Consider the following 257,433-nt stretch of genomic DNA (forward strand, 5'->3'; position numbering starts at 1 on the left):
GCGTTAATTAATTTGGTAAAATCTCAATAACTTGGGACAGGAGCTTATTATTTGAGCTTAGCATTGGTAGTTTTTTTAATTAGAAATAAATACCTGCCATTGTCCATGAACTCAAATGTTGCCCAGTTATAAAAAGCTGTAGCAAACCCAGTTTAGATTTCAGCAATGAAACAACCTGAAGGGGTCAGTTGGGGATGTTAAGTAAATAGCTTAGGAAAGGAGCTACAGCTTAGCCGCTAAACTTGCCCAAAAGACTTAATTCCTTTCTAACAACCCCTCCAAAAGGAACAGCATGCACACAGAGGCACTGACCTCTGCTAGCCAGGGTGTCCTTAGTGAACTGGGCCTCCCTTCAGTCTCTGAACAGTGGGCACTTGGAGCTCAGAAGGAAGTGTCTCACCTTTAATTGTGTATATACATATATTTAGCTCTGAGAGTAGACTGTAGAGGAGCAGCTTGGTAAGATTGTTTACACACACACACTCCTTGGCTCAGTTTGGCAGCAGAACTACAGGGAGACTTTCTAGACAGGCTGTGAGTGTGCAAGAGTGAGGGTCAGTCACACTGAGCTGATGTCCGGATGGAACCCTGGCTGGTGATGCTACTGCTCTTTCAGGCAGGTGAGTACAAAACAGATGCAGCTGCTAACCTCATAAAAATACCTATGCCTTTCTCCCCCCCCCCCCCGGCCAGGATTCATTCCTGAGCTTTACAACATTCTGTTTAACCAAAGTAAACGGGATTGGGCTGGTGAGTAAGCTTATCTTTTTCATATTGTCACCATCATAGGACAAATCCTGGGCTTTCAGTGTCTGATTTTCATGATAACGATGCATTGTTTGAGCAAGTAAATAATGCAGACAAATTGTGCTTATAAATCCTAAAACTTAAAATGTGATTTAAAACCCCATCAAGTAAAGCATAATTTCAGTGCAGTGGAATTTACAGCAGGACATCGCAATGAACTTCAGGCTGTTACTAGACACTGAAAAATGCTTCAGCGGAATGAGGTCAATAGAATAGCTTGGTCTTAGGTTCTTTGGCATATTGCCAGATGTCCTCCTCATAGCTGAATGATTGCCTTTGTTCTTGCCGTAAATGTCTGCTTGCCTCTGCCCTGCCCTTTAAACAGTGAAGTTTGAGTAGGTGGTTTTTGTTCATATAAGTTTAGAAGGATGGTGGATGGATGAGTAGGGGGAGGAAATAAAATCTTTTTATAAGGCCACAGTAGCCCCCTTCTAAAGCAGTAATTCCCCGCTACAGAAGTAGCACACAGCAAAACTGGATCATGTGATACTGTTATTGCAAGGATGGTTGTACTTTTGAGGATGTGTGTACTGCTGCAGCTTAATGCCTGCCAATGTAAACTTCATAATGCCAGGAAAGTTGAGGTGATAAGATCTCTTGTAAAAAAAAAAACCCTCAACTGCCAGACACATTTTTCTAAGTTGCTGCTTCGTAATCTATCTTGTTAGAAAAAGACACTGGGCCTGCTGTGTGTTTTAAATGTGCTTAACTTTTCTCAGCAACATTGTCTTCAGTTGCCATTGAATTATTTAACGGGATAGATAATTGGGTAAATTGTTGTAAACTGCCCAGAGAGCTTTGGCTATGGGGCGGTATACAAATGCAATAAATAAATAAATAAAGGGCTGCTCTTACTGCACAAACAAATTCATGTAATGATTGACACAACCTTGAAAGGATATTCATCTCAGAATTTAGCCACTTTGTGGCAGGAATGAGCAAGAATGAAATGAAATTCTCTTGGTTTCTGTGAACACTTTCAGTATTGAGAGCTGAAGTTGGACATTTGTAATCTAATGAATATCTTTAGGTTTTTGTGCACTTTAATACTTCATTTAACCACATCCATCATCTTGAACGTTTATACTTTTCTTATAGCGCTATCATCTCCAGTATGGCTTTGAGAGAGAGAGAGAGAGATTCCTTTCTTCTATGAAACCAGGATTGGAGTCTTTCCTCAATAGGGATTTTTTTTTAGTAATTCTATTAACTATAATCGAGTCATATTATATTGGCATTAAGATTTTTAGGGTGGGCTGTCTGTCCCTATAAACCTGATACGCCTCACAGTTATGGCACAGACATTGCTGCTGTTTGTTTGTTCTCTTTTTACAGCAGAGCTGCTGTGTATGTGTCTTTTAAAATTAGGCTTGAATACTGTGAAGTAGAGAGAAGTGTTTTGTCTGTGTTTCCCAACCTCTTGGTGCACCCACAGCATGGGTCTGGTCATCCTATTCCTTTGCAAATGTGCCAGTTGAAATAGTAAAATTATGGTGAAATTTGCACCTTCTAGCAACTGCATTTAGGATGCACAACTGAACACATGTATATGGAAGCACCATCTTGGGGGAACCGTGATTCCTTCCACAGCAGTCACAGGTGTTCATTTATTGAAAGCTGCTACTTGGGAAGAATGATCTTTCCTCCAAATGGCACCACCTGTGCAAACTTGTTGCATGTTTCCTAGAACAGTTTCTAGGGCATGCAGTACATGTATTTGGATATTCTTGTGCACTATGGTATGCATCCCTGTTGGTGCACTGAGAAGTTGTGGATGGGTTAATGCATATAAAAAAGTGTTGCCCTCCTTCTCTATACCCCAACCATCCCACTCCTTCTTGGCCATACCTGGCTGCTTTAGCCATTGACCAGAAGGACAGCAGCTGAACAGTGACCTCTGCCAACTGCTGCTTGCAGCGTTAATACTTGAACTGAGGAAGGGAAAGACCCTTCAGCTGCAGTGGATTGCTCCCCCAGTCCCAGTGTGTGCAACTGTCCATGGGACCACCAATCTAAAGTTTGAGGATCTGGGATGTAAAGATAAACCGCTCCTACATTCAGCTGCAGTGTAGCCTCACAATGCGCCACCTCTCAGTTTTTTGGCAGACTATTACTGGCTCTCACACAAGGAGGTCATAGTTGCTCCCGTATCTTACTGGACCCAGAAGGCTCCTTCCCCTTTTATGGTGAGGAACTACAGAACTGTTAGGTCTCCACCATCTGGAGTCTAAGGAAAATGGGGGCACATGACACTAGTCCAAACCATCCTGGTGAGATCAGCGTTAGTGTTTTTTCAAAGAGATTTCGCAACTGATTCGCAGATCACCAGTGCTCCCTTGTTGTAGGCGACTAGTGTGCTCACAGCCTAAGATCATTCTTCACACATTTGGCCTAAATGCTCATTTGTATTACAAAAAAACCTCCACATTTTCTTCCATCTTAACAGTCTGCAGTATTAACATAAATAGCAGAAGAGAGGCTCTGAGGTTTTGCTGAATATGAATGGTTAGATGTGACTATTTTGACATTAAGCTCAGTCAATCATGCTCCACCTGCCTTTTTTATTTATTGCTTGTTTTAAGCATATTGGTTGGAAAGCTTCAGAATTGCTAAGAAAAAAATTAAAAGCCAGAGACACAGATATTTCAGGCAGACCCTTTGGGTATGGAAATAATAATGAGAGTGGCACTGTATCTCTCTGTGTGAGTACAGGCACATTTTTTAGATCTTACGAGGACTAGCCTCAGGGGGAGGCAATGGTAAACCCCCTCTGAATACCACTTACCATGAAAACCCTATGCACAGAGTAGCCATAAGCCATAAGTTGGGATCGACTTGAAGGTAGTCCATTTCCATTTACCTATAAGGTATAAATTAATTCAGAGTTGGGAAAGTGTAATGATAGCTGGGATTTTGCATAATGGTTTTATTCAGATGAACTAAAATTATACTCCTGCGTTTGCAGTTTGGAATGATGTTCTTGGGAAGACCCATGATCTGCACAAAAGAGGACTCCTTGAATTATCTGGAGCCATAAAATGTGGCACAAGACGATTTCCTTTGGCATATTTAGGTTATGGATGCTACTGTGGCCCAGGAGGAAGAGGCTGGCCAAAGGATGAAACAGACTGGTAAGAACATCAGTTACATCCCCAAGGGTCATGCTTGTATTTCTATTAAATTCTTCAGTTGGATTTATCCAGCTCTTTTAATGCCCTTTAAATGTTGACAGGTTTAATCTATGGAGGATCTATTAGAGAGATCTAATCTGTTGGAGAGCCAGTGTGGTGTAGTGGTTAGAGTGTTGGACTATGACCTGGAAGACCATGGTTCAAATCCCCACACAGCCATGAAGCTCACTGGGTGACCTTGGGCCAGTCACTGCCTCTCAGCCTCAGAGGAAGGCAATGGTAAATCCCCTCTGAATACCGCTTACCATGAAAACCCTATTCATAGGGTCACCATAAGTAGGAATCAACTTGAAGGCAGTCCTTTCTCATTTTCCATTTCAATCTATGGAGAAAAAACAGTAAGAAACTATTGGCAAACCCACACCATAAATTTAAAGCACATTCAATGCATATCTAAAGCACATGACTTCTCCCAAAGAACACATGGAACTACAATTCCCAGCACCCGTAACAAACTACAGTTTCCAGGATTCTTTGGGGGAAGTCATGTGCTTTAAATGTGCACTGAGTGTGCTTTAAATGTATTGTGGTAACACAAACCAGCAACAAATTCACATAGCGGTGGTGAGGGAGTAATGAGAATAGTAGGTAACATGATAAGATTAGAACAAAACCTGGCTTTTATTATGCCAGATGACATTACCCTGTTGCTAAATAGAGAAAACACAGTGTGAGAAAAGGAATGTTGTTGTGTGCTCTCCTTTAACTTGATTTGGAACCACTGGAATTTCACTAGGGATAAATTTGATTAGATTTAACTCTCACTTCAATGACTGCAGTGGTGTGTGTGAATTTGCGTGCATCAAGCCCTTGTTATGTTTACCTAACTAATTATTCCATCTGGTTAATTACTTGTAAAAACTTAATTGGCATTCACTGCATCAATAAAAGTACTTGAAATAGGGCTGGAGTGTTCTGTATAGCTAGGTAACTGAAAACAGAACTTACTTCTGAGTTACCATATGCTTTTTCCTTTATCTTGGATGGGCCCTTAAGAAATGCTCACAAAATATAACAGGTACAATTCAATCTTTGTTGCTGAAAGGTGCTGCCATGGACATGACTGCTGTTATGGCTTCGCACAGGAGCAAGGCTGTAACCCCATAATTCGTAGATATAAGTGGACCTGTAATGACAATACTGTGGTATGTGGTAAGGAAACAAGTTTAATTTGATTACATTTATCGAAATCACTCTCCACACTCATGATCCCCAGCAAATGGTATTCAAAGATATATTGGAGGTGTACACAACTACCATGACTAGTAGTTATTGATAGGCATCCTCCATGATTTTGTCTAATTCCCTTTTAAAACTGTTCAATGTGGTGGTCATCACTACATCCTGTGTTAGCAAATTCTATAGTTTAACTATGCACTGTGAGAAGTACTTCCTTTTTTTCTGTCTTGAATTTTCCAACACCCAGGTTCATTGAATGATCCTCAATGCTACTGAGAGGGAGAAAAACTCAGAATCTATTCACACCATCCATGCACAATTTTAAGCACCTCTATCATGTCCCTGCTTACTCACCTTTTTTTCAAAATTAAAAAGTCCCAAATGTTGTAAATTTTCCTAATAAAGGAGTTGCTCCAGATCATTTTTATGAACCTTTTCTGAACTCTACAATATTGTTTTTGAAGTGAAGCAACCAAAACTGTACATATTATTGGTAACCATAGATTTGTATGATGGCATTATGATATAGGCAGTTTTATTTTCAGTCTCTTTTCTAATGATCCCTGACATGGAATTAATCTTTTTCACAATTGCCATACATGGGGTTGACATATTCATCAAGCTATCTACCACACACCCATAATTTCTTTCCTGGTCAGCCGCCACCAGTTCAGACCTGATTAGCTTCTATGTGAATTTGGGATTTTATGGCTCAATTTGTGTCACTTTACATTTTCTTACACTGAATTGGATTTGTCATGTTAACGCCCACCCACCCAGTTTGGAGGGATGCTTTTGGTGCTCCTTGCAATCCCTTTATTTTTACTGTTCTAACAGTGTGATATCATCAAACTTGGCCACCTCACTGCTCACACGTAATTCCAGATCATTTATGATCAAGTTAAAAAACATAGGATCTGATCCTTGGGGGACTACTCTCCTTTCATCCCTCCATTGTGAGAACTTTCCATTTATTCCTATATTCTACCAGTTCTTCCGGTAACTACTTTCAGAACTTTGAGCCCAAACTTTTAAGAATGACTTAGTTATTTTGACTTATTTTTATAGTTTGGTTCCTGGCCTATCAGAATCCTCAAAGCAGCTATGCTTAATATGAAATGCCAGGAATAAATAGACATTAGCAAATGGTTGCTAGCTGTTCCAATCTGGTGCTCTTATTCCATTTTAACTATTCATCCCATCTTTCTCTTTTTCAGATGCAATGTTAGACAGATGTCAAAACATACTGTGCCAGTGTGACAAAGAAGCGGCCAAATGTTGGAGATCTGCCCCTTTTAACCGACACTATGCCTTCTTTCCAAATTTTCTGTGCAGCCAAACTTATCCTGTATGCAGTTATAGGAAATATAGGCATTAAGAGGGGTTTTTTAATGGAACCTTTCAGTTGTCTCTCAGCTTTATGCTCTCTAATATACTTTGTATGTCATCCATCTAGTTCTAGTCCAATGAAAATAGCAGCTTCTGAATTGCGTGTGTATCTTTAGCATTCTTGAAATTACAAATCAAACAATGACCCCTACACCTGTTGCCTGACCAGAGTCCTAGGCTTCTTCTAATATAATGTCACTGAAAATGTGCACTACAGAAGAGGTTTTCAAATGCCACACTCAGATCTTTTTAAAAAGTGGTATACACAGTCAATTCGCATAACTGCAGTGCATTAAATTGGTCACTTTTAAATCCACACGTAACTGTGCAGTTGTTGCAAAACACATGGTGCATATAGACCATGACTCAGCCCACTTTAGAAAGACATTGTGAAGGCATGCCAAGTTGCAATCCACCCTCATGATACATAGTTCTTTCTGTGCTCAAAAAAGGAGGAACAAATAGTAGATGGATGGGTACACAATAGGCACGTTAACTGGTTTTACATCAAAAGAGTCCCCATACTAACTTGACCTTGAGAGGAGAGGATACTGTACTGTGGCTGGTTATGAATTAATTTCTCCAAGGAGGATGCTTTCAAAGATCCAAATAGGCTGCCTTGAAAAAAAATGGCCACAGGGCCCCTCCAGACTGTCAGACTGTAGTTTGTGGGAGGGATCCAAGTGCATACCAGAACTTTAGGTTTGTGCAATTAAACTGGATTATAGTGCTCCGTGGCGCAGAGTGGTAAGCGGCGGTAACGCAGCCGAAGCTCTGCTCACGGCCGGAGTTCGATTCCAGCGGAAGGAGGAAGTTGAATCTCCGGTAAAAGGGGTCGAGGGCCACTCAGCCTTCCATCCATCCGTGGTCGGTAAAATGAGTACCTGGCATATGCTGGGGGGTAAAGAAAGGCTGGGGAAGGAACTGGCAATCCCACCCCATATATACAGTCTGCCTAGTAAACATCACAAGACGTCACCCTAAGAGTCGGAAACGACTCGCACTATAAGTGCGGGGACACCTTTACCTTTATAGTGGTCTGTCGTCCTAGTGCAATAAATTCATTTTGCAAAAGAAATAGACTTTTTCTAATTTGGTAATTGACAGGGAAATATATTGAAAAATGGGAAATGAATGAATGATCAACAGGACGATATAGAAATACTCCGCAAGCAAATCAGGATGAATGTTCACTGTCATATAACCACACTGTTAACAAATCAGAACAAATATTCAATAAAGACTGGATATAATCTAACCTCTGTATAAGCTTTGTACAAGCAAATCAGGATGAATGCTCAGTAAATGTCATCTGGAGAGGCCCAAATGATGAGTACTACTCAAATCCATAACCATGGATTCTTCAGTCCATGCTCGCCTTGTCACTCCATATGAATGACAGGCACTGGTGCCAGATCGGTTTTCCCATGGCTGATATCCTGAAGTGTACTTATAGGTGTCTGAGTAAGTGAATGAAATGGTGCCTCAAAAACTTTCTGCACTACAGAATGTGGAAATGTCTTATTTATGTGAGTGGTTCCTTTGGAGCAATTTTATCTTTCTTCAGAATAGCATTTTTGGTAGATAAGCCACTCTATAAGAAACTGGTACTGCCAGTTAAGGTTTTCCATAGGTAGTTGTCAGGCCTGTAGCTGGGGGGGGGGCAAATGGGGGCACCGCCCCCTCTAGGGGTTTTTGGGAAATTGATTTCTTTTTAATTTGTGACATGACACACAATGACAACCACCATTGAGAGAATGATAGCTTGTTTTAAAAACAGGAGCATTTTAAAAATAGGACCCTCTAAAAAATTCAGTGAATAAGGCAGGGAAAATGCACAACAAAAGACTAATCTGGAAGAGCCCCCCCCCCAAGTTTGTTCACTGAAGACTGTCCCTGACTGAGGGTGGATTTTTCATGATCACAATCACCTTCAATTAATTAAGTGATCCTGAAAAAATCAGCCTGTATAGTAACATGACCCCTGAAGAGAACTTGATATTATGGGGTAGAGTTAGACTCCACCCCTTGGACTTTCCTTTGTTCTGCTTTTCAATTTCAGTTTCAATTGTGCTGTCTACCAAGCCTGCAATAAAGAACCATGTTTGTTTGCCTGCAGTAAGAAGTAAAAGTTTGTTTATTCTGCAGTTACTATAATAGGAAGAGTAGGATTGAGTGCTTATTACTAAAGGGTCAAATAAAGAGATAATTTAAAGTGATCTGAAAAAATTGCTACCATTTACTCTTTTAAAGCACTCACCATATCCACAATCATACTGGTTATTTTTTCCTTCCTTTTCTTGATTACTTGATGGCAAAGGATGAAAACAGTCTTAGATTTATTTCTTTATTTTATTTATTTATTACATTTATACCCTGCCTTTCTTTTCATGATTGAAACCCAAGACGGCTTACATATGGTTCCCAGGCAGTCTCCCATCCAGGCACTGACCAGACCAGACCCTGCTTAGCTTCAGCAGGAAGCTGGCCGTATGTGCCTTCAGATCATGAACAGAAATATTTCTGTGTATCCTACAGTTAGCTGGCTGGCTACCCGGAGACCTAAGCTGTAACTCAAGCCTAATTTCTTATTTTTCCAATATGAGCAGCTCAGCATGAGGCCTTTTCAGGGTTTCTGGACAGAAACCCAGCAACCAGTAAAACAATTCCAATTGCTTTCCACAATTAGTTTCCAATTGCTTAGTTCATCCTTTATATAGCATCTAATTAAAAAGTTTTCCCTTGATTGTCCAACAGGAAGGAAAATCTAAAGGCCAGGAACAAGACTAGAAGGAGGGACCCTCAAGGAGGAGTTAACAAACACACACGGTAGTATTTATTTTCTCTGTGCCTTTCCCCAAACCTGGTGTATGGACACGTTTGTTTTTCAGGTGGAATCTAAAACTGAGGTACCTAATGCAGCGTCAGAGCCAAGCTCAGGAGTTCACTGCCTTTAGCAAAGTAGTTCAGTTCATTAAGAATCAGAACACAGGCCATATCACAGGTGAAAGGGGACTATAGTTATAGGCAAAGTCAAGCTTTTGAGTTTGATTTTCCTGGGGATCTCTCAAAAAAGGGTAAGACAATTCAATAGATTAAACTTCCTGTAACTTAACACACTCTCTGGATGGCGTATCCCCTGGCCTTCAAATCCTCTCCATCCTGCCCCCACCTAGAAATGTGGCTGCCCCACCTAACAAGGAAGGCCGGCTACAGGGCTAGTAGTAGTTCCTGAAACATATGCCTATATATATGGCTGCTTGCTACTTCCCAACTCTCCTCCTTACCCTCTGCATTCTTTTCCTTCCACAATCACAGTGTTTCTTCATGTTAAAATTCAGAACAGAAAGCAGACAAGTGCTAGTGCTATTATAATAGAAAAGAACAAAGCATGCAACCCAAACCATCCTGGTCCTCCACAGATTCTTTGTGGCTGGAAAAGTGGCAGTCATATGGAACAGAAATTATAAGAGAGTGTTCATTTACATGGGAGCATTTCTTCATAGCAAATACACTGATTTTACCTTCGTAATTGATTTGCATTGTCTGCAGTTCCTGCTCAATGTTAGCTGCCAATTGGTTTTTCCCATTTGCACAAGTAGGCATTCCTCTGGGAAGGATTAGTCTTGCTGTTTCCTTGTGGCCCCATCCTCTAATTATACATTTCCACTCCCTCTGGTTGCTTGGTGACCTTGCATGCTCAGTCTGTTCTACAGCTGCAGTAGGTTCCTTTAAAAAAAACCCACAGAAGTGCAAATATCTGTGTTTTCCTTGCCTATGGATGGTAGGATATAGCTGAAATACAAATATTTGTCTGAGCAGTGTTATGCTTTTGTGCATAAGTTGGGGGGGGGAAATAAAGGCACCATTTGCAGTAATATAAAAAAGACCAGCAGAACAGAGGAAAGCAGCCAGGAGTTGCTTGTCAGCCCACAGGAAACAAAATGAAAAAAGGGAGGAGGAGATAGTCGGTGTGGAGAGGGGAATGATTGACACATCCACCTAAAAGCATTGGAGCAAAGTGTCTGCAACCACTAGAGAAATGGAGTGGTGATGTTTTTCTCTTCACTTATCATACTAGATTGGGTTAGTATGGATTTACAGGGGAGAAACTGCGTGATGGTTTCTGTTTGCCAGTGAGCCATGCAAATTTAAAGGAGATGTGAGTAGCACCAAACACACAGTAAACCACTGTGTAGATGAGACAGAGAGTAAGGGCAGAATAGAGCCATCACCTTCCTGGAGGCAGTAGAGAGCTTTTATTGATCAAGAGGTTCAGCCACCTTGACCCACACAGTGCAGTCATTTTTTGTGCCTGGAGAAGATATAACACTAAATGTTATTACCACTCCCTTAATATACTCAACAGTGATCATATTCTCTTCTTTTATGTAGTAGCGAGGATGCTTTTGTAAAGGATTGCAAGGCTAACTTGTACATTACATTTTTCATTCACAAGATTCCTGTGCTGATATATCTGGAAAGGTCAGGTGTGAATTCATAATGCATTTGAGATCAATTCAAATGTGTTTATTGCAGATCTCCAGAATTTACATTGTATTATTATTATTATTTATACCCTGCCTTTCTTTTCATGATAGAAACCCAAGGCAGCTTACATATGGTTCTCAGGTGGTCTGACCGGATCTGACCCTGCTTAGCTTCACCAGGGTGCTGGCCTTGTGTGCCTGTACAACATATTCACTTTTTTTACTAAAGAAGTCATTTCTTTCATTTTCCTTCCCATCCTGCTCATTGCTTCTTTTGCAACATGCAAATGGGTAAAAATTCACCAGCGTATGATCAAGGTTCTAGTTCTGGTGTACAAAGCCCTATACAGCTTGGGACCAAGATACCTGAAAGACCGTCTTACCCCTTATATACCCAGTCGATCACTGCGCTGTGCAGGTGAGGGCCTCCTGCAGATACCATCTGATCAGGAGGTCCATTCTGCACAACATAGGAAACGGACCTTTAGTGTGGTGGCACCTACCCTGTGGAATTCCCTCCCCTTAAATATTAGGCAGGCGCCATCTCTGTTATCTTTTCGGGGCCTATTGAAGAATTTCCTCTTTCAACAAGCCTTTTAAGTTAAGACCTATCCCAGTCTGCATCTGTGTTGGAATTGCTTTTAATATGTTTTTTCTAAAAACCTTTTTTTTCTTAACAATATGTTTTTTTAACCCTTTTTATTTAAGATGTTTTAAAAGCTTTTTTAAATAATGTTTTTAAAGTTGTTTTGTTTTAATGTATTTTAAGGTCTGTTTTTATGATGTTTTAAAGTGTTTTTACTGCTTTTGTTTGCCTGGGCTCCTGCTGGGAGGAAGGGCAGGATATGAATTAAATAATAAATAAACAAACAAATAAATAAATAAATATAAATCCCTGTTGGCTGCTTCAGTTTGAAATGAAAGTGCAGGAGGGGGGTGATCTAGGGCAAAGTGATGAGCAAGATGCTTAACCCATCCCCCATTTGCTACAACTCCTCCCAAACTACTCCCCACCCACAGTATTTGAGATGTACATGTCATGATCCCTGTATCCAGCAGTGACCTGGACACAGAGTCGGAGGCTATGGGGCACCAGATGAGGTGCCTGGTGAGGGTTCAGAGCTGACCATGACACCAGGCCCTGGAGTTCTCTCAAGTTGGTGGAGCATGGAGGACGTAGTCTGGAGACAGAGGCATAAAAGGCCTTGGACTACTCCCAATCTTTGTTGGAACAATTTGTGTACTTCGACTTGTCTATGGTCTACCAGCTATCAATGGGCCATGCCCTGCCTCCAACTTTGCTGAGTTCCCTTTGGGATCTGGCATTGGAGCTGAGCATGGCAGTATGTTTGCAAGGTGTGTAATACAAATTTAAAATTAGCTTGGTTAAAACATCCCTTGGATTTCTCCTCTATAGTCTGTCATGTATTAACATTCAAACATGGCACAAATAATATACCGGAGGTTTAAATGCACCTTTTTACTTTATACAGTGACTATGAATAGGCTTTATTAATAAGGATCTTGCTTTTCCAAATGCTTATTCTATGAATAAGCTGTCATCTCTTTAAAAAAAATCTTTGAGACAATATTCTAAAAGGATGCTAAAACGTTTTTATTATACCTTTAGATAGACTATAGAAAACACTCAAAACAATTGACATTTTTGCTGACATTCAGAAAACTAAACAGTCCATGGCATGTCTGGCATTTTCTTTAATCGTGCTATCCAAGTTATGCTGTATAAGGAGAAAAGGAAGAAAGTAAACAAGCAACAAAGTGGGAAAAAATGACAATAATATAGCTCAACTAAGTTTTTTAAAACAAAATTTTCACAAGAAGTATATGCAGTGTTGAAGTGCAGTCCTATATGATTACAAAGTTAGTGCAGCAATATGCTTGAGCTATGTAAACATTTCTGATCTTTGGCTCCACGAAAGTTGGCCAAAACCTTGCAGTGAATGTAATAACACCCAAAATATGAAGAAAGTCTGTGTCAGGCAATTATATAAATTGTCATCTTTATTTACATTGGCCTTGCTCTGTTCTGCACCCAGAAGACACCCTTCATTATCTTTTTATTTGCCCTAAAAGAAGTAGTTGCCAGCAATACAATATCATTCAGATGTATCTTAGCAAGTGGCAAGCTTTTTAATCCGGTTGTCCTGTGCTGCTCCCCTTGGTTTTCTAGAGCAGCCTTTCCCAACCAGTGGGCCTCCAGATGTTGTTGGACTACAACTCCCATCAGCCTCAGCCAACATTGCCAATGGTCAGGAAAGATGGGAGTTGTGGTCCAACAACATCTGGAGGCACACTGGTTGGGAAAGGCTGTTCAAGATAACGTGGGAAGTCCTTGAAAGCAGAGCCATCGCAACAGGCTTTGTGCTGCTATCACTCTTCTAAAGTAATACTCTCAAAAGCTTTCACTTGGATTATAAATGCCTTTTAGATTCAGTATACCTTCCTTCCAAATAAATATATTTAGGACTGCAGTCTTAATCCATATGGAGAGAACAGGGTTATAGTCCTTTAGCCTTTTGCTTCACAGTGCAGTTTAACTTTTTTCTTGTGTGTTTGTTCAGCATGCTTCAAGGGCACTTGCTGTGCCTGTTTACAGTATATCCAGGCCACCACCTCTCATAATAGTGGGCTATTCTTTTTTTCCTTTTTTTTTATTATTAACTCAGACAGATTTGTAAAACTAGTGACTCCCAAACTTTTTCCCACACGGACCACCTGAAAATTGCTGATTGTCTTGGTGGACCACTTAATGATTTTTCTGCCTGTTGTAGCAATTGTAATGTACTGTGCTAAAATCTGTATAATTTTTAATATTATTTTTATTGCTGCTTTTATTTCTTATACTGTATTACAATTTGTATTCCGTATCATATAAGAATACAATATAGAAATGAAAGAAGCAATAAAATATGATTAAAAATCGGTATGAATATTTAATATGAACAACTTGTGGACCACTGGTGGTTCACTGACCACAGTTTGGGAACCCCTTACATAAATTATAGCAGAACATATACTTCTGAAAGACCAGCTTCACCAGGCTTCTCCTCAACTGTCACAGAGCAAGATTCATTCCATCAAGCTATAGCAGACAAAGGAGTAGGACAACAGGGCTCCTCCATCGGCTCTGCTGAGAGACTAGTTTCATCAGGCTACTCCTTCAGTTATCATCTAGCAGCAGCCATTCCATCCAGGGGTAGCCAGTGTGGTGCTCAAATGATGTTGTTGGACTTCCAATGGTTGTAGTCTAGCACCTTCTGTAGGGTCCCACATCTGGTATCCTAAAGCTATAGCAGGTGGAGGAATAGGATTATAGGGCCTCTTTATCAGCTCTGCTGAAAGACTAGCTCCATCTGCTGAATTTCCCTCTTTTATACAAGGATTAAAGATGCAGGAGCTGGGACCTCTTTTGCATCTGGTTACCCTATCAGAAAATGAGGCACAAATATTTGCTTCTATCACTGGATCTATGACAACTGTCTGTCTCTCTTAGAACTCTTTAGCCTCTGTTTGGTATGAAGTTATTTATTTTTAAGAAAAACTATTTGGGCCACAAATATGCATTGCATCTATCATTTTGGCAGGCAATTGAGCATTTCATTTCACTGTCTCCCTACCTTGGTGGGATGTTGCTTTAGCACATGGAAGACACTTTCTCAACTGAGGAGTTAAAATTACTATTAGAACTACCAAGCCTCCAATGCCGGCTGCCACCACTCCAATGATTGTTCCAATGGATTCTTCTATACCAAACAATCCTGAGGGGAAATACACAGAGTCAATGGAAATCTATCATATTGAATATTGAGAATTGCAAGGAAAACTTTGGTTAATGTTGATTTCTAGAGTTGACACCTAACCAGGAAAAAAACTGCTCCTATGACTTTAGCAGCAGCTTCGTCTGAGAACTCAGCAAGTGTAGCTTTTTAATGAGATGAGGATAAGCATTTTCATTTGCCAATATGTGCACATCAAGCTACTGTTAAAGGCATAGGAACAAGGCCTGGAGAATGATGATGGATCAAGGTTGATGCATATATATCGGGCTTGGTTTAAATGGTAATCATTTTCTAAAGGGAGAGGGGTTAAGCATCAGGATTTGATTCAGCAAATCTTTTCTAAAATTCACATTTAAATTTGTCTTCTGCTTAATCCTGTGTTTAATAGTTAATAGAGTTTTCTTACTAGAGATGAAAACGGGGGTTTTCATACTCAAAAGGACAAAAGATCTCTATGCTTTTAATAGGGAAGGGAGCATTTCAGCAGATGCACCCTTTCTCTGTAGTAGTATGATGAGAGACCACTTCTTCCTTATTGGTTTGCTGAATTAGAGACAGAGAAATTTTGGCTGACATTTATGTGCAATGGAAACCACCAGATGTCATCCAAGTTTAAACTAGCATTGCACTGATCCCCCTTAACGCATTTGTGTTCAATTTCTGATAGGTGAAAGCAGAAGTATGTAAAATATACTAGGACAGAAGAACTGAATAAAGCAGTATCATTGGATACAACACTGCAGTCATATGAATTCTTACTTAGGAGTATGTCACATTGAACTCAGTGGGACTTTATTTTCAATAATCATACATAGGATTGTTTGCAGATGAATTAAAGTCATATGATTATCATTGGATAAGTCTTGGAAAAAGACTACTTGAAGATCAAAGTGTCTTAGATTATGAAAATATCTCCCTAGGAAAACTGAGGTCATGCTGGGGGTGCTTTAAAAATAGAGTGAGAAAACCCCAACAAGCAAGAAACAATTGTATAAATTGGATCACTCAGGTGGATTGGTAGATTCTGAGTGGCCAAGTCTGCCACTATGTAACATTCATATTGGACTGACAGCACACTATGTAGGCCTGTGACTCACCTGCCAAAAAGACTTGAAACTCAAGGGATATGCATATTCATTGTCTACCAGAGTCTGTGTCAAAGCGCATCTTAGTGTCTGCTAGAAAAGGTGAGAGGATGCTCTGTATATGGTACTGCTACCCCCTTCATTTTATTCTCACAACAACTCTGTGAGGTAGGTTAGGGTTGAGAGAAAATAAGTGGCCCAAGAAACAAGTCTTCTGCACTATGTAGATTTTGAGGACATAATCAATGACTTTACAGCAGTATAGGCAAGAAAAGGTCAATTGTAAGGAAAGGCTCCTACTTTGTAGCACTCGTCATTTCATCTGATATTCAACACATACTTAACAGTTTTAATTTTTAGGTACCTATGTACAACATTTCTTTTTATCCTTGCCTTTTCTAGTGTATAATCTGCCACCCTGGGCTCCTGCTGGGAGGAAGGGTGGGATATAAATCAAATAATAAATAAATAAATAATCTGCCATTGTCTTATTATTGCTGTTTTATTAGTGGTTTTTCAGAATTATACCATTCAGATAAATGCATGTGAATTATACCATTCAGATATATGTATGTTTTGCAGTATGCAAATATACCTAATTAAAATAAACATTAATTTAATATGTTGTTTTAAAAATCATGCATTCCTTTCTGGGGGAGGTGGAACTGCACCAGCCCCCCCCCCAACCACCTTAATCCAGCCTTTCCTGGCAGTTAACGCTGGCATTTAGAAATGACTACAATTTAAATGGAAAAACAAGGTTTTTCCTGTGACCTGTGTGGTTGCCCATATGCTTCTCTGCAAACTGACTTTTTAATTTTAATTTCTTAAAGGTTACAATAAAAAGAAAGAAAAAAGAAAAAAACAGCATTCTATTAGGTGTGAACTGTTGATGAGCAACTTCAAGCCCCCTGCTCTCCCTTCTAACAACAGTTTTTGTTATCTTTAAACAGTGGAGGCTAGTCCATTAGTGCAAATGGGGCACTGCTCCACCAACCTCAGTCTGCCCTTGCCCAGCCCTCCACCCCACCGCCTCCTTCCTTCCTTCCAATTTGTCAGGGGGTGGCTTTGCCTGTCATTGTCACTGGCTTCACCTACTGTTGGTCTTCCTGCATACTGCCCTACCAGTCCCAATGGGCACCAGCCACCACTGGACTGGACAGACCTTCAAAAACAGGACTTCTTCAAATAAAGAGTGGACTCTTCTCTAACAGTCCTTCAAATTGACGACTGCTCACTGTAAAGTAGGACAGACGGCCAACACAGACTCAAGTGGCAATCAAGATGTCAGGTAGGATAGTTCTATTGGGAAATTTTTGCTTTAGAAGTATAAAATTAAGGAAGTACTTGAAGGAGGAGAGGGAAGTGGATGATTAAATAATGAGAGTTGTGTAGATACAAACGGAGAAAATGTGGAGAACTTAAAAGTAAATTGTCAGCTTGAGACAGAAAGTATTATTGGAGTCAGTGCAGAGGCTTAGGGCATATTGATATTAAAGACTGATGCTGAAATCTTGTGTTGGAGAACTCCAATTTGAACACAGTGGGATATACTTTTGAATAAAACCCGACTGAATAAACAACCGATTTAGTAGCATCTCCTTTCCCAACAGAACCCTGAGAGCTCTGTGAGGGGGGCTCAGAATGTGTAACAAGATAATTCTCAGCAGTTCCACAAAGCTACTATTCCCAGCATTCACTGATAGTTAAAATAGTATTCACTAATAGGCAAAAAACCTTGTGGTTTAAGAATGTACCTATAGCCAACGTATTTCTATCAAACTTTACAAAGCAGGCAAATTGGGCAGCTATAGTGAATGCACCAGGGGAGCAGGAAACCTGGCCTCCTCTCTGAGATATTGGACTGTCCTACAAATTTGTCAAAATGCAAAGACAATTTGGGTTGGTGTTTCACAGTCCAATCCACTTCCTGTGTAGCTTGGAAGAATTTGGTTAACATGTGCCTCTGAGCATATGGTGAGTGGTGGCAACACCTACCACCTCCAAAGATGGAGAATTATATTTTTGTATGTTTGTTGTTCTTCTTACTTTGTTTATTTTCTGTGTTACTACTATTTTTACAGAGAATCTAACCCAGAAAATTATATTTCTCTCATTATTCATCCTAGAAATCTGTGTCAAATTTATTTTTATTAATTTCAAAGCCTTTTTATTGGTCAATGTCATATGATGGTGTAGACAGCCTTTTGCATATCAAACTGGAGGTTATGTTTTGTTTCTGTTTTGGGTGCATTAACAGTTGATCTGAAACTGCAGTATGATTTAAAATCAGACTGATTACAATATGTTGCTACTTCAGAAATGACTCTAGTTGCTGGAAAAAACAAACCTGGCCTGCCAAAGATGCATGTTTTCAGACTCCTATGCTTAAACCACTCCACTTAAGGAAAGGTGGGCATGGTAAATTAAAAACATACAGCACACCTAGAATGTTGCTCCCACTGTCACCTCCCACTGTTTTATCTTGTGCACACTGAGACACTCCTCAGGGCCATTGGAAACTATTCTATAAGAGTCAGTGCCATTATTCCACAATTGTTTTTGGAGGTTTTTTTAGTGTCGCTGTACTTCACATATTCACAGAAACAGAAGCAAAAGAAAATGATTTACTACAGAAAACGTTACTAAAATTGCAAAGTAAATCAAACATATTTAAAGTGACTATCTGAACTATATCGACTGTCTTAATATTGTTGTGCGCCTCCTCAATCTCCAAGTGGTGAGATTTCCGGGGTCCCTGTGCTCCTCCAGGGTTTGGTTTCTTTTGGGAAGAAGGTCAGCAGAGACTGTGGTGTCTTTATGAAATATGGTTTATTTATTTACGCACATTCCAACCTGAGCTTAACTGACTATAGTATACAGCCACTTTTGTGGCTGTATAATAAAACCACTATTAAGTCTGTAATGTATGTTGGGCATTAATGACCAGATTGATATAATCATAACACTGGAGGACAAATTTAGGGAGAAGATACTTTTTATCTTTAATTGCTGCCATTCATTTGAAACGGGGAATGTTGTTCAAAAGCATTCCACTTCTGAAAAATCTACTTCATAATGATTAAATGCTCTCATTATCACCTGTCAAATGAAGCAATAGGGCTGAAATTAATAAGGCTGACTGCATTATTATGCTGCCTTGATTATATTTTCAGAAAGGTGGGATAGAAATTCTAGTAATAAATAAGAAATGTTGTTTTGTTGTTATTACTATACCATGTTCTTGGCTGCCAAAGCAGTGCCTGAATTTCTGAAGGAAGTGTGCATCAGGGCCAGTTCACACATGCATGTGCTTCACTGGCAGACTGTGACCTCTGCTGCTGACCTGCCTGCATTAATTAAGCATTGCAGACTAATAACCAGAAATAGACCATTTCAATCTCTTCCCATGTAATTTCAAATGCTGTCCTTTTCAATGGAAACAGTACATACTTTTGGTTGAAAAATCATAATGTGGTGAATGTACATGTGCGAATCAACCCTCAGATTCCATCTGACACTGAACTGACATCTCTAACATAGCCTACATGTAAGTAATTACGCAAATCATTGGAGACATTAGAAACATGTCACTGGCTATATCACCCTTTTGTGTACTTGAATCACACAATCCTGGACATCTCGGGATGTACTTCATGATGCATCTAATATCGCAGACTTAAACTAGTTTAGTAATCATTTCCTCTCCACAGAATCTGAGAACTGTAGTTCTATGAAGGGAAATAATGACTTATGGCAGGATTATGAGCACCCTCATCAAACTACAGTTCTCAGGATTCTTTCAAGGAAGCCATAACAATATAAAACTATTATGTAGATATGTCCTAAGGCTTGCTCATGCATCATTCAACATTTTTGTGAGCACCATAATGTATCATGCTTTCTTAGGCTGTGGGCACACTAGTTGCTTCAAAAGTAGTGAGAATGGTTTCTCTGGCTGTGTTTTGAAGTGACTCTGCCCTCTGCTGGCCACACCTCCCTTCCCCACTGCTGCACTCTATAAGTGTGCCTCTATCCTGAGTTCATGACAGTGAAGGCTAGTCCAATAGGGTGAATGGAAGATTGCCTCTCTAAGCTGTTTGCCCTCAGCAAGTCCCCACCTGCCTGCTGCCTTTACATTCAGTCCAGAGGGCAGTACTGGCTGTCAGCTCAGTCTCAGTTTCAGCATTGCCATTGTAGAACTCATCAGGGAGAAGGATGGGGACAAAACTAGTATTAGGCTGTGGGCACATTAGTTGCTTCAAAAGCAGCCAGAATGGTTTTTCTGGCTGTGTTTTGAAGCAACATTGCCCTTTGCTGGCAGCACCTCCCTTCACCACTGCTGCCTTCAGACCTTTCAGGACTATCCACAGCAAATTGCTGGGCCAATCACTGTCTCTGCCTGAATCTGCAACAAAGTGTTTCCATTGGACACACCTGGAAGACAAAGGGGTCAATCTACCAATCAGCTGCAAAACCTCCCTGGAGCTGAATTTATATTAAAAAAGCACACTGGAAGGGGCAGAGTTTAACTAGCATCATGTACCCCCATTTTGAGAAAAGAGGTAACGATGCACTGGAACTGGCACAACAGTAACTGTGTCTCTACCTTTAGTTGGCTCTGCTTCCACCTACAGTTGGCCTCTCTGCCTTTTGCCCTACCAGTCCCAATGGGCACCAGCCACCATTGTTTTCATGACCAGCTCTAGGCATTTTTTTTTACTGCTGACACTAATTTAGACGGGAAACAATCAAAACAGAACAGAACGTTACCCAGTGCCCTGCGGATCCTGAGCTTGGTGCCATCACCTGTCACCACTTCTCCACTGGAAAGGATCACCTGGCAGAAATAAGTGCCGTGATCATTGATTGTCACATTTAAGATAGTCAAAGATGCATCTCCTTCAGATAAATTCCCTATCATGAAAGCTCTGGTGTAGTTTGCCAAGACAGTGATATTGTTCTCCATGAAGTCCCATGAGCCTTTTTCATCCTCTTTGTACCACTTCACTGTCAGGTTGTTCAAAGATGGGCCACGGGAACTTTGGAATCGGCATCCAAGGACCACCGCTTCACCTTCTATGGCTTTCTCTTTACTTGGGCTCTGAGACACAGATGGATGCAATGGCTCAAGGCTCGGTCTCATTGTGTGAAATGCTGCAGTGTGAGTAGTGGCAGATAAATAGCTTGAGCCAGCTGTGTTTTCCTTTGCTGCATTTCCAACACCAGCATAAACAGCTGCAGAGGAAGAGAGAAAGACGAATATTCTTGAGAGAGAAGATAGCAATTCATTAGGGTACTGTTCTTCAACTTTGGGTCACCAGATGTTGTTGGACTACAACTCCCATCAACCCCAGGCCAGTTAGTCAAGGATGATGGGAGTTGTAGTCCAACAACATCTGGTGACCCAAAGTCAAGGTTGAAGAACAGTGCTATAGGGGATGAGTGGAGTTCTGGGGGTGAACAAATTTGATGGGGTTGAAAGGGTGGGTATGTGCTGGTTTACACTGTGTGAGCCCTTTGAAGAAAGCTGTATTTTCAGTTGTTTTAGCTATAACTCAGGATACAGTATTATTCAGGATGGGCCAGGATAAGGACTGAAAGAAAGAAAGAAAGAAAGAAAGAAAGAAAGAAAGAAAGAAAGAAAGAAAGAAAGAAAGAAAGAAAGAAAGAAAGAAAGAAAGAAAGAAAGCCAGTGTTTTTCCGCACAGCTGCTTTTTCATCTCTACAACCATAATGTGTACATGGCAAACCAGTAAGCCCCAAGTACAAATCTTAGAATGCAATCAAGAGCTGCATGAGAAAACCTGAACATTTCATCACAGCTCCTCTAGTGAGATTTGTGCTCATAACTGCTGGCTCACAATTTTTTTCCAGCCACATACACATTCAGTTTCTTTCCACAAGCATTGTGGTTAGACCTGTAGCTTGGGGGGGGGTGGGGGCACCCCCCCGGGCTGTCTTTAACCTCCATTTAAAGAATGATAGCTTGTTTTAAGAACAGGAGCAATTTGAGAATAGGATCCTCTGAAATATTAATTGAATAAAGCAGGGCAAGTGGACAAAAAAAGCCTCATCTGGAAGAGCCCCCCAAAGGCTGCTCATTCAAGACTTTCCCTAACTGAGGATGGATTTTTCATGATCACAATCACCCTATAATTACTTAAGTGATCCTGGGGAAAAAAAGAGCCAGTATTGTAACATGACCCTTGATGAGTTAAATATTAGAACTTGGTATTATGGGCTAGAATTAGACACCACCCTTTGGACTTTCCGTGGCTCTGCTTTTCTTTTTTATTTTCAGTTGTGCTGTGTACCAAGCCAACAATAAAGAAGCATGTTTGCCTGTAGCAAGAAGTAAGAGGTAGTTTATTCTGCAGTTATTATAATGAGTCAAGCAGGATTGGATGCTTGTTGATAAAGGGTGAAATAAAGAGATAACTTAAAGTGATCTCAAAAAATGGGTACCCTTTACTCTTTTAAAACACTCAAACAGTGGCTATTTTTTCTTGATTACTTGATAGCAAAAGATGAAAATAGGCCTAGAGGAATAGAAATATTGCTGTGTACCCTACAGTTAGCAAGCTGGCTACCTGGAAACCTAAGCTGTAACTCAGGCCTAATTTCTGATTTTTCCAATATGTGCAGCTCAGCATGAGGCCTTTTCAGTGTTTCTGGACAGAAAAATCTGTTTAAAAAAATCTGTAAAAAAACAGTACAATTACATTCCACAATTAGTTTCCAATTGCTTAGTTCATCCTTTATATAGTAGCCAGTTAAAAAGTTTTCCCTTGACTGTCCAACAGGAAAGAAAATCTAAAAGCCAGGAACAAGACTAGAAGAAGGGACTCTCAAGGAGAATTTAACAAACACACCTTATAGTGTTTATAGTATTCCTCTCTGCCCTTCCCTAAACTTGTAATGTGGACAAGTTTGTTTTTAAAGTAGAATCTAAAATTGAGATACCTAATGCAGCATCAAAGCCAAGCTCAGGAGCTCACTGTCTTTACCAAAGTAGTTCAGTTCATGAAGAATCAGAACACAGGGCAGATCACAGGTTAAAGGGAACTATACCTATAGGCAAACTCAAGCTTTTGAGTCTCATATTCCTGGGTATCTCTCAAAAAAAGGTGAGACAATTCAACACATTAAATTTCATTTATGTAAGTTAATATACTCTCTGCATGGAGGAGGAGTGAGGGGGAAGGTCGCTGCCTTTCCTTTTCTCTGGTCTGGCCCTCACATCCTCTCCACCAGTGGGGGAAAGGGGATTGGCTGGAGCTATACAATTCCCTCCAATGCCCCACCTAGAAATGTGACTGCCCCACCTAACAAGGAATGCTGGCTACAGGCCTGATTGTGGTAGGGGTGAAAATTGCATGGTCTAAAAAAAGCCCCTAAAGAGATTGTATTAATTTGCCCTTCAGGTTGCCCCTTAGGCCACTTCTAGCAGGACCAAATGAGATGTTACGTGAGTACGTGGTGCAACAGATCTGTGGTCAGATCTCATTACTCCCACACACTCAAACACCTTTGCATTAAAACAGGTGCAGGAACCTCCAGATCTGATGGAGCAGCACCACTGTGGGAAGGGATTGAATCCTCCCCCATGCCATTTCCCAGATCTCAATATTATCCTCTGAAGTTACTAGCTCCGGTGGGAGAATCATAATATATTCACATTGATTCCAGTAAAAAGAGCTTTGTGCAGTGGAATGGAAACTGAAAAGTGATGCTGGATTCACAAAAGTAGATCAATGTTCTCAGAACTATGTGAAATGTGGGGCTTTAAACTGTAAATTGGGGTTGGATAAATCAACAGGGTAATGCTGTTTATTTATTTATTATTTGATTTATATCCCGCCCTTCCTCCCAGCAGGAGCCCACTCTTACTTCGGACAAAGCCCCTTTGAATATAGCAGGGCTAACAAGTATGGTGCATAGTTAAACTATGGGATTCGCTCTCACAAGATGCAGTGATGTCCACCAACTTGGATGGCTTTAAAAGAGGATTAGACAGATTCCATGGAGGATAAGGCCATCAATGGCTACTAGCCATGGCGGCTATGTTCTACCTCCATTGTTGTGCTGTGTTGTGCTCTGTGCTAAGGTGAGGCAGAACTCAGGCTGGGTACCAGGCAGACTGAGGCAAGACTGGGTAGAGTAGGGGATCAGGCTGCACTCTGTGAACATAAAGCTCTATTCCTTCTGCCTCTTAATTGTGAGCCCCACCCATATTGGAAGTCTCTACTTTGCTGGAAAGAGCCCAGCCCTCTCCATTAAGCTCTTACTGCAATGGAGTGGAGGAGTCTCTAGTCACACTGCGTCCACCATGGAGTCCTCTGAGTCAGAAGATGGCAGTGCCACATCCTCTGGGTAGGGGGGACACTGGCCCTGAAGGCTCATATGGTGGCAACACTTCTGAGGCATGTCCTCCTCCTCCTCTTTTGGAGTCTTCTGCATCACATGAAGAAGACTTCTGGTCTCTGGTAATGCCTCTGAATACCAGTTGCTGGGAATTGTAAGTGTGCTGAGAGCACTGTTGCACCCAGGTCCTGCTTGCAAGCTTCCCATAGGCATCTGTTTGGCCACTGTGAGAACAGGATGTTGGACTAGATGGGCCTTTGGCCTGATCCATTAGGGCTAATCTTATGTACTTAAGAGGTGCTTCCATATAGAGGACCCATAACCCACCAAATTATTGCCCTTATGGTGTGAGCTACAATCGCAAATGACTTTCCACACTATTGGGGATATTGCATACTTTCTCTGTCTAAAATCATCCTGCTATGTTGGGCATAAATGGGCAGAGAAGAAAGAAATAATTAAGAAATAATTCAGACAACTGAAACAAAGAAGAAAACAGGAGGACTAGCTGAAGAAGTCAGATTTGGTAGCTTCTTCCAAGCTTCCAAGATGTGGTCTCCAAGCAAGGACAAGTGTGAGCATGTTTCCAATTGATAGAAAATTCTATATAGATATGTTGCTGTCTCCAATGTTTTACCTTTACAAAGCTTGGAGAGACACAGGCTTTTGACAGCTGGCAAGCTGAAAGGCATATAAGAACAGCTATTTGAGAAGGCTATCCTAGACTTTCATAACTTCACTAATGAGGCTCTTGGCAATCCTTTTGACAAATTTCCGTTAATTGAAAAATGGAAATGGACTGCCTTCAGGTCGATCCCGACTTATGGTGACCCTATGAATAGGGTTTTCGTGGTAAGCAGTATTCAGAGGTGGTTTACCATTGCCTTCCTCTGAGGCTGAGAGGCAGTGACGGGCCCAAGGTCACCCAGTGAGCTTCATGGCTGTGTGGGGATTCAAACCCTGGTCTCCCAGGTCGTAGTCCCACACTCTAACCACTACACCACACTGGGTCTCATTCAGTTAATTAAAGAGTGATAATACTCCATTTCTATACATAAAATATACGCTTAAAGCAAAAACGTTTGAATGGTCATTCCACCTTGTAATGATAATCTTACTCTCTGATGGCCATAAGTCTATGAAACGGCTGAATGGTGCTCATTTATGGAAGCAAACATATTAGCATCTAGAATTAAGAGGACTATTTTTTCCACTGAAATATCTCACAGTGGAAATGTTCCAGAGCAAGAAAAGGAATATCAGTAACAGGACTGCTCCTTCAAATAGGCCCACAGATTATAACTCATTATTGGGTTCCATGTCACAGTTAATGCTTAGTTTCTTGAGTTGTAATAGATGGGTTTAGCTATCACCACCTCCCACAATCAACATGTTTGAGAAGGGACATTATATGTCTACCAATGTGTGTGCATAGAGCTCTTCCACGCAGAGGTGGATACTGATGGATCCCCTCTTATACTGATGTATATGTGTACATAGGTACATGCTTAGGGGCCCTTCTCATGTACCCCAAATGTGTGGACATCAGGGGGTACTGACCCCTGGGCACATTGCCAGCGAGGGCATAGGTAGTCTAAATGGACCCACAACCCACACATGCATTTTTTAATGTTGGGGGGGGGTTGTCTGAACACACACAGCTTAACTGTGATTTGTCTCAGCCCACCATCATATCTGATGGACAGTGCAGCACAGTTGGAACACCAGCCTCTTATATTCAAAGCCAGAGGTGAGGGACCTCCAGCCTCTGGGCTAATCATGGCCCCCCAAGGGGTTCTATTTGGCCCCCGAGGACATTTCCTCCAAACCACACCTGCCAGCTGATGTCATTGGTGAGGGTGGGTGTTTGAAGGCATGCTTCCGCCCGCCCTTCAGCGGATGGGACAATTGGAGCGCACCTTCAATCCCCTCTGTGCAGAGCACAGAGGGGGAAGCATTTGAAGGTGCACTCCCATCCTGGGCAGATCAGAGCATGCCTTCAAGTTCACTTTGCAGTCCTGACAATCAGGGCTTCAAACGGAAACATCACTTGATGTCACTATGACACAAGGTGATTGACAGGTGGTCCTGTAGGGGTTGCAGAAATTAAAATCTGGCCAGAAAATGTTCCCCACCCCTGTTCTTAGCAATCTGCCCTTTCTGCAGCTGCTGGATTTTTCTCAAGGCTAGCTCGAAACCGAGCAATTGATGCAGGATTACTGCGGCCAAGTCATCCGCAAAGAGGGGACAAAGACAACTCATAAGAACATAACATAACATAAGAAGAGCCTGCTGGATCAGGCTAATGGTCTGTCTAGTCTAGCATCCTGTTCTCACAGTGGACAACCAGATGCTTATGGGAAGCCCACAAGCAGGACCTAAACACAAGAGCACTCTCCTGCAGTTTCCAGCAATTGGTATTTGCAAGCATACTTCCTCTGACCCTGGAGGCAGAGCATCAAGTGAAAGATCACCATCTGAAAAAAGCAGTCCTGACTATGGGTACCCTCTCAAGCAACCAGGCCCAATACCGGATCCAGCAGCTCCCCAAGTCTATGAAACATACCCTAATTTTATTTATATATAAAAATTTATACCATGTTATAAGATGAAAATCTCTAAGAAGTTTGCATTAAAAAGATACAATGACATTCAATAAAATATCCTAAAAAACAATTAAAAATTAAAAGTTGCACTTCAAGAAAACGTGGGTAAATGTGTACAGATACAGATCAGTGCATTTTTCCGCAGGATGGAGCTACAGACGGCAGCTGCATGACTGATATTTAGCAGTTGAAGCCACATGGGAAGTTGCTGTGAAAACACAGAGGAAAATCTAGAATACTAGAGTAGGATGATACTTTAAAACTGTATCTCTCATTCTGATTTTAGCTCTGGAACAGAATGAGTTTGCATTTCCAAACATTTTTTAATCAAGCTTATTGTATATTGTTAGCCTGTTGTCACCTCTTAGGTGTATCAGCTTTGTAATATCAAACATGAAGAGAGAGAGAGAGAGAGAGAGGAGAGAGAGAGAGAGCTTTGCAGGAAGCAAGAGATTCACATATTTTGTTTCATAGCAGCTTATTCTCGGGCTTCACTGTGAAGGTCACCATGGACGGCTTGCTTTAAATATTACAAAAGGTTATTAGTTCATTTGTATTTATTTATATTGTCCTCCTGTAATACAAGCACATAGGAGTGTCCTTGTTTGCGCCTGTGAAATGTTGGAAGGCATGGTGTGGGCAACTAGGAATCTTTTCTTATAGATGGAACCCTTCAGCCACAGAATTTGGATAGTTCCTTGACAACAATATGTGAAATTCAGCACACCACCACCACCACTGCCACGGCTATTTCTTGGCACTTACCCTTAGGGCTGCCTGTTACAATGCTTCAGTGACAGTAGAAACTGCAGCTGACCATATTGCCCGGCCAGCATGTTGTTGCAGCAACCCTATGCCTCCTTCTCTTGCCTGTCTAGCCTACTTACTTCATGCTAATAAGTGCACACTTTTTATTGCCTCCCTAGGCCATAAGCAAAGTTTTGCACCCATTGTACATTGGCCTTAGCTTCTGTTTTCTTCAGCTCTGTTGTTACCTCAAGCCTCCAGTTTTCAGGTCACTGCTTACTTTATCCCACTTTCTTTAGCCACCAGCCTATCTCTTGACAGACCTCTCTAGCAGTCCTCTCTCCTCCCCCCTCACAGCATGCAGTCCTTCCTCATCTTGTGAAGTTTCTTCAGACGCCCCTCTCTGATTAGCCATTTCTCACTTTGGATTTCTGTCTCTTCTGCTATTTTCTGAAAGCTTCATTCTGTGTCCCAGTTTCCTGAGGTTCTTCGGTTGTATCCCATTTCTTACTATAAACCTTTGTTTGATCAGTCTCTTGGCTCCCCTAACCCTTTGCTTTTCTGGCTCCTGGTCCCTTTCCCCAATTTTCATTCATCCCTTGTATGATTTTTTTTTTTAAATCTCAGCTAAACTAACAATGTTATTTTCCCTCACAGAAGCAGGGCAACATACCCATTTATTTGTTCCCTGAGCAACTGAATATTTTGAGAGATCACATCTAGTCACCTAATCAGTGTCAAAGCTACACTGTCTTCAGTGCTACAATCCGGCACAGGTTTTTTGTTGTCTCTGGCTACCTCACTCATTATTGGGGAATTGTGTATCCCACCTATCACTCCATAACACATGTCTGTATCTAACAGTGTGTGCCATCCCTTGTATGTCTATCTTAGCCATCCCCAACATGGTGCCCTCCAGATGTTCTGGACTACAGCTCCCATCACCTCTAATCAGCATGTCCAATGGCTAGGATGATGGAAGTTGTACTCCAAAACATCTGGAGGGCATCAGCATTTAGCCAACCAAGACATCATGAAACACACTGTAAAAATGGTGCTGTTCCTAGGAAGGAAGATTTAATGAACTATATTTTAAGCCGGATCTTTACCTGTGGTTGTGAACTTTCTATATAGACTATAGTACTATATGCTATATTGTATTTAGTTTACCCCAGTGTGGAGTAAGAGTCTTGGATTAGAACCTGGGAGACCAGGATTCAAATCCCCACTCCACCATGAAGTTCACCAGGTGATCTTGGGCTAGTCTCTAACTTTTAGCCTAATTTACCTCACAGGGTTGTTGTGGGGGTAAAGTTGAGTTGACTAGAAAGAAAGGGGGATATAAAATAAATAAATAAAATTGGGCTAAAATCCTTAACTTATGCTTGGTATAAACAAGAAGACCACTGCAGGTTGTTAAACTCCCTTTACAATGCCTATGGCTGCATCTCTTGGGATGCAGGAGTCACTAACAATGGTGTTTCCACACCAAATGAAACTGTCCTTTTCTCCGGGTTGAAGACTGAGACCAGATGCAAAGGAGGCTGGAGCTCCTATGCCTTCTGAATTTGTATAGAAGAAGGAATTTCAGCAGATGCACCTCTTCTGACCTGCTGTGTGGCAAGCTGAAGCTACCAAAATTCACTCTACTGCACATCTGTTAAACATAAATGAGCACTATCCTCTTTGGATCTGGTCAGCCTGGGGTTGAATATCTAGGCAATAAGCATATTACAATAGTGTTTCCTCCTTAAATGATAAGATTTTGTGACAAAATGTTTTCATATAACCTTACAGTTTCTCTCCAAACTGCAGGGTGGAGAGGACATATGAAAAAGTATATTTATAGCAGCTTTGCTGTTAGTGTGTGCAGCCGATACACCACAACAAGAACAGACATAAAGTCCAGTTAAATTCCTTCTCTAAAACTCCCACATTGTGTCCTTAAGTAAAAATACAACATAATCATAGTCGCTTGTTTATAAGCAGAGAACTGGAAGGGGGGGAGAGGTTGAATTCAGATGTAAAAAACCAGCCCAACAGTACCTTCTCTGCCTTGAGGGTATTTTTTTAAACAGAGAACTGGCTCCCACTCCCTTTCCTTTCTTTTTTAATCACTTTAATCCACAAAGCTACATAAGTTATAGACCATAGACTTGCAGGATGGGAAAATCTAAGGGCTGCCTGTCATAATGCCAGATCCATATATTTCAATAGTCTTATACAAAATAACCTATAGGACAATAGGACAGAGTCCACAACACCACCCTTTTAGCCTGATTATATGCATGCTTACTCAAAACTAAGTTCCATTGTGTTTAGTGGAGCTTACTCCCAGCCCAGGCAAGTAAATGTGCATAGGACTGCACCCTTAGTTTGCCACAAGCAACCATCAGAAGAAACCACGGAACTCCAAATCTCCTGAACATGAAGGCATTTCACTAATCCAGTTACTTACCCAACCAGACCGAGATCAGAAGAGGGGGCACTATCCAGCTGTAGGATTTCAAGGACTGCTGAAACATAGCTGAGAATATATTCTCTCAGGTTTTGCCTTTTTTTCCAGATGTATGGGCAAAGAAAATATGTGCCTCTCTGTGTGTGTGGCAACAGAATAGGAGAACAGGAACTCACATTCTGATCAGTAAATGTCACACTTACTAAGGTTACCCACAGCTTTGACATCACAGCTCTCTGTCTGCTGCCTGGAGGGCTGCCACTTTTGGTCTTCCTACAGTTGTTTCTACAGGGAAGCAGCTCTAATCTTTGTTAGGGAAGCTGCAGAGAAGAAGCATAGGAGAGATGCAGGAGAGCAGGGATGTTTTAAGAAGTGTCTCAGCTAACCAACCCAGAACTTGCAGTTGACTACCAGATATTAAGATGACCTTTGTTTGTCCCACAAATTTCTCATGAAAGCAACCAACACAAATAAAATTGCTCATGTTCCTTCCTATTTATTTAGCAGAAATTATGAAACAATCTGCCCTGAAATGTCACCATATGTGCTTTGAAGGCTGTTAATTTACCTAGGTATATTCATTTGCTACTAAATTTTGACTTTGGTGGTATTTTGTAAGCCACTTTAGTTTGGAAGGAAAAGGGGGATGCAAATGTTTTAAATAAATACATCTTGTCCCTCTTGAACAACTGTTTTCAATTGCTGGTAAACTTTGTTTTCCCTGGCTAATTTAACCACATTTAATTTAAATCCCATTGGCATTTTGAAAACAGCCCAACCAAACTTGCCTATTGTCAGGGAATAACAATAAAGAAAGGCTCATCACTCATAGAAACAGTCAGAACATAATCTGTATCGCTCCTGGAATCTGTTTTCAATGCTCAGCCCTAGGACCTGTAATGTAAAAATAAAGAAGAGTATATGTTATAACATTAAACCATCCATGCATCAGATTATGGTCTGAACTAATGATGATGGGAGGCTGATGCTTGCCTAACTTTTTAGACTACAACTCCCATAATCCCCAGCTGATGTGGTAAATGATCGGGGATGTCCAAAATTATAGAGGTCACCATTTGCTGTTTTAAGGGAAAGGCTGCTGTAAAGTCATATGATTTGGATAGGGCACAGGTAGGCAATCTGCTGTCCTTAGCTTTTTTTATGTGGCCTTTGGCGAGAGCAATCTATCCTTACAGTCCTTTAGGGATGGGTTGTCATTACTCGGTGGTGAAGGTAACTGGTTCTGCCCATGTTCGGGTGCCCTTTCGTCCTATTCATTCGCAACTCTGTCGGGCGGAGTTTTTGTGCAAAAACAGTTTTCGGGGCCAAGCGAGAAGAACTCTACAAGCTCTTGTGCAAATTAATTCTCCACTCCAGGGATGGGGAGGACGAAGGGCAGAAATCTCGCCTATCCGAAAGGGTCTTCTGCCGGGAGAAAAGACAGCAGTCAGCTCCCGGTGCTTATTACAAAAACAGACGAAAGGGGAGAATGCGAGTGCGTCGAGCATTCACGGCCCTAGATGGAGCTACTGGGCTCTCTGTGGGCCTATTGTGATAGGCAGCGCCCTCTCCTGGTGTTGTCAGTAGCGGAGACTCTCCGGTTATCACAGCTGAAACCGGGAGGATGCTCGGAGCCCGCTGAGGTTCTTCTGAGCCCAAAAGGGGAAATGAAAATCCAGTACTCAGTGTGCCACTGAAAAGCAGCTTCTAGGAAGCTCTCTGCCTAGACTCTGGAGCAGCCTTTCCCAACCTTTGGGTCCCCAGATGTTGTTGGACTACAACTCCCATCAGCCCCAGCCAGAGTAGCCAATGGTCAGGAATGATGGGAATTGTAGTCCAGAAACATCTGGGGACCCAAAGATTGGGAAAGGCTGAGTCCCCCTTCACCTCCTCTGGAGCTTTTGCTCGTTTGCCCCAATATACCATCGGGTTGTTTTCCCAACTATACCCCAGCCCTGGCTGATTCCCTCCAATTGCACTCTGCTTGCTGAGTTATACCTTCAAAAGAGATGTCTGTCTGACTTGGCTCACTTTAGATCCATCCTTTAGATCCTTCTGCTATTTTTCTCTACAAGCAACACTGTTTCACACCCACCCACCCACCTCTGACAGTTCTACAGAGCCCCTTTTTAGCTATGATGCTCTACTAAGGACTGCCCTCTCTGTGCTTCCCCCTCTTCGAGGGGTGGAAGGAGGTAAGTCCCCTCAGATGATATATATAAGGCCCAAATTGTGGTTCCTGGCAAGCTATTGTTATGAGTTAAGCATCCAGGCCAAAGAAAGATATTGGGGGGGGATCTGAGGTGTTTGGGATCTTGCTGTCGTTATCTATTTATGTAATTTTAAATTAACTTTTTATTGAGTTTTCAAAAAGGTTTGAAACATTTTAACAGAGTATAAAGTTCATGGTAATAATATATAGATTCTTCAGGACCACAAATGCTTTGGTAGCAGATCATACCAAAAAGATTTATGAGCATCTTGTGGTTTCACAGCCCCCTGTTGTCTGGCTGCAAGCGACATGAGAGGTATTTATAAAAGTATTTATAAAAGTGTATTTTGACATTGCTCCTCTCTGCACCCTATTTGCTTCAGTCAGTTTTTCAATCAGAATACCATATCTCTGACAACTGTCCCTGGATTGTGAAAGGAGATTTGTAGCACCAGTGTTTCGCGATCTTTAGTCATGCCGTTTTCAATAAGAAATAAATTAGGTCTTGGTAAAGGAAATTGCTCATTGTGCCCGGCTCAGGCCTGGGTCCACTGGTAAGAGTCTCAGGCCCGGGTCCACTGGGATAATCTGTTGCACAGTTTCTGAGATCTCTTAGAATATGCATTGCTAAAATGACTTAACTATTGGGCAGTCCTACCACATATGAACAAAGCTACCCCCGATATTGCAGCTTCTCCAACAAGTTCTAGGTAAGTCTAGAGCTTGGAAAAGTTACTTTTTAAAACTACAACTCCCATCAGCCCCAGCCAGCATGGCCACTGGAGTGGGCTGATGGGAGTTGTAGTTCAAAAAAGTAACTTTTCCAAGCTCTAGGTACATGTGGCAAAACTCAACTGGTGTACAATACCAGCAATATTCAACATCAATTACCTTACACATGCTGTAGTTGTCTCTTGAATAGCATGTTTGTGTGTGATTATATACTCTTTTGATTAAATTAAAATTAAGAATAAATGCAAGGTTACTTTTCTAAGTCTTTCTGTTGTTTTCTCTTAATCTGATACAAGTAAAATGATAAATACTGAAATGCTAAGGTAATAATAATGAGGTAATTTGGGCCCTTCCAAATAAGTTGGTAGACAAGGTCTTCTTGGACCCACCCTGAATTTAACTCCTGCTTTTTCCAATACAGGAGGACCTCATCAATGATACCAATTAAAGCCGTCTCCTGTAATTTCTCTACTTAGCTCCCTCATCCTTTTCTTCCTCCTCAGTGTTGTATGAAATGAAAATGAAATGAACTGCCTTCAAGTCAATTCCGACTTATGGCAACCTTATGAATAGGGTTTTCATGGTAAGCGGTATTCAGAGGGGGTTTACCATTGCCTTCCTCTGAGGCTGAGAGGCAGTGACCGGCCCAAGGTCACCCAGTGAGCTTCATGGCTGTGTGAGGATTCAAACCCTGATCTCCCAGGTCATAGTCCAGCACCTTAACCACTACACCAGACTGGCTCTCTCCCTCTGTAAATGTTACCATTATTTGTTGTTCAGCATCGGCATTTGACACCTGGTGAAACTTGACTCTGCTATTTGCCTTTGCTGGATCTCTTTGCAGGCGTGTAGCTCCTCTCCTTGAGTGGCAGTGCTTGCCCAAAGCAGCAATAACAGAGAAAGCAAGCATGTGAACTAAAATATTAGATGCAGACTTCCGGGAAGGGTGACTTAGCCTGTGCCTGCTTTTGAGACGGGCTCCTGCCTCAAAAGAAGCTTATTCAGATATATCAGTCAGTTTTTTTCTTTTTTTGACTGATTAAACTTCTCCCGGGTAGGGAGAAACGAAGAGATTAACCTCAAAGCCTATTTTTGTTGGGACGACCAGATCTCATTAATTTATGGGACGAGGTCCAGCCGACGAAGGTGGGACGGATTTTTAACAACAAGCTCTATCTGGAAAAGCGAACGTTCATCTTATCTTCTAAGAGAGAACGCACTAACAGGCAAGCACCCTTCTTTCTATATTTTTCTTTTACTTGACTTAAATTGTTGCTGTTTAAAAGAGATTTGCCAGATTGATCGGTTTTTGACATCTCACTGGGGAGCCATAACTTCTCTCTGCTACTCACTAATTAATAGCTTATCTCTGTTTTTGTTGCAAAAAGCTGTCCTGGATTTGCATTCTAAAGATATACACAGAAGAGGGATTTCTATTCCAGATTTTTATTTTGAAGAATATTATATTGTCTGAGACTACTCTCTTTTTGGTCTATTTTATTTTGACGAATCTGTTTTCTGACGACCGCCATTAATTGTTTCGATCCTGGGAACTGCATTTTGTTTATTTAAGCATGGAGAGATAAGGCTGTCTGCTCTGTTTATACTGTGATGTCACCAAGTTTGGAGTATTAACCCAATTGTTGCTGAAATAAGAAGTGGTTTTCCTATATTTTTCTTTTAAAATGGCAATTAAGAAAGTGGCTGAGAAGCTGGAAATAACTATGTTTCAGAAAATAATGGATGAGATTGAGATAACGAAACAAAACCTGCGACAGGGTTGTAAGGAGCTGAAAATTGAATTGAGTAAAATGAAGCAGGAGATTAAAGATATAGGGGTCCCTGTGAGAGAGGTGACCCTGGAAGGGGTCCCTGTGAGAGAGGAGACCCCGGAGATTGGAACAAACGTGGAACAAGAAAAAGATTTGGAGTCTATGGACTTTAGAAACAAAATTTATTGTTTGGAGATACAGGAGATTAAAGACATAGGGGTCCTTGTGAGAGAGGAGACCCTGGAGACTGGAACAGGGGTCCCTGTGAGAGAGGAGACCCTGGAGACTGGAACAGGGGTCCCTGTGAGAGAGGAGATCCCGGAGATTGGAACAAACGTGGAACAGGAACAAGATTTGGAGTCTATGGACTTTAGAAATAAAATCTATTGTTTGGAACTCAATGTTATCTCTGAAGAAATTAATGAAGATTCTAGAGATAAAGTTATCAATGGCATGGATAATCTTCTGGACTGGAATGATGTGATGGAGCCCAATATAGAGAAAATCTATGGAATTAACTGCAGCCATGTGACAATGGAAAAACTTTCAAGAGATGACCCAGTGTATTTTGAAAAAAAGAACAGAGATATGATTTTACAGCAGTATTTCAGCAACCTATTCAGAATGGATGGCAAGAAAATATTTGGGATAGAGGTAATTCCCATCAGACTCTTACTATATGACTATGGCTTTGACAGCAAGATTATTATGGAATACTGATAATGGAAGATTGGATACTGAAATTACTGGACTTAACAAGACTACTGAAGATGGAAGATGGAAAATGGAACTAATAGGGATAATAGAACAATGGCTACTGAAATTACTGAACCTAACAGATTCTGATGTGATGGATTAATTGAAATGTTTATTTTGACTATGGTTATGACAACAAGATTATTATAATTAGTAATGAGATGGATTAATCGATATGCTTATCTGGAAAAAAAAATTGATAGATATATTTCTTAAAGAATTGAAACCTCTCTTTGACTTTTTGTGGAAAGAATAAAGTAATGTTTATGAGATTTGATGATTAAGTAAGATAACTACTGGAGGAAAGTGATTTTATAATATGACTTAAGAGACAGGATTGTTATATATTATAGACTTATAACTGATTTGATCTTTGACAAATGGGAAGTCAATATTTTACTCTTTATTTTTTATTTTTGTTTTTTTTTTCTTTTTTTTTCTTTTTGTTTAACTATTTTTGATTTTGTTTTTTGTCTTTGAATGTTTTATGATTTTGTCTTGTATGTTTTATGAAAATCTGAATAAAAATTATTGAAAAAAAAAAAATATTAGATGCACTGGTTGGGGATGTGATGAAGGGCAAATATTTACTGCTGTTGGTAGGTTTAATAAGGAGAAGTGCTCTTGCTTTCTTTCCAGGCTGCTAAAGTGACCCCCAGCCGGACATTATAATACATGGTGGAAGAAGTGGACTGCCTTCAAGTCAATTCCGACTTATGGCAACCTTATGAATAGGGTTTTCATGGTAAGCGGTATTCAGAGGGGGTTTACCATTGCCTTCCTCTGAGGCTGAGAGGCAGTGACCGGCCCAAGGTCACCCAGTGAGCTTCATGGCTGTGTGGGGATTCAAACCCTGGTCTCCCACATCGTAGTCTGACACCTTAACCACTACACCACACTAGCTCAACTGTTGTATATGGATATGTATACAGTCTATGATATTATAATATGAAGTTGCCAGCATAGTTGGACATAACCTGCAACTGACTTCAGGTCACTGAAAATCAGACACTGGATAGGAATTTAGGCATCCTGGATTTTGGAGCTAGAGTCTCTAAGTCTGCATCTGTAGTTTATTTATTTATTCTATTTCTATGTCGCCTTTTGGCCAAAGGCCCTCAAGGCAGCTCACACAAAAAAAACACACACCACAAATACAAAATACACATAAAAAAAAATACAGTGCACAGGAATTTAAATAACAAAATATTAACACTGTTAAAAAAAAAAAAAAAAAGGTTCTTTACAGGCCTAAAGATAATCTGTCCCAAAATGTAGTACTGCCACTTCAAGAATTTTAGTCCTCAAACATTGAGCAGCTGTTGCAAAGGATTCGCTCACCAACGTAATTGGATTCTTCCCCGAAATCATCATCCATAGACTTGAAGTAGAACTTGTAGTTGGACCGGTTGAGGAGCGCCTTGAAGTCGCCCAGCATCACCCGCTCGGTCGGGATGGGCAGCTTCACCAGGTACGGCGTCCCCTGGTAGTCCAGATGGTAGATGATCTCGGTCTCCGCCGCTGCCATGGCCGCCGCCGCTCCCCGCGGAGGACTCTTCAGGCAAAAGGCTCAAGGTCCTGCCGGCCGAGCCCAGGCCTGTTTATACAGAAGCAGCCCGTCCTGCTGGCAGCAGTGGCAGCAACGAGCCAGGCAAACTGTCTGCCTGCCTGCTTGCCTGCCACCTTGCTTTCTTCGCTGCTTCTCAAGCCAGGGGGGCAGCTCCTGAGGGCCAGGCAGTCCTCGCGCTCCCTGGTCTCTCGCCCGCCTTGTTCTCTGGCCGGGTTTCAGCGCCGCCTCAGGTGATTCATATTGCAAATAGATGCAAATGCTGCCCCCGGTAAACAGGTACTGTTACACATATTGTGTTATATACTATCTGTTGGTGCTACTGCTGCTGAGTGCTGCTTGCAGGGCCGGCTCTAAAGGGCGACGAGGTGGGCCTTGGCCGAGGACCTGTGGTCCAGAGGGGTCCCTGAAGGGCCCCTCTTTAGGGTGGGGGAGTAGCGCTCTCCTTCCACGATCCGTGGCAGAATCGCTGCCGCAGATAGCACTGCCTGCCCATTCCCTTGCTCCGTCTACCTTTCCTGTGTTTTGCAGCTGCACATGCAGCACTGCTCTTAACCAAGAAGGCGACTGAGGTTTCCCTAAGAGGCTGAAGCATCCACTGCCATCTTGGTTGATGGCAACCCTGCATGTGCATAGCAAGCATGCATGCCATCAACCAAAATGGCAGTGGAGGCTTCAGCCCCTTAGGGAAAACTCAGCTGCCATCTTGGTTAAGGGTAGCGCTGCACGCACAGCCACAAAACACAGGACAGAAAGATAGGCGGAGCAAGGGAACGTGATGGTAGTGCGATCTGCGGCAGCATGTGCCAAGGCCCAGGGCAGGCTATACCCAAGGGCGCCGGCATGCCTGGAGCCGGCCCTGGCTGCCTGGTTGGTGCTGACCCGTGACAGTGCCTTTTTAGTAATGGTTCCCTGTTTTACGGAATAGCCTCCCTGGTAAGGCATGCCTGCCTGGCTCATTATTAATCATCCAAGGAGGAATTAAAAACATTCCTGTTCAGCCAGGCATTTGATGTCTGAAAGAGTATTTCTGGCAATCTTGAATTTATTAGCTGTGAGGATATTGTTTTTAAATATTTTTAGATGTTTTTAAATGGTATTGTTTTGTTATTTTATTGTTTGCCATCCTGGGTTTTATGGAACCTGGGTGCACCTAGGGAAGAAGGGTGGGATAAAAAATTTATATTATTATTATTATTATCCTCCTGTTTGTTGAACAGAGTTGTATACTTTATGACTCATGAAGCAATCTGCTGGTTAACTGGAAAAACTGAAGCTGTCTTCCCATGATTGTTTATGTATGTATGTGCAGATGGCCTGTATGCATGACTGGGAACTGTGGTGTGATCAGATTTCCTCAGTGGCATCATGTGTGGTGGGGCAGACCCACCTTCCCAATACCAGTGTTGTTGCTGCTTACCTGGAGTGGGTCATCAGACCTGCGCAGTTGCATTGAGTGGGAACACTGGGTGGGTGGTGGTGCTACAGCAATCGCATGACTCCCAGCTTTGCTGCCATCCAGCCGCAGACCTGTCTACACAAGCCGCAACAACACTGGTATCAGGAGGGTAGCTTTGCCCCACCAGATGTGCTGCTCCTGCAATTCCTGTTTGCAAGTATACAAGCGTACAATTGTACTGTTGTCCATTCTCACCTTACACTATGCATGGAGGTTGGGAGGTAGGGCCAGTCTGCCCAATCCCACTCTTTAACCACATATTCACTAACATGTGGATAGATTACACTTTATATCCCCAGTTGATCATTGCACTCTGCAGATGAGGACCTCCTGCAGATACCATCTTATCAGGATGTTTGCTCCACACAACATAGGAAACGGACCTTTAGTGTAGTGGCACCTACCCTGTGGAATCCCTCTCCTTAAATATTAGACAGGCACCATCTGTGATATCTTTTCAGTGCCTACTGAAAACCTTCCTCTTTCAACAAGTCTTTTAACAGGAGACCTTATCCCAGTCTGTCCCTGTGTTGGAATTGCTTTTTAAGATGTTTTTTAAAGCTTTTTTAAAAGATGTTTTTTGTTTTAATATATTTTAAAGTCTGTTTTTAAGATTTTTAGAGTGTTTTTAGTATTTTGTTTGCTGACCTGGGCTCCTTCTGGGAGGAAGGATGGGATATAAATTGTATTATTATTATTATTATTATTATTATTATTATTATTATTAAAGGGCTTGACTTGAGCTATATACATATGTAAGAAATGGCTGATCTTTCCCTCATTTCTGTTCTCTAAATAAAGTCCTCTGGGGGAAAAAGAAAACCAAGTAGTATTCATAGCATCTCTCTGTTGTCTTAGTCTCACCTTCTTTACAAGAGTAAAATTAATCTGTGAAGAGACCTAGTGGGATTTTCCCCAAGAGAAAAAAAAATTATTGGGCAAAAGAGAAGGACATTTTTCTGTCCACAGAAAAATGTCTGGGCAGAGCGGGGGCAAGGTCTAAGAATTGTTACTAAAGATCATTGGCACCTCACTCCACCCATCATTACATTTAGAATTGCAGGGGTGGAACAAGTGCCCCCCTTGCCCCCCGATATCCTTGATTCTGCCTGTTTGCCCCACTTTTGCATCCATGTATCACCTGACTCCACACCTGATATGCATAAGGGGCTTCTGTGCACAAACAGCTGTATGCATATAAACCCTCCCATGTGAGCAGAAACTCTGATGGCATATCTGTGGAAGCAGGGCAGGTGCCAGGCATGCCGGGGCCCTTGGGCACCATCCTGCCCTGGAACCCAACACACGCACACACGCAGCCAGGCATGACTGGGTCCTTGGGCACCAGTCTGCCCCAGGTGCATGGCTCCTGCCTGCTCCACCTACTTCTCTCCTGCGTCCTGCTGCTGCACGCGCTGCATGTGCAGGGCTGCCATCAACCAAGATGGCGGTGGAGGCTTCTCTAAGGGGCTGATACCCCCCCACCATCTTGGTTGATGGTACACATGTGCGGCACGCTACGTGCATGCACGAGCACATGCCTGCCATCAACCAAGATGGCAGTAGGTGCATCAGCCCCTTAAAGAAGCCTCTGTCGCTACCTTGGTTGATGGTGCACAGTGCGCACAGTGCACACAGCAGCAGAACACAGGAGAGGTAGGTAGAGTGAGTGAACAGGTGGATGGCCTGGAAGCTCTCTTCCCGCAATCTGCAGCTGGGAGCCTGCCGCAGATTGCAGCAGAGGAGCACTACTCCCCCACCCTAATGAGGGGCCCTTCAAGGGCCCCTGTGGGTCACGGGGCCCTCAGCCAGGATCTGACCTGGCCACCCTTTGGTGCCGGCCCTGTGTGGAAGGGCCTATGTGTGTACTGCTGTTCACATAGAGAAACCCAAATTTCACCTGCTGCTGAATATGCAGAAGTCAGAGTGAATGCTCAGAAGTCAGAGGGCGGGTATAATAGGCACAGTCAGGTGAAAATTGGGCTATGAAGACAAGAGAGACTAGATGTTATTTAAAAAACCAGGTTGTTTTCATTCAGAGGCCTTAATTCATCTTTTTCTCTCTTTTATACTTTGGAAGCTTCTTGGAGGCAGAGACCTACCTATTTTGCCTACTGGCAAAGCTAAGTAATAGTATAAATTAAAAACCTACATTGGCAAGGACAGTAATTTACATTACAACCTGATCCTATTTCCTCAGAAGTAGGTCATACTACAATCAATGTGGCTTTCTGTCAAGGAAGATTATGAAGAATTACAGCCATATAGTTTCTTCACAGATTTTTTTAGCAGTTGATGTTTTTTGTAAGTACCGCTGTAGACAATGGGCCATACTCTAATAAGTGTGCATTGGGTTGTGGTACACACCTCAGGCTCAAGCTAGATGTGATGATGGCAGCAAAGCCATTTGTTTAAACTTGTGTCTGTCCCAGCCGTGTCTAAATGAGGGAGTAGGGGCTATTTGTTAGAGCAAAAGATGCATGTGGATGGTAACTAAACCTTTCCCTCACCTTCCCACAGTCCCACTCCTGATGTCACTTTTCCTCTAGCTGGGATGTGGAAGAAAAGTAGCAGGGTGGGGAGAGGTTACAAGGAAGTAAAAGGCAGGTATTGTGGGGTAGGTCTCAACTTCCTCACCTTTATTCCTTTTTTGCTCAAAATCAGCCCCTACCACATGCTTCATACATGATTAGGACAGAACCAGGTTTAAGCAAATGTGCCACTGTCATGAAAACTTGTGTGTCACATAGGTACACTCCTCAAAGAGCTATGATTAGCTGTGGCTCCATACTGAGGGCGCTGCATATAATGTCAGATTTGGGTTCGTTGCATTGTAATGTATGAAACAGCCCCTAGTTACCTGGCCAAGTTCAAGGTTCTAGTCTTGGTGTACAAAGCCCTATACAGCTTCGGGCCAGGATACCTGAAAGACAGTCTTATCTCTTATATACCCAGTCGATCACTGCGCTCTGCAGGTGAAGGCCTCCTGCAGATACCATCTTATCTGGAGGTCCATTCTGCACACTATAAGAAACTGACCTTTAGAGTGGCGGCACCTACCCTGTGGAATTCCCTCCCCTTGTATATTAGGCAGGCGCCATCTCTGTTATCTTTTCTGAGCATATTGAAGACCTTCCTCTTTCAACAAGCTTTTTAAGTTGAGACCTTATCCCAGTCTGTGTCTGTGCTGGAATTGCTTTTTAATATGTTTTTAAACCTTTTTTTAAAACAATATGTTTTTAACCTTTTTTTAAAGATGTCTTGGAAGGTTTTTAAAAAAATGCTTTTGAAGATGCTTTGTTTTAATGTATTTTAAAGTCTGTTTTTATGATGTTTTAAAGTGTTTTTAGTGCTTTTGTTTGCCACCCTGGGCTCCTGCTAGGAGGAAGGGTGGGATATAAATAAATAAATAAATAAATAAATAAATAAATGTTTATAATTTGCTGGAAACATATCCTTTTTTATAACTTCATTTTCTCTTTTCACACAAACACCAACATTTCAGGTCTAGATTTATATCTAAAGATTGTTAGCAGTTCAGTTATTTAACAGTCACTAGCTCTTGTGACTTGAGAGGCTTCTGGCAGCACACGTTTTGATAAAGCTGTGTGAATCTCAGCTTTTGTATAAAAATATTCTAGCTCTAATGACTGCATAGTGGGGAAAAGAGCCATCAACCTTGGAAATTAGAACAAAAACATGAACTATGAAAATGGGTAGGATAGAAACACAGAGAAGAACCTGCTTTGTTATTTTGAAATTCTTTCAACCCAATCATGTGCATGTTTACACGAAAGTAGTAAGATTCACTGAGTAGAATGAATAAATGTACCTCAGACTGCATCCAGATACTTTAAAGAGTAAAGAGAAAGATGAAGGTTATGAAAACCACAGTGAATTATGACATCTGTACATTATGAGGAAAATTTGATAGAAATATGAATGGGGAAAGATTCATAATATACAATAGATTTCTATAGAAAAGGGTGGAAATTAAAATGTTTTTCTATACAAAATTAATATATGTTAATACTCTGAAAGATATTATGGTGTTTGGTTTCAAAAACATAGTTCAAGTTCCTGTTCATGTATGAAGTCTCCTGAGTAATCTTCTCAGCTTCACTTACTTCACAGGGTGCTTATGAGGCTAAAACATAACTCTGAGGTCCCTGGCCATTTAGGCCTCACAAAAAGCAGGAAATGCATCATCAAAAAGAGGGCAACGATTTACAATGAAACCTGCATATGCTAGGTTACATGTATATCCAGACAGGCTATATAAGGAGGCGGCATTTCATCAGATTTTAAAATATTTTCCATGTGTGTGATGTAGTGGTTAAGGTGCTGGACTATGACCTGGGAGACCAGGATTCGAATCCCCACATAGCCATGAAGCTCACTGGGTGACCTTGGGCCAGTCACTGCCTCTCAGCCTCAGAGGGAGGCAATGGTAACCCCCCTCTGAATACCGCTTACTATGAAAATCCTATTCATAGGGTCGCCATATGTCAGAATCAACTTGAAGGCAGTCCATTTCCATTGTCAAAAACTTATTTATACCTTTTGTCCTATAGAGGGCTCTGTTCTGAAGTGCATGTAACTCAAAGCACAGATTAACACACTGTTCGTGTATTATATTGTGCAGTCAAATAGCCAAATATTTTAAGAGTTTCAAATACCCAAAGGGAGGGAAGAGGAAAAAAGCAAACTAGGGCACCAGTTCTTAAAATCTTAAAGCTCAATGATGGCAGTTCCCAAGATGTTTCTTTTTCTTGTCTGATAACCTCAAGGTAAGGTGGTTCTTAAGAGGCCCCTGTGATGGGTGGTGGGGGAGGGGTCACCATTAGGAGCTGGATGGTGGCAATTCCTACATTGTTTCTGTTTGTCCTTTGCTTTCCTCAAGGCAAGATGGATTCTTCAGAAGCTCCCGTGGTGGCAGCTGGGGGCAGGAAGGGCCCTCCAATGGGAGCTGGATGGTGGCAAGTCCCACATATGTAGCCAGAACAGCACCATCCACAGGTAAGAGGCTTGGGAGGAAACCCAGGTGTGTAGAAGTACAAATATTTTTGAGTAAAAACAAAGGGGCCACCCTCTTCTCCCAAAAAACAGGCCAGTGAGGACTGAGCCTGCTCAGTGGTCTGGCCACAGAATGCGGAATGTCTGTTGAAGCCCAGAGTGTGTGTGACAGTGATCGAATGGAACAGTGATGGCTGGTGGCTCTATGTCAGTAGGGCAGTGGAATTTGCTCCGGGGTTTAGTCTGAACTTTCAAGGAGCTGTCCAAAGTTCTGAAGCTCCTTGAAAGTTTAGACTAAAACTCAGAGCAGATTCCACTGTCCTACTGACATGGTGCCACCAGCCGCCACTGGAATGGAGTATGAATGAAATTTAGTGCGGCTGGCTGGAACACTGAAGAGGAGCACTCCACCCTGCAACATTTTGTTCCACTTGTCTATTACTGATAGTGATCTCAATTCTCTGACTGCTGGGCCTTATGAAGCCAAAATGGCACCATCTACGGATAAGGGAGGTACCAGCAGACTGGAGGGGGAATACCTGCAAAATGACAAAAACATATTTTGGGGGAAAAATAAAAGTGGGTGGAAGAACCCCCCCCCAAAAAAACACCCTAATGAAGACTGGCAGGCCTTAGAATACTGTTATTATTATTATTAAATTAAGTTTATGTTTTACTTGTGCTATGAGGCTGATCAGGCACGTCTTTCGCCACTTGTGCTCTAGCTGTCGTCCAGCTTGTTTCATTGCCCTTAGTTCACTGGTGTACCAAGGTGAACCAGGCTCCACAATGCCAGAGAGGATGCTCAGGGGCAACTGTGTTAAGAGTCCAATGCACCTCATCGTTCCACAGCATGACACGGGCTTCAGCAGGGTAACTTGTTATATCTACTGCATACTCCTCCAGGGCATTCAGGAATCCAATGGATTCCATTAGTCTCCAGGGGCAAATCATCTTAATCTGTCCACCACCCATACTGTATAGGGGAAGACTGGAGCTGTAAGTCTGCACTTCACCAGAAAGTGGTCTGATCACAACAATGGGGTGACATCCACCCCCCATCTCCAGACCACCCCTTCCTCCATCTGGAGCAAAAACCAAGTTGAGGGTGTGCCCTGCCCTATATGTCGGACTGGTGACAACTTGAGACAGCCCCATGATTGTCATGGAGGCTATGAAGTCCCGAGCTGGAACACTAGAGGCAGCCTCAGCATGGACATTGAAATTACCCAGGACAATTATTCTGGGCTCCTCCAGTACCACAGCTGAGACGACCTCCACCAACTCAGTCAGAGAAGCTGCTGGACAGCAGGGTAGACAGTATACCAGTAGCAACCCTAGTTTATTGTCTCCTTGGCCTGACACCAGGTGCAGGCCCTCACAGCCAGCTCCCAAGACAGTCTGGTTTCCTAGTGACAGAGATGGAAGTTCTGTAGACCACAGCATCCCCACCCCCCATCCCTGCACCCTGTGCTGATGTTGCACCGAGTATCCAGGTGAGCAAAGCTGGGTCAGATCAACTCCTCCCAGCTCACCCACCCAGGTCTCAGTAGTGCACACCAAATTGGCACCTTCATCCATGATCAAATCATGGATGAGTGTGGTCTTATTGTGTACCAATCTGGTGTTAAACAACAGCACACACAGGCCAGTGGGCACAGCAGATGAGCATCCAGGAACCCATCCATGGGAGGAGTGGGAGCTAGGAACAAGACGCAGACAGCCTTGCCCTCATCTTCCATGGTAGTCTATCGCCTCCCCATAACTATACCTCCCTCTTCCCATGGTCACTGAAATTGGGGTGGCATCACCCTTGTCCCTCCTTCCCAAAACTTCTAAACATATGATATAAACACAAGAGCCCCCCAATAAAGCCTACCAGAACAGTTACCCCAGTACACCTCTGAGAGAATTGGGAACTGTATTACTAGAACTACACCAGACCCGCCCAATATCAGACAGGGCACCTCTAATCCTCCTGTCTCACATCCAGGGGGGCCCAGCCTTCTGCCAGATGCAGACTCTCACTCTGAAGTCATCTAACAACTTTCTCCTTTCACTCAGTTTATTGCACAGGCTCTCACCCTGCGCAGGAACTATATGTGCACCTTACATCCTCCCTGCTACCAATCTCCTCTAGATTGGTTTTTAAAAAATAGAAGGGGGTAATGACCTCGCCCTCGGGACTCCTGAAGGGAATCCCAAAGTGTCATCTTTGGTGTCGCCACTTTGGTGGCAACCCTGCTGGCAGCAGACCCACCACCCAAGGCTTCTGGGCTTTTATACTCCCTGACCCAGCCAGGACCTGATGCAAGAGGCTGCAAGCCTGAATGCTGCCTCTCTCTGGATGCAGGGCCAGGCAGGGGGTCCCAGTCCTTACAGCAGTTACCAGGAACCTCAGATAACAGACAGCAAGCAAGTACGCACCTAAATGTTCAAGTAATCACTCCCAGGCAGTGTTGCCAACAAGGACATTTTTTCCAACCATACCCATGCCCCAAATCCACCAAAATCTGACCTTAACCCGCTCAACACTGCATCTGATAACACTTTTGCTTTATTGTGAAGCACTATTATGACAAATTGCTTAACAAGGTAGATAATACAATTTAAAAGGTTCAGAAACAGTCTCTGTGTGCCTGTGTGTTGTAGTTACGTTTGGAATTGCAGATATAAATATGTGTATGTGTCTTTTAGATCTGAGAGAAGTATAGAGGTTTTTCATTCCTGCTTTTTTATGTTTAAAAAATCTCTGTGTGTGTGTGTTTGGCTACTCTGAGAACAGGATGCTGGACTAGATGGCCCGTTAGCCTGATGCAGTAGGCTCTTCCTATGATGATTATAAAATGTACTGTTTATACAAAGGATACCTATTGTGGAATCACAATATAGTGGAATCACCTTATTAAATATAAACAGCGATTCCTCATTGGTGAGGCAGGTGCACACTGCACATGCTCATGCCATTCATTCCTGAGGGTTATAGTTCTTAATTTTCATCTCTCTTCTGCTCAAGTCCATGGGATCAGGCTGTGGTTTGTAAGGAGGAGTTGATGGTGCTTATGCTGCATTATATTTTGGGAAGAATATTGCCTACATATTCTCCTTCTCAGTAAGCCAATTGACAAGAACCTCCTTGTCTTTATATCATTAAAAAACAAGCACACCAGAGGATCTGGACACTTAACTTAAAAATGCTGGCTCATTGTGTGGTGTTAGGTACATTACTCTGGTATCCTTTCAATCAAAGAAGTAGCCAACTAGCCATAGCTTAAAGCAGAAATGAAACAATAGTCAAGTAGCACTTTAGAGACTGTACGTTTGTGTGTGTTATGTGCCTTCAAGTCGATTACGACTTATGGCAACCCTATGAGCAATCTGCAATAACATTTGTTATAAACCACACTGTCCAGTTCTTGTAAGTTCAGGTTTGTGCCTTCCTTCATGGAATCAATCCATCTCTTGTTTGGTCTTCCTCTTTTTCTACTCCCTGCTGTTTTCCCCAGCATTGTTGTCTTTTCTAGTGAATCAGGTCTTCTCATGATGTGTCCAAAGTATGATAACCTCAGTTTCATCATTTTAGTTTCTAGTGATAGTTCTGGTTTAATTAGTTCTAACACCCAATTATTTGTCTTTTTTGCGGCCCATGGTATCTGCAAAGCTCTTCTCCAACATCACATTGCAAATGAGTTGATTTTTCTCTTATCCACTTTTTTCACTGTCCAACTTTCACATCCATACATAGAGTTGGGAATGATCCTGACTTTGGTATTCAGTGATACATCTTTGCATTTAAGGATCTTTTCTAGTTCTCTCATAGCAACCCTCCCCAGTCCTAGCCTTCTTCTGATTTCTTGACTATTGTCTCCATTTTGGTCAATGATCCTTGACAAGTTCAATGTCCTCATTGTCGACTTTAAAGTTACATAAATCTTCTGTTGTCGTTACTTTAGTCTTTGTGACATTCAGGTGTAGTCCTGCTTTTGTGCTTTCCTCTTTCACTTTCATCAGCATTCATTTAAAATCATTACTAGTTTCTGTGAGTAGTATGGTATCATCTGCATATCTTAAATTATTGATATTTCTCCCTCCACACCTCCTTCATCTTGGTCCAATCCCGCTTTCTGTATGATATGTTCTGCATATGGATTAAACAAATACAGTGATAAAATATATCCCTGTCTCACACTCTTTCCAATGGGGAACCAATTGGTTTCTTCATATTCTCTCCTTACAGTAGCCTCTTGTCCAGAGTATAGGTTGAGCAACAGCAATCAGATGCTGTAGCACCCCCATTTCTTTTACAGCATTCCACAGTTTTTCGTGATCTACACAGTCAAAGGCTTTGATGGAATCTATAAAGCACAGGGTGATTTTCTTCTGAAATTCCTTGGTCCGTTCCATTATCAAAGGTATGTTTGCAATATGATCTCTGGTACCTCTTCCCTTTCTAAATCCAGCTTGGACATCTGGCATTTCTCTCTCCATATATGGTAAGAGCTTTTGTTGTAGAATCTTGAGCATTATTTTACTTGCATGGGATCGTAAGGCAATAGTTTGATAATTACTGCATTCCCTGGGATCCCCTTTCTTTGGAATTGGGATGTATATGGAATGCTTCCAGTCTGTGGGCCACTGTTTTATTTTTCATATTTGTTGACAAATTTTTGTCAAAATTGGACAGATTCAGTCTCAGTAACTTGTAGCAACTCTGTCGGTATGCCATCTATTCCTGGTGATTTGTTTCTTCCAAGTATATTAAGAGCAGCTTCCACCTAACATTCTAAAATTTCTGGTTCTTCATCATATGGTTCCTCTGTGAATGAATCTGTCATCCTTGCATCTCTTTTATATAGTTCTTCGGTGTATTGATTCCATCTTCCTTTTATTTTTTCTTGGTCAGTCAGTGTGTTCCTGTTGATTATTCAACATCCCTACTCTTGGTATAAATTTCCCTTTAATTTATCTAATCTTTTGGAATAAGACTCTTGTTCTATCTTTTTATCCTCTTCTATGTCAATACAATAACCAGGGCCGGCTCTAAAGGTGGGGGAGTAGCGCTCCCCTTCTGCAATCTGCGGCAGACTTGCTGCTGCAAATAGCACTGCCCTCCGTTCCCTCGCTCCGCCTACCTTTTCTGTGTTTTGTGGCTGTGCGTGCAGCACTGCCCTTAACCAAGATGGTGGTCAAGGTTTCCCTAAGAGGCTGAAGCATCTGCCGCCATCTTGGTTGATGGCAGCCCTGGATGTGCGTAGCACGCATGCATGCCATCAACCAAAATGGCAGTGGAGGCTTCAGCCCCTTAGGGAAACCTCAGCTGCCATCTTAGTTAAGGGGAGGGCTATGTGCGCAGCCGCAAAACACAGGACAGAAAGCTTGGCGGAGGGAATGGGTGGGCGGTGCAATCTGCAGTAGTGTGTGCCGGGGCCCGGGGCAGGCTGGAGCCCAAGACATGCCTGGAGCCAGCCCTGACAATAACTATTGTAATAGTTCTCTTTGTCCTTATGTACTAGTTGATGTATTATTGCATTTATGGTTCTAACTGCGTTTCTATCTCCTTTCACTTTCCTTCTCTCTTTAACCATTTAAAGAATTTAATCAGTCATGCATTGAGGTTTTTCTTTCTTTTTAACTAGAGGTATCTCTTTGCATTCTTCCCTGATAATGTCTCTGACTTCAGTCCATAGTTCTTCTGGTTCTCTATCAACTAAGTTTAAAGCCTCAAATCTGTTCCTTAGCGATTTGAGATTTCCAGAGACTATACACAGGAACAGAAATGCAAACAACGAGAAAAACAAGAAAATGTCTGAAAGTTGATTTTTCTTTAAAGGCTAGAGTTTGGCTAGACAGTTTCATGAAAAACATAATAGAGAAAAAAATGAAATTGAAGTATTTGTATAAAACACAGATTCTCACCATAAAATGTCTGACATCCACTAGATTTCCCATTAGCCACTAGACAGGAAAATTTTCCACCAGATGCGTGCCTAAAAATAATAATAATAATAAAATTTTATTTGTGAGTCGCCTATCTGGCCGACTGAACGGCCACTCTAGGCGACGTACATTGCCAGAATAAAATACAATATAAAACCCCAAATACAATAAATTAAAATTAAACAACATTAAACTAAACAACATTAAAAACTGACCCACCCCCGAAGACCCCATAGGCCTGCCTGTCGGGTCCAGGACTGGACTCAGGAACCAGACCAGTTGGTGCAAGCAATTCAGTGTTTATTAAAGTAATATCCAGACAAAAACTGCGCCTTCTCATGAAGCAACACTGTAACACATATCCTGCGACATAGGAGAGAGTTGACAGAACAAGGAATCCCTTCTCCCCCCCTCTCTTAAGAAGGGGCCTTTCTGGCGTGAATTCTCTCACTCCGCCTCAATGCACTCTCATCCACACCCCTTCGCTGTCTTCCCTTTGCTCTCTTTTGCTGTCTTCGGGTGCGTGGTGAGGGGGGAAGTACGGCCCCCTCCCCTTCTGAGGATTCTGCCTCTGGTATGGGCGAAAGCGGGGGGGGGGTGATGTGCTTAAACTGTCAGACTGACTTTTCCCTGGATCAGGAGGGAGTTGAATTCCCCCTTCACCTCCCTCCCTTTCCAGCTGCTCTAGTAGAGGAAGGGGGAGAGGCGTGGGAAGCCCAGCTTCTGTGTCTGCGAAAGCTTCAAGGTTTTCACTGTGAGACGGCTCTATCTCTGAGATTCCCCCCCCCTTCCTCAGACTCTTCTTCCCACAGCTTGGGCCAACTGATCTCATCCTCCTCCTCTGAAACAACAGGGCCCCAATCCTGTATCCCGACACTGCCTGAATAGCCAGGTCTTCAAGGCCCGGCAGAAACCTGTCAGGGAGGGGGTATGGCGAAGGTCGAAAGGAAGGGAATTCCAGAGGGTGGGGGCCACAATAGAAAATGCCCTCTCTCTGGTCCGCACCAGCCTAGCTGTTTTAGCTGATGGGACCGAGAGAAGGTCTTGTGTGGCTGATCTTGTCAGGCGGCATAATTGGTGGGCCGGAACCGTATAAAATCACTAAGGCTTCAATCCAATACACACTTACATGGCAGTAAGTCCCAAATGAATCCAATGGAGCTGTTCTGAGTATATACTTGAATTGGACTGCAGCTTAATTTAGCAACAGTGCTCCCAGGGCTGATCTTCTCCAGTCCCCCAGTGCTGCAGCTGTTCCAAAGGACCCAAAGGACTGTTGCGGCTTGTTGTGGGGGAGCAAGGGGAAGGGAGCGAGACAGCAAAAAGCAAAACAGGGTGGGAGAAGAAATAGAACAGTTTCTTGAATAGAAGCACTCCATATTACAACATTTTGTTGCAGGTCCTACTTTAAAGAAATAAACGTGAAGTTCTAAATAACCATACACACACACCACCAAATCATTTTCAATACAATGTTCTCTTGTCTTGGATCTATGGTCAATTGTATTAGCAAATATGTGTTTGTCCGATATAGCACAGTGGGAAGGAGAGCCTGGCTGGGAGTCCAGAGTCTGTGAGTTCAAATCCCCGCTCGTGTCTCCTGGGTGTCAAGGGCCAGCTAAAGATCACCCCCACAGTGAGTAGTTCAGGGATTACGTGCCCTGCCACCTGTGCAGCTGTGGGCAAGCTGCATAGTCCCAAGGAGCCAGTTGCCCCCCAGCTGGCAGTTGCAGACAAGGAAGGGGCTGGCTTGTGCAGCTGTGGCAAGCTGTGGAGGACTAGGAGGGAGGCAATGGTAAACCCCCTCTGAATACTGCTTACCATGAAATCCCTATTCATAGGATTGCCATAAGTCAGGATCGACTTGAAGGTAGTCCATTTCCATTTCCTGTCATGCGCGCATACAGAATGAATTTTTATCTGTGGACATAAAGCATTTTGTGTAGATACATTAAAAAAACCCCACAATTTGCCTAAAACAGGGGTTCCCAAACTGTGGTCCATTGAGCTTCATTCAAATTGTCTACATTAAATATTCATACTGATTTTAATTGTATTTTTATTTCTCCTTTTATTTCTTATATTGTATGTTACTGTACTGTATTACAATTTGAATTCTATGGAATAACTGGCACTGTTACAGGTGGCACATAATATCTATTCCGCACTTGGAAGAAATTTTTTATTTTACTGTATCCTTTGGAACTTCCTGCCTATTCACATAAGGCAGGTGCCTTCACATATTCTTTTTGGCGCTTGCTTAAAACTTTTTTGTTTAGGCAAGCCTAGTCCAGAGTCTGTGAGTTCAAATCCCCGCTCGTGTCTCCTGGGTGTAAAGGGGCAGCTAAAGATCACCCTCACACGGAGTGGCTCAGGGGTTATGTGCCCTGCCACCTGTGCAGCAGTGGGCAAGCTGCATAGTCCCAAGGAGCCCAGCTGCCCCCCAGCTGGCAGTTGCGGACAAGGCAGGGGTGGGCTTCTGCAGCTGTGGCAAGCTGAGCAGGCCCTAGCCGGCTGGGGAGGTCTAGCCTCAGAGGGAGGCAATGGTAAACCCCCTCTGAATACCGCTTATCATGAAATCCCTGTTCATAGGGTCGCCATAAGTCGGGATCGACTTGAAGGCAGTCCATTTCCATTTTCCATCCAGACACATAGATGTTGATGTGTTTTAATATTTTTAGTCTATTGCTGTTTTAATTGTTTTAAAATATTTCAAATTACTTGTGTTGAATTGTTTTGTTGATAATTTTAATGATTTTTGTAAACCACTTAGGTTTTCTACAATCAAGCAGTATATAAATTCATAATAAATGTATTATTGTTGTTTTTAATAATAATAACAATAAATTATGTTAAATAAAATAAATAGTACTATAAAATATAACAATATAAAATATAAAAGAAGCAATAAAAATACAATTAAAGATCATACAGCATCTAGCACAGCGCATTATATTTGCTCCAACAGGCAGAAAAGTGATTAAGCGGTCCGCCAAGATCATCAGCAATTTTCAAGGAGTCTGTGAGGGGAAAAAGTTTGGGAATCACTCGTCTAGAAAGCTTAATTTACCATATATCTCAATAAAATGTAGAAGTATTTTTTTTTCTTCCAGAAGAAGAAAGCTTGGATTAAGGCTGCAATCCTATTTACTCTTACCGTTATTGAGCTCTAGTTAAACAAGTTTAGGAGACAGAGCTGCGCGGGTGCTTGTTGTGAAGCAGCGTGACTAGCTTAGCGTCCAGTAGAGGTTGTCCGCGTTTCTTCCCAAGAAGCGCTAGGGATGAGTGTGGGGATAGGAGACTGGTGTCGTAAATGGGTCCAACATTACCTTTTAATATGACCATTAAAAAAGGGGAAATATGACGTTCTTTTACACACATGGATGCCCCATTTTTCTCCTTTTTTAAAAATTAGATCCCAATTAGATGAGATCCCAAACACCGTGGATCTTAGTTTTGTCTTAAATAATAAAAAAAGAGTCTTCAAGAGTCAAGTTTTAAAAAAACTTTTAAATTTTTCGAGGGGAAAAAGCTTGCCATTTCCATCTCCACACCCCGAGGCAGTTCACGCGCCGCTTACAGAAGAGTAGCCTCACCGAAGCGTAAAAGGCTGGACAATCTCGAATCGCCCCCGTTCCGAAGGAGCCGCCACTTCTGGTCGACGAGAAAAACCCATGTTCCGTTCTCTCTCAGCGTGTATTTTTCTTAATGCAGCTGGCCCTTTAAATTGCCGCGAATAGAGGCGTTGCCAGCCTTATGGTGCTAATTTTTGAGCCAACTCATTTGGAGAGGTTGCATCTTCTTTCTCCTCTTCATGGTAAGCGTCGCGATCTTTTCCCTTTGACTTTGCAGTTATGTATGTGTGTGTTTACTCTGTCTCTGGGTCTTTTTAGTTGCGACTGGTTTAAGCCTTTAAAAGCAAAATTTGACGGACTCCTCAACTTTCGCCGATATGGACTGCAGGTTTCAAATAGCGTGCCTGCATCTTCTGCCAGCTGCTACGTTTTTGTTTTCCTGCAAAGTATCGGTAGCTGCTGCTGACAAAACCGGTAGACGTTTGAGAAAATTTCCCCTTTGGGAGGCGGGGGAGTTGCTGCTTGCTGTTCCTCATTATCACCTGGCTATGGATCACTGGGATTTTCTTTCCTGCCTTATCTATTGTTGTTACCTTTTTTTTCCTTGGCAAAGATTCTGTATCTTTTAACATAACTGACCAGAACGACAGGCAGAAACTCTATAGATTTAGGTTTGCTGCCATGCAGATTCAGTGATAGGAAGAGCTCCACCTGTTGAACTTCTGCTTGTCATGCAGCTGTTGAATAGTTGAATTGGTAGGTGAGCAGTAGTAGCAATCCTAATTTCTATATGCTGCTCATTTTAAAATATTAGTTCTTAGAACATTTTAATGCTATAGGTTCTGTGTGCTATTCTAGTGAACACAATGTCTGGTATTTCTATAATTTGTCCTTTGTTTTGTGACACACACACACACCAGCTCTGTAGTGTTCCTAGCAGGATGTAGCCTTCAGTAGGAAAGGTCTACACAGAAACTCAAAACTGAAATGCTTCACTGTCATTAATATTTACAAGAGTAGTTAAAATACAGAATTTGTGGGCACCACCATGTTGCTATCATTTTGCAAATAGTGTAGAAATTGTATGGTGCTATAATGCTGGTGTATTAGAATAAATATCTATATATAAAGAATCTTACTTTAAATAGGGTGAAAGTTGATGTCTAAAGAGCCGTGTTTCTCTTGTCCACTCATACTTTTTTCCTCAAATATAGAAGATAATATTTCTGTTCCTACCAATTCCAGTGTTTGGTCAAGAGTCTTCTTGCATGATCTGGCATAGCACACTTTACCTACATTTTGACTTTGTTCTGATAGTCCTGTATGCCCCTTTTCGGTTGTAAATTTATTCTATGCTATTTACATATATTGGTTATTGTGCTGCAGTTTTCCCTTTTAAAGAAACGCTGAATTGTGACTCAGTACTTCATATCTTTTTTTCTCTAGCATAAGGAACAACCCCACCTAATAGGCCTAGGTGACAGATGTGGCCTTCTGGCAGAGCTTGGAAAAGTTACTTTTTTGAACTACATCAGCCCAATCCAGTGGCCGTGCTGGCTGGGGCTGATGGGAGTTGTAGTTTAAAAAACTAACTTTGCCAAGCTCTGCCTTCTGGGCCTCTCTACCTGGCCTTTGGGACTCCCCCCCCTAGGCCACACCCACAGCCCAAGCCTCACCAGCGATGCTTTGTTTCCTCTTTAAGGGTTTTTGCCTGGCTAGAATGTGTCCTTGAACTCTGATAATGTTTTTTGTTTGCCAGGATAAAGGATAGAGATTGTGTAAAATAGTGTGTGTAGAAACAAGTTTATTGAGCAAAAGTCACATTTACATTTGTTGCTCTGCCATTTTTGTTTCTGGCCCTGCCCACCACTGGCATGTGGGCCATGGAGAGCATTGCCCTAAGACAGGGGTTCCCACACTGTAGTCTGTGGACCACTCGTGGTCCACTGGCTTCATTAAGGTGGCCTGTGGCATGTCCACATTTTAAATATTCATACTGATTTCTAACTGCATTTTTATTCCTTCTTTTATTCCTTATGTTGCATTTCATTATACAGTAGGGCCCCGCTTTATGGCATTCTGCTTTACGGCGCTTCTTTCATGCAGCAGTTTTCAGTTAGGGAAAGGCCCCGCTCTTACAGCGCTTGTTCCGCTAATACAGCGGGTTTTTTTCCATTGCGCGCCATTTTTGCGCGATGCGGCCCATTATAGTCTATGGGGCCCTGGTTTACGGCGTTTTCCGCTTTATGGGGGGGGCCTGGTCACTAACCCGCCGTATTAGCGGGGCCCTACTGTATTACAATTTGAATTCTAAGGAATACAAATGGTAATACAATAAAATACAATATTAGAAATAAAAACAATAAAAATACAGTTAAAAAACATACAGCACCTAGCACAGCCCATTACAATTGCTACAATAGGCAGAAGAATGATTAAGTGGTCCACCAAGACCCCCAGCAATTTTCAAGTGGTCTGTGGGGGGAAAAAAAGTTTGAGAACCACTGGCCTAGAAGGTATGCAGCCTTTGGGCTAAAAATGGTTACTATTGATGGAGGGTCTGATGGTTAGCTTTGCTGGTTTTTTATTTAAAACCTTAAATATTCCCAGTTGAGTAATCCTGCTCTGTGATTGCATAGAGAGAGAACATCTATCTTCTAAGGGAATGAGGGAGGGGAACACCTGTCCCGAAATGAAAAGTTAACACATTAAAGGTAGTATCTCTCAGGACAGATCTACGCATCTGCTGTAGGATGGGCTATAGCTTGTACCACTTCAGACTATAGGTTGGGAATCTTTTTTTAATAATTCCTCCCATGAGCAAGTCTCTGCTAGCAGGAAGGAAATTATTGACCCATCTCTCTCCTTCATGCGCATGGTTTTGTTTTTACTTCTAAGTAGTTAAAGCACACTCACAGAGCATTTGACCATGGCACCCCCACTTGCAGTCTGAAGTGGTACAGTTGACTCAACCACCTTTGGGATTGTGCCTCCTGTGTGGTCCAAGGCAAAAGGTAGTAGATGCCCAGGATACTTGTGCAGCAACATTTTGCATAGCATTCACAGTAACAAGGAACAGGCTGTCTGGGATGGAAAGAGAGGTTGGGAAAAATAAATCCCCCACCCCGGATGCATAACACTATAGCTTGGCTGAATTAGTGGGAATTTAACAGAAGATGTAAAGACTGTGCTCAACAAATGAAAGCAGAATGTGCATGTATTATGCACTGAACTGATCATGGGGAAAAGACTCTTAAATGCTATAACCTAATTAGAACAAAGTAGATTGGAAATGTTCCTTCCTTGTTCCTCATGGCTTATCCAGGGTCTTAAAGGTTTACTTAGAAATGCTGCAATGCATATCAGTTTTACTCCAGCAATACTTGGTTGCATGTTAAATTACACACTTTATTTCTTGTTCACAGGCACTTCATGAAGTGGATCATGGCCTTATCAGTCAGCTGCTGGTGGACTCGGAGGAGAATCTTAGTGTATGCACGGAGAAAATACAACCCTCCTTTCCTTATAACTGGAGTACTGATTGGAGCTTTTGGGTAATTTCGTGGATTCTTTATGTTATATGAGTAGTCTGTATTCCAATAATACCTGCATTAGACAACAGTTTAATTAAGCCCACCCCCTCTTATAGCTTGGGAAATTTGCAATTATCACTGTGTGTGTTGAGATACAAAAACGTGACCTCAGTGATGTATTTCATACTGAGTGATTGGCAGGACTGAATATTCTGGAGAGATGCAAGGTTTCAGGGCTTGTTTTCCTATCCAGATATTCCGTTTTGATATAGCACCTTAACTTGACTTTTACTCACTTGTTCAGGCAGCATTCCTAAGCACATTTACTAGAGACTAAGTCCCTTGAAACGCAATTGTGTTGAAAATGAATGGTTTAAATAAAACTAAGATCAAAGATTTTCTTCAAATCTTAGCAGCGATTAAGGCTGCACATCTATGCAGTTTACTTGGGAGCAATCCCATTGAACACAGTGGTGATTACTTATGAGTAAACATGCCTATTATTGGGCTTAAGCAGCGTGTATCTTTATTTTAGAGCTGAAACAAATTTGGACTCCAAAATTTATTTTCTAAGCTTTTTCTCTGCAAATGGACTGCCTTCAAGTCGATTCTGACTTATGGCGACCCTATGAACAGGGTTTTCATGGTAAGCGGTATTCAGAGGGGGTTTACCATTGCCTTCCTCTGAGGCTGAGAGGCAGTGACTGGCCCAAGGTCACCCAGTGAGCTTCATGGCTGTGTGAGGATTCAAACCCTGATCTCCCAGGTCATAGTCCAGCACCTTAACTACTACACCAGACTGGCTCTCTCCCTCTGCAAATGTTACCATTATTTGTTGTTCAGCATCAGCATTTGACATCTGGTGAAACTTGACTGCTATTTGACAGTTGATACTAACAATATATTACAGGTAGAAAGCAATTTTTTAAAATTTGTATCTTACATCCAGAGAACTCAGGTTGGCACATAAGAGACTATTTTTCAGGGCAGCTACACATACAACAAACCTAAAAACGTGTAGTTTGAGCCCCGGCAGCTCCTGGCCCTATTTAATTTTATTTTCAGAATCACTGATAGGGTTGCCAGGTTCAATCCCTGAGACTGATCCTGTATCTTTAGGAGAAGAGAAAGTCAGCCAAGTGCAGGTGTTCTTGCAACCCTGTAATGGGAAAAACCACAAGGTGGAATCCTCCCTTCCCCCTGCACAACTGGGCCTGGCAACCAAGAGGTCTTCTGTATCTTTAAAAGTTGTGCAGGGGGAAGGGAGAATCCTACCTTGTGGTTTTTACCATTACAGGGTTGCAAGACCACCTGCACTTGGCTGACTTTCTCTTCTCCTAAAGATACAGGATCAGTCTCAGGGATTGAACCTGGCAACCCTACTGTCTGAAGTTAATTTAAAGATGAGCAGTAAAGATTGAGATTTGAACTGGGGTTTCCCACATTAAAACCCAACACTCTAGTATTCTACCATACTGGATCTTTACATATTTGATGGCTGACAGTTAAGGCAGTTGATACTTGGTATCTAACAAACCCATAATAGTTAAAAAGTACCCACCAATTCTAAGTTTACAATCTTAAATGTAATGAAACTTCCAACTGAACTCAGGGGTATTATTTTTTCTGAGTAAACATGATTAGGAGGATCACATTATAAGCACTCATGTATTAATTTGAGGCCGAAGGTATCTGAAATATTGAAGGTTGGCGATGTAGTTTTATTTCCAACCTAACTTATTTGCATCTATAGCAAAAACCTTCATATCAATTATGGCAGTCAGAATACCCATTTACTGCAAAGACTCCAAGATAAAATATCCCTTGTCTTGAATACAAGTCCACACTACCAAACAGCTCAGTTCCAAATATGGCATTGAAAAAAAGAATCAAGAAATTGTTTAGAGGTTATTTAAAACCATAATAGTAGAACTTCAGCTAGAATGCATGCCTCACATTAGGGAAGGTATCAACAAAGATTCTGGAATGTGGCCAACAAGCAGTGTCAAAGAAACAATAAAGGGTTAAAAGTCTTCCTTACTCAAGTGGAAGCCTTGCCCAAATGTGGAGAACAAAAAAGGAACACAAATTCTGCTGAAAGAAATGTGAGTTGACTAAGGCAAAAAGAATTTGAAGAGCATGTTGTTAAAAATATTTAGATAAACAATAATTTTTTTATTTAAATACACCAGAAGCAATAAACTAGCCAGAGAAATGGTTGGACCACAGATGACAAAGGAATGAAAGGGTTGGTAAAGCAGGATGGTGTCCTGGCTCCCAACTGAGAAGCAGACTTAATCAGGAAACTGAATTTTCTGAACAGGAACACACTGGTCTTATCTCAAGATACAAACTAGCCTGCTTGCAGCAGAGAACCATAAGCATTGCTCAGCTTTATATATCCGAGAGAGATGGAAATTGCATTCTATTACAGACACTCTTGTGGCTGTATAATTGATCTGGACACAGGAATGATCAATGGGGTGGTCAACTATTCAGGATAGTAAAAACCCAAGCAGACAGCAAAGAACTTCAAAAGGATCCAGGCTTGATGAGAAGGTCAAAGTATAACGAATGTAAGAGGAGCCTTGCTGAATCAGATCAAAGGCTCATCTAGTCCAGCATCCTGCTCTCACAGTAGCCAACAAAATGCCCTCTTCCCATGTGATTCCTAGCTACTGGCATTGGCATACTGCTTCTGACAGTGAAGGTTTCAGACAGGAGACATTCCTAGCCCTACCTGGAAATAGGGATAGAGGAGAAATTTGATTGGTGCACATGTAAAGCTGAATTTTATTTATTTGTTTATTACATTTATACCCCACCTTTCCTCGAAGTAGTTCAAGGTGGTATACAAATATGGTCGACTTGAAGGCAGTCCATCTATCCACAGAAATTAATGGAGAATAGAAATTAGCTGTTGGAAGAGAGCTTTGCAGGTACCATGGACTGCAGAAAAGACATAATTGGGTGTTAGAACAAATTAAACCAGAACTATCACTAGAAGCTAAAATGATGAAACTGAGGTTATCATACTTTGGACACATCATGAGAAGACATGATTCACTAGAAAAGACAATAATGCTGAGAAAAACAGAAGGGAGTAGAAAAAAAGAAAGACCAAACAAGAGATGGATCGATTCCATAAAGGAAGCCACAGACCTGAACTTACAAGATCTGAACAGTGTGGTTCATGACAGATGCTACTGGAGGTCGCTGATTCATTGGGTCACCATAAGTCAAAATCGACTTGAAGGCTCATAACAACAAGTACCTACTAGTCCTGAAATGTCCATATTCAAAGGCAGCACAAGTGGGACTTAAAACAAAATGCTCCAGTATGGAGTGGTGATCTTCGTGGTATTATCCATCCATCCATGCCTTTTTCTCTCTCCCCCCCCATCCCCTAGTTCCCTAAAACAGCTGTTCAACATATTGTGGCCACTTTGTCTTCATTGGGCTGTTTTCGGTCCTCTCATTTAGAGATTTATTTCTAAAGCTTTTGTTTTGTTTCTGTGAACCTTTGGATTTTCTGAAGCCTGCTGATACCTCCCTTTTAAGCATGGGTGGTTCCATTTTAGTTTTATAAGGGTCCATGCCTGGAGAATTATTTCATTATTAGCATGTAGGATACCTCTGACCCTGATGCAGCCACAGTGATGGGGAGAATGGAATGTTGCTCTACTCACAATCTTTCACCTTCACTCATTTATATAGTTCCTTCCTTATGTTAACTCATTAAGATATGTACTTTTAAAAAATATATATCTTATTTTAAAAATAAGAATCTTAAAGTTGAAATTGGTCCTGTACGTCAAGAGAATCTAGTGAACATGTTAAGATGTCTAGTTCCAAACTATCTTCCAGGAATGGGCTGTGTGTTGTTTAAAAAGTGGTAAGAATTGGGAATTCTCAGGAGGTTTCTCTTGAATACCTTTTTTATCATTGTTTTTTATTTGAATAATAAATAACATTATTCTTGAATAACTTTTTATGCAAACAGGCTTTTGCGGCTTTCTACTTAGCCAATCCAGATCAGGCCCCTGTACTTGTTAAAAACTATTCACCCACTTGCTAATCGTGTGAATGGTGTCGTGTTTAGTTTGGTCTAAGAAATAATCATTTCTAAGTGGTTTAAGTTTGCAGGCTAAAAATCTCTGTATTAAAAACCATTCTACTTGAAACAATGAAATACTGGAGTCTGATTACTCAAGCAATACTACTGCTCAGCTGCTCTAGGCATAGAAACATTATCTGAGCCATCCTTGATTACAGTGTTAAATTATTAATCATACACTTGGCGTAGGAAATCTGAGTCAGAAGTTAAATGTCTGAGTGGATGTAGTGAATCAGCTGCAGGTCTGAGTTCTCTAGTCTCTCCCGTGCTTAATCCTCAACATTGCACAGTAGTTCCTCAGCCAGAGTGGGATGACTAGTAGTGAAAACATCAAATTCTACCCCATGCACCTTAAGTCCGTCATCCTGGAGCTTAGCAAAACAATTCATTCATACTTCTGTGAATTTTAGTGAAGCTTTGAAGCTCTGAACGTTAGGCATTAAAATGTGTCTGTAGTCCTAAATATACTAGGCCCATTGAACACATTGACCCTTTCTGGGTGTTCTGCTCTGACAGGATTGCAATTGTGTGAGAGGGAGAATGGATCCACGTCCTGCCTTTGCTGTCATGTGCTCACTGGCCCTGCCCCACCTCCACATGATTTGGGGGGGAGGTCTGAAGCAGTGAGCCTGTTGTATATGCCTAGCCTCCTTATGCAATTTAGAATTCTGATCATGCAGGGTTCAAAATCACAGGAGCCTCCATAGATACTGCAGGCTCCTTGCTCTGACCTTCCCCACTGATGCATGGGGGGTACTTGTGAGAAGACAACAGTGGGGGTGGATCTAGTGAGCTGGTGGACCTGTGAGTGCAGCATTGGTCGTGTACCTCATATGTTTGCTGCATGCTTGTTGCCTGGAAAAGGCTAGTGGGACTGACTACTGAATAAACATGCATAGGATTTTACTGAGTGTGATTTCACTCCTATTAAAAGTGGTTTGGGCTGACTCGCTTCAAAGAGAATACATCACCTGTTCTCTTCCTTTTGCTAAAAACGTGTCTTTAAGTGGAGGTAAACCTGCAAATTTAGAATGAGAAATTGAGATTTAAGTTTCATTTCTTCATGTTTTCCAATAATGATTTTTGAGACCAAATATCAGGAAAGAGATTTCTGCAGGGAATGTTGTTTTCACCTAATCTGTATAATGATGCAGAAAGATAGGACGCAAGTTGTTAATTAAGCCCTAGTTGTTGAGCCAAAGGCAGCTGTGAAGATTTCCATAAAACTGTAATTGCACCTCTAGAGGCTTGTTTTATTGTAGTTGAGCCCATGTCAGAAGAGAACCTGGATTTTTATTTTTTCTCAGGGCTGTGGGTTTAAACTATATGTTGAGGTTTAAATGTTGCTTGTAAATTTACTAATGTTGCTTGGAGAGATGAATGTAGATCTCCATAATAGTATTTAAACAATCATATCCAAGGCCAAGATTTCTTGTAAGATTGTGTAAGGTTTTATCTTGTTTAAAAGCAGAAAATAGTTCTGACAGTTGCTTAAAACGTTTGTTTTTGCCACTGTTGTGTGTAAGGGCTTCCAGAGTCAATGAGGCTAAGTTTGTGGTATGATACAATTAATCTTGAGTGTGTAGAATAACTCAGGGTGTGTCTTATAAGACCAAAAGTCAAATTTTACTTTTGTGGTTTTCATGAATATCAAGTGTTGATCCTATCTCTTCTGTAATGGTTTTCTATGGTTTTTATGAGAAATTGTAATTTTTATACCTTATAAGCTGCCCTGTGTAGTATATTCACTAGAAGAATGAGGTATAAATTAATATAAATATTCCATTCAAATTTTGGTTTTTCCTGGGATCCCAACTTGTTATTGGAAAAGTCTCAGTTTACTGTGCCTGAAATGGGGCTAACTTTCTTCAGGCATGTAGACAACCATTTACCTTATTGCCTGTGGCTGGCAAGAAACACCTGCATGCGATCAGGTAGAAAAAATCTTTACAAAACTGGTTTTATTAGGCCACAAATTCCAGCACAGGCAAATGTGAACTAGTTAAAAGAAAAAATGGCCAGTATCTTGTGGAATTTGCAAGATTGGCTTTCAAGTCTAATACTTACTTGTGGCTGCTTTGCAGGACGAATTTTTGAACTGGAGCCAAACAGATGCACAGTGGCTGTTCTTCCTCTCCCCTACTTTTTATAATTAAAAAATAATAATCTGGGAAAGGTAAAGACCCCATCATGGTGGCTGTTCTTGTGCTGAGTGTGGTTGGTTCATGACCAATTTGCTCACAAGATTTAGGACAGTGGCAAGAATTAAGACGCTGTAGGACAAACTTCCCCAAAGTAGTGCCAGGCGTGAGTTGTAGTCTAAAACATCTGTAGGGCATAATGTAAGGGAAGGCTGCTATAGGAGCTGGGCTAGCATGAGCCAGATCAGGTGTTAACATTCCTCAGTTGACACATTAAGCATTATAACCCATTGTAATTGTAGTGAATAATGTCATTTTCTGTCATGCTATGCTAATTAGGTGTCTCAGTAACATCTGACAGGGTTATTAACTGCTGACTATGGCCTATTCTCGCATTTTGATTCATAACAGTCATGTGAATGAGATAAGCACTGGCAGCATGTACTCTAACGTTAAAAGCAGTTGACTTTAACACCTGTCCAACAGTGATCTGGCATCTTAGGATAAGCACAGCTGTTCTAAGTGTTCTCTTGGTCATATTGTTCAGGGAGCTGTGAAACAACACCCCCATTTCTAAACCCACTGGATTATGTCTTTAAACATTGCCATGACTGCCACAGCACACCTCACCTCCATATAATGGAATAGTCTCCCAGGAAATTTGCTGCTAATTCACCCTTAGAGGATACACTCTTCTTTCCAAGGTGAGTTCTCTCAAATATTGTTAAGATTTATCAGTTTAAAAACTAAAAATGCTTTAGGGCTTATCTGTAAAATGCTAGTTTTCTAGGTGCATGGGTATTTTGGGGTGTAGACAAGTGTCATTTAATTTGAGCTGTCACCTGTCGTCTGAAGTGATGGAGACACAGGCTTAGCACTTCAACAAGAACTAGGCCTAAGAGTATGGAAGAATTTCAGACTGATTAGATACCTGTATGAGACTGACTGAGTTGAACCATTCACTTTTTCTGTGGTATGTATGTCCTTCAGACTTTGTCTTATTTAACAGTATGTCTATCAGGCATTATTGCAAAGCTAAAAAGGAGCCATCCTACTAGTTCAGTTGGTTTCTTTGGTCACATTGTCTTCTAGTCCAGTGTATACTCCTCTGTAGAGTGACTAAGATCTTGAAGGAGAAGATGAGGGAAGACACAGACCACACTAAATCCATTTAATTGACTCAGGATATTTGAAATGTTTATTCTAACCAACTGGCAGACATACTCTTTTTTGACTATAATGTCTGTATATCCATGTGTTCAATTATTTTAGGATTGATAAAGGTTTTAATTTAGTTATAATATATAAACTGTGGCTGAATAATAAGGTTATCTAGATTTGTATACAAGGCATACCTGCCTGAATTTGTTAATAGGGAAACACTGCCAAATTCATTGTGTCTATGGGTCAAATACTGCAGGAGGTGGTAGTCAAGGAGTTGCCAGAACTTCCTTACATGGCAAGTATAGTAATAGCTATGGAAAGCTTATATTTATATGATTAAATTAAAATACAATATAATGGCTAAAAACATGTCATATTTTTCAGAATACCTTTACATGGGACAATAATACCTTTCTTCTTTTAGTATGGCATTAGAGACAGCTCACTTCTGGGTGTCTTTTGAAATCTATATTGTTTAGACAGGCCTTTATCATATGAATTTTCTCTCTTTAACCAATCATATTTATTGAGGGTTTTAATAGTTTTTATACATGCTTTTTGCTGATTTTATTTTTATGTGTTGTGTGTTGCCTTGATATATTTTTATGAAAGTGTGGATTATGCATACATTAAAAAAAAAAATAACCGAAGGGAGGTAACTCCTTTAAATGAGGAATCATGGGACTGGTACAGAAGAATCTTGCTCACTGGCTTCTGCATCAGTCAGGCCTGTTCTGACCTCACTAGTGTTTGTTTCTCTGACAATTAGTATGGCATTGGAGACAGCTCACTTTTGGATGTATGTGGAGATTTAAGCCCTGAAAAAAGCCCCAAGGTGCCCCCAAGACAGTAAACATAAATTCAGCAGAAGTGTTCATAAGAACATAAGAAGAGCCTGCTGGATCAGGCCAGTGGCCCATCTAGTCCAGCATCCTGTTCTCACAGCGGCCAACCAGGTGCCTGGGGGAAGCCCGCAAGCAGGACCCGAGTGCAAGAACACTCTCCCCTCCTGAGGCTTCCGGCAACTGGTTTTCAGAAGCATGCTGCCTCTGACTAGGGTGGCACAGCACAGCCATCATGGCTAGTAGCCATTGATAGCCCTGTCCTCCATGAATTTGTCTAATCTTCTTTTAAAGCCATCCAAGCTGGTGGCCATTACTGCATCTTGTGGGAGCAAATTCCATAGTTTAACGATGCGCTGAGTAAAGAAGTACTTCCTTTTGTCTGTCCTGAATCTTCCAACATTCAGGTTCTTTGAATGTCCACGAGTTCTAGTATTATGAGAGAGGGAGAAGAACTTTTCTCTATCCACTTTCTCAATGCCATGCATAATTTTATACACTTCTATCATGTCTCCTCTGACCCGCCTTTTCTCTAAACTCAAAAGCCCCAAATGCTGCAACCTTTCCTCGTAAGGGAGTCGCTCCATCCCCTTGATCATTCTGGTTGCCCTCTTCTGAACCTTTTCCAACTCTATAATATCCTTTTTGAGATGAGGCGACCAGAACTGTACACAGTATTCCAAATGCGGCCGCACCATAGATTTATACAACGGCATTATGATATCGGCTGTTTTATTTTCAATACCTTTCCTAATTATTGCTAGCATGGAATTTGCCTTTTTCACAGCTGCCGCACACTGGGTCGACATTTTCATCGTGCTGTCCACTACAACCCCGAGGTCTCTCTCCTGGTCGGTCACCACCAGTTCAGACCCCATGAGCGTATATGTGAAATTAAGATTTTTTGCTCCAATATGCATAATTTTACACTTGTTTATATTGAATTGCATTTGCCATTTTTCCGCCCATTCACTCAGTTTGGAGAGGTCTTTTTGGAGCTCTTCGCAATCCCTTTTTGTTTTAACAACCCTGAACAATTTAGTGTCGTCAGCAAACTTGGCCACCTCACTGCTCACTCCTAATTCTAGGTCATTAATGAACAAGTTGAAAAGTACAGGTCCCAATACCGATCCTTGAGGGACTCCACTTTCTACAGCCCTCCATTGGGAGAACTGTCCGTTTATTCCTACTCTCTGCTTCTTAACCAATTCCTTATCCACAAGAGGACCTCTCCTCTTATTCCATGACTGCTAAGCTTCCTCAGAAGCCTTTGGTGAGGTTCTTGTTCATCCCAGCCTGCATCTGATGTACCTGAGGCCAAACTTGGCACAGCCTATTAATACAAAGACTTCCTGGCTTCCTTAAAGCAGTCTTTCATATATATTTACTATGATTTTTCCCCTATGAGGTTTTACTTACTTTTATATTTTTGAGCAGTACAGTCAACAACCCTTTTTAGCCTGTTTTCCCACTGAAGATCACTGGCCTTAAATGTCAAGTTTTAGGTTAATCAGGTGTTGGGATGATCTGTACATTCCTGATCAAAATAGGATTTAAAATTGGAGAGTCTATGAGGCTCATAGAGTGTTGATTTTCAGCAGCACATGTAAAACTTGGGAAATGATGTTTGCCCAAACTAATAAAAACATTTTCTGAGTTGCTAGATAGCTTAGATCTATGGTCTTAACAAACAAAATAAGACACACCTAAAGTAAAAATCACATAGTTGTATAATAGAAATATATAATCTGATCATCTACGAAAGCGGGATTTAAATCCTCACTCTGATCCTGAATGTCCTTCTTAATTCCTACGACATGAACAATGGTGAAAATAAAGATGAGAAAACCAAAGCAATTATTTTTAGATTAATTCAGATCATACTCTCAAATCCCATGCAAAAAAGCAAAACAACCAATAAAAAAACTCACCCATCCCATTTATTTATTTATTTATTTATTTTATTTTATTTATTGTACTTTTAGACCGCCCTATAGCGACAAGCTCTCAGGGCGGTGTACAGCAGAATAAAACCACATTAAAATACAAGTGAGTGTGGGTACAATATAACAATAAAAACATTTTAAAAACACGGTTGAGACCAAAATTAAAATAAAATTAATTTATTGTTTGTGCTGTAGCCTGGTACTCTCTGCTGCTCTAGCATATAAAAAAACAGCTAATATCTTTAGTGCCAGGCAGCACAAAACATCTTATATGTGTTTTGTGTTGTTGCTTTTGCTTTTACCATTGGTGTTTGAGAGTGTGATCTGAATTAAATTTAAAAATAGTTGTTTCTGTGTATGTAGTTGGCATAGTTTTAGTTTGTGGTTGTTGTTGTTATTTATCACATTTATATAGTGGTTAGAGTGTTGGACTACTACCTTGGAGATCAGGGTTCGAATCCCCACACAGCCATGAAGCTCACTGGGTGACCTTGGGCCAGTCACTGCCTCTCAGCCTCAGAGGAAGGCAATGGTAAACCACCTCTGAACACTGCTTACCATGAAAACCTTATTCATAGGATCACCATAAGTCGGGATCGACTTGAAGGCAGTTCATCATCATCATATTCCACCCTTCTACCTGAAGGGAGCCCAGGGTAGCAAACAAATGATAAACTAAAAACATCTTAAACAAAACATGTTAAAAACAATTCCAATATAGATGCAGACTGGGATAAGGTATCTGTTTAAAAGGCTTGTTGAAAGAGGAAGGTCTGCTTTAGGCATTGAAAAGGCAACAGAGACAGCACCTATCTTATATATAAGGGGAGTGAACTCCAAAGGGTAGGTGCCACAATGTTAAAAGTCCACTTTCTGCAGAACACAGTGGTTGACTATGTATATAAGGACTGTGAGATGATCTTTTGGGTATCCTGTTCCCACGTTGAATAGGGCTTTATACCCCGAAACCAGCACCTTGAACTTAGCTCATACCTGAATACACCATTGTTGATGTAGTTGGCAAGGACAGGTAGCCCATATATCTAGTGATGGGGCTCTGAAGATGAGCCTTTCTAGAAGTTCAAGCCTGGCTTAAGTGAGTACATGAAACTTTGTGTTTTCTAGTTCTCTTAAACAACTAATTTCTTTGGTTTAGAATAAAAAAATTAAATCTATTTGTACAATAATATTTAAACACAATTTTTCATTTTTCTTTTTTAAAAACTAATGTATGAGGTGATATTTTGTGGCTCAGGGGGTGGAAAAGCTTTATGCAAATCATGGTACAAATAAAGAGGTGGGAAACAAGGGGATTTTGTACATGATTGCATCACAACGGAAGTACAATCAGTCACTCTGTCAGAACACCAGTGCTGCTACAGTGCAGCCCAGGTGTTAAGGCATATAGGAGTCATGTTTAAAAAGCTATTTTCAGATGCCTTCTATCACCTTCCGAAACAGGTGAGAAGTGATTGTTAAATACGTGTAAATGTAGTTAAGTGTCAAAACACGAGCTTGGCTTAAGGATAGTGCAGGATGCAGATTTATATGTATTATATATATAATATACTATATTGAATATACTACTCAATATATTGAATATATTATACTATACTGAATATATTATACTATATTGAATATACTACTCAGTATACGTGTATGTGTGCATCTATCCATGTTTTGGTTTGGAAGACTAGAGAAGGATTGCCTTGCTTATCTGGAAGAACTAGTTTCTCGGATTTACTTAAGTAACTGGCTCTTAGACAAAATACATATGTATTCTGGTACTGTTTGCCACTCAGCATATAAAAAGACAGCTAATATATGAACTAATTATATATCAAGCAAGGCATAAAGCTCCAGAAATGTATACTCTGTTTCTACAAAAGAGAGTTGCTTAAATGGGTGTATTCAGGTATTTCTCTTTACTTTGCAAACCTTTCATTTTTTTTTTACAACTTTGTCTCCCACCTTTCTGCCCACATAGTAAGGCTTCAAGACAGCTCTCAGCAAATAAACAATAATATCAATTACCCCTCCTGAAGGCTCATCTGTATATACTAGCAGTCACCTAGTCTCCTCCTCTACCCCATAACATCTGCCTCTGGAAATAGCTGTCAGGTGAAAGTTATGGGTCCCCTCCCTCCTGACAGACTATTTTTCTCTTCACAGTAACTCCAAGTGGCAGAAAGGAGTGACTATATTTTCTTATTACACAACCACAAAGCTTGGGGAAAGGGAAGATTAAATCTTTTCCTAATTCCTCTACTATCAAGGCCACATCTGCACCTTACATTTAAAGCACTGTTATACCACTTTAGCAGTCATTGCTTCTGCCCAGTGTTTTTTGGTAAAAAAATGAAATACCAGTACTCATATCTTGATAAAAGTACAGTGGGTGCCAGCACAAAATGTCTGGCATGGGAAGCAGAAAAAGAGGTGCCTGTACCCCATACCAGTCAGAACTGTCACACACAAAAAGCCTTCTGCCAAAGAATCCTGGGAACTGTAGGAGACCCCTCTACCCTTCACAGAACTACAATTCCCCAGAGTGGGTTTAAGACTCAGTCTCTCTTTCCCGGGGAACTCTGGGAATTGTAGCACTGTGAGGGAATAGGGGTCTGACAACTCTCAGCATCTTTAACAAGCTACAGTTCCCATTATTGTTTTGGGGAAGCCGTGACTGTTAACGTGCTATAATAGTACTTTAAATGTAAAATGCAGATGTGATCCAAGTTCCCGAGAACTGTCACAGTAAGAAACCTGTGAAACTGTGTCAGCCATAGTTAGGTGTGGTACCATAAGGATTTTTGTCAATTATAGTAGTGCCTTGCCCTGGCAAGCAGTTAATTCTTAACAGGGCCCATATTTGGAACTGAGCAAGAAACTGGCTCTGCCTATTCAGCTCCCATGAGAGCCAAGACACGGGCAGTGTTCCTTTTATTTCTTACTCCTCTATTGTGAATAGCATCTGAAGCTTCCCATTATCTGTCTGAGCTGCTCACTCTCAGATCAAGCTATATGTTGATGTACAGTGTGCAGCTATGCATTTTGTTTTTCTTACATTCATTACAGTTGTGTGTGTATATATGCTGTGTCTGTAGTCAGTTGTAATGGGGATTGTGCGTAGGGATGGGAGGTTTATTCCTTCCTTCTCTTTGGAGCCAAAATGTGTTTGAACTCAAGCATAGTGTGTCACAGTCCTATGACTATTCCAACGTGTAAATTCCCTGCTCGTGTTGACTAGCCCAGAAAAAAAAAATTAGTCAAGTGAATCTGCTTTGGGGCATGATTGAAAAATTAAATGTAAATGCATCTTTTAAAATTCCAACAGCATGCTGATCCTTTCCTGACATTCTAGCTTATACCTGAATATTTGGTTGCGTGTTTGGGTTTTAATTGGTATGCAAACCGTAAGATCTCTGCATGAGAATTCCTAAGAGAACAGTGCATTGATCGCTATCTTGATAAGCAAGATGTTGAACTGTTCAAAGAACAAAAGGTAACTGTAAATGAAATAGTTATGAAACATTTCTTAGCTAGTGGGGATTTATTTATTTATGTAGTTATTAATACAAACACAACACAATAAAATAACCACAGATGAAAAAGGGCTGGAATTAAATAGGTCAAATATTGACTGTGGGCATTAAGGAGTTAGTTATATAAGCTGTACATAATACAAATTTATGAAAATGGAGAAATACTTGTTGGTCTGGCTAGGATGAGACTTGATTTGCCTGAAAAAAAGCTTGAAAAAGCTTTTGACTGGATTTCCTTGTGAGCTGTAGTTCCACAGTAGAGCACATGCTTTACACAGAAAACATTTCTAATGAAAAGAATCTTGAGTAGCATGACTGGGAAAGATCTCTGTGAGATCCTGGAAAGTCACTGTCAGTGAAAGTTGAAAGTACTTGTCTAGATGGACTAATATGCCTGACTCAGTAGAAGACAGCTTCATGTTTGTGTGTGTAGTTCTGTTGGGGAGATGTAATCTTGATTCAAGTTTGTTGTCCAACTTTATTCTCAAATCATCTGCCCACCCATGATGTTTAGGACTGAAGGCCAGCCTGTGGGGCAGCTTTAGGCTGTTTCCTTTGCACAGTGCTTGCCTATAATTATTGTGAAAACAATTAACTTTCACTTTATTATTTAAAAAACACTGTTATCTTTTCTTTCCTCTAAAAGACTTTAAGATGGCTGAGTGTCAGTGAAAAAAACAGCAGTAAAATAACAATACCATAAAAAACCAGTAGCACAAATTAAGAATAGCACCAGTAAAGAGAACAATATAAAGTGCCCAGTAAAATTTTTAAGTTTCCTGCAGAATTATTTTTTAAAAAATCTGAAAGCCTTCCTTTAAATGCAGCAAAAAGCCATTTAAGAGAAAATCAGGCGGGTTCCCCTTGGGAGGGAATTCCAAAGCCTGGGCACAGCTTCTGAAAAGGCACTTTCCTGGTCCCCCAACCAGATGTTTCTCAGTGGTTATTGAAATATGTAAGAGGATCTTTTTTGATTATCTCAATGAGCAAACAGGCCTGTAGGTTAGAAGGCATATCTTCAGATATCTTTTTCCTTTAATGCTAGATTCATATCTTTTTCTTCCCGTTTGACTGTGTATTGTGTGGGCATTGTTGAAAAGGCAGCTATTATTCAGTGACAGAGCCAAAGTTTCTAATATATCCCGCAAGGCAACATTGATTGGTTTGTTTCTCTTGTACTTGGCGAAGTGATACCCTGCTGTAACTACTACTATGTTCCATTAATCTGAATCTTAACAAAAATAATTATAGGTGCTGTGTTATCTGGCATAAATCTTGTCTGCAAATGAACTTATTTGATTCCACTGGGATTTTTTTCCTGGTCTTAACTGAAGGCTGATAATCTCACTTGCCCAGACACTCCACAGTTAATCTGAATTTCTCAAAACCTTTCTTCTTCAGCCTCTACAAGTAAGAGGGGGGGCTGGGGCAAGGACTGAGCCTAATGACACTAATGCCCAGACCTCTGTCTGCCAGTAGCCCGCTGGAAGAGTGCCCTCTGCTTAGGAGACTTTCCTCTCTAGAGCAGCACAGGGGAAATGAAGAGGAACAGAAAATGAATGTAAGTAAAACACACAGGCCTGACTTGTCTAAATCTTGAAGAATAGGCATGTTTCAATTCAGTTCATTTTATATGTGTTTCCTGAACTAATACGAGCAGAGCATCCTGATTGCCTATCTCTATGACTAGGAAAAATAAATTTTTAAACACCTTTCAATAACTGGCTTCATGTTGGTAGTCAGTAGGGATCAAGACACCTTCCTGAGAGAATAGTAGGTACTACAATTGCATTTAGAAAGTTCCAAGAGAGATTGTGTACACAGCTGATGTAATTTTGCGATGCAGTTCTCCAACCAATGTTTACAAACACGCATATTAGGGGAAAGAGTGCATAAAAATATCTTGGAGAAAATAACATACAAAAATGCATTATATTAGTAGAAATTGCTTGCAAAAATGCACATGGTCAAAAGTACATACAAAAATGTGCTTGTTCAGAGAAATTTGTGTTATACTTCTGAAGAATTTTCAGGATTAAAAAAACACAAATTGCTGCAGAAATGTGGAAAACTGAATTTAAGAGTGGGAAAATGAAAAACTGAGAGAACCAAAACTGACAGATCCTTCCATCCCTAGTTGGATATTAAAGTCCCAAGCTGTGTAGGGTGAACACTAGCACCTTGAATTGGGCCTGGAAATGGGATAAAATCCTGTCATAATATGTTCTAAATGTCAGATTCCAGTTAGAACCTTTGCTGCCATGTTCTAGACCAACTGAAGTTTCCAGACTACCTTCAAAGGCAGCCTTACATACAGTGTACTGCAGTAAGCTAAATGGGAGGCTATCAGAGCATGGACCATTGAAGCTAGTGGAAGAATCTCCTGTTTATTTTCAGTGAACTGCAGTTTTGTTCATTGAACATGCTTTGACTTCTTGGCCACATCTCTCACACTCAGAAGGGGTTAGTCATCCAGGGTCCTGGGGTGGTCTTAGACCCCTTACTTTGTTTGGAGCTATGTCCCAGCAGAGTTCCGATGTCTCCAGCATCCTATGAGCCAATCAGCATGACAGGGGAGCATGTTAGCCCCCGAGAAGAGCCTTCTAACTTGCTTCCTTGTCTTTTCCTACTGATTGGAGCCAGTCAAAGTGAAAGGAGTTCCTGTTAGCTCCTACTTCAAAAAAACAGACTGTGGAGAGTGAGAATTTTGTAATTGCAGCATAAGAGACAGTGAATCATGATAATAGCATTCCATCTACATCATCAAGCAGTTTCGTAGCAGCAGGAGATAAACGTGTAGACACTGAACTAATTCCAGCAATATCTCTGACAGTAAAAAAGGACAGTCAAATGGTGACAGTGATAGAGAAGCAGAAGCCTGGCCAGATTATTCTATAATCTTATAAATATGAATCTTAGAAGGGGGCATGGCTGCGACTATGATGTACCTACATGACTATGAATGTCTTATTAGGTATGATAATGAGATCTGAATGTATAGCAGCATCCAGTAGAAAGCATTCTATCTAAGTGGAAGTTAAACCTGTTTTTTAACAGTGGACCTGTGATGGCTCATTCACACAACTTGATGCTGTGATCATGAAATGATGGCCATGCATGTACAAAGAGTGTAGCATATGTGTATATATACATTAGCAATACTTTTGCATATTTGAAAATGGAAATCCCGACTTTTGGCGACCCTATGAATAGGGATTTCATGATAAGCGGCATTCAGAGGGGGGTTACCATTGCCTCCCTCTGAGGCTAGTCCTCCCCAGCTGGCTAGGACCTGCTCAGCTTGCCACAGCTGCACAAGCCAGCACCTTCCTTGTCCGCAACTGCCAGCTGGGGGACAACTGGGCTCCTTGGGACTATGCAGCTTACCCATGGCTGCACTGGTGGCAGGGCGCATAACCCCTAAGCCTGTGGGGGTGATCTTTAGCTGTCCCTTGACACAAGCGGAGATTTGAACTCACAGACTCTGGACTCCCAGCCAGGCTCTCCTCATTGTGCTATACCAGCTGTTTTGCATATTTAGCATCAGCGATTTGTAGAACGTTGAGGTACCTGTATTTTTGCCCCTATGGGGAAAATAGCAATGTTGAGAGTGATCATAGAATCATAGAATAGTAGAGTTGGAAGGGGCCTGTAAGGCCATCACGTCCAACCCCCTGCTCAATGCAGGAATCCAAATCAAACATTCCCAACAGATGGCTGTCCAGCTGCCTCTTGAATGCCTCCAGTGTCGGAGAGCCCACTACCTCTCTAGGTAATTGGTTCCATTGTCGTATGGCTCTAACAGTTAGGAAGTTTTTCCTGATGTCCAGTCAAAATCTGGCTTCCTGCAACTTGAGCCCATTATTCTGTGTCCTGCACTCTGGGATGATTGAGAAGAGATCCCAGCCCTCCTCTGTGTGACAACCTTTCATGTACTTGAAGAGTGCTATCATATCTCCCCTCAGTCTTCTCTTCTCCAGGCTAAACATGCCCAGTTCTTTCAGTCTCTCCTCATATGGCTTGGTTTCTAGTCCCCTGATCATCCTTGTTGCCCTCCTCTGAACCTGTTCCAGTTTGTCTGCATCCTTCTTGAAGTGCGGAGACCAAAACTGGACACAGTATTCAAGATGAGGCCTAACCAGTGCTGAATAGAGGGGAACTAATACTTCACGCAATTTGGAAACTATACTTCTGTTAATGCAGCCTAATATATCGTTTGCCTTTTTTGCAGCCACATCACACTGTTGACTCATATTCAGCTTGTGATCAATGACAATTCCAAGATCCTTCTCACATGTCGTATTGCTGAGCCAAGTATCCCCCATGTTATAATTGTGCATTTGGTTTCTTTTTCCTAAGTGTAAAACTTTGCATTTATCCCTGTTGAATTTCATTCTGTTGTTTTCAGCTCAATGCTCCAGCCTATCAAGGTCCCTTTGAATGTTGTTTCTCTCTTCCACGGTATTAGCTATGCCCCCCAATTTTGTATCATCTGCAAATTTGATAAGCATGCTCTGTACCTCCTCATCTAAGTCGTTAATAAAAATGTTGACGAGCACTGGGCCCAGGACCGAGCCCTGTGGTACCCCACTCATTACTTCCGTCCAGTTTGTGAAGAAACCATGTATAAGCACTCTTTGAGTACGATTCTGGAGCCAACTGTGGATCCACCTGATAGTTGTTCCATCTAGCCCACATTTAGCTAGCTTGCTAATCAGAATATCATGAGGCACTTTGTCAAAAGCTTTGCTGAAGTCGAGATATATTATGTCCACAGCATTCCCACAGTCTACAAGGGAGGTTACCTGATCAAAAAATGAGATAAGATTAGTTTGGCAGGATTTCTTCTTCATAAATCCATGTTAGCTCCTAGTAATCACTGCATTGTTTTCAAGGTGCTTACAGATTGATTACTTTATAATCTGCTGCAGAGTTTTTCCAGGGATTGATGTTAGGCTGACTGGTCTGTAGTTCCCCGGTTCCTCCTTTTTGCCCTTTTTGAACATAGGGACAACATTAGCTCTCCTCCAGTCATCTGCCACTTCACCAGTCCTCCATGATTTCGCAAAGATAATAGAGAGCGGTTCTTAGAGTTCTTCAGCCAGTTCCTTCAATGCTCTAGGATGCAGTTTATCAGGCCCTGCTGGTTTGAACTCGTTCAAAGTGATTAGGTATTCCTTGACTGCTTGTCTATCAACCTCCAATCCTGCCCCTTCTACTTCATGTTTCCAAAGTAGGAATTGAGCACTTCTGTCTTTTCTTTGTCATCTGTTATTTTGCCATCCTCATTGAGTAGCTGTGCCACCATTTCTTTTCTCTGTCTTTTACTATGGATGTACCTGAAGAATGCTTTTTTGTTGCTTTTAGCATCTCTCGCTAACCTCAGCTCATTCTCAGCTTTAGCCTTCCTGATGCCATCCCTGTAATTCCATGATACCTGCCTGTACTCTTCCTTTGTGGCCTGGCCTTCTTTCCATTTCCTGTATGTGTCCTTTTTTGATTTCAGGTCATCTCTAAGCTTTTTGTGAAGCCACATTGGCTTCTTATGCTGTCCCCCCCCTTTTTTCCCATTAAGGATCATTAAGTTGGAGGAAAGGTTGAAAAAAAAAACCACCACTCTCCCAGCAGAGTGGTCCTAGTCTAACCACCCTACCCCAAATGCTTTCATTTTAACAACATGCAAGATCCTGGTTACACATCTGCCTTATCTTAGAGTGCACTGAAGCATTTGTAAATGGGTGCAAGACTGCAGCCACAGGACTCTTTGGAGCAGGCCTATTAAAGTATCTTAATTGTCCTTCCACCGCCCATTGTGCCTTCTGTACTTAAAAGGTCGTGCTTGGAAAAAGCAACACATGGATTATGCTCAAGAATGTAAGTTAATTGTTGGACACAAGACAAACTCTTTATTTCAAGATACTTCAAATTCCACTGTTCTTTCCCCTGTTTTATTCAAGATATCTATTGTCTTAAAAGTTGTGCCTTCTATTTAGAAGCAGCTGCTTTTTTGTAGTCTTTGTTCAGTTTATGGAAAAAGAGTCATAGTTTTATATGTGTACAAAGAGCTTCTAGATGAGGTATGGTGTGATTTAGCAGTGTTGGGGCTCAAGAGATTTAGTATGTGTAGTGTTAGCTCTGAAAAGACTCCCCTGGAGAGTTGATTTTTAGCAGCATTGCCTTTATGCGGGTAATATGTTAGTCTGAATGCACTTGCAGAAGCTTTTCTTTTACACAAAGGCAATTTGGATGAATCCACCTCCTTGTGAAGAAATCCTCTTTGAACTTAAAGGGACCGTGAAGAAATTTGAACAGATGTATATCTCATGTTGCCCTTCAATGGTGCACGGAATACACTTGGTACCAATGTTAAACCTCTGCAGTATACCATGCAGAAGCAGATTGGGAGGACTCAGCCAATGTTTGCAGTTCACACTCTGGGACCTCTAGCTGAATCTGTTAAAGCAGGGGTGGGAAATCTGTGGCCTTCCAGATGTTGTTGGACCATCGGTCCCAGTCAGCATGGCCAAAGTTGAGGGATGATGGGAGCTATAATCCAGGAATGTTTAGAGGATTACAGGTTCCCCGCATCCACATTATAGGTGTCATTTTGAGTGCTAATTGGCTAAAAAGAGATGCCCTGTGTTAGGTGTTGTGAGCATTAAAGAGGGGGTGCTTGCAAAATGAATGCCCCTGGTCAAATACTAGAGCTAGAGTTAAGGAGAATAGTAGCCTACTTACCTTGATCCTGTAAGCCACTACCTTCACCTGCACCATTCCCTGAAACTTAACTTAGGTTTAGGCAGGGGTGGGTAACTGGATTCAGCTGGGGGACCAAATCCAGAAATAGTCCATCTTCTGTGGGCCATTTTGACAGTTGGGTGGGGGGCACCCTCTGTCAATCACTGACATCGTACTTCAGAGTTAAGATCAGAGCAGAGATAAGCCTCTGCCTGCTCTTTGATGGTAAAAAGCAGTAGCAGAGTCCTGTCTCTGCCTCTTGCCCCCCCCTTTCTGCCTCCAGGCAGAGGTGTATTTCTGATCTTAGTACGGTGATCCCTCATTGCTAAGATTGAGATAAGTGATCCCTTATTTCTCATCTGAACACTTTGTGCTTAATAGCAGATAACAGATCTCAGTGCCTGATGTCAATGACATCAGGTGACTGACTTGTAGCGTGGTTTGCCCAAAATGACTTTGAAGGCCAAATTCAGAGGCCTGGTGGGCCTAATTAAGCCTATAGGCCAAAGGATTAAGAGGTGGGCGCTACCCACGTCCTGGAGGAATGTCTTTTCCTAGCAGGGACTGTCTCTTTCACTTCCAGAATCCCTAGTGAGATACTGATACTGCACATGCATCTGTGGCCTCTTCTTACATTACCTTTGGGATGTGGGAGTCACAGCAGCATGGCTCCTTTCCAAGAATCTGTTAGTTAATGCAGTTGGATAGCATACCTCCAAATTGGCCAGGCTGCTCCGTCCCATGGTGGTGTTATTTTTTTTTTGCTGTTCTTTGCTCTTACTGGTCTATTTCCCCCCCTTTCAAAAATAATGATATTGATATTGTTCTTCAGTCCCTTTTCTGAGTCCAGATGCAGCGGCAACCCAGCGCTGAGGTGGCAAGTGGAGCCGCAGTGGGGGAAGGGGGAAAGAGTGCATGGCTCTTGCAGCTATAGAACAAAATCAGACCTTGGCAGTGATCCGTAAAATCACTGCAATGTAGGACTCAAACAGCTGCCCTCTTCACCTTCCACTCAAAACAGATCTTTTCCTTTTCTGGGAATCTGTTTTGATGTTTATAGCTGATATTTACATGGAGCCAAATCTTTCTCTTTCATGTTTGCATGGAAGGAAAGTAAGGCACACAGATACAAGTGTGGTCGCATGCACACACACACACAGGCACTTTCCCAGCCCAGCTTACAAGGAATAGACAAAAGGGGACAGAGAACACCCTTCTCTCCCCCTCCCTTCATTATGAGCTGGAAGAAAAGATGTGGGTCAGAAAGGGGACAGGGATGATCATGTCTTCTGGGGCTACAAAAGGGTTATTGATGTTTTTGTCAGGGAGCTTCTATTGGGGCAATTAAAATAGCTAATAACACTGCATGCCCACAAGTGCGGAGTGGAGAGGTATAGAAGACTGAGTTCCCAGGATTCCACTGCATACTACTCCAAAGTCTCCTCCAACATCTGTATGAACTATGAAGCCAGCTAGATGAGGAGGGAGAGTCACAAACAGCATCTGCCCCCAATCATAGCAGCTCTCCCCAACTCTCTCTTGCTCTGTCTGTCAGTGCTTGTCCCCCCCCCCCGCTACCCTCGCCTACTGGAGCAGGCAGGCAGAGGCAGCCACCCCCACCACATTTAGTAAGCCAACTGTGTTATGAAAATACACAGAGATACTCAGCATCTGAGCTGCATGTGTGCCAGTGTGTGTATAGCAGGCTTTTACCCTGAATTTAGATCACTGAGACTTAAGACTTAGTAAAATAAGAAGAGCTACTTTATTTATAGAAATACATAGTAGATAGGAAAGGCATACCTAGTTCTAACTAAGTTGGAGGTGCAATGTCCAGCCTTGGGTATTGCCCTCATGGCTCAGGAGAGAGAGCAAAGACAAAGATGTCTCCTCTCTCTGGACAGTCGAAGAAAAAAACAAAGGAGAGGCTGGCCAGCTTCCTTGAGCATATCAGTTGACAACAGAAGGAAGTTAGGTAGAGAGGAGCACAGGTAAAGGTAGGCAAGCCTAGCCAGCTGGAGGACTCTATCTTCTTTCTCAAATACAAACAAAATAACCCAAACAGGAGTTGGTCTTATCCCACCTCCAACAAACTGCAAGTTTGTCAATTTCACTTTAGGAAAGTAAAGAGTACAGAGTAGGCTGGTCAGTTTATCCTGCAAAAAAAAAATGTGCCTGGGGAAAAGCTGCTGTTGGCAGCATTCAGATCAGTCTGCGGTTGGTCTTGGACCTGTGCACTGTCCAAGAGTACAGCTTCAATTCTGATTTTCACCAGAATTCTCTCCCATCTCTACTTTCCACACACCCGAAATAATCTGAGAAACCCTGGCTCATAAGGGAGGAGCCCATGCTGTGCCTTTATCTCACATCTGCATCTTAATAATTGTATCTTAGCCTTGTGCTTGTTCCTACAGATGAAAGAAAGCCAGGATACCAAGATACCAATAGCAGAGTATAGTAGGTTTACATTTTGAATTAACCTCTGTGATACATATTGCTATAAGACAAGTGAACAGTGAAATCATAACAATAAATTCCTTTTGTGTTCTCTGTTGAATCTTGCCGGTTATGGAATTCAAGCTCCATGGGGTTCTGTATACCTTCCTGGATGAGCTGCTAATGCAGGCCTATGGGAGGGTTCCTGCTGAATTAGGGGAAGGCTGGAGGCTGTGCTATGCTTAAGGCGGCAGTGCATCATCAGCTCACTGTGCCTGAACACAGCATGCCTGTGTTAATTCTGACTTTTGTTTTTCTGCAAGACTCTGGTAACTATACAACACACAAATATTTTCTTGAACTTTTCATTTTTGCAGATCTCAAGTTCCACCTACAAATACAGGAATGAGGAATTGAAGAGACAATTCTCACACCTGCCGGATTTGGAAAGACTCGTAGTAGGTAAGAGAAAACTGTTTCATGAGGTGAGTGGGCTCTGTTAGAATCCCCAGAACTATAAGTTTCATTTTTATATTTCAAGTAAATTTGAACTTTTATGATTGTAGCTTGGCATGGTTCAAACATAACGCTAAACCATAGGACAAATGGGTGTGACCTTGTCCTTACATGCTTCCCCCCCTTCCCCTTTCCTTCGTTAGGGTGGCCATGTGTTCTACTTTAGAGGACCATCCTGTATTTCAAGTAGGGATGGAGTTCGCTGCCTAGTTCTAATCCACTTGTATTCTGATAGTTCCTTGTTCAATCCCTATTTGCCCATTTTTTGTTCCCACTTGCTTTGACCCTTGCTGCTGGGGTTTTTTTGGTTGCAAAAAAACGCCCTGTGTAATAATCATGGTGTTCCACATGGTTGATTTTTTCCTGTTTATCACACCTACACACTGTTATGAATGTATCAACTTATAGGAAATTATGAAGATAATTACATAAAATCAGGAAAAACAATTGGAAAAAAATCATGCTGATTACAGCCACAGCCTGCCGCAAGAAATCAGAGCTGGTCTAAAAATATAGCGGACTGTTAAATTCAGTCAGAATCTGGTACTAAGTCCAATTTAGCGGATATTCTCCCCCATCCCTAATTTGAAGGGCTGTCTAGTTTGGAGATTAAAAAAAAAAAAACATAAGAAAGGAGACCAGTAGCCTGGCAATTGCCTATCAGTAACAGTAGTAATTTGGGCAGTAGGCTGAACAGGCACAATAGGTGAGTCTTCCCACTGTGGTGAGATGTGTACTGCATTTCTATTTAAATTATAGTAATTGCAACATTTGCATCCACTGTTTGCTTGTAAATTAGAACATGCAAATTTTATGCAAGGCTGTATAATCTTTTCCTCTTATTTGGCAATGCATTTCCTCTTTTTTTGGTGATTCATAAGTAGGCACCTTATATTTTGCTCACAAGGGGTACAAATTTTACTGCTTGCAGTCATGGTTTTGAATGAACGTCAGTTTCCCATTATGTCAAAATTTGGGAAAGTGTGGGTAAGATCCAAGGTAGCATGACTGGGTGTCTGCTTGTACTGCATGCCTCCTCTTTCCTCCTTTCCCCTGCAGCCTCCTGATTGTCCCAAAATCTGCTTTGGAGGGTTGGGGGATCCTCCAGAGCAGATTTTGAGCATGATGGAGGGGGAGATAGTAAACCAGTACAAGCAAATTTCATAGTACAAGCAAATTTCTATTGCACAAGCAGGCAGACATCACTGGATATCATTCTGTGGTTTGTTATAAGCTCAGTTGGTTCAAACAAAACAACTATCAGACCATGTTTTCAGTTCCTGGTTTAACTAACTGTGGCTACAAAAAACACAATTTCCCTTATTTGGCCATAAAGGGAAAATCTGGTTTGTTCAAAACCATGATTGAAAACTTGAAATTACCTCTCCTTTGTGTGAGGGGGAAGCACATTCATTGCAGCAAATCATGTTTTGTTGTGATGAAAATGCACTAAGGTGGGCCTTGGTAGAGATGGCAGAGAAATTTGGTTGGTTGCATTTATAGATGAACGCTGTCCTAATTTATACTTTCTGAAATGAAATGCAGCCATCTTTCAAAATTCAAACAAAATTTGCAATGCAGTTCTCCAGCCAAGGAATACATACAGAAATGTATATACTAGAGTAAACTCTGCATAAAAATGCATATGTTGTTGAAAATAATATACAGAAACATACAATTTTTTGTTGTTGTAAGCCTCTTTGAGACCTGTATAGGGAAAAGTGGGATATAAAATTTTAAAATAAATAAAATGAATTATATTAGGGAAACTATTTAGGAAGATTGCTTTCCAAAAATGTGTATTTAGTGATGAAATTTGCACCACAATGAAAAAGAATTTTCATGATTTAAAAAAATAATTAACAAGCTGATGTGGAAACATGGAGTACGGAACTTAAGACTAGAAAAATGAGAAACTGAGAGAAATAGAAATTGACACACTTGGCCTGCCCTTGGACCTCTGAACCATCTCATAATGTTGAAACATTTTCAAGAAGTATGAACAGTAAATTGATAAGAGATTCTTGGCTTTTCCTTCCAGTTCATTTGTTCTTGCAGAACATCTTCTTGCTAATTTTAATTCATTTGTGCTTTACATGCTTGCATTTTATTTCAACATGCCTGAAATGTACTGACATTGTGCTCTTTAGTCTTCTGAATATTTTCCTCTTTGTTCTCAGAATGTTCAGCAAGTCCCTGGTCATTCATCTCATAGTTTTTTAAATCTTCTTTGTCTCTCTTATGTATTTCACACATCTTTCAAACATGCCCATGACACAAGCTAACTTGACCTCATTTTTAAAAGATTTTTATTGAAATATAAACATTATTTGAAGTTTTAAAATAGGCCATGTCCAATAGAGAATTAGTATGGTCTGCAGTAAACAACCACTTTGTTTTTAATATCTGGCAAGAAGCCAGGGGCTATTGTAAGTTATTTAAAAAATGGAGCAAGCCCCCTTTTTTAAGAGCAGGAACAGTCGCAGCCAGTTCTTAATTAGAAAAGAGAGGAAGTCTCAAGTCCCCATGCCACCATGCCTTCTGGCCCATAACTCTAAAAGGTAAAGCTTAATCCAGCTGGATGGAGGTGTTCAACCAATCCTTGGTAGGATTGCACTGCCCCTGAAGAACAAAGTTTGCAAGTTGGATGTGCTCTTGCTCTTGGCACCAAGTGGGGAGGCCCAGGTGGTGACCACAGCTGCTTATTCAGCTTCAATTAATATGCCAGCTGTGACCCTATCAGGAGATGTTGAACCTTGCCACAGTAATTCATGCACTAGTGACTTCCAGGCTAGACTACTGTAAAGTGTTCTATGTGGAGCTGCCTTGGAGGTTAGTTCAGAAATGACAACTGGTGCACAATGCAGCTATCCACCTACTAATTGGGGCCAGCTGGTCAGATCAATTCCACCAATACTTTGTCACTTGCACGATACTGTTGTGTTTCTGGGTCCAGTTCAAATTACTGACCTTTAAAGTCCTAAAATATTTGGGACCAGGTTATCCAGTGGACCACCTATATCTTAAGATCTCTTGATAGAGATGTCTGTAAAAATCATTATCTTGGCAAGTGCATGAAACAGGGCCTTTTCTGCAGTCCTCTCTCTCACTCCCCCCCGCCCCCATTTTGGAATTCAATTCTGAGTTATGTTAAGAAAGCTCCATCTCTGACCACTTTTAAATGGGCCTTAAAGACACACTTTTTACCATGGCCTTTTGACCTTTGTGGGGCAAATTTTGATGTTGAATTAAAAAGGCAATTTGTTCTATGCTGGTTACAGTATAATGTAATTAGTTTTTAATGTTTATGATGTTTTATTTGTATATGTTTACTGATTTGTAAATGGCGTGAAACGATTTGGCCTGAAAAGTGATATAAAAACTTTAAAAATAAATAAATTAAAATATGTGGTGGTTGGCCAGGGCTGTGGAGTCAGTACACCAAACCTTCAACTCCGACTCTGACTCCTCTATTTTTCTACTGTCCGACTCCGACTCCACCCAAAATTGCTTCTTGTCAATCAAAATTTATTTAGAAGTCGGAGTCGGTATATTTCTACCGACTCCGACTCTGACTCCGACTCCTCCCAAAATTGCTCCCGACTCCGACTCCACCCAAAATTGCTCCCGACTCCGACTCTGACTCCACAGCCCTGTGGTTGGCAATGCTTATTTCTCAATGAGAGAGGCACTGTAGGTGTAGGGAGAGAAACTATCTCACTCCCAGCTGGTGTACTGAATGGAGACTCTGATTCAAGTGTATAAAATATGTTTGTTGAAACAGTCTTTGAGTCCTAATGCATGTCAGATTTTGTTTTATCTGTTCAAGTAGCCAGGCCACAGTGAGAGAAATAGACAGGCTCGTAGTCACCCTAAAGGTATTTTGTAGGGGTGGATTTTTTCTGTAATTTATTTATTTTTGTTAAAAAAAATAGGAGGCAGATTTTTTTTCAGGGGGAGGCCCTAGCCCCCGAGCTACAGGTCTGGAGAGAGGCACACTCTTCTGGAAAAGATGGTGGCAAAAATGGATGATTTTTCATTAGCAGTTGATACTAATGCAAATGGATTAATAATCTTCCACTTTTAGAACCTAAGTGTAGTTTGAAACCTGGACACTTTAAAGAACTGAATCTGCCTGTGATGGGAGGAATCTTTTTGGAATGGGATAAACATTGATGCCTTTAGGGAAGGGCCATAATCAGTGGTAGATCATGTACATTGCATGCAGAGAGTACAGTTTCACATTTTATCCTCTTCCACCCCTCTCCCCGTGTCATGGTCCCAATGAAACTCTCCCCACCTCAAAGCTGCTGCTTCTTCTTGGGAGGGGGGGATTGCCATTAGTGTCAATGGCTGCTTCCGTCCTGGGTGTATAGTAACTTTTATTTGTGTGTGACACCAGGAGCATGGCATAGAAAAAAGAATGTACCAGAGTTTCAGTACTGCTCTCCCACCAATAGCTGTTGTTTTGAAAGTTAAAAAAAGAGGACATATTAACTGCATTCACACATTACATTATGCCTAGTTTGGCCCTCAGTTTTTAAAACATTGAAAAACTGGTTCCGGAAGAAGTGGCTAGATGAAATAGTGATGTCACCAGTTTGCAGCCAGTCTTTTGTTGCAAACATGCAGAACCAGTTTCTCCTAAACAAAATTTGGAAGAGAGATTGAACATCAAAATAAAGACCAGTGAATGAACTACCTGAGTGGGCTCACTACTTAAATTACCTAAGGCTGCGATCCAATACATGTCTGCTCAGAAGTAAGCTCTATTGGGTCGGATGGGACTTACTCCCACGTAAAAGTGTATTAGATTGCAGCCTAAGTCTGTAAGTGTTGAAAGCATGAGCAGACATTTTGCATATGTGGTGAAGTGACAATATGAGGCCTAGCCTGATGACCATTTTGTAGAAGTTCAGGGTCAGACGTATAACTTCAGATGCATGAAAGTATCAAGAATAACATGTATATCTGTTTTCCAGCAAAGACATGCCTTTTTCCTCAGTCTGCTCTGCAGTTTTGCCAATCATGTAGATTTACTGCAGCATGAAACACAAGTTTATTTTCGTCATATCTTATAATAGTTGCACACTCTCCTTTAAAAGGTTGTGTCTAAAGCTGCTCTGGGTATGAAATGTTTCAGGCATCCCTCTGACAAATGAAGAAAATCTCCTTGATTTTAACCACCACTCACAAAATTCTTAAAGCTACTTGACGTTCTTTTGGGAGTATGGCATTACTGATAAGCTAAATCATGAGTTTAGTTGAACTTTGTTAATAAACACTTTTTTATGGTTTCCTTGTACAGATTATGCCTGTGCCCTCCAGAAGGATATCCTCCTCCAAGGACGCCTGTACCTCTCAGAAAACTGGCTCTGTTTCTACAGCAACATCTTCCGATGGGAGACCACAGTAAGGCGTGCGTCTGCGCATTGAAGTCCATGTGGATGCAATGACTCCTGTCAGGACGGACCCTACTACTAGGCAGAATGAGAAAGCAGCCTCAAGCAGCAAAATTGGGCTGACCTCTACCATTAGGCAGAGAGAGGTGCCTGGCTTAGGCAGCAGAGCTATGTATGACATGTGGTCTGGCCTGTACCCCCTAAGCTAGCCTCAGGTGTTGTGACAGATGCTGTCCCATCGCCAGTGTTGAAGTGAGATTCAGCTGCCAGTTTGGTTAGCTTCTGTACTTGGAATTGGACTGTGTGCGTGTGTGCCATTTTGTCCTTCACCTTAGATGGCAAATTGCCGTGTGCTAGCTCTTAAGGGAACTGTATCCCACTTCTTGTGTCCCCCCCCCCCCAGAATTCTCTGCAACACCGAAGGTTCCTCTGCAGATAAACAGATATGAAAAAAATTCCTTTTGGACAGCAAGTTTGAAGACCACCATTTAACATTAATGATACCTCTTTTACATACTATGTCTTTATCACTTCAGCTTGAGATATTACATGGTTTGCTTCATGTGTGTGTTTGAACTTAGATTTCTATCGCTTTGAAGGATATAACCTTCATGACAAAAGAGAAGACAGCTCGGCTCATCCCAAATGCCATCCAGATTGCCACTGAAGGGGAGAAGGTGTGATGTTCTTTAATTTATTGTTTACTCATTTTTGTAAAAATAATTAACGTGGCAAGCCATTATCTAATTTGAATACTTATCTCCTTTAGTTATCATTATAGATAGTATCTCTGATAGCAACAAGCAGTTTAGATTTTACCTACAGCAGTGTATACTACCATCACGGCTGCTGCAGCCAGCAAAAATGGCCTATAGACCATTGCTGCAGGGGTGAGACTGTGCTGGGACCATCAAGGGGCAAGCTTTTCCACCTGCCTTGCCCCACCCCTCTGCCTGACCCTTTTCAGGAGGAGCTGCAGACAGATGTATTGCTGTTTTGCCCCCTGCTCTTAGTGACATTTTCTGGGGACTGTCCTTTACCAAGATGATGACTGCTTTTTGTTTTTAGTTGTCGCTTTTTAGAAATGTTATAATTTTGTTGGTTTGAATTCTTGCAGATTGTGTTGTTTTGATTTGTATTTATGCTTTTCTATTTGTGTGTGAGCCGCCTTGGGGACCTTCTTGGCCAACAGGCGGCCTAGAAATAAACACTAACGTAACATAACAAATACTCAGTGCAGAGACTTGTGAACTCTGGAATGCTGCTCTCTGGCTTTCCTCCAAGGTGTTTCAGTTCTTCAGCATTGACCAGAATAAAAAATGAATACATTTTTATGGTGACACATTTAGGGACTAGAAATTATTTGGGGTTATTAGTTATGTTTGTGTCTATTAAAATGTTATTACATGCATGAAAACACTTGGGCCTCAAAATTTGCTACAGTACTTCCTCATCAGATAGGTACACCCAAAGTCCACTATACCCATTTGAAACACCCAAAGCTGCCTTGGGCTCCTACTGGGAGGAAGGGCAGGATAGAAATCTAATGAATAAATAAATATACCCTGACTCCCAGAAAAGTCTGCAAAGAGATACTTTTGTTATCTCATGATTGGGAATGTATGATACAAAGTGCCGGATTGTGGGAGTGAGATTCCCAATGTTAGCACAGACATGGTCCTGCTTTTCAGAAATCGTGAGAGGAGAGAGAGAGAGAGACTCTGACTTACTTGCTTTGTATCAGGTAGAGAAAAGTTATATATTTAAATTAGACTGATGCCCAAGTGACTATGGCTGTAGTCCTATAACCAAATATGTTGCAGTAAGCCCTGTTGAGCTCAGTGGGACTGGTTTCTGAATTGGCTTGTATAAAGTTTCAGTGTAAATGTATTGCTTTATTATTATATCAAAAAAACTGCTCCTCATCATGTAGATGGTGATGAACACACACAATGAAATCGTAAAACAATTAATTTAAACATTGTTTGAACATTATATTAAACAAACCAAAACAGTTCAGCAGCAGTGTCAAAAACAGTCCTACTCATTCACAGACCTCCCCCAAATGCCTGTGTGAACAGATGTGTGTTAAGCTCTCCTTTAAAAACCATCAGTGAGGGAACAGTCTTATTTCCATAGGCTGATCATGTAATTTAGCCCCTGTTAAAGCCCCCTAAAATCCAATGGAAAAGACATAAATGGAAATCATTTAGCCTTTGCTCCATATATTTTGTTTGGGATGGGGATATGCAACTTTTAGATTATTTTTGCAGTTGCAGATGTGATTATCGTTTTGCTTTGCAGTTTTTCTTCACTTCGTTCAGTGCCAGAGACAGAAGCTACCTCAATATCTTTCGATTATGGCAGAATTCATTGTTGGAAAAGGTAAGCGTTGATATGATTGGAAAATGTCTACGTTGGCCTATTTTGTTTATTTATTTATTGGATGAATTGTATTCTGACTTATACTGCTCGCAGTTTGCCTTTGTGCACTACTTCTAGGTATTGAAGCTGATGAAACTAGTGCCTTACCATAATGTCCCTCAGCAATGGTCATTTATGCAGGCATTTCACAATGTCACCCTTTGTAAATGCTACTCTCTTCTTCAATAAATTTAAGATATATAGTCTTGAAAAATTAGCACTGAGTGTCAAGTGGCTAAACGTGGCTGTGTGCAAGTTTGATTTAAGAAGATAGATATTGATGGCTAGATATTAATTGGAGAAACATTCTGTGTTGGATGGGTCAGAATAAGAACTCCATAGCTATGGTAGTAAAGCCTTGAGATGACAATTTGGGCATTTACTCTGCCTAGCACTTTGAACTTCTTTGTGAGATTTGGATCATTCATAAGGGCTAGGAAAACATAATGATGGGAAATGGCATGGCTAGAAGCCAAACGTATATGACTGGAGGTGGGATGGGAGTTGGAGAAAAAGATCTCTTATGTGGACAGATCTAGGAATTTTTGTTGCTACAGCAAGTGATGTGGCATTTGCCACTGGTATGTTCTTGAGAGCCTTATTTTGTTTTACTTTATGCATCAGATTAGGATCAGAGAGTAAATTGCACTCATACCAGGGCAGGAGGGAGTGTATGAGCCTGAGGCTCCTAATTGCTCATTCACATGGTGCCAACCATGGTTTGGCATTATGTCTGAGCTTATCCCTGTAATGTAGTTCTCCTTTGGGGTAGGGAGAAGCAAACCTTAATTATGAGTAACAACACAAATCCTGATAAAATCACTGTGCAATCTATAGGGAAATGTGTTTAAAAGAAAGGGATTGTTGTTGTTATGTGCCTTCAAGTCGATTAAGACTTATGGCGACCCTATGAATGAGCGACTTCCAATAGCATCTGTTATAAACCACTCTGTTCAGATCTTGTAAGTTCAGGTCTGTGGCTTCCTTTATGGAATCAATCCATCTCTTGTTTGGACTTCCTCTTTTTCTACTCCCTTCTGTTTTTCCCAGCATGATTGTCTTTTCTAGTGAATCATGTCTTCTCATGATGTGTCCAAAGAATGATAACCTCAGTTTCATCATTTTAGCTTCTAGTGACAGTTCTGGGTTCAACCACCCAATTATTTGTCTTTTTCACAGTCCATGGTATGCACAAAGCTCTCCTCCAACACCACATTTCAAATTAGTTGATTTTTCTCTTACCCACTTTTTTCACTGTCCAACTTTCACATCGATACATAGAGATCAGGAATACAATGGTTTGAATGATTGTGACTTTAGTGTTCAGTGATATATCTTTGCATCTGAAGACTTTTTCTAGCTCTCATAGCTGCCTTCCCCAGTCCTAGCCTTCTTCTGATTTCTTGACTGTTGTCTCCATTTTGGTTAATGAGTGTGCCATGGTATTGATAATCCTTGACAAGTTCAATGTCCTCGTCGTCAACTTTAAAGTTACATAAATCTTCTGTTATTACTTTAGTCTTGACATTCGGCTGTAGTCCTGCTTTTGTGCTTTCCTCTTGATCTTTCATCAGCATTCGTTTCAAATCATTACTGGTTTCTGCTAAGAGTATGGTATCGTCTGCATATCTTAAATTATTTATGTTTCTCCCTCCAATTTCACTCTTCTTTTATCTTGGTCCAATCCTGTTTTCTTTATGATAGGTTCTGTGTATAGATTAAACAAATAGGGTGATAAAATACACCCCTGTTTCACACCCTTTCCGATTGGGAACCAATTGGTTTCTCCATATTCTGTCCTTACAGTAGCCTCTTGTCCAGAGTATAGGTGGCGCATCAAGACAATCAGATGGTGTGGCACCCCCATTTCTTTTAAAGCATTCCATAGTTTTTCATGATCTACACAATCAAAGGCTTTGCTGTAATCTATAAAGCACAGGGTGATTTTCTTCTGAAATTCCCTGGTCCATTCCATTATTCAACATATGTTTGTGATATGCAGCCTGGGACAGGAAATCTTTTTCAGCCCAAGCACTGTATTCCCCTCTTTGTATTGAGGATGTGGCCCTCCAAATGTTGCTAGACTACAGCTCCCATCATCCTTGATTGTTGACCATGCTGGCTAGGAGTTGGAGTTCAGCAACACCTGGTGGCCACAGGCTCCCCCTTCCTGTTTTGTACAGCAGGTTATGTTCCAGCCAATGCAAAGGTTCCTATACACACACTCAAACACCAAAACCCAGAGGTTTCTGCACATACCTTCTCAATCCAGGAAAGCAAGGTGCATTATCACAGTTCAAGGGCAGCCAAAAGCACTCAAGGAGACTGCAGAATAGGGCTGGTATGGGGATGGCCTAGGAAGAGTCCTGAGGCCTGGAGGGCTACTTATGGCCCCTGAGCCTGGGGTTCACTACACCTCTCATAAGTTATCAGTAGGACTTAGTAGTTTCCAAGACAGGGATGAGGCATTTTTATTTTTAAAACTGAACTGAATCCTTGAAACAGGTTTTGGCCTATTCTGCAAATATGCTTAGAAAGATTCAAGCTGCAATTCCAAATGTGTTCAGAAATATCCCATGGTACTACTTCCCTAAACTAGGCCATTTCAAACTGCAGGTGGAGGGTGGCATGTAAAAAAACCCCTAGTGTCTCAGGTAGAACGGGTTCTAGCCTAGCTTCTCTTGAACATGCTAGTTTGTTCAGGGAGGTTTTTTAAAAAAGACTTAGGAGAGAATTCAAACACATGGATGTGGTTGCCCATTTGATATACTACTTTAACTTAGTGAGAAGACAGAAGATTACTCTTTTGAATGCGGGAACAGGTCCACTGGGGAAGGACTGTAGCTCAGTGTCAGAGGATCTGCCTTGCATGCAGAAGGTCCCTGGTTCAATCTCTGGCATCTCCAGGTAGGGCTGGAAATGTTGTCTATGCCTGAAATCCTGGAATGCCTCTGCCAGTCACTGTGTAGACAATACTAATGGTCCAATGGTCTGACTTGATATAAGGCAGCTTCCTATGATCCTATGAACTATGAGCTTATGATCGCTGTTTTATTTGTGAAGCAATTTGTCTCTTCGAAGAGATTGGTGTTTGAAAAACATTGGGAATGAGATACTTTGTATGTGTGTGTTTTTAATCTACATAGATTGTCTCACTGTAGGGTTTCCATGTATTTGTTTTTACAGCTGTTGGATCTCTTTAGGTGCTTCTTGTGCACATTTACTAGTAGTCCTCTCATGGTTAAGGGAGGAAAAAATTCTGACCACTAGACAGCTTTATCATTTTGGTTATAGAAACTGAAGAGAACTGGTACTGTAGGATTGAACAGCATGCCTTTTAATACCAGTCCATGGGGGACAGCAGCTATTGCCCTTAGGTCCTGCTTGTGGGCTTTCTAGAGGCATCTGGTTGCCAATGTGGAGAACAGGATGCTGGACTAGGTAGATGGTTGTTCTGATCCAGCAGGGCTCTTAACGTTTTTAGGAAAAGGTAGTGCATCCTGAAGAACTATTGTGTGGGGTTGGTTACACAACTGCAGAGGTATTTTAATACTGGATTCACTTTTTTTAAGTTTGAAGGTATCATCACAAAAATATCTACAACAAAGGAAATTGTGAAGGAAAATCCCTTTCAATAGGATACAAAGTCAGGTGTGTCCTGAGAATTGCAATCCTTTGGTTTTTAAGAGACAGACACGAACACAAACACACAATCTGTTTTCTAGGTGGACAAAATATACTAGGTGGGGGGGTGAGCTCCTTGTTTGGGGGGGGCTTGCCTCTCCTTTTGTGCCACCCCTGTCTGTAATGGGTGGAAGATATAAAGATCTTTCTAATAATGACATGATGCCCTGTAGAAGGTTTCACATTACAAAATTTTCTGGAAGAAAATACTTTTACACCAAATGCTGTTAAATACATAGTGAAATAAATCCGTAAACAGTGTAAATCTTCAATCACAACATTTGCTTCTTAAATATAGAAAGGAAGGCAAGCTGAGACATAGACATGGCTTGTTGATATTAACGGGATTACGCAGAAAGGGTTGCCTGTTATTGCTTTTCCAGTGGTGTCTGGGCTCACTGGGCATTTTAGTCAGATGTGATTTCCCCCTTCCTCTCTATTTATAGCTTACACTCCAACCTCTCACACAAATGTATGTACATGTGAGTGAAAGTGTTAAAGAGAAACCTGATAAGAAAACTCTCCCAGGAACGCTGTTAGTATTCTTCCATTGCAACGAACTATGGTTTGACTGGCTTTGAGTGGAACTAATAGCAGCATTAGCATAAGCAGCTTTGAAATCACTCCCCTCAGATATCGTTAGAGATTTAAGGCATTTTAAAATGAATTGTGCACAAAGAGCAGAAGGGAAACTTCCTCAAAATCCGTGTAACAGCAGTATCTGTTTTCCTGTATATCCAGGTGTTCTGTGCAGGGGAGAAAAATAATTGGTAGATTCTTAGGAGTTCTAAGCCGTGTGTTTTCACAAAACATGCTTACCTTTTTCCTTAATGGGAGGGACTTAGAAACTGAGCAGGAGCAAAGCACAAGTTCCAGTTCCAGTTCTGAAAACAGACCTGCCCACTTGTCGGTCACTTTCAAAGTGCCTATAGTAGGAAGTTACATAAATGTAGCTCTTTCTCTCCACATCCAACAGTGCCTTTTTTTTAATGACCTCTTGATCACTCTAGGATCTTTGCCACTAAATTTTGGAGCTTTCTGTGTGCAGGCAAGGTGATCTTTGTTTTGATTAAATTCAACCGGCATAGCCTGGAAACTGCTTCCAGTCCGGCTTATAAGCCAGGTGATCTTGAGAACGAGCTCTTCGGCACTTCAGGAAGTCCTGGGTGATATGAAATGATTTCAAACAAGGGAAGGTTATTGAAATGCATTCTGCCAACTTTACCCTGATGATGTGTCCGGTTTCCTGAGTGTCACTATGAAGTTGCCTACATTTTGGAACTGCAAATGTAAGGTTTTCTTTTCTTTCCATGCAACAGATTGCAGGTGATAAATGCAGAGTGGGTTAAAAGTTTTGCAGGAGAAACCTGCTAATCTTTAAATCTGTATTCTGTGAAGGGACCAGATTTTTTTTGTACCTTGCGAATATATTATTTGGTTAGAAGTTTTTTGTTTAGCAAAAAATGTCTGTCTACTTGGCGTCTTTATGCTAATGACACAAATGGTATCATTTCTTTCAGGATGTGCCTTTATTTCTGAGCAAGTTTAGTTACCATTATTTCATTACATGCAGTTGTCTTGCATCTTGGTGGATGGATTACAAGGTTCAGTTGGGGCATTGAAAGTAATGTTGCAAGTTTGATTGTCTGATTACTGCGAATGTGTATCATTATGACCTGATCAGAGGCAGAGTTGAGAATTTGATAAAGAAAACCTTGAATGTTCCTTTAATCACTTCAGCTGTTTTCTGAATGAGCCATTCATCCGCAGTGGTGAGATCTAGAACCAGAGTCCTGCAGAAGTGGTGAGTTGGGGGGTGGAGGGAGAGAAATCCACAATTTGGATAGAGATGGGGAAAGAGAGCTTGACAGAGCATGCACACATTGTTGCCTGGGGAGTTGCTGTCTGCTGAAGGAACATTTGTTACGTATATTGGTAAATCAGGGCTAGGGAACCTGTGGCCATCCAGATATTATTGGACAGTTCCCACCACCTTCAGCCAGCATGACTAATGGTCAAAGGTGATGGGTGTTGTAGTCCAGCAACAACTGGAGGGCCACAGGTTCCCCATCCCTGTTGTCTTTGTAATATTTGATTTCATTTACAACATTAGATCCTGTCTACTCTGAGTTCTCCTCACGGAACAGTGCTTTGCCATACCCTCTCAAAGGAAGCCCCATCAGAATAGTTATCTGTGGAAATCAGAGACCTGTCCCTTTATGTTAGCAGAAGTATCTTGGTATGGCACGGAGAGGAGGTTGCAGTGGGTCTTATCCCCACTGTGTTGGAGGACATGTAATCTGCTTGATATGTACATTTGCATGTGGTGGTTGTGTCTTATTGTCAATATCAGCTATACTGGGTTGGTTAATAGCTCCAGATCCAGCATTATTATCAATATTACCTCACTGCAGCAGTAGAACAAAATAGAACTGATGCTCCTCCTAGTGGCAGTGAGATGACTAGAAATAGCCCACTACCAGCTGTCTCCATCACTGTTTATGCCTGGAGGGACAAAATGTGGCAAAACAGGGTGAACCGGACAGTATCATAGGGGACAATTTTGTGGAGGTTTCGTGGCTGTACATAATATTTGTAAAACAGACAGAGTGAGCTGCTAGACTCCTGACATCATACTTTATGAGATTGATCATTGCCCTGACTTAGCTCTTCCACCTGGCAGTTGTCAGTCCCTAAGAAATATATTGGAGTGATGTGTGTGTTCCATATTCAGGTTCCAAAGTGCGTTTTAAAAAATGGGAAGCCATTAATACTTGCAGTTTTACGTAAGGGAGAAATTGAGACTCTGAGAACTTAAATTGGTGAGTGGCATTTTATATAGCAGTTGAATTTGTCATGAATACACTAGCAGATGCACATTCCTAAACATGCAGTGGACATGTGCCAGGGATCCCTGGTTAATTGTACTTCTATGGCACATTTTATTTGCTACACTTGTATACCAGCTTTCCTCCAAGGGGCTCAAAGTGGTGTACATGGTTCTCCTCTCTCTCCATTTTATCTTCACAACAATCTTATTTATTCATTTATTTATTAGATTTATATCCCACCCTTCCTCTCAGTAGGAGCCCGGGGTGGCAAACAAAAGCACTAAAAACCAGGGCTGTGGAGTCGGTACGCCAAACCTTCGACTCCGACTCTGACTCCAACTCCTCTATTTTTCTACTGTCCAACTCCGACTCCATCCAAATTGCTTCCAGCTCCACAGCCCTGGAAAGGGCTGTAAATGTCTTTTTAAATTGGAAGCTCTCATAGGAGCATTTTTATCTCTGCCTGAATATGCGCTGATCTTGGCATCACAGCATTTGTCTTCATCTGGGTCCTGTGTCATACACTGACACACAAAATGTTTTCCATCTTGAGTTATGGTGAAATGCTCAACTACAGCTGACTTCATGGGAAGCTTCTCTGACATTTTGAATTTATGTTTTAAAAAAATTGTCAATCAAAATTTATTTTGAAGCCGGAGTTGGAGTCGGTACATTTCTACCGACTCCGACTCCACCCAAAATTGCTTCTGACTCTACGACTCCGACTCCACAGCCCTGCTAAAAACACTCTAAAACATCATAAAAACAGACTTTAAAATATATTGCAACAAAACATCCTTAAAAATACATTAAAACAAAACATCTTTAAAAACATCTTTTTTCTAGGAGGTAGAATAGGCCGAAAGAGACAGTGACTGCCCCAAGATCACCCAGTGAGCTTCATGGCTGAGTGGGGATTCGAACCCAGATCTCCCAGGTTTAGGAATATGTTACAGAGTTCTGCAATTGGGCATGCGAGAAACCCATCTGCCTCATTTGCATGCAGTGCTAAACCAAACCATAGAGAAGCATGAATGAGCAAGTGTGCTGGTGCTAGGAACAACAACAACAATCTTTATTTACAGTTGACCAACCGCAAGTACAAAAACATGGTATTAAATATTAAAGATAAAAAGATAAAAATGCTTGAAATCAGAAACTAAAGCAGATGAAAAAACAATGAATAAATGAATGAATCTTTATGTTTACCCCGCCCTTTTTCCAAAACTGGAACTCAGGGTGGCTTACAAATAAAAACTACACATAGGTAAAAAAACATACAAAAATATACAATTAAAATAGAATTAAACTATTCGCAACATTAAAACCATGAAACATACACTTAAGATACTAAGACAATCCAATTGAGTTAGTTGCCATTTACAATCTTACCAGGTCTGATTAAAATGGCCAGGTTCAGAAATTTTGCCACCTGCATGGTAATTGCCTTGTCAGAACCCTCAAGTAGAGCAATCAGAAGAGACTCAAGGGGGCGACCAGGGAAGGACTGCATAATTGGGTATATTAGATCTTTTCTGGGCCCTGCATAATATCTACAGTTGAACAAATAATGTAAGATAGACTCCACTTCGACGTTATCGCAGGGACAGCGTCTATTGTTGCTTGGGATTTTATTGTACCTGCCCTCCAAGAGTTTAGATGGTAGGGCATTAAATCAGGCCAATGAAAATGCCCTCCTATACTTGGGAACAGATAACCAGCTAAGATAGGGCATTCCATCTTTACAAGGAAGTCCTAATAGGCCCAATGTCAAGGGGAGCAGGGGCCCTGGGCAGCTGCCGAGAGCTCTTGGGTGTCAATATCCGCTAGCCTCTGTTTAACCATTGCCTTGGCACTTCCAAGCTCCATAGAGAGCAAATCAGAGGGAGAGAGACCTACTGAGAACTTTTTTGGCTACCGCCTTTGCCCAAGATGGCTCAAAATAATCTCTCATTACCAGGGATGTAAAGGGGCTGTGGGTGTCCGCAAGGCAGCAGTGAATCCAGTATTGAATAACACAAACCCAAGATGAGCATATCAGAGAGTTAAGGTCAGCCTCCAGATTGAGGGTAGCTCCAGAAACACATCTTGGGACACCAAAAATGGACCTGAGAAAAAAAGATTGAATTCCTTCAAGTGAACCCTTGAGATATGGGAACCAAATTGGTGCCCCGTAGAGAATCGAAGGGACTATCTTGGTTCTATAAACATGGATGGCTGCTGGCAAGAATTTCCCGCCCTTTGTATAAAAGAATCGGATCAATGCGCCCATGTTTTTCTCGGCTTTGGCCTTAGCATATTTTTCTTGGGCGCTCCATCTTGCTGCTTCATGGAACCAGATACCCAGGTATTTATAGGAGTCGACCTGTTCAGTTCTGTCGCTCCCCATAAACCAGGGGTATCTAACCTTTTTCTTAGAAAATACTACTACTCTGGTTTTAGAATAGTTAATTGTAAGAAAGTTTTCTTTTCAGTATTCCATGAAGACACTCAACAGTCTCTTAAGACCCAGCCAAGTTTGGGAAATTAAAACCGCATCATCTGCATAAAGCAGGATAGATCAGAGCTTGGAAGATTACTTTTAAGAAGTAATAAATTACAGTTACAATTATATGGCCCAAAAAAGTAGTAATTACAGCTACAATTACAATTGCTGTGAAAGTAACTAATTACTTTACTTTTTCTCAAAAGTAATCACTATAGTTACATTTCAGTTAGTTTTTAAAAAACAATGCCTACAAGGTGCTGGCCTTGGCTGCTGCACATCTAAGTAGCCTAAAACAACATTAAAAATAAACACACACATACAGAGGTAGTAGAATAATTCTTTTTATCCATGATAACAATAGTGGTCTCTCTGCTGGTAAGGGAGATGGGGAGGGAGGCAGAGGCCACTCCTCAGATCTTTGCACGTCAAACCAAGTGCAACCCCCCCACCCCCAGCCAGCAAGCATAATCTGTCTCATTTAACCACTTCCTGGACCCTGCCCTGCCACCAACTAAGGGAAACTCACCCAAGCAAACATTTCCCCCTGAGGTGCAAAAAAGTTAAAATACTGCAAATGCAGCACATTAGCCAGAGAGGGTGGTGGAGGCCACTTTGTGTACCAAGTGCAAGCACACACATGTCATCTTTCACTTCCACAGTTCTTTATCTCCACTCTGCTGCTGCCTCCTTCTCCTCCTTTGTCCATGTTCTTGCCCTCTGGCTCCTTTTCCCCTCCACTCCATTTTCTAAAACAATTGTTTTCTCCACTCCACCCTGTCTCGCTCTCCACCTCCTCCCTTGTCGCTTCATACCCACCCACAGAACATGATAATAATGAAAGTTAAAGAGTAAAGCACAAAAGCAGGACTACAGCTGAATGTCAAGAAGACTAAAATAATGACAACAGAAGATTTATGTAATTTTATAGTTGACAATGAGGACTTTGAACTTATCAAGGATTATCAATACCTCGGCACAGTCATTAACCAAAATGGAGACAATAGTCAAGAAATCAGAAGAAGGCTAGGACTGGGGAGGGCAGCTGTGAGAGAACTAGAAAAGGTCCTCAAACGTAAAGATGCATCACTGAACACAAAAGTCGGGATCATTCAGACCATGGTATTCCTGATCTCTAGGTATGGATGTGAAAGTTGGACAGTGAAAAACCCGGATAAGAGAAAAATCAACTCATTTGAAATGTGGTGTTGGAGGAGAGCTTTGCGCATACCATGGACTGCGGAAAAGACAAATAATTGGGTGTTAGAACAAATTAAACCAGAACTGTCACTAGAAGCTAAAATGATGAAACTGAGGTTATCATACTTTGGACACATCATGATTCACTAGAAAAAACCATAATACTGGGAAAAACAGAAGGGAGTGGAAAAAGAGGAAGGCCAAACAAGAGATGGATTGATTCCATAAAGGAAGCCACAGACCTGAACTTACAAGATCTGAACAGGGTAGTTCATGACAGATGCTCTTGGAGGTCACTGATTCATAGGGTTGCCATAAGTTGTAATCGACCTGAAGGCGCATAACAACAAACAAAACCAGCAAATTCAGGTTGTATAATTATAATTGATTGGGAGGTCTGGTGCAACAAACACGCCCCACGCCCTCCCAAAATCAGATCTTTTGAGGAAAGTTATGGGGAAATGCACTGGAAAATGTGTGGGAAAACACTTGCTTTGACAGACCATTATGCAACTCTCCTGCAAATAAATGGGAATGAACATTGTCTAATTTCCCTGCAAACAAATCAGGGTGAATTCTCAATAAACAGGTTGTCTGGAAGTGCTCCTGATTCTGATAATCTAGAGAAGGATTCGAGTTCATACTTTGTTTCCCCAAATATCAATATTAATATCGGTACTTTGAAATGAAATATTGATATTTTGAAAGGAAATATCAATAAAGGAAAGGAAAAGTGCTTCACTACGCCCTCCGCAGTGACTGAGGCTGGTCAGTTTTCACATCACCAAGCAGAGTCCAGCTGTTTTCCTTTTGTAAAGGAAAGGAGGAAAGCAGCTTTCAGTGCCCCCATCCCCCACCTCCTTCTTGGCAAGGCTACAGCAGCTGAAGTTTGGAGCAAATAGGATCGCTCAGCAAAGATTAAGAATATGCAGACCATTGAAAAATCAGATGCTAAATCCGAATTCAGCAGAATTTTTGCCTATCCCTAGATGGTGTGCAATTAGAAAATAGCAGCTGCTTCTTTCCTGACCCATTCCTGCTGCTACCATGCTACTGGAGCTAAGCCATGGTTTGGCTTAGTGTTTCATGTGGATCCAGGTTCTTGGTTTGTCTCCACCAAACAAAGCATGTGCGAGAAGCCAAGAACAAACCATGGTCACAGCTCATGATCTGTTTGGAATGTGTGACGTTCCAAGTCCAGGTTTTCACTTAAGGCTAAGCTAAACCATGGCTTAGCTCCAGGTAGCGCAACAGCAGCAAGAGTAGATGAAGAAAGTGGTTATGATATTCTAACTCTGCACCAGCAGACTTGCTTGTTCACTCTAAGCTATAATTTGGCTTACTGTTATATCTGAACAGGCCACTGGATGTTTCAAATATTTACCACAGCAAATGTGACTGCCACATAAAATGTAAAGCAGTTCACATGCAAGATCATATAAAAAAAATTGACAAATAGGGATCCTGGGAAATGAGTATGAAAGCATAGGCCTTGTGCTGCTTGCTTCATCTATTGACATCTGTGTTTAGAAATTCCAGATCTTTTGATTTTGACTAAAAGAAGGCATTCAGCTTGAAAGTGTAAACGTGTATCCCAATGTGTTACGTAAAACTACAAAAAACTGTGCTGCTTTTAATGTAGACAAATCTTGTGTAAGTTTTAGAATAGGGGGATGGTTTAGCCCTGTGATGGAGCTTATGCAGCTTCCAGATATTGCTGGACTTTAATTCCCATCACCTCTAGCCAACATGGGCAGTAGTCAGGGATGGTGAGACTTGTAGTTCAGTAACATCTGTAGGTTCCCCATTACTGATTTAGTCTTCTAGTTGTTGTTGTTTTTAAGTGTCAACCTGAAAGTATTTTTAAGCAGTCTTCATTTCACTGAGCAATGAGAAGTCTATGGTCAGTGCTATGGAGTTTAGCTTCCTTTGAATGAATGTTCTTCTACAGACTTACTGATTTGTAGCACCTTGTATCATTTATTTACAAATATACTAGCAGAGGATATTGGAAGCAACTACGCTGCTACAACAGGCAGCAAATCTGCTAACTGTGTGTCCAGATCTCACGGAGGGACCCTGCACTTCCAGGAACATCAACCATCTCTTAGCTGTCTCCGGATTCTCTCTCTCTGATGCTTTATCCATTTAAAATTGCAGAGCTGGCTACAAACTGTTTCTTTGCAACCCCCCTAATTTATTACATTTATAACCTGCCATTCTTCCATAATGGAACTCAAAGTAGCATGCATATAGTTTGTAGACAGTCTCCCATCCAGGTACTGACCAGGGCCAAGAAATGCTTACCATCAGAAAGGTTGTTGCATCATGTGCCTTCAGTCTACTTTCTTAATTCTGAAGGATGTCATCTTCCAAATTCTGGGTAGAGACACACTTACTGTTGCGCCAATTCCATTGTGTGCCCATTTCAGAAAAGAGAGGTGGAGATGCGACATTAGTCAAACTCTATCCCTTTTTACTCAAAACCTGGTTGGATCAGCTCCAGTGCATTTTTTTTTTAAATTCAGCTTCAGACAGATTTCGCAACTTAGCTGGTAGATAAACTCATTGTCCCTCCAAGTGTGGCCAATGGAAACACTTTGCTGTAGGCTCAGGCAGAGACAGTGAATGGCCCAACATTTGGCTGTGGGCAGTCCTAAAGGATCTGAAGTTAGCAGTGGGGAAGGTAGGTGTGTCTATCCAAGGGCAGAGTCACTTCAAAATGCAGCCAGAAAAACCATTCTCGCTGCTTTTGGAGCGATCAGTGTGCCTACAGCCTCTGATTAGTACTATATTCCAGAGGCTGGCGAAAGCCCTCTAGCTAGAAGAAAAACATTCCAGTCATCAGGGACCATTAAGTGCCGTTTGTTAATAATCTTGGCCATTGACAGAACATTCATAACTTTATTGGGCCTTTGGCTTTTTAGCTGGAATCCCAACAGTATGGAGGGAATTTTCTATTCTTCAATAGGATTGCCCCTGACTTAAAAAAAAAATGTTTTATAGGCTATTAATAGTATTCTGTTATAAGAATAAGAACAAGATAAACATTGGAAATAAGGGGAACCTGCTGTCTAGTCTTCTTGACATTCAGCTGTAGTTCTGCTTTTGTGCTTTCCTCTTTCACTTTCATCAGCATTCGTTTCAAATCATTACTGGTTTCTGCTAAGAGTATGGCATCGTCTGCATATCTTAAATTATGATGTTTCTCCCTCCAATTTTCACACCTCCTTCACCTTGGTCCAATCCTGCTTTCTGTATATAGGTTAAACAAATAGGGTGATAAAATACACCCCTGTCTCACACACTTTCCAATGGGGAACCAATCGGTTTCTCCATATTCTGTTCTTACAGTAGCCTCTTGTCCAGAGTATAGGTTGCGCATCAGGACAATCAGATGCTGTGGCACCCCCATTTCTTTTAAAGCATTCCATAGTGACTACACAAAGGCTTTGCTGTAATCTGTAAAGCACAGGGTGATTTCCTTCTGAGATTCCTTGGTTCATTCCATCATCCAACGTATGTTTGTAATACAATCTCTGGTACCTCTTCCCTTTCTAAATCCAGCTTGGACATCTGGCATTTCTCACTCCATATATGGTAAAAGTCTTTGTTGTAGAATCTTGAGCATTACTTTACTTGCATGGGATATTAAGGCAATAGTTCGATAATTACTGCATTCCCTGGGATCCCCTTTGATTATGCTCTTAACACTTTATAAGTCATTCATGGTGTGCTAGGAATCACTTGAAGTGCAACTTACTGCTGCTGTGCAAGCCAGCAGAAAGCATAGCTGGAAAGTTTTAAAATGCTTCTGATATATGTTGGTAATTATCTACAAATGACATGTGTATGCTGGGTGAGTGTGACCCCACCCTGTGCACACTGCTTTCACAGTAGTTAAACATACAATTCTAGCACCTCATTTCAAGGTAGATATGTGAAGATATTCTCTGTACAAGAGAGTAGACAAAGGGAAAAAGCAGTTCAATGGTCATTAGTAATCAGTCATAATCAGTGTGAGATCTGGTCTTTTTAATGTAGTGGAGCTATCTTTGAATTATGTGTTTGATATAGTAACCTTACATTGCTTTGGTTTACATGCTATGTTGCTTTTGTCATTTTGCTTGGGGCCTCTTCAGCAATTGAGTGGAGAGAAGCCACTTGACCTGAAGACAGCTGGCTAAGAGGGGCTTGTGGTATTGTTGTACAACTAATGTCAGCTGAGAGGATGCAGCTGTTCACAGCAGTTAAAATGACTTGGAGGGTTTTTTTATTTCGGGAATTTGGATGGGAGAGGGCAAAGACTATAGTGCTCTTGGATCCCAGCGGCTGTATGGAGAAGTACTAGCAGCATATAATCCTAAAGATTATTAACCTATAATGATGGGTTTGTATTTGCCAGTTTTATGTTATGAGGACTGACAATGTGTGTTCGAACGAAAGCTCTGTTTCTTATTTCCATTTAGAAATGTCAACTAGGTATATTAGGAGACATAGATTGCTAGTTATGATCAATCAGGGGATTTTAAAAAGTTGATAAGAACATTTGTTACCTCTGTTTAAATAGTGTATAGCTTTAAAATATGAGCAGTTTGGCTACTGACCAAGTGTACTTAATTCTTTGTTTTCTGTTTTTCAGAGACTGACCAAGCAAGAATTTTGGCAGCTTGTACAGCAGAGCTATGGCTCTGAGTTGGGCTTGAACACAGAAGAGATGGAAAACATTTATTCATCATCTGAGGAGAATGGCCAGTCAAGGTAAGATCCTGTAGAATACCACAAAAGAAGGAGCGTATTATTTTAATCCCATTTTCTATAAACCATTTCAAAAGCTACTATTGAACACACATAGAGTTATGTGCATTCTTATTGGCTGAGTTTTCATTTTTTGGCATCTCCCCATGTGGATATAAAACAGGTATAACTTTTGTTTTGCCTTTTAATTGTCAGCTAGCTTACATATTATCACTTGCTGTGTAGGCTGACAAAAAGCTTGTACCCGTGGTGGCACCCATGGTTTGCATGCTGAAGCAGTAACATTTAGATGTTTTCTGCCACATGTGTTGCCCAATCAGGTACAAAAGTATGTATGCAACTTCTAGTGAAAACCTGGTAGTGGTAGCACTGTCATATGTGCTTCCAACCATGTGGGTGTTGCATAGGCTAAAGAGCATTTCAGTATGTATCTGCTTCCATGTTTTTCTGCTACAGGGATAGAGGCCGTTTGGCATCTTGCATGGGCAAATGGTAACATCTAAACAAAGCTGAAAAGGAATGTGTGGAAGGGTGATGCTAAATATCCAATGAAAGTTGTCGTCTCAAGCTAGAATGCTACCGTGTTTTCAAGGATGTCACATCCTGTATACTTTCTCAATGGTGCTATTTTTATTTTATTTTAGTCTTGGGACTGGTTCATACATAATGTTTGCCTGGTCACATGTATATTTTTCATCTCGAGTGCAAAGTCTATTTTGTATGATCAGGTTCCATGTGCAGAAAATCCTATCTATTGGGTGTCCTTTGCTTGTGACAGATAGCTGACCTAATCTGTCTTTAGTGAGGAGGTGGCACAATATATGCTTGAGGCCACTGCTAGCTAAGGGGCCATTATAGACCACTGGGAGAAAAAAGGGCAGTGGTCCATTTTCTATCTTGCACATCCAGCAAAGGTGATCTAGATACACTATATCATTATCAGGGAAGAATGCAAGAAGACAATACCTCTTGTTAAAAAGAGAGAAAGACCTCAATGGATGACTGTAAGAAACTCTTAAAATGGTTAAAGACAGAAGGAAAGCAAAAGGAAAAGGAGATAGAAACACGGTCAGAACCCTAAATGCAACTATACAACGACTAGTACATAGGGACAAAGAAAACTATTACAATAGTTATTGTATAGAAATAGAAAAGGACAACAAAATGGGAAGAACAAGAGCCCTATTCCAAACGATTAGAGAAATGAAAGGGAAATTTAAACCATGAGTAGGGATGTTGAATAATCAATAGGGGAACACACTGACTGACTGACTGAGATGAAATAAAAGGAAGATGGAAGCAATACACTGCAGAACTCTATAAAAGAGATGACAGATTCATTCACGGAGGAACCATATGATGAAGAACCAGAAATTTTAGAACGTGAGGTGAAAGCTGCTCTTAAAATTCTTGGAAGAAGCAAATCACCAGGAATAGACGGCATACCAATAGAGTTGCTACAAGCTACTGAGACTGAATCTGTCCAGATTTTGACAAAAATTTGTCAAGAAATATGGAAAACTAAACAATGGCCCACAGACTGGGAGCGTTCAATATATATCCCACTTCCAAAGAAAGGGGATCCCAGAGAATGCAGTAATTACTGAACTATTGCTTTAATATCCCATGCAAGTAAAGTAATGCTCAAGATTCTACAACAAAGGCTCTTACCGTATATGGAGCGAGAAATGCCAGACGTCCAAACTGGGTTTAGAAAGGAAAGAGGCACCAGAGATCATATCGCAAACTTACGTTGGATAATGGAACAGAGCAAGGAATTTCAGAAGAAAATCACCCTGTGCTTTATAGACTACAGCAAAGCCTTTGACTGTGTAGATCATGAAAAACTATGGAATGCTTTAAAAGAAATGGGGGTGCCACCGCATCTGATTGTCCTGATGCGCAACCTATACTCTGGACAAGAGGCTACTGTAAGGACAGAATATGGAGAAACCAATTGGTTCCCCATCGGACAGGGTGTGAGACAGGGTTGTATTTTATCACCCTATTTGTTTAATCTGTACGCAGAACATATCATATGGAAAGCGGGATTGGACCAAGGTGAAGGAGGTGTGAAAATCTGAGGGAGAAACATAATTTAAGATATGCAGACAATACCATACTCTTAGCAGAAACCAGTAATGATTTGAAATGAATGCTGATGAAAGCGCAAGAGGAATGCACAAAAGCAGGACTACAGCTGAATGTCAAGAAGACTAAAGTAATGACAACAGAAGATTTATGTAACTTTAAAGTTGACAATGAGGACATTGAACTTGTCAAGAATTATCAATACCTCGGCACAGTCCTTAACCAAAATGGAGACAATAGTCAAGAAATCAGAAGAAGGCTAGGACTGGGGAGGGCAGCTGTGAGAGAACTAGAAAAGGTCCTCAAACGTAAAGATGCATCACTGAACACAAAAGTCGGGATCATTCAGACCATGGTATTCCTGATCTCTAGGTATGGATGTGAAAGTTGGACAGTGAAAAACCCGGATAAGAGAAAAATCAACTCATTTGAAATGTGGTGCTGGAGGAGAGCTTTGCGCATACCATGGACTGCGGAAAAGACAAATAATTGGGTGTTAGAACAAATTAAACCAGAACTGTCACTAGAAGCTAAAATGATGAAACTGAGGTTATCATACTTTGGACACATCATGATTCACTAGAAAAAACCATAATACTGGGAAAAACAGAAGGGAGTGGAAAAAGAGGAAGGCCAAACAAGAGATGGATTGATTCCATAAAGGAAGCCACAGACCTGAACTTACAAGATCTGAACAGGGTGGTTCATGACAGATGCTCTTGGAGGTCGCTGATTCATAAGGTTGCCATAAGTCGTAACTGACTTGAAGGCACTTAACAACAACAACAACCCTTGATAGCATGCATTCTGTGTGCATGAATGGGAATTCTAGTTTACGGTATTTAATCTGGGCTGTTGAATTGTACCATAGGCATATCACTTTAAATTCAGATCCTAAATCAGGTCATGCTACTTGCTACCACTTGGAGAATCCACCATTTGAGAATCTTGCACTGTTGCAGCCCACTGTTTACAATTGTGCAGAAATGGAAAACAGAAAGTGCTATGTGATCATTGCTTGTGCCATTTTGGCCACATCAACATTGGCTTATTCAGCTGCTCCCACTATTGTTAAAGGAGACAATAATCCAGTACAGAGGCAAGATCCTGTACAATGATGATCAAGCATCTGCATCTGGCAGACTACAATAGTTCTTTCAACTGTTTTTTCAGAAATGGGCCATCCTTCTAAAAATACTAGAAACATATATGGGATCTGCATATCAATAAGTTGGACAGACGCTATAAATGGCCTGGCAGAAGAGCATTGTGCTCCAGTGCCTGTAATTTGGAGCCTAGTTTTCACTTTCTACTTTACTTCCAAGGACCATGGATTATCCTTTTCCTTGGCAGTTTCAGCCAAACTCACAATGGGAGGTTTTCTTAATTTGCTAATCCCTTATTGAGAAAATTCCATGATTGCCTTCAAAGCCTTTAAAATCTATTTTTGGTACAAAATGAATTGATGGTGATGCCTTTCAGGCTGATGGCAAGCTGTGATCTTTCGCTGAGTTCCTAACAGAAATTATTTGGTGAGTTTTTAGGAAGCAATGAGGATGGTATCTGCATTCTGCCCTAATGTGAACTTGGACACCAGCGTTTTCTCTCTTAATCAGTTTAATTAATAACAGGGAGAGGGTCCTATTACTTCATGTCTGTGGGACATTATTTCTTTCTACCTGAACCATAATGATCTGCTCAGAAAAATGGGAGAAGTTGTATGTTGGCAGTGCTCTGGAGTTGGTGTGTGTGCATGTGTATTACCTTTGTCATTTTCACACATTTTCCTGATGAAGTTTGGACTCATGGCAGTAATTCCCCCTGCAGGGGTAGGGGAGCCCATTTGGATGGTCTGGCTTGAGAGACTAATGAAATCTGATGGATTCCTGAATGCTCTGGGGGAATTTCAGCTGGCATTCCTGCTGAGACCCTAGTCTCACTGTGGAATTGCAAGATGTGGTGGGCCATCAATATAATAGCTTCTGAGTGCTCATTTTGGCACTGTGAAACGTGTTCTGCTTCCTGTTACTCTAGGGAGCTACAAGTGGGGAAATAGGCTGGATGACAGCTAGAGTGAAAGCGGCAGAAATCTCTCTGTGAAACCAACCGAATGTGAGTGAGAGCCCATAATTGTGCCTACTGTGTGGTAGTAAAGTTGGCAAAGGAGGCTTATTTTGCTACATCTTTCACATCCTCCAGTAGCTGTCCAGCTGAGTTTTTCAGGGTTGTCCAGGGCTTGTTGACTTTTATAGTAGTAAGTGGTGTTCTGGGCCCCACTGTCACTCTTTCGTTAAGCACTTTGAAGATAAAATCACGTGTCTTCATAGTGACCTTGACAACACGGTTGTGACAGTTTCAAGAGAGATGTCTAATGCTATACCTACCCATGTATAGTAGGGCCCCGCTTACCGGCGCTTCACTTCCCAGTGTTCCGCTAATGCGGCGGCTTTCGTTTTCTATTTTAAAGCCGATTTTTGCTCTTTTGCGACGTTTTGCGACATTTTCGCATCATTTTTGCGCGACGGCCCCATTATAGTCTATGGGTTCTGCTTTATGGCGGGGGTCCGGAACGGAACCCGCTGTATAAGCGGGGCCCTACTGTATTTGTGAGATCAGTTTTGGTTATTATAGCCTGATGAGATGCTCAAGGGTGCTTGCACTGATGCACCTGACCATGTGCTTTCTCAACCCTTGCCTCTCTTGACTGATTAAAGCTAACTAAGGGGGTACAGCTGGGTGGGTCCAGGGTGTGGTAAATGCTTCATGGTGCGATGGAGTGGTGCCAGCTGCCTTGAAAGAGGCAGTAGTACAACTGCTCCTCAAGAAACCCATGCTGGACCCAGTGATGTATGATAACTACCACACTGTGACAAATTTTCTCTTTTGGGGGGAGGTGATCAAGATGATTATGGCAGGGCAACTGCAGGCATTCTTAGAAGATACTGATTATCCAGACCTATTCCAGTCTGGGTTTAGGCCTGGTTTCTGAACTGAATCAGCCTTGGTTGTCCTGTTGGATGACTTTTTATTGGGGAAGGGACAAGTGGAGTGCAACCTTGATCCTTGATCTCTCAATGGCTTTCCATACTATTAACCATGCTATCTTTCTGCACTGGCTGTGGGAGATGGGTATTGTAGGGAATGAATTTTAGTGGTTCCAGTCCTATCTGCAGGATGGGTTTCAGAAAGTAGCATTGGGTAAGATTGTTCGTCAGCTGCAGGGCACTATTTGTCTTCACTGCTATTCAGCATCTATAGGAAGCTATTGGGAATGGTCATTGGGGGATTTTGAGAATGTTGTCACCAGTATGCTGATGACAGCCTGATCTATTTCTCTATAACATTTGAATTGGGAGTGGGTGTGCAAGCCCTAGACAAATATTTGAATGTAGTAGTGGGCTGAATGAGGGCTGATTAAAATGAGTCTGAATCCTGGCAAAATGCAGGCACTGTTGGTGAGCAACTGTGTCTGGGAGATGGGCCCAGTTACCTGTTCTGGATGCGGTTTCACTCTCTCTGAAGGAGCAGGTACATAGTCTGGAACTACTCCTGAATCCTTCTTTGTCACTTGAGGCCCAAGTGTCCTTGGTTGCTAGGAGCGCCTTTTATTATCTTCGGCTGTGAAGACAGCTATAGCCATTCCTGGACAGGGATAGCTTGACCACAGTTGTTCATGCATTGGTAACCTCAAAACTCAATTTACTGCAACATGCTCTAATACTTTTTTACATTATTTGCTTTTGTACAACTGTTGTACATCACTTCAAAAATGTTCAAATATGGAGCAATTAATATATTTTGTAAATAATACATAAATAGTACTCCAAGCCTTGAGTAATCTGTTTGTCCAAAGATGCTTGTTGTGGATCAGAAGAGAGAATTTCCTTGTGTTACAAGAGTCAGACTAAACAGCCCGTTGGCACCACAGTATATAAGCAGCTTCCAACAGCAATCCAATCCAAATAGCTCCAGTCCACTGCAACAGTAAGAAATGGTATGCCCATAGAAGTGGGGTGGCAAAAAGATCAAGCCGGTCGTTTGAATGGATTTTTCAGAAGGGCTTTGGGCTGGGTATGCAGACTTGATCAGATGCTGAAGTGAGTCTTCTTCAATGTCTGTTCCTTTCCAAGTCAGAGACAGAGACAGAAACATGAAGGAAGAAGCAGAAATAGCTGTAACTTAAGGGTGGGAAGCTCCACCAATCTCCATGGGCCATGGCATCATATGTCTCTCTTTTCCTTAGCAGCCCTGCTTGAACTCAAGGTGCACTGCAGAGGAACATTCCTTTCTGGGCTTGGGTTAGATTCAACACTTGATGTCATCATTGATCAGCTGATTGGCAGTCAGGACTTGATGTCACCATTGATCAGCTGATTGGCAGTGACATCAAGCTGCACTTTTGCAGTGATTGGGAACTCTGGAATATAGCCGATTTTGGTGGGCTTGCATTTGGCACTAAATTGAAAAGGCACCAAATGCACACCCTGCTTGCCAAGGAACAACTGGGAGTGCATTTGAAGGCTCCCAGTTGTTTCTTTGCAGCTGCATCTTTACTTGTCCCTCACATGACATCATAGATGATATCAGATATGGGACAAGTAGGTGTGCCTGCCAGGGAAGGAATACCTCACATGCCAGATTAGGATCCCTGCCAGGCCTAATTTGGCTTGTGGGGTAGAGGTTCCCCTGCCTGCTGTAAACTGTGTCTACTACACAATTACAAATCCTACCTATTTTCCTGCCATAGAGGGGGTGAATGATCTAGAGTGGCTAGCAAAGACCTGGGAGGGAGGGCATATGCACTTAGGCATCTATTAGGAAGCACTTGTACTTCAGTCTATTAGGAAGCACTTGTACTTCTGTCCTGAATTTAAACATCCTTGTTGACGTTTCAGACTGCACAGAAGATGTTTAGAAAAAAACAATTCATAGGTAAAGAACTCTGTGTTCTACTCATACAACAAAGCATCATTCTTTTCTATCCTTGTCACGCAAGCTGGTATTGCTACCTTTCACAAAACTGAAAAGCTGATATTTACTCAAAAGTACAGGAAGAGAAATGAAATGACTCAGTGGTGGTAGGAAAACTATATGTTTTAAGGCTGAAATGTTGCACTTGGTGCTTTGCAGTTCCAAAATGCTAATGTATTAACAATGTCTGTGAAATAGACTACGACCTGGGAGACCAGGGTTCGAATCCCCACACAGCCATGAAGCTCACTGGGTGATCTTGGACCAGTCACTGCCTCTCAGCCTCAGAGGAAGGCAATGGTAAACCACGTCTGAATGCCGCTTACCATGAAAACCCTATTCATAAGGTCACCATAAGTCAGAATCGACTTGAAGGCAGTCCATTTCCATTTTTAACTCTATTGCTATTTTTGTCTCTGGCAGATCTTCTAGCCTTTGTGATGAATCCAGGGAGAAGGAGCCACCTAAAGCAGCTGGTGTAATTCGAGAACCCATTGCTCAGATACTTGAAGCTGAAACAGAGTCTCTTAATGGAAACACACTGACAGAAGTAAGCTATAAAGGAGTATCTGCTCCCCCCCCCGCTGCCCTGTGAACGTGGAACACACATACAGTTTATGCTATGTTCTTATGTAGGGATATATCAGGTTTCATGGTTGAAATAAGAAGCCTCATGTATACATCCCAATTTTTAAAAATGCAAAATATTTTAAAACTTTCATTATCTCATCCTTTAATTCAGGGATGGGGAGCCGTTTTTCAGCCCAGGGGCCGCATTCCCTTGTGGGAAGCCTTCTGAGGACCAGATGCCACAGGAGGGTAGGGCTAGAGGTCTAAAAACGGGTCAAGCAATGGGCTCCTACTTTTGTACAGTATACTACATTCCAGCACACAAAAACCAGAAGTTCCTACACACACACACACACACACACACATACGCACAAATAAATCACCTCCAGCCAGATGACAGCACTCAAGGAGGGCACAGAGCATGGCTGGTAAGAGCTGTAGCCTGGGGAGATGGGGAGGGGGATGGCCTAAGGAGAAGGCATAGCCTAGGGCTGATGGGAGTTGTGGTCCAGCAACATCTGGAGGCACACTGGTTGGGAAAGGCTGGCCTAGGAAGGGGATTGAGGGCTAGATAGAGAGGCCTGGAGGGCCACATTTGGCCTTCAGGCTGGAGGTTCCTCATCCTTGCTGCATCTCTAAGGTAGCTCCTGATTGCCTTCTTGAATAATGTCAACTGAGGCTGACAGCATCTTGCTGAAGGCCACTGAGCAAATCTGGATGAGGTGAGATTTGTGCATATATACATCAGTCTACTTATCTGAGATGTTTAATTTTTATTTATATGTTGTGTGACACGTAAACCTTGAGTGTTTAGCAGAAAGGCAATTAATTTTTTTTAAAAAAAATATAAATAATAATCTGCCTTCTAGTCCCTTTCATACTCTTGATGGACTGTTGACCAGTGTGGTAGTTTACTAATTTAGATGAGTCCCAGAGAGCTGTTTTGCAGGAATTGCTTGACCTGAACTGGAAGATTTACAGCGTAATCCTTCTGAGTTCAATGGGCCTTACTCTCAAGGAATTAAGATTACATCTTTAGAGGAGATATATACCTTTTACCCTCATTATCTTGGGGTGTAATCCAAGCCCCACTGGAAAGCCAGGTGAGAGGTCATGGGAAATTGCGCAAGGGCTGTTCCCCACTCCACCAGTTCAGAGAAAATGCTAGCAGTGTGGGGAAAAATACAGCATGTTAGGGGTGGTTTTGGCTATGCCGTGTCCAAAGCTTTTTTGTTTCCTCCACATGCCCACAGAGACACTACATCCCTATACAGAGCCCTGTAGCTGGTGTACTGAATCCCCTCCCACTGTAGCAAATGGAAGGGGAAAAGAAAAAGTCACCTCCCACCCTGCCCACAGGAAAACAGCAGAGCAATGGGTGTGGTGGTTGCTCTGTCAGCGAATCTCCCCCCTTGTTCCATACACGCATGGTAGAATTTCTCTATGAAAAGTGTTTTGGAGCAACTTGTGGCGGCCATGTTTTTCCTGATTTGAAAGGGAAATGGAAATTTGTTCATTTACTTTCTATTGAGTATCATGAACTGTATATGGCCACATCAGTTATTCACTAATGAAGAAGTTTCATTAACTTAAAAATTCATATGAGAAACATAAGATATAAAAGCAATGGAATCTCTACATTGTCCTTGTTCTGATTATTGTGACTTATGTGTGCAATCTGAATTGAGATCAGTGGAAATACTTCACTTCAAGGCATGATGATCATTCCTTTTTTTTTTTTTCAATAATTTTTATTCAGATTTTCATAAAACATACAAGACAAAATCATAAAACATTCAAAGACAAAAAACAAAATCAAAAATAGTTAAACAAAAAGAAAAAAAGAAAAGAAGAAAAAAAAAAAAAATAAAAAATAAAGAGTAAAATATTGACTTCCCATTTGTCAAAGATCAAATCAGTTATAAGTCTATAATATATAGCAATCCTGTCTCTTAAGTCATATTATAAAATCACTTTCCTCCAGTAGTTATCTTACTTAATCATCAAATCTCATAAACATTACTTTATTCTTTCCACAAAAAGTCAAAGAGAGGTTTCAATTCTTTAAGAAATATATCTATCAATTTTTTTTTCCAGATAAGCATATCGATTAATCCATCTCATTACTAATTATGATAATCTTATTGTCATAACCATAGTCAAAATAAACATTTCAATTAATCCATCACATCAGAATCTGTTAGGTTCAGTAATTTCAGTAGCCATTGTTCTATTATCTCTATTAGTTCCATTTTCCATCTTCCATCTTCAGTAGTCTTGTTAAGTCCAGTAATTTCAATATCCAATCTTCCATTATCAGTATTCCATAATAATCTTGCTGTCAAAGCCATAGTCATATAATAAGAGTCTGATGGGAATTACCTCTATCCCAAATATTTTCTTGCCATCCATTCTAAATAAGTTGCTGAAATACTGCTGTAAAATCATATCTCTGTTCTTTTTTTCAAAATACACTGGGTCATCTCTTAAAAGTTTTTCCATTGTCACATGGCTGCAGTTAATTCCATAGATTTTCTCTATATTGGGCTCCATCACATCATTCCAGTCCAGAAGATAATCCATGCCATTGATAACTTTATCTCTAGAATCTTCATTAATTTCTTCAGAGATAACATTGAGTTCCAAACAATAGATTTTATTTCTAAAGTCCATAGACTCCAAATCTTGTTCCTGTTCCACGTTTGTTCCAATCTCCGGGATCTCCTCTCTCACAGGGACCCCTATTCCAGTCTCCAGGGTCTCCTCTCTCACAGGGACCCCTATTCCAATCTCCGGGGTCTCCTCTCTCACAGGGACCCCTTCCAGGGTCACCTCTCTCACAGGGACCCTTATATCTTTAATCTCCTGCTTCATTTTACTCAATTCAATTTTCGTTATCTCAATCTCATTCATTATTCTCTGAAACATAGTTATTTCCAGATTCTCAGCCACTTTCTTAATTGCCATTTTAAAAGAAAAATATAGGAAAACCACTTCTTATTTCAGCAACAATTGGGTTAATACTCCAAACTTGGTGACATCACAGTATAAACAGAGCAGACAGCCTTATCTCTCCAATAGTTAAGTAAACAAAATGCAGTTCCCAGGATCGAAGCAATTAATGGCAATCGTCAAGAAACAGATTCGTCAAAATAAAATAGACCAAAAAGAGAGTAGTCTCAAAACAGTATAATATTTTTCAAAATAAAAATCTGGAATAGAAATCCCTCTTCTGTGTGTATCTTTAGAATGCAAATCCAGGACAGCTTTTTGCAACAAAAACAGAGATAAGCTATTAATTAGTGCGTAGCAGAGAGAAGTTACGGCTCCCCAGTGAGATGTCAAAAACCGATCAATCTGGCAAATCTCTTTTAAACAGCAACAATTTAAGTCAAGTAAAAGAAAAATATAGAAAGAAGGGTGCTTGCCTGTTAGTGCGTTCTCTCTTAGAAGATAAGATGAACGTTCGCTTTAACAGATAGAGCTTGCTGTTGAAAATCCGTCCCACCTTCGTCGGCTGGACCTCGTCCCATAAATTAATGAGATCTGGTCGTTCCAACAAAAATAGGCTTTGAGGTTAATCTCTTCGTTTCTCCCTACCCGGGAGAAGTTTAATCAGTCAAAAAAAAAGAAAAACCTGACTGATATATCTGAATAAGCTTCTTTTGAGGCAGGAGCCCGTCTCAAAAGCAGGCACAGGCTAAGTCACCCTTCCCGGAAGTCGATCATTCCTATATAATTAATTTGAAATCCAGAGTTTTGCTCAACACATTTCAGAACGCTAATTATATAATGATATCTAATGTCCCTATCTGCTTTCACTCACACATTCCTCACATTTCCCACATTTTCTTGGTGTTTGATACCGCCGAAGTTTTGTTAACTACTGCTATGAAGAACTCTCATTATTTTAAAAATATATCAACATTCTGTTCAGCACATAGTTTTAATTTAGAATTCCCAAAGCTCCAGTGCTACTCAAAATATGATGACAATGACTTTCTTTTGGTAGCTACTATAACAATTAGTGTTTCCATAGCAGTTTTTCCTCACACTTGCTCCAGCTGCTTCATATATATGCTGTCATAAATCCATACAGCAACACTGTAATATAGACCAATAACATTATCTTCTTTTTATAGATGCAGGTCTGAGGCTGACAAATGGATTGTGGCTTGCCTCAGTCCTGCCATCTGGGAGTTCATGGTTGTGTCTAGAGATTTGGTTCATGGTCTTACCAGACACACATTATATCAGCTTTATATGGGTTGAGGGCGGGAATAGCCTTGTTCATATTTTTTTCCAGTTTTATTATTATTTACAAATATATAACGGAAGACAGTAGAAACAATAAAAAGCACTGCTGCTGTTAGTTAACCCTCTCTTAATTTCAATGGGATGTGCATGGGAACTCTTTGTAGGCCCCAGTGAAATGAAAAGAAATTGTGCAACAATAGCACTTGTTGTTTTATATCCAGACATCTAGAAATCTGTTAGAATCTGTTATGGAGAATGCATATTTTGACCTATGTGTTCAAGAGCTCTATCTGTTGTTTTTTTGGAAGCAGTTTTTTCCTTTCTTTTTCTGTCTTTTTTTCTTTTTTGGAAGACAGGGATTGTGAATGGGATTTGAGCTATAGTTCATTGTAAAATAAGCATGGGTGACTATGACAATGCTCTCTTTCATTAGGGGGCTGAACTAGAGGAACCTCACTATGATAAACAGGATAGGAGGAATTCTCTGCGGAAGCCTGCTGATGTAGCACAACGCAAATTTTCAGTACCGTCACCGGATCTAAATGAGAATTTCTCTCAGGAGAAGAGCAGTGCCTCAGAAAGTGATGGAGAAGGTAAATGGTTTCCATTTCATAAATAAAGTCCTTAAAACCTGGGCCCTGGAAGCAACAGCTGAAGTAAGCAATCAAAAGGAAACGTAGAAGAATGCAATCCATGGGTCTATATTTGCTCCCTTATGCCAGTAAAGCTAGTAGCAAATGGGCAGACTAGTCCTGTGATCCAGCTTTGCTGGTAGCTGCTGCTCCAGAGCTTGCATCAGCATAATATCATTGACATCTTGTGCACTTACAGAAGCGTTGATGAAAGCACCAAAAAAAATGCTCTAGAAGCAAAGCTAGTGTAGCAATTCCAACCGTCATTCCAACATTGCCTCTGTCTACTCCGCTGCTAACCATGATGGTCACTGATGATGCCACCACATCAGTTCTATATGGAAAGCACCAGTCAACATATGATGATGGCAGGAGCACTGGAATGATGTCAGAAACTCTTCCCACATGCAGTGCATAAGCAGGCTGCCAGGAATAGCTTCCCCTAGCCTAGTGAACAGGGCAGACCATACAAACTGTAAAGCTTCCTTCCAACAGTGGGTTTGAATCTTTCTGGCAGTTCAAACACAGTGAACAGGAGCCTTCAACCAGCACTTGTGATGAGGGAAAAACAGAGCTGAACAGGGCAGGATTACTGTACTATTCAGAGCAGTTACTCAACTCCATAGCCCAGTACTTAATATCCTCTAGGTAGAACCCATAGGACATGTATAAAATAGTGCACACAACGCATTTGTATTGGTGCCCATATGTAGGTTGCAAGAGCAACTCCTGTTTGGGTTCTTTTGTTTGTATTCCAGAAGGAAGATAAGAGCTAGGATCCTCCAGCTGGCTAGGCTTGCCTACCTTTACCTGTGCTGTTCTCTACCTAACTTCCTTCTGTTGTAAACTGATATGCTCAGGGAAGCTGACCTGCCCCTCCTTCCTTTGTCTTCTTCTTTGACTGTCCAAGGAGAGAGGAGACATTTTTGCCTTTGCTGTCTCTCCTGAGCCATGAGAGCAATACTCAAGCCTGGACATTGCACCTCCAACTTAGTTAGTTAGAACTAGGTATGCCTTTCCAGGCAATGTTGGAATGGCTGTTGGCATTGATACACTACCTTTGCTTCTAGTGCATTTTTTGTGCTTTCATCAATGCTTCTGTGAGTGCACAAGACTTCAGTGACATGCTGATGCAAGCTCTTGCCCCACTTCCAACACATGCCAAAGGAATCATTCTCCTTGAATTACTCCTCCCAGATGATGGTGTAAAACAACAACAATAAGAGTTTTGCCAGCCTCATTGAATTTACACCAGCCTTCCCCAACCTGATGCCCTCCAGATGTTTAGGACTGTAACTTCCATCATCCCTGCTAGGTTAGCCATATTGGCTGGTATGAATGGGATTTGTAGTTCAAAAAATCAGGAGAGCACCAGCTTCAGGAAGGCTGATCCACACTATCCTTCAGTTCCTATAATTTAAGTTACTGTATTGCTTGACATAAAACATATTTGCATAAAAAGTGAGATTAGGAAAGACTGAAGTTTCTTGTGTCAGAATCACACTTTGCAAAATAGTACATCTGTTACTTAGCAATAGTTGTTGCCACAGAAATCTGTCATTTTGGAATTTTTTTATTTTTTTAATTTGAATATTTGTTTTTAAGTAGATAAGATTCATGGGAAGGCTTTTTTAAAATACTCATTATTTTTCAAAAATGTTTGAATGATCTCTGCACTAAAATTATTATGCACGTAATGTATGTGGAGTTCACTTTAATCTTTAGCTTCACTTCATTTTCACAGCCATTCTTCTATTTACAGCTACATTATAGCAGTTTTCTGTGTTCTCTATCAGGCGGTGAGAGAGGGGCATTCACGCTTGGGTTGTTTTTGCTTCCTTTTGTTTATTCTGTGGTTTCTTCCAGAGACCTTCAGGAGTATTGCTGAGAAACTTTGTCTTTACCATGTGGGTGGGAGCAATCAGAAAAACCTTGACCACACTGGCATCCAGGTGCTGCCTTTGCCTAAGATGATGTAGTTATATTTCTAGTTACCATGTACAGGATTTAGCTTTTGCAATGCCCTGCAAAAGTTCAGAAAGTGATACTTTAATGTGCCAAAAGCTGAATTCTGCATGTTGAGGCAGAAGCATACAACTAGTTCATCTTGGGATAAAGTGAGTGGCAGGCTGCCAGGCTGGCATCTCAATTGTCAAGTAAGTTAGCTCCCAAAGAGTAAAAGAAAAGAAAAAATAAATGGTGTAAAAGAGTATAAAATACTCAACCCTAGTTGGTTGAAATGAACATATCTCCCAAGACTTGGAAGTCTCAAAGAACAGAAATGCCACTTACATGGTTGTATCCAGCAGTGTCCCTTTGCTGAATGAAATGCATTTTGATCAAGCAGAGGCTACCATGAGCGAAAGAGGAAGAGAGGTGATTATTGCCAATTCTTTTTCCTTCAGCAGCTCTCCGTGCCCCTTAATCTGCTTATGCTAGGGAACCTTTCAGAACAATGTGGGAGGTAGTGCAGGAGAAGGGGGAATCAACAGGAACCACCTCTGTCCCCCATTCATTTGATGAAAGCTTCAGCTAGATCAAAGAGGCTTCTGTCAATGGAGAAATACCATTTGATACAGCCCATATTGTGGGATCTACTGAAAAGGCTCCTGCTGAATATTGTTTCTTTCTTGCTTGAGTGCCCGTTGACAGGGTCCACAGGAGTAGGAGTGCTGTGAGTGTGCACAAGAGATTCGCCATATTCTCCATGGGGCACTGAATTATAATGGCTTTCTTTTTGCATACAGCTCACCTTTTATAATGGCAAACATTTTTTAAAAAATTTGTAAACCTAACTAAAACAACAGCAGCAACCCATGCAACATTCTAGACCTTGTTCAAGTGCTACCAGAAAACCTTTCCTTACCTTGTGGTTTGTTCCTTATAGTTTTCATACAACAATACCTCTGCATAGAGTGAGTAATTGCTTGTGATTAGTGGGTAAATACATATGTCTCTAAATTAAAGCCTTTAGTGACATGTGCAGCTTGCCATTATGAATGTGCTGACATTTTATGCTCTAGTATTTTTCACTTCAATTTCCTGATCTTAAACATAACATGAAAGTGTTTTTGTCCATTTTTTGCTAATATGAATGGATATACTTTTTAAGACTCTAAAAGCAATGTGCATAACACTGCGGCAACCAGAACTGTGGATCATGTGGAAAACTAGACATTTTGCATTGTATTCACTATTATGGATGTGGGCGATCCTTTAAGTGACTTGGTCCCAAATAGTTAAGGGCTATAAAGGTCCACTACTTTTGAATTTGGTCTGAAAGCATACCGGCAGCCAATGCAGCTGATGTAGAATAAGTGTGATATGGTCCCAGCATTTAGCCCCTATGAATACCCAGGCCTCTAATTCTGTATCAGCTAAACCTTTGAAACCATCTTCAAAGGCTGCCCCATGTATGCTCCACTCCAGTCATAGAATCATAGAATAGTAAGAGCTGGAAGTGGCCTATAAGGTTATTGAGCCCAACCCCTTGATCGATGCAGTAATTCAATGTAAAGCATAACCGACAGGTCCAGCTGCCTCTTCAATGCTTCCAGTGTAGGAGAGCCCATCACCTCTGTAGGTAATTGCTTCCATTGTCATGCTGCTCTAACAGTTAGGAAGTTTTTCCTGATGTTCAGCTGAAATCTGGCTTAACTTGAGCCCATTATTCCATGTTCTGCATTCTGGGACGAGCGAGAAGAGATCCTGGCCTTCCTCTGTGTGACAACCTTTCGAGTGCTTGAAGAGTGCTATCACATCTCCCTTCATTCTTCTCTTCTCAAAGCTAAACATGGCTAGTTCTTTCCATCTCTCCTTATAGGGCTTTGTTTCCAGTCCCCTGATCATCCTTGTTGCCCTCCTCTGAACCTGTTCCAGTTTATCTGCATCCTTCTTAAAGTGTGGTATCCAGAACTGGACGCAGTACTTGAGATGAGGCCTAACCAGTTCCAAATAGAGGGGAACTTTATTAAGCCCATTGAGAAATTCTTTGAAATCAAAAGATAGCTTTTGCATTCTCCAAACCAAACTGGTAGATATAAACCTGTCAAAGAACAGAGAATTATGGCTCTCTCTCATGCACCTTGGTATTCTGCATGGGAGTCTGTTATCTATCAGCTCATCAGGCCCTGCTATCAAAATCCTGTGCTTCAGTGTAAGATGAGGAAAATTATTCCTTCCCCAAATCTTGGCATCACATGTCAACATCTTTGCATATACAGCCTCATGGGGCAGATTAAGTTTCAAGATGAATGGCTGCCCCCTCCTTCCCCAATGTCTAATAGGCCATTCTTTACAATATCAACTGTCCATAGCCAAATGTCAGAGGTATCTTTTCAGCATGGCCAGTGGTCAGGGAAGATGGATGTTGTAGTCCAGCAACTTCTGGAGGGCCACAGGTTTCCCCTCCCTATTTTACCCATTTGTTTTTAAAACGGGGAGTGTCCTAAAGGCAACCCCATCCTATCTTCTTGCTTTCTAAGCTACAAAGCCTCTAGTTCTCTGAGGGGTAGCTTTAAACTTTCTTCAACTTTTTATTTTTAAACAAACAGATTACTCTGTGTGGGAAGAAAACCATGTACAGTCATATCCCTTTCAGGAGCTTTGGTTTTTCTTGGCCTGTTAAATTGTGGAGCTTAAATTGCGTGTTGAATTGTTTTTGTTTTGTTTTTAGGGTTTTTTACAGTATAGTTGATTTTTATATTATAGTTTTTATGTTTGCTTCTTTTGATGTACTGTAAATGTAAGCCATTTTAAACCTTAGGGTTTAAAAAAATGTGAGTAGAGAGAGCTGGAATGCTTCTCAGTTCATTGATCCATTAAGTGGCAGCTCTATATTGGACTCCTCTAATGCTGGTCTTCACTACCATGAGTTGCTACTCTGATGGCTACTCCAGCCTTTGCATACAACAGCATGTATGGTAAATAAGTGGTTCATTCCCCCCTCCACAACTATTATGAAATATCTCTTCCCCTCCCTCAAACTGGTGTGGGTGGAGCTGGTACCTAGTCACTCCAGAAGTGACCAGTCTGCACTTGGTAGTTGTTATACAACTGGGCCTTCGAGTACCAGCCATGACAGCTATATTTATCAGAGCAGTGTGCCTCTGACTACCAGTTGCTGGGGATCACAAGCAGGGAGAGTGCTATTGGGCTCGTACTTCTAGTGAGTTTCCAATATGCATCTGGTTGGTCACTGTGAGAACAGAGCTCTGAACTAGATAGGTGTTTGTCTTAATAAGATAGTAAATTGTCTCAGAAGCCTACCCTGGAGACAATTCATTGTTCTTGGATGGTGTACTAAATTTGAATGTGCAAAAACTGTTTGTTGTCTTTACTGAGTTTTTTATTTAATTTTCTTAACTTCTCTCTTGTACCCTTCCCTTCCCATAGCTGAGGAAACAGTCTCTGAGAGTGACCTCCATGGAAAACTCTTTATTAATCGGGTTTTCTGCATTGGTGCAGATAGGCTGTTTGAAATGCTTTTCACCAATTCCCATTTCATGCAAAGATATCTTAGTACCAGAAACATAACAGGTAAAATATTATTCTTTTCAATATTTACATTGAAATACACTTCATATTCACTTTTTTAAAAATCAATTTCTTGCTAAATGAGACAAAGTCTGGGCTCAGACATAATGCAAAAGCATAGTTTAAAACTGTGTTTTGTTTTAATGCCTGAACCTGAGCTTGCTCACAAGCCATTGTTTCTTTAGGGCCAAAGCACCATAATCTGAAACCACAATTTTATGCTGGTTTGTGCAAACCACAATTCATGCTAAGTATCCTTCTGAACTACTTAGAGGTTTCATTTACAGTTAAGTGACATACAAATTTTGTTAAACAGTTCGTGTGTCTGTCAGTTTCCTAAGTAAAATGTAAGTCTAGAATTCTCTGGTTTCTTTTTGTGCTTTTCTCAATGTAGGTGCTTTATGTGATACTCCTCTGCCAGCAGAGTAGCCTATTTTAAGGGGCATATTTTTGCCTGTAGCCCCATCAACTGGCTTATGAAATTGTACTCTTGGAGCAGAAATACACATTATGATAAATCCTGAGCTGCTACCAATTCTGACACACCATGCCAATTTCTCTCCCTTTGTAAAATGTAGTAAAACTTGTCATCTGACATCATCTTGCTGTGTGTTTCCCGGCCCCCACTCCACATAATTGGCTACCACTAGTGGGGGCAAAGAAATGTGCAACACAATGATTTCAAGACACCATGAAAGTCTTACTACACATCACAGAGGGCTAGGGAAAGAACTTCACGTGGACCATCACTTTCGGCAGCAGCTCCAAACTGTTTACTGTGAGCATTTTCAGGCCTGGTGGCAGCAGGTACCTAAATTGAGCACTAGCTGAGGGCCATTGCAGCTGAGAGGGGCCCCTGCTGCTGGGGCTGGGTGGGTATAGCTCCTGCTCTGAGATTCGTGGCAGCATCAGGTCATGGAGCATGCACCCTGATGCTGATGCAGATTGCAGAGCGGCAGTCACCTTCCCAGGCAACAACCCCCTACTGCCAGTGGTGTGGGCTAGCATCATTTTCCATATCACTGCATCAGCGTGCTGTGCCTGCATGCTTGCCATCACCCAAGCAATAAGGGCGTCCACATGCCCACCACCATCTTGATGGGAGGTGTGTGCACGCTAGCGTGCAGATGCAGCTGGGCCTATTTAAGTCCCTGGTGTTGCTGCCTTCGAGGGCCCACTGAAATCGGGTGCCCAAGGGCCCACTGCAGTCTGGTGCCGTCCCTGTGTAGTTCTGTACTTAGATGGATACCCATTGTGACTAGTGACATAAAACGTATTATTGTTTATCAGAAGTGCTGATGTTGGGCTGGTGTCTACATATTTTAACTCACTGTGGGGACAATCAGACCCCAAGTGGCCTCTATTTGCTGGGTAGTTTTGTTTTCTCTAACCACTTTCAACAACCTTTAAGGATTACCATTTCACTATATATGATTAGTAGCGTGTTTTGTGTTTAGACACTGTAATAACCCCTTGGAACAGAGACACTGGAGGCAATCAGTTGAGGACCATGACTTACACTCTTATGCTTAACAACCCATTGGTTGGAAAATTCACTGCTGCAACGGAAAAGCAGGTACAAAACTCTACTGGAGTTTAGTCTGTGATAAGTATAAAAGATGCTTGAAACACCAAGTTTAAAAGAATGGATTGTAAAGGTGTGGGATATTATAGCAATGGGCAAAATACATAAGAACAAGGAAAAACATAAAAAATTGGTCCATTTTACTGACAACTGGGCATCTTTTACTGGATTTTGTAGATCCAGTTTAATATTGCCTAGTACACAACTTTATTTTAAGATGAATTAAAGGATAATAATGAAATACTTAAAATAATCAAATTAATAATACATGTTTAATTTAAAAGTTTAATTGAAATTGATTGTCATTAATGTATATCTCAGCCTATATATTTGGGGCAGTTTGTATGCACTACTAAGCCAAACCAAGGATAAGCATGAACAAGTAAGTATGTGAGTATTCAAAAAAAATCGCAGCCACTTTACCCCTCTCCCAGTTCTGCTTCTGCCATGCTACCCAAAACTAAGCCATGGTTTGGCTTAGTATTATGTCCAAACGCAGGCTCATGATTTGTCTCCCCCAGACAAACAATGAGCAGTAAGCTTTTTCTACAGTTTGTGATTTGTCTAAAGCTAGACAAACCATGAGCCTGGGTTTAATTACAACGCTAAGCCAAACCATAGTTTAGCTCTGGGTAACATAGCAGCAGCTGGACCAGGAGAGGAGTAAAGCAACCACAATTTTTGCTGTGAATACCCACTTGCTTGTTCATGTTTCACCATGGCTTGGCTTTGCCATGCAAACAAGGCCATTGTGTGATCATATTTAGGCTTCTTTCATTTCGTTTTTTTTACGTTTATTGCAATGTGGTGAGGAAAAAATGATTAGTTTTGTATGTATAAAATCTTTGTTTTAATTACTTTTGAATTAAAATATAAAAGCCCTTCTTGACTTTTTCTAATAGGTCCTGCATAAACGGAGCCACAAAGATCAGTCCTATCGAATAGACACAGAGGTGGTGACACATGATGTGCCTTACCATGATTACTTCTATACTGTGTATAGTTATTGTATTTCTCGCATGTCCAGTAAAAAATGCAGACTACGGTGAGACATTTTATATTGTTAAATGAGGAAAACTGGTAGTAAAAAATGACTGCCCTCAGTATGGTAAAACTGGTTCTTCTGCACAAAGTTCCTTTTGTTATAGGTATGACTGAGCTGAGGGACAGGACAAAAGAATGTAGCTCTGTTTACCTTGGTAGTTGGAATATGATCTGTTGACAGAAACAAGCATTTACTATTTTCTTTGCTTCTATTTTTGCCTGGAGATTGAACACATCTATAGACATGTGCTGTAGGCTTTCTGCAGTTGCTTTTTTAGTAGAGTTGGTTACCAAGCTATAGATGGCTGTGTGATCTATAATAGCCCTTTAAAGTCAGTATGTGTGCACTCAAAAGTGCTATTTACAACATCGAGCTGTTAACTGACTAAGGCGATATGGATACTTGCAATTATACTGGTTTCAGCACATTTCCACCTGTGTGTCCTGAATCAGGACACACGATGTCAGTCATGCTCTGCCCCTTTCTACTCAAAATCTGGGATTTCTGAGATCAGATGTGTTTTCTTTTCAAGCAAGCTTCCCGCCAACTTCAAAACCATTTGATTAATCAACTCGCCGCGACTCCAGGATGTGTTCACTCTAGGGATGTGCTAGAATTCTGCCCAATTCAGATTTGGTACCAAATTTTCCAGAAATTTGCTTATTCTCAGTTGCTGAGGATCAGATTTTAATGTAGTGAATTTCCACAGCTATTTTTGAAAATGGACTTTAAAAAAAAAATCTGCCTCTAAAATATTGATTGTAATAATGATAATTTATTGATATTTCCTTTTAAAATATCAATATTTCCTTCAAAATAGCATTTTTCCTTTAAAAATATTAACTGATATTTTTTTCAAGCAAAAAACCCCACAGATTGGTAAAAGCAATGACTAGTGGATATAGAACAAACTCGAATTGATGCCAGCCTGTTAGGTTGATGGAAAGTTTTCAAACTGGCACTAGCCAATGGATCCCATTACTAGTTCAATGGAAATGTTTTGCTGTGGGAGGTCTGAAAAGGTCTGACATCAGCAGTGGGGCTGGGTGCATTCCAATGTAATAATAAAGATGTGTACAGCCAGGTGCAGATTTCAAACCTCACCCAGACAAAATGGTCTCACTGTTTTTTAAGGCGCTAGTGTACATGTAGTCTAAGTATCTTATGCATTTCCTCCTTTGACTATTGGGCATGAGTGCAGAGGTGTTACCTAGCAACCATACCTGTGCCTCATGTACACACCTTGCTGTTTTGAACTACAAAGGCTGAAAAAATTGTCCTTGTAGTGACAGTTCACCTCTGTTCTTCATGTTGCATTGCAGACAGTTGCTAGCTTTATTATTCTTTTTGCTGCAGGATTTCCTCAGATGTGAAATACAAGAAGCAACCATGGGGGCTTGTCAAGAATATAATAGAGAAGAATACATGGGGTGGGATACAGGAAAATTTTAAACAACTTGGTAAGTGTTGTGTCTCCTCCTTGCTTGTGATTCCAAATTGTTTTCATAACTGTAGTATTTGTTTGCATTGATTGGATATACGTAGTAGTGTGAATTGCAGGATTTCCCAAAAATGATGCATAAGAACAGTCTCAGACCTTCTTGGCTTTTAAGACAAATTAAAGACAAATTCCTATTTTTATTTATTACTTATGCGCCACCCTTTTACTATTCCTCAGGCAGATGTGTCTGAACACCTCTTGCACAAGCATGTGGATATGACCCATCTTGTAAAAATACTATTGGATGATAACACCAAAAATGGAGCATTTAAACACAGCAGGAACATGAAGCAGTCCATTTGTCATTAATAGTATATCCATAACATATAATTAAAACACTGTTATTTCACTGTTAACCATCTGTTTGTGAAAACCAGGTGCTTGCGACAATGCAGCCAGCAACATGTCCTTTCTACCCTTGCCTTTCTTGGCTCATTAAAGCTTGCCGAGGGGGTTTGACCAAGTGGATCCAGGGGGTGGTCAACACATTGTTGCGGGAGGGAGTGGTTCCAGCTGCCCTGAAAGAGGTGGTGATCCAACCGCTCTTGAAAAAGCCCACCCTGGACCCACTGGTTTGTGACAACTACTGCCTGGTTGCAAATAACCCCTTCTTAGGGAAGGTGATTGAGAGGGTTGTGGCATAGCAATAGCAAGTATTCTTGGATGAAACAAATTATCTTGACCTATTCAATTCTGAGTTCAGGCCTGGTTATGGGACTGAATTGGTCTTGGTCGCCCTGATGGATGACCTTAATTGGGAAAAGGACAGGAGGAGTACGACCCTCTTATTCTTACTTGATGTCACAGTAGCTTTTGATACCATTGACCATGGTATCCTTCTGAGCTGACTTGGTGAGATGGGTGTCGGAGGCACTGTTTTACAGTGGTTCCAATCCTATCTCCAGGATCATTTTCAGGGTGACTGTCTTTTGGCCCCCTGGCAGTTGTGTTGTGGGGTGCCGCAGGGTACCATCTTGTCCCCCATGCTGTTTAACATCTATATCAAGCCCTGATATATTGATTTGGGATGAACTGTTAGCAGTACACTGAGAATACCCAGGTCTATTTCTCCATAACATCTGAATAGGGAGGGGCCGTGCAAGCCCTTGACCTCTGCCTGGACTCAGTGGTGGTCTCAATGAGATCCAATAAACTGAATCTGAATCCTGGCAAGACGGAGGCGTTATGGGTTGGAGGTTCCCAAGTTCGGATAATTGATCAGTTGCCTGCTTTGGATGGGGTCGTACTCCCTCTGAAAGAGCAGGTCTGTAGTCTGAAGGTGCTCCTGGATTCATCTTTGTTGCTAGAGGCCCAGGTGGCCTTCGTGGCTAGGAGTGCCTTTTACCAGCTTTGGCTGGTAAGACAGCTGCTGCCATTTCTGGACTGGTATAGCCTGACCACTGTTGTCCATGCACTAGTAACCTCCAAACTGGATTACTATAATGCACTCTATGTGGGGCTGCCCTTGACGTTGGTCTGGAAGCTGCAGCTGGTGTAAAATGTGTTTGTGAGACTGCTCACCGGGGCAGGGTATCACAAATATGTCACTCCGCTGCTAAAAGAATTGCACTGGCTACCTATTATTGCTGCTGGTAACCCAGCCTATCATTTTTATGTGAACCTTGATGTTACTTGATGTTACTTGATGTTACTTGATGTTACTTGATGTTACTTGATGTTACTTGATGTTACTTGATGTTAGTTGTTACTGTTTTTTAAAAATTAAGCCATCATATAATACTATCTTTCTAGTTTTGCCTCTCCACATGACTTCTTGAATGTACCAGTTGTTTTTATCAATGCATCACATACTCCCCACCCCCCTGGTCTGAGGTGATGGTAGAAAAAGTCAAGATGGAGTACATATGTGTTCTGAATTTCAATGGCTTAAAACAAAGTTAAAATAAAATGAGCACTGGGTAAGAATAGAATTGCATTCAATTACAGAATCAGAATTGCTCATGGAAGAATATGAAATAAACAAACCTATAGAGGATCCAGTGAAACTTGGTGTCCTGAGGAGAAGGAGGTGGGCTTTACAGCGGAATGTGGGAGAGACACTTACCAAACACTCTTCGCAGTACTCTTCTGGGGACACAGGTGTGCCTTCCCATGGTGATGGAGGTGGGTACAACAAGCAGAAATATTTGTTTCTGCCATTAATTGGGCAAAGGAATTTCAAGGGTGTACTCAAGTGAGGCCTATGGATCACCTAGCACAGCTCATTCAGATTCCTTGCCTGTCACGCATGGCACATCTGAGATATGCACAGGTGGTACAGGTGAGACAAGGATGGTATTGCTGCTGGTCTCATGCAATCCTATGTAAAGTTGTGCCTTTTCCCGCAGGTTAACTTAGATTAACTAAGCACATAGAAGAACAAGCTTTGCTGAAGCAGAGCCAGCATGGCTTCTGCAAGGGAAAGTCCTGTCTCACCTATTAGAATTCTTTGAGAGTGTCAACAAGCATATAGATAGAGGTGATCCAGTGGACATAGTGTACTTAGACTTTCAAAAAGCGTTTGACAAGGTACCTCACCAAAGGCTTCTGAGGAAGCTTAGCAGTCATGGAATAAGAGGAGAGGTCCTCTTGTGGATAAGGAATTGGTTAAGAAGCAGAAAGCAGAGAGTAGGAATAAACGGACAGTTCTCCCAATGGAGGGCTGTAGAAAGTGGAGTCCCTCAAGGATCGGTATTGGGACCTGTACTTTTCAACTTGTTCATTAATGACCTAGAATTAGGAGTGAGCAGTGAAGTGGCCAAGTTTGCTGACGACACTAAATTGTTCAGGGTTGTTAAAACAAAAAGGGATTGCGAAGAGCTCCAAAAAGACCTCTCCAAACTGAGTGAATGGGCAGAAAAATGGCAAATGCAATTCAGTATAAACAAGTGTAAAATTATGCATATTGGAGCAAAAAATCTTAATTTCACATATACGCTCATGGGGTCTGAACTGGCGGTGACCGACCAGGAGAGAGACCTCGGGGTTGTAGTGGACAGCACGATGAAAATGTTGACCCAGTGTGCGGCAGCTGTGAAAAAGGCAAATTCCATGCTAGCGATAATTAGGAAAGGTATTGAAAATAAAACAGCCAATATCATAATGCCGTTGTATAAATCTATGGTGCGGCCGCATTTGGAATACTGTGTACAGTTCTGGTCGCCTCATCTCAAAAAGGATATTATAGAGTTGGAAAAGGTTCAGAAGAGGGCAACCAGAATGATCAAGGGGATGGAGCGACTCCCTTACGAGGAAAGGTTGCAGCATTTGGGGCTTTTTAGTTTAGAGAAAAGGCGGGTCAGAGGAGACATGATAGAAGTGTATAAAATTATGCATGGCATTGAGAAAGTGGATAGAGAAAAGTTCTTCTCCCTCTCTCATAATACTAGAACTCGTGGACATTCAAAGAAGCTGAATGTTGGAAGATTCAGGACAGACAAAAGGAAGTACTTCTTTACTCAGCGCATAGTTAAACTATGGAATTTGCTCCCACAAGATGCAGTAATGGCCACCAGCTTGGATGGCTTTAAAAGAAGATTAGACAAATTCATGGAGGACAGGGCTATCAATGGCTACTAGCCATGATGGCTGTGCTGTGCCACCCTAGTCAGAGGCAGCATGCTTCTGAAAACCAGTTGCCGGAAGCCTCAGGAGGGGAGAGTGTTCTTGCACTCGGGTCCTGCTTGCGGGCTTCCCCCAGGCACCTGGTTGGCCACTGTGAGAACAGGATGCTGGACTAGATGGGCCACTGGCCTGATCCAGCAGGCTCTTCTTATGTTCTTAGGTACTGTCTCCCATGCTTCTGGTTTCAGTGCTATAGTGCTGAAGTGTAGACGTAGGAAGCAGTTACACAGAGATGCCTCTGGAAGTTACATTAAGACAAGCTACTCTGTTGGTGAATACAATGCATTTTATTTTACAATGGTGAAAATTATATTCACATGTTGCAGAACTTGTCTGATTCATTAATCTTCATTGGCTTAAACTGAGTATGTAGCAACTTTGTAAGACCTTTGTAAAAATCTTCAGATTTCAGGTCTAGTGCGATATGACCAGCATCTTTGTATCTTTGAAGTTTGCACAACAAAGTATTTGAGTTTCACGTTCTGAATAACTTTCACACATTACTGGATGGTTTTCATTATTTATGCAGAGATGTATGTGTTTTCCTTCTCGACCCACCATCCCAGTGTTGTTCTGAAATTTGACTTCGTAAGCTTACCTAGCCCTCTCAAATTCATTGTCATTTAATTGCTGGGATATTGAAGCTTGACTCATTGCACAATTGCTCTTTTAGATTTCAATATGCTGGTCATGCCAGATTGATTAGAATTGCATAAAGCAATACTGGCTGCTTTAGATGATGATTTAATATTCCAGGGCACATATGGCACAGCTTAGTGTAGCAAGAAGGGTGAACTAAATGAAGCAACATAAATGAGTCTGAACTGGTAATGCATAGCTTCGTTCAAGGAAAAATAATCCAGAGAAAACCACTGCAGAGTGTGTTGCTGATAGCTTACACTGGTTTGTCCCTATCTTGCTTTTAGTAGGCTATTTCCCAGATTTTTAATCAGTTACAGCTCACCAGTGCTCCAGCCTTCCAGATGAATGTGTTTGCATCAGTATATACACTGCAACTGGAATATATACTCAGGCAGGACCAAGAAATTTGCATTTTAGGAAAAGTTTATAAGATCAAATCTACACAATGCTAGCCCTCACCCTGTGGTGAGGGGGTAGCATTTCAGTTTGAGGGGAAATGTACACAGTATACAAATGTGTACACCCTTAATTTTCATCAGGTCCCTGACCCTGGGCAACAATAAGAAAATCTTGCACTCAAATGTTTATCATGGTAATGGCTGTTTCTTTTAATGACCGTGGGGATGAAAGAAAATGAGCTCATGAAGTTACCGTGTAATGGAAACTGGTGACACTGCATTCTGGGATCAAGAAGAAGCTATTGTTGATGAGTGGAAGAGACCATTCAGTGCTGGTTCTGTAAGCCTGGTGCATGCCATCTTGTCTCTAGGATGGCAGTCAGACTATTAGTCCTGATGCTAATGCCATGAGAATGTTCTGTTGTAATGCCTAACCTGGTTTGTGATCTTGGTTTGTAGGCAACCACAAATCATAGTTTGCCTGTTTAGATAAAAAGGCAAATTATGGCTTGCTGCAAACATGGATTAGAAGGAGGGCATCTTGGTGTGCAAGTGGGGAGGAGGAAGTGGTGAAGCCTGAGGCTTCCCCCAAACTACATAAATATCCTATGTTGGTATCACAAGATTTCCTGGTTCTGGTTTGAGAAATCTTGATGAGTGTTGTCTGTGGAATTTATCTAATCATGTAGCTTCTTTCCATAGCTGATGCACCTTTAACTTTTCATGGCCTGTCCACACACATCAGGATATACTGGATCATGTCTTGGGATGATTGGATCAGCTTCCCCTACTGCTACCTCTGTTTAGTTAATTATGCATCTGTGCTATAAGAACTGTGTAGTCTCATCAGCTGTAAGATAACTTGTGGCAAAACTTGCACAGGAGTTTAATTGTGCATTGCGACAGAGAAAAATTAGTTTACTTGGACATAGGCTGGAACTTTAAGCAAAGGCAAGTAGGGAAAGGGGCAATGAAAAGGCACATGGACCAAACCCATCTATATGCAGCAGCATAATAATAATGGTAGAGTCCTGAGATTAATGCAAAATTAGTCTTGCACTGATACTCTACACATTACATTGTAGTGGTGGATGCTTAGCCCCTTTGCAATTTGGAGCAGCTTTCAGTGCAATAAAAATAACTGCCCAGTCCTTGCTGTGCATATCAAATACATACACACTTCATTAAATTCACATTTTAAAAGCATACATGTAATCTCTCAGTTCAGACAAGACCATGGGCTGTTCCATAGTTGGAAAGGAAACAATCCTCCTTCAGGAAAAATGCACATTAATGTGAGGTTAATCCAGTTTAGAAAGATGGATAGTAGACTCCGTAATTATCTCTCTTGCCTTACAGGACCAAAAAGGGATGCTGGAAGTAAGACCATCACCATCATAGTGGTAATGAGTATCTTGTAAGTACTTGCTTGGCACTTCAATTGAATTAATATTTCTTATGGTAATACACAATGGGAGTGTAGGCTAATATTATGGAATGGAGCTTTCCTAAGTCATCGTCAAAATAATACTTGGTTGCTCTCCGTCTTAATATGCAGGATATGGATATATAGGTACAAGTGATGACCTGTAGGAAATCTCAAAGGTCAAGGCTTCAGAGGAAGCCTATCCAGAAGGGACTGCAAAGGGGTCACATATGTATAGAGTCCTTTGCCCTTGCTGGTTTGGCAAGTGGAGGCAGGGAGTCATTCTGACTCCCAGAATTTTTCTGCAAGAATATAGGGCAGCTTTAGTGCCCTCAGATGGTTTGGGGGCTGGGGCTGATGGGAGCTGTAGTCCAAAACATCTGGAGGCTATTAGCTTGAGGAAGGCTGGATCTAGGGAAGACCGGGACCCTCTCCTACTTTGCTCCCAGTGTCTCTGCATGCAAACACCCTATGTTGCTAATGCAGGGAATGATTTGCTCATATATTCCTATTATATGTACAGTGGAACATCTCTACATTATTCATACACTAAAGTTAGTGTACCTAAAAGACTAATATAAATGGGGGCTGGACAGCATTTCAAAATCAGATCTCTCTTAAGTTTCACAACTCAGTGAAATAGCTTGAATTGCTGGATTGGCTAACGCTTCCTGGATTTAAATTCATAGGAAACAGGGCAAATATCATAATTTTATATCCTGCCCTTTCTCCCAGGAGATGAGGTTAGCTGAATTGGTGTGTGTGTGTGTGTGTGTGTGTGTGTGTGTAATTCCATATTAACCTGACAACAATTTTGTAAGGTAGGTTAAGCAGAGACTAGCCTTGGGTGCTTCATGGCTGATCTAGGATTTGAACCCAGGTCTCCATTGTATAGTGCAGCTTTATTCATAGTGACACTCTCTCATGCTATCTTTCTTTTCAATCCATATTTTAAATGAAATATAATATCTTTTGTCTATTCAAAACCCTTGGCTATCTTGCTAAGGTTGTCAGGAAGATGATTTTCTTCTGTGACCTTATATTTTTCTTCTTTTTCTGGGTTTCTCTCTGTAGTGCGGGGCAAAGGGAGATCTGTGGCCCTCCAGCTGTTGTTGGACTACAACTCCCATCATTCCTGGTCATTGGCCATGGTTGCTTAATGGGAGCTGTAGTTCAGCCACATCTGTAGGGACACAGGCTTTCCATCCTTGCTCTATAGCCTCTAGCAACTGTGACAGTATAAACAAGAAATGGAAACAGTAATAAAAACAGTCTGGTGTTTGGGTTTTTTCCCCCTTTGCAGCTTGCTCTTACTGGTTTTGCTGAATGTGACATTGTTCCTCAAACTTTCTAAGATTGAGCATGCAGCTCAGTCGTTTTACCGGGTTCAACTTCAAGAAGAAGGATCTGTAAAGTGAGTGAGCTTTTTCTTTCCCCTTCCCCAGCTCGACTATACCTCATTCTCAGCCAAATAGAAGATTCAAAATATCTGACTTCATAATAGAGAGTTCGTGTAGAGAGACTAAGGGCTGATTCCCCCATACAGTTGTTTAATGTGAAAAGTAAACTTTTTGTAAATCCTTTAATTGTATATGGTCTGTGTGATGTTCTCCTTCAATCACTGCCTTCCCCCACTTACCCCTCCCTTAATCTGGAGTTTCTCATACTAGGTATACACTGAAACGGAGAGAAACAGTTTTGAGGGGGTAGGCTGGTTGCTTTCCCTTGCAGTTTCCTATGTGGGTGGTTCTGTCTCTACCTCCATCTATGCCTCTTGCTTCTGTTGAGCTCCCTCACCCCTCTCCCTTCTAATCTGAGCCAATCAGCAACACAACAAGATTAGAAGATAACAGTATTTGTGCCCCAGAAGCCTGGGCTGAGCAACTTGGAGATCAGAGGCTGAAAAATAATAAAAAGGAGATGGGGGAGGGGTGGCATCAAAGCTTTAAATGTGGAGAATTGGACAACTCCTGGCTTCTCTTGTCTCCCCCCCACACACACTTTTGCCAATATGTGTACTGATCAGCTCTATGCTGGGAGAAGGGAGGGAGGGGGACAAAAAACAGACATGCCTACAAGTATGAATGAGGAAAAAGTTTGATTCGAGTACAAAGAAAGTGCAAAGCGATCAGGTTTGGACTACCAATGCACAACTCCAATAAGGAAAACTTGGGTTTTTAGTATGGTCTGGATGATCCCTCTAAGAGGGCCAGGAGGCACCATATTTAAATCTCACCTTAGCCACCAACTCATTAGGTGGCTTTTGGTGAGCCACTGTTTTCTCAGCCTCTCAGAGGCAAAAACTGGATGGAGCACAAAATGTTATTTTTATTTTACCTTATGTGCAGAAGGCGCATTCCAGTCACACAAAAGTCAGAGGCTTCTGTACACTCCATCCTGGCAAGCAAGGGGCATTGTTACAGTGCAAGGACATAGTCCAGCCATGCAAAAGCACTTGATGAGCAGGACTGGCAAAGGATATGTGGGCTAGGGGGGTTAGGGGCTGTGACCAAGAGAGAGTCCTGAGGGCCAGAGAGAGGTCTGTTGGAGTTGGCCCCTAGGCCTGAGATCCCCCACACACACACTTTATGGGGATGATTATAATGCTGACCTACCTTACAGAATAGATGAAAGGATTGCTGAGTGATGCAAAGTGCTGTGAACTCTTGAAAATGCTCTGATTTGATAGAGTGCTCATATGTGAAAGCATATCGCATCTAGCATACACCAACTGCGTTAGTTACCAATTTGTTTTTGGGTGCAATGCAGGATGCCAGTGATTTCCTTTAAGCCCTAGATGGCTTGGGTCCAGGCTACCCAAAGAACCATTCCCTTCCATACCCATCCTGCCTGCAACCTGCTTGATCTGAGGAGGAAGGCTCTTCTCTGCATCCTGACTATGGCTGCGGTTGGTCAGGAATGGATGCATGAGAGAACCTTCTGTGTGGCTGTCCTCAAACTGTGGAACTTCCTAATAAACTGGGAGGTCCATTTTGACCTTCTCTCTGCTGGCCTTCCTCATCTACATGAAACTTTTTTTATTCATACAGGCTCTTCATTTTCCTGGTAATTTTTTAATGGCTGACAGTGATATTTTAGTTGTTTTTTATTTGCTGTGTCTCATTTACTGCTGTTCTAACTTGTTTTTATTATACGTTGTTTTTAAATGATGAAAGCCACCCTCAGCACTGTTCTTTGTTGTGGAAGAGTAAGATATATATTTTTCCTTAAAAAGTTGTTGTTCAAAAGCTGGTACCTATTTATCAATGAAATAGCTGGTACTTATGAGTGAAACAGCTTAATGATGGCTTTGATTGTCATATCCCATTTGCTAATAGACTTTGGCTGCAGTTTGAAGCACATATCCTGCGAGGAAACTCCTGTTCAACACAGTGAGACTTCTTTTCACCTACATGTGCACAATATGGGATTGCATGCCGCCTGCACTGGTTTACCTTAAATGTGACAGGCATGGGGCCAGGAGATCAGAGTGGCCAACAAAGGAGTTATTTGCTGCAGTGGTGTTGCATAGTGGCTAAGAATGAGTGACTGAGCTGTGAATCAAGAAGTCCCTGGTTTGAATTTTGACTCTGCCTCGAGCTCACTAAATGGCCTCAGGCAAGCCACTCTGTCTCAGTTCCCCTCCCCCTCTACCTGCACTGTAGGAAATGATGGGGTATACTAACTGATAGAGGTGTTATAAAGACTACATCTAGATAATACATGTAAAATGCTTGGAGCCCTTGTAAATGCTGTCCACGTGGTGTTAATACTATGCTAACATTGCCTGCCCACATGGGAAGCAACCATATTCTTGGCCTGCCTGTTTGATTTCCTATAACTCAACATTATCAGAGCAGTATGGGAAGTGATCTGGAGGGCCACAGGTTCCCCACCATGCTACAACAGAGCCATGTCCTTAGCTTGAAAAGAGTGGGAAATGCCATTTTCTCCCAGATGAAGGAGTTTATTCCTGTTCTGAGTCTTCAGCTTCAGTGTTAACCATGTTGATGATCCCTTGGGATATATAGTTGTCTCTGAGAGTATAATTACTGTATTTGTTAATTTGGCAACTGACTTTGGGTAGAGACTATTGTGCCGGTTCCTGTGCGTCTCCACCTCTGTTTTCTGAAAATGGGCACATGACACTAGTCAGACTCTACTTCTTTTTACTCAAAGACCTGGTCAGATCACCTCGAGTGTATTTTTTTTAAAATTCAGCTTCAGATAGATTTTGCAACGGATTGGTAGATCAACCTGTTGTCCCTCCAGGTGTGGCCAATGGAAATGTTTTGCTGTAGGCTGAAGCGAGACAGTGATTTGCCCAACTGTTTTGCTGTGGGCAGTCCAGAAAGATCTGAAGTCGGCAGTGGGGAAGGGAGGTGTGTCCAGCCGAGGTCAGAGTCGCTTCAAAACGCAGCAAGAAGAACCATTCTCTTTTGTAACAACTAGTGTGCCCACAACCTTTGTGTGAATCAAGGTAGTAATGTGTTAATTGGGCTAATGTAAAGAATGGGGTTATATTTTGGGTACTGTGAGGCAACTATTTATTCCTGCAACTTTGTCTTCTCAGTTTAGCCCTAAATGTGGCATCAAGAGATAAAAAAGCTCATCAGGACACAGATCAAGTTCAGCATGTGAAACGGGTGCTGAGGGACTCCATAGCATTGCTTCAACAGGTGGGTGTTTCTATTTATTATTTATTTTATTTATTAAATTTATATCCTGCCCTTCCTCCCAGTAGGAGCCCAGGGTGGCAAAAAACAACAACACTAAAAACACTTTAAAACATCTTAAAAACAGACTTTAAAATATGTTAAAACAAAACATCTTTAGAAACATTAAAACAAAACAACTTTAAAAACATCTTTTTTAAAAAAAAAAGCTTTACAAGCATCTTAGAAAGCAATTCTAGCACAGATTGGGATAGGGTCTCTACTTAAAAGCAATGTTGAAAGAGAAAGGTCTTCAGTAGGCACTGAAAAGATAACAGAAATGGTGCCTGTCTAATATGTAAGGGGAGGGAATTCCAAAGGGCAGATGCCACAACACAAGAAACACTGTTTCTTGCTATTCCCTGACCATTGTACATGTGAAAATAAAATATCCATTGTGGGGCGACTGGAAAAATTAGCGTTCAAGTGCCTGCTAAGAAATAAATATGTCACTGCTATATCTGGATGGTGTGGCCTCAGACTTTAAATAGTGAGAATGGGATTGAGGTTGCATGTTCACTAGAGAGAGAGAATATTAATATTCAAGAACTTGAGATACTCCCAGAACTGGTATAAATAAGTAACAACTAAGGAAGCACTGAGGCCTGAGATTTGTCACAATGTACATATGTCTTGTATGCTAGTGAAAAGAAACAATATTAATATCAAGGGACAATACTGTTAAAAAAAGAATTCTTTGCTTCTCAGTAAAACTTGCAAAGGAAACATGCTTTTTTAAAAAACAAATTATTTGAAGAATTGGGATTTCTACTGAATGAAGGTCAACAACCATACACGCTCCTTTCAAATTTGGCAGCTCTATGCCTTGAAGACTTGGATGTCTGTTGGAGGATGAATGGGCTTAGTTGTTTACATATAAATGAGGATATGAGAAACCCTGTGCTACTCTATGGCACATGGTACTCAGAACAGATTGAGCTGCTGTTGCAATCAATAGACTATTTTACTGTGGATTACGCTTGTTGTTACATGTTAAATATAACTCAGCATTTTCTCATATGAAAGCTTTTTCCTTACGGCTAAACTTTTATTAAAATACAGTTTAGAACTGTAATAGAATTTGAAGTATGTATGTAGCAAGAAAGCTTATGTCATGCTTGCATTTCAGCTGTAATGAGCAACATGTTAATACATAGCTAATATTGTGGAGCAAGGCCAGCCGTAAAGCAGCATCTGTACATAGCCTTCAAGGACCAAGTGCAGCTGATGTTGCTCTCCTAACCTCCCCCCCCACTTTTCCAATGCTCAATGAACACTGAGTTGCTGCAATTGTAATTGGCCACAATGGTCCAGAGTTGACACTACCTTGCTCCAGTACATTGTGAGCAATTCCAGTGGTGGCCACATGATACTCCTCTTTGTTGCCCACCTACTTTTCTGTCTGGTGGAAATGAATACAAAGAAGAGGGCCCTTCCCTGGGAGATACCGTCAAGTGAAAGTGGCCAATGTTGAGAGTCCCTGAAACCTGGAGCAGATTCTGCTTCAGAGTAATTTGTTCTCTTTTTAATCACCATTCACTGTCTAATTCTTGTGGGATTTTATTTCTGCAGCTGAAGAATTCCCTTTCTATGCTCCAAAGTAGCTTTGATCATCTAAACAAGACCAAAAGCAAGAAGCCTGAAGGCTGATGGCACCAAAGGAGAATGACAATATTTTGTATTGATGGTGAAGCTGCTCATTCTTCTCACACTTCTGCTCAGTAACCATTTGCACACCTAATAAATATATCTATAAAATACGATCATTTTTAAATCTGTGAATCCTCCTGATCCACTTGACATCTTCACAATTTCCTCAACTGCGAATGTCTGGTGTGAATGAATAAGAACATTGTGTGGTCTGGTAATTATGTGATGTGCAAATTGTAGGAAGAGGCTTCAGCAAGCAATGTGATATGTAAAATAAATGTAAACTGGCCTCGGATCTGATGGAAAGATCATTAATCATTATGAAAGATGCAACATAGATTATCTTGTGGAGGTTGCTGCGCAATGGTTCTCCATATGCTCTTTTTCCACATTCATGCAACAATTATTCAAAAGTAAGCTGTTTTAAAGATCTGTACATACGTTCTAGAAATCTAGAAATCTGAATTTTCCATACTGATTGTTCTTTGCTTCTCTGGGTCTTCTGCTTTACAAGTCATAACAACCCTACCTCTTTCTACTACTGTTGTTTCAGCTCTCGGGATTTCTCAGGAAGTGTCCATACGTGTAAATAAATTATATTTAAAAATGGCCAATCCCTGAACATTTTAAAAAGACAACCAATGTGTTCATCTGTCTGATATACTAAGTACATGAGACTTCTTTGTAAAAACAGGTTTTAACATTTTACAGAGTTCAAGGCCTGAGAATCCATTTGTCTTTGGGTCATGTGATATCTATTTTGTAGTGCAGATTAAGACCTTAACTGTGCTTTGTAAGTATCATGAGACACAAATTGCCTTTATCTGTTGTAGTCAAGAACAATGTTGCAAGCCACTGAAGAACAAATAATAGGTTTTCTAAAGTAAAATAGAAGTACTGTGCTGTATATTTCTTTGTTCAGTGGAACTGACCATGTTTGTCACTTCTATTTTGGGAGTTTTAATTTCCACTAGCTTTTCATCAAAAGTGCCTTTATCCTTGTTTGTATAGGAAACTAGCTTTAGCAGTTGAACTTTACCAAGGCTTTAAAAACTGTTCATGTACAGTGTAAACAGAAATGTATTGGTGTAATAAGTGTCAAACTTCTACATGTTTCCTTAGAATGTGTGTCTTTTTAGAGCACAGAAATTGTTTATAAATAGCTGATTGGATTGGAGATAAGTGAAGGCACTTTCTGTGATTTCTCTGAAATCCTGTATGCTTTTTGTACTTGAAATGAACACCACATTGATAATTTTATATATTAAGTAAAATGAAGTTGAACATTGTATATATAATATGTTGAGAACTATGTAACCAGTTGCTAATGTTTCTGTGAATAAATATGAAAAGATCGAATACAGTTGTCAGAAGGCATAAGCCTGCTGGATCAAACCAATGGCCCATCCAGTCCAGCATCCTGTTCTCACATTGTCCGACCAGATACATTTGGGAAGTCCAAAAACACTCTTGCCACTTGTGATTCCTAGAAACTGGCATTCAGGGGCATACTGCTTCTGACCATGGAGAGAGAACATAGCCATTGTGCTTAGTAGCCTTATGCTCCAAGAACTTTTCTAAACCTCTTTTAAAGCTCTTTACATTGGTGGCCATCATTGCTCCTTGTGGGAGTGAATTAACAGTTTAACTGTGCACTATTTTCTTTTATTTTTCTTTTGTCTGACCTGAATCTTGCAACATTCAGCTTCACACGATTGTTTGTGAGTTCTAGTATTATGAGAGGAGAAAAACTTCTCTCTAGCCACTTTCTCCACAAGATGCATAATTTTATACACCTCTGCCATGTCTCCTCTTAGGGCTCATCTACATGGGAGCATTTCTTTGTAGCAAAAACACTGATGTTACCTTCACTATTCATTTGCACATCTGCAGTTTCTGCTCAATGGTAGCTGCTAATTGCTTTTTCCCATTCACATAAGTAGGCATACCTTTAGGAAGGATTGGTCTTACTGTTTCCTTGTAGCTTCATCCTCTAATTATACATTTCCACTCCCTCTGGTTGCTAGGTGTCAGAGCATGTTCAGTCTGTTCTACCAGTTGCAGTAGGTTCCTTTAAAACAACCAGGAAGTGCAAATATCTGTGTTTTCCCTGCCTATGGTTGGTAGGGTACAGCTGAAATATAAATCTTTGTTTGAGCTGTGTTATGCTTTTGCAGACAAGTTAGGGGGAAAAGAAAAGAAAGGAACCATTTGCAGCAACATAAAAAAGGCCAGCAGAACAGAGGAGAGAAGCTCTAAGGTGCTTGAAACAAAATGAAAGATGGGAGGAGATAATTGGGTGTGGAGAGAGGAACGATTAACACACCCACCTAAAAGCATTGGAGCAAAGCATCTGCAAGCACTAGAGAAACAGAGTGGAGATGTTTCCCCCCCTTTTCATATCAGCGGATTTGGTTAGTACAGACTTACAGTGGGAAACTGACAGCTTCTGTTTGGTGGTAACGTCATGTGAACCAAGCACATTTACAGAAGATGCGAGTAGCACCAAAGCACCATGTAGATGAGCCCTTTTCTCTAAACTAAAAAGGCCCAAATGTTGTAACTTTCCCTCATAGGGGAGTTGCTGCAGACTTGATAATTTTGGTGCCCTTTTCTAGACCCTTTCCAGCTCCACAATATCCTTTATGAGGTGTTCCAAGTGCAGTTGCATCATAGATTTGTATATTAGGAGTTTTATTTTCAATTCCTTTCTTAATGATTCCTAGAATGGAATTTGCCTTTTCCCCCCCCCCACAGCTGCAGTACATTGGTTCAGTATCTTCACTGAGAGCCACTGTGATCCCAAGGTCTTGTTCCTGATCAGTCACTACCAGTTCAGACCCCTTGAGTGTATATGTGAGAATTAGATTATTTGTTCCCCAATGTGCATCACTTTACATTGGTTTATTTTGAATTACATTTGCTGTTTTACTCAGTTTGGGGAGATCCTCTTCTTGGGGCTCTTCACAATCTCTGTTTTAACCACCCTGAATAATTTGGTATCATCACCAAGTTCCTGATCAGTGATCACTTTAGTGCTCACCTGTAACTAAATAATTTATGAATAAGAAAAACACAGGCCCTAATACTGATCCTTAATGGACTCCACTTTCTATATCCTTTCATTGGGAGAGCTGTTCATTTATTCTTACTCTCTGCTTCCTCTTTCTTAATCAGTTACTGATCCACAAGAGAACCTCTTACTTTGTGACTGCTACGCTTACTCAGGAGTTTGGTGAGGTACTTTGTCAAAAGCTTTTTGAAAGTAGCAAGTACTAAATGTCACCTGACATTTTGGGGATGGTTAATGTTGTTCCTATCTTCAAAAAGGGCAAAAGGGAGGAAACTGGAAACTACAGACCAGTCAGCCTGACATCAATCCCTGGGAAAATTCTAGAGCAGATTATTGTGTGGTCAGTCTGCAAGCACATTGAAAACAATGCAGTGGTTATTAGAAGCCAAAATGGATTTATCAAGAACAAATTCTGCCAGACTAATCTAATTTTTTGACCAGGTAACCTGCCTGGTAGACTCTGGGAATGTTGTGGACATAACATATCTCAACTTTAGCAAAGCTTTTGACAAAGTGCTCCATGATATTCTGATTAGCTAAAAACAACAATGAAATTTAACAGGGATAAGTGCAAAGTTCTACACACATGAAAAAGAAACAAAACTCACAGTTATAAGATGGGGGATACGTGGCTCAGCAATACTACATGCGAGAAGGAACTTGAGATTGAAGTTGATCACAAGCTGAATATGAGCCAACAGTGCAATGTGGCTGCAAAAAAGGCAAATGCTCTTTTAGGCTGCATTAACAGAACGATAGTTTCCAAATAATGTGAAGTATTAAAATGTAAATGTACTGCCTTCAAGTTGATTCCAACGTATGGCAACCCTATGAATAGGGTTTTCATGAGGCTGAGAGGCAGTGACTGGTCCAAAGTCACCCAGTGAGTTTCATGGCTATATGGGGATTTGAACCCGGTTCTTCCAGGTCATAGTCCAACACCTTAACCACTACACTACACTGGCTCTCATGTGAAGTATTAGTTCCTCTCTATTTGGCAATGATTAGGCCTCATCTTGAGTACGGTGTCCAGTTCTGGACATCTCACTTTAAGAAGAATGCTGACAAACGAATGAGTTCAGAGGAGGGCAACAAGGATGATCAGAGGATTAGGAACAAAGCCCTATAAGTAGACACTGAAAGAACCAGGCATGTTTGGCCTTGAGAAGAGAAGACTGAGGGGAGATATGACAGCACTCTTCAAATACTTGAAAGGTTGTCAGTTTGCCACACAGAGGAGGGCCAGGATCTCTTCTCGAGCGTTCCAGAGTGCAGGACATGGAATAATGGGCTCAAGTTGCAAAAAGCCAGATATTGATTGAACACCAGGAGAAACATCCTAACTGTTAGAGCGGTATGACAATGGAACCAATTACCTAGGGAGGTGGTAGGCTCTCCAACATGAGGCATTCAAGACAGCTGGACAGCCACCTGTCAGGTGTGCTTTAATTTGGATTCCTGCATTGAGCAGGGGGTTGGACTTGATGGCCTTATAGGTTTCTTCCAACTCAATGATTCTAACCGCTTGTTGATACTCTCAAAGAACTCTAATGGGTTAGTGAGACAGAACTTTTCCTTGCAGAAGCCATGCTGGTTCTGCTTCAGCAAAGCTTCTTCTTCTAGATGCTTGGTTAATTTGTCTTTAATAATGTTTTCTACCAGTTTCCTCAGAACAGACATTAAGCTAAGTGGCCTTTAGTTTCCATGATCTCCCCTGGATTTCTTTTTAAAAATTGGTATTACATTTACTGCTTTCCAGTCCTCAGATACCGAGGCTGCTGTTGGGAACAAGGTACATATTTCTGTTAGAAGATCAGCAATTTAACAGTGGAGTTCTTTTAAGAACTCTCCAGTGGATGCCGTCAGGACCCCATGATTTCTTAGATTTTACTTTGTCTATGAGGCCTAGAACTTTGTCTCTTGTCACCCTTCTTGCCTCAATTCCTCAGACTCATTGTAGACAGAGCTCATTCAGCTTCTCTGCAATCTCCTTATTCTCCTTTAGTACACCTTTGACTCCCTCGTCATCCAAGGATCAAACCACCTCCTTAGCTGGTCTCCTGCCACTAATGTGTTTAAATATATTTTTGTTGTTGGTTTTTATGTTTTTCATCATCATCATCATCATCATTTTATTTGTATGCCGCCTTTCCACATAAAATTGTGCTCAAGGCGGCTTACAACAAGGTGAACAAAAATACATGTCAAAAACAATTGCAAAAACAATTTCCTAATAACAAAAAATAATAAAACAGTGACATAACAAATATAATAACCAAAAACAACTTTTCAACATTATGAACATAATAAAACAATTATTTAAAAACAAAAAAGTAACCATTAACACCCCAAACCCCTAAAGAAAACCATTTACTGTATCTCCTACAAAACTTCATTATTCAGAGGGGAGGCTTGTTTTGTATCAGCACATGTCTACTCAGAAGTACTTCTCACTGAGTTCACTGGGGCCTACTCCCAATAAATTGGTGATAGGACTGCAGTAATCCTATCCCCTTATTTGAGAGTAAGCCCCATTAAACTCAATGAGACTTATTGTTGAGTAGACAGCATATAGGTTTGCACTGTAACTCTTCTATTTGGCCAACAGTTACAGCATTTTCTTTGAAGGCGCACTTCATGTTGCAATCACATTTGAAATATACAATGCACAATATGTACTACTGAAGATTTGCTGCTTTCCATAAGAGATGGTCAGGATTTTCTCTCTTTTCCTTTCTCTTCATTACAATGTCTTAGGTTGGGTTTCTGATTTCTCTTCTGTTAGGTCTTTAAATCCCAACTTTTCCAGCGGTTCTTTGGACATAAGTTGCCTCTCCATTCTGCATTCTAAATATTATTTTGATTCCTGTCTGCACAAAGCATTCTCAAACCTATTTTCCTTCAGACACTTCATGAATTTTTCTTTGAATGCTGTACATTCACCGAAATGATCCAAAGGGAAAGAGCCTTTGTCTGGTGGCCTCGGCTTGAAGCTTTTAGTCCCGAAGTTCATAGCCGTAGACATGGCGAAGATCCTCTCCCCTGGCAGCCGCTGTGCCTCTTAGCAAACCATGCATGTTACTCTACTAGAGTGCAATTCATGGGTGTTTCACTGGAGAATGGAGATTGGTGTGGTTTCTTCTCACTGTGATATAAACCATCATGTTTATAAAGGCTTCTTCTAGTCCTGAAGTTAGTTCCACACTCCATGCATTTAAATGGTTTCTCCCCTGTGTGGCTTGCTTGATGCTGATAAAGGTGTCCTTTAGTTTTGAAGTTCTTTCCACATTCTATACATTTATAAGGCTTCTCCCGTGTGGATTTTTAGCAATGTGCTCCTCCAATTCTTTTTTAGCACCTCTTATTGTCTGCTTGAGAGCCAGTGTGGTGTAGTGGTTAAGGTGTTGGACTACGACCTGGGAGACCAGGGTTCGAATCCCCACACAGCCATGAAACTCACTGGGTGACCTTGGGCCAGTCACTGCCTCTCAGCCTCAGAGGGAGGCAATGGTAAACCCCCTCTGAATACCGCTTACCATGAAAACCCTATTCATAGGGTCGCCCATAAGGAATTGACTTGAAGGCAGTCCATTTCATTTTTTTTTCATTGTCTCCTTGCATTTTTTGGTTAAATTTTGTGTTTCTTTTTGTTCTCATTTGGACTAGACATCGTTTTTTTAAAGGAAACCTTATCTCTGTAGCTTCTTAATTTTATGTAGCTTCCCGAAGGTGGAAACTTAGAAACACTAGGGCTGCAATTCTTAACATTGTTACTAGTGGGCATGGAATTCATTGAGACTTAACTTCTAAGTAAACATGTTTAGATTTTCACTGCATATCTAAATAGACCAGATAAAGTCACTGGAAAAAATACAAAAAGCTATTCAATGACTCTCAGGTCAACCACTATCACTACTAATGTGTTGCGGTAGAGAGCTACCCCAATGATGCTGAGGGCAGTTACAAAACTAGAATGAAATCACTTGTGCTGTGAAAGGAAGCAGAAAAATGGCCCTGAGATTTGGAAAGTCAATTGCTTCTCTATATAAATATATTGGAACGTTTTATCAACTTTGTTCTTGCCTGAGACAGTCATATGAATTAAGTTTCTGTCTCATACAGTGAGAACATTATTGACAGGGCCAGCACCAGAGGGCAGCAAGGTCAGGCCCTGGCTGACCTTAGGGTGGGTGGGTAGCATTCGCTGCCGCTATCTGCGGCAGCGTTGGCTCCCGACCCTGTCACAGATCGCAGAGAGGGAGCTCCGAGGCCCATGATGCCTGCAACGCCTGCCTGCATGCCCCGCCTACCTCTCCCTTTAAGTAAATGCTGATTGCACTGCTGGTGCAAGCTTGCCATCAACCAAGATGGTGGCTGACGTTTCCCTAAGGGGCTGATGCCCCTGCCACTATTGTGGTTGATGGAAGGTATGCATGCGCATAGCATGCATGTGTGCCATCAACCAAGATGGCGGTGAAGGCATCAGCCACTTAGGGAAGCCTCGGTAGCCATCTTGGTTGATGACAGGCATGCGTGCACAGCTTGGGCAACATTCACTTCAAGGGAAAGGTAGGTAGGTGGGGCGTGCATGCGGGTGCTGGGGCCTGGGGCAGGCTGGTGCCCAAGGGCCCTGGCATACCTGGCACCAGCCCTGATTATTGTGCCCACCAAGTCTGAATTCCTTGAGCACAAACACTACTCTGTGTAGAGCCAGGCTATGAGGTTCTAACTGAAGACCAATCTTGTATTACACAAACAGGTGAAGGAGGAAGCATGAGTCACTTGCATTTCCTTTTTTGCTTCTACTTTGTATTTTGAGAAGCTGGTCAGTGCTCATCTATGCCAGCTATTTACCACAGTTCAGCCCTGGCTTGGAAATATCAGTGATCCACCACTAGCAGCAATGGTGTTCATATAGAAATGTTATAGTCCAGTGATAGTTATTTATACATGAGGTAATCTTTGTACTTTGCAAATTCTGGTCTATTGGCTTTGTGATAACAGGAAAATGCAAAACAGCAAATCACATCAACCACAAGATGCACATTTCTTGCTAGATCTTTAAAAGGGGGGATAATAATAGTAATTATAATTAGCTAGTTTACAGCATCTGTCTACATTGACTGGTAGCAGCTCTCAAAGATTTCAGGCAAGGGTCTCTCCCAGCCCTATCTTGAGATGTTGGCATTTGACCTTCTGCAGGCAAAGCAGATGCTCGAGCACCAAGCTATAACTCTGCTGCTGGGAATTCAGTGGCCCATTGCAAAAAAGGCTGTTACAGACTAAGCAATTCCTGTTTGTATCCCAGTGTCATCAGCACCAGAAAAAAGGGAGGCACAGAAGGAGTAAAGTGCATTTCTGGGGTGTGTGTGAGCTGTCCCCACATATTTCTGTGGGGGAGAAAGGGAGGGAGCTCTTAATAAGAACATAAGAGCCTGCTAAATCAGATCAATGGGTCTCATAGTGGCCAACCAAATGCCTATGGGAAGCCCACTAGCAGTACCTGAATGCAACAGCACTCTCCCCACCTGTGTTTTCCAGCAACTGGTATGTATTTGGAAGCATTCTGCCTCTGACCACAGAGGCAAACTACAGCCATCATGTCTAGTAGTCATTGATAGCTTTATTCTCCACAAATTTCTCTAAACCTCTCTCAAAGACATCCAGGTTGGTGGCCATCACTGCTTCTAGTGAAAGCGAATTCCATAATTTATGGAACTGCATGAAGAAGTACTTCTTTTGTGTGTGCTGAATCTTCCAACATTGCTGTAAGACTGACATCCTAAACATTCTTTTTTCTGAAATAAGCCCTAGTATGATTTTCATGGGAGTTCTCTCTCTCTGCCCCCTGTATGTCAGCCAATAGAGATGAAAGTGAGACCTGGGGAATTGCTGATATATATAATAAAGGAAATGCATTCGGAGTATGTGAAAAGTGCTTTTCTTTTAAGCACCTATAGGGGTCCAGCAAGGATAGGGGTTCTGTGCTATATGCATGGCTCCACTTGCCCTCTTATAACACCATCTATGTTGGATTTCCTTTCTCTGAAAAGCAAATGCCTGGAACGACCTCTTCTTTCCAGATACCAGTAAAATTAAGTCTGAACTTTAAAATAATTGCAAAAGAAAAATATTTGACAGACTAGCATAAGAAATAACATTCTAAAAGTTGCACTGTCCAGCTCAGTGCAAACCCTTTCCCCCCTCCCCAGTTTTTCTTTGAAATGGCTGAAAAGTGGTAGTAAATTGACTTTGTAATATGTCATAAGAACATAAGAAGAGCCTGCTGGATCAGGCCAGTGGCCCATCTAGTCCAGCATCCTGTTCTCACAGTGGCCAACCAGGTGCCTTCTGTGAGGTAAATTTAACCCCCCTTTTTTGTAAATTAATTTTTCAAATGTTTAAACATTCAGACATGTAATAGTGTCATCTGTGTCTGTTATAAGTAGCACACCCATCATAGCTAACACCTCCAATACGCGCAGAACTAGCCTTGTTGATATTATTGTTGTAATCTTCTAACAAAGCATCACATCTGTCCCAACATTTTGTATAAGCACAAGGCATGATCAAGCACAGCACTCCCCATGTCAGTGATAGCCTATGTGGGTAGTAATGAATAACGAACTGGGGTTGTGCACCCCACAATAAGCTTGGGGTCATCCTATATGTTTCACAGTATCTTGCACCCAAACCATACACTGGTATGGATGCGATTCAATGCCACCTTGGAGATGACCTCTCTAGGAGTGCATGATTTCAGGTAACCCAAAGCTTAGGGTGAGGTGCATGCCCCCAATTCTTTTATTAATCTTATATGCATGGACTAATATTGGCATGGCGTCACCATACTTTGCAGTGTTTTATGCCCAAACCAAGATTTGGGCTGGATGTGATTTTATGCCATCTTGTAGAGGAAGAACTCCTGGAGGTGTGTCAAATTGGGGTGTTCTAAAGCTTGCTGTGGGTGCACACACTCGGTTCCTCCATTTCTATATACATTGGCTGTTAGTGATACAGGGGTGATGCTTCAGTGTCAAAGGCTCACGCCATATTTGGTTGGAGTATGACCCCTCAGACCCCACAGGAGGGTAGCTTGCGCTGTCCAGAATGCTCGCATTTATTAAAGACAGGCGGACAACCGGTGGTGGAAAAACCTCGCTTAGCATGGAGCTGGGCGTTGCAATATTTAGTTTGTTCTTATGATAGTCTGACTATTGCCTCAAAAAAAGTAATTTCTTCTGCAATTTCTTGAAAGTTTGCACGTATTTTCCGCCGGACTACTTCCTAAAATGCCACTCGCTGAAGGTACAGCTCTCCTGAAAACACAGAACTTGCGCTAACAACAAGCGCATAAGCCTCTCTTCGGTTCCACCCGCAGGCAGGGCTCCGTGACGTCACAGAAGGAGAGGAAGAGGCCGGCATTCCAAGGAAGCCGGAAGCTTCGGGTCGCAGCGAGGACGCTCAGGGGAGAAATGCGAGAAGCAGAGCGGGGGCCGAAGAAAGAAAGACAAGGTGGAGCTTGCTGAGAATTCAACCAATCATCATTGCCGAAGGAGGAGCGCGTTTGGCTTGGGAGCTTTCTCCCGTCATTCCTTTATCCATCTTTATAGCCGGGAAGTTATAATGTGAGAAGAGGTCCTGAGTGCACGTCGGCGGGACTGGGGTGAGGAGACATCGGTGGGTGGGAGGCTGCAAGCGTTGTGCTCTGGTAGAGCAGAAAAGGGGCCGCGCGTGGGGAGAATCTCGCTCGGATCTGCTGCCCGGGTACAGGTGTTAGGCGGAGTTAGAACGGTAATCGTAACGTGTCTCTCCTTTCTTTCTCTTTGCGCCTGTCCCTCGGGCTTAAGGATTATTTGTGGTTGCATGCTATGCCCAAAAGATCCTCTTTGGGCAGCCCACCTTAATTAAAGTTCCCAAGAGAGTCGTCTTCCATTTCCTTGTGTGCTCCAAAGGTGGTTCCTCCCCTCCTCCGCCCCATCGCTCTCTCTCTCTCCTCTTCCGATCAGGACCTGGGCTACTGCTGCTGCCACCAGAGGAGGAAACAGAAACACCATGAAACGTGGGAGGAAGAAAGCTGGAAGCCCGGAGATGGAGGATACCCTCTGTTGTTGCGAGTACTTGGATCGGAAGGGGGAGAGGAGCCACCTGGCGGCGTGTCTCTGTGAGTGCGAGGACCTCGACGAGTGCTGTGAAAGGTACGGAGGCGGGGCTCTCTGAAACTTTCCTCCAACTGGTGCGTTTGAGTGGGATCCTATGCCCTGGCATTCGGGGTGGCCTTTAGCGGCTCTCTCGGTCTTTCAGAGTTCTGGCTTAAAAGGCTGCATTCAGGTTGTGATTTCAGAACTTTTCTTGCCAATATAGCTTTTACTGTCCTGCACCTGTGGCGATTCTGGTAATCACTGGGTGAATTTCTGTGTGATCAGATGGCTGCCTCTGTTGCTTTGGGTTCCATCTTTTTCTTTAAATTGTCAGGGCTCTGATGCCTTCAGCAGCCCTGAGAGGGACAAATTCTGCAGAATTGTTTCCTCCCTGCCCCCGCCCAGAGATGGAAAAGTCACGTGGTGAATTTCTGCATCCCATGAAATTCTTAAAGGCCTGTAAGGACAAAATGGCATAACATTGGGAAATTGGAAGGGTTTGAAGTCAGCAAAGGTTAAGGCTGGGTGATAGATTCTAATAAAAGTAAGAAGGCTCAAAAACCTTCCACGATCTGTTGGAGAGTAAAGGTTGTTGTGCTACCTTTCTCTGGTGTGGCTTCCCTTCAGGTACGCATGCGCAATGAAAGAAAGTCATACAAGTGTTGCCTTCGTTGTACTTCTTTATAGCTGCCCAAGTGGTAATTGGCTGGCCATATTTGCATAATGGTGCACTTGTAGGGCTTCCCTGCAATATGAGTGTGTATGATTTCCTGGTCATAAATATTGCCATGTCTATAGAAAAGAGAACATGGGAAGTGGCCTTAAGGCAGGCATGGAGAACTTGTGACTCTCCAGATGTTGGTTACTATTCCCAATCATCCTTGACCATTTTCCATGCTGGCTGGGACCAATGAGAGTTAGGAATCTAGCAACCTTTGAAAAGCTACAGGTTCCTCATCCCTGCCTTAAGGGGCCAGCTGTATAATCCACAAAAGATTGCTTATATATCCATTGCAAAGTGTTGTAGTAGCAGAGTAAGTAAACTCTGTTTCTATACAGCTGTGACCTAGTAGAGGACAATGCCATACCAGTATAGTTCTTGCTACTATTATGGGTTGTATGTCTTCTGCTAGCACAATGATCGTCTCTGATGACAATGAGGCAGGCGCAATGAGGCTGTGGTGTGGACTGCAGAGACAGAAAGCATGTCCAGTGTGGAATGTCTCTCCAGAAGCACCCTGAAAGGAAGCCATGGTGGCAGAAATTTAATGGACAGCATATGTTTGCAAATGTACTTATAAAATAATAGCCATTATGTTTGATGAGATGGATTTTTAGGCATAATTTGCTGCAGTGGGGAATGACACCAAAGAGTAGAAGAATCTTGAATCTTGATGTCCTGTGTTGGTTCCCTGGCCTACTTTAATAAAATGAGTATTATTCATTCTTTAAATTATCTATCCCCAAGCTCTTGTTCTCTTTCTAAATAATCTTCATGATACCTCTAGAACTGATTATTATAGTGCTGCCCATATGTTGTGGCATTCCCTAGTAGGTCTGCACTGTTGTGCAGAGGAGGTCCGGCCATTTGCTCTCACAGTGGTTTTGCTGTTGGTATTCCAGTACAGATGGATTCCTGTTGCGTGGAATCTCACTAGCCTTGATGGGAACCAAGCAGATATTGTGCTTTGGTATCTCTATCTAAGAGTACCAGCAACTAAAGAAACCCTGACACACTTCACTGAGCTGTTAAACTTGAGCCTTGCTTCCTTCCTGATTCAGTGTGCTAAAAGTGGTGGATGAATTCATTAGCTTGTAAATTCTTGTCTTTCTGTAGCGGGGCGAAAGTCTGTGGCCCTCCAGATGTTGTTGGACTATAACTCCCATCATCCCTGACTATTGGCTGTCCTGGCTGGGGCTGATGGGAGTTTGTCTCCAACAACACCTGGAGGGCCAAAGGTTTCCCATCCCTATTCTACAGAGAGTTTCTTTGCTAGATAATTTGGCAGATCAGGCAAGATCTGAGCAAGTTGAGGGCTGATTCACAGAATCAGGATCTACCCATGAAGTGGTATTCTCATCAGTTTCAAAAGTATCAGCGTTAAGACAACATGATGAGATTCAATCCCACGCAGTGTTGTCCAAATTTATAAGTAGAAACAGAAGAATTATGGCCGTTTCACAGATCATTTTTAACATGTACCCTGGACCATGTACACATTAAAATAATAATGTATATGAGGGAAGATAAACATGAGTTTGGAACAGTGTGTACACTATTGTAAAATTTGTGTTCACCCACCCATGTATTTCTATGTCATTAGAAACATCTTGTGTCTTGCAAAATGTGAAGCAGCCCCAACCAGCTGAACTTAGTGAGATCTGACATAAAGTGACTGAGAGAATGACAAAAACCATTACAAATGTGTATTTCTTGGTCTCTTCAGTCTTACATGAGCAGAACTCTGTGCTTTTCCCTAACAGGTGGCTGACTTGCAGATCTTTGCCCCCAGGAATTCTAGAAAGAATTGCAGACACCTTCACGGACCGCTTTCGCCTCCCGTGGCTTAGGGGGGCTGTAAAGATCGATATCAGCCTCCTTCCACCAATTATCCTGCTGCCTGTCTTCCTCCATGTAGCAGCTTTGCACTTCCTCTTGGCTCTTGTCATCCTGATATCACTTCCTGTACTGGTGTTGTGGTATTACTACCTCACACACAGGAAAAAGGGACAAACTCTCTTCTTCTTAAGTCTAGGGCTGTTCTCCCTAGGTTACATGTACTATGTGTTCCTCCAGGAAGTGGTTCCCCGGGGCCATGTGGAGCACAGCCAGGTGATTCTTCTCACCTGTGGCTTAATCTTCATGCTTGTGGCCCTGTCTCGAGCCAAGAGAGACCCCGGCTACCTTCTCTGCCAAATGAGCAGTGACAAAGCACTTTGCCAAGGCAGCAGCTTCAACAATAACAACATATCAAACAGGAATGGCCTGGAGAGCTCCAATGGGCTTTACAAAGCAGCAGTATCTGACATTGCTATGAACAGTTACACTGAGGGCTATTCCAGAAAGTTGGAAGAGGGGCCAGGTGGGGTCATGGAGGACTGGTGCACCAAATGTCGCTTGGTTAGGCCAGCCCGAGCTGGGCACTGCCGGATATGTGGCAGGTGTGTGAAGAGACTGGATCATCACTGTGTCTGGTATGTTCCTTGGAGTTTCAGGTTGGCTTTCACATTTGTTTCTGACATCTGTGTTACCAATGAGCTGTGATTCTCCTCCCACCCAACCCCAAAATGCCTTTCTACTTTGCTTGGGCTCTTGTCAGTATGCTTAATTGATCCAATGGATAGTGAGTTCTGTGACATGAATTGGGCTCCATGTCTAATATTTTATGTTTCTTGCATTCAGTATTTGTTCTGTTCTTCTAAAACCAGAGAAGTTGGGGGAGTGCCATAAATCTCCCCAAAGCACTTTATAATCTGTTATGCCATCAACAGTTGTAAATTTGATGCATTAATGGTTTCATTTTGGGGTAAATGTATTCTGTGAGGTGATGATGGTGAAATCAAAATTCTGTAGTCAAGTAGAAACTTGCACACTTCACTTTCGGCTGTTTTTTTTATAGTTGATGTTTGCTTCCAATATTTGGGTTATCAAACAATTGGGATGTTTTTCCTCCAAAAATTGGCAAAGGGGAATGGGAGAAGAGCAGCTCAGGTTATTTTGAGGTAGGTGGAAGAAGAGGTAGTAAATAGCCTTTGTTTTTCCAAACTGTTTGTAAATACGAGAGCCAGAAACTTGTTAAACTGTGAAAGCTCAGGCCTTCAAGGTACTGAATATAAGTACTAAACCTCTCACTTGGTGTGTTAAACTTGTTGGGATGCAGAATATCTACAGTACTGGTCTCTGAGTGACCTGGCCTATTTCTACTGCAACAGTATAGGATTCGGTAGTCTTCCAGGGGCTGCTCTTAAGCAGTGAGGAATATGGTATCTGGGCTATATTTACATAAACATCTCTTGAAAACTTAGTTTATATGAATGCTGCTTTATTAGGTTGGTTCAGACATAACGCCAAACCATGGTTTGATTCCTAGGAAATGAGCCTTCAAGGTGTCTCCAGCTGTTGACCTCCTTCCTTCCCCTCCCATCTCCCCTCGCTTGCAGTGCTTCCCTCTCTCCTTTCCTGGTTTGAGGCAAACCATAGTTGCCATATTGTCCAATCTAGCAAACTATGGCTTGTGCTTCACCTGCAAACCGAGGTTAGAAACCTGCCAGTTTGATGATAAAAAAGGATGAGACTAAATATTTCATTTAGGGCATTTCTGAATCTGGCACTTTGTTTGCCTTAAACCACTTTATCATTAAAAAAAAGTTTTTCTCTTTGTCTCTTGGAGGATTAACAGCTGTGTTGGGGAACAGAACCACCGAGCCTTTGTCCTCGTGCTCTCCCTTTTTCTGCTCACTTCAGTGTACGGGATTTCTCTGACTCTGGACACCATCTGTAGGGGGAAAGCTACCATCAAGGCATTGTTCTACTGTCCGGGTGTCTATGGAGACTACAGGTGAGAAAAATGCTCTGCAGCAGGTTAAAGAAATACTGACGTGGCCCTCTTATCAGACAGGCAATAGTTTAGTCTGCCTTCCTTCTGCTGCCTTGTCCCAAGTTCGTGCAGGGATGCTCAGTAATGTATAACACTTTTCTTTGGAAGGCCTTGTGCTGTTTTCATAGATTGGTAGACTGAACCATGCTATCATGTGCTTGTGACTTGCCCAGATAAACTTATGAGAATGTTGTGGTTGAAGCAAAGGTCAAGTCCTGGGTTCTTGCTTGTTTGTTTTTGTTTTGTTTTGTTCTTTTGCATGGTGAATTTATACTATAAACACAGAAATATCTTTATTTTGCAGGATGATGCACGCTGAGTGTTTTGATGTTGTCCTCCTGTCTTTCCATGCTTGAATCCTAATGATTCCCGGTGCCCACTCCCTCATTGCCCCTTGACAACCATCACTGTTGTCGTCTTTCCTTCCTCCTACCTCCAGTGAAACAGATCATGCCTTCATATTGGCTTGCATTGCTTGCAGTCTGTCTGTCTGTGATCTTTGGTTCCTCTCAGTCCAGCCCTCCCGTTTGAAAGCTCATTCTGTTCTATGTATTTGGGGTTATATCTATGGGGGAAATTATTTCAGTCCTCTTCTTCCCATCTCATTGTTTTTAACACAACAGTGGAGTACCTCTGGCCCATGGGACTAATTAGGCCCTCCAAGCCTCTCCGTGGCACAGCTTGGCCTCCTGTCCCATTGCCTGACATCGTATTATATCAGGAGCGGAATAGGTAAATCCATGGGGCCAAATTGAAAAGGAAGAATTGGGAGCAAGTGGGATTCAGCTGCTAAACGTCTGCCAGCTGGATGCGCCCCCCCCCGATCTAACACTTATGCAGTTGGATGAAATTAAATGTTCTTTGGTAGAAATTATACTGTGGATTTATTTGCTGTTTGGGATTACCAGGATACAGTTTGTGCAATTTCACGAAGTATAATCAAGAATAGAATTCTCACAAGCGTTCTTATTTGGCCCACATCCATGGCATATACGTTTAAAGCACTATGATATCACTTTCACAGTAATGACTTTCCCCAAAGAATCCTGGGAACTGTAGTTAAGGTTGCTGAGAGTTGTTAGGAGACCCCTTTTTACAGAGCTACAATTCCCAGAGGGGTTAAACAAGCAATCCCTCTTCCAAGGGAACTCTGGGAATTGTAGCTCTGTGAAGGGAATAGGAATCTCCTAACAACTCTCAGCAACCTTAATTAACTAGTCCCCAGGATTCTTTGAGGAATGTCATGACTGTTGAAAGTGGTATCATAGTGCTTTAAATGTATAGTGTGGGTGTAGCCTTGAACTAGGGGAAAATAAGTAAAATACATCTTCATACAGGATTTATTGTCCACTCAGATCTCAAATGGAGAATTTGGCTTTCCAACTGGTATGGCTTTTATCAATGTAGCTATACAGATTCTCTTGGCAAGAACCTTAGCACTGTGACTTGTGGTTGTGTTAAGGACAAAGCGTGGCTTTTACAGCAGGGGTAGACAACATGGTGCCCTCCAGATGTTGTGGACTACAATTCCCATCATTGGTAATGCTAGCAGGGGCTGATGAGAGATGTAGCTCACAACGACTGGAGCGCACCATTTTGACTACCCATGCTTTCGGGATGTTCACATAGTATGCCTGAAGGATGCTAAGTTTGCAGAACCCAAGATGTGAGAGATCGGTTTCTGGCTGGCTGTAGCTACTTCAGACAACTACATTGCCACAGGCAGTGCCTGTACGTGGTTCTGGATCAGAAGCGTAGTGTAGGCAGCTGGCTCTTGAGCTCTAATTGCTCAACACCAAAACCCCATGCTTATTATCGTATTGTAAGTCTAGGTGATGGGTGGTTTGAAAAATAGCCTTTGCAATGGTCTGATGATAGAAGGCTTTTGAAGGGGAAGACAGGAGATAGGAGCAATTTGTTATGATACAATACCCAAGATGGGAAGGCACTATAAATTACTGCTATTTACTATCAGAAGAGTATGTCGCTCTTCCTTTTTCTGTGTAGCCCTACAGTAATACAGTTATGCCCACATTAAACAGTTTCCTTGCTTTGTGTTCCCCACTTCTAGTTCTGCCCTGTCGTTCACCTGTGTTTGGTACTGTACCATTGTAACCTCTGGTATGGGCTACATCCTTTTCATCCAACTCTTGAACATCAGCTACAACGTGACCGAAAGGGAAGCCCGGATGGCTTTGAGGGAGAACACTGGGCGGAGGCTGTTATGGGGCATGGTGGTCGACACAGGCCAATACAATCGGGGCTTCCTACACAATTGGATCCAGTTCTTGACCTCGCAGTTACCCGCTCTGCAGCACTCTACCGAAGACATTGTATGAAAGTGGCTTTATCAATCATATTTAGTTAACTCATAGGCCGATCATCAACACTGTAAGGCATTAGGGACAGAAAGCTGTCACCTGCTGGAACCTTGGGGAGCTCTGAAGCCATATTGCAAACAGGAACATTTGCTCACGTGCGCTTTTGCAAATGATGGGCAGGAAAGACTTGAATACAAGCGTGACTATGTATGCCAGCCTCTTATTTAAAGCCACAGGTGAGAAGGCATTGCTGGCAGCCAGCGAGTGGGTTTAGCGAACGAAGGAGAAATGGAGCATCCCCTTCCTTCTTTTGCACCTGACACAGAAATCAAATGGGTTCTAATGCCAGTTTTGGATTAGTGGCTCAGACCATAATTGTATATGCACATACCAGGAGCCTGTATACATAACTGTTTACAAGGAATTTACACATTTGCCTGCCAAAGATATGGCTGCTAGGCTCAAGAGGTAGTATATGTTTAGAAGGGGTCTGAATACAAAAGGTTTGAAAACCTGAAGGTGCTAGCGTGACATAATCTTAATGTTCCACAGGCAAGTCAGTTGGCAATTATTGGACTCGAGTTTAATTCTGGGTTTGTCAATGGTGATAGTCGTGGATGGTATTAAAAAGAGAACCTCTGCACTTCCATCCCCATGCAATAATGATAATGAAAAAGCAGACATCAAATGTTAACTTTCCCATTTCCCCCCATCTTTGCTTCAGTGGTTCTAGGTGCCTTTGTGAAACGTTTTCTTTGGAGTTGTGGGGCTGATGGACGGCAGGATGGTTCTGTATGTGGTACTCTCATTTGTTACCTCACCTTCAGAAAAATGGGTTAACATTAATGAATGTGTATTCCCCACCCTCTTCATTCAGAAATATTAAAAATGAAATCCACAATGGCTGAAAACAAACTCTTAAAACACTTGGATCCAAAAATGTATAAAAACATGAAAAATCCTTAGCAATACTTAATAATGAAAGGAAATTGACAGCACTTGTCACTGTCTTGTATGGGATATGGATCACACTTTTAAACTGTTTATTAATTTGTTTAGGGGTGTCAGTTTAAACGTAGGATTCTTGTTTTATAACTGTCATACAAGTCATGTAGACAATCAGGTTATACAGATTTAAGTGCAATTTATATAGGATCACAGTGCATTTGGGCTCTAAAGGCCAAGGAGCCCCCTTCTGTTGGGATAACTGATAGCCATAGATGTAGAAAATGGTTGCTTTTGCATTTACATCCACTTCTTTCATCTGGAGAGGAGGGTAGGTATACCTTACATGTAGGCCAGTCCACAACCTGATGCTCTTCAGATGTTAGTTATTGGTTGGGGCTATTGGGAGTTGTAGTGCAAAACATCTGGAGGGCACTAGGTTGAGAAGGCTGGCCTAGATAATTATTTGTAATGGTTGCATGGCTTACTGCTGAAGTAAGGCTTTGCACCTCCACTCATGCAATTTGATATGCTACCAACACATAAGAGGTAGCGCACATGTCAAGATGATATAAACTCAAGCTGAGGCAGGAGGGTTACATGCACAATGCAAACTAGGAATTTGAGGGAATGTAGGAATTAGAATTTGCTAGTTGCTTAGTTCTCCATATAGCTTCACCTCATCAAATAAATGTACATGCTCTAGAAAGTTTGAAATATTCTCATTAGTCACATCATTGACTGAAAAGGCAGAGTGGTATATAATTAGAAATCCTGGCTGTGTTTGGATGATGCACTAAACCATAGTTTATCATGATGTGAACAAGTCTACATACTGCCCCTCCCCTTTCCCGCACAGGTGGGAGCTTTTGCTTAAAATTGGTTTGTTTCATTCAAATTGACAAAGCAGTTAACATTGATTGGTTTATTTGAACAAGCAACATGACACCTTGACAACAAAATAAGCACACCATTTAATTGAAACATGTTTGTGTTTTGCCTTCATTCTGTTTTAGCACACCAGTGTTAGAAGTCCTCCAATCCTCAGTCTCTGCCCAGCACATAGAAAAGCATCTGTAAACCATAATGATCATTCTCTCACTCTTTTTCTCTGTACTAATGGTATGTAGGAAGTGTGCAGCAGGAACACATTTAAGGAGTTTAAATTAGCATTCCCTGTTTTCTGTTTTAGCCAGTGAGATAGGCTACCAGGAAATCAAGTCTGTAGTCTTGCTGTATCAATATAATAATCCTCTGAGCACCTAGTGTGACAATTGTAAAATATGTGTCCCAGACAACAAAATGTGCAGAGCTCTAATAGAATAATTCAGGGATACCCGGCGTGGTGCCCTCCAGATGTTGGACTACAACTCGCATCATCCTTGAGACCCTGACTGATCATTGGCCATGCTGACTCGGGGTGTTGGGAGTTGTAGTCTAGCAACATCTGGAGGGCACAACATTGGTTACCCTCAGAATAATTGGAGGGTATATATTATATGAGTCCCATATAATAAGCACTTACCGCCATGTTTCAGCTAGCCTTTGAACAACCTGAGGAAGATATCAAGAACTCTTGTTTGCATTGTGGTGGACAGATGTGGCGGATAGATGTGGCGGAACAGGAAATTGAAGAGAAAAACTATAGTCTGTGGATTGCATCTAAAGCCAATGGTTGATTATACTTTTAGCTTTTTTAGGAATATTGAAAGGATTACCTCATGAATGTTTGGAAACAAAGCACATTTATATGAAGGAACTGGAAAGACAGATCACTATGACTACAAATAGTCTCACTCAGATCTTTAGATTTCTTAAATGCTCTTCTGCATTGCAGCACATAGTGGAAGATAATGCTAAGCCTTTTTATACTGAAGAATTGCTTTGTAATCTTTTCCCCCCACATAGATATAGTTTTAAGGCTGATCTTGTGGGCATTCATGTTGGCAGAAGAGCCATGGGGTATGAGTCCAACATACAGCTTCTTTCATCAGTAGACAGAAAGGTCAGAGACTCTTTACTCTTGAGCAGGAGGGATGATGTAAAAGGTATTTAATAAAACTCAGTTGGGCTATATAGCCAATGGTTGGTTGTACAAGCTTCCTTTCACCTGCTCAATCTTTCCTCCTTTCTGTGCCTTCCTAAAAAGCCTTCCTGGAGGGTTAAGGGAGATCTCCTGAACAGCATTGGGTTGCAAAGGACTATAGTGGAAGGATGAATTGCCCAGAATTAGACATATATTTGGGTTTAGAAATGCAGAATCTAGTGTTGGATGAAACCACGTAAACCTAGCAATTTATAGCTTTTCTCCTTTATGGCTCCAGTGTAACATGGATAGTGTTTCCACTGTAATTCTGGAATTTTAAAAAGCTTAACCTTCAGTAATAGAATTCTTTTTTAAAAATAACCTCTTCTGTATTGCACAATTTATTAGACACCAATGAATTCTTAAGGATCAGACTTCCTGGGTTGCTGTCATGATGTCAAAGTGAAATCCATGTAATATGAAGATGCTACTGGGAGCACAGTATGAGGATTAAATCTGCTGCCTCTTCCCAGTCATGGATTTGCACTCTTCAGACACTTGCTAGAGGTTTCAAAAGACTGTAACAAGATGTCTAGCTATTTACTTCACCTCTTGATTGGCTTAAGTAAAAATGATTCTTCCCTGTGGGCCAGTGGCATTTCAGCCTCATTGTTTTTAATGGTGCTTTTCCTTTCCAAGTAGATTGCTTTCAAGTGTCTTAAAAATAATTTGCTGTGAGTGTTTTCTCTAGAACAAGTAATAACTGCCTTGTTGTCTAGTGTCTTATCACATATTCTGTGACTTTTAATGTCGATATTGAATGTATTTTGCCTCTGCAGGGCAGGATGGTGCAATTATGGACTTTTTTCTATCATATTTTAAGTGATATCTTTTCCTGGAAGCCTTTACTCCTCTGCCAAGCTCTACTGTACAACATAGGACTTGGATTCTTTAAGAAACTTAGCCATTTACCTTCTCAGCAGCTCATGTTTCATAGACTTGTTGAAAACTGAAAACTTTAAGGAAATACAGGAGAATTCCTTGTTGCTTTAATTTTCCCTGCCCCAAATATTTAGAAAATTGTGAAAAAAAATATGTGCAAATTGCATTAAGCACTGTTGAGACATTGTTTTGTTCTGAGCCCAGCATTTGAGATGAGTGAATACCAAGGTTAAATAAAATCTTGTTTTAAAACTGTGTTAAGTAATTGTACACAAAATTACAGAAGCATACTACTCTCTGTAAAAATTTGGTCTGAGTAATAAACCAAAGCTATTATGCCTGTGAGCTGCAATTTAAGCCTTTCAAATGGTTTTCCAAGGCCTGAAGGGCCTTCTGAGTCAACTGAAAATAGCAAGCTAGTAGCAACTTTCTGCAGGAAGCAAAATAGATTAGATACACTCTCTTCTCCAGTCTTATTTTCTTGCAATGTTTGGAGAGTGGTAGAGAATATTAACAAATACTCGTCTGAGGGATTTTTTTTTTGCTCCTTATTCCTTTAACCACCTCCTTAGTCACAATTCATGAGATCAGTTAAAGGTAAAAAGTACCACTATTGTCAACCATCCATTTAAAGATGCAAAAAGGGGTGCTAATCCATATTAGTAGCTGAGACCAGAGAAGGGCTAGTTAGTAATTATTGTGTTTATTGCTTTTGTGACCAATGAGCACCTTAGCACTACAAATCAGTTATAATCTTAAGTGGTATATTATTGCAAGGGTTGCCCCTACTTGTCTATTAAGATTAACTATTACTGGATTCATTTATATACTATACAATGGGTTTTTTTAATGTGTGGTATTAAGCTGTGAAATCTGATGCCTTGCTTGGCTGAGCTGATAGAATGTACATTCTAAGATTCCACATTACATCTTCAGAGGGAGGTTATTAGCCTTAGAGTGTTTTGACAGCCCAACTTTGTAAGCTGAAAAAGCCTGCAACTGAGAGAGCTACCTAGGGACAGAAGAAGGCAGACAATGGTTTAAACAAGTAAGTCTGCCATCACCTCTAGCTTTGGATGACAAGCAAGGCAAAGGTGTGCTAAAGCAGGAGAAGGAGATTGCAGAGAAGCTAAATGAATTCTTTGCATCTATCTTCGCTGTAGAGGATATAGGGCAGATCTCTGTGCCTGAACTAACTTTTGCAGGAAAGAGGTCTGAGGAACTGAGGCAAGTAATGGCAATGAGATATGAAGTTCTAGACTTAATAGACAAAATAAAAACTGACAAATCACTGGCTCCAGATGGCACCCACCCAAGAGTTCTCAAAGAACTCAAATGTGAAATTGCTGATCTTCTAACAAAAATACATAACTTGTCACTCATATCCACTTCCATACCTCAGGACTGGAAAATGGCCAATGTAAACCAAACTTTTAAAAGGAAACTTACAGGCTGGTTAGCTTAATGTCTGTCTTGGGGAAACTGGTGAAAAGCATTATTAAAGGTAAAAAAACAAGCATATAGAAGAACAAGCTTTGCTAAAGCAGAACCAGTACTGGAGTTTTTAAGAGTGTCAACAGATAGAGGTGATCCAATGGACATAGTATATTTGGACTTTCAAAAAGCTTTTGTCAATGTACCTCACCAAAGAGTCCTCAGTAAGCTTAGCAGACATTGGAATAAGAGAGGTCATCTTGTGGATCAAGGACTGGCTAGGAAACAGAAAGCAGAGAGTAGGAATGAATGGACAGTTTTCCCAGTGAAGGAAGTAGAAAGTGGAGTCCCCCAAGGTTTGGTATTGGGACCTATGCTTTTTAACTTGTTCATATACAATCTCAAGTTAGGGGAGAGCAGTGAGGTGGTCATTTTTGCTGATACTAAATTGTTCAGGGTTGTTAATACAAAATGGGATTGTGAAGAGCTCCAAAAGGATCTCTCCAAACTGAGTGAATGGGTGGTTAAATGGCAAATGCAATTTGAAGTAAATAAGTGAAAAGTCATACAGATCAAAACAAAAAATCTTAATTTCACATATACGCTCATGGAGTGTCAACTGATGGACACTGACCAGGAATGAGACCTTGGGCTTGTAGTGGACAGCTTGAGGAAGATGCCAGTCCAGTGTGTTGCAGCTTTGAAAAAGGCTGATTCCATCCTGGATCATTAGGAAATGGTATTAAAGATAAAACTGCCAATATCAAAATGATGTTATACAAATCTATGGTGCAGCCACATTTGGCATACTATGTTCTGGTCGCCTCACCTCAAAAAGGATATTGTAGAACTGGAAAAGGTTCAGGAAAAGGCAATCAAGTGATCAAGGGGATGATGAAGCGATTTCCCTATGAGGAAAGGTTGCAGCATCTGGGGCTTTTTAGTTTAGATAAAAGACGGGTAAAGAGGTGATGTAATAGAAGTGTATAAAATTATGCATGGCGTGGAAAAATTGGATAGAGAAAAGTTTTACCTTCCTCATAATACCAGAACTCATGGACATCTAATGAAGCTGAATGTTTGAAGATTTAGGCCAGACAAAAGAAAGTACTTCTTCACATAATGCATAGTTAAAACTATGGAACTAAGCTCCCACCCAAGGCAGTGATGGCCACCAACTTGGATGGCTTTAAAAGAGGATCAGACAAATTCATGAAGGATAAGGCTATATCAATGGCTACTAGCCAGGAGGTTATGCTCTGCCTATATGGTCAGAGGCAGTATGCTTCTGAATACCAGTTGCTGGAAAGTACAGGAAGGAAGAGTGCTCTTCCACTCAGGTCCTGCTTGCAGGGTTCCTATGGGCATCTGGCTGGCCACTGTGAGAACAAGATGCTTGCCTTGTGTTCTTATGCCAGTTTTTGAACTTTGCCCAGGCCTTCTCCTTGCAGGCAGACAATCACAAGTAATAGATCGTATGTCAGCTTCATAACTCTGAGTACCTGACTAATCCCAGAGACTTAATGGTTACATGGTTAATTGCTAAATCTTTGGCAAAGTTGGACTGAAAAGGGTATTTGATTTATGTTTGAACCTAACATAGATCACTCCTAAAAGACCACTGGCAGGCATTCTTCAATTGATTATCAGCATAAGTTGGTTTGATAACTGGTGGCACTTTAATAGAAACTTTCCAGCAAATATACAGGATTTTCCCAATATCAGCAACAGACCAGCAGAAGTTTGAACAGAATAATCATGCACAACCCTCCAAAATCCTTTTGCCCATTATGTACACAAGTCTTCAAGGAACTTTTGTGCCTCAAGAGCTGATGAACACAAGAGCCAACATCTCTCACCCAAACAGCCACCATTAAAACTGCATCCATAAAACACCATTCTCCCCACTTAAGCTGATGTGTCAGTCCACCTTACATAGGCTCCCTTTACACTTACACAGCCACATGGGAGTCACTTCACGATGACACAATCCTATCTCACTGAGGGGCAGTGAGTATTCCCATCATTTGGCTTGAGAGAGGGAGGGAGATCCTATGGGGAGATGCAAATTGTCTTGCTTATTAATATTATTCACTTACTTATTGTTTGTTCTAGTTATATACACACTCATATTGTAGCAGTTTGAGACAGAACCAGAAGGAAGACATTTCACGCTGGTGTTTCAGCAAGGGGAGCAGATACTGTATGTTCACATGGGTTCCCACCAAAGTGAAGCAGACAAAAAAATAATAGATAGGATGTATATGGAAAATGGAAGCTCTGATCTGTATAGATTTGATTGCTACGTTTTTATACTTAGCAAAAAATGTAGCAGAAGTTCAGTAGGACAAAGTCTTGGGGACAAAGATTATGCCACACTGTGATAGAGACAGGCAAAGAGCTCTACTATTTGTGGGAATGTCTCTACAGATTCTCTCAAACAGAAAATGATTTATGTGAACTCCTTTTTCTCCCAGTTCCACCTGCTCTCTGGCCTGGAATCCATTTGGCATATTTGGAAGTCTGGCAGAATTTCAGCTACCCTCTTCCTGAGCTGTTTTATCCTTTCTTCCTTCTCCCTTTCCTCTTTCATCAATGCTGGGAATCGCCTCCAGGCTCTGAGTGTAGCCAGCATTATCCTCCTGTAGCAAAAATTATGAGGGTGGGAAAAAATAAACCCAAGGTATCAGAATTAGAAACAGGCATGATTATGTAACAAATTTATCTCCTTTTGTGTTGATTTATTCTCACGTTCTTTACAAACATCCAGTATATAAACAGTTTGAAATGTTTTAAGTTGTATCCAACAAAGTCATCCCATTTGCGTAAGGACTTCCAGTAGAGCAATGGAATTTCCTCTCCCTGTGCACCCATCAATTTTGTTCTAGGGGTCCTCCAATCATGTGGAGCACATGTGGGGAGAAGAGAGGGAAGGGAAATTACATTGCACAAATGAAGTCCCTGCATGAATGGGGTAGATGGTTTGCTGGTTTCAACCCACAGACAACTGCTGTGGAATATGATCCAGAAATGACCATAAAGAGAAGAGCCTTTGCTGCTCATTATGTTTCAGTTTAATGGTTATGGAATTTGGTGCCCTCAAAGTCAGATCTGCACCCCTCTGACAGCATCATTTAAGACAAGTACGAGGAAGCTTTGGTCCTCAGATATTGTTGAACTAAAGCTTCCATCAGCCCCAGCAAACATGGCCAATGATGATGGGATTTGTAGTGCAGCAACATCTGGAGGGCCAAAGGTTGCCTACACCTGATTTAAGGAGAACCTTTTTTTTCTTTTGAGGGCTGGATTCTCTCAGCTGTCAGATGCCACGTACCTGCAGTGGCTGTTGGCAGAGCTGGTGATAAGCTGAGCCAGAAACATTAAGGACTGTCCCGCTTCAATTTTGACAATGACTATCTCAGATGCGAATTCCCAATCCTATGCAGGTCTGCTTCCCACAGGCATCTGGTTGGCCACTGTGAGAACAGGATGCTGGACTAGACCAACACACTCTTCTTATGTACTCAGAAATAAGCCTCATTGGGTTTGATGGAGTTATTCACAACATGCAGAGGGTTTTTTTTTTTTTACAATAGACCATACAGATACTGCTGTAGAAAGCAAGTGAAAGTAATTCCTTTCTGACTTTAGTGTGCTATGCATATATGCATGTACATATATACACACACATAGCAGAAGCATACCACAGGAGTACACAAAAGTTGCACTAGAAAGAAGGGTACTAATGGTTTCGGACCCCTGCAGTAGTTTTCTTCCTGCAGGTCCTACAACAACTCTGACTAGTGGCTCTTACACAGCCGTGCTTGCTCCTGTGTAACACTATTTATTTATCTATATCCTGCTTTTCTTTTAAAGAGCTGAAGGTGGCATACAGGGTCTCTCCACCCGTTTTACCCTCACAACAAACCCATGATGCAAGTTAGTCTGAGTGGGAGATTTGAACTTGTGTCACTGCAGTCCTAGCCCAGCCTTTTAACCACTACATGACAACGGCTCCCCTCTACTATGTCACGACAAAATACAAGCAAAATATCATTAATTTTGTTGTATAATTTAATGCCTTTAGTCCATCCATGACCTTAAGTGCCATAGGAGAGCAAGGTCAGGTTGACGTTTGACACTTGCTGTGGGCTGTTCAAAAAGTCTTCTACCGCCTCAGCGGCTGTGTGCAAAAAAAAACCCTAACAGCTTTTAAGATTGTGGCCTTGATAATGAGCTGAATTATCAGCCTGTTTCAGCTGACAAATGGGTGAAGGTCTAGAAAGCTGTAAAGATCAGATAATCTTATTTAGGGTCAGATAGCATCTGTTTAACCTACAAGGTTTTTAGATGAAAACAACTATGTAATTTATGAAAAAACAACTGCCTTTCTGTAGGTGTACTGAAGGTATCCTCAGAGCCATTTTTTCCATGTGAATTGAGTGCTGGCAACACGTGTTTTATGATATTCTGCAATGGCATATTTGGAGGAAGGGATGAAGTAATTAAAAATAAAAAAACTATGGTCAGACAAGCAGCTTGGTACCATAGTTATCCCTCAGGACTCCAAAGCACTCAAGAAACACGTAAAGCCAGAGAACCAAACCTAACCCATCCTCTGTCTTACTCCCATGTGGATCTGTTCCAGCAAGTGGAACATCTGCCTATGCACAGAACAAAACAAATGGGAAGAGAATATAATGATAGCACAGCAACACTTCCGACTGGCAAAGTGCTAGCATCATCTGCTGTAAAAGACTGTAATGTAAACTACATAGTTCACTATGACTTCATAAGTAAATGTTACCAGCAATGCTGCTCCCTCTTCTTAGGGCAGAACTACACCTTTTAACCGCAAACACACAGCAGTCAGTTAATGAAAAGGCAGGAGTAGATTAACAGGTTGGGGGAGAAGCTTACCTTTCACAGTTTGCCAATTCTCCCCTGCAAAGCCTCATCCCCCACCCTCTACTTTTTTCACTTCAACCAGGCTTCCTCTGGTCTCAAAGTCCAACTGGGGCACAGAACATAGAGATAAAAGGTACGGGAAGGGGATTTGAACAGGAGAATCGACAGGAAGGAAGTTCCTCTCCCCTGCCCCCACTTCTTCCTTGCACTCCCCTCTTCCGCAGCCCCTCCACCTTTTAACACTGAAGAAAACCACAGGGTGAGGAATCCCATTGTTGCTTTGTAACATGGAACTCTGTCCCAAATAAACAACTGTAAATTAATTTGTCCTGCCTACGTGGAGAGGTTAGACCTTTATTGTGTTCCCATCAGTGATTAGGCAGGCCACTTTTTCTAACAAAAAATAAAATGAAGTCTCTAAAACGACATCTGTATGGCCTTCCAAGTTTGTAAAGAACATATGGGGGTCAATGTTGCCTCTCCAAAAAAACCCAAGTGGAGGCAACCTCATCAGTTGCCAAGAAATATTTTATTGAAAAATGTTCAACATATTTTATCAAGGTTTTGTTTAAGGAAACTCTCCATATCTGTAATACTTACACAGAACAAGCCCCGTTCTACTCTTTCAGAGGCTTTGCTCTGTGTAACGAATTATAATAAAGAAGAGCTGACCATTAAAGGGTTTATACCCAAAATGCACTTCAGTGATGCTTTGGTCACATGTTGTGGTTTCATCCTCTCAGTTTTTTCCTTCCAAGATTGTGCAAGGCTCTGAGTCCCAATCTGAAATGGAAATGCACTGCCTTCAAGTCAATCCCGACTTATGGCTACCCTATGAATAGCGTTTTCATGGTAAGCAGTATTCAGAGGGGGTTTACCATTGCCTCCCTCTGAGGCTAGTCTTCCCCAGCTGGGGGGCAACTGGGCTCCTTGGAACTATGCAGCTTGCCCATGGCTGCACAGGTGGCAGGGCACGTAACCCCTGAGCCACTCACTGTGGGGTGATCTTTAGCTGGCCCTTGACACCCAGGAGACACAAGCAGGGATTTGAACTCACAGACTCTAGACTCCCAGCCAGGCTCTCCTCCCCACTGTGCTATACCAGCTGTCAAGTCCCAATCTACAGTATTCTAAATACATTTTTAGGATGCACACATTTCTGGGCCCAATTCAAGCTAATACTAACGACTTATAATGTCCTAAGCAACTTGGGGCCACCTCTCCCTGCACCAGATTGCCTATGCTTTACGATCTTCAGTGGAGGCCCTCCTTGGTGTCCTGCTACTGGGAGAAGTACATTATGCTGTCATGCATATGCAGCAGTGATGCCTTGCTTATGGAATGCCCTCTCCTCTGAGGTATGGCTGATGCCTACACACTTATTTACTCAGACATTTGAAGGTTCTTAACTTAGTCAGCATTATGTTGGAAGGAGGTTGCTGTTCTGCAGTATTAAAGAGAATTTGGAACATGGTTTAATGATTGTTACTTTAACTGGGATTATGAGGTCTTTGAAGTGGGTGCAGAAAAACCCCACCCCATTTTCCAATGCAACAAAATTAATTGTATTTATTTATTTATGGAGTCCATAGCTTTCATCAGATTCTCAAAGGGGTCTGTGACCCAAAAAAGGTTAAGAACCACTGCTTTAACCTATGGTAGTTTATCTGCTCCTGTTGCTATAACTGGAATTAAAATGCTTAACAATGTTTTCATCTGATATTTTTATATTATTGTAACCAGCCTTGGGACTGGTAACAATGAAAGGAGGGGTAGAAATGTATCAAATAAATAAATACAGTGGGCTGCAATCCTATATCCACTCACCTGGGAGTAAACCCAGTTGAAGTTACCAAGTAGAGATGTGTAGGATTGCACGGTAGGAATTTCAGTTGTCTTTGTAGGGCATGTGGTCTGAGCAACAAGTAGTAATGAGCAACAGCAGAGAGTGGCCTAAGCACGTAACTGGGAAGCTGGAGAAGGAAAGCTGCTTTTGCCCCTCCTCTAGTGTTCCATGCTTCATTCTGCCACCTCTACTGACAAATTTCTGCCTCAGTCAGAATCTCTACTGTTCCTACAATCCACTGCAGAACTTTCATCTAACATTTTCCTGCCCATTATTGCATTTGTCCATCCTATAAAATTGCTTCTTCCTCTGTCCTTGTTTTTTGCTCTTGGCACTGTTTTCAATTTAAATATTTTTTCTTTTAAAAAAAAACAAAACCCAGCTCATAATTTTTCTTTTTTGTACTGTTAAGTAACATGATAATGAAAGCATTGATTGCAACTGCACTGTGACTGTTAATCTTTTCTTGAGGGTGCATTCACTGTGTAGACAAATGGATATGTCTTACCCTCAGTTAATAATAATTTATATTATAATCAGTTTAGATTCAGTGCACCCAGTCTCAAAGGAAGCGAAACAACAGAGGAAGAGTCAAGACCTAGTGGACTAAATGCCTGGACACCACAAGGGTTCTGGGGCTCTCACTACTTCTAAATGCTGAGACTACAGAATATCAGAATCAAGAACTGCTTTGCATTAGTTTGCAACAAGCAAGGTGATGACAACATATATCGGAAAGGAGCAAACATCTACTGCAGTAAATGCTCATCAAGTGAAACTTATGGTCTATTTATATAATCTCACCTGTCACTATAGTGATCTGCAATCTTCTGTTTTCTCCAGAATATACTCTTTTCCTCATTGAGCACATCAAACCAAGCCCAGAAGACCTTCTTCTTAAGTGAAGTTTCATGGAGCTTCTTTGCATTCTCTTCCAAAATAGATGCATAATTCTTATACTATACAACAAACCCAAGGTGAGGAAGAGGAAATACATTTTAGCATCTTAGGCAATCAGGCATTCAGCAACACAGAAGGGGAGAAGCAAATGAACAGAGGAGTGAGACAAGAGATTTGAGGAAAATAGTGTATGCACGGAAATAAATAAAAGAACAAATCAAGGATAAGAACAGCAAAAGGTTTTAGTCCATAGCCAGAGCCACCTGTATTCCACTATTTTATGCAGGCACATAATTCACTATTGAATGTACAATTAAGCATTATGAGTTCAGCTTTTATTTGTTTTAAAGAAAAAGAGTATAATCCTTTTCCTGCTAAATGTGTTGAAGGGGCAAAACACTGTGGCTCCAAACTCAGACCTGCACGCTGGGAGTCAAGATGGGACAGCCATGAATTTTGTTCCAATGCAGCTCCCAGGTACAATGCAAGCATAGAGTGTAAGAACAAAAGAAGAGCCCTGCTTTATCTAGTCTAGTATCCTGTTTCCCACAGCAGCCAACCAGATGCCTCTGGGAAGCTCACAAGGAGGACATGAGGGCAATAGACCTCTCCCACTTTTGTTTCCCAATGACTGGTATTCAGAGAGGCATGATCCAGGAGGAAGCATCTAACCATCATTACTAGCAGCCATTGATAAGCCTAATTCACCATGAATCCTTTTTTAAAGCTATCTAACAGTGAATTCCATAGTTTACCTATGCACTGTGTGAAGTAGTACTTCCTATTGTCAATCCTAAACCTCCCACCATTTGTGACCCCCACCACCATGCCACAGCAATAGCTTGGCCAGCTAAGGGCCACCTGAAGCCTTCAGCAGCCCATGCCTTCACACACTACCCATTTCTGCCTAGGCTCCTCATGGCCACAGCCCAAGAATTAATGCAGCACCATTTTATGATCACAGCTGTGCTGGTTTGGGAGAATTGTGCAGGCCGGCCTACCATCTTGCCCTGGTTCATTACAACACAATGTACTGGAAGAATGCAATGTGTTCTTGGCTCCCCAAGGGTTGTCCTCAGCCTAAAGACCTACATTTGAATTTCTTGGCGGAGACTGCAGGTTCAGAACCCAAAGCAGTTTCAGAAATAACCTTTTCTCTTGCTCACCTTTATCCAGATCCTGAAGAACCTTCTGAGCAACAGATGGGAATAAAGCTCCCCAGCTTGAGTTGCTTTCCCAGCAAGGATCTCTTGCACATGATGAAGCCAGGCAAGCAGACACTTCCTTTGCAAACTGAAGCAGTGATGCCTTTGTGCCACCTGAGCACAAAGACCAAGAGAGACACGGTTACTCAAATGATTGCGGAGGAGCTGCAGCCATGGAAGCTCTGCTGCAACACTATTCTGGCTCATTGTTAAAAGCTCCCACCACCACTGACTTTTATTACTTCTACCCATGATTTCATACTCTGTTATAATTGTGTTTCCAGAACAAACATTTAAACTGATCATTTCCTTCTTTCCATGTTTACCTTGTAGTTTACCAATATTATTACGTTTTCTTCACTACTTGTAGCATGAATGTGTCCAGATCTTGATTGGATTCATCGATCCTACCGATTCTATGTGCTTGTGTGTGAAAGCATATGGCCACTATTTATTTATTCACTTCTGTAGTAGCGGATTTCCTGCACCAGCAGGGGGTTGAACTAGATGACCTTTGACATCCTTTCCAACTCTGATGTTAAATGGTTTAAGGCTGCAATCCTAATCCCATTTACCTGGGATTAAGCCCCAACATATTTAATAGGATTCACCACTGAGTAGACATGATTAGGAATGCACTGAACTCTGAAGTCACAGCACAATGTGAAAACCAAAGAGTAATAAAGGAGTAAGTAAAATATCTGTAGACACTAAAATACAGTACTGGATTAAATCATTCCATATGTAGCCGACAAAAGGCAGCTAATAAACAAACAGATTACACTTCATAAAGTTATGTGAGAAACAATATCTCATTAATCAGGACCCATACTATGAGGAAAGTCACCTATAGCATTGTTATTTCTATATGGTTGTTGCTCTAGCCTTCCCTTCTCCTTTAAAGCTTCACCCCAGCTGTTCCTTTCATCCTTCAAATGAAATCCAGCATGGCAGGATGATTTCCCACCACCTGCACATCTAGGGTGCATCAGCAAGTCAGAAGAGGCAGGGAAAGGGGACCAGGTCCTTCCGGTCAAGTCAGGCTCCTGCTAAGTCAATCTAAGCTAGAACTGGTCCAGAAACCTTGACCTGATGGCATGAACTCTCACTTCCCCACTGCGGGCAGGAGACTGGTTGAGGATTAGCCCTCAAGACATGGAACCAACCGTTTTCTCAAGATGCCCATGTTACTCCAGTGCTTACCACTGTATTTTCCTGAGTTTGCTGTATTAATCTTTTCCAGGGCTCCAGCCCTTTCTTCTTGAGCAGGAACTTACTGTAATGCTCCTTTGCTTTTGATAAAAGCTGTTGATCTTTCTCCAACTTCCTCTGTTTTTCCTGTTCTTTCTGTGATCGAGGATAAGCAAGAGATAGATTCATGGGGTTAGAATACCTTTTCAGAAATGCTGGTTACTGTTAATTTGGGCTTCCAGCCAAGTATTAGCACAAAAAGGCAGTTGCTACTAGGAGGCACACACAGTCCTTTTTCTGGGCACACAGCACAGAATCACTAATGTGCCCAACTGATGTTGCCCTAGAAAGCATCCTCATTATAATCCTCTCTCAATACCACAGTTACCGGCAAACAGCAATTCTTACCATGGCAGGTGCAGTTATTACATGTTTTTCTGTAAGGATGCAGATCGGGCTAATCCCATGGGTACCTATCCTGCCAGAGGTATCACAAGCCTCCCACATGCCAATCTGAACCATTCTGTATGGATCACCAGTTTTCCCTCTCCTTTTTGTCAGATTGGGTACACCCCCAATCTGGCATCAGAGGTTGTCATTACTGGGCAACTGCAAAAGCCCAAACTCCAGCAGGGGGCCCATTCAGATCCTTGAAGCCCCTGGTTCTGCAGCTGCTCCCTCTTCTACCTACTCTCTCCAAGCAGAAGAACGAGACCACGAAGAAGCCGCCTCCACTTGCCTTATCCTCTCCTGGTCAGTGGTGCAGACTGGGCACAGAGGAAGAGGGCAAATGAATGGGAAATGGTGACTCTGGTAAGGTGCAGGGCCCACTCAGGGAGTGGGGGCACTGAAGGAGCCCACTTTCATTACATGGGTCCATGAATATTATTCCAGTGAATGCTAGTACTGCCTTGAAAGAGGAATGTTTATAAAAGTATGACATTTTTTTCACCTCTCAACAGCACTTCACACTTACAGCAGTGGAGCCTTTGGCCTTCCAGATGTTGATGAACTACAGCTCCCATCATCTCTGGACATTGGCCATATTTGGTGGAGTGGATGGGAGTAGTAGTTCAGCAACATCTGGAGGGCCAAAGGTTCCCCATCCCTGACTTACAGGCTGGATAAGCTTGCCTTCCCCAATTATTATGAAGTGGCACCAAACAGCCATTTATGACTGGTGTTCTCAAGTGCCAGAACTGCAGAAAAGAAGTAAGTGCAATGTTCTGCTCACCACTTTTTGCAGTCTCCTCTCCTCTCGTTTCTTTTGTAACTGTGACTCCTTTTCTGCTGCTTCTTGCCTTTGACGCTCTTCTTCCTCAGCTTGCATCTTGACCTTAAAATGGATGGAACGGACCACTGGTTCACTTACTTGGGAATGGGCCTTCTGGTCTGGTAGAGCAAGACATCTGCTTGATGGGTTGTGTGCCCAGGCAGGGACCATGTACTTTCAATCTGGGTCATGACAGTGGGTGGGGAAACATACAACAGGTCCCTTGGCACGAAAATGAGAGTATCTTCATACCTTCTACTCATTCCTCACAGAGGAATGGGGGTGGGGGGTGGGGAACCTGCTCAACTTGAATGTGGCTGGAGAGACAAACAGATTAACCTCTGGATGACACGTCTGGCCACAATCTCCATCTAAAAAGCACCTGGGTGGATTATACCACAAACGTGAGGGAAAACTGCTTCCAAGATGCAGGCAGAAATATAGTATAACTAAGTTTGCATTGACCACTGTGTGCATGCCTTAGGTAACTCATTACTGTATTATTTATTCAATTTGTTAGTCACCTATTACACAAAAGTCTCTTGGCAATGTACAATCAAACTTAAAAACATAAAACTTACATAAATTGTGCAAAGCCCTACTGAAGAGTAGGTTCCAGGAGTTTCTTAGGCCACAGAACCAAAACCCTGATAAAAAGAAAGGTGACCATCCCACTTTAATAGCCAAGGGTGAAGCCTCATGGAACTCAATTAGAACAAGCGAATACTATTAAATTTAGCCACAACGTTAGAAACCACAAGACCTGGCAGTTACAGGGTCATCCAGTAGGGAACGCTTTAAACTTGTCAAGGGTTCCTGAGGTTGGCAAATGTGAGAACAGGATGATGGACTAGACGGATCATTGGTATGATCCAGCAGGCTCTTATGTTCTTATTTGTTTAATCTGTAGCAATTTACAGAAGTGAAATAGTCCCACAACAGAAGTGAACTCTTTGTTGTTGCCCTTGGAAACACCTCTTATATAAACATTACAAGGTCATCTCTTAGGAAAACACTTTTAAGTGTTTTATGAATTTATAAGATAATGCTTATTATTGATTAATTTATTAAACTGTAGCCAAATGGCTCTTCTGCTGTTGCCCTTGGAAATGTTCCCTTGGCTGTTCCCTTGGCTTTTCATGGCTTTGGAGACAAGGTGGCAGCCCCCTTAAGACAAACACTGATTCTGCTATTCTGGTAACTTCAGAAGAAGAAAAAAAGAGCAGGAAAATTCTCAACTATAGAACTCTCGTCTCTGCCCAGACAGCTCACAGTGCCTGTCTGTGATTGAAGGTGAAGGAGTCTAACTTCCCTAGAAGTAGTTCTGGAACTCTTTAGTTCCTCAACCAGATATCTTACCCCCTTTGTTTTTGAGACAGGAGGGGCCTGGCACAGTTTACCTCTTGGTTTACAAGACCTTGTAATTCTCCAGCTTACTGGAAACACTCTAGGGATCCAGATAATCACAACAGGACACACCGTATGACCCGTGATTTCTGCCCATTCTGCAGAACTTTTACTGTAACACACTTAATAGCCTCACTCCTTTACCTTAATCTCTTGAGAATTTAGGGTTGGAAAACAAGGAAGATGGAGATTCATTGCCATCTGTGGTGAGTATTTAAATGATGCATCACTCTACTCTGGAGACCTGAAAAGGTGTGGGGGGGGGGGAGAAGCAGACTGCAGCCATAGATGGAATCGACTCTTTGCCAGAAGCCTCTTTAGAATGAATGGCCTGAACCTACGAGTGAGGGCTCTTGGAAGCTTTTCGGTCTTTCTGTTCTCTCTCTTTCTGTGGTACAGGGAGGGAGGTTCTGAAAAAGAGAAGGATTGCCTAGCACACTTTTTGTGCTTAAGGCTCTTCTGGACTTTATTTCATTGAAATAACAGTCAGCAATGTCTCTTGAAAGCTCAAAATCATCTCTTTAGGAAAAAGAGAGGCATTTGCAGAGGCTAGGAACTTGACCTATTATTTATTTATTATTTCAATTTATTTTTTATTATTTCAATTTATATACCGCCCTTAGCAGAATAGCTCTCAGGGCGGTGAACAAACTAGCTGGCTTTGCTGAGATGTGACGGGTTGCTTGAACAACAGAAATAGAAGGCACTGAATTTACTGCATCTCTGAAAGGCTTCAGTGACTAGCTGATATTGCACTCCTCGCCCTCTAAAAAAGTGGCCTCTGCTCCAAAGTTGGAGGAGAGGGGGAAATAGTGTTTTGGCACAGAGGAAGAATGGGCTGTTTTATATCCCACTTCCTCCCCAGTGGACAACCTGTATTGCTGGTTGAGGTGTCCTTATCCTGGCAAAGGCAGGGAGCAGCAGAGCTTGCCTCTTTTGCCTGTTGAGCAACTTCCAGTTACCAAGAAGGGCTCCACGAAGGGAGCATTCATGACAGGAGGTTGCTAAGTCTGCAAGACTGCCAGCAGAGTTGTTTTTGATAGAGGCTCCACGCGTGGGAGCTTCATGGCAGGAGGCTGCCTGAAGAGTCGCTTTGGGTAGAGATGCCAGAGAGGCTCCTCCGGAGGAAGTTTTGTGACGAGCAGCATTTCAGTGCTGGAATGTCTTCTGACTGCTTCAGAAGATTTCTTAGCTGCACTTCGGACTGAAGCCATTTCCTCAGGAGTGGCTTCCCCCCCCCCTGCAGGTGGCATAGCAGCAGAAAGAGCGAAGCAGAGAGGAGTGTGTGCATGGGGGGGGGGAAGGGAAGGGAAGGGAGAAAAGGAACTCTTTTTTTTGAGAAGCAGCTTAAACAGATCCAGAAGGGAACACTAGAGCACAGAAAAGAGAAACAGAAAAAGACAAAGATAAAGGGAAACCAACAGAGCACAAGGCAGAAGCATGAGAGAGAGGCTGCACAAATCTGCTTGGGCGGAGAGAAACCAGAGGGAGAAGGATATATTAAAATTAAAAGTCACATGGTCCCTGCCTGTGCAAATTGGGACACACAACCCATCAAGTGGATGTCTCACATGCCAGCCTGAGAAGAACAAAGTCATCTAAATTAATCTAATGTAAAATTCACACACACACCCCAATACAGAGTTTCCAGACTAGGCACCCACCTAAACAATGGCTAAATAGATGAAAGATGGGCAGCATTTTTGCCCCCAAAGGTCATTGGCCAATGGCTTTGGCGGGAGCCAGTAGGCATGGCCTAGGAACGCATTAGCTCTCTCACACACAAACACACCTCACTTTCAAAGATTCTCTCTGTCCAGGGCAGAGAAGGACAGACTCCTCCAGACCCCAGAGATGGCACTTCCAAACAGGCTGAAGACAGAATACAAAACTAAATAAACTAGATGGACTTTTGTCAGATCCAGCAAAACAGTTTTTGTATTCTTATGGACTATATCAACGTCAGTCCTTTAAATTCACTTGATTTTCATTTTTAATTTATAAGCTGGACTTGTATCTTTTGTTTTAGTGGCCTTTTTTAAAACCAATGTTGATGCTGCCCTCCTGGTTTAAGCCAGTATTCAGTTTTACCTACCAACTTATCCTCTTCTCGTTTTTTCTTTGCTTCCTCCAGTTCCCTCCTCCGTTCTGCACGCTGAATTGCTCTCTCTTCCATGGCTAAAGAATGGAAGAATAAGGAGTACAAGAATTAGGACAAATGAAGCCTTGGGGCATAAAGAATGCAGACTTACATTTACAAACTTTTGCTTGACTTGATCTGGTAACATCAAAGTAAGGAAAGTAAGAACTGCCACACTGTTTCATCTAGCTCAACTTCGCCTTGATAGTGGCAACCTGTATGTAGCTGTCAGATTTATTTTTTGGGAGCCCTCTGAAAACTTAGCAAACATTTTAATTTTAAAAAACAGAATTATTTATTATTATTAGAATTCATTACCCACCCTTCACTCAAAGATCCCAGGGTGAGTTACAACCATTTTAAACACATAATTAAAAACAGTTAAAAACAACGTAAACAACATATCAGAAAATAGGGTGGGTCCTAAAAATATACATCTCAGGTGTCGAAGGCCAGGGTAAAGAGGTGCAGCTTGAGCATTCGCCAAAAGTTGTACAATGAAGTTGCCAGACTCCTTCTCACAGGGCAACCCCCCAAACATCTGAGGGTGGCAGAACTACCACCCTCTCTTCTGATCTCAGCACCCAAGAGGGTCTGTAGGGAAGGAGGTGGTCTTTCAGATATTTAGGACCTAAGCTGGTTAGGGTTTCAAACATGAATGTGAGCGCCTTGAACTGGGCCCAGAAATGAACTGGCAACCAATGCCGCTGTTTTAAAATGGGTTATATGAGTTCTAAAGGGAACCCCAGCCACTAATCTGGCTGTTGCATTTTGGACCAGTTGAAGTTTGTGAGTCATCTTAAAGGGCAGCCACACATAGACCATATTGCAATAATCCAGTCTGGAAGTTACCAGAGCATGGAGCACTGTGGCCAAATCTCTATCCCAAAGGGGCCGAAGGTGGCGAACCAGCCAGAGCTGAAAAAAGTCACTCCTGGCCACTGAGGCCACCCAAACCTCTGGTGACAGTGTTGGAGCAAGGAGTACCCCCAGGCTGCAGACCTGCTCCTTCAAGGAAAGAGCAACCCCATCCAGAACAGGCCATCTTCCCACTCCTGGACATGAGAACTCTGGACACATAACACCTGTGTAAGAAGCAGTTTATATACATGCATCTTTATATTTCTATATAGTTATACAACAAATTTGACTATGTATTATGCACATGTACTTTTTCAATTCCACTTTTTTCAAATTAAAATAAAAATAAATAGTTGTAGCTTACCACATTTTCTGGCCATGAAGAACACATCTCCCTCCTCTACATTTTCTCCCCCCATCCTCCTTCCCCTTGTATGACTTCTTTTCGTTTACATGCCTGATAAGCAGGACCTGATTTTCTTCCTTTTCTTTTTTAGTGATGTGAGCCACTTTGGGAATCAGCAATTGTAAAAAATTAGTAATAAATAAATAAAAATATTGGGTTATATTTATATTATATTAGTTGAAGTCCCACTCAGAGCTGGGAGACCAGGGTTCGAATCCCCATATAGCCATGAAGCTCACTGGGTGACCTTGGGCCAGTCACTGCCTCTCAGCCTCATGAAAACCCTGTTCATAGGGTCCCCATAAGTCGGAATCGACTTGAAGGCAGTACATTTACATTTAGTCATATCTATTAATGTCAATGGGTCTACTCTGAGAAGGACTAGCACCAAATACCACCTACTCAGCCCCTGAAATTGAGGGTGTATGTTCAAAGTCGTCATACGTTGAAAACAAGATGCTTTCAGGAAATGTGAGTCACATGTGTATTGAACAATTCAAAAGACAATTCAACAACTGGCCAAATTGACCTAGTTCCCACAATCAAATCCTGGCTTAATAAGACAGGATATACGCAAGCTCCATGCACCCACACACAGCCCCTTCTCATGAGTAGGAAAACAAGCCAGGAAATCACAGTTAACTCTAGCTTCCCATTACATGCAAACTAGGAGCTAGAGTTAACAGCTTCCAAACAAGCCAGGACTTGTAAGTGAACTTCAAAGCATGGCTTCACATCCTGGTTTTGCTGGAAGCCATTAACTATAGTTTCTCAATTTGCACATAACAGGAAGCTATGGTTAACTGTGGTTTCTACATGTGCATAGAGAGGAATGAAGGGGCTGCATGCATGTGCATAGAATCATGTGAATGTGGCCACTGTGACTCATTATGTCTGGGTTCACACAAGTGTTGGGATGTGTTAAGTTATGACTGAGTATGTAGGGGGCTAAGACCTGATCCATCTACTCCTGAACTGTGAGGAAATAGAGGTGCTTAATCAACCTATATTTCTGTATCTACAGGTCTGATCTTTTACTAAATCTTCCCATCAGCATCCAAGGAATAGACTCCATCAAATGTAGACAGAGAATCTACATAAATAATATACCCTTGAGTAAGGGATGGGGTGTAGACAGCATTTTTAGGTTCTTCCTGCTTTGGATAGTTGGCTGGTGATTTTCTGATCTGAAAGAAACAAAAGTGAAAAACAGAAATTTAAGAAAATAGAAGAAAAGTTGAAGAGATAATTGGGGTGGCAGACCAGCATTCTAGAAAGCAAATATTTTCAACAGAGACAGATGATCTATATACATTACGAAACAATGGATCAATGGAAAACCTTACTCCTGCTCTCCTCAAGAAAAGATCCATTCTCCTAGTCTGTAAAAAATGTCATCAACTACTATTATTTGCTTCACTAGGAACAAAATGTGACTCAATAGTTTCTTAGAGTTCTGAGGCCAAAAGACTCTCCAGGACCAAATCCATTGAAGTTGGATTAACTAGTACTAGTACAGGGCTTCCCACACTGTGGTACATGGACCACCAGTGGTTTGCAAAGTTGTCAGTCAATCCGCAGGTTTGGAAAAACACAATTTAAAAAATCATACAGCATCTAGTACAATGCTTTATAATTTCTACAACAGGCAGAAAAATTAATTGATTCACCAAGACCTTCAGCAAATTTCAAGTGGTTGATGGGGAAAAAGAAGTTTGGGAATCACTGTTCTAGTACACACCTTAAAAATTACTACTCTGTCTCCAAATGAGATTTAGAACTTTACCTTAGCATTTGTTATATTGTTCCACTGTCAAACACAGATTTACATGATTGCACCTAAACTTATTACTTCTTGTCCTTCCCTTTGTAGCCCACCATCTTATTTATGGCAACTTTCTAAAAACTGTAATTTTATGTTTTCCTTCTCACTCTCATTTCTCCAAGTTAAGCAGGGTAACATATGCTCTACAATATAAAAAGAATGAAAATTCTGCACTCTTATTCTGTTCCAATAAAATGTTAAGCAATGAAAACATTACATATGTTTTTGCTTAATTGATTCTATATCTGCTAGGTCACAAGAAGAGGCATGAGTATTGCTGGGCAATGAAACCTCTGCTGAAAATTGTATTAAGTTATCATCTCTTTGGCTTCTAGAGTACAATGGCAAGCTTACTGTCATAGTCTTTAGGGATAAAGTCTGAACGAGGGACCCCAACACATTTTTTTCTTTTTCCTTCATGCAGCAGTGGCATCACTTCCGGTTTTCACAGGGAGACAACATTCAGCAAGGTCCAAACGCCAGCTCATGGATACATTGAAATGGAAATGGACTGCCTTCACGTCGATTCTGACTTATGGCGACCCTATGAATGGGGTTTTCATGGTAAGCGGTATTCAGAGGGAGTTTACCATTGCCTTCCTCTGAGGCTGAGAGGCAGTGACTGGCCCAAGGTCACCCAGTGAGCTTCATGGCTGTGTGGGGATTCGAACCCTGGTCTCCCAGGTCGTAGTCCAACACTCTAACCACTATGCCACACTGGCTCAGTAATTGTAAAACAAAAGCAAAGCCCATCCCAGTACATTTTGATAACATCTTAAAATGATTTTAAGCTTCTTTTTATTCCTTGCAATAATTATAGCTACACTATCAACACAGTTACCCCTCCACCCGTTTTTTCTTCAAACAAAAATTGATGCCTTTGATATGCATAAGTGGTGTACAGGTCCATTAAACAGTTTGTGTCAACAGTAACTCAGTGAGCAGGAGGAGCAAAGCAGCCACAATTTCCTCTGGAAACCAGTATATTCATGCTAAACTATAGTTTGGTTTAGTGTTAACTGCGGACCAACCCTGTGTGTTGAACTAGTGTGCTCCTAAGAATGAATGATATGTAGTCTGAAATGAGGAGACCCCCTCACCATGTAATGCAGAACTGCACAATAAACACAGCCTTGGCAAAATGTATGGCTCTTCAAGAGCCACTGGCTGCAAAGGAAGACTCCACACCCCAGAAGAAGGAAGCTGAGGTAACCACAGCTCGCGGCAAAAAGAGGAGGGTGCTGGTGGTTGGAGACTCGTTGCTCAGGGGGGTAGAGGCACTGGTATGCCAGCCGGACAAAATGAATCAGGAAGTCTGTTGTCTCCCTGGGGCACGCATCTGGGACGTCACTGTCAACCTGCCGAGGCTCATTGGGAACCAAGATAGGTACCCCTTTCTCCTCATCCATGTGGGCACAAACGACACAGCCAGAAACACCTTGGAACAGATCACCTCAGACTATGAGGTTCTGGGTAGGAAGGTCAAGGATTTTGGGGCACAGGTGGTCTTCTCGTCAATTGTTCCTGTGAAGGATAGAGGACTACAAAGGGAAAGGAAGATACTGCAGGTCAACGACTGGTTACGCAGATGGTGTTGATGGGAGAGGTTTGGATTCTGGGACCATGGTCTAAGCTTCTTGGAGGGGGGACTGTTGGCAAGAGATGGGCTTCACCTCACGAGGACTGGGAAGAATCTCTTTGGCAGAAGTATGGCAAAACTCATCAAGAGGGCTTTAAACTAAAGCCTCTGGGGGATGGAGATGATAGCTTAAATACCGATCCAAAGACAGCGGGTTGTAAACGCAAGGATTTGAAGGGTACAGGAGACGCTGGAAGAGAGAAAGGGATGCACGGCAAAGCTCATGGTATATTAACGGAGGAATCCAATCGGGACAAAAGAGACTTCTGGTGTCCATATACCAACACGCGGAGCTTGGGAAACAAGAGGAGCTTGAAGCCTTAGTGCATCAAGGCAAATATGACTTCATAGGGATAACAGAGACTTGGTGGGATGACTCCCATGATTGGAATATAGCCATTCAAGGATATAAACTCTACAGAAAGAATAGAAGCAACAGAAAAGGAGGGGGAGTAGCATTATATGTCAAAGACAAATACACCTCTATGGAAATCCAAGAGAGCGAACAAAGTGGTCTGGTAGAGACCATTTGGGTAAAAATAAATGGAGAAACAAATAAAACTGACACGGTAGTAGGTGTCTACTACAGACCCCCTGGCCAAGAAGAGGTGGTAGATGAGGCCTTTCTCAAACAAATCTCTGAAATCTCAAGGAGGCAAGAAGTAGTAGTGATGGGGGACTTCAACTACCCGGATATCTGCTGGGAGACAAACTCTGCGAAGCACAAAACCTCCAACAAATTCCTGATGGGCCTTGCTGATAATTTCCTCTTTCAAAAAGTAGAAGAAGGAACAAGGGGATCGGCAATCCTGGACCTGATCTTAACTAACAGGGACGAATTGGTCACGGGAATTAAAGCGGTCAGTACCTTGGGGGAAAGTGACCACATAATGCTGGAATTCGTGATTCTGGGGAAAGCCAAAGAAGAATATAGTCAAATATGGACCTTGGATTTCAGGAAAGCCGATTTTAGCAAGCTCAGGGAAATGATGGGTAGGATCCCATGGCTAGATAGACTAAAGAAAAAAGGAGCCCAAGAAGCGTGGGAGTTCATGAAGAAGATATTACAAAAAGCGCAATCGCAAACAATTCCAAAAAGGAAGAAAAACGGAAGACCTCGGAAAAAGACAATGTGGCTACACGGAAGACTGGTGGAGGAGGTAAAAATAAAAAAGAGCATGTATAAAGAATGGAAGGAAGGACGCATCACCAAGAGTACCGACGAGCGGTTTGGGCTTGCAGGAATAGCGTAAGGAAAGCTAAAACCCAGAAGAGCTGAGGCTGGCGAGGGAAGCCAGGAACAACAAAAAGGGGTTTTTCAGATATGTTCGAAGCAAGAGAAAGATCAAGGAAACGGTGGGACTGCTGTTCAATGAGGATGGCAAAATGTTGACAGATAACAAGGAAAAGGCAGAACTGCTCAACGCCTATTTTGCCTCTGTTTTCTCCCAAAAAGGGAACAGTGTGCAACCTTGCATCGGTAGCAATCTCAGTAAGGGGTCGGGATTGCAGTTCAAGATTGATAAGGAGATAGTCAGGAAATACCTAGTTAACCTAAATGAGTTCAAATCTCCAGGGCCTGATGGACTGCATCCCAGAGTATTGAAGGAACTTGCGGATGTACTCTCGGAACCTCTTGCCATATTTGAGAAATCCTGGAGAACGGGAGAGGTGCCAGAGGATTGGAGACGGGCAAATGTCGTCCCACTCTTTAAAAAGGGTAAAAAAGAAGATCCGGGGAATTACAGGCCGGTCAGTCTGACTTCAATACCGGGAAAGATATTAGAACGGATAATAAAAGAGTCCATTGGCAACTATCTAGATGACAATGCTGTGATTAGTTGGAGCCAGCGTGGGTTTGTCAAGAAAAAATCCTGTCAAACTAATCTCATCTCTTTTTTTGATTGGGTCACTAGCTTAGTAGATGGTGCAAATGCTGTAGATGTCATCTATCTAGATTTCAGCAAAGCGTTTGACAAAGTCCCCCACGACCTTTTGATTAGCAAACTGGTCAAATGCAGACTACATGGAAATACTGTCAGGTGGATTCACAACTGGTTGGAAAACCATACTCAAAGAGTGGTCGTCGGTGGCTCTGCTTCGGACTGGAAGGAGGTTTCGAGTGGAATGCCACAGGGTTCTGTCCTGGGGCCGATACTCTTCAACATTTTTATCAATGACTTAGATGACAGGGTGGAGGGAAGCCTTATGAAGTTTGCGGATGATACGAAATGGGGAGGGATAGCTAACACAATGGAAGACAGGAATAAAATCCAAAGGGACCTGGATAGACTAGAAAATTGGGCTGAAATTAATAAAATGAAATTCAAGAAAGACAAATGCAAGATTCTGCATTTAGGCCACAAAAACAAAATGCACAAGTACAGGATGGGAAATACCCGGCTTAGCAGTAGTGCATGTGAGAAGGACCTTGGAATTGTAGTGGATCGCAAGTTGAACATGACCCAGCAGTGAAGGCAAATGCGGTTTTGGGCTGCATAAACAGAGCTATAGTTTCCAGGTCGAGGGAAGTAATAGTCCCACTATATTCTGCATTAGTCAGGCCTCATCTGGAATACTGCGTTCAGTTCTGGGCGCCTCATTTTAAGAAAGATATAGATAAGTTGGAGCGGGTTCAGAAGAGGGCGACGAGGATGATAGCCGGTATGGAGAACAAGTCTTATAAGGAAAGGTTGAAGGAACTTGGCATGTTCAGTCTGGTGAAGAGAAGGCTGAGGGGTGACATGATTGCACTCTTTAAGTCCCTGAAGGGCTGTCACATAGAGGAGGGTACAGATTTGTTCTCTGCTGCCCCAGAGGGTAGGACTAGGTCTAATGGTTTTAAGTTGCAGGAGCGTAGATTCAGATTGGACATTAGAAGGAACTTCTTGACAGTAAGGGCAGTTCGGCAATGGAACCGACTGCCTAGGGAGGTGGTGGGATCCCCTTCGCTGGATGTCTTCAAGCAGAGGCTGGACAGCTATCTGCGGGAGATGCTCTAGCTGTGGATTTCCTGCTGTGAGCAGGGGGTTGGACTCGATGGCCTACAAGGCCCCTTCCAACTCTATGATTCTATGATTCAATATTGATGGCATTATATTATTATTAATATTATTAATTATAAATTTATATCCCAACCCTCCTCCCAGAAAAAGGGCGGCAAACAAAACCTAAAAACATCTTAAAAACAAAAAAATCTTTAAAATATTTCTCTATATATAGAAATTTAATTCCTCACACCATCGTGCCATCAGGGCGGGGCGGCAAAGACCTCGGCAGCAATTGCCTGCACCTCAGCGGCTGGGTGGGAGTCCAGCAGCCTCGGTCTGGAAAAGTGGTGTGTGTGTGTGAGAGAGACTCCCTGTGTGTGTGTGTGTGCCGAAGGGGGGGGGGTTGGAGGTACCTGGGCTGTGTGACTTCACGTGTGTGTGTGTGTTTCTGTGTGCGTGTGCAAGACAGACAAGGAAAGTCTGTGTGTGGGGGGGCTGCCTGGGGTGTGTGCATTTGTGTGTTTGGGGATGGGTGGTTGGTGAGCGAAGCGAGCAGGGGGGCTCTCCCCCCAGTTTAAAATAAATGTTTAATACATCTTTTTTAAAAAAACCACTAAAATCAATTCCAACACAGATGCAGACTGGGATAAGATCTCTACTTAAAAGGCTTGTTGAAAGAGGAATGATGTTCACACTATTACTGGAAACAAACAATTCAACTAAAATTACTCAAATAATGCCTAAGGAAGAGAATGCCTAAGGATCCATCACATTTGACAATTTCATCCTCTAATGAGCTATCATGGTGTTTTCTCGAAGCTCGCTGCCCTAACAGGACATTGTGTAGGTGTCAGGAAATTGGATCTTTGTGCAGTTAGCTCTGTACCTTAAATAATCTGTATTCTTCCAATTTGGTTGGCTGTCTCTCAACTGCTTTCCATCCCTAATTTTTGGAGCCTGATTGTTAAGTGCCATGGTAACAGCTGTGGCTTGCTCAGCCTCCTCCTTGGCCCTCTTTAATCTCTCACTCTCCTGAAGTCTAAGGATCAGTTGTTGCTGCTCTTGGAGCTGCAGTCTCTGTTTTTCAATCAGCTGCTGCTGAAAGGCATGATGGTGCTCCAGGGGACTCCTGAAGGCAGGGGACATTTTTTGTTTTGGTACTTCAAGACACCGCAAGGAACTTCTTGCTTGGTTACCAAACACTGCACAATCTTGACCATTCAAAGCAGCGTACTTCAGGGTGACCTGCCATGGCCATTTTGGCTTTTTTGGTGAATGAAGATCACATTTCTGATTTGTCCCTGGAGCGTAGGAATTTGCTCTTTCAACATCTGCCATTGTGGGATCATCCTGTAAACAGGGTAGTTCAGTCACCTGCAAAGGGAGGAGAAACCCTACACTAATTATAAAAATTAAGAACTGTTCTCATTGAACAAACATTTGTTATATGAAGCTGCAACCGCTCCAACAGCAACTGATGCCAGAGCCGGTCAACAGCCTCCTAGATGGATTACTCTGCTGGACAAATACTATTCTTTCATGATGTTTAGAAATCCAAGATTCTCACACACATTTGTTTACTAAGATTTTACTAAGACATTTTTCTATGATAGAAAAAACTTATAAGAGAAGAAGACTGGGACCCTAAAGAACAGTTAGCAATGGCAGAAAGCATGTGCATTTACTTCATGCTCCAAGAAACGTCCTCTGAGGTATACTCAGTATACCAGTCATCCTAGTACATCAGACACAACTCCCTTTGATATGATATCAAGTTTATCTGAACTGAAACGCACCTGCAATCTGTTCCCAATTTGGAGGCAGAGGGACAGGGAGGGAGAAGAATCACGCTCACACATCTCTGGCCTACTCATTGGTTCTACACACTGTGCAACTACCATTACCAGTTTGCTGGGCCTATGTACTAGGTGTGCATACAGAAGACATAAATCTCTTTGTTTTAGTAAGGGAGCAGGGTTGACTTTCCTGTGTTGGTAACCCTGTGATGGTTGTGTGCTTGGAGGCGTTGTGCTTGTCTCTAGCCTATTTGCTTGTGATTCTAGTGACAATTACACTCAATGCGGGCCCAGAGCTCACACAATCCTTCCCTCCAGTTTCCTAGCCACTCTGAAAAGAGATACGTATTTCTCCTCAAACCCAATTTACAAGAAAAAAATTGTTTTGGGGAAATCTGTAGGAATATTTTATTTACAGGTACTCCATGTCTTGTTCAGTTTTATTTTATTTTACACTCCTAGTCAGTGACTAGTTTTGCCAGAGAGTCACTTTGTAAAGGGACTCAGGGTGATAGTCCAAGGCTCTGTGTTCCACCCATCAAATAGCCTGCAATTGTGTCCCATTGCCAAAGATGTGTTTATTCATATTTCTCTTTCACCTGTATGATTGGCAACTGGGGAGCCTAATGACAACACAGAGGAATTTAGGTTTGGCCCATGGTAGTCGGCTGTCAACCTCTATTTTAAATTTAGAGTATTTATTGGCCACCTTTTAGGGCAGGGTGGCTAACTTGTGGCCCTCTATATCAGAGCTTGGAAAAGTTATTTTTAAACTACAATTCCCATCAGCCCCAGCCAGCATGGCCACTGGACTGGCAGATGGGAGTTGAAGTTCAAAAAAGTAACTTTTCCAAGCTCTGCTCTATATGGACTCCAACTCCCATCAACCCCAGCTGTCATGGTCAATGGTGAGGGATTATGGGAGCTGTACTGCAGCAATATCTGGAAGACCACAGATTAGCCACCCCAGTTTTAGGTCACAGCCCTCACAAGGTGGAGTACAACAATGCAATAGAGTTGAAGCATCAAACCATTAGAATTCAGTATTGCAAGAAAGCAGAATCTTGAGAATCAGCAGCATAAAACACTATTAATGAAAGGCAACCTGGTACATATGAGCTTTTCAAGGCACACCTGCAGGCCGGTACCATAGGAGTTCCATAGGAGGGAGCTCTACACTATGCTTGGGAGTGATGAGGGTGGTGTGTGTGAGAGAGAGAGAGGAGAAAGAAAAGCAGAATACAAAACCAGTTTACCTCTGTATGGCTCACAGGTTGATCCCAAGCTCCTTCAGTCTCATGGATTCTCTTGTCATCGCATGAGCAATCTGTGGCAAATTTCCCCAACATCACTTCCTCTAGCAGCTTTGCCATTTTCCCCCTTGTTTCCTCCTTTTTCAACTCTAGCTCTCTCTTTTCCACCTCTGTTCGGCTCCAGCACTGCCATTCAGCAAAGTAATGGTGCAAAATGCACTTCCGATTAAACTCTGTAGCCAACTGTTTTTTCCTTTTTAAAAAACAAAAGCAAAAAGCAACCATGTTTATTAAAAATAATCACAAATTCCTTAGGTTAGGAGGATGTCCCCACACATCAAATCTGGCTGGACTATTACATCCTTAAAAAGGCACATGGACAAATACAGGCTTATATTCTGAGTTATTAATTTTTTTTAAAAAAAAAACTCCATTACTTCTCATTAAACATTCAAATATATATTTGCCTGTTGCTTTGCAACTTCTATTACAATTCTAGTAATATGTGACAAGAACTAAGAGGCTGCTGCTAAAAAGGGCTGCATCAGCAGCATATTCCCCAGGTAAGACATTAGCCAGAGGTAGACAACTCAAAGTATGCAAAGCTGTTCTCCATAATGATCAGCCTATAGCAAAGTTGTAATACAGCAGCACCATGAAGCTGAACGGACCATATCAGATGCACTTTGTCTAGCTCTTGCTAGGCTAATGGATTTTTAATTTAATTTCTGGGAAGTTAATGGAACAATAGTTCCACCCGTTATAGATTTTACTTATCAAGACTTTTGAGGTCACATTCATGCCACAATGGCCAAGAAGAAAAAGAAAACACAAAACAGAATAATAGTTATCAGAAGCCCTTGTGGGTTTGTTTAAAGAGCACAGGAAAGTGGGGGCTTCATTTTTAAACAGATGTTTCATACAGCAACTGAAGACTATAACCAAGCTTAACGGCATCTACTGAAACAAGAGCCTGTTTTCCCCTGCCTACTTTCCTCCCCTTCTGTTGTTTTCCCTGTATCAGTGAGGGGGAACTTCTGGCCCATGGGCACAATTAGGCCCGCCAAGTCTCCTCATTTGGCTCACATCATGATTTGATGATTTGGCTCAAATCACACAAAACTGTCTATCACCTGATGTCATATGACATTGTCAGGCACAGAACAGGTAAAGCTGCAGCGCCAAAGTTAAAAGGAAGAATTGATTCTCCCTTTGCAGCTGAGACGTGAATTCTTTTTTAATTCAAGCCATGGGCTCCTGCTGGGAGGAAGGGCGGGATATAAATAAAATAATAAATAAATAAATAATAAAAGAAGAATCAGGAGAAGCTTTCCCAGTTCTTCCTTGAAGTTTTAATCACCCAATGTCATATGATGTTAGGTGATTGACACTGCACAGCCCCACTCAACTGTCAAAATGGCCCATGATGGGTTAGCCACTTCTGGATCTGGCCAGATCGAGCTCCCCACCCTTGCCCTATATAAAACTTTAAATGTTAAGTTCCTTTGGCCAGGGACATGTCTTTTTTTACTCTGTAAAACACCATGCACACTGGTGGTGCTGTATAAATAGTAACAGTAGCCTTGTAGCTCCTGGCAAAAAAACCTTACCATAGCCCCATTGGCACTGTTCACTGAAAGCAGTATCATGCCACTTTAAACAGGCATAGCATTCTCCAAAGGATTCTGGGAACCTTAGTTTGTTAAGAGTGCTGAGAGTGATTAGGAGAGCCCTATTTCCCTCACAGAGCTACAGTTCCCAAAGTTCGCTAGGAAGAGTGACAGACTGTTAGCCTAACTCTAGGAATTGTAGCTCTGTGAGGAGAACTAAGATCTCCTAACAACTCTCAGCACTCTTCACAAATTACAGTTCCCTGGATACTTTGGGGGAAGCTATGATGACTGGTTAAAGTGCTATGATACCACTTTTAAATATATAGTGCAGATGGGCCCCATGATTCAACAAGTAGCAGGTGTGCTGGGCAGAAGAGTCTTAAAGGCCTGTCATTTTACTGTTTCCAACGTTGATCTCCTTGAAATTCCTTTTTTTTTTAAAAAAGAGCCAGTCATTTTCCCTTTTTGGTGCAGGTGCAAGAATTTGTAAGGCTGGAAATGGCCCCTAAGACAGCACTAGATGCTTTCCTCATACTATCAACTTCCCTGTGGGAAAAAAATAGTGTTAAATGCTACTACCTCTTCTGATCACGAAGCTGGTTCTCCATTTTTTGAGTCTCCTGCTCCAGTTTTTGAGACCATGTGTAATCTCTCCAGGCTCGCAAGGTCTTCAGCTGGCACTTCCAGTCAGCAAGGGCCCTTGCTTTTCCCATCTTAATCCTGAGTTCCAGAATAATCTTGTACCAGGCAGAGAAATATTTTCGTAGGCACTGTGTTGGGAATGGTTATGAAATCAAACAACTGTGTAATAACTTTATTCCAATCGGTAACTGTATTGAAATTGTTTTTGATATATGCAATTGTTTTGTATGTTGTTATATTGTAAAAACTGCTTCAAGAAGCTTTATAGAAAGTGATTCATAAATGAATTATTATTATTATTCTACATCACATTCACTGTTCTGATCATATCAGCTCCTATATTCTTAGCATAACATTTTGAAAAGAGCAGCAAATGTCTTCACAGTTTTACTGCCCCAAGAATGCTGATTATCAAAACAAACTCTGTCTTCACATTTTGCCTTCATAATGAATTTTTCACCTTTTCTAGAATAGCTTTACGTATAACAGAAACAAAGGATTCTTATTTTCTCTTAAATTAATTTGTTATTAACAACAAAAGGTGAAATGAAAAACATTTAAAGTATTTTAGAACGGATCTACTGCCTCTCTCTTTAGCTTCCACTACTATTTCATGTATTTTGCTCAAACATTGTAACAACTGCATAAATAATTGAAGCTGTTCTATGGGAAATTACATTTAACCTGCATTTAATTGATTTTTTAAAAAATAATGCTTTGGTGGTTAGCTGCTTGGCTCAGAATTTTATCTGCTGTTTTCCTCTTTACTGGCATCTAAAAGCAGCACAACAATTATATTAGCTACTCTGGACATTTTTTTTGGAAGGGCAGGATAAAAATATTTTTAATAAATAAACAAAATTGCAGCAACCTCATAAGGCACATGGTTGGGAGCCATTACTTAGTGTGCACTGGCCTTCAGATCCAAAGCAAGTTAAGGCACAACAGGTGTGATTCCCCAATAGCAATTTACAATACAATCCTATGCATCTGAGTCCAGGAACAAGTCTTACCATGTCCAGTGGCATTTAGTCTCAAATAAGTGAGTTTAGGATTGCAGCCTTAGTTTATTATTATGTATTCTCCCCTATTTTCTGTTCTGTTCTGCACTGTTTTCCACACCAAATTGCAACAACAGTGCTGCAGTCTCTGCAAGAGGTTCACTCAGTATTCTTGTGTGAAAGGGCTACTGAAGATATAAAAGAGATCAAAAACCATCTATGTACAGCCAACATGACACTGTGTTCTTTCTCCAGGTATAAACAAAACCACTGGGTAGTTTTTTACAGCAAGTCCTAGCTTCTGCCACTGATTATGATCAATCTCTTGCTCATCTTAAATCTTGTTAGGAATATTTTGGTATCTCAATCTTCAGCTGAAGTTAGAACACTCTGACATTTAGGGTTTAAACCAAGAAACTGGAGCTGCCTTGTGACTATAGCTGAAGGCATATCTGGCTCAAACCGCTGAAACAGAGATAATAAATGCTCTCACCTTCTGATTTGCAATGCCAATCTTGCTCAGCAGCTCCTGCATCCTGGTTTGTTTCTCTTTCCTTTGTCCTGTTCCACAATCTAGATGGTCTGGCACAGGAAGAGGCAAGCTGACTTCTACCAGCTTCTGGGTCTTTTTTAAATCGCACCTCTTTCTTTCCCTGTAAATAATGCAACCCATGAGGAGCCAGAGGCAAATAGTAGAGAAAGAGAGGACTGTGACAGTTATTTTGTGTCACTGTCAGCCAGTTCTCCTACCCTTAATTTTCAGTAATCCAACTAAATTTGTGAGCCTGCTATCAAGTTACATTAGGTAACTGCTATCTTTTTTTCTCTATCCTATGCTATTATTAGCGTATCTACGACATGCAGGTTTAAGAGTACAGTTCTGCTACCCGCAGTTAGGAAAAGTCTACATAAGAATATAAGAATAAAGGAAATCTGACGCAATGAGAAGTAAACTGCACAAAATCAATATGGCATGTGCTGCTCGGCAATAGGAATTATAGCAGTATAAGGCTGTGATGGCACAGGTGCAGCTAGAAGTTCACAAGATATAATCCCAGGACCGGCACCAGACTTCAGCAGGCCCTTGGGCACCTTCCTATGCAGCCAGCACAGTCTTAAATAGGCCCAGCTGCCCCATCTCCTGCATCAGTGCACTAGTGCGCTGACGCAGCAACAAGGGGGGTGGGGTGGCTGGACTGATTTAAGCCCAAGTCAGCTGTGCGTGTGTGTGTTCGTTCCCTGGGTGGGTGGCGCTCCAACTCCACTATCCACACCAGGATCAGATAACGGAGTGAGATTTCTGGCCTGGGGTAAGGCCACAAATCATGTCCTGTGACCCAACGCTGGCGCAGATCACGGAGCAGGATCTCCACCCTCCCTGCAGCAGGGACCCTTGGGCCCGTGCAAACCTGGCTTCTCACAGGCACCAGGACAGTGTAATCCCATTAGCTGTGGGATATATAATTTCAAGAAATAAAATGTAGGAAAACATCAGCATCAGAGAATGGTCTCTCTTGAGCCATTTGCAATATACACGACTGCAGAAGATGCCAGTTCGAAGGAGCAGCTAGGATTACCAAACATAAAGGACCCTCAATCTATGGAGATTTGAATTTTGCTGAGCATGCTGGAGGCAGCATTTGGAAAGATTTGCCCTAATAAGCTAGTTCATACTGCCAAAAGCATCAGCATGAGTAAAACAACATTTTTATAGCCACATATAAAAAGTGTGGCCTTCATTCAGGACCCTTTGGAGTTGGCTCTCTGCTGAGAGAATGCCAAAATGTTGTGGCTGCAGTCAGCAGGGCAGTTGCCCCGGGCCCCATGCTCTGGGGGCCCCTCATGCTCTGGGGGCCCCCCGTGCTCTGGGGGGGGCCATGCTCTGGGGGGGGCACGCTTGGCGGTCTGCCTATATAGAGAAGCTGGGCTGCGGCGGGGTTTTCTCTCTCTCTCTCTCTCTCTCGTGCAGTGGCCGTCTCGCCAGCCGCTTCCCGAGCTGAATCCCCTGCTCTTTGGCTGTGTGCCTGAGTGGCTTCCCTGTGCTGCCGCCTGCTCATCAGCTGTGCAGTGGGTTAAAAGCACTTGCCGGCTTATTCTGGGTGGGAGGTTTGAATCTCCCGCTCTTCGGCTGCTTGCCTGAGTGGCTTGCCTGTGCTGCTCCCCGCTCATCAGCTGTGCAGCGGGTTTACAGCACTCTTAGGCGGGAGGTTTGAATCCCCTACTCTTCATTTGAGGGCTCGATCGCCAGCCTGCGGCTGTGTGTGTGCACTCTTCTTAAATGGAGGTGGCTAGATGGAAACTTGAGGGGTAACACTCAAGAGCATCACTGCTTTGGGCCCCTTTTTGTGGCGTGCGCCGCTTCCTTCAGCCTGAATAAGTACTCCTTCCATTTCCTCCAACTGTGTGTTGCTTTCCAAAAAGAGCTCAAGTATAGGGGTGACTATGCAGAAAAGTTTGGAGGGTGAGTGTCTTGGGCTGATTACTTTTCCCAAGCCGAGACAATACCTGGAATGAGTTCTGTGTTTACGTTGACACCTCATTGAGTGGAGAAGACATATGGAGCTGAAATGCGCTTACCAAAAAAATGTTTCTGGCTAGATAACTTATGTTGCTGGTGGTAGATATTATGTAAAGTCAGAGGCTATAACTGGAGGCTTCCTTGGGAATGAGGACTGTGCAATCCTGTGTCTTTTACTTAGAAGTGAACTTCAATGAGCTCAGTAGGGCCTGCCCCCAAGTAAGCAACGTATAGGATTGCAGCCCAAGTTCTGTAAAAGGAGTTCTTGCAATGCTAGTGTTTTCTGTCCACTCAGTAAGAAGCAGTCTTATTTAAACCAGTATGGATTTCTTCTTTAGTCCTTTCTACATGGAGGAAGGGAAGTGCAGTGTATGGACTGCTTAGAGATTTTTGAAATAGAAATTTAAATAAACTAAAATGTAAGTACCACTCCGCTGCATCTCCTTTTTTCTTAATTCATTTTTTTGTTTACACTGTGATAATTTCATTTTAATTTTGTAGATCTATCGATAATTTATTATTACTATTTTAGATATTTATAATGAATGCAAGTCGAGATCGATATAAAAACAGAAAATATGGAAGTGGTGCTCATAAGAGAAAACAGGCTGAGAAGAAAAAAGAAAATCTTCAAAGAGATGGGCTGCTTAAATTTTTAAAGACTGCAAAAAATGAGGGTGATCAGAATTCTGTGGAGTCACTTACAGTTTATGAACAGGACATGTTAAATTCCACTGAAAACAAAATGCATTCTCGTAATATATCGACTTCAACTGAATCACATGAATATGGGGGCCCCCCAACTATGCTTTTGCCCCGGGCCCCGCACATGCTAAGGGAGGGCCTGGCTGCAGTCCTACACACACTTGGGACAAAGTTCCACTGAACTCAGTGGGGCTTACTTCCGAACAGTTATGACAGCTGCATGATACAGTTAATGGAGAATTTGTGATTTAATCTGTGCAGTGTAAACAAAGATAAAGGGGCATGCATTGTGTCTGTTAGGTCATTCATTTCAAAATGCAAACTCAGAATATATGGAATAATGCTGGTCACTGACCATAATAAAAAAAGAATGATGGTATATGAAAGTAAAAAAAAAAAAAAGTTTTCAACATCTAAAATCTGAAACAAACTTCACAGTTTCCAGGAGCTAATGAAGCTTCACATCGCTATGGAATGAGATAATAAAAATGTATTATATCCAACCTCTCTTCCTCAGAACTCAAAAGTTTTGTGCATGGGATTCCCATGCACTCTCCCATCCAGACAATGATCAGAGTTAGATTTGTGAAGCTTCAACAAGTTTGTTCGACATCACACATCTTCAGGCTCGGCACTGCACTTAAAATGTGCTTGAACTCCATATTCTTATTTTCCTAAACTTACATTTTCCGCACTGTTTCCATGAGGTGCCTTCTCTCTACCAACTCCTTCCGTAACTTCACCATCTGCGTCTGAATTTCTTCTTCTTCTTGCCTGGCTTTCAGAACCTTCTTCTTGTTCTCCTCTTGGAGTTGTTTCTGGGCCTCTGTTATTGCAGATTTTTTCAGGGCCTTCTCTTGTTTCAGAAGCTCTAGCTCCTTTTGTCGCCTCAGCCGATTTTCTTTTACCTGAACAACAAGAACAAAGCAGAAATCACAATTCATCATTTTGAACTAGAGGGCCCTGAGATACAAAATGTTATTTATTATTATTATTATTATTATTATTATTATTACTACTATTACTACTATTATTGTTGTTGTTGTTGTTGTTATTGTTATTGTTATTGTTATTGTTGTTATCATCATCATCTTTATTTTTACCCCGCCCTTTTTCCAAAGCTGGAACTCAGGGCAGCTTACAAATAAAAAACAAATACATATAATAAAAACATACAAAAACCTGCATTTAAAATTGAATTAAACTATATACGACATTAAAACATTTAAACATACACTTAAAATGGTTAAAAATAGTTTAAAGATAGTGCAATTAAGGCAGTAAAACAATACCACACACCTCTTAAACGCTATCCTTAAACATCTTCTATTCCAAAGGCCTGTTGGAATAAAAAGGTCTTTACCTGGCGACGAAAGGACAGTAGGGAGGGGGCCATTCTTGCCTCCCTCAGAAGGGAGTTCCAAACCCTTGGGGCAGCCACCGAAAAGGCCCTATCCCGCGTCCCTACCAATCGTGCTTGTGAAGGTGTTGGGACTGAGAGAAAGGCCTCTCCTGAAGATCTCAGGGCCCGGTCAGGCTCATATAGGGAGATAAGGTCTGACAAATAGCCTGGACCTAGGCCGTATAGGGCTTTATAGGTCATAGGGCATGTGTCACCGTAGCCAGATCAGGCTTCTCCAGGAACAGACACAGTTGGCGTATTAGTCTTAGCTGTGCAAAAACCCTCCTGGCCACTGCAGACACCTGGACCTCCAAATTTAAGGCTGAGTCCAAGAGCACACCCAAACTGCGAACCTGTGTCTTCAGGGGGAGTGTAACCCCATCCAGTTGTAAATGTGTTACTTTCAGGGCAACTACACACTTGCCAATGACTTTCTCCATGAGTTCTTCCAGAATTCACCAAGGTTCAGGAAATCCATGGAAAAACATAATGTATAGGGCCCCACTGATACTCCCTGGCACCATTGGAACTTGACTGACATCAAAGATCAGAATTATATGGATGAGAAATGAAGTGTCCTCATATCTTTATACACAAAAATCCAGATGATGTGTGAACACGCACATCATGCCAAGAAAACAGAAGCCTTGGCTTCACTGTTACGCTTCAAACTAGCCTCTGTTGTAGTATGCTAAAATGCACAGAGATAGATAGATCCCAAAACTAATGCTAACACTATCCTTGGAGGACAATTCACCACGAATTTCAACTGTACTACACCAGTATAAATATCTCAGGGAATAATTTACTAACCAAAACCTTTTAAGAAGTATCACACTATTTTTGACAGCTGTATTTTACAACAGTAGGTGCCTTAAGGGAGGTTTTTCTAAATAGAAAATGGTTTTCTTGTGTAAAATAAGCCTCTTTACCTGTTTATGCCTTAATTCCATGGTAATTCGTGGGTCTCTAGATTTCCTTTTCTCCTTAAGATCTTCAATTCTAAGGTCTTCCAGTATACCACTGTCAACAACTTCACTCTGCAGTAAATGCTGCAAAAAGTCTTGCACTGTGGTACTTTCAATCTCTTCTTCCAAATAACCATACAAATCTAGAATACCAAGAAAAAAATCCAGAAATGGTACCAAACATTTTTTATACACCCTTCTTTCATTTGCTGCTTAGGCTACAGTTCAGATGCCCAAGTTAACAAGGCAAATACTGCGTTTACAAGCATACAAAATTAGATGTTTGCTGTAGTATGTATTCAAGCTTGTCATTCTTAGTGCAGACAGGAACTACTCAGTCAACATAAATTTTTAAAGTAAATACAGATCTGCCTAAACACTTCTCTTCTTTTGTGTCAAAAACTATGAAATAGTCTGGACTACCTCTTTGTAGTGAATGTACAGTATCAAGGGTTCACATGAGTTCCCTTTTAACCTTGTGGCCCTGCAGAGCTCCTCTTGCCAAATGCTGTGCTAACCTAAATGCACACTGTCTCTGAACACCGGAAAAATCCACAGTAGATCAGTTTGATCAAAAGATCAAAATAATGGCATCTTCACAGTAGAATAACTAATAATGGTTATTTCATCCACACTTAATTCTTAGTTACATAGGTAATATACATTCCTGGCTTTAACCAGTAAACTGAGTTAAATTCTCTAGGTAAAGCAATATAATAGAATATGCCAGGCTGTTACACAAGGCCTGTTCAGGTAGACACTGGTTAGTGTTATTCAAGCTGTAAAGCATACAGTTAAACATATAATCATATAAAATCTAAGTATCCAATACTGGAAAAGAATGAATACTTCTCACCTGCTAAGACCCAAGGCAAAGCAAGCCTTGAACTCTCCCCACAAAACAATTGTAAGGTGAGTGACCAAGGCCAAGAAACTGATAAACTGGGGGGCTTAACACACTCCTTTTATAAGAATAAATGAAGAACAAATGATGGGGTACATGACATGTTACCATGGGAATTTCACACGCTTATCAGTCTGGCCATCTTTAAATTCTCACACCTATATCTCATCCCAACATTGCAGGTGTCAGGCTTCAGTCGGAAGCAAGAAAGCCGTAAAAGGACTGGCATCCTGTTATCACTGTTGATGTTACATGCTTAGGAGCTTGGCCAACCTCCCAGAATTTGGAATGAAAACATTCTACAGTCAAACTGGAGGAATAAAAATGTGCAAAGAGGCCTCTTTAAACCTGAAGTGTCTTCTTAGAATATATATGGGAAACTCTGAGGGGAAATGTATCGCTAATTAATATTCTATACAGGCTACAAACCTACAACAACTATTTCCATATCAGAACAGAACACACTAATATAGAGCCACACAACACACAACAGACATTGTATTACTTCTTTCGTACTTGAGCTACAAATGCATATACTTGTAAGCAAGTTCCATTCATTTTAATAATAAGTTCATATTAAATTGTAAATATTGTTGTTACAAATTCTCTAGATCTAGCTTTGAAATTAAGGCAAGTTCTCACCATCAAACTTTTCATACTTCTGAAAACCAATAGGAGGCTCCTGGGAAGGAAGAGAGTGAACAGCAGGATTTTCAGTATCATCATCTTGATCACTTGCTAGTTCCAGCTTCAGTTTTGAATTCATCCAATCATTAAGGAGCTCTTGGGCTACATTAATAAAAGCAGTCATCAATTTTACTGGGATAGGAGGAAGTATACTAAACAAATGCTAATTTTTAAAACAATCGTTACACGACATTATTTACATTAAAGGTACAATTTATGCAGATGACATTTATTTAATCACAACAAATTAGGCTGTAATTCTAAATCCACAACTGGGAGGAAGTCCCATTGAAATCTATAAGACTTAGTTCTAAGTAGACATGGTTAAGATTTCACTGTTAGATATGATCCTTAGAAGTGCTCTGCTGTTCTACAATAAATACAAACATACTTCACCAACACCAATGGCAGCATAGGTAGCCAAACCCCAACAACTTCCAGACATACCCAGAAGAGGGAAATCTCAAAAATCAGTTTTCAATGTAACATGAGATGTGGGTACTAGAGAAGGTTCTCTCCCCCCGCCCCAAAAATGTCAGAAATCCAATGGACATACACAAGCCTTCAGGTGTACTTAATGCAAGTATTCTCAAATGTGGCCAAAGAATACAAATATATTAATCTGGACTAGCAGGAGCCAACAACATCATGCTTATGAAATACCTTCTATATATGCCTCGTCATGATCTCGCAGTTGCTCTGTTGTTTCCAAATCCAGCACAGGACCATGAAGCCCTCGGGAAAAAGAAGTATTTTTTAAAGAAAAAGCCTCAGAAACAGCAAACTCAGAGGCCTGTTCCACTCGCTAAGAAAAAGAATGATAGAAAAATAGATTACCTTCTCCATGATGATTATTTGGAAAGTAAGTCCCACTCTGTGCAATAGGACTTACTCTCATGTAAACATGCTCCATATCTGAACCCTTATAAATTGAGTCCCACTGAATAAAATGGGAATTACTTCCAAGAATAAGAAAGCCCTGTATCACTTTATTCTTCCTCACCTTAATCCAGTACTCCACATTGTCAGCATCAAATTTTTCCTGGGGTAAAAAGAATTAAAATAGTTTAACATTCAGTTAAGGCCAATGTTTTGTTTTGTTTTTAATTTGGGGCTAAACATCCTTGTAAGATTAAGACTGCAATCATCCTAAGAATCCTTAAAGAATAAGTAAACTCTACTGAACTCAGTGCAATTTGCTTCCCCAGTGACTTGTATTCAGAAGAACAGCACGGAGCCATCATGCCTAATTGCAATTGATAGCCTTACACCACATTAATTTTTCTAGTCCCCTGCTAAAGTAGTGCAAATTGGTTGGCAAATTCCATAGTAAAAACCATGCAGGCGGAGGCAGAAGGTCTGTGACATTTCATTGATACTCAACCCTCCAGGCTGTGAAACAACCTTCATTCATACCTGTTGCCGAGATGCTGGCTGGCTCAAACGCCGCCAACGATACAGCTCAGGTCGGTGTCTCACAACTGCCATTAAGAAACCAGTGACAGACACCGATCTTTCTTCCCCGCCCCGTTCCCACTTGCTCCGGGCGCACGCGAGGAATGTTGGGAAATGAGGTTCTTTTCCTTAAGCATGTGTCTACAACAGAAGGTGAACTTAAACTACATGAACCAGTTTTCACCGCGACTGGACAGTAGCGTCCTTTCACTTCGCTATGGCAACACAGTAGCCGTATCTACTGCCACCACGATCTAACACCTTGTCGTCGGCTCGTGATGACGAAAACCACTGTGATTGGTGAGTCGGCGCGAGGAAAAGGTGAAGCAAATATCTGCGACGAAAGTGGCCGACTATTGTATGGGGGTAACCGAGATACAAGTAGGAGAGCGTGTGAGGTGTTTGCCGTCGGAGAGTTCAGTTGTCCTTATTACTGGGTTTTTAAAAATTGGAATAATACGATTAAATAAGGCGGGGACTGCCGAAGTCTGACACTTGGGACTGCAGCCTTCTAAAGCGCTAACAAGCGTTCGTTCTCCACGTTTGTGAGCAGACTGGGTAGGTAGAACTCTGGACTGTCCCCGCTTCTTTGCAGCAGGATGGATGCTATATGTGTTGAATACTTCCCGCTTATAGTAAACTAGCGCCTCAGGTAGAAAACTGCGATAAACCGATGTGCTCGTTTACTTCATGCAAGAAGACTTTTGTTTCAGTTGGAAAAGCATTCAGAACTGAAGTCCTCTACCTGCAGCCGGCCAGTCTGGAATTTTGCTACCTCTGAGCCGGTGTTGATGTTGCATTTTGAATACTGTTGTTAATAAACAATAAAGTACCATCCATTTATATGACGTGTTTTCCCCTGTCTATTTTAATATCTGGACGCATGGGAGGTAACGACAGCTACTTCCATGACGAGGAGAAGGAGGAGAACTTGTTTTATTATTTTTCTCAAAGTAACTACTGAGATCTTTTCTGTTTCCCCACTTCAGGCATTACACTGTACATGTCAAAAGACCCTTCAAGTGAGCAATTAATTATGATTAGCTGGATGTGGTAATTTCTGCATTAGTTCTTAGAGCACTATCCTGTTGCATGTTTGGGGCTATTTAATTGGGGGGGGCAAAATAGAGGTGTATAAAAATATACATGGTGTGGATAAAGTGGATAGAAAGTTTTTCCTTTCCTCTCATAATAACTAAAACCTTGGGTCATCAAAAGAAGCTGAATGGTGGGAGATTCTCCCGCTCCGCACTATCATAGACTGAAATGTTTGTATGCCGCCACACCCTTGTGACTAGTAAGTCCACAGGCAGATTTGAATTGGGGCTATAGTGTGAGAGAAATGGTTAGACTCCATCCTGTGCCTCAAGCCCTTGTCCATATCCCTCTTCCCCCCCTTCTTCACATCTGCTTGTAGAATAAGAAGATTACATTGGGAAAGCCTATTATGAAGTTCCAGTAACATCTAGTTTGGCCCTATGAGCTAAGCTGAAGGGTAGCTAGTGTGGTGCTGGCCAGATGTTGTTTGACTACAAATCCTATCACCTCTGACCATTGGCCATGTGGCCTAGGAATTATGGGGATTTGCAGTCAAAACCTGCTGGAGGGCATCTTGTTGTCTGCCTCCAAAGTAGTTCTCATGTCACAAATAACTCTTGCTGTGAAACACTAATGTGACATTCAAGCTAAGTACTCATAGATCTCACTTCACAGATATCTGTGCTCCATATATTCATTGGCGATCGCTCGTGGCCGAGTAAGATTGTCTTCCAGGGTAAGGTCTTTAACAGTGGGCCCGTAAGTGACTGTGGAGGCCAATTCTGGATCCGCACAGCCTCCCACAGTCAGGACATAGGTTTCCAGATGGAAGATGGTCACAATGAGGATTTGTCTGACACGCCTTCTGCTTAGCTCGATTGTCCTTTTTGCCCTGTACTCGTGCTTCTTCAAAGTCCATAGCACCTTTGATAATGGCCGACCTCCAATTGGGACACTCATGGGCCAAGGCTTCCCAGTTCTCAATGCTCATGTTACATTGTTTTATATTAGCTTTGAGAGCATCTTTAAACCTCTTTTGCTGTCCACCGATATTCCGTTTTCCATCCTTAAGTTGGGAGTAAAGGAGCTGCTTTGGAAGACGGTGATCAGGCATTCGAACAACATGGCCGGTCCAGCGAAGTTGATGTTGGAGAATCATTGTTTCAACACTGGTGGTCTTTGCTTCTTCCAATACGCTAACATTAGTCCACCTATCTCCCCAAGTAATTTGCAGAATTTTCCAGAGGCAGCGTTGGTGGAATCTTTCAAGAAGTTGGGAGTGGCGTTTATAGATGGTCCATGTTTCACAGGCGTACAGTAAGGTCGGTAGTACAATGGCTTTGTAAATAAGCATTTTGGTCTCCCTGCGAATATCCTTGGATGAAGTCAGTAAAGCCATTAATCAAATGAAGAATAACAAAGCTAGTGGACCTGATCGGATTCCTGCTGAAGTCTTTAAAGAAGGTGGGCCTGAACTTACACAACAACTTCATAAGCTGATAGAAAAAATCTGGATGAGGGAGAAGATCCCAGAAGACTTTAGAGATGCCATAATTATTACTCTTTTCAAGAAGGGTGATAGAACAGATTGTGGGAACTATCATGGCATTTTTTTTCTAGCTACCACAGGTAAAATCCTTGCAAGGATCCTCGCAAATCGCCTACTACCTATCTCAGAAGACATCCTCCCTGAATCCCAAAATGGTTTCCGCCCTTCCAGGGGGACAGTGGACATGATCTTCACTGCAGGACAGCTTCAAGAAAAATGCAGAGAGCAAAACCGACCTCTGTATATGGCATTTATTGATCTGACTAAGGCCTTTGATACTGTAAATCGACCCACTCTCTGGACCATCCTTCTGAAAATTGGATGCCCTGATAAATTTGTCCATGACAACATGACGGCGACAATTTTGGATAACAATCGCTCTCAAAGTGATCCATTCAAAGTGGGATCAGGCGTCAAACAGGGATGCGTCATTGCTCCGACCTTATTTACTATTTTCATCGCCATGATTCTACACCTTGTTGAGGGGAAACTTCCCACTGGCGTGGAAATCACATATCAAACGGAAATCTTTTTAATCTCAATAGGCTGAAAGCAAAAAGTAAGGTAATTACAACCTCTGTCGTAGAACTTCAGTATGCCGATGATAATGTAGTCTCTGCACATTCAGAGGAAGATCTTCAAACTATCCTAAATGTCTTTGCAGAAGCATATGAAAAGCTTGGCCTCTCGCTTAACATCAAAAAAACCAAAGTGCTTCATCAGCAAGTGCGAACCAATCCCTCTGTAGCAACATCAATCCAGCTTAAAGGTGTGACACTGGAGAATGTCGATCACTTTTCTTATCTTGGCAGCCATCTCTCTGTAAAAGCTGACATCGATGCTGAAATTCAGCATCGTCTGACTTCTGCAAGTGCCGCATTCTCCCAAATGAAGAGTAGAGTGTTCGAGGATCGGGATATTCGCAGGGAGACCAAAATGCTTATTTACAAAGCCATTATTTCAAGGGTGTCTAACATGTGGCCCTTTAGATGTTGTGGGACTACAGCTCCCTTCATCTCTGACCATTGGCCATGCTGGTAGGAACTGATGGGAGCTGGAGTCAAACAACATGTGATTGGCCTTTTATATCCACCTTAACACAATTCACTCCCAAAATGATCACTCCTCAGCCAATAACTGTTCCTTAATATATGATGAAATAGGTGCTTGCTTGCAGATATAAACTATCAAGGCTAGGACTGGGGAGGGCAGCTTTGAGAGAACTAGAAAAGGCCCTCAAATGCTAAGTTGTAAAGTATCATATTCAGACAATGGTATTCCTGATCTCTTTGTATGGATGTGAAAGTTGGACAGTGAAAAAAGTGGATAAGAGAAACATCAACTCATTTGAAATGTGTTGGAGGAGAGCTTTGCGGATACCATGGACTGCAAAAAAGACAAATAATTGGGTGTTAGAACAAATTAAATCATAACTATCACTAGAACCTAAAATGATGAAACTGAGGTTATCATATTTTGGAGACATAATGAGAAGACATGATTCACTAGAAAAGACAATAATGCTGGGGAAAAACAGAAGGGAGTAGAAAAAGAGGAAGACCAAACCAGAAATGAATTGATCCATATGGAAGCCACAGATCTGAACTTACAAGATCTGAACAGGGTGGTCTATAACAGATGCTATTGGAGGTCACTCATTCATAGGGTCGCCATAAGTCATAACCAACTTGAAGGCATATAACAACAACAAGGATACAGTTCCATGTCTTGCACAGTTCCCACTGACTTCAGTAGGTGTTGCTCAGAAGGACTTATTAGTGGATAATATCTTTGTGCTCTAGTAGTATAATATGGTTACCGTTTTCAAACGTGCCTGCAAACAAGGAATCAAATATTTTCCAAACAGATATTGTGAAAATTAGATCATTAGAATTATAGAAAGTGGCCTTATGCCTAGTCAGACCACTGGTCTATCTAGTTCAGTATTGTCACTACACTGACTAGCAGCTGCTCTCCAGGGGTTCAAGCAGGAAATATTTCCAGGCCCTACCTGGAGATGCTCAGTATTGAATCTGGGACTTTTTGCATGCAAAGCGTGTGCTCTTAACACTGAGCCACAGCCCTTCCTTAAAGATAGATACAAGAACTGTATGATAAAGATGGCTGTATTGATCCTTTACTACTCTCTTTCAGATCTGTCAGGAAAGATGAAATTGTGTCTCTCCAAAGTAGTTGGTGGCTGTCGTCTTGGCACACTGACAAACCTGGGTCGAAAGGGAACTCAAGCTATGGAGATTCCAGGCTGTTTGCTTTATACTAAAATGGGATCAGCACCACACCTGACACATGACAATCTGCAGATGGTTGAAAATGTTCCTGTAGTTGCACAGCTTTCACTTCCAGCATTGTGAGTGCCATTTTAATCTATTAAAATCTGGGTCCATGCAATTTAGGCCTTTATAGGAAAAATAGCACCTTAAATTAGTGTATATTCTTTTATATGTTCCTTTAAAGCAAAACTTTACCTCACAACTGGAATTTTAAAAAATGATTTCTCCACAGGACTGGAAATACGTTTCCCCACCTCTGGTCTAATATGTTTTTCTGTTTGAATGCAGGGCAGACCTTCATGAGGTCTTGGCAGAATATAAAGAAGGAGCTGGAAAGTTCATAGGTAATCGAGCAGGATGTTGGGAGATGTAATCTAATAATATGTAGTACGGCCGTGGAAACTATCTTTGAAATAGGATAGAATGTGTTCGGTTTAAGCAGGGATCACTGACACAGTACCTACAGGCAACATGGGTGTGCCCGCCATTACTTCCTGTGGCACCTGTGAAAGGTTTCAGTAAATATCCCCTCAGAAATCTACAATGCACAAATGACTGTTTGCCTTCCTGCTCCGTTTCTGTGTGTGCTAGCTCAGCCTCTCCTACATTGGACATAGCCATATTTCATTGGGCACCCAGTCCCCCATTAGTTCTGAATACAGGAGAGGTACAAAGAGCTTCTCTCTGAGAGTGAGTGTGATGGTAGTTGATGTAGGTGCCTTTTTCCCATTGATAGCACAGCTGATGCAAGGAGAATGCTTGCACCATTTTGTGATCTTGTCTCCTTTTCTGCTATTTTAGATAATGGCAGCTTTTGTGTAATGCCCATGATACCCATTTTCTGACTGGCACCAACAGCACTTTCTCAAAATTCCAAATGTGCCCACTGATCCAAAAAAGTTTGGCAACCTGGATTAAGGCATAATGATCCAGTAAGCTACAAAGTAGAGTCTAGATTGCACTGTAGTACCTTAGACCTTTATATTCCATTATATGGGGGCTGCTAACTTGTAGAGATATGTTTGTGTAAAGAGGTTACTGTGTTGCAAACCAGTACAAACCCAGTTTTCTATTGTTTATGTGTTCACGTTGCAGACTGATTTTACATATGATGGCCACTACAAATGGTCAAATTGCCAGGAAGTGGGAAATTGTTATGCAGTGGGTTTTAAAACAGTCTATACACCAAAGGCTGTCTCAGAAACTTAACTCAGCTTGAAATCATAAGAAGAATTTAGCACTCATGGAATCTGAAAACGTTATGTATCTGGGGAATTTTGAATCCACTGCCATCATATCTTCAGTCAACTGCAACAAGGATAAAGTCCCTGGTTTTCTTTTTATAGAAAATCTTAGACTATAATGGTTTTTAAAACTGTTCTGTAATACCTTGTGCAGCATGTTGTTCTCCATTCCACTTTCAGCATGTCTTTAATTTGACAGAAAACACAGGTAGTGTTTGTGAGGCATTAAAGTTAGGTACCAATGCCTCAGGGAATTGCAGTTAAATTGGGAGTCTTAATTGCCCCTAAGCTCCAAGAAGAATCCCTACCCAGAAGGCTCTCTTTCAAAATGCTCTGGCAAACTCTGCCCATAGCTATAAAATAAAAAGTTTGAAAGCAATCAATGGTGAAGTTAAGTAACTTCAGATTTTTTACTTAATGCTCTTATACCCCTCCCCTCTTCAGATGGTAATGTGTGTACTTAACTAACATGTGTTTGAGAGCATTTGCGTTCTGTAGTTCTACTGCAAAGTCCTGCCCTAACAGCACTGCTGAAAGCAAAAGATACATTTAGACTGAGCTACAATTTGATATCATGCTCTAGCTTTCAATCTTTTCTTATTGCGGTTCACTCTTTTATTTCAATATTTTTTATCCTTTAAAGCTCTCTTCTGAGGTAGTTTCATCATGAAGGAAGCTAAACTGTGAGGTGTCAAGTGTCCTGAGAATGTTTGTGCAGAAGACGAGCAAGCCAGCTGTCATTTTGTCAGTGTAGTATTAATTGCAGTAGCATTAATCAAATGAAAATCCAGAGGCAACGTGCCACATATGAGGCTATGGAATACAGCCATTTTTAACTGCATGTACCTCCCTCTCTCTCCTGGAACATTGCTGGTCAGCAGAATATTATCATCTGGATAAATGAATTGTCTTTTGTTTTTCTATTCAGAAATGATGTTATAAACAGAGTTGCTATAAGCCATGTATCAGAAAGTTATCAGTGCAGCCTTCACAGTTTGTTTCTTACAAGGAAACTATTTCCCCCCCTGTACTTAGGTATGCCAGAGTCAGTGCTATACTGCTCCCTCCACGACCCAGTTATCTGCTCCCCACCTGGCTACAACAACAACAAGGTATGGCAGACATGAGAAATAAACATAAGAACATATGGAGAGCCTGTTGGATAAGGCCAGTGGCCTATCTAGTACCACATCCTCTTTTATTGTGGCCAACCAGGTGTCTGTGGAAAGTCAGTTATGCACCAAAGTGCAGGCAGCCCTTATAAGGGTTAGGGAGCAGTGGCAGCTATAGCAGGCTTGTGGGTTTAGAGGAGGTAATTTCAGAATTTTTATTTTATTTTACTTTGTTTGTTTGCAAGAAAGAGTATGGTAGCAGGAAGATATTTATTGGTAGGGAATTATGAGAGAAATTATAGAAACTCTAGCACTGAACAACATTGCACTTTGCATATAGTAAGCACCAGCACATTTTCACATCTGTTACCAGAATAAGGGATAGAAACATGTTTTTTTTTAAAAGGTGAGATTTTTCAGGAAGACAATTTTGTGTGTATGGAATCAAAGTATATAAATAATCCTTTAACAAGTATAAGACTATGCTCCTTTTTATTTTCTGTTTTGGCAATAAAATAGCAGAACTCCATTTTTGATTTTTGAACAATATTATGCCTGATGTTCAACATCCACATTATGTTCTCTCCTCTTTTTATAGGATTTAAAGCAGAAAAGCGTAAAACCATGTACCATGGTTTTATATATCATATGCAGATTTACTCTCTGTGTGCCTAGACCATATATTCTGCTTTTGGAAGGATGTAATGAATACAGTAACATAATTTGTTTTTGCCCGAAACAGTATACATGGAAAAGTTTGTATGAGTGGAAATAACTGGCAGAACAGAGACTTGTTGGTCCCTTCAGCAGATGTTTCAAAGCCTAAATTAATTAAATCTCACTCTTAATTTTGAAATTAAGAATCAGGTGGGGGTGTGTGGTGTGAGTGTATGTGTGTGTGCATGTGGTGTGTGTGGGTGTGGATCTGCATTATGTGCCTGGGAGAGAGGATTCAGGTTTGTGTGGGAAGATCTGAGGGGGCCCCAATTGGTGTAGTGATGGGTAGAGGGAGATATGACGTTGTGCGGAGGACTTGCCAGGTGAGGGGAACTCGACCCAGGCAGCTAACGACTGTGTCTTGTTCCGGTCCTCCCCGCATCCACAAGTATGCTGGTTGTCCTATCAGCCAGCTCTCAGATCTCCGGATGCTGCTTTTAAATGCCAGATCGGTACATAACAAGATCTCCCTCATCCACGATTTAATTGTGGATGAGGCGGCCGATCTGGCATGTATAACTGAGACCTGGGTGGGTGAGCAGGGAGGAATCAGTCTCTCCCAACTGTGCCCGCCTGGATACTTGGTTCAGCATCAGGGTAGACCTGAGGGCCAGGGAGGGGGAGTCGCTGTAGTCTATAGGAGTTCTATCTCCCTCTCCAAGCACCCTGTCCATGTGACTACTGGTCTAGAGTGTTTGCACCTCGTGTTGGGTCAAGGGGACAGATTGGGGATTCTGTTGGTGTACCGCCCACCCCGCTGCCAAACAGACTCCCTAACTGAGCTGATGGAGGTGGTCTTGGATATATTGTTGGGATCCCCTAGATTGTTGGTGCTAGGGGATGTCAACGTTCATGCTGAGGCCACCTTATCTGGGGCGGCTTAGGACTTCATGGCCGCCATGACAACCATGGGGCTGTCCCAACATGCTATTGGCCCAACACATGTAGCAGGGCATACTCTAGACTTGGTTTTCACAACTGGACATGGAGATGGTGATCTGAATGTGGGGAATCTTACATCAGTCCTTTTGTCATGTACAGATCACCGCTTGTTGAAGTTTAGACTTACAACGGCTTCTCCCCTCTGCAAGGGTGGGGGACCCATTAAGATGGTCCGCCCTCAGAGACTAATGAATCCGGATGGTTTTCAAAGGGCTCTGGGGAGTTTTCCGGCTGATAGGGCTGGCGCTCCTGTCGAAACCCTGGTTGAACTGTGGAATACAGAAACGACCCAGGCAGTTGACATGATCGCTCCTGCACGCCCTCTCCTGTGTAGAGCTCATACGGCTCCATGGTACACTCCAGAGCTGAGAGCGATGAAACAATATAGGAGACGGCTTGAGTGCAGATGGAGATGGACTCCTGATGGATGCAATTATGCACTGGTAAGTGCCTATACCAAGTTGTATCTAGGGGCAGTGAGGGCGGCAAAAAAGTGTTACTTTGCTACCACTATTAAAGCATCTATCTGCCGCCCAGCGGAGCTCTTTAAAATTGTCCGAGGGCTATTACATTCTGGCCCTAGGGACATGGTAGAACCAACTAAGGCTCGCTGTAATGAATTTGCTAGGCACCTCCAAGATAAAATCTTTTGCATCCGCCAGGAGTTGTACTCCAATATTACAGCAGTTGAATCATATGAGGTCTCCAGAACACAGCCTTGTCCTGATTCTTTGGATGAGTTTCAGTTGGTGCAGCTCGAGGACATTGACAAGGTGCTTGGACAGGTGCGTGCAACCACTTCTGTGTTGGATCCTTGCCCCTCTTGGCTAATAAAAGCTAGCAGGGATGGAACTGCCGGCTGGGCCAGGGAAGTGATTAATGCCTCATTGCGAGAGGGAGTGGTCCCTAACTGCCTGAAAGAGGCGGTAGTGAGACTGCTTCTGAAGAAATCTTCCCTGGACCCAGAAATTGTTAATAACTATAGGCCGGTAGCAAATGTTCCATTTCTGGGCAAGGTCCTAGAACGAGTGGTTGCGGACCAGCTCCAGACACTCTTGGATGAAACTGATTATCTGGATCCATTTCAATTGGGTTTCAGGCCTGGTTTTGGCACGGAGACAGCCTTGGTCGCCCTGTACGATGACCTTTGTCGGGAGAGAGACAGGGGGAGTGTAACTCTGTTGATTCTCCTTGATCTCTCAGCGGCTTTTGATACCATCGACCATGGTATCCTCCTGGGGAGGCTCGCTGAGCTGGGAGTTGGAGGTACTGCATGGCAGTGGTTTTCCTCCTACTTGGCGGGTCGTCTCCAGAAGGTAGTGCTTGGGGAGCATTGCTCGATACCCTGGACCCTCCAGTATGGAGTTCTGCAGAGGTCAGTTCTGTCCCCCATGCTCTTTAACATCTACATGAAGCCGCTGGGTGCGGTCATCAGGAGTTTTGGAGTGCGTTGCCACCAGTATGCTGATGACACGCAGCTCTACTTCTCCTTTTCATCTTTTTCAGGTGAGGCTGTCAATGTGCTGAACCAATGCCTGGCTGCGACAATGGACTGGATGAGAGCTAACAAACTGAGGCTCAATCCAGACAAGACTGAGATGCTGTTAGTGGGTGGTTCTTCCAACCAGATGGTGGATGCTCAACCTGTCCTGGATGGGGTTGCACTCCCCCTGAAGGAACAGGTTCGTAGCTTGGGAGTACTTTTAGAACCATCCCTGTCACTTGAGGCTCAAGTAGCCTCGGTGGCACGGAGTGCTTTCTACCAACTTCGGTTGGTGGCCCAGCTACGCCCCTATCTGGACAGGGACAACCTTGCTTCAGTTGTCCATGCTCTGGTAACCTCTAGACTAGATTACTGCAATGCGCTCTACGTGGGGCTGCCTTTGAAGTCGGTTCGGAAACTGCAGCTTGTGCAAAATGCAGCGGCCAGATTGTTAACACGGACCAGGCAGTCCGAACATATAACACCGGTTCTGGCCCACTTGCATTGGCTGTCTATATGTTTCCGGGCTCGATTCAAGGTGCTGGTTTTAACCTATAAAGCCTTACATGGCTTGGGACCACGATACTTGATGGAACGCCTCTCCCGATATGAACCTACCCGTACACTGCGCTCAACATCGAAGGCCCTTCTCTGGGTGCCTACGCAGAGGGAAGCCCGGAGGATGGTAACAAGAAAAAGGGCCTTCTCAGTGGTGGCCCCCGAATTATGGAACAATCTCCCTGATGAGGTACGCCTGGTGTCAACATTGTTGTCTTTTCGGCGCCAGGTTAAGACCTACCTCTTCTCCCAGGCATTCTAGCATTTTAGCATTTTAGCATTTTAGCATTTTAGTATTGTAGCATTTAGTATTTTAGTATTTTTAGTATTTTAGTATTTTAGTTTAGTATAGGTTTATTTGGAAATTTAATGAGTTATGTTTTAAATGGATTAATGTGTGGTTTTAAATTGTATGTTGATATTTTGATGTTGTGAACCGCCCAGAGAGCTTCGGCTACGGGGCGGTATAAAAATTTAATAAATAAAATAAATAAATAAATAAATAAAATGCAGCTAAAGCAGTAAAGTCTTGTTCAGTGCAACTGCTGGTCTACATTCACTGCATTTAATTATCCGCAGATGGCTTTGAGTTGCAATATGTCCTGAGTCATGACAGCTTTAATAACTCAAGATTTTGGGTCTATAAGTTATACCAGTGAAGACCAATGTCTGAATAAGAGTCTATGATAATACAGAAGCTGGGTCAGAAGAATAGCAGAGGTTCAATCTGCTGCTGCAATGCTGCAGTATTATTATTATTAAATAACACCTTCAGTGTGCATGACACTTTATAGGGTAAAAGTCCATGCCCTAAGGAGCTTGCAATCTATGTTGCAATTCAGCATAGGGGAAGAGTAGAGGTGGGGTAAACAGGAGAGCAGTGTGCTGATGCTTCAGTTACTTGGCACAGTTATAGGGCATGGAAACTAGGGAGATGTGCCAAAGGTTTCACAGAAAAGATCGGTTTGGGGTAGGGATTTGAAGGAAGCTTGCATCACACATGTATTCTAGGAAGTCATTTCAAGCGTATGGGGTAGCAAGGGAGAAAGGACAGAATCTTTTGAGAGAGCAGGAGACCTTCAGATGGTACAGCTGGAGGAAAAAAGATCACAGGCAACCAATTCATCAAGTAAGGTGGGAGAAAAAGGAAATTTGGAAAGAGGTGTAGAAGATGGGACAACCGGTAGGGGCAGGGAGAAAGATCAGAGGGGATGGTTTCAGTTTCAGCATCATAGAATAGTAGAGTTGGAAGGGGCCTACAAGGCCATCGAGTCCAACCCCCTGCTCAATGCAGGAATCCAAATCAAAGCATTCCCGACAGATGGCTGTCCAGCTGCCTCTTGAATGCCTCCAGTGTCGGAGAGCCCACTACCTCTCTAAGTAATTGGTTCCATTGTCGTATAGCTCTAACAGTTAGGACATTTTTCCTGATGTCCATTCGAAATCTGGCTTCCTGCAATTTGAGCCCATTATTCTGTGTCCTGCACTTTGGGACGATCGAGAAGAGATCCTGGCTCTCCTCTATGTGACAACCTTTCATGTACTTGAAGAGTGCTATCATATCTCCCCTCAGTCTTCTCTTCTCCAGGCTAAACATGCCCAGTTCTTTCAGTCTCTCCTCATAGGGCTTTGTTTCCAGTCCCATTATCATCTTTGTTGCCCTCCTCTGAACCTGTTCCAGTTTGTCTGCATCCTTCTTGAAGTGCGGAGACCAGAACTGGACGCAGTATTCAAGATGAGGCCTAACCAGTGCTGAATAGAGGGGAACTGTTGACTCATATTCAGCTTGTGATCAACACCAATTCCAAGATCCTTCTCACATGTCATACTGCTGAGCCAAGTATCCCCCATGTTATAATTGTGCATTTGGTTTCTTTTTCCTAAGTGTAGAACTTTGCATTTATCCCTGTTGAATTCCATTCTGTTGTTTTCAGTCCAATGCTCCAGCCTATCAAGGTCCCTTTGAATTTTGTTTCTGTCTTCCACGGTATTAGCTATGCCCCCCAATTTTGTATCATCTGCAGATTTGATAAGCATGCTTTGTACATCCTCAATCAAGTCGTTAATAAAAATGTTGAAGAGCACTGGGCCCAGGACCGAGCCCTGCGGTACCCCACTTGTTACTTCCGCCCAGTTTGAGAAGGAACCATTGATAAGCACTCTTTGAGTACGATTCTGGAGCCAACTGTGGATCCATCTAATAGTTGTTCCATCTAGCCCACATTTAGCTAGCTTGCTAATCAGAATATCATGGGGCACTTTGTCAAAAGCTTTGCTGAAGTTGAGATATATTATGTCCGCAGCATCCCCACAGTCTACAAGCGAGGTTACCCAATCAAAAGATGAGATGAGATTAGTTTGGCAGGATTTGTTCTTCATAAATCCATGTTGGCTCCTAGTAATCACTGCATTGTTTTCAAGGTGCTTACAGATTGACTGCTTTATCATCTGCTGCAGAATTTTTCCAGGGATTGATGTTAGGCTGACTGGTCTGTAGTTCCCCGGTTCCTCCTTCTTGCCCTTTATGAAGATAGGGACAACATTAGCTCTCCTCCAGTCATCTGGCACTTCACCGGTCCTCCATGATTTTGCAAAGATAATAGAGAGCGGTTCTGAGAGTTCTTCAGCCAGTTTCTTCAATACTCTAGGATGCAGTTTATTGGGCCCTGCCAATTTGAACTCATTCAAAGTGATTAGATATTCCTTGACCATTTGTCTATCAATCTCAAGGTCCAATCCTGACCCTTCTACTTCATGTTTCCCGGGAGGGTCATACGCCCTTTTTTGGGAGAAGACTGAGCCAAAGTAGGAATTGAGCACTTCTGCCTTTTCTTTGTCATCGAAAGAGGCAGAGAGAGAAGAGGGGATAAGATGGTGGGGCAGCCTTAGCAGAGCCTCATAGAGAACAGGTGCTGAGCATTCCCAGGGTCAGTGTGGATCAGAAGGATCTAGCAGTGCTGCTTAGCCAGGTAGATAACAGACAAGTAGGAGAAGAGCATGAATATATAATAAATGAAGTCGGCAGGTTCTTTCATTCTCCTCGAGAGGCATTCAGCTGCATGAGAAATTGAGTGAAGATATTGAATGGAAGCAGTGGTCCAGGGATGGGGATGGAAGGAACTAACTAACAGTACACTAGGAGGGTAGAGCAAGCATGCCAAGAGTTGATGATGGTGTCATTTGAAGGCAGCATTAAGAAAGTATACAAAACAGGCAGCAGCAACAGAGGAGAGCACAACACTTCAGAAAAGACCATTGGATCTGTAGACTGAAGATCAGAGCAGGAGGCAGGGTGAGTCCAGAGGTGAGAGCTGAAATAAGCAGCAAGAGAGAGGAGAACAGATGCGTCTAGGTCAGAGCTATTATTAACATGAATAATAAAATCACCAAGAAGCAGACTGGGGATATTATCAAGGAATAAGGCTAGCTAGGCATCAGGGTCTGAGAAGAAGGCCAAGAGGGAGCCAGGGGGGTGATATACAACATCAACACAGGAATACAAGGGGGAACTCTCTGTAAAAGCTGACATTGACACTGAAATTCAGCATCGTCTGAGCTCTGCGAGCGCTGCATTCTCCCAAATGAAGCGTAGAGTGTTCGAGGATCGGGATATTCACAGGGAGACCAAAATGCTTATTTACAGAGCCATTGTACTACCGACCTTACTGTATGCCTGTGAAACATGGACCATCTATAAACACCACTCCCAACTTCTTGAAAGATTCCACCAACGCTGCCTCTGGAAAATTCTGCAAATTACTTGGGAAGATAGGCAGACTAATGTTAGCGTATTGGAAGAAACAAAGACCACCGGTGTTGAAACAATGATTCTTCAACATCAGCTTCGCTGGACTGGCCATGTTGTTCGAATGCCTGATCACCGTCTTCCAAAGCAGCTCCTTTACTCCCAACTTAAGGATGGAATACGGAATATCGGTGGACAGCAAAAGAGGTTTAAAGAAGTTCTCAAAGCTAATCTACAAAAATGTAACATGAGCATTGAGAACTGGAAAGCCTTGGCCCATGAGTGTCCCAATTGGAGGTCGGCCATTATCAAAGGTGCTATGGACTTTGAAGAAGCACGAGTACAGGGCGAAAGGGACAAACAAGCTAAGCAGAAGGCACATCAAGCAAATCCTCACTGTGACCATCTTCCATCTGGAAACCTATGTCCTCACTGTAGGAGGCTGTGTGGATCCAGAATTGGCCTCCACAGTCACTTACGGACCCACCTCTAAAGACCTTATCTTGGAAGACAATCATACTTGGCCATGCCAATGAATAAATGATGAAATGAAATGACAAGGGGGAACTGAGCTTCACAGATTGAACTTTAAAGTAGAAAAGGAATGGGGTGGGAGCGGGAACTGGCAGGATTTTGAAATGCGTCCAACACTACCACCTCAGTCATCAGAGTGGGGAATGTGGAAGGAGAGGCCTCTAAAGGAGAGGGCAGCAACAGTGTCATGGGGAACACAGGGTTCAGTGAGGATGAATAACTAAAAAGATTGAGAGAGAAAAAGATCATGGAGGGTGGCAACTTTATGGATGAGGGAATGGCAGTTCCAGAGAGTTCAGGAGAAGTTAATACCTACACTCCATGTTGCAGTTCTTACAGCAATAATGACCTGAGACCACAAACATGCACAGAGGATAGTTTATTGTCCCAATGTATTTTGAGTCTATTAGTTCCTCTACAGGAGCAACTTTACAGTGCAGTCATATTCATGTCTGCTCAGAAGTAACTTTCATAGAGTTCAGTGGTGCTTATTCCCAGGTAAGTGTGTATATGATTGCAGCCTTAGTTGCTCAACAAACAATCTATGGAAGACAGTTTGAATTATCTTTTCAAAGAGCTAAATCCATTGTACATGGAGAAGAGTCAATAGACTCAAAGTGTTGGGCAAATAAACCATCCTCTGAGTGTCTTTGAAGTCTCCTACATTTTTGCATTTGGTCCCATCACATCTTTTCTTTCTTTTCCTTGTGAGATATGTTAGTTTTGCTAGTCTTATTATTGTGGTGGTGAGTTTAGAGCAGATCTCAGATGCTGATTCACAGGTACATAGACATTACTTACAACTCTCAGTTGAATGTATGAACTACCTTCATTTGAAAAGGGGGGGGAGTTTTGTTAATGGCAGGAGAGTTGTGCTAATGAATTGCAACTCTCTTCCATGAACAGAAGCTCCTTCTATTCACAGAGTAAAAGCATAGGATCCAAACCAATTTATTATTTATTTATTTATTAAATTTATATACCGCCCGACTAGCGATAGCTCTCTGGGCGGTGAACATCAAAAATACAATAAAATTACACAATCTAATAGAACAAGTATATAAAAACTGTACAATATAAAATCATATTACAACAATTTAAAATTAAATTAAATTACATTAAAATGCCTCAGAGAAGAGAAAGGTCTTAACTTGGCGCTGAAAAGATGGTAGTGTCGGCGCCAAGCGCACCTCCTCAGGGAGACTATTCCATAATTCGTAATTCGACAGTAAACCAATGTTAACATTAATAGTTCTTTTCCATGTGCAAGTCATCACTTGATGCAGACATTGCATGTTGTGCCTGTATATGATAAGTCTACTGATTAGACCTCCAATTTACAGGGACTGCTGAGGATAGAACTACACTTTATGGAGAATGTGGGGTTACTCTTCAAAACAGTAGTTCTATGCCGAGTGTCCCCCAACCTCTGTGCAAATTTCTAGTTCAGCTGTTCATTTGTCCTGTTGTCATTGCAATGTGCATTTCTCTACCCCTGCTTCACATTATTGGCTGCTGCTGGCAGGGACAGGGAAATGCACGTCATGATTAAGTCAGAATATGGGGCAATTTGAACGAAACATAGGGGAGGTGGGAATTTGACTTCCACTGCCATAAAGCCTGGGGTACTGCCATAAAGTGTCATTCTGCTGGGAGTTTTCAAGCTGTATAGGTGTTGTTCCAAGATTTTTATCATTCATTCGTTATTTCCTAATTTCTCAGTTTAAACTGTCTCTGTTTCCTTGTCTCTGACAGACAGTTTCTATATGGGGATGTGGAGGGCGGATGGAAATAACGCCATCCAAGTTCATGGCCCTCCAAAGCGTTATTCAGCCAGACTGGTTCCAGTGTCTCTCAGATGGGGACACTGTTGGAGAAGAAATCTCTAAGAAGAGGGCCAAAAAGTCTGTTGATCGATCACTGTCCTTTTTGGATGAGTGTCTACAACTGCAAGAGAAATCTCCAGTAAGACCTACATTTATTTGACCCATTACTGCAGCACCTGTGTTGAGCCTTGCAAGTCTCCCAGAACATGTGTTCCTGGAGCATACAATAGCTTGGCATAACAGCTTGGGTAGTTTTGAAGTCCAATATTTATCTACAGAACAGAACAAGTATACCTTAGTAGAAATATATCTGAGTAAGCTGTCTTTGTATCGTCCTCTCCCACATTCTTTGCCCTTTATCTGCATTGGGTAGGACAGTAAGCAAGTCTCCATCTCTTTTGTTTTATTAATTTAACTTTATATGCCATAGCAAGCAGAGATTATTTTCAGTCCCTTAAAGCTGTGTACTGCAGCCACAGGCTTCATTGCTACAAATATCAACTGGTGCTACTTCACACTTTCTCATGTAGAGACTAATTTCTGTGAACCCTTGTAACTTATTTTAAAATGTTTATATCTTGCATCTCCAAAACTCAAGGCAGCTTATAACAAATATTAAAAACATCAACAACAGCATAGAACAATAAAAATCCTGATAAAATACACATACATTCCTCAAGTCATCTTCGTGGTGGAGAAGAGTGATAATTGTGAAAGAAATATCTCAGCCTCTAGTGAATGCCTTGTGATGCTAATGAACACAGCAGCTTCCCAAAAAGGACATTCACTGTACCATTCAGGCATTATGCTTTCTTGGAAAATGAGCTTAGCTCTTGTGTTGGGGAGACTGAAGCATGAAGAATTCCTTAATCACTCTAAAGATTCTTCATAAGGTAATGACAGTCTAGAACGGTATGGTTCTCTGGCAATAGGAAACTCAGTCTGCCAGAGCCAGTAGTAGCTGTTCCTTAAAACATAGCAATCCTAGTGCAAGAGATCAGCTTTAAGTTACTGGGAACAGAGTCTTAGACCATTACATTATGTGTACTTAAGCTCTTATTTAAGCACCATGAAGGTAACTGTTGGTAAGATAATGGGAGAAAGCCAAGGGCAATGGTAAAGTGATTTTTCCTATGTCCCAATTCATTTGCTTACCCTGTATGCTCCATGCTGAACTTTTTCTCCTTTTGGTATCAGCCTCAAATATGGCTGTGCAATGGTGGCATCAGTCAATATCAGCAATGTAATCCTAACCATGTCTATTCAGGATTAAGTCCTGTTGAATTAAGTCGGGCTTACTCCCAGGTAAATGGGGGTTAGGATTGCAGCCTTAAAAAACCTTGCAGCCAGATTCTTTTTTAGCCAAAGGGTGTATTTATCTTACATTTATAACTTTCTTCCAAACCAGGAATTGCAACGGAGCTTGATAATTGGGGTCATTGAAGGTGGGGATGTGTTGGAAGAGAGGCTCAGATCAGCTAAGGAGACAGCCAAGAGACCCGTGGCTGGCTTCCTGCTGGACAGCTTTCAAGGAAATGCCATGACCAAGGAGACCAAGCTGGAACTCTTGTCCTCAGTTACAGCAATGCTACCAGAAGATAAACCAAGGTGAGATTGAAGTGTAAATTTGATCAAAAGCCCATGTAGTGTAGATATTCAGAAAGCTCCTGAGGTGTTTAAATCTCCAGATCATAGCTGCTGTTTTATGTGTCATTTTATGCTGACAGTCAGATTTTGATAATTTATGGCAGGGTGAGGAACCTCCAGCCCATGGGTCTCATTAGGCCCACCAGTCCTCCCTATTTGATCTGCCAGGCCATTTTGACCAAGCCAAGCTCACCTATCCTACAACTGATATGACATCAAGTATGAGGCAGGTAATGTCATGGCTGGCCCAAAAAAGGGGGTTGCAGGCACTGCTGATTAGCTGATCAGGGCATCTGCAAAGCCCTTTGCAAAGTGCTTTGAAGGTGCAACTATCAGCTGATTGTCGGGGCTTCAAAGCACAGGGCAGGGCTGTCTGCAAGCACAAAAGTTCAGCTAATTGTTGGATCTTGAAAAGAGCCTTGCATAGCTGAAGCCCCAACAATCAGCTGGGATCAGCATCTCTAGGGAGTTCCCCTTCAGGAACTTCCTAGTGCAATCAGATTGTGTGGAGGTAGCAGTTTGTATTCAGAATGCTTCCACCAGCGCTTTGAATATAAACTGTGTTCGGGGGTGGGGGAGGGAAGCTCAATTTTTAAAGATAGCATTTTTTTCCCCAGATGATGTAGTTTGTATTCAAAGCTGATTTCTCTGCAGAAGGGAAAAAGCTTCCTTACAGGAGTATTCTCCCCTCCACAGAGAGTTCAGAAGGGCTCCTTGTATTGATAATCAGCTGATCAGCAGTTACAGGGAGCCTCTTTGCAGGCATATGCTTCCAGTACCAATCAGCTGATTGGTGCTGAAAGTATGTCTTCAAAGGAGGTTGAAGACCAATCAGGATTATAGCAACCTTCTTTGAAGATACACTTTCAGTGCCATGTTATTATGTTAATATGACATCTGGTGTCTGACAGGTAGATGGTCCTGTCTACATGTCAAAGTTGGCCCACGGGGAGTGGGAGAGATAAGGATCTGGCCCACCAACCGGAAGGCTGACAGGATTTGGATTTAGCCATACAGTATCATTGCATCATCAGAACAAAGGGCTGACTAATTCATTCATTTCCCTGCCTTCCAGCCTTATAGTTTGATGTTTCCTCATGGCTGAAACCAAACCCAAATAATGTCATTGAAATAGTTTCAAGGAAGGAACTTGGGTTTTTAAACTTGTCACAAAACCAGTTTGGTTTGATGATCTTTTCAATGGAAAAAAGGATCTAAATTATACAGGCACAAGAGCGCCTATATTCTGTAGGTGATCTACCATGTTCAATTGAAATTACCCCCATGCCCTTCTGGCAGTTTGCATAAGCCCAAATGGTAACAGAAAACAACATATCTTATACCATTCAACTCAGAAACACTTATTTAAAAAGTGTGCTAATTTTCATGGCGATATTCAGAAAATCCAGGGAGAATTCAGAGATTGAAGTAAAACTTTGCCCCAAGACAACCCGGTAGCACAGTGTACTTTTTCCAATCTGTTTTTGCCTGATTTTTTTCACCTCTAATTTAAGAATAATTATGGCAGCTACTACACTTGTAGTGGACCCATTTGATAGCCCAGTCATCGGAGATGTGCCTTTTGGGGGTTTGAAGTAAAAAAACCCACAATGATTGATTTTTAGTTAATTTTTTAAATTTTACTTATTTATTATTTGATTTATATCCCGCCCTTCCTCCCAGCAGGAGCCCAGGGCGGCAAACAAGAGCGCTAAAAACACATCAAAACATCATAAAAAAGACCTTAACATATGTTAAAACAAAACACCTTTAAAAACTTTTTTTAAAAAAAAAGCTTTAAAAACATCTTTAAAAAAGGGTTAAAAACATATTGTTTAATATATAAAAAAAATATTAAAAGCAATTCCAACACAGACACAGACTGGGATAGGTCTCAACTTAAAAGGCTTGTTGAAAGAGGAAAGTCTTCAAAAGTCACCGAAAAGATAACAGAGATGGCGCCTGCCTAATATTTAAGGGGAGGGAATTCCACAGGGTGGGTGACTCCACACTAAAGGTCCGTTTCCTATGTTGTGCAGAATGGACCTCCTGATAAGGTGGTATCTGCAGGAGGCCCTCACCTGCACAGCGCAGTGATCGACTGGGTATATAAGGGATAAGATGGTCTTTCAGGTATCCTGGTCCCAAGCTGTATAGGGCTTTGCACACCAAAACTAGAACCTTGAACGTGGCCCAGTAGCACATGGGCAGTCAGTGCAATTATTTCAGCAGCGGGGTGACATGTTGGCGATACCCTGCCCCAGTGAGCAGTCTCACCACTGCAGCTTCCGGACCAACCTCAAGGGCAGCCCCACATAGAGCGCATTACAGTAATCCAGCCTGGAAGTTACCAGTGCGTGGACAACAGTGGTCAGCCTATCCTGGTCTGGAAATGGCTGCAATTGTCTTACCAGCCAAAGCTGGTAAAAGGTACTCCTAGCCACTTAGGTCACTTAAGCCTCTAGCGACAAAGATGAATCCAGGAGCACCCCCAGACTACGGACCTGCTCTTTCAGAGGGAGTACAACCCCATCCAAAACAGGCAACTGGCCAATTATCCGAACTCGGGAACCACCAACCCACAGTGCCTCCATCTTGCTAGGATTCAGACTCAATTTATTGGCCCTCATCCAGCCCACCACCGAGTCCAAGCAGCGGTCAAGGGCTTGCACGGCCTCTCCCGATTCAGATGTACGGAGAAATAGAGTTGGGTATCGTCAGCATACTGCTGACACCTCGCCCCAAAACTCCTGATGACTGCTCCCAAGGGGTTCATATAGATGTTAAACAGCATGGGGGACAAGATGGTACCCTGGGACACCCCATAGCACAACTGCCAGGGGGCCAAAAGACAGTCACCCAGTGGTATTCTCTGAGAGCGACCCTGGAGATAGGATTGGAACCACTGTGAAACAGTGCCTCCAATACCCATCTCACCAAGTCAGCCCAGAAGGATGCCATGGTCAATGATATGAAAAGCCACTGAGAGATCAAGTAAGAATAACAGGGTCGCACTCCCCCTGTCCTTCTCCCGATAAAGGTTATGCATCAGGGTGACCAAGGCCGATTCAGTCCCATAACCAGGCCTGAACCCAAACTGGGATGGGTCAAAATAATCTGTTTTATCCAAGAGTACTTCCAACTGCTGCTCCACAACCCTCTCAATCACCTTCCCTAAAAAGGAGGTATTTGCAACCAGTCAGTAGTTGTCACAACTAATGGATCCAGGGTGGGCTTTTTCAGGAGTGGTTGGATCACTGTCTCTTTCTAGGTGGCTGGGACCACTCCCTCATGCAATGATGCATTGACCACACGCTGGATCCACTCAGTCAACCCCCCTTGGCAAGCTTTAATAAACCCAAAAAGGCAAGGGTCAAGAGGACATGTTGCTGGCTGCATCATCGCAAGCACCTTGTCTATGTCATCAGGCCGCATCAACTGAAACCGTTCCCAAGAGTTGCAGGAGACGTTGCACTGGACATCTCATTGGGGACTACAGTAGATGTATATGGGGCATCAAGACTGCTATGGAGGCGAGCAACTTTACCCTTAAAGTGCCTTGCAAACAATTCACAGTGGGCCTCCGAAGGGTCTAAAACTCCATTTCCTGGAGTTGATGTCAACAGACCCCTGACATTACAGAAAAGCTCCACTGGACGGCTACTTGAAGATGCAATAGAGGCAGAGAAGTGGGCCTTCTTTGCCGCCCTCACTGCCACACAGTAGGCACGGTTATGATGTTTTACTCATGCCCGATCAGCCTCACAGCACGTCTTTTGCCACTTGTGCTGTATCCGTCATACAGCCTGTTTCATTGCCCTTAGCTCACTGGTGTACCACGGTGCAAACCGGGCTCCACAATGCCGGAGAGGGAGCTCAAGGGCAACTGTGTCAAGAGCCCGACATGTCTCACTGTTCCACAGAGTGACAAGGGCTTCAACAGGGTCACCTGCTCTATCTACTGGGAACTCCCCCAGGGCATTCAGGAATCCTGTGGATTCTATTAGGCTCCGGGGGCAGACCACCTTAATCTGTCCACCACCCCTGCAGGGAAGGATCAGAGCCATAAGTCTAAACTTCACCAGGAAGTGATCTGACCATGATAATGAGGTGACATCCACCACCCCCATCTCCAGACCACTCCTTTCTCCATCTGGAGCAAAACCAAGTTGAGGGTGTGCCCTGCCCTATGTGTCAGGCAATTAACATGGGATCCTATGATTATGCACTGCATGCATGGATTGACCCGCTCCGCCCCTCCCCCTCCCAGTGTTCTAGAAGCACAGACAAAATAGCCACTAGACTGAAAAGTCTGTGTTTCTGTCTTTAAACTGTGGATTCTCCCCCAGTTTTTTTAATAACCCCATGAAAATTGGCACCCTTGTTAAGCAAGTGATTCTGAGTTGAACAGTATAATTTTGGTGAGGTTTCCTAGTGACTTGTGCTTATCAGAATACCAGACAGGCCGGGGTGGGGGAATGGGGAATTGCAGTTCTAAAAGGAGAGAGAAAATGCCATTTTTTACTTCAACGTGTGGATTCTCTCTCAGTTTTTTAATAACTTCATGAAAATTGGCAGGCATGTAAACAAAGCATTTGTGAGTTGAACAGTATAATTTTTGTAAGGTTTCCTTGTGAATTGTGCTTTTGCTAACCTCAAGAAGGGTGGGGGGTGTAACTGTGGTTATAAATTAGGTCTATACTGTCCTTTCTCCCTGATATGCCACTTTTCTGTCTGCAGGGATTTTTGTTTTCTTGTTTTGAGGAACATGTCAGGGGAGGACATGTTAGTGATAGAGCAAGGGAAGCTGGTTTTCTCCTTGATTTGGTGGTAGGATGAGATACTCAGTGGTGCAGTTAGGTAATTTTAGACTCTGGACTTAGTGGTCTTATGGGGATAACACTTTCCTCCCTGCCTTGGATGTCAATATGTATTATTATTTTTACTTCAGAATGTGTTAAGGCAGTCCTTCTGAATTGAGGCAAATGCTGTGAAGCAGAAATAGGATGGTTCATAATATAAATCAGAGATAGGCACATGTTACTAAATTCTTCAAAACTACACAGGAAGTGCATTGGACTGTGAAAGACCAATCCAAATTGTGTTTGCATTTTCACAAATTTGTAGGCCAGTACAATGTCTCAGAGAGGAGGCGTGGTCTCGTGCACCCCTGGCACATTCACTACAGCTGCTTTTTGAAATTTGATAGGAACAGAGCTTGGAAAAGTTATTTGTTTGAACTATAACTCCCATCAGCCCAATCCAGTGGCCATGCTGCCTGGGGCTGACGGGAGTTGTAGTTTAAAAAAGTAACTTTTCCAAGCTCTGAGCCTTTAGCAATGCTCGTAAACCAAAGGTTTTTTGATGATAGAATAGAATATAGGAGGGGTTATAGGTTGGATTAATATGTTTTGCAGTGTGGGGAACGTTTTCACCAAATTACACCTGACTCTTTGAGCAAAAACATCCTGATAACTTTATCACTAAACTGTTGGCGGTGCAGATAGAAATTAGCGTATTTCAGAGTGAGGAACTTTGGTGGGGAATTGCAGATTGACATAAATTCACTCTGCAAATCCCCAGTGTCCAGGAGACATTGGTACTCCTTTTTTGTGTCTCTTGGCAGAAGGCTTGGGCACCACTGCCCAATGCTAATGAGAAACTTCTGTGTGTTTTTCTAGTCATTTTGTGTCAAGCTTGCAAAATACGTAAGTGGCGGAACTTTGGTTTGTGTTTGCCTGTGATTTGAAGATAACACTTGGTTGCAATTGGGAATTGTATTGCTTCTACTTTAAATACCCTTCCCCTTTTCAACAGCAGAATAATACTAACTTTGGTATCTGTGCTGGCTGTAGAAGAAAATCACCCCAAGAGCTTATCTGGGTTATTAAAAATGCAAAAAATTTCCCTTGGCAGTATATCTTTTTAATAAACTCCCCTCCTCCTTTGGGAGATTCTGTTTTTCAGCACTGGAAAACAGACAGAGCTTTCAAAGAAAATAAAAAGTTAATAAATTACTGGCAGATTGCTGCAAGGGAAGAGGCAGTTTTTGCTAGTGCATTCCACATTTTTCTACTTCTTCAGGGCTACATTTGATCAGTAGAGAAGGAAGAACTGGACATTAAATAGTTAAAACAATGTGGAAGTCACAAAATGGCAGGGATGTAGGAGGGGGGATGAGATGTCATTATTAGTGATGTCACAGGTATCTATAGAGCTTCATGGCACTAAATCAACACAATCTGTACAGCGTTCCAAATGTCAGTGGCTGCATTAGTAGGAGCATCTAAGCAAGTAGTTTGATTTGGGGATGCCCCAACCCCATGCTAGGCGGTGGGACAATGGGAAAGAGATTATCTCCAGCTCCATAGCTCCTCGTCCATTCCACTTATCTAGAGTATAACTGGTCCCCAAGAGACGAACAAGATGTTAACAGGTTGTGCTTGAAGGGCTGTACAACAGGGATGGAGACTTTCTCTGCCCAGTTTCCAAACACCTTCACCTGCTTTGCCCAGTTTCCAGGCATCCAACACAGAGTCTGGATCATAGAGAGGTCATGGTGAAAGGAAACCTGACCAAGTTACCTCTGATCCTGCCTGTGAAGAACAAGAAAGACATTCAGTGAGGGGGACCCGAATACCCCTCTAGGTAATTGGTTCTCTTGTGAAACTGTTCTTATGCTCAATATATTTCTCCTACTGTTCAACTGAAATCTATCCTCGAGCCCATTAGATCTAGTCCTGTCTCCTGGAACAGCAGAGAAGTCTTTGTCATCTTCTATAAGACAGGCCTTCAGGTGTTTGAAAAGTGCAGCAGTAGGCCCCTTTAAATAATACGTGCATTATATAGGTTTATAGACAAGTGTTTCTGTACTCATTCTCCCCCTCCAGGAAGTCTGGGCGTACAGCCAAGATAGTAGCTTCTAAAATCAACAAGTCTGTGTTAGAACATAAACAGTGAAGAGAACAGGAAATACCTTCTTAGGATTTTCTGAATGGCCGGCAGTAACCTGGCCAGTTCAGCTATGAATTGAAATAAATCTCTGGGAACATCTATGTTTATGAAACAGAAATCTATGAGAATGGAAAGGTGTTTGTTGTAAGACTGTCCCATGAGAATGTTTATGACAAATCTGTGGGAATGAATCCTTGAGAAAAGATTGTGGGAACAGCAAGATGATGCAGTAGTAGATCAGATGATCTTGAGATGGGAGACTATAAAGAGAGATCACAAACGCAGTTATTTACCAGTCTCATGGACTAGTCATAATGCTGTCAGTTTGCCTAATTGCTGAGTTATATATGTATGTGTGAAACTATTTAGACTGTATAAGAATATATTGCATTACTTAATAATCTTGGGTTTTGTGTTGTATGATTAATTCTGATTTATTCATTTACTGGTTTAGACAAAGTATGCTCATATATACTCATATAGAAATGTGTAGTCAATAAAAAGCATAAACTCCTTCCGCTGTGGAACTCCGTTTTTTTCATCTTGATTTCTCCCTAGTCCTGAGAGATTTCTGGTGGGAGTTTCCTCTTAAAGTCTGTCTGTATTAGATTCACTGCTGAGGCATGAGTCTAGATGAGTAAGGTTGCTTCATACAAGGACTCTATACAGCCTTAGGCTTAAGGGACAAGTGAAGAAACCTTGAATCTGTGCATAGGCGCAAAAGAGGTAGTTCAAACTATTTCAGTGCCATCATATTCCCCCAACAGTCTTGTCTTCTCCTGGCTATACATACCCAGTGCCTTCAACCTTTCCTCATAGGAGTTGTTTTCCTTACCACTGATACTCTTCGTTGTCCTCCTCTGGATTCATTCCAATTTATCTCCATCTTTATTATTGTGGTGCCCTGACCTGGCCACAGTACTCCATATAAGGTCTGCTGAGTATAGAATAAAGTGGAACTATTATTTCATGTTACTGGTAAATTATGGTTCTATTAATGCAGGCTAAAATTGCATTAGCCTTTTCTGCAGCTGCATCACACTGCTGACTCATATTCTGCTGCATTCCTGAGTTAATTTCACATGTACTATTGGCAGTACAGGTCTCCCCCAGCCTGTACATTTGATTTGCCTAAATGCAAAATTTACATTTGCTGAATTTCATTTTGTTTGTTTCAGCCTAATTTTCCATTCTGTCGAGGTCATTTCAAATTTATTTGTGTCTTCTGAGGTGTTAGCTATCCCTCCAGTTTTGTTTCCTCTGCAAATTTGATGATTCTCTCTACCTTTTTATCTATGTTGGAAGAATACTGAGGCGAAGACAGAGCCCTGCAGCACCCACTCAAAACCTCCCTCTGTGTTTACGAGGAACAACTGATGAGTGCTCTTTGAGTATGGTTTTCCAGCTAGTTGTTAATCCACCTGTCATCCAGCCTGTGTTTAACCAGGTTGCTCACAAAAACAAATGCTTTGCTGAAATAAGATAAATTACATCCATAGCATTCCCACTATCTGCTAAGCTAGTAACCTAGTTTTAACAGAGATTTGTCCTTGACAAATCTATAACATGGTTTGGTCCTCGAGGTATGGGCAAAGATAGAAGCTCCCATCTCTTCTTACCCAAGCTCGGCTGCTTGAGTTGCATGAGCACTCTGTATTCCTTCTATGACTACCCTGCCATCTGCATCAACTTTACCTGCACAAACTGCCCTCCTCCCCATTGCATTCAGCCTGGAATGAAAATGGCTGAAGTGATGGGGGAGGAAAATCTGCCTGTCAAATTTTGACAGACATCAGCTTGTTTTTTTAAGGAGTCACCTTGATGGCTGTTATAAAGGTTGCTGTTAAGGAACTTCAAATGTTAATTGTTTATATAATGGCTGTGTTAACTGAATAGCATTTTCCTATACAGGAAGCATAAAAATAAATACAACTCATTCTGTAAGGTTTGTATGGCCTTTCAACTATGGTCAGAAAAGTTTTTACTAAAATTTCAATTTATTATGGCACTGTGTATTTTTATTGTCACCTGCTAAATGCATTGACCTAAATTAGCTTATTCAGTTGTCAGCATGGCCATTATTCCTGAGGGAGAAAAGAACTGCTGTTTCTACACCTCCCTAGTCTTTGACAAAGCTGCCAGCTGAATCTTTGGAGTTTAGCATCACTATCATTAATAGTAGCATAAGAAGCATGGGTGAATCCAGCTGCATTTTGAGTCCCAAGGGGATTTTATAATGCTGGCTGATGGGAAAATGTTTTTGCAAGAAATTACTAAGGGTGAAACAAGTTCATGTGATCTGGTGGGCTTGAAAGAGAAATATGCAGACTGCCAGCAAAACCATTCATCTTTTTTGGGGGGAGGAGGGGTATAATTATTTAACTAGAGAAGTCCCAGCAAGAAGTACTATTATCTCCCATTTCACAACAATTTTTGTCTGTTTACTAGTAAAGTGATTTATACTTGCGGATTTTGGGTTTAGTTAATCCAAATAATAAATGAACACATTTATTGCAGTTGTTGGCCAGTTTACACAAATGAAAACACAATATTTGACACTTTCTAAATCAGGGATGGAAATCTGTAGCCCTCCAGATATTTTGAACTACAACTCCCGTTATTGCCCATGCTAGTTGAAACTGATGGAAGTTGTTTCTAACAATATCTAGACTAGAGGGCCACAGGTTCCCCGTCCCTGTTCTAAATAAACAGATGGCTGTAACAAAAACAAGTAAACAACATGAAATTAAACCAGGGCTGTAGCTTAAATCAGATACATGTTAACTGAGTTAACCCTTAACTGCAATGTGGAAAAAATTGCAACCTTTTCAGTATTTAGCAGAGGTGTTATCAGCTGAACAGTAAAACACACAATATCTCTCCTAATATGATACAAATTAGAATGCAACAATACATGTAATATGGTTTTCAGGTCCCCAGAGCCACAAGGCCAGCAAGCCTCTAAAAGAGATGGCTTATTATATTTCCTCTTTAACTGGGTAGAAGGTAATCTATTTGTATGAACCAGCGTAAAGTGAATCCAATACTTTTATGTACTTAGAGCTTTGAAAAGGAAGGAGAACAAAATTTAGATGCTTGCCATATCAAATTTTGATGATCTATATCACAGAAAATTTGGAGCAATGCTGGTTTTGCCTTCATTGCATCTAAAGATAAATATTCCAGTGGAGAAATCCCCAATTTCATTATATTACAGTTGACAGCCTTCCGCCATCTATTTCTGTATGAATCTTGACAGAATATAGAGTGGTAAGTGGCTTCCTGAGAGCCAAACAGATTTTTTTTCCTCTGGAAATCGTCAGTGCCAAAGCCATACATACCATAGATTTCAGTCCTGTTTCCTGACACAACCCTATATTAGCCATGCATCTATGGCAATATGTGTATCACTCTGAAAAAGAATGACCAATTTTTTTTACTTCTGCTGGTGCACTGTATCCACCTGACTACTTATGTGAAAGTCTTTTTTCTTGGAACACCTCCAGTGCTATATGCACTGAACATCCATCTCTTGTGAAAAAGAATCTTCATCGATCCATCAAACTGTTATGTGCTAATTGAAGTTCAGACTTTGAGACTGTTTACTTCATCTCCATTTTAAAGAACAGTGTATCATGAGCCAAGAAAAGGCATACAAGCCAGTAACTCAGGTATTAGCATATGAACTCAAATGGATAAGATGAGAATTCATCTTTTGGACTATGAAACATGCTGTAGATATGATAAACAATAATGGAAATGGCAGGGAGGTGAAGCTCTGGGGCCTTCACATCTGTTACTGGATGTCAAGGCAAAGACTTTTTAGTGATGGCTGCAGGGATTATATAGAGTAAGCTCTCTCTGATTAAATTCACTGATGTTAACCCTGTAGGCATTTGGAGATAATACCAGCTGCTTAGAGTCACAAGTGGAGAGAGCACTGTTGCACTCAAGCTCTGCTTTCAGACTTCTCATAGGCATCTGGTTGGTGATTGTGAGAAGAGCATGCTTAACTAGATGCGCCTTTGGCTTGATCTTGCCCTTAAATCACATAAGTCACTTCTGTCAGACTTATGGGGATATGCTTTACTCAGTACCCAACAAAGTTGTTTGGGATTAGCTATAATTATGTATGTATGATTTTATTGTTGGCTATAATTGAATGTTATGTTTTTAATTGGAACGCTCTGGTAATTTTAAAACAAAATTGGAAAAGTAATGTGTTGTGTGTATAGAATTAATAGACTGCAATAAATGAAATGGCTTTTGTCACTGTATTTTCTGCAGACTAATCCATGGTATTGGCAGGCCAGATGAGGTGCTGGAGTTCATTGAGAGAGGTGTGGATATTTTTGAGAGTTCTTTCCCTTACCAGGTGACAGAGCGGGGCAGTGCTTTGTCCTTCAGCTACAACTATAAACCAGATCCTGAAACAGCAGGTATGCTTCTTGATAGCTTCGTTTTCTGTGAATACGAAGATAAAGTAATATTAGTGGTTGCACATACGTTTAGCTCCTAAGGCTGCAGTTCTACACTTACATGGGAGAAAGCCCCACAGAATTCAATAGGACTTGCATCTTAAACATGCATAGTACTGTGCTAATAATCACCTTCTCTTTATCTCCGTGTCTCTTTTGTCACAAAATAATAATTTGGTTATTACAAAAGAAGCACTATTTTCAGATGAAGCTTGATGTTATTAAGACCAGTATTTTTTCTTAGGTATAGCATTCATTATAGTCCATAGACTTTATTGGGGCTTAAGACAGTTAGGATTTTGCAGTGGAAAGTTAAGGCAAGTCTTCTCTTCAACCTTATCTGGCTGGTACTGAAGAACTCTTTTTTGGTTTCACCTTGCTGATGCCCTCCCTAAAAGATTGCATGCATTATTAATGCAACTTGCTTGTACGTTTTGTTGTTGTTGTTGTTGTTGTTGTTTATGGCAAAACTGAAGTTCCTTTGATTGAAAAGGAAGTTTAGGGACTGTTCTTTTACTTAATCAAAAGATTTCAAACAGGGCTGTCAGTCAGTTCACAAACAGGGCAAGTGTGAAGATGTAGACTATAAAAGGAGCAGCTGATAGCTTTCTTAATGGCTGTTTTGGGTGTTTTTTTATTTCATGCCGTGACAACTCGGACCGGATAAGTATATCTTTCATCACATTTTCCACAAGCCTCACTTGCCAAGTCATATAGAATTTAAGGTGCAAAGGGGAAACACTCTGCTCCTTTGTCTCCTTGATTAAGAAGCTGTAGAGTCCCTCTCTGTGTTTCCCAGTACTTTGTGCTGGAAATTAGAACATAGCCTTTTATTTAAAAAACCACTCTAACACCTAGTCTAGTTTTAGAATTTCCAAAGGATGGATTAGCTTCACATGCATTTTCAGTCTTTTCTCTACTCTAGTGATTTAATGAACATTTCAGTGTGCTGAAAACTTAGAGCTAGAATATAAAGCCTCTCTTCATCTTTAAAAGCACCACTTCTGTGACAGTCTAAACTTTCTGATTTAAATCCTTTCAACAAATTGACAGATTGTCGGATTAAACATGGAGTGCGGATCAGATGCAGGTCACTTGTGAACACTATCAAAATAAAAATAAGTCATTGAATTTGGTGACTGTATAGTGTGCTAAATGCAGTTGAGGCAGGAATGTATTTTAGTGGTTATTGGGGATTAAGGGAGGGAAGGCAGCAGAGCAACAAAAATAAAAGTGTAGTCATTTGAGCTTCATGATTAATTTGCTTCCTTCCCCCTGTCTCATCACTTTCTTTTTTATTTCACTATATTGTGATTATCATGTCAACATTTTAAATGCCAGTGTGGGTTTTTATGAGAGAGTCGTCTCATCTTGACGTCTTTATGAAGGGTTTGAGATTGGGGACATTCTCCTATTTTCATTTCACCTTATTATTTAAATACTTTTGCTTCATTGCAGTCTTAAAAGAGAATGGGAAAACAGACGTGGGGGGCACAGAGGATGGAAAAACAAAAAATGAAACAGTCCATGGAGCTCAAGAAATTACTTCATTTGAAATAAATTTGAAAGAAAAAAGGTATGTTGGTTCAAGAGTTTGGTTTGAAATGTCAGCTTCTGCTATGGACTGTGTGTGTTATGTGCCTTCAAATCAATTACGACTTATGGCAAACCTATGGATCAGCAACCTCCAATAGCGTTTGTTATAACCCACCCTGTTCAGAACTTGTAAGTTCAGGTCTGTGCCTTCCTTTATGGAATCAATCTATCACTTGTTTGGTCTTCCTCTTTTTCTACTCCCTTCTGTTTTTCCCAGCATTATTGTCTTTTCTAGTGAATCATGTCTTCTCATGATGTGTCCAAAGTATGATAACCTCAGTTTCATCATTTTAGATTCTAGTGGTAGTTCTGGTTTAATTTATTCTAACACCCAATTATTTGTCTTTTTTGCTGTCCATGGTATGCGCAAAGCTGTCCTCCAACACCACATTTCAAATGAGTTGGTTTTTCTCTTATCCACTTTTCACTGTTCAACTTTCACATCCATACACAGAGATTGGGAGTACCATGGTCTGAATGATCCTGACTTTAGTGTTCAGTGATACATCTTTGCATTTGAGGACCTTTTCTAGTTCTCTCACAGCTACCCTCCCCAGTTCTAGCCTTCTTCTGATTTCTTGACTATTGTCTCCATCTTGGTTTACGATTGTGCTAAGGTATTGATAATCCTTGAGAAGCTTAATGTCGTCACTGTCAACTTTAAAGTTACATAGATCTGTTGTCATTACTTTAGTCTTTTTGACGTTCAGTTGTAGTCCTGCTTTTGTGCTTTCCTCTTGAACTTTCATCAAAATTCATTTCAAATCATTACTGGTTTCTGCTACTAATATGGTATCGTTTGCATATCTTAAGTTATTTATATTTCTCCCTCCAATATTCACACTTTCTTCATCTTGGTCCAATCCTGCTTTCCATATGATATGTTCTGCATATAAACAAATAGGGTGATAAAATACACCCCTGCCTCACACCCTTTCCAATGGGGAACCAATCGGTTTCTCCATATTCTGTCCTTACAGTACCTTTGTCCAGAGTATAGGTTGTGCATCAGAACAATCAGATGCTGTGGCACCCCCATTTCTTTTAAAGCATTCCATACTTTTTTGCGATCTACACAATCAAAGGCTTTGCTGTAGTCTATGATGCACAGGGTGATTTTCTTCTGAAATTTCTTGGTCCATTCCATTATCCAACATTTGTTTGTGATATGATCTCTGGTATCTCTTCCCTTTCTAAATCCAGCTTGGACATGTGGCATTTCTTGCTCCATATCTGGTAAGAGCGTTTGTTGTAGAATCTTGGGCATTACTTTACTTGCATGGCATATTAAGGCAATAGTTCTATAATTACTGCATTCCCTGGGATCCCCATTCTTTGGAATTGGGATGTATATTGAACGCTTCCAGTCTGTGGGCCATTGTTTTATTTTCCATATTTGTTGACAAATTTTTGTCAAAATTTGGAGAGATTCGGTCTCAGTATCCGGGGAGGGTTAATTGTTATAACTGTAATGCCTCCTGCCCAATTTTAATATTGTTGCTGCAGATGTATTGTTTTTATATTGTATTACTGTATTTTATCAATTGTATTTTAACAATTTTGTAAGTCGCCTAGAGTGGCCATTGGCCAGATAGGCGATGAAGAAATTAAATTTATTATTATTATTATTATTATTATTATTATTATTGCTATGCCGTCTATTCCTGGTGATTTGTTTCTTCCAAGTATTTTAAGAGCAGCTTTCACCTTACATTCGAAAATTTCTGGTTCTTCATCATATGATTCCTCTGTGAATGAATCTGACACCCTTGCATCTCTTTTATATAGTTCTTCAGTGTATTGCTTCCATCTTCCTTTTATTTTATTTCATTCAGTCAGTGTATTCCCCTCACAATGTTAAGGTGCACATCCTAGAGGGGGTGCTATGGACTCCTTCAAGTTATTTTACTTGCTGCTTAATGTTGCTGCAATCCTGTGCACATTTGCCTGGGAGTAAGCCCCACTGAACATGGTGGGACTACTTAGAAGTAAATATGCTCTGTTAGACACAGTTTTTAGTCCATTTAAGTTTATAAAATAAATATTGTGAGAGAAGTGTTAATGGTTCAGAGTTTTTGTACTGGGAATGAGGAGAAGCAGACTGCAATCACTCAAGAGTCAAAAGAACATAGAAGTATTACTATCTCTCTGCCAATAACTGAACAAGTATAACAATGAATAAATAAATAACCACCCCACAGTGTTTCAGCCCCAAACTAGTACTAGTTGCTGAGCCCAGTGAATTTAATTCTGGAGGAGGGTGCCGACCTGGCATGTATAACCGAGACCTGGGTGGCTGATCAGGGAGGAGTTGCTCTTTCCCAGCTTTGTCCACCCGGGTATTTGGTTCAGCACTGTGGTAGATCTGAGGGCCGGGGAGGGGGGGGTCGCTGTGGTCTATCGAAGTTCTTTCCCTCTCACCAGGCACCCTGTCCAGACGGCGACTGGTCTGGAATGTCTCCACCTTGTATTGGGCCAGGGAGACAGACTAGGAATACTGTTGGTGTACCGTCCACCTTGCTGCCCAACAGCTTCCTTAGCTGAGCTGACAGAGGTAGTCTCGGAGGTGCTGTTGAGATCCCCTAGACTTTTGGTACTGGGGGATTTCAACGTCCATGCTGAGGCTGTCCTATCTGGCGCAGCTCAGGACTTCATTGCCTCCATGACAACAATGGGGCTGTCTCAATTTTCTACCGGCCCAACGCATGTGTCAGGACATACTCTTGATTTGATCTTCGCCACTGGACATGGAGACGGTGATCTGGTGGTGGGGTGTTTTTCATCTACCCCATTGTCATGGACAGATCACCGCTTGCTGAGATTTAGACTTACAGCGGCTCTTTCCCTCTGCAAAGGTGGAGGATCTATTAAGTTGATCCTCTCCCGGAGCCGGATGGATCCTGCAGGTTTTCAGAGGGCTCTGGGAGATTTTCCGGCTGATAGGACCGGTGCTCCTGTCGAGGCCCTGGTCGCACTGTGGAATACGGAGCTGACCCGGGCTATTGACATGATCGCTCTCGCGCGCCCCCTCCGGTGTAGAGCTCATACAGCTCCGTGGTATACCCCGGAGTTGAGAGCGATGAAACATGAGAGGAGGAGGCTGGAGTGCAGATGGAGGAAAACTCCCAGTGGATACAATTATGCTTTGGTAAGTGCCACCAATAAGTTGTATACAAAAGCGGTAAGGACAGCAAAGAAGCTTTATTTTGCTGCCTCTATTAGATCATCTCTATGCCGCCCAGCGGAGCTTTTCAAAGTCGTGCGTGGGCTTTTACACTCTGGCCCCCACGATACTATGGAAACATCTGAAGCCCGCTGCAACGAAATTGCTGGACACTTTCAAGATAAGATCGCATGTATCCGCAGGGATCTTGACTCTGATGTTGTGACAGATGAATCTATTGAAGTGTCCGGAGCACGGCCTTGTCCTTCTTTATTGGATGAATTTCAGTTGGTGCAGCTTGAGGAAGTGGACAAGGTGCTTGGAATGGTTTGGGCAACCACGTCTGTTCTGGATCCTTGCCCATCTTGGCTAGTGAAAGCTAGCAGGGCTGGGACCACCGGTTGGGCCAAGGAAGTGGTTAATGCCTCCTTGAGGGAGGGAGTAGTCCCTGGTAGCCTTAAGGAGGCAGTAGTGAGACCTCTTTTAAAGAAACCCTCCTTGGACCCAGATAATTTGAACATCTATAGACCGGTGGCGAATGTCCCTTTTTGGGGCAAGGTTTTGGAACGGGTGGTTGCCAGCCAGCTCCAGGCACTCTTGGATGAAACCGATTATCTAGATCCGTTTCAATCCGGTTTTAGGCCCAGTTTTGGCACTGAAACAGCCTTGGTCGCCCTGTATGATGACCTTTGTCGGGAGAGGGACAGGGGGAGTGTGACTCTGTTGATTCTCCTTGATCTCTCAGCGGCGTTTGATACCATCGACCATGGTATCCTTCTGGGGAGGCTCGCGGAGTTGGGTGTCGGGGGCACTGCTTGGCAGTGGTTCCGCTCCTATTTCGCGGATCGTCATCAGAAGGTAGTGCTTGGGGAACATCACTCGACACCCTGGACTCTCCATTGTGGAGACCCCCAAGGGTCGGTCTTGTCCCCCATGCTTTTCAACATCTACATGCAGCCGCTGGGTGCGGTCATCAGGAGTTTTGGAGTGCGTTGCCATCAATATGCTGATGACACGCAGCTCTATTTCTCCTTTTCATCTTCTTCAGGTGAGTCTGTTGATGTGCTGAACCGTTGCCTGACCGCGATAATGGACTGGATGAGAGCTAATAAACTGAGATCCAGACAAGACCGAGACACTGTTGGTGAGCGCCTTCCCTGCTCAGATGGTGGATGTTCACCCTGTTCTGGATAGGGTTACACTCCCCCTGAAAGAACAGGTACGTAGTTTGGGGGTTCTTTTCGACTCTTCCTTGTCTTTCGAGGCCCAAGTGGCCTCGGTGGCACGGAATGCATTTTACCATCTTCGTCTGGTAGCCCAACTACGCCCCTATCTGGACAGGGACGACCTCGCCTCCGTTGTTCATGCTCTGGTAACTTCAAGATTAGATTACTGTAATGCGCTCTACGTAGGGCTGCCCTTGAAGACAGTTCGGAAGCTTCAGCTGGTGCAGAACGCGGCTGCCAGACTATTGACGAGGACCAGTCGGTCTTCGCATATAACACCTATTCTGGCGCGTCTGCACTGGCTTCCTATTTGCTTCCGGGCGAGATTCAAGGTGCTGGTTTTGACCTATAAAGCCTTACACGGCGTGGGACCTCAATACCTTGTGGAACGCCTCTCTCGTTACGAACCTACCCATTCACTTCATTCAGAATCTAAGGCCCTCCTCCGGGTACCAACCCATCGGGAAGCCCGGAGGGTGGTCACCAGATCTAGGGCCTTTTCTGTGGTGGCCCCTGAGTTGTGGAACAGCCTCCCCAAAGAGGTACGCCTGGCGCCTACACTTCTATCTTTTCGGCGCCAGGTAAAGACCTTTTTATGCTCCCAGGCATTTTAATCTTTTAATCTTCTTAACCTTTTTAATCTTTTAATCTGTATTTTTTAATTTGTGCTGTATTTTGTTTTTGTCGTGTTTTTTGTTGTTTGTTTGTATATGTTTTTGTGGTTTTTTATTATGATATATTGTATTTTACTTTGTTTGTTCACCGCCCTGAGAGCTATTTTTGCTAAGGGCGGTATATAAATCAAAATAATAAATAAATAAATAAATAATAAATGAGTCAATGATAAGTCTATTCTTATTCTATATTTGGTAGTCACTTTATCCAAAACGTCTCAAAGCAATTTAACAAGATAAAATACAGACAAATAAAATTAATTAAAAGCTGAAAATTTAACAAAAAATATACAATACAGTATTCCTAAAATGCTAATCCAACAACACAATAAGGAGGACAGGTCCCATCCCACCCAACTAAAAGATGAGCACTGCAGCAGAGGCTAATTTAACTACCAATGGTATCAGATGGTCAGTGGTGTCAGATAACTTGCTGCTGCGAGGGTGGCAGTTTCTGTCTCTGATCTTTCAGCTTGTCAGAGTTTGCTTTACTTTCTTTTTTCTCTAACCACTCCTTTCTCTTGTTTCCTTTTCCTTCTTTGCGATCTCACTCTCCGTTCAACTTCTCATCACTCTGTTGTTTTCCTCATTTCTTTTCTCTCCTCTCCCCCTCACTGCCTGCACTAATGGTCTTTCCTTAACTGACTCTCATTTCTCACCATTCCGTGTCCCTCCCATTTGCACAGCTCATGTTCTAAGAACTTAGGAACAGGCATGATGGGAGCCATGACTGGCACACGACACTTCAGGTGGCCAATGGTTAGAAAATATCCAGAGTACAATTGATGTACACTCTAACCAACCATCTTTGAGTAATCTTCTGCCCTATAAGTTCCTTTTGAAAAATAACTTGTCTCATATAACAGATATGTTACTAAAAGCTTTTGATGCTTTCCACATCTGTATGTATATCCTGGCCAAATTTAGGATAGGGAAAATTAGTTTCTTGCTAACATTTCAAACATTAAATAGAAATTATGACTGCCTTTGGTTTTCATGCTGTGCTTGGGACAGGCTAGGGGGATGAGCTTGTATTTTGTGAAAATCATCAAACCTTAAAGGGACCTGAACAATCTTGGCTATCCGCCCACACACAAAAAATCTTGAGTTTCTAATTTTTTGTTGGCAGCAGAGCTCCATGGTGCCTTTTGCTGCAGTGGTGCTTCTGCAGCTCTCTGCCTTATTATTGTGGTGTTTGGTCTCCTGCTGTGTTCTATAATAGAACACGGAGAACAGATCGATAGCAGCAAGATCTTGATACAGGGAAGGATGAGTCTACCATTCACCATGGATATTCATCCTGTCATAGTAATTAACACATTGGTTACCATGCAATTAAAATGTAGTAATTAAAGTTTCAGGTTGGGTGGGACATGGCACACACATTATCAGGCTCTCTAGCATTTCAGATCAGGAATTTTCTGATGACTCAGCTAACTGGTATTAGAAAGATAGTTTAGCACACCCAGGTGATAAATCCATTTTAAGTTTCAATAGATTGTAAGCCCCTTCGGATAGGGACCTGTCCTCTAAAGTGCTGTGTACATGGATAGCGATATATGTCAGGAATAAAGTTGTGGATACAAAGAGGCACAGGGGGGTGAGGCTTTCCTGTAAAGTTGGTGGATATAGCAAGGGCTGAGGAAATAAAGCAGCACTGCTAGACAGAGGTGTACTTGGGGAGAAATAAATAACATGCCTCCTCATCTGGTACTTCAGACAAGGAGGAGGTGGTGGCGGGGGAACAGAGAGGTGAAGGCATGACAGATACCTCTTCCTTTGCAGTTAGACAGAGCCTCACAATGATTTGTGAGACTTTTATTGGCTGCCCCATTGTGCCCAAGGTGAAAGTTTGGGGGGGGTTGCTTTATTTTATTTTATTTTAGCTTGAATATGTGCTTCTTTTCTTTCTTAGGTACCAGGATGATTTTAGTCCTTTAGTGCATGGATGTTTGTGCTACTGCTGTAAGAATCATAGTCGTGCCTATGTTCATCACCTTCTTGTGACCAATGAGTTGCTAGCTGGCGTACTGCTTATGATGCATAATTTTCAACACTATTTTGGCTTCTTCTGTTCTGTGCGAGATGCTCTAAAAGAAGACAGGTTGGATCAGTTGAGAGAGATTGTCAGCAGGAAAGCACCTTGAGGCCAGAAATGCACAAACAGTATGGAGAGAAAAAGAACCCACGAAGCAAGAGAGTGCATACTTTGGCTACAATTAATCTCATGTCATCTGTAGCACAAGCCTTCTGGAGTGATAGTCTTTCCCCCACTAGCCAATCAATTACAGCAGGGATAGCCAATGTGATGCCCTCCAGAAGTTGTTGGACTACAACTCTCATCATCCCTACCACTGACAATGCTGGCTGTGGCTAATGGCACTTGGAGTCCAACAACATCTGGAATACACCACTGGCTACCTCTGGGTTAAAGGAACCAGAAAAGATACAAGCTGAGATTTATAGAGATATCCTTTATTAAGCCGGGCACCTTTATATTCATGAATTTGTGTCTGTAATCCTCAGGAACCTTAAGAGTACTAGAACTGGGGTGAGAAGAAAAGAATATAAACTGTTGCATGAATCATCTTTTAAATGTCAGCTTCCATTGTGAGCTCTGATTTCATCCTAATTATACATAACTGGGTAATATCAGTCCATTTGGGGCTTTATTTAAAGAGTCTCTGGCAAGAAGATGAAGCGTGTAGAAAGGACTCCTCTTTGTAACACTTTGACCCTTGCTCACTGGGTATGTAGCTGCCGTTTTGCAAATGGGACCAAACACTGTATTCCTCACAGTATGCCATAGCTGATTCTACACTGCACTTCTCTGTTACAAAGTAACAACCAATTTGGCTGGTCTTAGTCCATAGTATTGATAAAATGTCCCTAAAACAATAGCTGTTTTATCTTCAGGGATTTTAGATTATTGGATCAATTTTCCTCTTCCATATTATATTTTCACCCCCAGTTTATGGGTGGCAAAGAACACGCCTTGAGTAAATGTGGTTGAACAAATGTTCATATGTGGTAGTTCTTTTATGATAATGGAGCACACAGACAAAACATGTTAGGCTTCTGTATCTTATTCAGCTCAATCATGTTCTTTTTTATTGGGTGTCTTTTTGTACATATGGAATCATTTAAAGGTTTTTTATTATTATTGTACTTTATGGGAAATGTCAGTAAGGCACTTGGACACATTTTTGTATTACTTCTGAGTAACAGTGTTGCATGAAACAGCATAGGCATTAAAATGCTTGGGCCCTAATTGTACCTTGCATGTACTAGTGGGCTGTGTTCCTGCTACTGTGCGTGAAGATCAGGGTGTGTTCACCTACCAGTGTAATCAGCTTTGCAAAAGCCAAGTGCTTGTTTGAAAGAATGGGAAGACTGAATCTAGACTCTCCCCACTCTTTCAAATAAGTGGTTTGCACTGTCAAAGCTTACAGTAGTGACCATTTTTGAAGGCATGTGATATGAATCTGATCCATCACAGATCAATTCTTTAACCACTTTGGGGTTTGATACAAGTTTTTTTAACCCCATACATTGCCTTTTCCCACACCTGAAGCCTGACACAGCCGGATCAGGGCAATAAGAAGTGATACCCCCACCCTGAATTGGAAAGTGGGGAGGGTGCTAATCTTATATCCTGTGCAACTGTACCTTATCAACATCTTTTAATAATAAATAAAACATTTTTTTAGTTTTGTCATTATTGATTCAGTCTTTCACTTGTGAGTTGTTTATATGAATGAGAATGTTATGAATGTGAATCAGGATGTTATGATTTAATCTGCTCCTGAATATTCCTTCCCTATATTCTTAAAGGTACACAATTAACAACTGTCTTGTGTTTCATTGGTTGCCTTTCATTCTGTGTTAATTTTTCTAATACCGTAGCATGGAAAAGATTTGTTATACTTCTCTCAAAATGGAGTGACTTTTGAGGAAACACACGAAGTCGCCATGTACACTTAAGAAGGAAATACATGGCATAAGAATGTCAGAGCCTGCTAGATCAGGCCAGTGGCCCATCTAGCCCAGGATCCTTTTCTCACAGTGACCAATCAGATGCCTATGGGAAGCCCACAAGCAGGACCTAAGCTCTAGAGCACTCTCCCCTCCTGTGGTTTCCAGCAACTGTTATTCAGAAGCAAACTGCCTGCAACTGTGGAGGGAGACCATAGCCAGGGTTGCTTAAAGTAGATATTTAAAATTTGGCTTTTACAGAACTTCAGATCAGAGCTGTCCCTCCTCATTTAAAAAGGTAATTATTTTTTCATGGCCACAAGCAGTATGTTTGGCATACTTATTATTTATTATTGCTTGTTACAAGTTCTCAAAGGGATTTATATGGTTGCCAAGCAATCAGGTGTTGGGCACGGTGTGTTGGGCAGTGTGTTGGGCACGGAAACACTTTCCATGCAGAAGATCCCAAGTTCACTTCCTGGCATTTCTAGTTAAAAGGAACTCTGGAAGTAGGACTGGGAAAAAGCCCCTTTACTTTGTACCTTGGAGAGTAGAAATTACTAAGCAAAATGAGCTAATGGTTATATTTATTTATTTATTTTACAATAATTTTACAACAGATAATTAAAACAGTTAAAAACAACCTAAACATGACAGTATAAGAGAGGTTCACATGTTCACAGATATTTATTGAGGAGGACATTTGAATGCCTACACAGAAAAAGGATCATGCCTATTTTTCCCTTGATAGCTACTTGATACCAAATACAGTCTTTAACAAAATCAGACTTACACTGCAACTAAGCACGATTCAGGTTTAGAAACTGCTGTAATGTGTACTAAACATCAACATTTCAGCAATATGCACCTGGCTGAGAGGAGAAAACACTTTTGTCATACAGCTTCATTATTCATTTCTAAATAATAAAATGAGTATATTTGATGGGGGGGGCTTAGAAACTCATCTTGGGAGAGGAGCTATTCTTGCTTTATTATTAAACAACTTGGTATGTTTCAGATTACTATCAACAATCAGAGCAATGGCATGTAACTTTCCCGTTTGAGATTTATTGTGTAATAGACTGATCACACTTTTAAAATGTGCTGCTTACATACAGTGCTCTAATTCTGCCCTTAACTGCTATTTTACAACATTTTTACAAAGTCTTTTTTAACAGCGCTTTTGTATAAACACTCCTAATGATGCTACAGTCTTAGCATTTCAGACTGCAAAGAGTATAGGTGTGTAGGAAGCCCTGTGACTCTGACCTAGCTCTGTCTGACTTGCCAGCACACTAGCCAGACTGCAGACATGTTCTTCTGGTGCATCTCTAAATAAATGTGGCACTAGCGGTGCCTGCCTTTCAACTGGGCTATCTATATACCTTTTAATTAGAAGATAATATTTATCTCTGTGCTTTGAAAATCTTAACAGCTGAAAGTTACTCAGCCTTGAATGTGTTCTGATAAGGGCTGGCTTTTGGGTGCTTGTGAAAGTTTTTTTTCTGTGCTTTGGATTTTACAAAGTTATTCTCTGAACTGATTTCCTAGGGTCTGTAATGCTTAAGCAAACTTCTCCCAGCTTACTCTAGTGCAGGGGTTCCCAAACTGTGGTCCATGAGCTTCATTCAGGCGGTCCATGGAGTGTCTGTAAAAATATAATTAAAAACTCTGCAGCACCTAGTACAGGACATTACAACTGCTGCAACAGGCAGAGAAATAATTAAGAGGTCCACCAAGACCGTCAGCAATGTTCAAGTGGTCTGTGGGGGGGGAAAGGTTGAGAACCATTAGTCTTAGTGTTCCCATTGTACCTTCATTACCTGATTTTGATAGTGGGCCCAAGATAGATCCAGGAGCGTTGCAAGGCCACAAACCAGACTGATCAATGAAAATCAGCTTCCTTTAATGAACGTGATCCTTGCCCCCCCCCCGCCAAATTGCTTGGCCTCATTATTTTGATTCAGCTTCCATTGGCTCAGCTGCATTGAACTCGTGACTACAAGACAAAAAATAAATGCCACAACTCCAGCATCTGAGTAAATTTCAGACGGGGCTGTGACTTCTATATTCTGTACATGGTCTAGTGCACTGTCAATACTATGATGGCAATAGATATCTAAGAGAACTCTCTCAGACTCCCTTTAATAATTAAGACCTTTATTGGGAGCTGACTGTGAAGGGAGAGTTCTGATATTGCTGTGATGTTACATTATTTTTAATTATTGGTGTATTTTTAAAGGTTTTTAAATGAGTGTTTATGTTATTATCATCATCATCATCATCATCATTTATTACCTGCCCATCACCCAAAAGTCCCAGGGTGGGTTACAACAATTTTAAAATATGACATTGAAAACAATTTGAAAACAACCTAAAATTCCAAAATAGGGTGGGTCCTAAAAATACATGTCTAAAGTGTCAAAGACGTAAAGAGGTACACCTTCAGCATTCATCTAAAACTGTACAGCAAACTTGCCAGATGCACCTCAGTGGGGAGGGAATACCACAACTTAGGGGCCGCCACAGAGAATGCCCTTTCCTGGATCACCACCACCCAAACTTCTAAGAGTAGCAGAACTACCAAAAGGGCCCCCTCTACTGATCTCAACATCTGAGAGAGTCTGTAGGAAAGGAGGCAGTCTTTCAGATATTTGGGACCTAGTTCGTTTAATAAGCACCTCGTACACCTCCCCTTCCGGTATATGCAAGCCTACATATATCCTACGTACATAGCAAGGTAATATAATTCAGACTTTGAATCACAGGCAGACATAGCATCCACTTTTTCCTCAGCCCTTCCTCTTTCAAAGATAGAAAACTTTCATTTGGTTAGAAGTTATATGTGCAGAGGACAGATGAAATAACAAAAGTAATTGAAGCAAACTCCCCCTCAAACCACCATACTTAATCCTCTAGATGTGAAATCTTATTCTTGATAATCAGCTATGTATTTTGTTTGCATTGGCTCAGTGCAACTGCTGTCACCCATCAGTCATTCTGATGTCCAACATCATCTGAATCCACCTCCTTGTTATGTTCACATTGCTCCTTGTTGACAAAGACAGGAGTGCATTGCAAAGAAGCCATGGAAATAAAGGGCAGGCCTGTTCTTCACTGATTAAAAACAGCTGTGCCATACCGTTCAATTAGTCTTGCTCACAGCTATGAGAACAGGCTTATTAAAACTGGCAATGATTCCTGGGGCAGGTAGCCAGAAAGATCAGCCCCACAACACAGACAGCAGCTTGGCTCTGAGTAGTATAGAAAGACCACCTCCTGTCAAAATGATTGATGATGCACTCTGACCCCTGACCTCTGACCCCTTCCCCCAACCCCAGCCCTTACCCCCCCTTCCAAATGACATCACCGACCCTGACCCCTGTCTGTGGACCTAGGAGTGTTGATTTATGACCCCTGACCTCCCCCCACCCTCCCCTACCCACAATCCTTTGGAAATGGACCCCTTTGGGGTCCATTTCCAACCCTCCCCCTCCAGATGGCCCCACTGTTGCTATGGCAACCATCAGGCCAAGGTTTTGAACCAATCAGGAAAGGGAGTGGTCAGAGCAGGCATTTTGCATGCCCAGGCATGTTCTGTGCCTTGAACACATCCCTGGCCAGTATTGCATGCTCAGGCTTGTTCTGAGCTTTGAATACAATCTAAGTTTTGAACATGAAAGCAGCCAGCACTCCTAAGAGTCCTGTGGAATTAACCAAGCAGTCAGCAGTAGACATGGAAGCAGCCAGCACTCCTAAGAGTCCTGTGGAATTAACCAAGCAGCCAGCAGTAGAGGAGCTTAAACCTTGAAAGTGCTATATTAGCACAAGTTCTGATGAAGATTATTGTTTTCCACCAGCTAAACAGCTAAAAGAGGAAGCGAATGAGGTCAACCAAAGATGGATCAGCATGTTGGAGACGATTGCCTCAGATAACGCTGTAATGCCGGTAAGCTTTTATTTGGAAAGTAAATGATTGAGGAGGTGTAAAATAAAGATTGCAAAAATGTTAAAGCATGTGCTCAACAACTGAAAACTCTGTTGAAGTTTGTCAACTTCCCCTGGACTCTTAGGAGTGCTGGCTGCTTCCATGTCTACTGCTGGTTGCTTGGTTAATTCCACAGGACTCTTAGGAGTGCTGGCTGCTTCCATGTTCAAAACTCAGATTGTGTTCAAAGCTCAGAACAAGCCTGAGCATGCAATACTGGCCAGGGATGTGTTCAAGGCACAGAACATGCCTGGGCATGCAAAATGCCTGCTCTGACCACCCCCTTTCCTGATTGGTTCAAAACCTTGGCCTGATGGTTGCCATAGCAACAGTGGGGCCATCTGGAGGGGGAGGGTTGGAAATGGACCCCAAAGGGGTCCATTTCTAAAGGGTTGTGGGTAGGGGGTGGGGGGAGGTCAGGGGTCATAAATCAACACTCCTAGGTCCACAGACAGGGGTCAGGGTCGGTGATGTCATTTGGAAGGGGGGGTAAGGGCTGGAGTTGGGGGAAGGGGTTAGAGGTCAAGGGTCAGAGGTCAGGGGGCATCATCAATCATTTTGACAGGAGGTGGTCTTTCTATACTACTGCTCTGTCTTCCAAAGACATTCAGGTAATTACATTAGGATCAATTTTATCAATTATCTCGTTGATTCTGCAATATTTTCCTGCTCTCCCTTTCTTGGGGGTGGGAAATATGGGACGGGGATTCCAGAAGGTAAGCAACACAGAATCTGCATTAAGGATCAATGTCTAGTTTGTGTTTACCTTTCAAGATAGCTGGTCCTCCTACAGTGAGAGTGTTCTGCTCATTCACTCCCACAATCCTTAATTTACCCTCTTGACTAGTCTTCTTCGAATCATGATAGCCATAGGGAGGGAAGGTTTGAGGTTGCATCAGGTCTAGGATTCACTCTGGTGGACCCTTCAATCACCCATAGGCTTCAGGTAGTTGAGTAATCAATCTTCATGGTACAAACTTTATGCCTCCAGCACATCCTTAGGAATTAAGCACAAATTATATGCAAAACATGTATGTCCAAACACTTTTTTTAAATGTTGCTTTTGGAAGGGGCTATTGAGAGCAGATAAGTGGTAATGAAGGGGTGAATAACTCTTTCTCTGCTAGCTATTTCCCTGCTGGAAATCCAAATGGCTCGTGACCACCACTTCGAACAATCCCCCTGCAGAATTTAAAACTTGCTTACTAGAGTAACATGTCCCCCTCTAGGATGCACATCTTAATGTGGTGATGGGTTTGAGAGTGTCAAAGAAGCTGACAGCAATGCCGTCAGGAGTCTAGACCAAGAGGTTTAAACTCCTAGCAGGGGCACCCAAGAACACTCTCCCCTCCTGAGGCTTCTGGCAACTGGTTTTCAGAAGCATGCTGCCTCTGACTAGGGTGGCAGAGCACAGCCATCATGGCTAGTAGCCCTGTCCTCCATGAATTTGTCTAATCTTCTTTTAAAGCCATCCAAGCTGGTGGCCATTACTGCATCTTGTGGGAGCAAAACACTATGAATAGACTATGCAGGATGCAACACAAGATAGTGCTGGAAGGTGAGACCCCCAGGTCAGAAGGCACTCAGCAAGTTACTTGGGAAGAACAATGGACAAGTACGAGTAGCGCTGTGACTAATGACGCCACTGGGTCAAAGCCAAAAGGAAGCCCAGAGGTTGATGTGCACAAATGCGAAAGGAGAGTCCAGAGTAGTACAACGTACACTATAGGAACATGGAATGTGAGATGCATGAACAAGGGAAAGTTAGAAATTGTCAAGCAAGAAATGGAACGTATCAATATTACGATACTTGGCATGAGTGAATTAAAATGGATGGGAATGGAACACTTTCAGTCAGGCAGCTATAAAAATTTTATGCAGGAAATGAGAAATTAAGAAGAAATGGGGTTGCTTTAATAGTGAGAAGTGATGTAGCAAAAGCAATTAGGAGCTATAATGCAAGATCTGAGCGAGTGATATCAATGAGTCTTAACAGGAAACTGATTAACATTAACATTACCATCATCCAAGTCTATGCTCCAATGGCAAACACAAAAGAAGAGGAAATGGAGAGATTTTACACAGAAGTACAGGAAGAAATTGATCGCACACCAAAACAAGATGCTCTGATAATCATGGGGGACTGGAATGCAAAAGAAGGGAACAGAGAAGAACTAGGAATTGTGGAAGAAAGGGGCTTAGACGATAGAAATGAAGCAGGAGAAAGACTTATTGAATACTGTGAAGCTAATAATTTGTTTCTTGCGAACACATTTTTTGAGCAACCGAAAAGTCAACTGTACACGTGGAGATCACCAAATGGTCAATATAGGAATCAAACTGATTATATAATTGGTAGCAGAAGACGGAGAAGTTCCATACTTTCCGCGAAAACAAGATCAGGAGCAGACTGCGGTACTGGGAGCTGGGGATATGGTTTAATGTGAACATGCAGTAGGCTGGTGTATGCAGTTTAAAAGTTCTCACTTCACTTCCCCCCCCCCCACTTCGGCTACTGCCATGCTGCCAGCAAACAAGTCAAAGTCTACCTTGCCATGTCATCTGAACCTGGGCTCATGCTGGGAATTACAAGTGGGGAGAGCACACTTTATGTTTTGCTCTGCTGTGTACTTCTTAGGTAGCAAGTAATGTGAAGTTGCTGGAAACCGCAGGAGGGGAGAGTGCATTTGCATTCTGGTCCTGCTTGCAGGTTTCCCATAGGCATCTGTTAGCCACTGTTAGAACAGGACACTGGGCTAGATGGGCCTTTGGTTTGATCCAGCAAGGATGAGAGAGCCAATGTGGTGGTGTGGTTAGAGTGTAGGGCTAGGGCTAGGACCTGGGAGACCAGGAGAAACCCCACTCAGCCATAAAGCTCACTGGGTGACCTTGGGCCAGTCACTGCATCTCAGCCTAACCTACCTCACAGGGCTGTTCTGGGGATTAAATGAGGAGGGAGGGAACCATGTTTATACACAACTTTGAGCTCCTTGGAGAAAGGTGGGATATAAGTGCTATTACTAGTATTTTATCACCCTATTTGTTTAATCTGTATGCAGAACATATCATATGGAAAGTGGGATTGGACCAAGATGAGGGAGGTGTGAAAATTGGAGGGAGAAACATCAATAATTTAAAATATGGAGACAATACCATACTCTTAGCAGAAACCAGTAATGATTTGAAACAAATGCTGAGGAAAGTTAAAGAGGAAAGCACAAAAGCAGGACTACAGCTAAACGTCAAAAAGACTAAAGTAATGACAACAGAAGATTTACGTAACTTTAACGTTGAAAATGAGGACATTGAACTTGTCAAGAATTATCAATACCTCGACACAGTCATTAACCAAAATGGAGACAATAGTCAAGAAATCAGAAGAAGACTAGGACTGGGTAGGGCAGCTGTGAGAGAACTAGAAAAGGTCCTCAAATGCAAAGATGTATCACTGAACACAAAAGTCAGGATCATTCAGACCATGGTATTCCCGATTTCTATGTATGGATGTGAAAGTTGGACAGTGAAAAAGGCAGATAAGAGAAAAATCAACTCATTTGAAATGTGCTGTTGGAGAAGAGCTTTGCAGATACCATGGACTGCATAAAAGACAAATAATTGGGTGTTAGAACAAATTAAGCCAGAACTGTCACTAGAAGCTAAAATGATGAATCTGAGGTTATCATACTTTGGACACATCATGACAAGACCTGATTCACTAGAAAAGACAATAATGCTGGGAAAAATAGCAGGGAGTAGAAAAAGAGGAAGGGCAAACAAGAGATGGATTGATTCCATAAAGGAAGCCACAGACCTGAACTTACAAGATCTGAGAAGGGCGGTTCATGACAGATGCTCTTGGAAGTCACTCATTCATAGGGTTGCCATAAGTTGTAATCGACTTGAAGGCACATAACAACAAATTATTATTATTATTATTGATAATAATAATAATAATACTTTCTTATGTTCTTACTACTCATGGTTTTCTTGGAGAGAAACAAACTACAAGCTCAGGTTCGGACATCATGACGCCACACTCTGGCTTGTTTCTCAGCAGTGCAGCAGCAGGAGAGGAGCAAACTTTTCAGCAGTGTGCACCAGCGCACTGCATGTTCACATTAAACCACAGTTTGTTTTTAACTATAGTTTTATTGTGATGTGTAAACTGTGCTCTTTTGATATTGTGAGCTGCCTTGGGTGGGTTGTGTAGCCTGTGCCCCAAAAGGTGGCATATAAATAAATTTATAAAGGAAATGAAGAAGATCCAGGACCATTTTTTATGTGATTACTGGGTTTCCATATAATTTCCCACCTGAGTGGTGAGAAGTTCAGTACATTGTTTAGTGAGTAAGCCTCCTTTGGAAAAGGAAGAACTGGAAACCTGAAATGTTTTTATAATAATATGTTTATTTAAAAATAGATTAAAGGATATTATGGAGGAGCGAGCTGGCAGTGCTAATCCTAGCACAGCATGTACACTGTCTTGCAAAATCCAGATCACTGCCAGCCAAATTCAAACTGCTGCTATTCAACAGTCGCTGCATGCACCTTGTAGATTCTGACTGGGTCAATCAGTCTCAGCATTCTACAGGTGGATGTAATTTACGTTCCACATACATGGAGCTGCCAGCTTCTCATTAGTGTTTATTGTTCCTCATTAACTAGATCCTCACTATGTTTATGGAAAGAACCATCCTCATACTTGGCTCAGCTCAACTGCATGACTACTAGTAGTGATATACTTTGAAACACAGCTCACCTCCTGCTGGCTCACCCCACTTTACCTTCTCCTCTCAGCATCAGTGAGTCTGCACTACCATGGACACAAACTTAGTTTATCCCAGTGGCTTGCTAAACATCTGTACAATTCACATGTTTTTAAAGAGCAAATGTACATCACATTTTTGTCATCACCCTCCACCCCCAATAAAATATACACACTATGAGGGTCACATTCAGGGAAATCTCATTTGGGATATCAGAGTTCTTTATTTGGTTTTGTATGACTATTTGTGGGAAATAGTCATATTCTCTGTGGTGGATAGAGAGGTCCTATGAAGGGAAAGAGTGTGCCCTACTCCTGTATGAACGAACAGTATAAGAGCCAGGATGTTACTCCTTGTTAAATAGCAGTCTGAACTCTTGTTCTTTCCTTACTTTAACTCTTCTCTCACTATGAAAAATGCTGATGTTTACAAGCATTCAAGATTTAAAACAGGGGTGAGGAACCTGTGGCCCTCCAGACTAAAACCTCAGCAGGCATCACCATTCCTGACCATTGACCATGCTGGCTGGGGCTGATGGGAATTAGAGTTCAGCAACATCCAAAGAGCTCACCTCTAACATAAAGGTTTGTTAAACTGGAAACATGCTTTGTGTCAACATGGGTGCATTAAGTCCTAGCTTCTGAAGAGCTCCTGATCCAATTTTCCATACCACTACTAGACTGATCTCCTTGTTCATCGGGAGCAATGCAGGACAGAGTGGTACTTTTGTCAGTACAAAAGTACTGCAGCAGTCAAGGGCTGACAAGCTGTAAGACTGATTGTCACCAATGTATGTGTATATGTATGTATCTAATATATAATATAATATAATATTTTTGTAAGCCATCACACAGTGTGTACAACAGTATCACATGAGGGTGGGGTGCAGTACAATGGCGGGAGCAGCAGATATGAGGCAAATGAAGTGAGGGCTTGAGGAAAGTGGGTGAACAAAGTGGGAGGGTGTGGGGTAAGTGAGGTGAGTGACGTGGGCAGGTGTGGGATGAGTGAGGCAGATGGGTGTGGCATGAGCAAGCAAGCAAGCAAGCAATCAAACAACCAAGGTGGGTGAGCAAGGTGGCTGAGGTAAGCCACAGAGGAACAGTGAGGATATGCCCAGGTAGTTCCTCAGCAACTGTCCTGCTCTGCTGCTGCCCTTCCCACCTCAGTGACAGAGGGCGAGGAGGAGGGAAGTGGCAGAAAAGCAGCATGGTGGCTGAAGTGCTGCCCTGGCCAGTCCTGATTCTTCCTGTGTGGCTCCCTTTAGCTGACCTCCTCCCTCCTCTGCTTCTCTCCTTCTCTCGGGAGAAGGTCTAAAGGGGAGGAGAGAAAGAACGTCTAAAGGGGAGGAGAGGAAAAGGCTTCACGACCCATGGAGGAGTGTGGGGAAGGGGAGAAGGGGGAAGGCTTCCTGACTGACTCAGGAGCACAAGTGACACATTGGCTACCACCATGCAGCAACACCTGGGGGGGTGGCGAGAGTGGTGGTGGTGCCGAGAGTGGTGGTGGTGCCTGGGGTTCCCATTCCTGGGGTTATAGGGTTGGGTTGGCATGCAAGGCATGCTGGGACAAAGCCCCGTGTATATATATGTGTGTGTGTGTGTTAGACCCTGATAATAGTTACATCACAGCACGGTTTTAAGGCAAATTTATATAAGATCTTCATAGAATGCAATTAATTTATTTCAGCACACAAAAGATCAATTTATCTCCAAAAAGCTAACATTGTCACTCTGTTATTTCCCTTATTTAACAAACTGTGCTTCGGTAAAAGCCTTGTGAAAATAACATGAAAGCCAACCTTCCTTCCTTGGGGTGACCCTTGGGGTCAGCATTGCAGCAGTGAAAATTCTTACAAGTCCCATGAGTTATCCCTCTACATCGCCCCCCTCCTTCCCATCACATGGTTACTTACCCATTTGCAATCTCTGTCTCTAATATGGTTGTCTGTATCTAAATGAAAATCAATACAGCATCCAAGCTGAAAAAATCAGGCAACTAGAACTAAACAGTGTCCTTCAGGAGGAAACATTTCTGTGGGGGAAAAGCAGTTACTCCCCACCTGTCTCCTTAAGATATGGGGGTGAGGAGGGGAGAGATTAAATGGCAGAAAGAAATGACCAGAAGATGTTCTTCCATATACATAAAAACTTCAGAAGAAGGTTTGTGTCTGTTGGGCCCACCCTCAACACACACGTTCACATAAACCTGTGAATACGTGACCTCCTCCGTGTGTTCCTCTGTAGTTGAGTGTTCCTTTTTAAGGACTGGGAGGGAGGCAGAAATGCATTGGGGAAAAAGAGATTAAGCTTCACATGAGAGCAAGGAGCTGTGTGTTGCTATTAGCAACTGCCACATGAAATTAGGGTCTCTTCATATATTACACTTCTTAGTTGTACACCTATATCACTCCCCCTATCCACAGTATACACCTAAAAATACATAGTATGAATGTGGCAACACAAGGCTGAAAGGAGTGGCTGAAAGGACCAGTTGTGTTGAAATGGATTTTTCAGTTACTCACATATTTTCCTTGTCCATATAGCAATTTCCCTTCACTTTCTCTCACCTTCCCCACTTCTTTATTCTTCTTCACTTCCCCCCATCTTTTCAATATATTTTGTATTGCAAACTGGTGATTTAAGGAACATCATAATTTTTTTTAAAGGTTATTGGCAATTTGCATTTTCTCAACTTTTTCTTGCAGTTGCATTTTTTGTTATAAGCTAATTCTGCTTGGCCACATTGACTTCTCAGTCAATTATTTTGACAATTATCCTAGGTAGTTTCCAATCCAAAGTGCAAAAATAAGCCAAACTTATCAAACTGAGGTTACTCTATGAAAATAGGGCAACTTATATATAAAGGTGGGAAAGCGCCATAGCACAGTAGAAGAGCATATGGCTTTGCGTATTAAAGGTCCTAAACTCAATCCCTCACAACTCCATGTGGGAAAGATCTTTTTCTGAAACATTGGAAGGCTGCTGGTAGTTAGTGTAGACCACACTAAGCTAGATGGACTAACAGTCTGAGTTAGTATACAGCAGCTACTTATGTGCTTCCTATGTTCAAAAGTCAGCTCAGTCTACTACAACCTTTGCCAACCTGGTGATCTCTGGATGGAGCTGATGGGAGTTGAAGTTCAAAACATCTGGAGGGCATCAGGTTGGCGAAGGCTGCTCTAGTATGAGAAAAAAACAGAACTCAGGATGGGACTAGGCAAAATGGAGAGGTGGGGCTATGTAGGCTTTAGTCTCAGGGAGTGAGGTCACCTGGGACACAGTATGGTGCCCTTGAATGAACCCCATTACTTTCTTTCATGTAACAGTTTCCACTCAGTCTAAAGGACAATAGTAAACACTAGCGGTCATTTTTATGGTGGAGGCAAAAACTGCCTTCCACAACTGACACCAGACAGCCCTGTCCTTACCTACTGAGATCCTACATGCGGAAAAATCCAACTGAGGTGCCATCAGCACAAATAATGATATCACAATAGTGATCTGAAGTTGGTTTATGTCTGGATAATGTAAACAATCAGCCAATACTGGGCATACTCTGTGCAATCCTAGGGTGTTACAACAGTTCAAACAGAAAAACCAGCAGCAGTGTGCCTTTACCAAGGGTATGTGAGGTATTTTTAACATATATATAAACCAGACTGTTGTTAGTAGCAGTTGCTAATTTGTTAGGACAGCACCTGTTATACTGGCTTAGGTTTTCTTTGTTATGTTTATTTTTTTTTATACTGCTTGGTTGGCAAAAACAGAGATGCCATTGTTGAAGCCTCCTTTGAAGCTCCAAGCCTCTGATTGGCTAAGTGCTACCCAATTCCATTCCATTCCCCATGGTGACACTTTAGTGAGTTAAAGGCAATCTATGCTTAGAAGTGTAAATTATCAGTGCTGGAATTACAGAGAGGGACAGATGGGACATGGTCCTTCTCCACTTTTTATTAGCCTGCAGGCTTGCTACATTTTTAGAAGGCTATGGGGGCATGATTTGATTAAAATATTGGGAAGTCAGGACTGAGGTATGTGGATTTCATTCAGGGACCTCACCTCTTTCCCTGTAATAATTATATAACTGATGCACTTGGCACTATACTCTCCAAGTAGCCTAACACAAAGAGAAAAGCAGTGCCACTTGGCACATTAAAATGCTGTACATAAATTAAATTCATAGAATCATAGAATCGTAGAGTTGGAAGGGGCCTACAAGGCCATCGAGTCCAACCCCCTGCTCAATGCAGGAATCCAAATCAAAGCATTCCTGACAGATGGCTGTGGAACTCTGCCTGATATCAGTGTCACAGCCTCTGATATACGTTATGCGGTCTGATATCAGAACAACCCAGGAGAGATTAAGCACTGAAACGGTCCCTCTTGGACAGCAGTGTAGTGGCAAATTCAGAAATGCAGGATCCCTTTATTATAGTCACAGCCACATCCCCTTCTAAGATTATACAACCTTATAAGATTATAAATTAATCTGGCCATTGAAATACTGCTTTCTGCTTCTCTGTCACTGTCACCATTTGACTGTTCTTTCTCACTGTCAGAGATATTGCTTGAATTACTGAATTCATTGTCTACACATTTATCTTCTGCTGCTACCAAAATGCTTGATGATGTAGATGGGATGCTATCACCAGGATCCATTGTCCCTTCTTCTGCAGTTACAGAATTCTCACTCTCCACAACTTGGTTTTTTGTTGGAGTGTCAATGATGTGAACCTTCCATCTTATGCACAGCCTATATACATGTGTAAACAAACTTTGTATCACAGAAACACCGCAGTGACCATCATTCCAAGGAAAACAAACTCACAGTATGCACTAAGATGCCCAAAACCTTCTACTGCTGAGATTGTGTACCTCTAGTTGAAGTGGAATTGTTTTTCCTCAAGAGGATGAACTGTGAACAAGATGGGCCTGAGCTAAAATGGGCAGAGAAATGGCCACATTCCTGATTAAGCTGATGTTTCAGCAGCAAAGGGAGGCTGCAGAGGCTGGAGCTGCAAACAAAGCAGCAGACCCAAAAGACTGGAAAGACCATAACTACCAGAGCAAGGAGAAAAACCAGTAGCCTCTACTTGCTTTCACCTCTTTTTCTAGCTAGTGGTATGGATTGGGCCAAGAGGGAGCAATTAATCAAACAGGCAGTGGTAGCTGTGAGGATGGGAGCCCATTCAGGGAGGAGGATTCACTGATGACATCCTACCCAAGAGCCCTCCAAATTTGGAGCCAACACTGAGCTCAGACGGAGAATATACCTGCTTGGGAATGTGTGCTTCTCTGACATATTGCCAAACCTTGATTTATCAGTCACCTTTCACTTCTCCCATTTAAATCTTGCCCTACGTTGTGTGTTCTATTTGTCCAATTCATGATAATCCCCTTGCCCTGCCAAACCCTTTAGGACACCTTTAATTTTATTGATTAATTGATTGATTGAATACATATCCCAGCCTTCCTCCTGAAGGAGCCCAGAGTGGAAAACATAAAAAAATAACAAAAAGAAAAAGTATATTTAAAACAGTTAAAAAAATTCCAAAAACATAATTACAATGAAAGACATTCTAAAACAACAGTTAAATATAGTAAAATACAGTCAAAAATATTCCAAAATGCACCTTAAAAGCAGTTTTTCATCAGTGATCTTCAAGTTGCCAGGAACATTCCTCTTCAGCTATCCAATGTCTGGGTATGCAGGAATGTTTTCAAATTCTTTCTGAAAGTTAACGGTGATGGAAACAGAGCACCTCACTGGGGCATTCCACAAATGGGGAGCCACCACTGAAAAGGCCCTGTCAAGGGTCAGTGCCAACCAGGCAACACTTGGTGGTGGCACCACCAACAAGGCCTCACCTGTCGATCATAGCGTCCAAGACGGTTGATACTGGGAAAGGTGGTCTTTTAGATATTTGGGTCCTAAGCCATGTAGAGCTAGTACTAGTGCAGCACTTTTGGTGACACATGATCCCATCAGGCTGCCCCATGTACCAGCCTAGCAGCTGCATTCTACACTAGCTGCAGCCTCCAGACCATCTTCAAGGGCAGCCCCACATACAGCACATTACTGTAGTCCAGATGGGAAGTCACCAGAGCATGGACAACTAAGGTTCAGATACCTGGTTTGGGGACTGGCTCAGATACCTGGTTTGGAGAATCTGTGATCTAGAAAACAGTGCAGTCATGCATCTGCAGGATGGCATAGTTAGAGTGTTAGACCTGGGAGACCAGGATTCAAATCCTCACTCAGCCATGAAGCTCATTGTGTGACCTTGGGCCACTTACAGTCTCTCAGCCTAACCCACCTCACAGGGTTATTGTGAGAATAAAAAGTGGGAAGAACCGTGTATGCACCTTGAGCTTCTTGGAAGAAAGGTGGGATAAATAATAAATAAATAAATAATCTACAAATGCAAATACTATTTAACCTTTTTATTGTATTCATGACTGACATACATTTTTGTAGGGGCCCTCCCCATGCGTAAGGTTACCAGAGTGCCCTCTTGTCAGCATCTGCTAGGAAAAAGAAGTGAAGAGAACAGTTACTTTATAATTAAAAAACAAAGATCAATGAATTAATATTAAAAAGCACTTCCCAGCAATTCCCCAGAATTATATTGCAGCAAGGGCAATATAATTCATAGATTGACATGTTCAGATGGCAAGTGTATAAACATGTCCAGGTACTAGCAATGTAGTCACAGTTTGATCTCGCGGTCAATCAAGAGCCTGAACAAGAGTCCCTGAAGCATTAAGCCAGTGACTACACTGTGATATGTGTTGACACTAGCTCAGGGAGCACATTCAGCAAAAGAAGACAGACTCCACATTGCTCTTCTCTGGGGAAGCCACTTGCAATTGGGGAAGCTATTGCAATCTACTAATACAGGTTGGTGCATATTGGATCTACTAGAGTTCAGTGGATATGAAGTGCACACAATGAGGCTGAATTGTGTAATTTACAGTACTTCCATGACTTTGGAGTCCAGGACTGATACTGAATGATAGGCAGAGACCTCAATAAAATTCAGCATGAAAGCTATTCAGTAGACTGTTTACACTAAGGTTGTCAAAGGGAGCATCATTATTTCCTACCCACAGTGCACATTTTTTTATTTTATTCCAAACAGTATTTTATTCCAAATTAGCTATACTGTACTGGAATAACTACCTCCTCTACTTTATTTACAGTCATCAGCATAGATTAGAATCTCCATTCCATACATAAATATATTCTGAAAGCACTGGGGGGGATATATTCTTTTACCTCTGTGAGAGTATGGGGAAACTGGTGGTTAAAAAGCATGGCAAGGGGTAATTAACTTAAAATATATTGCAAGAGTTTTCTTAGCAACTATGATGTAGACAATCTAAAAGGTGTGTCAGTCAGAGGTCAAACATGAGACACCACAGAAGAAAAAGCATCTAGGCCAAGGGGCAATTTAAAGCAGAGAAGCCGTGGTTAAGCTGTGCCTTGCTGACTGTCTGCTTTGTATTGCCCCTTTCTGAAATGGCTCGTTCTTAAACAAACAAACAAACAAACAAACAAACAAATAAAGAGACAGCTGGGGTTCTTTTACATACATTTGCATTTAACATGTAGGTATGCCCTAAGAGTGCCTTATTCGTGCAAGGGAAGCCAACATGGTACCCTCAAGATCACTAGCAGATGCTGTGGTGGGGTTGCACTGCTCACCTGAATTCCCTCCAGCTGAGTCGCTGCTGCACACCTGGATGGAGAAGGGTGAGACGGTTGTGAGATTGACATGATGCAAGTGTGCTGCCAGTGTATTTGCCCTGTGCTAACTTTGCTGCTGTCTTGTCCCTCTGCTGGTTCCAGTGCGTCACCACCTCTCTCTTCTGAAAACAGGGGCACACAATGCTAGTCAAACCCCATCCCTTTTTACTGTAAAACCTGGTGGGAGCAGCTTGTGTAGTTTTCTTAATTCAGCTTCAAAGAGATTTCTCAACTGTTTGGCAGATCAACCCATTCCCTCTCCAGGTGTGGCTAATGGAAATGTTTTGCTGTAGGCATATAGTGTGCTCATAGCCCTCCGCTCTGGGAGGTCAGGTAAGTGGTGCAGCTCCACCACACTATCGTAGACGTCTGAATTTTGCTACAGATCCGCTGAACAATTTGAGTCTTATGATGGAAACACACAGACAACACTTGGTGCTTGTGGGATGTAAATTCCTCTTTCTAGGTTTTCACATTATAAAATATATCAAAAAAGAGAACACTTTGCCTGTCTCCCTGAAACCATTTTCTCTGTACAGCTCTAAATGTGTAACGTACCTATTTTCATCCTGAAAATTACTACTAAGATAATAAAAGTCATAGCCTCTGGGGAACTCTATTTCAGTTGGGTCCATACAATGCTAGCATAAAGCCCAGCAAATATCCAGGAGGCTGCCACACTCCAGTCTTTTTTAAAGGCCTTGAAGACCTGTCTATTCCATGTGAGCTTCACACAGAGATCAGCAGAAGTTGCCCTCTTGGTAGTTCCACTGCTCTCAGTGGTTGGGGGTGGTGCATCCCCACACAGACACCATCACTGTACAGCTCTTGTCATATGCTAAAGATGCAACTCTTCGCTTTGGTTTTTGACACTTGGGAGATATACATTTTAAGACCCTCTGCAGCAATTAGTTTTAAACTGTTTTTAATAATGTATTTTATATTGTTGTGACCAGTGGCTCTGAGGGTGGGTAACAACAACAACAACATAAAAAATATAAAAATAATAGTAATAATAATGATGTAGCACTTTCTTTGTGTGGGAAATCTCCTTATCACCTGTTCCTGCCGATTAGTGGTCTTATGGAATTGTTGTTGCACATTATAAACTGGATGTGTTATGGATGCTGGGTTATTAACATTGTGAGAAGAGGTCTTTAGAAGCTTCTTTAATTGCTGATACTGTATTTTTTAATTTTTAGTATGCAACCTGTCTTGGAAGAGTCATACTCAGGAAGGTGCAATATAAATATTTTAAAACAAACAAATAAAAGTATCATGATACTTGTCTAATGTTCTAATATCTTGAGGCTGAAATCCTATGCACACTTACACGGCAGAAAGCCTTATCAAACACAGTAAAACATACTTTTGAATAAACATGCTTAGGTTTGCATTGTAAATTTAATCCTTGGAAATATCATTGAAATAAACTGAAATTACTTCCAAATGAAGGTAAGCTGGAGAAGAGTTCAAGAATATATGAGGATGTTTTTATGTAATAGCATAAATCCAGGACGTTAGTTTTATTTATTGAGTGTTGGTAAAGCTGCTCTTTTTTACTTTGTCTGGCATTATCTACATAATATACAGCTAAAAATATAAGTGAGGATA

The 257,433-nt window shown here is 41.8% G+C and overlaps 6 protein-coding genes and 1 pseudogene across 32 annotated transcripts; 4 read left to right on the forward strand and 3 right to left on the reverse strand.

Moving 5' to 3' along the window:
- Positions 1–280: 280 nt before the first annotated feature.
- On the forward strand, positions 281–17,569 carry LOC133385406 (phospholipase A2-like). Of its 4 annotated transcripts, XM_061628345.1 has the most exons (5): positions 281–620; positions 3,773–3,938; positions 5,044–5,143; positions 9,324–9,395; positions 16,775–17,569. In XM_061628345.1, the coding sequence occupies exons 1-4, from the start codon at positions 581–583 to the stop codon at positions 9,354–9,356; spliced, it is 339 nt and encodes a 112-aa protein (XP_061484329.1). In that variant the 5' UTR covers positions 281–580; the 3' UTR covers positions 9,357–9,395; positions 16,775–17,569. The 4 variants fall into 4 exon arrangements, with proteins under 4 accessions (XP_061484329.1, XP_061484331.1, XP_061484328.1 ...); XM_061628347.1 differs by lacking the exon at positions 5,044–5,143; XM_061628344.1 differs by lacking the exons at positions 9,324–9,395; positions 16,775–17,569 and adding an exon at positions 6,395–7,975 and having other exon boundaries at positions 5,044–5,150.
- LOC133385405 (uncharacterized) lies at positions 12,692–53,561 on the reverse strand. 6 transcript variants are annotated; one of them, XM_061628343.1, is made up of 7 exons: positions 52,728–53,561; positions 51,392–51,490; positions 50,700–50,852; positions 49,550–49,620; positions 20,715–21,179; positions 14,695–14,835; positions 12,692–12,795 (listed from the first exon to the last, which is right to left on the reverse strand). In XM_061628343.1, coding segments are annotated over exons 3-7 (684 nt in total). In that variant the 5' UTR covers positions 50,702–50,852; positions 51,392–51,490; positions 52,728–53,561; the 3' UTR covers positions 12,692–12,790. The 6 variants fall into 6 exon arrangements, 5 of the variants coding, with proteins under 5 accessions (XP_061484327.1, XP_061484323.1, XP_061484324.1 ...); XM_061628339.1 differs by lacking the exon at positions 12,692–12,795 and having other exon boundaries at positions 13,337–14,835; positions 53,167–53,561; XM_061628340.1 differs by lacking the exon at positions 12,692–12,795 and having other exon boundaries at positions 13,337–14,835; positions 50,700–50,843.
- Positions 53,284–138,904, forward strand: GRAMD1C (GRAM domain containing 1C). 9 transcript variants are annotated; one of them, XM_061628329.1, is made up of 19 exons: positions 53,285–53,387; positions 56,571–56,699; positions 79,982–80,066; positions 85,429–85,532; positions 86,104–86,199; positions 87,827–87,907; positions 102,789–102,907; positions 110,390–110,516; positions 115,227–115,386; positions 120,820–120,963; positions 122,418–122,536; positions 123,448–123,590; positions 124,947–125,050; positions 127,039–127,215; positions 131,115–131,172; positions 132,485–132,595; positions 134,520–134,573; positions 135,755–135,860; positions 137,469–138,903. In XM_061628329.1, exons 1-19 carry the CDS (start codon positions 53,385–53,387, stop codon positions 137,544–137,546), a joined length of 1,998 nt encoding a protein of 665 aa, XP_061484313.1. In that variant the 5' UTR covers positions 53,285–53,384; the 3' UTR covers positions 137,547–138,903. The 9 variants fall into 9 exon arrangements, with proteins under 9 accessions (XP_061484317.1, XP_061484318.1, XP_061484313.1 ...); XM_061628330.1 differs by lacking the exons at positions 53,285–53,387; positions 56,571–56,699 and adding exons at positions 63,410–63,640; positions 71,832–71,991; XM_061628337.1 differs by lacking the exons at positions 53,285–53,387; positions 56,571–56,699 and adding exons at positions 63,598–63,640; positions 71,910–71,991 and having other exon boundaries at positions 137,469–138,904.
- A 4,435-nt stretch (positions 138,905–143,339) lies between these two features.
- Positions 143,340–143,931, reverse strand: LOC133385952 (cytochrome c oxidase assembly protein COX19-like; annotated as a pseudogene).
- Positions 143,932–148,008: 4,077 nt separating this feature from the next.
- Positions 148,009–171,168, forward strand: ZDHHC23 (zinc finger DHHC-type palmitoyltransferase 23). 8 transcript variants are annotated; one of them, XR_009762876.1, is made up of 6 exons: positions 148,010–148,247; positions 148,629–148,817; positions 151,245–151,955; positions 153,152–153,319; positions 168,624–168,757; positions 169,857–171,168. XR_009762876.1 is itself a non-coding variant. In XM_061628354.1 (5 exons), coding segments are annotated over exons 1-5 (1,218 nt in total). In that variant the 5' UTR covers positions 148,009–148,245; the 3' UTR covers positions 158,681–159,844. The 8 variants fall into 8 exon arrangements, 7 of the variants coding, with proteins under 7 accessions (XP_061484338.1, XP_061484341.1, XP_061484342.1 ...); XM_061628354.1 differs by lacking the exons at positions 168,624–168,757; positions 169,857–171,168 and adding an exon at positions 158,533–159,844 and having other exon boundaries at positions 148,009–148,247; XM_061628357.1 differs by lacking the exons at positions 168,624–168,757; positions 169,857–171,168 and adding an exon at positions 159,490–159,844 and having other exon boundaries at positions 148,009–148,247.
- CCDC191 (coiled-coil domain containing 191) lies at positions 157,570–198,833 on the reverse strand. Of its 4 annotated transcripts, none has more exons than XM_061628349.1 (18): positions 198,523–198,833; positions 198,110–198,148; positions 197,770–197,911; positions 197,062–197,208; positions 195,480–195,658; positions 193,830–194,053; positions 190,416–190,575; positions 188,859–189,049; positions 186,670–186,919; positions 184,504–184,991; positions 178,274–178,350; positions 175,852–175,934; positions 172,311–172,412; positions 171,089–171,232; positions 169,847–169,999; positions 168,585–168,739; positions 166,624–166,717; positions 163,590–163,668 (listed from the first exon to the last, which is right to left on the reverse strand). In XM_061628349.1, exons 1-17 carry the CDS (start codon positions 198,592–198,594, stop codon positions 166,666–166,668), a joined length of 2,658 nt encoding a protein of 885 aa, XP_061484333.1. In that variant the 5' UTR covers positions 198,595–198,833; the 3' UTR covers positions 163,590–163,668; positions 166,624–166,665. The 4 variants fall into 4 exon arrangements, 3 of the variants coding, with proteins under 3 accessions (XP_061484332.1, XP_061484334.1, XP_061484333.1); XR_009762874.1 differs by having other exon boundaries at positions 163,615–163,668; positions 166,607–166,717; XM_061628348.1 differs by lacking the exon at positions 166,624–166,717 and having other exon boundaries at positions 157,570–163,668.
- Positions 198,605–239,056, forward strand: QTRT2 (queuine tRNA-ribosyltransferase accessory subunit 2). Its single transcript, XM_061628359.1, has 9 exons — positions 198,605–199,119; positions 203,303–203,516; positions 203,728–203,783; positions 205,719–205,795; positions 215,530–215,739; positions 217,009–217,208; positions 228,489–228,640; positions 230,138–230,255; positions 237,254–239,056. The coding sequence occupies exons 2-9, from the start codon at positions 203,317–203,319 to the stop codon at positions 237,483–237,485; spliced, it is 1,245 nt and encodes a 414-aa protein (XP_061484343.1). The 5' UTR covers positions 198,605–199,119; positions 203,303–203,316; the 3' UTR covers positions 237,486–239,056.
- Positions 239,057–257,433: the final 18,377 nt, after the last annotated feature.

This window comes from Rhineura floridana, chromosome 5, assembly GCF_030035675.1.
Source record: "Rhineura floridana isolate rRhiFlo1 chromosome 5, rRhiFlo1.hap2, whole genome shotgun sequence".
Lineage (NCBI taxonomy): Eukaryota > Metazoa > Chordata > Lepidosauria > Squamata > Rhineuridae > Rhineura > Rhineura floridana.

Coding starts and splice junctions, on each gene's coding strand:
- QTRT2 (XM_061628359.1), top strand. CDS start 203,317: ATGAAATTGTGTCTCTCCAAAGTAGTTGGTGGCTGTCGTCTTGGCACA. Junction 203,517..203,727: donor CAGCTTTCACTTCCAGCATT/GTGAGTGCCATT, acceptor GTTTGAATGCAG/GGCAGACCTTCATGAGGTCT. Junction 230,256..237,253: donor ATAAATTTGAAAGAAAAAAG/GTATGTTGGTTC, acceptor TTTCTTTCTTAG/GTACCAGGATGATTTTAGTC.
- LOC133385405 (XM_061628339.1), bottom strand. Junction 21,180..49,549: donor TGGATGTCAGACATTTTATG/GTGAGAATCTGT, acceptor CTTCCTCTGCAG/CTGTTTATGCTGGTGTTGGA. Junction 14,836..20,714: donor CAGGATCCGCAGGGCACTGG/GTAACGTTCTGT, acceptor ATTTCCCCTCAG/GATTGTTTGGTATAGAAGAA.
- LOC133385406 (XM_061628344.1), top strand. CDS start 581: ATGGAACCCTGGCTGGTGATGCTACTGCTCTTTCAGGCAG. Junction 621..3,772: donor GCTACTGCTCTTTCAGGCAG/GTGAGTACAAAA, acceptor CTGCGTTTGCAG/TTTGGAATGATGTTCTTGGG. Junction 3,939..5,043: donor CCAAAGGATGAAACAGACTG/GTAAGAACATCA, acceptor TGTTGCTGAAAG/GTGCTGCCATGGACATGACT.
- CCDC191 (XM_061628348.1), bottom strand. CDS start 198,594: ATGGCAGTTGTGAGACACCGACCTGAGCTGTATCGTTGGCGGCGTTTG. Junction 171,233..172,310: donor AGAGGAGACTGCAAAAAGTG/GTGAGCAGAACA, acceptor CCTCGATCACAG/AAAGAACAGGAAAAACAGAG. Junction 170,000..171,088: donor AAACTCAGGAAAATACAGTG/GTAAGCACTGGA, acceptor CTTTGTGCTCAG/GTGGCACAAAGGCATCACTG.
- ZDHHC23 (XM_061628351.1), top strand. Junction 148,818..151,244: donor CTCGACGAGTGCTGTGAAAG/GTACGGAGGCGG, acceptor TTTCCCTAACAG/GTGGCTGACTTGCAGATCTT. Junction 151,956..153,151: donor CTGGATCATCACTGTGTCTG/GTATGTTCCTTG, acceptor TGTCTCTTGGAG/GATTAACAGCTGTGTTGGGG.
- GRAMD1C (XM_061628329.1), top strand. Junction 102,908..110,389: donor GAGGAGAATGGCCAGTCAAG/GTAAGATCCTGT, acceptor TGTCTCTGGCAG/ATCTTCTAGCCTTTGTGATG. Junction 135,861..137,468: donor CCATAGCATTGCTTCAACAG/GTGGGTGTTTCT, acceptor TTATTTCTGCAG/CTGAAGAATTCCCTTTCTAT.